Source organism: Labrus bergylta, chromosome 21 (genome assembly GCF_963930695.1).
Source record: "Labrus bergylta chromosome 21, fLabBer1.1, whole genome shotgun sequence".
Taxonomy (NCBI): domain Eukaryota; kingdom Metazoa; phylum Chordata; class Actinopteri; order Labriformes; family Labridae; genus Labrus; species Labrus bergylta.
The window spans coordinates 2,984,639-3,272,996 of NC_089215.1; the positions used below are offsets into that span (position 1 = coordinate 2,984,639).

The 288,358-nt window shown below is 41.3% G+C and overlaps 7 protein-coding genes across 9 annotated transcripts; 5 read left to right on the forward strand and 2 right to left on the reverse strand.

The window, feature by feature from the left end:
- The first annotated feature begins 3,362 nt into the window (after positions 1 to 3,362).
- On the forward strand, positions 3,363 to 9,214 carry LOC109995904 (uncharacterized). Its single transcript, XM_065949758.1, has 9 exons — positions 3,363 to 3,632; positions 4,463 to 4,537; positions 4,786 to 4,851; positions 6,563 to 6,637; positions 6,719 to 6,764; positions 6,927 to 7,133; positions 7,222 to 7,491; positions 8,161 to 8,250; positions 8,568 to 9,214. The coding sequence occupies exons 2-9, from the start codon at positions 4,463 to 4,465 to the stop codon at positions 9,011 to 9,013; spliced, it is 1,275 nt and encodes a 424-aa protein (XP_065805830.1). The 5' UTR covers positions 3,363 to 3,632; the 3' UTR covers positions 9,014 to 9,214.
- A 1,742-nt stretch (positions 9,215 to 10,956) lies between these two features.
- myo1d (myosin 1D) lies at positions 10,957 to 127,812 on the forward strand. Its single transcript, XM_065949393.1, has 22 exons — positions 10,957 to 11,430; positions 33,726 to 33,934; positions 35,063 to 35,156; positions 37,483 to 37,648; positions 38,081 to 38,134; positions 38,623 to 38,718; positions 39,416 to 39,532; positions 40,489 to 40,692; positions 42,375 to 42,520; positions 42,726 to 42,840; positions 42,939 to 43,109; positions 59,405 to 59,475; positions 62,055 to 62,129; positions 62,552 to 62,684; positions 63,526 to 63,692; positions 66,537 to 66,744; positions 80,057 to 80,280; positions 81,421 to 81,559; positions 81,726 to 81,830; positions 82,012 to 82,125; positions 89,950 to 90,104; positions 122,945 to 127,812. Exons 1-22 carry the CDS (start codon positions 11,336 to 11,338, stop codon positions 123,099 to 123,101), a joined length of 3,015 nt encoding a protein of 1,004 aa, XP_065805465.1. The 5' UTR covers positions 10,957 to 11,335; the 3' UTR covers positions 123,102 to 127,812.
- A 2,274-nt stretch (positions 127,813 to 130,086) lies between these two features.
- cdk5r1b (cyclin dependent kinase 5, regulatory subunit 1b (p35)) lies at positions 130,087 to 137,094 on the reverse strand. 2 transcript variants are annotated; one of them, XM_020644983.3, is made up of 2 exons: positions 136,306 to 137,094; positions 130,087 to 135,087 (listed from the first exon to the last, which is right to left on the reverse strand). In XM_020644983.3, exon 2 carries the CDS (start codon positions 134,889 to 134,891, stop codon positions 133,983 to 133,985), a length of 909 nt encoding a protein of 302 aa, XP_020500639.1. In that variant the 5' UTR covers positions 134,892 to 135,087; positions 136,306 to 137,094; the 3' UTR covers positions 130,087 to 133,982. The 2 variants fall into 2 exon arrangements, with proteins under 2 accessions (XP_020500639.1, XP_020500638.1); XM_020644982.3 differs by having other exon boundaries at positions 130,087 to 135,090.
- Positions 137,095 to 137,711: 617 nt separating this feature from the next.
- psmd11b (proteasome 26S subunit, non-ATPase 11b) lies at positions 137,712 to 148,540 on the forward strand. 2 transcript variants are annotated; one of them, XM_020644962.3, is made up of 13 exons: positions 137,712 to 137,853; positions 140,187 to 140,288; positions 140,405 to 140,601; positions 143,500 to 143,557; positions 143,925 to 144,119; positions 145,262 to 145,406; positions 145,527 to 145,587; positions 146,162 to 146,224; positions 146,333 to 146,458; positions 146,976 to 147,011; positions 147,102 to 147,153; positions 147,254 to 147,396; positions 147,480 to 148,540. In XM_020644962.3, exons 1-12 carry the CDS (start codon positions 137,763 to 137,765, stop codon positions 147,394 to 147,396), a joined length of 1,269 nt encoding a protein of 422 aa, XP_020500618.2. In that variant the 5' UTR covers positions 137,712 to 137,762; the 3' UTR covers positions 147,480 to 148,540. The 2 variants fall into 2 exon arrangements, with proteins under 2 accessions (XP_020500618.2, XP_065805915.1); XM_065949843.1 differs by having other exon boundaries at positions 147,485 to 148,540.
- A 1,321-nt stretch (positions 148,541 to 149,861) lies between these two features.
- On the forward strand, positions 149,862 to 174,774 carry LOC109992394 (vesicle-fusing ATPase). The gene is made up of 22 exons (XM_020644969.3): positions 149,862 to 150,001; positions 152,754 to 152,839; positions 153,159 to 153,255; positions 153,894 to 153,933; positions 155,612 to 155,778; positions 157,022 to 157,129; positions 157,238 to 157,313; positions 158,162 to 158,317; positions 161,843 to 162,042; positions 162,858 to 163,023; positions 163,142 to 163,216; positions 163,442 to 163,629; positions 164,330 to 164,425; positions 164,963 to 165,119; positions 165,359 to 165,492; positions 165,829 to 165,895; positions 166,155 to 166,234; positions 168,093 to 168,227; positions 168,463 to 168,576; positions 172,516 to 172,571; positions 172,781 to 172,853; positions 174,254 to 174,774. Exons 1-21 carry the CDS (start codon positions 149,990 to 149,992, stop codon positions 172,809 to 172,811), a joined length of 2,241 nt encoding a protein of 746 aa, XP_020500625.1. The 5' UTR covers positions 149,862 to 149,989; the 3' UTR covers positions 172,812 to 172,853; positions 174,254 to 174,774.
- Positions 174,775 to 177,710: 2,936 nt separating this feature from the next.
- wnt3 (wingless-type MMTV integration site family, member 3) lies at positions 177,711 to 201,299 on the reverse strand. The gene is made up of 4 exons (XM_020644984.3): positions 200,897 to 201,299; positions 186,515 to 186,756; positions 183,303 to 183,568; positions 177,711 to 180,228 (listed from the first exon to the last, which is right to left on the reverse strand). Exons 1-4 carry the CDS (start codon positions 200,974 to 200,976, stop codon positions 179,749 to 179,751), a joined length of 1,068 nt encoding a protein of 355 aa, XP_020500640.1. The 5' UTR covers positions 200,977 to 201,299; the 3' UTR covers positions 177,711 to 179,748.
- Positions 201,300 to 211,648: 10,349 nt separating this feature from the next.
- Positions 211,649 to 221,037, forward strand: ormdl3 (ORMDL sphingolipid biosynthesis regulator 3). Its single transcript, XM_020644987.3, has 4 exons — positions 211,649 to 211,939; positions 212,910 to 213,173; positions 214,680 to 214,831; positions 217,341 to 221,037. Exons 2-4 carry the CDS (start codon positions 213,000 to 213,002, stop codon positions 217,474 to 217,476), a joined length of 462 nt encoding a protein of 153 aa, XP_020500643.1. The 5' UTR covers positions 211,649 to 211,939; positions 212,910 to 212,999; the 3' UTR covers positions 217,477 to 221,037.
- Positions 221,038 to 288,358: the final 67,321 nt, after the last annotated feature.

Sequence of the window (288,358 nt, forward strand, 5' to 3'; positions counted from 1 at the left end):
TGAGCACAAAATATTAAAATACAAAACTGTAAGTCATCAATGAATTGCATGTTAAACATATTTCGCAGCAACATAGAGCGTCCTCTAGGATTATTTAAATTATTTAAGAGCCCATTTAAACTCTTGGAAACCTGAAATTACTTATAAAAAGTAAATGTTGCTTTTAACTGAATGCTTCAAATTGTTCGAGTCGATGCATTTTTATTTTTAAAAACTGTCAAACAGTAAGAACATCTGTTTTCCCTGCCACTTTCTTTCTTAGAATTTAATCATTATTTTTAGTACTTCTAAGAATACGGATGTTACATTTAATGCACGTTTCTTTCCCTGGGGTTTGGCCTCTTGCTTGCGCCGATGAAAGAAAGATCCTGCAGGTGGCAGACGTCATGCCAGGCTCGTTTTACAGTCAGTGTGTCATGTTTGTACTTGGCTTACAGGCAGACTGTCTAAATATGGCCATTAAACGTGTTGTTTACTGCGGCCGGGCCTCTCCACGGCTACACCCAGGAGTGGAAAGAATCCAGCAGAGCACATCGTCTGCTTATCTCATTCAAACAAAAGGGTTGATAAAGTCACCATGGCAACGGGAACAACTGAACCCGGTACAGTGACATGGACATCATGTCCAAGACGTTAAGTACTGTACCAATAAACATCGTTTTCCAATAAAAATGACCATATGGAGGGGAAGTGACTTACATATGTTCTGTAAAAATGATGATCCCAAAGACACGTTTAAAATAACGCAAGATGACGCTCAATTGGTTGCCGGGGTAACTATCTGTAGGCAATGGCTAACAGTTGACAGCTAAATAAAATGGCTAAACGGTGTAATAACCTTAAAGAAACGGACTGATGGTTAAAAAAATGCTAAAAGAAGAGATGTTTAAATACTTCTGAAATAGCTGACGAAAGTAAATGGGCAGTTAAACTAAAACAGTAAGCTAACAAAACAAATTTCTTCTGAACAAGTTAGCTAAAAGTGATGTGAAAATGTCTGAAAAATAGCTTAAATGGATTTTAAAAAAGTCTAGCGTTGGCTAATTTAGACTTTCTAAAAGTCACAGCTAACATATTAGATCGTTAGCGTAAAGATAAATCGATTAGCTTTTGATAAATAATTGAAATCAGGTGTTGGCTAAAAAGCCAAGAATTGCTTCAAAGGCTTTGACGGTTAGTCAAACGGCACACAAGTTATCTTCTAACACAAGTTAAATATCCACATGTGCACAAACATTATATTTCAAATCTGTATAAATAATACATTCAAAACTTGGGAAAGTGTAACAATAAAATCAGGTTCTAAACCTCTGAACAGGACATGAAACACGTGTTCTCCAGTGAAGGCTGTACAGGTAAACAACCAGGCTGTGCTGCTGTCACACAACATCTGCCAACGTCACCGCCTGTGTGTGGTACGTGTGTGTGTGTGTGTGTGTGTGTGTGTGTGTGTGTGTGTGTGTGTGTGTGTGTGTGTGTGTTAGACAATGCCAACAATGAAGCTGCCAACAGAAACCGGTCTACTGTGCCAAGTATTAGTCATGATTACATAAAAGTTAAAGTTGAATGCCTTTAATGTTGTTCTGCTGCAGCTTCCTTCTTTCTCTGCCAGTCCTCCTGACGGGGTTAATCCACCCTGCAGGACTGACCTCCTTCCTATTCCAAGTTCACAAAACTGGAATATCATTCGGCTGTGTTTACAGTTCATGGTGCACACGTTGTGTTGCTGATGTTGCCCTCTAGTGGTCAGCGTGGTAAATGCAAGCAGTGTGTGTCATCCCAGTGATCCCTCGATGAAGCAGAATTTGCTGTTCATGATACTTTGTGTATAAAATATCTGTTCCTGACCTTTTTACAGTTTCTGATCTGAAAGTTCACAACGAAGCTCATTAACACAAAATAATGTCAAGTCTGTTTTGGAAAATGTTCCTCCCTAATGAAGCAACTTTAAAAAAAACCTAAAAAACAGCTCCATCATTCCTGCAGTTTAATCAACATGATCAGTTAATTTCTCATCACATTTAAAGGTTACCGCTAGTCTTGTGGTACTACAGATCAGCCTTTTTGAAGGTCTCCCCTCGGAATTGAAAGCATTTTCACTAAGTCTAGTCTCGGTCTTAGACTGGGCATACTCAGGATTTTAAATCAAGACCACCACTGATCAGTCATTTTTCCAAGTAGTTACTCTGATTAAAAGGAAAACGCCTCTTTCAATAAGAACCAAGAACTTAAATTCATTCATAGTTTGATTTTTATCCCCCTGGTTACGGCCCAACCTTCCCAGTTCTGCGTCTAAGTCAGTGACGCCAGCTGCACACAAGATGATGATTTCTCAGGGATGTTTATGGTCTTGATCTTGACTCAGTCTTGATCTTCGTTTCCACCAAGCAGTCTGGTTTGGTTCAGCACCTTTTGGTACAGTAAACCCTGATCTTGCTTGCGTTTCCACAGCCAACCGAACCCTTACAAGTCACTAAAAACACAGTAAACAAAGATCAATGAGTCTTAGGAACTGGACGTCTGCATCTCTGAGGCAAAAAAAATAAAACAGCCTTGGAATTACCCCTCCCCAAATCTGCAGGATATTTTAACATGGTGTGTTTTCTGTTTGTCCTTTATTCCCGCTGTCGCACAGGAAGTGAGGATTATTTTTGACCATTCAACAGACCAGTCAACCTTAAGGGTCGGATCGGTACACTTGGCGCCCCAACAGAAGGATACCCAAAAAAGGAGGACGGTACGGATCAGTTATTTCGGTACCGTTCCCAACCTGTTGACAGTGGAAACGCGAAAACAATGTGTACCATACCTAACCAAATGAAACCGGACAGCTTGGTGGAAACAGGGCTGTTTCTTGTGTATTGGATCTTGTCTCGGTCTCTGAGCGCCCTGGTCTTGGGTGGGCTATGTTTCGGTCTTGGTCTCTGTTAGTGTGACTACAACACTAGTTACCGTTTTCTACAAAGAGCCCAATTCAGGATACAGAACACATTAATGTCAACACACCTGATGTATTTGTTTTTAAGAAGAAATAGGATGTAAGACTTTGTCATGCATGAGTTTTAGTCTTTACATGAATGCTTGTGTCACACGTTTTCACACTTCCTCCCTGCGTGGTCGGGACGGAGTAACTGTACGTTTCACGGTGTTACTGTTCTTTTTTTGTTTGTTTTTAACTGCTGACCATTCAGAGTGAAAATCTGCCAACGCTGTTTTAATTTCATGTTGACATTTGCAACTCATCTGTGAAAAGTAACACCTCGAAGTGAGCGGGAAAGATGCTGTTAAACTGAAGTCTGTCGTTTCCTCTTTGTTTTGTGCTTCACTGCGGCAGAGACGTATAAAAGATGATGATTGGACGGGGGGCGGATTTTTTTTTGTTTGTGGTGCTGATGTGAAGAGGTAAGATTCACTCTGAATTGATTTGCATGCACGGATCATACACTAAAATGTGGATATGTTTATGTCCTAATAAAAAAAAACTCGTCAGACGTATTCTTATAACATCTGTGAATTATTTTATGTGATGATGATGATTTCTGTTTTCTTCCAGCACTTTCATGGCCTCTTTCCTGTGACGGTTCTACTCGTGTCTCTGTCGGAGCAGCTGGCTGTCATCGTACAAAATCAAGGTGAATTTATATCTTTTACTTTTTTTTTTAATTATTATTATTTATGTATTTATTTATTATTTAAGAAAAGCATTCTTCACACATTAGTAATTAACCATAATAGCAAAATAATTGCAAGACTCCTCCCTCAAACTTTCAAACATTGGAGCACATTCTTTGCAGAAAGAGGTGGGTACGATGCTTGCACTATATTTAAGAATTTAGCTCTTCCAAAGATTTTTTCATATTCAAGTAACATGACATTAATTAAATTAAAATTAACAAAAAAAAAATAATGATTAAAAAAAATATATATATGAAAAAACCAAGATGTAGAAAAGCAAAAAAAAACTTTATTTTAAGCCTTAAAGTTAGAAAAAGTTTATAGAAACAGCAAAAACATCCCATTAAGATGTGTTTCTGTTCCCCCTCAAGTTTATATTTGATCTCTCTCGTCCAGATTTCTGACTCAGTCCACGTTCCTGTTTCTCCAATAAAGACAAAAAGACCAAAAATAAACCTTAAAAAGAAAGTTATCCGACGACATAAATTAAAATATATAAACACACATTTATTCTATTTGTCTTTATTATTCTCATTTTCTTGCCTCCTTTCTTTTTCTGATAATTTATTTTAAACACTTTTCCTCATTTTTTCCTCACAACACAAACAGAAACATAAAATCACTGATTAAATAATGCAAACCTTTATCCTACTTTAAAAAAAATGGAAAATCTCTCAAGGCATCAACGCGAGAGTTATCATAAAGAAGTTATTACATTATGAAACAGTGAGTTTGTGACAAACTGTATTAACGACCTCTTCCCTTAACTGTTGTGTTTGTTCTGCAGATGGTCGTCTTCGCTCTGGCCGTGTTTGTAACGATGTCATCGTGTTCGCTCAGCTGCTTGGGGAATACAAAGTCTGTGAGTACGAGCTGCGTTCACTGATGTTTTAGAGCCTGCAGGACAGATGGAAGATAAGAATTCATCCATTATGCAGCCAAACTCTCCCAGATGTTGTTAAGCGTGGACAGAACTGTGCCGAGCTTCAGTCTCACTGAACGCATAAAGAGAATAGAACATTTCCTTATTCGAACACAGAGAAGGGAAAACCCACTAAATCAAACTCGGGTTGACACAAAGTTCTGTTTTATTTTTTACTTGTTTCACAGACGGAGCTGAAGCTTTGGAGCGTCGAAAACCAATCCATAGCTGTGCAACTGGCTGCTGTATTTAAGGTGACATGTTACACTTTATCACTTTTATAACTGATTTCTCAATATTCCTGAAGTTTGGTTAATTATTGCAGCTCATTTTCCAAGGATAACCCGCTTCTTTTCTCAGCTTTTAAATGTGAATATTAACTTTATATTTCCTTTTCATTAGTCTGGAAACTTAATATCTTTGGATTTTCATCAGTTAGGATGATGAAAGAACATTTGTAAAGATACATGACGACATTTAGGGGCTGTGTGGTGCTGCAGTGGTTAGCTCTGTTACCTCACAGAGAGGAGGTTCCTGGTTTGAATCCCCGTCTGACAGGAGCCTCTCTGTGTGGAGTTTACATGTTCTCCCCGTGCATGTGTGGGTTCTCTCCGGGTACACACTCCAAAGACATGCTCGTTAGGTTAACTGCTGACTCTAAATAACCTGTAGGTGCGAGTGTGGCTGGTTGTCTGTTTCTATATGTCAGCCCTGTGATTGACAGGCGACCGACCTGTCCAGGGTGTAACCCCGCCTCTCACTCAGTAACAGCTAGAATCGTCTCCAGCGCCCCGTGTGACCCTGCACAGGCACTAGTCTCTTTTGGCCATTTTAGATCTTTAATTTAATCAAACATTATTTATATAGCACCTTTCAGACAAATTAAATTGCAGTTCAAAGGTCTTTACAAGAGTGCAGAAAGATGATTGACGAAAAAGTAGTTTATAAAATCATTGAGAGACTAATGTACACCAATAAGAATTAAAAAAAAATATAAAAATGAAAAAATAAACTTAAAATTATTGACTTCCTTACTTCTGATTGCACATGTTTGAATTGATTTTGAAATTTGAAATACTTCTTATTATCTGTTTGTTGGTTTTAACTGATCTTGTTTATCTATGATGTGTATGTATATGTATGTAGGTGTATGTATACAGTATATGCGTATACGTATGTCTACATATATATATACATATATATATGTATACGTATTTTTATATTTTTCATTGTTTATCCTGCTAGACGTCATTGTAAATCCTACTCTCAATGATTTTCGAGTTTAAATAAAGACATAATAATAGAATAATGGATGGATAATGAGATTTGAGAAGTTTTGTTCATCAGTTTTGGTAGTTTTGAATGTTTTATTAACCAAATGATTGAGGGATTAATTACATTTATAAAAATGTTTTGATTGCAAGCCTTCTTTGAACACTAAATGCTAAAAAAAAGTGATGGATGAAGTGCAAATTGTCATTTTCTTGCAGTACAATCGGCCTCCACACTCACAACAACTTTTGTAAAATATCGTGGCTGAAGAAACCAAAAAAAAAGAGTCATCAAAAACTTAAATTTGATTTATCCCTTGACCCTTAATTCTAATTTAAGGTGAATTTCATCGTCCTGCGTGCGATCTTTGTGTTGCTATGGAGAGTTTCTCACCTTGTGCAATTCTGGCAGAGTTTAACTTTAGTGTATTCACTGTCAGCTCTAAAACAGTCCAATTATTAAATAGTTTGTGCTCCTATTTTTATGCTTTAAGTTTCTCCCTCTTTTCAGAAACACAAAAGTATTTTCTTTGTCCGTTGCAGACTTGACATGAGCTGCAACCTCCGAGTGTGTCATTATTATGTTAATCCTGAGGTGTCATGACTCCTCAGAATTTGTTGCTTTTTCTTTTAATGAGCGTCCAACACTTCTTACTTTTTTTCCACTACATGTGCACACTGTACTGTTTCACAGGAGATGGAGAGTCTGAGGTGTGAACAAACAACACTTCATCAGCAGCAGCAGCAGCAGCAGAGCGCTCTGACTCAGGTAGACTCTGAATCATCTCATTATAATCCGTCTGCATGCTGCATATTGCTCCTCTGAATGTGTCTCTGTATTCATTCACAGATGCACATGACGAGGGATCAGAAGAGGAGAGGGCACGACGAAGTGGGTCAGTCCATTTACTGAGATTGTTTTGTTGATGTTGTTCTTGTGTTATTAATTCACCAACTCTTCTTTTAATTACATGTTCCACATAAAGATGTCATCCTCGTTCTTGCAGATTTTCAGGCGATAAGGACTAAACTGTTGGATAATCTCTCTTGTGAAACAGGAACAAACATCCTGACTTATGGTCCAAATTATGACGTGAAGGAGGAGGGAGAAGGAGAAGAAGATGAAGACAGCCTTGATTCCTTTGAGGGAGACTCCAGGAGAAGTAAGGACCCCTGCTTTCACTACATGCTCCTGGACCAGGCCTGGAGGGCCACCAACACGACCACCAATAACAAGATGTGCGACCGCAACGTCAATTGGAAAGGTAGAAAAGAAAATTCTGAATAAAATCATTTAATTTTTGAGATGATTCAAACTCTTTTTATGTATTTCTTTATCTTGTTGCACCTCAGGCTGGTACCGTCTCTACTACAAGGGCGAGAGTCTGCAGATGCCCGAGAGGTGTGTCCCTGTGAACAGATGTGGCACCCACGCCCCCCTGTGGCTGGCCGGGCCTCACCCAAGGAGGAGGGATGGCATCGTCACCCGCAGAGTGTGCGCCCACTGGAATAAGAACTGCTGCGCTTTTGAATCCACCCCCATCAACATCAAGAAGTGTCGTGGAAACTACTACGTCTACCAATTCACCAAACCGACGGCCTGTTATCTGGCTTACTGTGCAGGTACTGACTAAACACTGGGCCATTTAAATAACATGCACAGCTTTTTCCAAAGGGTTTAAAAAATTCAAATAATTCTATTAAAAAGTTACATTTTTGCATTTATTTATTGGAAATAAATATAAACATTGGATTTAATTAAAGACATGGCTTCAACCAATAAGAACAAACTGTTTGGGTCGTCATTCCTTACTGGAGTGGACCTGTTATTGTGTCATTAATAATATTATATATATATGTATATATCATAACATTATAATAAAGAGACCTAAACCATTTAATGCACATTCAAGCATTTATATGTTTTACTGAGAATTTCTGATCTCGGACCAAGAGTCTCAAGTGTCAAGAACTTTTAGCGGTTTATTTGGGGCTTTTTTAAGCCTTTATTTAGCGATAGGACGAAGACGGAGTCAGAGTCAGGGGAATGACATGGGTGAAAGGAGCTACAGGTCAGATTTGAACCTGGGCCGCCCGCTTGGAGGACTACAGCCTCAAGAACTTAGTTTTGTCTAGCAGTTGTCAAATGTAAGAAGCTCACTGTCCAAGTATTACCGTCTCTAAAAGCACATATCTTGATCAAGTCTAAAATCCCATTTGTTATCTTTTTTTGCCGGCTGCAGTGTAATATTAATGGGCGATGTCTTAATGATGCTGTATCTCTCTTCTCAGATATCAACACTCTGGTGTGTGGGCGCTGCAGGAGAGACCAGTCCTGTGTGAGCCGAGATAAGATAAACTGGATGTGTAAGACAAACAGATGTAAGTTTATTTTGGGTTGTTTTTTGAGGCGTCTTTCACCCAATGCTGGCTTAAAATACTCGGGTGGTAATGGATAGTTTTGGAGCAGTTGCATTTCCATTCCCTGGATTCACTACATTTCCCAGAATGTATCTTTTTCTCAGAACCCTTCCTGCATGATATTGACAGCTGTCATTTAAATTGAATCAACCTCAGTGTCATAAAAGCTTTCTTTGAAATATAAATTATTTTCCCCCCAAAGCCACAAAAAAATTCAAAAGTAGCAGCGTCACTCTTATTCCTAATAAAAATATTGGTGTCTGTGCTTCTTCTTTCAGGGTCTTCCAGACAGATCCACTTCTTCGCCTCGTTCCCCGGCCAGCTCAAAGGCAAAGTGAACCGGATCAAGTACAGTAAGGTTCTGGTGAACGTGGGCCAAGGCTTCAACAGAAGAACCGGGGTGTTCAGGGCTCCGGTTCCCGGCGTCTACCAGTTCTTCTTCTCCACCCAGACCGCAAACGCCGGTCTGAAGACTGACCTGTGGCTGGGCGTCAACGGTTACTGGGTGGCCGTCTCTCACACGAACGTCTCTCGACCCTCGTCTGTCGGCAGTTTGTCCACCTACATGACCTTCCTCCGCAGGGGGGCTTTAGTCTACGTCACCCACAACTGTGGGCACTCCTGGGCCAATTCTGTCTCCTCCACCATCACATTCGGAGGCTCACTGCTCGCACAATATAGAGAGCACAATGTAAATGTTAATATCCTGACAAAGTATCCTTGATCTGTAATTCAAACAGTTTAAAAAAAACAACAACTCTGCTGTTAATTTAATTTTATATTTGTAGTCGTAGTGTTATCTGAATGGAAGAGTTGTATAGGCCTACCTGTAAAACACTCTAGAATGTCTGCTTAGTGCCTGAATTCATAAAAAGATCTGATTTTAAGCTTACATGTAAACTTTGAAATAAATAATTATAATAAATGATGTGTATTTGAAATTCATATTAACACCATGAGGACAAAAAATAGACAACTTACTTTCATGTTAAAGTCAATATATCATTAAAGGTGACATATTCTCCTCCTCTTCAACCAGTTTAAATAAGTCTCAGAGCTCCTCAAAACATGTGTGTGAAGTTTCTTGTTCTAAATCCACTCTGATCCTGTATTTGATCATGTCTATAAACCCCTCTATTTCAGCCCTGCTCAGAACAGGCTGTTTCTGTGTCTGTACCTTTAAATATGCAAATGAGCTGTGTCTGACCACGCCCCCTCTCTGGAAGGGTTTGGGTGTCTCGGGCTTTCTCGCTCCATGTCCGATTGTTTACGGTGAGAAGGCAGACTCAGAGGGCAGAACAAACACCTAGCTGTGGGAGTGTCACCCACCTGGGGGAGGGGCTACTGCTCTTTGTGATGTCATGAAGGGAGAATCTCCAAACGGCCTGTTTAAGCACACATTTTCTGAAAAGTGGAGCAGGCAGAAGACGGAGATGATGGACTTTTCTCATCATTGTGGGGTTTTTAGACAGACACATATTATGTTAGAAAAACATGGTGAAGCGTATTTTACAGAATATGTGACCTTTAACAAAAGAGTACAATTTGCCGTTTTTTGCCGAGGGCCTCAGAAATGCTGGTTATCTTAGAATCTTTTTAAAAATCAGGAACAGTCAGAAATATCTAATGTCAATAATTTATTCTTTCCTAGAATAATTGAAAAACCCACAACTTTTGTGTAAAAGACAGAGTTTAAAATATTTAAGAGATCTAATAATGTGCTCATGCCGTAAAAGCACTTATGTATGCATTAGTTTCTTAACCCTAGGAATGGTAGCACTATAAATAAAGTGAAATAGTGCTGCATGAAAGGGCAGTCATGTTTTTAGAAAATATTAAGGGCATTAATTACAATAGGAACATACCCCTGAGCAGCCTGTACCTCCGACCAGAGGGGAATAGAGCAAATTCCTCCAGGAGAGGATGGTCAGAGCGGGCAAAGATTGACTTTGCATTTCTCACAATTTGTTTTCTCCAGATATCTGACAGGGAAAGCTGCTGTGTGCCAGTTATTTTACTGGCAGTATATCTATATTGATGTACAATATTTCCCTCTGAAATGTAGGGGAGAGGTTAAAAGTAATCGGTACAAATTAAGCTTCTCAATTTGTGCTGTTCCAATATTGGTGCATACCGCTGTCTAACACAAGGGGGCGCACTAACACCAGGATGAGCATGGTGGATTTTATGCCAGCTCCCTGTTCAGGAGTTTATCATACACCTGGGGCCTCGTTCAGATTCATTGCGGGCAGATCAAAGGAAATATTGAAGACCTGATAGTTTAACTAATAATTGTTCAAATGGGTTCATTCAGCCGCATTTTTCCATTAATTTCCCAATGAGAAATTCTGATGTTTCCTTTTATGGTAACAGCGGGCATCATAAAAGTCAGGCCAACATTTTTTTTTTGTTTTCTCTACGAGTGTTTTAAAACTTAAGAGGTGGCCCCGTCATCGCAGAAATATGTATCAGAAAGACTGGAGCTTGCGGTCTGCACAGCTATTTGCTCCCCGGCTCACTCACAGAGAACTTTTCTGACCAACACCTTCACGCAGGGCGGGAGGGGGGCGGGAGGGGGCGGGACTTTGGGATAGGCAGGGGGCGGGGCTTCGGTCCCCATTGGTGGATGGTCGGCCGGGACAACAGGGGAGAAAAACTCCAGGAAAACGGACGGAGCTGGCGCACGGTGTAACGGGACGAGGATACATGGTTTCGGCGTAAAAAAGAGGGACAACTTTGTATGGATACGAGGACATTTGGGGATTTCTTTCGTCTTCGAACACAAAAACGGGACTTTAAGGAAAGAAAAAACGCGTTTGTAATCATTTATATGCACTTTTTTTATATAGCTTCATAGTATTTAATTTAACATGACAGGAATTACACTTTGAAACAAGTGAAATGCGAATCGACTGCACATCTGTCCAGTGAAGGAGAGGAGGTGCTCAGAGAAGCCGCCAATGTTTACCTGCTGTCGGCACTTCAAAGCAATTGTTTAAAAGAAAAAAAAAATAGTTTCTCCACGCGCAAACATCAAGGTAGCAGCATGGCAGAGCACGAGAGCCTGGAGTTTGGAAAAGCAGATTTTGTGCTTTTGGACAACGTGTCTATGGAGGAATTTATGGCTAACCTAAAACTCAGGTAAGTGGCGATTCACCTTTTTGTAAAAACACTGAATGAGGAAAAAAAACACACACGAGAGAGGATGAATGTTGGATTTTAAGAGTTTCTCCTCAGGTGTCTTTGCGATTTTAGGCGGAAGTGCATTTCTTTAAGCATCAACAGGTGCTAGGTGGATGATTCAGGTGTCTCAGCATTGGGTTAATATTAAAATATGAAAGCTTTTATGTCCTGTAGTCTACCTTTTTCGCTGCACCTGTGCTTGAATTTATACTTTCACTTGCAGAATCTCGTGTCGAAGCTGCAACAATAAGCCATTTGTAGCCTTTGAAAGTCGCAGGACTGACTGGGGTGCATTCATTTGCATTCATACTTTCTGTGAATCAAACCGGTAATTCTGACTCCACCCAAGCTTTAGCTACTTCACTACTACACACACACACACACACACACACACACACACACACACACACACATAGTTTGAATCAACTCATCCGTTTGTGCAGCAGGTTTCTATCAGCTGTGTTGTCAGTGGCTCTGTGTCAAACATGATGTCAGGAGTAGTTTGTGAATGGAGAGAGAAGAAGTAAGAAGCAGCAGGGTGGGTTGGAATCAGTTTTCCCCCCCATGTCTGCCATCTGTAGCCTGAAGAAAGTGAAAACTGATCCCTGATGTCAGCTTAAGGTGTTCTGTTGTTTAGTGGGTGGTGGCTCAGCAGGACTTCCTTGTACAGTAGAGGTTAAAGGGATGTAGTTAGTGGAGCTTTTTAAAAGTTGGAAACGTACAGTCGTTTACAATGAGGTTCAAATACAAAAAACTTCATTTGTCTCCAATTCAAAGGCACACAGAGCAGTAATTTAACAACAGTGCAAGTAGACGAAACATTTTAACTTAAATATAAAGTGTCAATTTAAATACAACTTAAACTTAACTTAAAATACAAAATATAAAAAGAGTAGATATAAGTGGACAGTGATCGGACTATCAGATGTAAACAGAACTATGTGCAGTAAACGAGAAATAAATATATTTTTATACATGTATATGTATATATACAGAGCTATGTGCGATCTATGAGAGAGAGAGAGTCAGAGAGGTTTTACAGGTTGTCCTTAAAACACTTCAATGTCAGAAGATAGAGAAGAAGCCATGAGACTTAAGATGTAATCCTTCCTCAACTAAATATAGATAGAAAACTTTTTTAAAAATCCCTAAAATGAATGTGTCATTTTACTCATAATAATTCAAAACCTCTTGTTGAAACTTAGTCATTTAGATACAGTAGTTTACAGACTTATAACAATTAGGGAGGGACAAGAAAATGTTATTGATTGTGCAGTGACTGGTCTACCAAAGGTCACAAAATGGAACAATTCTTATTCAATGATGTGTTCAAGTATGCATCAAGTTAATCTTGTTGTAGAGCGAGGAGAGCAGGCCCATTAACCAGACATACAGCCCTGACTGGTGGCAGGCGGCGGCTGGCTGTGTTGCAGCTTGAACACAATATTTTGACCTACATTGAGGGCCAACATCAATAATAATCATTTTTTTAACTGACTAGTAATTTGGTTTAACTGTTCGGTTGACTTAAGGAAAAGACATCCCTTTGACCATCTTAAAACTCCTCACATGAGCTTTAACACCGTCATCATCTAGTTTTCATTTGTATTTGTTAAAAAGATTGAATGATAAGTAGTCTTGTAGCACCTTTTGTCTGTTTCCCTGCCCGTCAGTTATGAATTTGTTTGCATGTTCCTGTTGCTCATGGGTGAGTTGTTCTCATGCAAAGCTATCAGTAGTAGTCAAATGTTGCATGGCTTCCTGAAGATCGAAATTAAACCAATGTATTTTATTTTATTTTAAAGGTTTAGGAGTTCAAACTTTTTTTCTGGTGTTTTATATTGAATAAATAACAAGCAGCCGTGCTTAAACTTGAACTAAATATGGGATCAAATAATATGGAAACAAGACCTGACCATGTATGACAAATGTGTCTGGTAAATTGAGACATTTTGTTTCGATATTTAAAGTATAAAAAGGTCAATTTAGTTTCAGTGTCTAACTCATTGAATGCAATTTTTAATGCATAAACTGACACCAACTTTTTAGCAACTGTTTGGTTAATTACATTGATGGGTCAGTCGTTGTTTCCAAAAGTGAAGCCAATTTTTGTTTGTTTCTTAAAGGTCTATATCCATATTCTTCTTTTTCTGGTTTTATATGCTCTTTAGTGTGTTTTCCAAGTGTCCTGTGCATGTTTAGGCACATCTATGTGCAAAAATTCAAAGTCTGCTGAAACACGGCTTCTCCTACGTCCTCCTGTTAGCTGTAGCATTAGCCGCATGTAACGCTCGGTTCTAGCCCCCCTCGATAAAAATGTGTCAGTGTGAGATCACTGATCTAAGCCCATTGGCTCGTTGTGGCCCTGCAGCTCATGTTGAAATTTCCGAGAAGCGTGCTGAGCAACTGACCAATAACGACAGAGTGGATCAGCAGACCAATCAGAGCAGACTTGGCCCACATGGGGTCTAACAGTGTGGGCTCAACAGAGTGCAGCTGATGGACTCAGAGCGTAGAGGGAGCAAGGAGGAGCAGTTCATGAAAACAGACACTTTTTTCAAACTTTAGCTATTGTGAACGTACAAAAGTAGGTACATAGATTAAATATACAAACCCCAAAAAGGGCAGAATATGGGCTCTTTAAGCTTCTAATAAGGAAGAATTTGCTTATTTATTGTTTAATTGTACAATTGATTAAATATCTGTGTTGTTTTGGACATAACAACACATTCAGGTAACACTTGGGCTTCTAAGAAATTATGACAGAATTATTTCTTTTACTTTTTGTGTCTTTTTCAAAACCAAAGAATGGAGTAATTTATAGAGAAAATCATGATCAGCACATCTCCACATAGTTGAAAAATAATCATTAGTTGCAGCTCTAAACTTCCTTGTTTCCATCTTTTTATGATAAAGGTGAAGCTGACTTTGGGTCAGAAATAGTGCCAGGCAGAGAAGTGTGCATGTTCCAAAAGAGGACCAAGCTGTTCTGGTGAACTGTTTTTGTAGCCATACCTCTTCCATTAGATAATTTGTGTGTGTGTGTGTGTGTGTGTGTGTGTGTGTGTGTGTGTGTGTGTGTGTACAGTAGCTCTGGCAGCCAGACAAAAAGACTTGAGAGCACCCAGACAGCAGAAGGCCCCATTTTCCCAAATCTGTCCCATTTTCTGTCTGCTTGTTTTCCCTCCAGCCAGACAGCTCGGCCCGGAGATGGCATGTGCAGATTGTTATTAGTAGAGGGTGTGACCGGCCAGGAGTGCTTCCTTTTTTCCTCCCTGTAGTCTGTAAGTGTTTGTCTGAATGGGAGTTGACCACTTGAAGGAGGAAGCCAACGGGAATGAGGCATCTAATGGTCGTCATTATTATTCCTGGTACAGTTATCCAAATGAAGTAGCACGTTTGCACATCCCTCCTTGGTTATCTTTAACCCGACATCTGAGACCTGAGCCTCCAGGTAATGTCTAGAAAACCACTCGCTGTTGGACCAGAACTCATCTCAACACTTTATTAAAATTGAATTAATTTTACAAGGACTACAATAGCACCTTGTCTCTGTTTTATCGTATTGCATCAAATAGTTATTATATCGTATCTTGCGGACCGTCTTCAGTGGACACATTATTAGACCCGTTTCCACCAAGCGGTCTGATTTGGTTCAGTACAGTTTGGTTCAGTTCGGTACGGTAAACCCTGATCTTGCTTGCGTTTCCACGGTCAACCGTACCCTTATTTGGTAAGCGGAGTGTAAGTCAGATGGAAATAGCTACATAATAGTGTGACATCATAGCAGCCCAACACAGTGTAGCCCACTATTCATTAAGTTCAATGAAGAAGAAGAACAGGACATAGTTGGATCAGTACCCTTGGCACCCCAACAGAAGGTTACCAAAAAAGTAGGACGGTACTGGTCCCTTATTTTGGTGCCATTCACAACTTTTGCCAACAAATGAGTACCTTTCCGAAGCAATCTAAACCGGACTGCTCGGTGGAAACGGGGCTGTTTCTTGTGTCTTGGTTTTGTCCAGGGGAATGGCGCTTACCCGTGATGCATTGACGTTATGTTACTGTTTTTTGGTTAACAATTTCCTTATGTTTGGGGGAAAGAGGATCACTTCCACCATTGCTTTATTGCTTTATTGCTAGGTTTCTGTTCTTTTTTGTGTTTATTGCAAAACTCTTCAAATGTCTTCACCAGAAGTTCAAACGATGCTTCCCAGTGAGGAGTAGGCTGGCAATGTTAAAATCTAGATTCTTATCTTCTGGGTTTTTAGTTAGATTAATAACTTCCAAAACTTTATTTATTTATTTTGGCTAATCAGTCACTCTCTGCTAAGAACTAAGGCTAATCGAATTGAATCGTGAGACACCCAAAAGATTCCCAGCCCTAGGTGGCCCTCAAGCATTTCACATGCAGGCAAAACATTGCACAGTAAAAGCCTGTTGTTGCCATTTTACTTTATGATATGCTGATTGATTTATCCATATCGAGTTAAAATAAGTTCAACGTTGGTCAAATGCTGAGCTTCACTGTACCTCCAGCCTTTCTTGAAGGACTTCTGCTTCAGCGATTAAATGCTAGCTTCCCCCCCCCCCCCCCCCCCCCCCTCCCCCCCAGTGGCTGCATGTGAGGCATGATTTGGAAAAGATTGTGTGGTCGATCAAGTTGACATTTTACTCTGTTTGACTTGAGGTTGAACCTTGTGGCCTTGTTTCCACAGAGCCTCCCGGTCTCTAAATAGAGCCCCCTCGGATGGCCGGTCTCTTTGCTGAGATGTCTGTTAGGATAAAAGTTGGGGGCCGAATTCCTGCAGGGTCTTGGGAATTTGCCTGATTTGACCAGTGAGCAGATAAAAAAACTTCTCAGCCTGAAACTGCGCGACACAGACCATTTCCCCCCCAACATGTGTTTAGTCGAAGATTCATCTGATGTGTGATTAAAAATGAGTCATGATGGAAAACCAGAGCTGGTTACGGACTGACGAGAATTACAGTATCAAAATACATCTTTAAAATGTGTGATTACTGCGTCTCTATTTTGATAGGCACTTTGTGATATGGCAAAGGCATACAGAGGAGTTTTATGTGTGAATGTTAGGGAGTGAGCGTCTTGCTTTAGAGCTCCTCGGCAGGAAAGATGCCGTCAGGTCAACTCTTCAAAAACTGCAGTTTGATCAGTGGTTCAAAAAATATGATTCTTTAGGTGACCCTAGAATAGTTTCGGTTGGACAATGCCATCTTGTAATGTTGTCAAAAATGTCAATACTACTACTGCTGCACATCCAAACCTCCTTAAAATCCAGATATTTCTGCAAAACAACCCTCACTTTGAAACTCTTAAAGGGCGTCTTCACTTGAGAAATGTTGCCAAGTAGACTGATTTATTTTGAAAGTAGAACAGGATGTATCATCTTATTTTGTTAATGCATTTACCACGGAGGCCTGCACATACAAAACCGGCACTATAAGGGTTCCTAGATGGTTATATTTTGACCCACAAGCTACTGAACGACCTGCTGTATTCGATGTAGGATTAGGAATCACCGGGTAAGTAACATGACGCGGCGATTCTGCAATAATTGAAATATTGCAAGACAAGGATATAATGATGCATGATGATATCTAATTAACTGAAGTGTTTAAAATTCCCCTAATAAAGATAAAGTGCGGGATTAATGTGTTCTGTAATTTGGTGTCAGTTTCTCCTCTTATCATGCTCCATCCTTTAACTTCTTTTCACCGCTGTCCAACATTATCCCGCTGTCTTCTTCTTCTTCTTCACTTGTCCCTCTTTGAACTTCTTCTTTGGCCAATTCACTTCGGTTCACATAACCCTCGTTCATGTCATCCATGCCACCACGAGGAGTCATGAAGGAGTGACACAGTGAGTCAGGATTTGGCACCAGCAATTCATTAATTGTGTCACACGAGTCAGGACGACTGTACATCCCCGTATCCATATTTTGTCTCTTCCCTAATTTGCTGAGTTGGTTTTGACGACATGTTGATAAATGCAGGAAGCAAACGCACGGTAACATAATTGGGGAAAAGTCTCTCTGCATATTGTAAATGTCCCACCAGCTCGGCTCAGTTTTACAGCAGCTTAATGTCTTTATAAGGCAGCAGTGTTTTGTCTGCTTGGAATCCAGGAAAGAAACATTCCTGCTAAACTGCTCCACGTTTCCCAGATAATTAGGGGAGGATCTTTTTTTACATTTTTTTAATTCTTCTTAAAAATGTTTGTCAGCGACTCAAGATGACAAAACAGACACATTCTCGATACCTTGTAAACTCTGTCTAAAAAATCTGATTTCATGCAGACGACTTGGTCAGGAGGAAGCGGACAGAGCTTCACAGGACTGGTTGTTTGTTTTAGTCTTGTTGGGAGAACATGACGGGTGGGGCTTATTCTGCAGAGAAAACACAGCCAGAGTCCAACTATGTGCGCTGTTTGAAAGCTGGTACAGTTTGAATCACCCAGAGATAACGTGCTCCACTGTTTGGGAAAGAGAGTTCAGGATTGCATCTTGCTTGCTTTTTCTGAGATTTTAGTTTTTCAGATTTACCTGAGAAGTAGCTCAAAGAGTGAAATAGTGTCCTGATATTTGAAAGCTCCTGTTTGTTTGACTGTAGTTTATGCTCTGAGTGATTTGACCTTTGAGTCCTTCTGTGGGGAGTTAAAGAGGACTCTGAACAGGAAGTGTCCAATAATACGGAGAACGCCAACCGAGCAGGAAAGCTGGCATTTCCCCTCACTTTAGCTGCTCACATTTCATTGTTTCCTGCAGCTCCTTAGACTTGTAGGGAAACCTGAAAGCAACCCCGGCATGTATTTGAATAAAAAAGCGTGGAAATTATCGTTGCATGCTCTGAAGAGTTGCATAACTCACAATGCAAAGCTTTAAGTTAACATGATGTCACTCTGTATCTGCTGTTTCACACACGATGTTTCTCATGTTTTAATTGCAGCTAAAGTAGACTAGAAGGTGTGGTGAAGGAAGACAATCCTACTCTTGTGTTCCTCCTGCAGAAAAGGAGAGAGAGAGGGATCAAAAGTGCCAGATTGAATCATTGTAAGGGAGAGAAACCTAAGGTCAAAGGTCAGACTTTGAGCTCCTCCTGTGCGACATTTCTTCTTCTAAAGAAGTCTTTCTTCTCAGTGATAATGTACACATATCTAATGTCCTAACTAAAGCTGCAGGGGATCACCTGCTTCACAGAAAATCACTGACTTATACAAGAACAATGACATTTGCTTGTACTGTAAATCATACATTATTCCACCCCATTGGTGTAAAATTCTTCTTAAATTTAAGACAAAAAAAATGATTTCTGAAGGACATTATCAGTGCCACTTTTTTTATAAATAAAAATATGCACTGTGTCATTAGTACCAGTCCAACCTTGAAGTTAAAATTAATGATGAAAGCCAACCCAAGGTCCACCCTCGTTTTAGAACAAGCTTTATCCGCTCTGTGTTTTGCCTCAACTTGTATTTTCTTTGCTGCTACGTCCACGTCCGTCAAATTTGCGGGTTAAAACACAATTTTTTTTTAAGGAAGTTTAGTAGACTTTCAGTTTTAAGTTACTGTTGCTACTGTAGCCCAAAAATGTGTTTATATGCCGGGAGAGGATGGCATTTGGCACAAGAGCAGCCCAGGGTCCTCTCCTCACCCGGAGCTTGGATATTTGCTTTTTGAATGGCTTTGTTCCCCGGCGGCAATAAAACCAAAGTCCATGTGCAGAACACACAGTTCATCTGACTGACACACTCATATCCTGCCACGGAGATGAAAAACTGGAGGATTCTGTGCAGCAAAGCCTCTAAGAATATTTAATCCCAACCTGCTTATTAAAGTTTTTCTTAGAAGCATTGGTCAGGGATTTGAAGAGAAATATTTAGAGATGGATGCAAAGATAGAACGAGTCGTGCTGCACATTCACCCAGCAGCTAGGAAGTACAATGTCGCTTAAAGTGCGGACTTTAAGATGTGAGTTTAGGAGTTTAGGTGCAAATTGTGCCCTTACACAAGTTTTTTTTTTTAGTTGCATGTGTTGCTTAAGTTCCCCTTGACAGATTTTCCAGGAGTTCCCTCTCCAATAATGAGAGAAAGAGTCTCCCCCCTCCCCTCTCAGCAGATTCATGGAAGCTGTTTTTGCCTCGTAGGCCCGCTCCCCTGCAATCCGGCAGTGAAAAGTCCAGTCTCACCACAGGAATTTCCATACGAGCGTCTGTAATCTGAAACACATTACCATCCTTACATAAACAGGGGGCTGTGTCTGTGGAGCTTTATTCCTCCCCCCACTCTAAAATAAGTTCACCCGCCTCTCAGAGACGTCTCATTTGTGGACTGACTGAGTTGGCAGGCGGGGCAGAGGGCAGAGCGTTCACTTCAGCTTTGACCACTTTTTATTCTTTTTTCCCTGCCTTCGCGTCTTATAGCATTTTAAACTGTGTTATTTTAATGTGTTTCTTTGGTGCATAAAACAAACTTTAAGTGCAGGAAGAGTGAGGGGTTTAAAGCTTCATTAAAGACGTTTTCACATGTATGTACACCTGGAAATATCTAGATAATTTCAGGAGGACTGCTCCGGAGATTCTCCCGACCTGACTGTTCACACATGCTCCTCAGGTCTCCTGAGGTGAGACGTGACTTAAAAATGGCGCAGACGAAGCAACAGAGTCCACTGTACGATACTTTAATGAGAATATTTGATGTAATTTCTGGTTTTGCTGATTTGATTTTGATATTTTCCATGGCATACTTTACTTTTTGAACTGTCCATCACTACTCCAGCAGTTGGCCCAATCAGAATGCAGATTCAAGGTGTGATATTTACGTCCCCTGTGGCGTCCTTCACTATGGATATCATCAATGGTGGGATCACACTGCAGGACGCCAATATAACACCATTGCTAAATCAAGGCGCAATGACGGCTGAGCTTCATTACGGCGCTGTTGCAGAAATGCACTGTGAACTTCCAGACTCCATTGGATCTGCAGAGTCCCTCTGCACCTTTAAGAAAAAGCTAAAGACCCAGCTCTTTATGAATACCTACTAACTTAATGATGATGGTCTCCATATTATTGATGATGATGATGGTAATGACGATGGTTTTTGTTTGATAACGGCGACTTATAAGATGGTTTCTATACTGATTAGAGCTCTCAAGAACTGCCCTCAATGTTGTGCTTTGCCTCTGGCCACTTCCTGTCAGCACCTGTGTGTCCAATCAGACTCAAAGCTGATCGTTTGCTCTTACTGACATTGTTCCCTTTTTTCTAGATCCTTGCTTGTGCTTACTCTCTGATGTACGTCGCTTTGGATAAAAGCGTCTGCTGAGTGAATTGTAGAATTGAAAAGGGCGAGTGTCATAAATAATAAATATGTAACATTTTAAATGTTAATGAGAGGGGTTTATGTAAGAAAGTTTTGGTGAGGTAAGCGATTGCGGCACTTGGAAAGGTCGTTTGCAAAACTGTATCAGTGTTGTCACCGAGGTTAAAAATGGACACCTGATAACAGCCCAAAGATTTACCTGAGTGTAGACGACTAAAGTCTCGATTCCTGTGTTTAAATTCTGCCCGTCTTTAACTTTAATTACCTTGAACAAGTTGTTTTCAGCCACTCCTTTGGCGCTGTCTCAGTTTAATAACTCATGTCATCAGGTGTCACATTAAAGCTGTCTGGTTTTAACAACCAACCGCATCCTTTGTCTGCACCATTAACCCCAGACACAACATTAACCCTCTCAGCCCCCACACATGAGACACACTGACATCTCCTCTTCATCTGCGTTCTGAAGTGATGAGGGTTTACCGCGCATGGCGTCATGTTTGGGAATCCCTCATAAAGCTCGATGTGACTCAGCTACTAGTGTGTGTGTGTGAGTGTACGGATGTTGTCATTGTGTATGTTTGTGTCCCAGGTGGCAGTGATGTCATCCTCTCTTCTTCCTGTTTCATATTGTTCTCTCGTCCACCTGTTGGAGCCGTGCCCTGAGCCGCTGTGGGGGAGGAACAGCTTACTCACTTTCACAGCCAGCGCCTCACATTCACACACACACACACACACACACAGGGTTGGATTATTTACTGCCACCGTACACTTTTTACTTTTTACTGCCTCTTTTTCTCATTAGATAATTGTTCTAATTTTTAGGTGACTTCTTTCCTCTACTCTTTCTATTTAATTTGACCTTTTACTCCTTTTCATTACATTGCAGTGGACTAACACTGCACTTTTTATATTATTATTTATTGTTTTATATACTTCTTTTTCTCTCGTGTTTTTGAAAAGATTTTTTTTAAGCTTTTTGTCCCTTTATTGTAGAGAAAGGACAATGCACAGAGTCAGAAATCAGGGAGAGTGAGAAATGAGCCACAAGTCAGATTTGAACCCGGGCCGCGGCATCTGTACATGGGGAGTGCACACTAACCACTGCGCCACCAGTTCCCCAGTTTTGGAGGTTTTTTAATGCTGCGTCTATTGAGAATACCAAACAGATTTTATTTGTACTACTACAACGACAATAAACTTCCTAGGTCAAAACAAAACAAAGGTGCTCCTGGAGGCGTGTCTATGTTGTTTGTCCGACTTGTTGCAAACTCCCAACTGGTTGACTCGGGTTCTTCTTCTTTCTGCCTTTTCATTTTAACATTTGATTTGTACTCCTGCAAAAGTCATGATTTTACTGTTTCCTCATCTTCCTTGCTCTGAATAAGTATTTTCTCTGTCTTCTGATTAATCCTATTATTTCTGTCTCTGCTATTTTTACTCCCACTGTCTTGTTTTATTCTTCATCCATCCGTCTGTTTTTGTGCTCCCCTCCGCCCTCCTCTTAGCCCTGATTTAGCCCTTAATGGCTTCCTGAAATAGCTTGTTGAGTAATGTCTGGGTGCATTTCTGTTTTTTTTTTTCCACCCCCCCCACTCTTACTCTCTTTCTCTCCAAATCCATCCAGTCATCGTTTCTCCAAACCGAGCCCTTTGTAATTTTTTACAGCAGTCGTGTCTGACCGCTGTGTTGAAGCATAAACAGGTTCTGACTCAGACCGCTCCCGTCATTTCTTTTACTCCTGTTTCCACCAGAAAGACTTTTAATTCAGTTTTTGGAAATTTGATCAGACCGAAATGATCTCTCGTCTTCATGGAAAGTGTTTTAGTTACAGGCTGCTGATGTTTTTGTGTTTGTGTTTGTGTGTGTAAGGGGGTGTGGTGGGTGGCCGGGATCCCAGTCTACTAAAGAAAGGAGGTTTCAGCCACCTGATCTGCAGCTGGCCTGTTTACACATGGCTCCCATTTCCCCCCAGAGTGTCAGAGCTGCAGCCTCATGGGAGCATCCTGCAGTGTTAAAGAGAGCAACACATGTTTCTTAATAGAGAGTAATTCACGGCTTTGTATTTGGGTGTTCCCTTGTTGTTCTGTTTCTACTACATAAACGGTTTTAAAGTCCTGAAGAGTGCATGCACGATTGTTGATACTTGTGTTGAATTATTTCTTCCTTCCTAAAAACTACGGAAGCCCAAAGAGGACATGCATCCATTCATTTTATTTAATTCCGTTTTCCCATGTTTACGAGTACATTTCAATTGTTTTCTCAAGATCTCAGCCAATTTATCTCATAATCTCAGGATAATAATGCTTGTTTTCCTGTGATAACAACACATTTCAGTTGTTTTCTGCAGATCTCTAGAAGTGAACTTGTTATAGTGGAAAAAAACTGCTTTGTTATCCCGAGATAATCTGATAAATAAGTTAAAATCATGAGAAAACAACCCAAATTTACTCGTCATCAAAGGGAAATAAAATGTATGGCTGTATGTCCGCTTAGGCCTTATGTACTTTGCTCTCTTCTGTGTTTTTTTCCTCCAAATTTTCTTATAACTTTGCTGTGTTTTGTGCATTTCCACTCTTGGGATGAGTCATGATATGAATATTCAAATAGTCATTCATTATTTTTTTTTTAAATCTAAGTTTTCCTGCGATATGATCTCATAAAATCATCCCCATTTGTTTGTTTCACATCTTGCACATCCTCATTTTCTTTTAGCTTTTTGTACTGTTGACCGATGCCCCCCCCCACCCCCCCTCGATCCCACCCCCCCTCTCTTTTCCAATTAGAAAGCATTATATCATTTTACTCTGAGACTGACATCATTACAGGCTTTGAAAAGTAGGACACAGAATAGTTTTTAGACCACAGCCATTAGATAATAAAAGATTGAGTCAAACATGTGTCATCAACACATAAAAACATGATGTAATCATCATTGCACTGTTTTGTTTTTCTCCTATGTCATAGTCTTTTTTTAGATTCTAGTAGGTCTTGATTTAAAAAGCTTTAATGTGAGCCTTAGCAGGAAGTCCTCTGTCAAAATCTGACGTAATCCGTCTCCCTGCTCCAGCTGTGTTAGCGGCAGAGGGAAACTACCTCCTCTGACGGCGTGGAGAAGATTGATGTTGGCCCGAGGGAGTGTGGATGTGAAACTTGTTGATGGGGCTGCGTCTCCGTCAGACAGTCTGGGAGCTGCTGTTTAGCACTGAGCAGGCTTCACAAAGCAGCGGAAAAAAAAATCCCCTAAACTCCGAGCCCAGATGTCTGAGGGCTGCGGAGCGTGAAGGAGGGCCTGTGTCACACTGTAAATAAAAGAGAGGAGAGCAGAGTGGCGCAACATTTGACTCATTTCAAGCGGGTCTGTGTAACACAAAGCTGAGGCAAAGGCTGAATTTGAACTTCAAGGTTTTTTCTGCAGCAGAGAAAGTCTTTATTAGCCACGAGGGAGAAATATCTGTCGTATAGAGAAGATTAATGAACAGCTACTGTAAACATCACATAATACACAACGACAGGCTGAGCTTAGCCTTTAATCAGCTGGATCTGCATCAGAAGCTGCTCAGCATCTGGGCCAAAACCGCAGATTAAACCACAATAACTAACTTTTCTTTGTTTTTTTCAATGCCGTAATGCACCTGTCTCTTTCACCTCACAGCTCCCTCCAAAAGCTGTAAACTCAGATTTTAGGAATGGAAACAGAAAGAAACTTTGTTCTTTAAGGGTTTATTTTTATTTAGAGATTGGACAGTGGATAGAGGCAGAAATAGGAGGTGAGAGAAAGTGGGGATATACATGCGGGAAAGAAGCCAGAGGTCAGATTTGAACCTGGGCTGCCCGCTTGGAGGACCATAGCCTCCATCCAACCAATCAGATTTATTTGATGAAAAATTGTAGAAAGAAAACGTGACCGAATAAAGAACCAGAACAAAACAAACATGTTTTTTTTTTTTTTTTTAAATAATGCTTCTTAGACTTTTTGACAATGTTTTTTCTTGCGACCAACTGAAAGCTGCTCCGCGTCCCACTTTTGGGTCCAGACCCACCAGTTGAGAAACACTGCACTGTACCTGTGCCCCACCCAGAAATGTTTTCTCGTCGAAAAAGCAATCTCTTTCTGGCTTCTAATGTAAAAACTGGTTAATATTTTTGCTCTTCTGTTGATTAAATGAAACATAAAACAATAGAAAAGTCTAAAAAATGCCGTTTTCTTAAGGACGGGATGCAAGAAGCAATTTCAGATTTGAGACTGTTTTAGACATTTGGCGCTTACAGACTACCTTTTAAAAGCGGAATGCGTCCATGTTACACTTGTCATGAAAAGTGTAAGGTACTGAGGCGAGGTAATGCGCCCCTGACCCTCCATCTGAGGTAGTGACAGAGGCGTGATTTAATGCTCGTTCCTTTCCTTTTTCAACCTGACAATCACCCTTTGAAGCAACGTTTGGTGCTGCACAAAACCCTTACCACAACCCGAACCCTCGACGTCACATGTGAGACCTCACTGCTCAGCTCTTATGGCTGAATACTTTCGCAATCTTAGCATCAATCTCCAAGCCTTGCACCGTGAACAACCTGTTACCTGCAATTAACTCCAAGTCAAATCCAGCAACTCTTCCCCCCCCTTATTATTAAACTTGTAAGCAGATGCACGGCCTACATCTTCACTCACTTAATCACCACTGGCCTGGTTTCATCTACATCACCAGAACCCCCCAAACCTTATTTACAGGCCCTTTAAGAAATAAACCAAGAAAATGCTGATTAATATATATGTAAAAAGAAAAGAAAAGCCATGCATGCCGCGGTGTAAGGTCGAGATGTCCTGTACCCAGAAGATAAGCCCTGAAGCATACTGCTATCAGTCCAAACAAGAGCGGTGATAATGAACTGCAGATAAAAGTGGAACACACACAGATTATCTCCCTTTCCCTTTTATAATGCCTGAACTGACCCTGAAGTTCAAACGCATGATGATGACGACACGTGCTGGATCAGCGCAGGCTAATATGGGCCACAGATTGCAGCATACAATGTAGGACACGATCCAGAAAACAGGAACACTTTCAACAACTTTAAAGGCAATAAAAAACTAATAATGTGTTTTAGTCTGGATCAATTTATGTGTAGCTCTTCTGATTTTTTTTTTTTTTAGCAAATCTGCACCTTGAATTGGATTTTACAAGCAGATGCTAACAAGCTGATAAAGTTTTTACACTGCATCATACCATGAAGTACTTTCCATGAAAGGTTTACTCCGCATGTGTGTTTTTTTTAAATCATGTTTGTGATCACAAGCAGAGGCAGACAGTCACATAAACTTTCACAGTTACACCCGTGCGTGCAGCCTCAGGGGAGAGAGATGTTCGGGTGGTCGACTCACATCAAATTCACTTCCAATCTTTTCTGAACTTCTTTGTGTCTGTGTGTGTGTGTGTGTGTGTGTGTGTATGTGTGTGTGTGGAGTTTGGAGGGATTGTTGGTGAGAAAATGTCATAAACAGTCGTCGCTCCTCCTTAAGTTAACCATAAACTAGACCCACCCAAACAGGACTGGAGACGGTGGTTGTGCTCTGCTCTGCTCCGCTCTGTAATTCACATCAGAGGGGAGTGAGTGTGCATAACATTTGTGCAACATTTTGGGTGTGTTATTAGTGTTCCTCTGGTATTTTTTTTTTGGGCAGACTTGAAAGAATGTTTCCCTCTCTGCTTTTGTGTAACAGAAAAACTTTGAAGTCGCTTTTTTAAGATTTAAAAAGTCGGCTACATGAGGCTGCACGGTGGTTAGTGCTGTTACCTCGCAGGGAGGAGGTTCCTGGTTTGAATCCCCGTCTGACAGGAGCCTCTCTGTGTGGAGTTTGGGTGTGGGTTTTCTCCGGGTGCTCCAGCGATATATAATTTTAGCATATCTGGGGCCATAAACAGAATATTTTCTGCAACTTCTAGGATCTCTGAGGACCTGAATTTTTACGTTTTTTAAGTTTATAAGATCCTTAAAATTACACATTTGGTTTTATTCTAAACAATAAAGAACAGCTGTTGTGGTTAATTGTATGAAAGACATGGTCATCATATCCAAATCAATATGTATAGATCGCATCGTGGCCATTATATCATGATACATATCTTATTGTGAGGCTGTGGGAAACACTAAGCCCTGATAGTGATGCACTGAGATGCTCTGCATGGTCTGCAAAAACAAAAAAAAAACATTTTCAGTCAAATTTTAAATTGTGAAATACCAGTTATCATTCCTCACGTGCATGAATCATCTTCCATTTGTTATATTAGTCAAAATAATTGCAAAAAGTTTTATTTTATGGCCCTTTTGTTTGATGTGAGTTGATTTGCAGGATCTGCGTTTCAGACACATCACTGTTCAGTTTGTCAGTCTGACTGATTCCTATAGTTGTTAATGGTTCAAAGTAATTTACTATATCAGGCTCTTCAGGAAACTTTGATGAGTCCTGTGATATATTTAGCTGCATAATTTAAGCATGAAAGCATCCGATACCAGGACATCCAGGGTGTGGGAGACAGAAACTACATGAATCATCTTTTTCTGCTTCTTTTGTACAATCATTATTCCTCCCCTCTCTGCTCCCTCCCTCTCTCGCCCTCCCTCTCTCTCTGTCTCATTTCCTGGCAGCTTTTGGAAGGGGTCGTTTTTTGGAAAGAGATCACAGGGGCTGCAGGTCAGAGCAGTTCAGACACACTTCCCTTCACAGCTGGACTGACAGACAGAGGATTCAGAGGGAGTTAGGTACTGCACCTCAGGGGTTTATGGATGGATGAGGAAACTCTCTCTACTTTTAAAAGAATCTTTAAACTCATGTGGCAACCTTTATCTAACCTCAAGGTGTATGAGTCACTGCCCAATTTAGATAAAATAAACAGACAAATGAGCATGTTTCCAAATTTAACTCTGATCAGTTTCCGTGCAGCTTTAAATAGTTTTTCAGGAGACTGCTGTGACTCATAACATTCTCTAATCTCTGTCCCTGTTTGTCATTTAAATCCTCCTAAACGAGGGAGACAGATGGATCAGACACGCTCCCGGTGATTGATTTTTCTCCTCTCCTCTCCTCTCTTGTGTCTCCTCTCCTCTCCTCTCCTCTCTTGTGTCTCCTCTCCTCTCCTCTCCTTTCCTCTCTTGTGTCTCCTCTCCTCTCCTGTCCTCTCTTGTCTCTCCTCTCCTCTCCTCTCTTGTGTCTCCTCTCCTCTCCTCTCCTTTCCTCTCTTGTGTCTCCTCTCCTCTCCTGTCCTCTCTTGTCTCTCCTCTCTTGTATCTCCTCTCCTCTCCTCTCCTCTCTTGTGTCTCCTCTCCTCTCCTCCCCTCTCCTCTCCTCTCCTCTCCTCTCTTGTGTCTCCTCTCCTCTCCTCTCTTGTGTCTCCTCTCCTCTCCTCCCCTCTCCTCTCCTCTCCTCTCCTCTCTTGTGTCTCCTCTCCTCTCCTCTTCTATCTCACTCTTGTCTTGTCGTCTCTGTCTCATCTTTTGTCCTCACTTTTCCTCTGTCTCTTCTATTTCTTCTCTCTCGTCTCCTCTCGTCTCATCTCCTCTCCTCTCTTGTCTCTCCTCTCCTCTCCTATCCTCTCTTGTCTCTCCTCTCCTCTCTTGTCTCTCCTCTCTTGTCTCTCCTCTCCTCTCCTATCCTCTCTTGTCTCTCCTCTTGTCTCTCCTCTCCTATCCTCTCTTGTCTCTCCTCTTGTCTCTCCTCTCCTCTCCTCTCTTGTGTCTCCTCTCCTCTCCTCTCTTGTGTCTCCTCTCCTCTCCTCTCTTGTGTCTCCTCTCCTCTCCTCTCTTGTGTCTCCTCTCCTCTCCTCTCCTCTCCTCTCTTGTCTCTCCTCTCTTGTCTCTCCTCTCCTCTCCTATCCTCTCTTGTCTCTCCTCTTGTCTCTCCTCTCCTATCCTCTCTTGTCTCTCCTCTTGTCTCTCCTCTCCTCTCCTCTCTTGTGTCTCCTCTCCTCTCCTCTCTTGTGTCTCCTCTCCTCTCCTCCCCTCTCCTCTCCTCTCCTATCTCACTCTTGTCTTGTCGTCTCTGTCTCATCTTTTGTCCTCACTTTTCCTCTCTGTCTCTTCTATTTCTTCTCTCTCGTCTCGTCTCGTCTCCTCTCTTGTCTCTCCTCTCCTCTCCTATCCTCTCTTGTCTCTCCTCTCCTCTCCTATCCTCTCTTGTCTCTCCTCTCCTCTCCTATCCTCTCTTGTCTCTCCTCTCTTGTCTCTCCTCTCCTCTCCTATCCTCTCTTGTCTCTCCTCTCTTGTCTCTCCTCTCTTGTCTCTCCTCTCCTCTCCTATCCTCTCTTGTCTCTCCTCTCTTGTCTCTCCTCTCTTGTCTCTCCTCTCCTCTCCTCTGTCTTCTCTGTCTCATCTTTTCTCGTCTCATCTCTGTCTCTTTTCTTGAAGCAAACATGATTCTTGGATGCCATTTATAAACTAGAAAGTGGAAAAAAACAAGGCACCTCTGGTCCTTTCTTTTCCTTTCCTATAAACTCTGCTTGTGTTTGTTTTGAACTGTGCAGCTTTGCAAAGAATCAGGACGATGTTATGGAAAAATTGGACTCTTATTAGTTTGTCCAGGGGAACCGTTTCATGTTTTTGGTGATGAAAATGGCTCATATTTATAAAAAACATTTGTCTGCTGTAATGAAGGGATTACATTGCCTGAAGCATGTGTCACACAGAAAACAAAGCCTTGCATGTTTTTCTAATCATACAGTAAGTGATGCCTCTGTAATCCAGCCTGGAAACTCAAACGTCTTCCTTTTTCAGGAGTAAGTGAGGAGTCTGTTTTGAATTAGTGAGACAGACATCGATATTAATGGGATTTACTCGCTGCAACAGCTGTAATTTTCAAGTTAAAGACCAGACAAGGTAGAGTACGAACTAAATGGAAAGAGAGAATTTTAGAAAAAAACTTGAACCCCGTCTCTGTGAGCTCAAAGGACAGCAGGACAGACGATCAACATTCACCACAACATGCAAATAAAATGAGTTTTATGATCAAACTTACATTAAGGGGCAATAACATTTGACTTAGCTTTCACATCAGTTCCTGCAGATGTTTTTGAAATGGATATCAGACCCTGACATCTTCTCTCTGTGCATACCCAGCTGGTACTCGAGATAAATCCTCCTCCTATAGTGTAAACCATTGTTGACAGTCACACCTAGAGGCTATTGTACACGAGCGTCAAGTGGGCAGCCCGTTGCCGTGTAGGGACCGTGTAGGGGGAGACGCAGAGCCGGACCGAGACAAAGACCTCTGATTGACGTGTGAACAATGGAGCGGGCACACAGCAGCCTCCTGACTGAGGGACCGGAGGGCACAATGGATCCTTTTCTGTAGCGCCAGAGGAGGAAGAGCTAGCATGTTAGCTTAGCTGCCCTGAGAAAGTGTTGTAAACCTGCAGTTTGCATTAGCTCTAGCAAGAAAGAACAAACTTATAGATGGATGTTTAATCTTTGCTGGGCTACTTTTAAATCAGGTTTTAAATTAAACATTTTGACCTCATAAAAAGTCAAACTTCAGAGTGAATTTCTGAGCCATATTTGAACTTTCTCTCCTGTATCTGTTGAATGAATTGAGTTCTGTAATTCACACAAAAAAGATCAAACTGCAATGACTAATTACATCCTTAAAAGTGACATTATGCTATGTGCTATGCTCACCAAAGTGTAGTCCCCTCGTAGTTCGGTTCTTATATTCTACGTCTTAGGAGAGAGAATATTAGAGAAAGAATAGATGTTTGTGAATATTGTAAGAGCGACACCAACACTTGTGATTTCCTTAGACTTAATTAAGCAGATTTGAGCTGTCTGCTATTTGACTTATACACAAAAGATGAAGACCAATGGCTGCACAATCAGCTGCACAATCAGCTTTGTTGTAATGTGCACATGATCTGCTCTTAAGAGGCTTAAACAAGAAAACTTTTTCTAAATCTGGCAGTTACGGGACAAATGATCCTCTGATAAAAGCGAGTGATTTTTCACACTGCAGCCTCGACGACTCTGAACACTGACCACACATGTGCATCCCATGGCATTGTCTGAGGTCGTGCCAGTTTGTGCACGGCTTGACACACACGGTATGAATACTTCCACATAGGGATGAGCTAAGTCTAAAAATGTAAGCACATACAGTACAGCTGCGGTAAAGCATTGTTTGTTTCCAGCTTCTGAACATCCTGACGTGCACGTCATCCTGTGAGGTAGCGTTTTCTTCACTCAGCTCTTTATCTCATTGTCACATTTTATTTTCATATTCCTTCCTTTCTTCCCATTTTTCTTACGGTGAGTTCCATTTTATCTCAGATTTTTAAATTCTGAGTTGCCAATCTGATACATCAGGTACGCCTCCCTGAAGTCTGAATTCCAACTTTGAAACTCGGAGAACCTTCAATAGGCCGAGTTAAAATCCAACATGGCTGTTATGTTGCTTGTCGGACTGGCAACAGGAATCCGGTTAACTCTGGTGTGAGGTCATTCCCATCTCCGAGATCCAATTTCCGAGGTAAATTGAACGCACCATAACTTTGTGTGTGTTGTAGTCAAGACCAAACTAATCGAGACCAAGACATACCCGAGACCAGAGTGATCAGAGACAAGATCAAGACATTTAGGGATCAAGACGGAGACAGAGACCTTCAAAAAGTGGTCACGACCGGTCTCAAGTACTAAAACACTAGTTTGTAGATATGGATAAATGACCCTACATCAAAATTTAATTATTTTTTCCTTGAGCCAACATGCAAGTTTGACGGTGTTATTACTGTTTGTGCTGACACTAAAAAGGTTTATAGGAAACAAGATGATTGACGTAAATGACCAAGGTTTCAACCATTTTAAGCGTCAAGGTTTAGGAAACACTGACACCAAGAAGAGCGTCGAGGACATCTGCCGACAGCCTCGACTTTTGTGTTGTGGTTGAAACTGAAGGCCAAAACATCACGCAATGTAGCTTTAAAGTGAAGCTTGAATCAGGATCAGGATTGTGGAAGTATCAGAGATCTTGATTGGAGGTTGGTGTGTGATGATGCGCTCTAATAGTGACAGGTGGAGAGCGTCTTCCTCTGTGACACTCAGCATTTTTGATTTCCCGATGGATGTTGAACGTGAGATATGTGTGATTGTGGTTTGTTGTTGTGCTGTGCTGCCATTGATGTAAACTGCTGCTTGTAGACACTTGACGTTCCTAACGGATAATTAAAGTTATTTGAAGTGGATGAGGTTCATGTGGCGATCACAGACTCTTCACTGTTTAGAGCTGTTGTGGAATAATTAGCTTTGGAGCTTGTATGCAGAGCAGCAGCAGCAGAGGTTTGACAGCTGTGAAGAAAGAAACCATTCTTCTGTGGAGAGAAAAACTGGGATCCTGGTTCTCTTTGGAGAGGAAGGAAGTGAGGGAGGGAGGGAGGGAGGGAGGGAGGGAGACGAATTAAACATAAAAACTCTCTTACTCTTACCAACATACACATTCATTTTCACAGAGCAACATGCACACACCTTTTCCTGCATGACCACTTATTCATCGCCATGTGACAACCTTTTACAACATCTCTTTCCATACTTCAGTAAAAAGACATCCGACAGGGACAAAAATACAGCAAACCTTTAAAAAAGGGTTTTTCTTTCACTATTTAAAACATCTTAAAAAAAAAAGAATGTGCAACATTTAACACCTAAATAAAACAGAAATGAAGTATGTCCTCAGTAAATGTCTCTCTGAGTCATGACTCAGCATAAATATCATTGTATGTTACATTAACACAAAAGTGCGTTAACAAGAGAGGTACGACTAGATATGACGTGTTTTTATTTAACAAATTGTCTATTGACAGAGGAAGTGAAGGTGGGAAATAGTAACATGAAAAACTACTCCCCAGCAAAGATAGAAACATAAATATCAGGTTAGCTAATAAATAATAATGGCTAATGTTTAACTCGCTGTATAATAGAGTTTGTTGTGATCACACGTTATATTCCATTGTATTCTTAATATTCTTTTCTTTCCATTAAACATTAACTTTTTAGATTTTTAGTTAAGATTATTAACATTATTACCCTGTTACTCAGTCTCCTGTCTGATGGATGACCCTGAATGACCTCTAAAAACACTTTTACATCCGGCTACTCGAGCTATATTTTTTTTCACTTTATTTTTGGTCTCTTTTTCAAAAAACAGGCCGGATTTGAACCTGTGTTTTTTAGGGATTTTTTAAAACTAGAATATTCTGAACTGAATTTGAACATTTCACAGAACTGACTTATTTACTCATGAGTTGAGTTTGAAGCGAAATGATTAACAGTACTCATTTTTCTTAACTACCAAACATTTGGGGAGGATTTGTTCCAAGTTTCTGGCAAAGAAAAAAAGTGAATAAGCAAGTTTTGAAAATGTACGATTATTACATTAAGGAGATTTATTCACATTGTTCTTTGATACAAATAAAAAAATAGATCTTAAATATTGCAAGGTCAACCTGTATCCAGTTGTTTTTGTTTTAATTCCATTAATAAATTCTTGCAAAGCTTTAAAGTTAGAGCTACAGCGATCCTTGTGCCACCTTTTTTTTTTTTTTTGCAAAATTGGTCGACTTTTTTTTTTTTGACAATTTTCGAGCTAAAATGCCAACGTTTGTGAGTTTCAAGGCATGAGAAGATTTCCTTTCTTTTTTTGATTGCTCAAACAGACTCTTTGGGGTTTTGGATGGTTGAATAAAAGAAGCTGTTATAAAATCTCACTGTGAGGTCATAGGGTATTGTCTTATTTTAGTGTCGTTTTACCTGCTCAAACAAAGAAAACCAAGAAGCAATGTGAGAAACAGAATCTCAGTAATCCTCAAAACACAAATTTAGAAATCTCTGTAATATTTAACATTTGATTAAAATCCTATAATGTCTGAAATGTTTGCCCGCAGGTTTGAGAAGGGGAGGATCTACAGCTACATCGGGGAGGTGGTGGTGTCCGTCAATCCTTACCGTGCCATGAACATCTACGGCCGCGACACCATCGAGCAGTACAAAGGCCGCGAGCTGTACGAGAGGCCGCCGCACCTCTTTGCCATCGCTGACGCTGCTTACAAAGCCATGAAGAGGAGGAACAAAGACACCTGTATCGTCATCTCAGGTAACACTGGAGGAAGCCCCCCGCTGCATATACCACTCAAGAAACATGTTTCACCCTCCCGTGCACTGAACAGTTTCAATATATCTCCCAGTTTTCCTCGTGCTTTTGTCTTTAATAGAAAAATAAAGTCCAGCTGTGGTGATCTGTTGTTTCCATTTATGTTTTTAATCCTTTGAGATGTTCTGGAGGGCAGATCCTTCCTCAGAAATACTTTAAAGCTAAAAATAAAAAAACACATTTCATGTGGTTACAAGCTTGTAGCAGCATGGAGAAATCCTGCAGAGAATGCAGCACCACCCGGTGGTCAGAGGCGGTACTGAGCCCGTCCATAACACTGGTGAGAATTCATAGCAAGACTGAAGCAAAGTTTAGTCCAATTATGTGGGGGGAAAAAAAGAAATATCCGTGCAGTAGCAGATATTTCTGCGTAATCAGGGTTATTTTTTTCAAAAGGGAAAAAAAAATCAACAGAAAATCACAAGATGAGGCTTCAGTTTCGGATCTTATCTCACAGTTTGGTGTCCATAAAAAATACCAGTAATAACTTTTTTTTAAATTTTTATGTTCACTTTTTAGATAAGCTGAATGTGTAGGGGTTCCTTTAGAGTTCAAGGAGTCCCCTGCAAATAATATTCACTTTGGTTTCACTCATTAATCATACAGGTCACAGTGTAGTCTATATCAGTGGTTCTCAACTGAAGGGTTGGGACCCCGAAGTGGGTCGCTGAGCAGCTTTCTGTGGGTTGCAATTGTGCGTCTGGAAAAGAAAATAGTTTCACAAATTTTCCATCCTCAGTCACATGTTTTCTACCAACTGCAAAACGTTTCATTAAATAAATCTGATTGGTTGATAAATATCAGAAATTTGGGTCGTGATTGTTCATGAAGGAGTCGGTGGAGAACCACTGGTCTATATAGTACACTCTACTTATTATAAACAAACACCTTAAAGTGAAAATGTTATCTTTTTAAATTTGATGTAAGGGGGGTTCATGTTCTTCTTTTTATCAGTTTAGGGGTCTTTAATGTCCAAAAGATTTGAGAGAAACTGAATTAAAATCACTTGAGGTTCTCTTAATATGCAATAAAATAAATATATAAATAAATAAACCTTTGCTTTCATTTCAGGGGAAAGCGGAGCAGGAAAAACCGAAGCCAGCAAGTACATCATGCAATACATTGCTGCTATCACCAATCCCAATCAGAGGGCCGAGGTCGAAAGGTGAGCGGCTTTTTTTTACGACCTGAAACACTGTGGAACATGTAAACACGCTCAGTGTGGTGACTAAACACCAACCACTGTCAGATAGGGAGGGGTATGTGGAATACTTTTGTTATGATTCACAGCAAAAACATTTCACAGGAAAATGTTTATATTTTGAGTGTAGTCACCCTGTCAAATAAAACACCCAGATTCAGAAAGTGATTGTGCACAGCGTATCCTTTTTGTCTCCCCACATTAAAGAGGACATATTATCCCCCTTCTCCACCTTTTCAAACAGTCCCCCTGTGGTCTAAATGAAACATCTGTGCTGTGCTTTGGTCAAAATCTAACATGAATCAAGCACCAGAGGAGGTTTGTGACCCTGTATAAACCAGCTCTCTCAGAACGCTTTGTTTTGGTGTGTGTGTCTCTTTAAATGCAATGAGCCCCCCCCCCCGAGTTTACCTGGTAGACATCACTCCTCTGTAGAGAGAATAAAAATGGCCAACCTGAGCAAAAGTTTTGTTCTAGTCTGGGGGTGGAGTCCATGGGTGGAGATATCAGGGGAGGGGAGGGGATTTATTTGACCAGAATCCCACTGTGACATCACAAGGAGAGCACATTTGAAACGGAGCATTTTTCTCTGTGTTGTAAGACTTATGCAGACCACAAACAAAGGACTGGATTGCATTATTTTTACATTTTGTGGGTCAGTAGACATTCAAACACTGTCAGATAGGGAGCGGTATGTGTTATATACCCAAATATATGTTAAAAAAAACTGTAAAAGCAGATTCTTCGTAATATGTCCCCTTTAAAATAATATTTCATTGTCTTCCATGAAACACGCTGCGAGAACTTCACGGCTCACTCGTGTTTATAGACTTTTAGACTTTGAAGCAATATATTAACAGGTCGTCACCTTTATTATCTTATCACGGCTCCTCTACTTAGATATAAGTCACCTATTTATTAGTAGTCATCACTCCCTGTAATAAAGTCTCTTAGATCATATTTAGATATTCAGTACTTACATCTGGAAGCTTAAGACTGCAGCTCTGATACCGTTAAAACAGTCGACACCCTCCGTCTAGATGATAGACGGCAGCGTAATACAGATTTACATAACACATTAAAGTGTCAGCCAGATCCATGATCAGGAGAAACCAAGAGATAAGCCTCGACTCAAAGGTCACAGCATGTAGGTCAGAGATTAAGACGTGATTTGTGCAGTGAAAAGGTTTGTAGGTCGACTTCAGTCAGTCACAGACAAACAGCTGGAAATACATGCAAACACATTTAGAAACATCTGGATACACATTGACTGCCTCTGCTCTTATAAGATTCAAATATATGAATCGACACCGCGGTGAGGACGTAGTAGAACAGGAAATATTTACAAGTCGCTGATTAATGCTTTGATGTGTTTATCAGCTCTTTGCTAATAATGATGTCAACCGAGATCGATCGATAAGAAGGAGGAGTTAAGTATCATAAAAGAAGAGTGACGCGCTGGAGAGGTTTGATGAATGACAGCGCTCAGCAGTACCTTGTCGGCCCATCTCAGATTAGATGAGATACATTATTTACATGTCAACTATATGTTTAAGAATTTACCTCAGTGAAACTCCTGAAGACACACAAGTGAAGAAGAAGAGCCAAAGGGATAAGAGCAGGAAATACCAGGAAGTTACAAGACAGAAAGGACAAAAACTTTAACCAACAATTCACTTAGCAGACGCTTTTATCCAAAGTGACGTACATCAGAGAGTAAGAACAACACAAGCAAGGATCTAGAGAGGAGGAAAAAACATCAGGAAGTGGAAAAAAATCAGTTTTAAGTCCGATTGGACACACAGGTGCTGACAGGAAGTGACCAGAGGCAAATCACAACATCGACAGCAGTTCTTAATCAGCATAGAAACCGTCTTAAAATCAGCGTTATCAAACAAAACCATAGCCTCTTTGTTTTTTCTAAGATTCATTTTTCTAGTGTTGTGTTAGGAGTCTGTAGTCTTCCAAGTGGGGGGACCCGGGTTCAAATCCGACCTGTGGCTCCTTTCTCGCATGTGATTGCTCACTCTCTCCCTCTATCCCTGATTTCTGACTCGATCCACTGTCTTATCTCTAAAATACAGACGTTCAAAGCCCAAAAATAAACCTTTATTAATTATTAATTTATCTAGATAGGATAGAGTAGAAGATCAGGAGAGAGAGATCACATGCAGGAAAGGAGCCACAGGTCTGACTTGACCACAGCCTCTGCACACGGGGCTCGACCTCACCCCTCAGCCCTTACTTTGTTTACATCCTAACCTGTTACACATCCTGCCTCCCCTCACAGGGTGAAAAACATGCTGCTTAAATCCAACTGTGTCCTGGAGGCCTTCGGGAACGCCAAGACCAACCGCAACGACAACTCCAGCCGCTTCGGCAAATACATGGACATCAACTTTGACTTTAAGGGAGATCCCATCGGAGGCCACATCAACAACTACCTCCTGGAAAAGGTAAAGACGCAGCCAGTTACTGATGTAGTCGCACCAATGCTGCTGAGAGCAAATGTTCTTTTACTCTTCTAGTCAATAAACACTGCAGATGTTATTGTACCTGAAGTATGTCTTATCTTTTTCTAGTCCTTTCCTAGTTGATATTTTGAATTATTTAAAAGGTTGTTTCAGCCACTCATCTGCTCACAATGTGCTCCAAGTTTTAATCAGCATTTAATCAGATAAGTGGCTCCCAATCTGCGGGACAGATTTCCATGGAAGTTGCAGAAATCAATTCAACTTAATGGTTGCACGATGCAGAAAGAGAGACTGCAGAACTGTCTCTGTTGTAAAGATGGTTTTTGTTTTTACTTCCTGTATTTATGGCCTTTTTCTTGAGAAAACTATGTCACCCCTTTTTGTTGTTCTGACCTTTTGTTTTCCCTCGAACAGTCCAGGGTGATTTTCCAACAGCCAGGAGAGAGGAGCTTTCATTCCTACTACCAGGTAAATATGTCACTGTGTGTGTGCACCTGTGTGTTTGCATACAAAGACAAAGTATACTCAGAGTGTGTGCATGCATGCAAGCGTTGAATATGAATGAGCCAGATGCTGTTTCTATATGAGCTGTGTTGTTTTTCTCACTGCTCAAGCTGCAGCATGCACATTATATATGACCTAACATGTCAGAAATTACAGTTTACACCGCGTCTGGTAGTGTGTGCTGTAGACCGATAATAGCCTGTATAATGATAGGAAAACACAACAACAGTTACCAATGTGTGCCTACTTTTGTTTTCCCAAATAAACAAAGTTCTTTAGTGTTTTTTTTCTTTGCATTGAACGAGGCAGGCTAGGGATTGCGTGCAAGCTGTCTCAACTCAATTCAATCAGGAGAGACTTCATTAAGAGTGAGGTGAAGGTCGGAGGTCGGAGCGGGCCATGCATGCATGAGAACCGGAGTAACATTTGTGTGTTTCTCTTCCTCCCACCAGCTGCTGAGAGGAGCTCCGGACTCTCTGCTGCGCTCTCTTCACATCCAGAAGGACCCGACGGCTTACAACTACATCAAAGTCGGAGGCCAAATTAAGGTAGCCTCAACAATTTACAGACAAGTCACCTTTACATACACACAATAACCTCACAATAAAACAAAAAAGAATGAGGCAGAGGGAGCAGAAGTCAGAGAAAGTGTCAGTGTGTTTGCAGACGGGTAAATACGAGTGATGCCTCACAGATTAAAAATAAAAGTTTTTAAACAAACCGCACGCATCACAGTTTTTTATTTTAAGCGCTGAGTGTCACATGCAGAAGACGTGTTTTTAATGATAATGTACACATGAGTGCTGTGTGTCTGAGTTGTTTTCTAAACACACCTCTGCTGTGCATCGCCGCCCTTACACAAGCTTAACGAGCGGGGAACAAAACCGCTTGACAGCAACAAACAGTCTGATGTCATGGAGCACAGTGCAAACAAACAGCTGAGGCAGCGGTTTGTGTTCTGTTTGCCTCAGCGGCTCTCTATTTTTACATCCAGACATTACAGTCCGACAGCAGTTTGTAATTTAATCAACTGTGGGAATATGATATCCAGGTTGGAGTGAGTGGAAGAGGCTTTGAATTCAGGAAAAACAACCCATTAAACACACAATTTTGTTTTCACTTCTGCAGAATTTTGCAATTACAGGAAAACAAGTTGTTAAAAAAAAAGCTGGCTAAACGTTCCTCTGAGTCATCCTGTAAACTTGTTTTTTATTCTTGCAACTTGTTCCTCCGTTCCCTCTCCAGTCTTCCATCAACGACGGAGCAGAATTCAAAGCTGTAGCAGATGCCATGAAAGTGATCGGCTTCACGGCGGACGAGATTCAGACTGTTTACAAGATCCTGGCCACCATCCTGCATCTGGTAATACTCCATAATATAAAAATCCCTGCTTATCTCCCGCACCAGCTGGGACCCAACTGTGAACGCTCTGAGTGTAGATGTTGGATAAATGAGTGCCATGTTGGATAGAGTGGAGAAGCATCCTAGCAAGGACAATGCGTGTTGGGTTCATCTTTATTTGATCTTTTCTGCTGTTTGCTGAAACGCTCAAGTCCAAAATAAAAACCATGTTCGCCTCATGAAACACAGACTGCCCCCTAACCCATTTAACCCAAACAAAAATATAATTAAACCCATGCAAACATTGGAATTAAGCCTGCGGTCAAATTGAAATTGAATCCTTACTAAAGTTTAAATAAAACACACCCATCTAACAGTAAATAAATACTCTAGAACCGAACCCTCTGGTGGCCCTCTTTGGTACTACAGGAGACGATGACGCACGCCTGACGCTGCACTCTGCAGTACTTCTTCTAAGATTGAGTGATTCTGCCCCACCCCCCGATCTCTGTGATGAACTGTTTTAATCGTACATTTTAAGTTTTACAAATTGGATGCTCATTTTTTGTAACTTGCCTACATTAGATTTTTCTTTACAGTATTGAACTTTATTTTAAATGATCTCCATTTCTTTTCTTTTCTTCTCTCGTTTCATCGTATACAACCTGGATTCTGGCCCCTTCTTGTGTCTGAACTCCAGGATTTAGTATTAACGTAAAGTCATATGAAGCTCCGGCTGGTAAATGGGGACTGAAGGGGAAACTTGTATCGTTTGTTAATTTCAGAGACTCACCTTACATCTCAATATTCTGGGTACATTAATTAAAAATATTCTTGAGGAAACAAATACTGGAACTAGGAAGAGCCAGGAATATGGAAAGCCATGCTAGCTTTATTTTTTTGGGAACAGACTCCCAGTGTGACTGAAATTAGCAAGGAGAGGTAAATAAATCGATCCTCTTCCGCCTGTCTTGCAGGGAAACCTGACGTTCGGGGTTGACGGTGACGTGACGCTGATAGAGAACCCGAAGCTGGTGTCTGTGATCAGAGATCTGCTGTCCACCAAAGAGGAAAACGTGGAGAAGGCCATGCTGTACCGAACTGTGGCCACGGGGAGAGACATCATCGAAAAACAGCACACGACGCAAGAGGCCAGCTACGGGCGGGACGCTCTAGCAAAGGTATTTACTCTCTCTCTTTGTCCTTATTGAGGGAATGTGACTTGGTCTTACGAGCTGCAAAAAAAAAAACCTGAAATAACTTCAACTTCTGTTACCCTGGGCAGTTGTGACATTCTGTTAAGTGCTTGGCAAATTTGTGCTGCAATTCACACGAGCGTGAGTCACAATGTTATGACTGCAGACGGAGGCTGGAGACGGCAGGGGAAGAAATGCATGTGGGCAGATTGAGGACCAGCACTGCAGTCTGACTCACCGTTTGTGTGACATTTCTCTCTCGGCCACCATCTGTAACCCCGCTCATTGTCTGTGTGCTGGCCCGCTCTGTGCCGCTGAGGGAGGCAATTGGTCACCAGTTGAATGTGCTTGAATTATCATCTTTACTCTGCGTGTGTCAGAAGGAAGATATTTGGATAAATTTGGTTATGGCCCACGAGTAAATTATACATTTTGCCGGGTTTAAGTCTTGAACAAAATACATACATATGATCAGAGCTCCTGCTAATTATGTTTAGGGTTAGGTCTAGTCCACATGTAGGAACTGAGGTTCTCAGAAACATCTTCATCCACATGAAAACTCAAAACGCAGAACGCACGGCTGTCATGAGTGCTCCAAGTCAAAAACGATGTCAATGCAATGACCATTTCATTTTTACAAAGTTCCCCATTCAGGCGCCTCTGCTCGTCAACATAGTGGGAGCACAAATCAAATACCTACTAACTTAATGATGATGGTCTCCATATTATTGATGATGATGATGGTAATGACGATGGTTTTTGTTTGATAATGACGACTTATAAGATGGTTTCTATACTGATTAGAGCTCTCAAGAACTGCCCTCAATGTTGTGCTTTGCCTCTGGTCACTTCCTGTCAGCACCTGTGTGTCCAATCAGACTCAAAGCTGATCGTTTGCTCTTACTGACATTGTTCCCTCTTTCTAGATCCTTGTGTTGTACTTACTCTCTGATGTACGTCGCTTTGGATAAAAGAGTCTGCTAAGTGAATTGTAGAATTGTAGCAATCTGTGGCAGTACTTTTTTTGGCCACTTGAGGGCAGCAGAAACAAGCTGTAAACATGAGACTGACCTTTCATCACAGATGCTGCAGTGTAGAAGAAGTGGATGTTCTCCAGGTTAGAAGAAGTGAAGCTATTCTCGGTGTGCCTTTACCTTGCCGTTTTTTTTTTGGCCAGCAGGGGGCAAATCTGCTGTTTGAAATAATACTAATGGTTGTACAGAAGTCTAAAAGAAACAATGCTTCTTGATTTAATACCTCAATAAAGATATTTTTCTTCATGGAGTCAGCCATGAGATTTTAAGTCATTTTCAACGCAGCATAATGTTCATTTTGTAAATTATGTGCCACATCAATGTAAAATAGGGGATCTACCATAGACTGTAAATATTAAAGGATGAAGCCTGAGTGAAGTCAGCCATCTGTTCCTGCAGGGGGCTCCGGATGCACTTGCTTAATTTTTCAAGACCAGAGGTTGCCGCATGGTATCTACCCCCGTCCAAATATGTTTCCCCTCTGGCTCCAAACCCCCCCCCCCCCCCAAAAAAAACCCAAGATGGACAAATGTAGAACTCCAAAGCAAGAGAGCCCTCATGGTGGCTACATTAACTTCATATACAGTCTATGATTTCACTCTTTTGAAAACAATTCTTTTTGTGCACCCTCAGGCTATGTACGAGCGTCTCTTCTGCTGGATCGTGGGACGGATCAACGACATCATCGAGGTGAAAAACTACGACGCCAGAATCCACGGGAAGAACACGGTTATCGGGGTGCTGGACATCTACGGCTTTGAGATTTTCCAGAACAACAGGTTTGGACGATTGCAGAATATTCCGCTTATTATCACAAAACAACAAAAACGATTTAATCTAAACATAAAACAATGAATAATGATTGTCTATATTTAATATTTATTTGGTTTAACACACAGCAAGGATAATGCAGCAGTGTGTACAATAACTAATAGAGAGTTAGTTGCATGCACAAAAACTCACTTTTCATTTCTTGTGGTGCAGCTTTGAACAATTCTGCATCAACTACTGTAACGAGAAGCTGCAGCAGCTTTTCATCCAGCTGGTGCTGAAGCAGGAACAGGAAGAGTATCAACGAGAGGGAATCCCCTGGAAACATGTAAGGAGCACATTTTTTGGTTCCTACTCTTGTTTTGTTCTTATTTTATTCTCCTGTGGGGCTGTCCTCTTTTTATCCTCTGTGTCCTGTGTTGTTAGATCGATTACTTCAACAACCAGATCATTGTGGATCTAGTGGAGCAGCAGCACAAGGGGATCTTCTCCGTGCTGGATGAAGCCTGCATGAATGTGGGCAAAGTGACGGACGAAGTGTTCCTGCAGGGACTCAACGGCAAGCTGGCCAAACACGCCCACTACACCAGCCGCAAGGTAGGAAACACTGAAGAGTACACGTCTTGTTATTTTGACTTCAAGTTCAATTTAAGGTTTGCTTGATGAAGGTCTGGTAGCGACACGTTGCCAATAAATGTTTGTTTGCAAGTGAGAGCCAAAATCTCACTTGCAAAAATCTTTGAACCCCAACGCATGATGGTATATATTGCTCGGTAAATGGACTTGAGCTTGAAGAGCGCTTTTTTAGTCTTCTGACTACTCAAATCGCTTTTACACCGTATGTCACACCTACACATTCACACACTGATGGTAGAGGCTGCTGAGTAAAGTGTTCATCAGAAGTGACTAAACCGATTCATGTAAATTTACCTGAAATGAGCGTGATCTAGAAACACAGTTAAGCAGTGAGTACAGTATGTTATTCTTCTTTTCTCTAGTCCCTCAATTAAACAACTTTTATACACGAGGGGAAGAGTCAGCCGGCTGTCCTGGCGATGTAAACAAAGTGAAGATAGGACTCTAAAAACGCTGAAAACATCACAGACAGTGGGACTCGGGTGTTACACCCATTGTAGACAGTCATGACTCACAGAGTTATTTTCAGAGGAGATACTTGATTTCTACAATTAAGTGTGAAAAATCACATATAAAGCCTTTAAATTTCCCATGAGAGCCTGAAAAGTGTGTGAAGTCCTGCATTACAAAATGACTCAATTGCACTAGTCCATCGAGGTTGTACACTTCTTTCCACAATGCATTGTGGGATACAATGAGTGGACTATATAGGGTATGATTATGCTCACTCAGAATTCAGACACTACCACAAAATGGCATGTTCACTTTATAATTAATAGTGAGTAAATTCTGACACAGCCTATGTGTCCGTAAGCCTGAGTGGAATGCAGATTTTCTGGTGCATGAATGTTGTTTTTATGGTTTCACACATATTTTGCGAGCATGATAAAAATAAGTAAACACTAAGAAGAACTGTGAGCCTTTAACTATAAGCATCTAGCTGTATATCAGGATGGTCAGGAGGTGATGCAGGAAGTTGTTTTAGTAACCTGAGAACAGCAGAGGGCAGATTTCACTGTGCAGTGATCACCATTAGACACGGAGCGAGGCGAGTGAACATGATCCTGTTAGTTTTTAAAATCAGGATGGATCACAGGCTAATTCACTTTAATGTCGTGTACGGCCAGACGGACATAAGCCAATTTACTCCGCTAACATCCAACATCTGCTTGGGATCGGGTGACTGGGATGAGGTGGAAGTCGCTCATCAAACACTGAACCGGAGTCGGTTTCTCTGCAGATCTAAAAGCCTGATAAGTGGTACTTTAACTACAGCTGTGTGTGTTTTTGAGTGCAGTTCTCTCTGCGAACACAAGGTGGCATCAGCCGTCCTGTAGAGCGTGTTCGAGTCTGACTCGACACTTTGCAAAAGTGATGTCACTGCCAGCCAATGGGAGAGTATGGAGCTGCTGCTCTGCTGTGTTAGAACGGGTGTTGGAGGTAGAAGGAGGCGAGAGAGGGGATGTTTTCTTTACAAATTTATGAGGAGAAGTGGACAAAAAAAAAAGATAGAGGGTGAGCTGGTGATGCAGTGGGAAATGGAGGGTAAGCATCATCATCATGTACATTTCAAACACTCAAAGCAACAGGCTGCAGGCACCTCTATAAGAAAGCCTATTCAGACGCCTCCTGGCAACTTCACGTTCCCATGCAAAGGCAGAATATTGAGCCAACCCGACGGGCCCTGCACACACTGATGCTCCTTAAAGCGAGTCGAGCACACAATAAAGAGGGAGCTGTGAGTACAGAGGAAGAGCCAAGACGGGGTAAAGATTGTGCAGTGCTGCAGGGTGTATTGATTCATGAGACTTCCCTTCAATCTTGGAGTCAATCCGCTCCCTGCTGTCGCCCTTCTGCTGCTGCTCTTTGACCTCCTCCTCCTCCTCATCCTCCTGCAGCACGGCTTGAAAAGAAAGCTTTAAAAACATGCACTGATCCAGCTGTTACTGCCTGGAACAAATACTGGTATGAATCAATATTATCTGGATCTTTCTTCCTGTTACTGTCTGGAGTCCTGTTGCTAGGTAACATTAACATAATGGACTTCTATCAGGAAGTAGTGTAAATTGTTGGGGGCCTTAGTGGGTCTCTAGAGCGCTTTTAAGGGGAAATAGACAGCCTTGTGTGGCCATTAAAGTTAACAATCTTGTGCGTTAACCTGCCCTTGGTGCATGAGAGACGAGGCATTTATAAAATAAAAAAAAAGTATGATGTTAATGTTCAGGAATAATCCTCTGTGCGGCTCTATGGGGTCAAAGAGATTTGCCTTACACCATTTTAAAGTCATTAGCAGCACCAAATAAACGTCAGCGCTTGTTTTAACACATAACAATGCAGCTTTTAGCACATTTAGGGACATCAGGTTGTTTGTGATTGCACAGTAATTTGAAATTTGAAAAAAATCGAAGTCTCCCATTCAAGATTTGGATATTTCAAAATAACTGTGTTTTACTACGTTGTGTGTTGTGTATCAGTAAGACGCATTTAAACGCTTATATCAGCATCGAGAACATTTATCAAAGGTTACATCCTGGTCACATGAAGTGTTAAACATACAGAGTTAGCCTTGGCATAAATTAACCCTTTAACAAACTGATTCTTAAGTTAACTGATGTGTTTTTATTTCTTACTGCAGTAAAACAGCAATTTTCTCAATCAGTCCCATGTTTTTTTCTCAACTAGATGAGAAGATGTTCTTGGTTTACATCATGAGAAACATGAAATATGAAAGAGGAGAACACGTTTATAGTTATTTCTCCTCCTGGCGCCACAGAACGCAGCTTGGATTAATAAAGGGAACACGACACCGACACACGAGTCGACACTGAAGCTTTGTTAGTCGCTTTATTTCATCCTGTTCACTCCTGTGTTTGAGCAACACAAAAACAAGATCATGATGTTTTTTATCGCCTCTTAACCTCTGCCCGTTAGTGCTCATTAAAATAACTGATTGTAAAGCTCATTAATGTTTTTTATATTATTAGACATTCATTAAAACGTTTTACATAAACGGCCATTTCTAATTGGATTTCATGTTTTCAGCGCCACTTAGTGGTTACAGTAAAACTTGCAGTCTTTTAATGTTCTTGCTGTCCTGGATATTAAATATTAGTTTTAACTTTAAAGACAACATGCAAGAACAAATTACATTCACTACCTTATTTTAAACAATACAGGCAAGGAAAATAAAAAAAAACCTGCATCCATGATGTTAAAATAAGCACTTAGGGTAAAAGGATGGTGAGGGAGGAGATAAACAAACAATCAGGGGAGGGAAGAAGAATATTATAATGCAGGCAGTAAAGTGTAAGAGTCTTTCCGCTTGATTAAGGGTTGAATATAAGTTAAGTACGCTCCTCTTAAGGAATATCTGTCTAAAGAAGTCCATAGAGGCCTCTTTGCAGAGTCTGTGCTTTCTCTACTTTGTCTTTTTCTTACTCTTTCCTCATATTTTATAGAATCATGAGGGTTTGTCCTCGAGCCAGTAGGTCATGGCCTCCAGGGGTTTGAGTTCTGTTTTTACTTTGTTACCACATTGAGAGCTGAGGAGGTTTGTCAGAGATTCACTGGAGTAAGATGCACCTTCTGGCACCAAACAAAAAGGACATCAAGGAGTTTCAACATGTTGGGTTTGAGGTTAGGGTGCAGAATGTAAACAAAGAAAACAAGATACAGGCATAAGATCTGAGTTTTTAGCATAGTAAAGATTAAATGTACCTTTTTTTGTGTTTTAAACTTAGTGCATGCTTCATGTTGTGTCGATGTGAATTCTTTGTGCAAAGCAAAGCATGCTGCATTAAAATGTGGTTGCCCTGTTGCACACACAAAATCTGAAACCAGCCATAGTTTAAAATGCAGAACAGGAGACGTGCAATCACTTCACAGGTGTAGAGTTTATATCTTTAAAAGAGTAAAAATAGCTTTTACAGTTTTGTTTTTATCACTGTCGATGTGATTTTCAGTACATTTCTTTATCTGCAGGAGTGGAGTACAACCTCAAGGTCGCGGAATTACTCCCAGCTTAATGAAAAGAGACAATGTGTAAATGTGACCTAAAATAGACGACCTAACCTGCACTCGCGATGCAAATGAGCTCTGTGGAAAGTTCAGAGAAAATGTTACAAAGAAGTGCACACTACAGGAGCTCTGCAAACTTTAAACACGCAGCGCTGCTCTCCGGTGCCACCGCTCACTTCTCTTCACGTCTGTCTGCCAGGACGAGAGTGTGAAGGTGGAGAGAAGAGACAGAGTGTGAGAGGGAGGAAGAGAGGTGTGCAGGGACAGACAGGGGATTAAGTGTGAGAGGTAGTCAGATATGCATGTCAAGGGAAAGGACGGGAAAAGAGAATTAAAAAAAACAGCCTTAGAAAATACACACAGTGTTGTTAAATGCAACATCTTTATAAATGTTTGAATCTATATTTCTGTATTAACTAGGCCTGGGAATCACCTGAGGCCTCATGATACGACATATCACAATACTTGAGTCACAATTTGATATTATTGCGATTTTAAACATTTTGTTATATGCTGGGAATTGCGATACAATATATTGTAATTTCACTTTTTTTAACTGCAAATTATACACCCACCCCCTCCCCTTGTAGTGAGGCTTCTGTGTGAAAATGTCAGGTACAGTTAAAGAGATAATTTAGCAGCATGTGTTTCTTTATAAACAACTCAAGTGTGGCAGCTTGATGAAGAAAATCTCATCACATGGTCCAAATCGCAGAGTGGATTTTTAAGCCCTGCCAGCACCCGTCTCTCACTGCCACTGCCACCACCTCCACCAACACAAACAAAATAAATATGAAGTGGATATGTTACATTTCTGCTCCACAGTTCTTCAGCTTTTGCTTGAGAGCCTCGCTGCCAAGAAAGAAAAAAAAAGCCTGGAGAAGATGCAAAGCAATCGACTGAGTCAGAGGTCTGTTCTTGTGTCTGCAGTCTGAAGGATGCTACACTCAGTGTTTCACTCTTTGTCCACCTGTGTGAAGCACACACATTCTCACCTTGTTGTTATCCCCGTCTTATCATTCACTCAATAGACAGCTACAGGATTAGCATCACATGCTCACATTAAGTGACACATGCAGTGCTCAAAGCATACATTAACATACACACAGGCATGTGTTGGCACTGTCTTGAAATTGTCCAATTAAATATCAACAAAAAAGAGGAGTATGAGCAAACAAGAGGCGTCCTTTTGTGCATCCTCCACATCTCTATACGTCATGTGTCTTTGCATTACGGTGTTTCAAATGTTCTTTAATTTGTCTCCAGGCTTCTCATCCTCGTTCTGAATTAATCATGTGTCTCTGATGCAAAGGAATCACAGGTTTACTTGTTTAGTCAGATTTCTCACCCAAAAGGAGGCGCTCGAGTCGGATGATGACGGGTGTGATTTTTTGATCGTGCGTCTGCAGTTGTTTCCCATCATCTGACGTTGGAGCAGTTTCATAAATGTTTTTTTTAGTCTTGTTGACCAGCTGCCAGCGTTCTGCATATTCTTGTGTACTTGAGTCATACAGCTTTGAAGTCGTTTTTTTAGGTCGTCGCACCACAAACACACTGGATAGAGATTTTGTTTGCTTTTTTCTTGTCGTCTTATTGCCTTCTTGTAGCTTTTCCCTCTGCGCCATAGGGCTCTAAAAACTATTAAAAACACATAGTCTGTGTGTAGGTGAACACCTGAAAAGCAAACTCAACACATCAGCTAGACGTCTACACTTTGTTGTTGTTGTGAAGCTTAGACTTAGACTTTCTTTATTGTCATTCAAACTTGTACTTTACAGTGCAGATAAGAACGAAATTTTGTTGTATTTGGCTCGTTGTAGTGCAGGATAAAAACAGCAGCATGTATTTACATATAAAAAATAAAAATAAGGTGCAGCTGTGATATCATCAGAGGATAAACACAACATGCTTAATGATATTGATGCAATAACATGAAAATAGAGATATCTCAGTGTCATAACCAAGCGGCAACTTCCCGGGGTTTTATGCCCTGAGATCAACAGGCCCTATAGGTGCTCTGGATTGGACCAGCCGGTTCCTCTAGAAATAAGGAAGACAGAAGCAATTAGTAGAAGTCTGAATTTAAAGGTAAAGCAGTGACCGTCACAATAGTTATATCATGGGATCGATAAGGGGCAAGATGTTCATCCCCAGCTGGACACATGATCAACTTTTCAAGTGGCTCTATGAGACTGGGGGTTTAAATAAACAGAGTTGACATCTCAAATTACAACAAAACATCAACAAGTTAAATTTTCTAGCAGATGAAAAAACACTACTTGTAATTTCTCTTGTCTGGCCAAACTGCCCCTGTCACAGTGTCTGAAGCAAAACTGCAGCTGCTCTACAGTAGTAGTTGTTGCCACTAGCAACAGTATGCTGGTCGCTGCACACACACACACACACCAATGAGCATCACTGTTGCAATAGATGACATTTCCCTAATTACCATGAGCATGTGAGCTATAGCATGTTTTTTGTTCAAGCCTTCAAAAGGCGTATCAATCCACCGCTGAAAATAGTTCCTGAATACGCAAAGCTTTCTCATGATATTAACTATGCATTTAAAAGATAAAACCACTTTTTTTTTTTTTAAACCTACTTTTAAATATATTGATGCATTTTATTATGCTGACGTTGAATTAAATTATACATGTATGTTTACATACAAAATAATAACTCCTTTCCCCCCTGATTATCCCCTTCAGTTAATCAAAGCGCCTTTTTCTCATTGTTTTGAATTCACTGCCTGTAACATCGCTGTTCCTCTTCAGTCAGGGAAGTTTGTTTACACAGAAGAAGTGTCTTTTGACCTTAAAAAGAAGCTCACCTCATAAGTTTTACACGTTGAGTTTATATACTCTTATGTAAGGAGTGGAAACATCCGGTTGTTTTTGAAGCTCCCAGTTTGGTATTTTGCTTGTCACCATCTTGTTTTGCACAAAATCTTTCTGAATAAGCCTTCAAACTAATGAAGACTAGAAACTCGTGAGCATGCTGTATGTTGAGATAATGAAGGTTCCTCTTCTTATTATCTTCTTTAACATTTAGTGACTGGTGGAGTCGCCCCCTGCTGGCCATTAGTAAGAATGCAGGTTAAAGGCACTTAGTTTAGTTTTTAGTTTATTTGCACATTTTTTGAAAGAAAAGTCAAACAGAAAATTAAAACAAATAAAAAATAAAACACGTGCAGGTGAGGTAGAAACCCATGAGGGCTTATCTCAAAACCTCACCTTAAGAGATTAAACAAAGTTAAAATAAAATACAGTAAAAATAAAAAAGTAAGAATATTTACTATCACAAATAAAATTTACCCAATTGAAAATTACATACAAACATTGAAAACATAAAAATAGAGCAAAACAGGACTTACAGTATGTAGACAAGATAACAACATCAGGACAATTCACTACAAATCTTTCTGACATCAACACATAAATGCGTAAGCTTCACTTTTTAAACCTGATACGTCCACCTTTTGAAAAAGCACTTGTCATGTTTTTTTGTGCCGATCACAGATGGACCAAAAAGATCAGTCATTACACGTTTATGTATTTAAAAAGTGTGGTTTTTCTCAAACACCACAAACAGGACAGAAAAGGTAAACAGTATGGAAAGATGATAGGTTTTGGTTGAGGTCTTTTATAGAGCTTAACATTAGATTAATGAAGTGTGTCCAAGCTTTCAGAGTAATTCTTTCTGTGGCTCACTACTACTGCTTCATCATCCTCACAGCCCTCGTTCTCTCCTCCTCTCGCCCCATGTTGCTTTGATCTTTCCAGACAGGCTTTTCTTTTTTTCCCCCTCGTAATCATTTGCTGACACGGTCGTTTCTTTTTGAGTATCCGTCATGGGTGCATCACTTTCCTACCTCTCATTACTCTTCGTTTTTTCCCTAGGTAGCTCTTTCTCTTCACTTCCTTTATCACTTTTTCCACCAGTTTACTTTCCTCAATCGTCTCCACACGTGACATGCACAGGTGTAGGATGCATGCTAATTAGATGTGAATTGTGTGTGTGTGCATGTGTGCATGTGTGTCTTCCGCCTGCTGCTACATGTGTGTATTCATGTCGGGGGTCTGCGCTAAGTGGTAAAGCTTTCATGGGCCATGTGTTGCTAATGCTAATCACAGCGATGCTCTGCTCGTTAGCTCAAGGAAGGTCAAGGTTAGCATCAGCAGCAAGGACACAAAGAGAAGTCTAATAAATATTAATAGCATGAAGCAGGAGGTAAAGTAGCCTACAGAGGCAGTTTTATAAGTTGTATATAAGTCATGACTGTCTATCCTGAGGATAAAACTGGATACTTGATGTTTTAATACCCTGACAGCTGCTAGTCAGCGCGCTGGGCATGAAATGCAAAAAATCCATCTCCTCATCTGCCGCCTGGATTATCTCCCGAGGTTCCCACTGAGAGCTCCTGACAGGTTTGGAGACAGTCAGACGCTGCTCCTCAGGGGGTCTGGCTTGTGCCCTCATGGATCACTGTTTAGACCAGGAGCTGGAGAGAGTCAGAGGGCACAGGTGGCAGACCTGGCAGGAGGGGGGGGGGAATAAATGTGAGATAGGAAGGGTCAGACTGAGGCGGTTGGTTACTGGAAGGGTCAGAGTAATCTCTGTATGTGGACGGTTTGATCTACCGGAGAGGAAAAACCAAGACATCGGGGGGTTCAGCTAAAGTGTCAGAAGGTGTTAAAGCTGTCAACACGTCTGTGAGGCTCCAAACGGGCTGGTCGAGCAAAAAAACAGTCAGGTTTACAAGTTCTTCAGCAATTCAGAGTGACTAAAAATAGAAACAAAAACATGCAATGACCCAATTAGAAACGTCACGCAACAGTCAACAGTGACATTGTTTAAAGGATGTAATTTAGGAGCTTTATCAGCTGACAATAAAATGCATCTAGCTTGTTTTATATGTCAAATATATCATCGTCACCGGATCTCGACTAACATGCAAGTTAAAAATGTTCTGCAGAAGACAAAAAAACAATCCTGTCACTCAGGGATCAGCCCCTTCACTTTGAGTTTCAGTTACTTCCTTTTGGCTCTCGGTTCAGATATCCCAATAGATACAGACTCTCTTTTGTCCCTAGTGTCTTTTCCCTCCTTAAAGGTCACATTATGCAAAATACACTTTTCCATGTTTCTCTAGCCTGAAAGATCTGGTGACTGTAAAAGCCATAGCATATGATTTGCTCACCAGAACTCTTCCTGGTCAACCCAGCCCTGCACAGAAGCACCATGGTTTTCCATTTGTACCCCGTCTGTATAGTTAGACAGTAGACGGTGGTGGAATGAACTTCCAAACTCCATTGGATCTGTAGAGTCCCTCTGCACCTTTAAGAAAAAGCTAAAGACCCAGCTCTTTCATGAATACCTACTAACTTAATGATGATGGTCTCCATATTATTGATGATGATGATGGTAATGACGATGGTTTTTGTTTGATAACGACGACTTATAAGATGGTTTCTATACTGATTAGAGCTCTCAAGAACTGCCCTCAATGTTGTGCTTTGCCTCTGGTCACTTCCTGTCAGCACCTGTGTGTCCAATCAGACTCAAAGCTGATCGTTTGCTCTTACTCACATTGTTCCCTTTTTTCTAGATCCTTGCTTGTGTTGTTCTTACTCTCTGATGTACGTCGCTTTGGATAAAAGCGTCTGCTGAGTGAATTGTAGAATTGTAGACTGACGTGTGTCATCCCTCTGAGCTCTTTCATGTTGTGCTTCTGGTAAGCCTCTCTGCCACATGTAGCACGTGTACTTTCAGGTATATTTTTACTTGAAGGACAGGTAAAGAAAGAAGACAGTATCCTGTGTTTATGTTTCCATATTTCTTTAAGGACCTGTGAGTGCGGTAAACTGTCTTTTCTCTGCAAGACAAATAATGAGAGCAAAAGGTGAAAGTGTTGGTGTTGAAGTGTGTTATCACCACTTCCCGTCATGTTAACACTCAGTGCTGTTTCAGTGTCATTCCACCATGTTCTTGTTATTTTCTCTCCTCTTCTGTCTCTCACCCTCTCACCTCAGCCCCTCGATCTGTTCCCACTTTTCTTGCCAGTTTTTCTCTGTGGATGTCTCCACTTTATGTGTTCCTGTTTCCCCGGTACCTGTTCTGCTTTTGTACTTATTATGTTAAATAACACTGAAAACTGGCTTCTGAACTAAATGAATATGCTCCTTCAGACGTCATGGGGGTGTTATAGCTGAAAACAAGAGTTAAAGGTCACATATTCTGCAAAACACACTTCACCATGTTTCTTTAACACTAACATGTGTCTCTAGTCTGTCTACAAACCCCCCAATGATGAGAAAAGTCCATCCTCTCCGTCTTTTCCCTGCTCCACTTTTCAGAAAATGTGTGCTCAAACAGGCCGTTTGGAGATTTTCCCCTCATGACATCACAACGGGCAGTAGCCCCTCCCCCAGGTGGGTGACACTCCCACAGCTAGGTGTTTGTTCTGCCCTCTGAGTCTGCCTTCTCACCGTAAACAATAGGACATGGAGCGAGAAAACCAGAGACACCCAAGCCCTTCCAGAGAGGGGGCGTGGTCAGACACTGCTCATTTACATATTTAAAGCTATAGACACAGAAACAGCCTGTTCTGAGCAGGGCTGAAATAGAGGGGTTTATAGGCATGATCAAATACAGAAACAAGAAACTTCACACACATGTTTTGAGGAGCTCTGAGACTTATTTAAACTAAAGAAGAGGAGGAGGAGATGTGACCTTTAATAAATCAGTTAACCAATCATCAGAAGGATTACCAGCAACTGATTTGACAATTATGCAATTTTATCAGGCAACACTGTGTTCCTGTTGGATGTTATACTTCTCCTTGCTTTAGTGCAAATTGAAAATCTTTGGGTTACAAGGTTTTGATGACGCCGATCTCCTCAGGCTGTTAAAAACTGTTAACCTCAGCGTTGTCACACGCCCAACATTTCCCCTGCGGTCCGACATTTTAATGATAGAAACCAATAATGGGGGGAGAAGTACTCATGCTCCTGCACACGTCCCTGGTGTTTTTGTATCGTAAGCTCTGCTGGTGCAGGAACAGTTTGCTGAACTTGCTCTTTTTCTGCAACTCCTTCCTGCTTTGCATTCACGCAGCGATCCGCCTGAAGCTGCTCAGAATAATCTGAGTTTTTACCGCCTGAATTAGCATTGAGAGCTTTTCTACTAGAGCTACAGTAGAAGTGTTTTTTCCTCTGCAGTAAAACAAATACTCGATTTTTTTCTCTCTGCAAAGATTTGAGCTTCTGGGACCAAGAGTTTGGACACGACTATTTTCTTTTACTAATCACTAAACATCAGCTAAAGTCATCTGCTGTAAATACCAAACATTAAGCGTTGACATTTTGGTAAATCAATATGTTTACTTCCTTTTATTACATGTGTTCTGTTGAGGCGCAGCTCACCTCTGTTTGTTGGTTGAGAGGTCTCTGAAGCGGGTACAGGCACACTAGTGTGGGAGAGGTGAGCTGCTCCACTGTTGTTTTTTCTGTAATTTGTCCCGACTACAGCGCACCTTGTATAACCCAACATTACCCGACACGTAGTGAGCACACCGGCTTCCATTCATAGTACATTAAAAAAGTTGTCAAACCTTAAAATTGCTAACAGATGCTAAGAGATAATGATCACTTAAACGTGTACTGGCAACATACTGGTAGATAAAACAATGTACAACAAGTTGGGCTACAACTAACAAGTCAACTGATCGAATATTTAACTCTCGATTCATTAATAAATGAGTCCACAAATGATCAAAAACATTTGGATAAATGTCTCTTCAGCTTGGTAGAGAAAAAAATTAAGTCTGAAATTACTTGTGATGTCCTTTTATCCGACTCAAACCAAAACATATTTAATTTAAAAGTGATTAAAATCTGTGGGAAAAAGCAAAAGGATAATCTTTTAAAAGCTGATTTGTGCTTCTGAAATTAACATCTTTGTATATTTTGATTAATTCATTGACTGTTTGAGTTGTGAAATCAACAGCTGTCGGTGTTTCCCGGATTATTTGTGTCTGTATTTAGGTCATAATTACTCAGAGGAATAAGTTCTGTATAATAATTTAATTAGTTTCGGTGTTCCCTGATTAGGTCTTCTGAATTCAAGGTCCAAAGTGTCTCTCTCTCTCTCTCTCTCTCTCTCTCTCTCTCTCTCTCTCTCTCTCGGCTCATACTCTTTCCAGATTTTTCATTATTCTGACCTTGTTTAATTTTCTGTTTGTTTGTTTTCCCTCCATCCCTCTAAACACACACACACACACACACACACACACACACACACACACACACACACACAAACACAAATCTTGGCAGCTTCAACGTTAGCCACCTCCCCTGTGTTTGGGATAAAGCCGAATCTTTTCGCTGGAGGATGTGATGGTCATGGTTGTGGGTGTGTTTTTGGCCGTGTGTTAGAGTGTAACTGATTGAGATGGATGAGGAGCAGAGCGTCTGTCTGATGGTGCATCTGCTTGTCTCTCTGTGTGTGTGCTTTTTGTTCATGCATATATTTCCAGCAACACTTGATAATATCTCTATATATGAAGATGTGTTTGAGTGTTTATTAGGGGGGGATTGAGACAGTGGAAATCATGTCTACCCTCTTGTCCAAATACGGTCACTGAAAGCTCCAAGAAACAAGAAAGTGATGGCAAAATACAAAACTCTAGGTACTTAACAGTTCTGAGGGACCCACCTTAGGCAATGGTTGGCTATAGGTTATATTGGCTATTTGTTTATTTCTTATAAACTTATTAATTTGGCACGCTCCAATAGCCCTGCACTACAGGTGTTCGCTGCTTCTTCTTTTCTTTTTTTTGTTTCATTAAAAAATTAAGCTAATTTTGTCAGGTTTTTTTGCCAGCAAAGCTCCCCAGTCATTGGCCGTATGACCTGGCAGGAAGTCCCGCCCCCTCTCTCTCGACAGCCATGCAATACAACCTATCCAGGACAGTGTTGCCGTAACACTATCTTCAGTTACTTCTTCCTTTCCGGTTTATTAAATCAACTAGTAGACATAGTCCTCAATTCTGGTGACCTGGGTTCATCTCCATCTACTGACCTCCTCTAAAAAAAAGCCTGCTCAATAATATTTATTTTCTTTGTTTTTTTTCAAGCAAGTGACTGTGGGCAAAACTTTTCTGGCCGCTCTTCAATGCTGGAGTAGATTTCTGAAAGTAAATAGTTTGATTGTGATTTCACCGAGGAGTTTGTTGGAGAGATTTACGGCGAAGCCCTGAGAGGTTTTGATTGTTTGGACCTGAAACCAGGCCGAGTGATTCATTCAGCAATCTGTCTGTTTTTCCAAGAGAGGTTTTCATTGTGTTTGGAATATTTTCCCTCTCATACGGGACCGTTCCTTCATTGTGTGTGTGTGCGTGCGTGCGTGCGTGTGTGAGAGCACTGAGCCCCCATGATGACTCATTCAACATTTTCACAAAGACTCAAAGCGATGGAACAGAGTGTATCGGCTCGGCTGACAGAAATAGCAGCGAGGTAGAAGTCTGTGCGGCTTCAAAACTTTATATTTATTGGCTGTGTTTTTTATCTCTTGTTTTTCTTCTATTTTTCCACTTTAACGTCCAGCTTTGACACAACTCCGAGTCCACTTCATGACCACGAGGATGTGGAAGCTAGTTCATTATGTAATGTTTGCTCTTTCTTACATCTGGAGAAAAAAAGATTTGCAGGACATTGCATCACTGCAGCACTACAGAACTTTGAAATGATGATGTTTTGTAACACATTATGACCTTTATTTAACAGTTTCCTGTTTTGGCAACTTTTGAATTACACTTGATCAGCTGTCTGTCTCAGTATCCAGGTTTTATGCTTAAAAAAATGTTGTGCTATCCCTTAAAGATTTCCTTTATAAATGAAGAGGTTATGGGGCGCAGGAAATCCTAGTGCAGGGGTGTTGAAGGTGCACACCCCTGCACTAGGCTATTTGCGGCCTGTGACTTCAAGCGAAGAATCAGCAGACTGTTGTTTAACCATTCAATAACCTGAGCTTTTGCAGAAAAATGAAACATGTTACAGGTTTGATTTGCGAGCCTTTTGATTCTGATCTACAAAGCCTTACTATTTTAAAGACGTGGGTTCAAATCTGACCTCTGCCCTTTGCAGCATGTCATCCCCCTCTCTCTCTACTCCTAACATTTCCTGTCTCTCTTCAGCTGTCTAATCCAATAAAGGCAAAAATGGCCCAAAAATATAATTTAAAAAAATAGAAGAGATACTTTAAGGGGCCAGACCAAAGTTTACCGGGCTGTCCACCTGCTTTTGTTGTCTGTTGTATCTTTTGTGCGTCCCTCTCTGTGGAGTTTGGAGCTTGTTATCAGTGGCTTTAATCGTGCTTCTTGCTGCACATGCTAATCACTTCCCTCTCTTTGGGATTGTTGAGAGAGTTCAAGATATCTCTCTCTCTCTCTCTCTCTCTCTCTCTCTCTCTCTACTTCTGTCTCCCTCAAAGCTCTGATGTCATCATAATTCATGTAGAGAATCACACACACATATAACTTTACCCCACCCTGCGTGATGCATCACAAACTTGTCACAGGCAGCTTTGCAGACGAGGATGAAACGGGAGTGATGATCAGAAGACGTGGCGGCGTTCTCTGCTTTATTCATTCATGCTTCCTCGCTCGTTCCTCTCCTGCTAACTGGCCTACATACAGCACAGGCTCACACTATCACACACTCTTGTCTTCTCCCGTCACGCTACATCACCTCTCCTCCTCCTCTTCCTCGTCCTCATCCTCAGTCCCTGTCTCACCGTTTCTGAATTGTATTCATCACATCATCTTACACTCCTCCTCCTCCTCCTCCTCCTCTCTTTTAGACTTTATCCTCCCTGACAGTGTCTTCCACATCACTGCTTCTACTATTGCAGTTTTGCAAGTCAGTCTTAACATTTGTTCAGCCTGTATACATGTTTATAAAAAGGGCTGCCTGGAAACAAATCAATTTAACATAAATTTACAAGAGAAACAATATACCCAAACTTTCCAGATGTGGAACAGTCACGACTTCACTGGTACAAAAACAAGCTGGTTATAAAACTGAAGCCAGGCTCGATTCAGTCATTCATTAGTGGAGTTTTCTCCCTCGTCCTCCGTTGCAGCTTTTTCAATTTGTCACATCTCATCAGAGTTTGTCACTAACTCTTTACTCGACCTCGTCCAATGAAAGTACTCCATGAAATTTCTAAAGTTGTGGAGAAGGGAGTTGGACTTAAATCGGACTTCAGCAACCACAAAACTCACAACTTGAGACTTAACCTGGTAACCTGTTCAACTTCCATCCATCCATTATCTATACGGGGGGACACAAGGGGGGCTGGAGCAGATCACAGCTGTTGTTGGGCGAGAGGCGGGGTTACATCTGGATTGGTGGCCTGTCAATCACAGGGCTGACATATAGAGACAGACAACCAGCCATACTCGCATTCACAAAAGTCACAAATTGACATCAACGATCATGTCTTTGCGACAAGGTAGTAACTGTGCACGGGGTGACAACACAACTGCGAGGCTGTACGGCGCCCCACATCTTCCTTGTTTACCAAAATGCCTCCACTGCACTTAAACGTGCCCCCATTTAGATAAAGAAATGTGATCGGCCCGACCTGAAATCCATCTGAAAGAAAACCCTGCATGGACAGATATTTAATATTAAATACACATTTTTTGGGGTCTTTGCATCAAACGTTTGTGTTTTAAACCATGTTTAAAAGATAAAATAGATACAAAAGTGAAAGAAAAATGTTCCCATTCTGCAGCAGTGTGATGGTCTTTATTCAGAGGGCACATGGGGATTCTTGACTTTATTACATGTGGTTACAATAAAGTGTTTATCTCACAGGTCGGACAGCTGCCCAAACAACCACGTGTTGTTTTCTTGATGGTCCCTCATATTTAATCTGACAACACATCGGTCAGTGTCATGTGTCGACATCATTCATTCATATTAAAGGGCGGACAGACAACACGAGGAGAGGGTTGAAAATGGGTTTAAAGTTTCTGTCTGATGCAGTTTGTTATGCAATATATAAAAAGATGAATATTATCCTGAAGGGCTGGGATTTGACTTTCAGTTTTCCTCATCAGGACTCAGGAGTGGAGACGTGTTTCAGATAAATGTTGACAGCATGTGTGTGTTTCTCTCTCTCTGACTAAAGGCTTTACTATCGCTCACTCTCCGCTCCGTCTGTTTCTGCAGCTCTCACCCACTGACAAGAGCCTGGAGTTTGACAGAGACTTTCGCATCAGGCACTACGCAGGCGACGTGGTGTAAGTATCTTAACGTTTTATTTATTCAGTTGAAGCTTTTAACTGTGGCTCTACCACACATTTTTACATATTCATGCCTCAGAGCTGCAACCTCAAACTACTGTTTTTCTTTTTTCTTTTTTTTTTTTTTTTTTACTTTTGGCCACTTGAGGAAAGACGAGTAACACTTATTCATTTCAAATGTTTGCCACCAGCCACTTACTTTGTGTGAATAACCATGATTCCTTACTTCAAACAGTTAAGGTTAGGAATCAGATACCCAGCTTTATGTTATTATCATGATACCTCATCAGCAGAGTCATCAAAATAAGATACTTTTTCCAATAAATCATTTTTTGCTTTATTCTGAAGGTTTGGATTTCATGCATTTTACTTTATCGTGATGTTTGACTTTTCTATTGTCCAAGAAAGGTGGATATATGGTTCATATGAAACCAAATCTTGACAGGAGTGCAGGGGAAAAAAAGGACAAGATTACTAAAGACTATATTATCTGTGTAGAGCAGCGAAACACCCAGAATATTACAAATAAGGCTTTCACACTTGCACAAATCTCCTGAAAATCTCCTGATATTTCCCTGAGGAGTTGTATATGTGAACGCAAACAGCCGAATCTTTTTGCTCCGACTTCACCTGGAGTTTCTCCTGCCAGACCCCTAGTATTTTTTTTTTTTGTCCGAGTGGGCTAATGTGAGAAAGCAGCAGGATATTATCCGGAGAATTCAGCTTGAGCCAATAGGAGGGGGGGAATGATGTTTAAATCCTGTGACTAATGCAGGCATAGTGTCTGCACACCACCACTACGATCTCTGAAACAGTTTGCAAAGTACTATTAAATTGTCCCCATATAAGGTTGGATTTCCACAATTTCTGTCATTGTTTCCCTTTTTTTTAAATCCATATTCAAAAGATATAAAACCAATATAAGTCTTATGAATACCAGGCAGTAAACCTGAGTGAAATGTGAGTCAAAATGTTATCATCATGCCGGATGAGGTAACACTCTGACTGCTGCATTTATTAACATCTTGCCAACTTTGGTTTTAAAAAAAAAAAAAAGAAAAGATGGCTGACACCGCCTGAATGCCAGTCATCTCGTATGACCCCAAAGGGGGGGCTCAGTTTGACGACTTCATGTTAATCCTCTAAAAGAAGTCATGACTTGAAATAACTCAACACAGACATGAGGATCACAGCTGAATAATGTGAATGAGGAAAACGTGGATCAAAGAGTGTTTTATGCAGTTACATTTCCAACATGGTCCCACATTGAAGGAGTTTAATTTAAGGCGCATGTTTGATCATGATAGGAGGACATGTGCGTCCCACATAGTGGTCTGTAGAAGAGGTCAATGACATTAAAACACACCCTCTTTGGAGTCTTTTACAGAACTACAGTGGATCCTTCATATTCATAATAAAAGGACGCACACACTTAAACACTCAGATTAACTCTGCTGCACACACTCCGTTAATTCAACAATGTCTTCATTGAAGGACATCCACAGTACTGACAGCACCACTTCCCCACTCCCTGGAGTACTTGGACATCGTTCAAATGAATAAATCACAAACGCTAAGTCCCCCAAAAAAAAGAGCTCTCAGGAAAACATGTTGAGCCCATAAGTGTGTGTGCCGGGGGAGGACTCAGGCGGAGGAGCAGGGCCGGCTGGCAGGACCGATTGATCCCTGAGCCACTTTAGAGCGGCTCCTACGTCGTCTCACAGCAGGGGGTAAAACAGCAGGATCATCACTAACAGCGGTAATTAACTTCAAGCGGATATTAGCATGTTGCTTTGAGGGTTAGCTCATATTTAGACTTAACTGAGACTGAAATTTATGCATCCACTTTATCAGGTACACATGCTCATTAATGCTTTAATCTTATCAGACACAGAAGGGTAACAGCTCAAGGGAGATTAGGAAGAAGCTTCTCTCTGATTTATAACTTGTAAGTAGTTGTTGCACACCAGATTTCTTAAATAAACGGAGGCCAAAAATATCGACGTCAGTCAGACAACACATGTTTGTAATGGTTTGTGTTTGACATCCTGGCTCTGAGCTCATCGCTCCTTGCAGATTTGAGATGAGAAATTATTTTAAAGCTCCTAGTCGGAGTCTTCAGGTGGACGCTGAGGTGGCTTTTTGCCCTGAAAAAAAAAAAACCGCTAGGTGGACATGGGGCTTTAAGGAGGATGTAGCCCTGGAAGTGGACTCACTGGGTTCAATTAGCACTACAGCTTATGTCATTTTCCCGCCCGCTCTCTCTCCCAAATGTTCTACTCCATCCACTGTCCTGTCTAATATTTAAAGCTAGCATATTGACATTTGAAACCCTGAATCAGATTCTCTTTCCAACATGAAGTTATAATCTAAGTTACCAACACTTCTTTTCTCCACATTGCTGGTAGCGGTCTGACCTGTGTGTGGCGTTTCCATTTTCCTGTGTTAGAAGGATGCTCTCGATAAAGTGTCCAAGAAGTGTAAACTGTGTGTTTCAGGATTATTTATAGTTGTGTGTGTGTGTGTGTGTGTGTGTGTGCGCATAAATTCATGAACCTTCTCCTCTCTCTTTGCAGGTACTCAGTGGTCGGTTTCATTGATAAGAACAAAGACACTCTGTTCCAGGATTTTAAAAGGCTGCTGTATAACAGGTAGCAGCAATACACACACACACAGTTTCAATCACCCCACCTGCTGCTCTGTAATTACACGACACCCCCTCCCTGAGAAAAAAAAAAACAGCACAGAGCTCGTACAACTAATCCCCCTTTCAGCTCCCTCTTATCCTCCTCCTCCTCTTCTTCTTCTTCAATCCTCTGGTGTTTTCTCTCTGCTGAATATTAATGTGTGGTCTAGTAATTCCTGACCTGTCTAATAAGCTCTTTTATAAAAGTCTTTATATGGGTCAAACGGATTATTATCTGGAGGGCAGCCATAATGCTGTAGCATGGGTGCTAATAGTTTAAAAGGCAACACCGTTTTATTGATTTGATCTACATTAAGATAAAGATTCTGCAAGGTGATCCATGAACGTCTCTGACTTCAACAAATGTTTTTTTCTTTCTCTGTCTAGTTCTAACCCGGTGCTGAAGGCGATGTGGCCCGAGGGCAAGCTGCGCATCACCGAAGTCACAAAGAGGCCGCTGACGGCTGCAACGCTCTTCAAAAACTCCATGATCTTGTTGGTGGAGAACCTGGCCAGCAAGGTGAAGCCACATAACTTTAAATGCAGGGCTGTAGTGCAGGAAAAAAACACAACTTATCCACCTCTAAAATCCTGAAATAGCAGTTTCAAAGACCACCCAGAGAGTTCGCTCAACACTCCACATCACTTTAAAGCGGTTTGTGCCCTCAAACTGAGCTCCCTCTCCAAACTTCTGCTGCTTTTTCTACTTTTGTTCTATTTCATCCAGCTAAAAGGACAACTACTGTATGCACCCATCCCCCACACATGCTTCTAAAACTAACGCAAGAAGCAGAGAAATTAGTCTCTTTTATGGTTTAGAAAATCTGCTTTGTGAAATCTGGTTGTAGTAATCTGTCAAATAAAACACACACAGAAATATTTAGTCTAGTTATGAGCCATGTTAACCGAGCATACACTGGACGATTGAATGCCGATTAACATGTGTTTTTTGAATGATCATGAAATGTTTGGTATTTTGTTTGTAAGACTGCACACACTCGTACAGTGAGAGCAAAGCCATGACTCCATTCCAAGACTCAGGGACTTTTTTTTTCCTGATTGTGCCTACAAAAACTGACAGACAGCATCCGAAATCACCATGGCAACCGCAGGCATGCCTGTTTAATCTGTCTTCACAACTCCCCATGAAAAAAACACTGTCAAATATGTTCTTTAAGGTTTTTACTTTTTGGATGAAAGCTGAAAATCTAACAAGTTCATTAAATTACTTTCTGCTCTACAAAATAAATGTCAGGAGGTTTCCATGTGTTTGAAATTAAAAGTATTTAATGAACTCACAGCTGGTTTACAGAGACAAATTGCTTCTTCTGTAATCGTTGACGTGCTGTTGCTCCCTCTAGGAACCGTACTATGTTCGCTGCATCAAACCCAACGATGTGAAGTCTCCGCTGCTGTTCGAGCAGGAGCGCTGCAAACATCAGGTGGAGTACCTCGGGCTGCTGGAGAACGTCAGAGTGCGACGAGCCGGCTTCGCCTACAGACAGACGTATCCTCGTTTTCTACAGAGGTAACAACAACATCAATACTAATCCAAGCACCCTATGTCTGAATGTGTCCCATTACATTCCAGTTTTTTGTTTATTGTATCATAAAAAACTGAATCAGCAGATTATTTTCTGGCTTAAAGGAGTGGTATGTAACTCTGACACCTAGTGTTTAAAATGGGTACTGCGGTTCAAAATTCAAAACATTGGAGAGCATTTTAAATCTTAAGAAATAAAATAAATTATATGTCACCAAAAAAAGCAGAAAAACCTAAAATTAAAAATGAAAAAAACAAACAAATAAAATGACTTTTTTTTTTTACATGACAAAAATCCAATATCTCAAGCCAAAAATTGGCTAAATGCGAGGTGCAGAAATAAATCCTGCAGACCGAGGTGTTTATGAAGCTTGATGAATCTCACTGCCACACACAGACATGATCACAGCCAACTGGATTAGTGCACTAATCCAGCGATACAGTGGATTATCTGCAAAGGAAAGAGAAATCATCATAAATCATTACAATACTTTTAAATACAGCAAGACTTGATAACATCCTCCCCATTTCAAGTATGCATGCTAAGCGAAGCTAAAAATATTTGGCGCAAGTTTTTCTCCTCTTGAGGAAAAAAAGAGTCCGGGCTGTTTTCTGTCACATCAGGGCGACACTTTGGAAACTATCAGTGGACAGATGTTGATCCTCGGAGTCTGAAATGTCACTTCTTGTTTCCCTGTGACGGGACGAATAGGGGCGATACAACAACATTAGAGTCAAGCGAATAGCCTCCCTCTCGTCAGATAAGACCCAGAATCCTTTGCTCACATATTGCCCTTGCACACATTGTATAACAGATAAGATCTTAAGCATTACAAGCTGGTTTAGATTTGATTTCTTTTATGATAATCTCCGTTACAAGCCTCTAAGTCGACATCTATCTGCCTATGATTCGATCCAAAGAGCATCACACTGTGTTAGGATTTGTCCCGCCCTAATGGTCAATGACACACTCACATAAACAGATAGTAAACACCCACTTGTTGCAGCCTTGTCCTTATTCCCCAGCTGTCACATTTGCACACTGCCCTCGTATGATCTGTCATGTTGGAAGGAGGATTAGATAATGAGTCTTTTGCATAACATGCTAAAAAGAAATCCGACTCCAGTGTCACTCCAATCTCTCTCTCTCTCATTCTCTCTCTCTCACTCTCTCTCTCTGATGTTTTTTAGTCTTGGTATTACATCACTGCCTTGCCAGTGGGTCGGCGGTGAAATGACACGGGGGATACAGATTGTTTAAATCCTGGAAGACACAGCGCTGACTCCAAAAAAGCTGAATAATCTGTATTATTTAGAAATGTTCCTTGAATTTACAGCTTTTGCTTTAAAGGTGTAATAACTCAGCCGATTTATCGCACTGAAATGACCCTTCAGAGAATATTTTGACCCCTATCCCCCCCTGCATTGGGCTCCAGGAGCACTGCACAAAAATGAAATAATGCGTTGGTTTTTGATTTCATGCTGCGAAGTCTCATGTTCAGGAGGGTGTCCAGACTTTTTTTGACTGAGGAGGCCCAACTGGGGAACTGACTTATGAAAGTGTGATGTGCACACAAATATATATCAATTATCTATATCATATCTACTTTATAACACAAGATAATGGATACATTAGGTTCATGTTTTAATGACACAAAAAGAAAAGTTATGTTACAGAATTTAGAGTACTGAAAAACTCCTGCACAGTCTAACTTGCAAAAATTCATTAATTGGCAAAGTTTTAGATCATTGCATGACTTTTTCGCACAGCTGTCTTTTGGGGTGGCCAATCAGATTTCCAGGGGGACCCATGCCATCCTTGGCCACCCATCTGGACACGCCCTTGCTCATGCTGGCTCATATAAAGAGAGACGACCATAAAAACTTACCTGGAGAGACTTTTTCTCTTCCTAAAGTGACGTTAAGATGTGTGAGGAAATGAACGAAAGCCAAATTAAACGAGCACAGAGGAGACATTAATTATTCACTTACAAAGTCTGGATTTTTAATTAAAACAGGCAAGGCAATTCAAAGGGGTTTACAGAGTAATATAAAACACAATAGAAAAACAGATTTACAATTAAAAAGAGCAATAACACAGCACAGAGCACACAGAAACATAAAAGACAGATTTGTTTTCTTAAGAAGTGGGAGTAAAATATTCACTGTGATTCATTACTCACTGAAAATGTCTGTGTTGTTCATTGTGAATTAACCTCATAAAGAGCTATAAACGTTTTTAATGTTAGTAAACAATGTGGCATATTTTGATGGGCGGGGCTTAGCTGGAGATAAAACAGTCCTCAAGACAACCTCAATGTTAACTAGCAAATTGTTTGTTTTTTTGTGATTGACAATGGCAGAAGTTTTTGACTTCCGGGGCTTCTGCAGTTCGCCTTAAGTGGACACTTGATGAACTGCAGGGTTTTGCACTTCCACATTAGCTTACTTTTTCAACCACGTAGTAGTAGTAGTTAACAACACGTGAAGAGAGTTTGCAGAAAGTTGCTGATTTCCTGCTGGAAAGTTGAAGCATCAAAGAGTAAATGCATTCTTGGAGAATTTCATGCAACATTTGGTTTGGGCTAATTTAAGTCAGGCTTTTGTCGTTAATCAAAATAATATAGTTGGGTTCAGATGTATGTATCCTAAGTTTTGTGAGAGACGAACATCCTGCAGCTGTTCAGAAATACATGTTTGATATTCTTGTTAACTCTGTTCCTACTTGAAGCTTCTTCATGCAGTTGTTTCAGGTATTTTAAAGCAATGCATTTGTTTAGCTGTGCTCTGATGTATTTCCTGATGTGTCTTCTTTGTTCCCTGATTCAGGTACAAGATGATCTCAGAGTTCACGTGGCCAAACCACGACCTTAAATCAGACAAAGATGCCGTGAAGAGGCTCCTGCAGGGCTGTGGTTTCGACCATGACGCGGCCTACGGAAAAACCAAAGTCTTCATCCGCACACCGCGTACCCTCTTCAGCCTGGAGGAGCAGCGGGTAGAGATGGTCCAGAGGATCGTCCTCTTTCTCCAGAAGGTGAGTCAGACCACATCATGGCTCAGTGTGAGCTCAGATTTCTCATTAGTGCGCCCTGTCTGTCTGCTGATCTGTTGTTGCCAGCATGTGGTTTTGATTGTCCTAATGCTGCTGTGTTTGTTTCCTTTATATTGTCTTGATTTATTTAAAAAAAAAAAAAAGACATGGGAGGCTGTGAAACTGAATTGCTCTTCTGGGATAAATAAAGTCATCTGAATCTTAAAATGAAAATTATTGATGCATAATTTTCACTGAATCCATGTAAGATTTGCTACTTGTGATCATTTCCCTGCCAGATGTTCGTTGGAGAGATTTTGAGAAACCGCCCTCCTGCCTCTGATTACATTTCTTTCTTTTCTGAATCACGTATTTTTTCCTCCTAATTTTGCCAAAGAATTTGAACGAGTTTACCAAACTAAAACTGAAAATCCTTTTTCAGTATGTTATGATCCTCAAAGAGTTCCCATTTGTGAACATTTGTCGTTGTGAATACCTCTTAAGTGCCAGTAATCAAAAGCTATTCTTTGACAAAGGGCCTCGGTCGATCACGAGGAGTCCTGTTCTCCTCTTCTCATTGAAATTCAGCAGCCTTGTTCTGCATGTCAATAACCTCAGAGACTCAAATGTTCATACCCGTTACACGATCTCTGAGGTATTTTTTAAACTAATCTAATCTTGTTTTATCTGCTACAGTCTCTTACATCTCTCAAGGTGAAAGTCTCTTTTATTTCTCACATGAAATCAAAAGAAGCTAGGCTACATAGCAGCCTTAGAATTCCAAGCCTTAGTGACAAGTAGGTGGCTTTTACAGTTGCATAAAGTTGTAGAGTTGGCTTAAAAACAGGCCAACAGCTGATCTTATAGTACTTATTAAGTGTTGCTAGTATACACAGTATGCATAGTGCAAATATTTCCATAACTAGACCTGTACACAGAAGATGTGGAGAGAGTGAAATCTTTCCTGCAGAATGTGCAAATCTGCTCAGGAACGTGATGTTTCAGTTGGATTATATTGAGTGTTTGGTGTGTGGGTGTCGAGACTCTGAACCTTTTAGACTCTTCTGGTTGTTCCTGGTTATTGACTTTATTATTTTCTGGTTATTATTGCTGCTGCTCTTTGCAATATATACCTGTATTGTTTGTACTGCCTGAAATATGTGAGACTGAAATTAAAATCTTCTCAGAGTGATACTGCACCACTTAAAGGAGCAATATGTAACTCTGACACCTAGGGTGTTTTAAAATGGGTACTGCAGTCCAAATTCTAAACATTGTAGAGCGCTGTCCCCCCCCCCCTCCTCTCGATGCTCACACAGGTCACCATGTGGTGGACTCTGAAGCTTCAGTGTTTATCCAGCTCTGCATGGGTCTGTAAACCTTTCTGTGTTCTAACCTCTCTCCATTTTTCAAAAGCATCTCCAATATTGATCCTAGTTTGAGCACGTTTCTGCTCGTGGAGCTTATTAGAAACATGCAGAGGCTTTTTAGGTCGGGTACAATCACTTCTATCTGAACCACTTCTCTTGACCCGCTTCCATCGCTGCAACACCTGTTGACCTGATAACTGCTCTCATATCTGGCAAACCGAGGGGCGTCCAAAACGGCCATGTGGGGGACGATTAAAACCGCTTACCCTCTCTGGACCAAACAAATCCAGAGCATTCAGGAGCAGAATCTAAAGTTAGAAGGAGGACATACTGGCTGCTGCATTGTTGTCAGAGAAGCCAGCACTTCAACACAGCATGTTTCCATTTCCTTCCTGATTTTTATGATTAGCTGTGAATATTGATCCCTCTCTACGCTCTCAGTAGCTGCTTTGGCAGTCATTGGGTCATTTTGTTGACACTCTCAGGCAGAAACGTCTGCGTCTTTGTATGATTATGGTGCACACGCTGACACATGTCAGATCTGTACACACAGCGAGCATTGTGTGACTTTTGATAGATTGAGAGAGATATGTTTGTACATGTGGTGTTCTGCTCTGTCTGGCTGTCAAACTAAAGATTGCTCTATGCAAATCGCCCCGGATGCTTACGGTGTTATCTGTGAGCGACAGGCAGGAGATTGTGCACACTCTGCATACATCATCCCATTACTAACGCCGCGGCACCGTACACCTGGGAGCCGTTATGATTGACACTTAAGACAGTTTTCCCATCTTGTCGTTAGATGAGTATTATAAGTGTTTGGATATGATTCCCCCCCCCCCTCAACCAAATGCAGACTTGAGTATTTTCTGATACTGAGTACCCCTTGACTCAAAACCCTAAAGGAATCCTGACAAAAAACACAGGTAGAGCTTTTTTTTTTTGCATTTTATGATCTGAAACCATTTGGCAGCTGGGAAGTCTTCTGTTTTAAGAGAAGGCACAAGCAGCTTTAACGAGGTGTTTATAAATCATGGTGTCAGATTTGAGGCTTACTCGCCCCTACAGTATTCGAGGCCGTATCTGAAACATTTCTGATACAGGTATCCACAGTGGAACACCTCTAATGACAGTCATGTGGTTGCATTCCTGCACGCCATGTTGGTTTTTGTGTCTACCTTTCTCAGGGAGCATCCCCCTCGCTCTCAGACATGAAACGGTTCTCCGGCCAAATGAACTTCTGTTGTGGATTGATTGGTTGACCTCTCTATTGATCTGTGTGACCTCCTTCGTTGGCCGTTTCCACAGACACACCAGACGACTGCTCCTCCTCCTCCTCTCCCTCAGGAGAATCTTATCTTGTATCACGCAGGATAAGCAGGCTTTTGATAACGAAGGGAAAGCCCGGAGGAATCGCACCAAGACAAACATGTCAGCGCGGCAGAGGTGTCGGAGCAGCAGTATTTAATCTTACCCTCGGTCAATGTAAAGGCCGTGCGTGCAGTATGTGCTCCACTCACTGACACGCACAATCAAATAATGGTGCGACAGCAAAAACTGACTCCTGTATCTATCAGTCTGTTACTCCTTATACAAACATCCCAGCCTAGAGTCTGATCTGCTGCGCCAAGAAATCCCCTTATCAGCACCTGGCACACCACGCCAACTTCTGCCAGTCGGGGGGGGGGGGGGGCGCAGTGCCAGGGCTGTCAGAGGCTCAGACACACTCCCAGTGCGTCTGTTTGCCTCCTGGATTTATAATAATACCCAATGTGCACCATCACACAAAAAATAAACACAGTCTGTGATCGGCCCACTTCCTAAAGGCAGGTCGAGTGGTCCCTTGTAGTTCCTCTGCCTTCAGATTGTGTTTTTCTTGCAGCTTTTATCTCCCTGCTTTCAAGTTCAGCGGAAATAATCAAATTAGTTCCCGATCGGAAATCACAAGAAGGCAACAACAACTCAGAAAGCCGGACACTCAAAGAGACACTTACCGAGGATAAACTTGCTTTATTTATGTGTAAAATGTCACACATTCTTACCCTTAAATGTGCCATATTGAGCCATACAGTGCGTTTAAATCTGCAGACGGTTAATGGTAACAGTTTAACCATAAAGGAAACATTGAAAGAAACATGAAAGGCAAGGCAAGTTTATTTCTATAGCACATTTCAACAACAAGGCAAGACATCAAAAAGCATCATGACAGAGGAAAGAAAAGAAACATTAAAATAGAACATTTAAAAACTGAAATTATTAAATCTGAAAATATGTTCAAATAAAAATAATTCAAATGAATTGAAGTAAAACTATAAAAAGAGTTAAAAGTTACAGTGCAGAGTTAGAGTTTAAAATCGTATTAAAGCTGTTTAATGAAAGGCAGCTGTAAACAGGTGTGTCTTCAACCTGGATTTAAAAGAGCTGAGAGTTTCAGCAGACCTGCAGTTTTCTGGGAGTTTGTTCCAGATATAGGGAGCATAGAAACTGAACGCTGCTCCTCAGTGTTTGGTTCTGACTCTGGGGACAGAGAGCAGACCTGTCCCAGACAACCTGAGCGGTCTGGATGGTTCTTAATTAATCAGGAGGTCACTAATGTATTTTGGCCCTAAACCATTAAGCGCTTTATAAACCAGCAGCAGGATTTTAAAACACACAAATGAAATGTCACAAACAAAAAAGAGTATGCATTGTACATGAGCACAAGATCTAATATACACTCAAACAAAAACATGACCACTTTGTATCCAAATGATGACTGTAAGTGTGATACAGAGACTCGCTGTTCCCTCGCTCTGAGGATAAAGTGTTCCAGGTATGTGCTGATTTAAGAGAAAACGCTGACAGCCTGAAGGTCCTTTTTTTTATTCACCTAAAATCTCTCTTTCTTCATGCAGCTTTGTTGGAGGAGGTCGTTGCTCCTTTTGGACTTTTCCCCCCCACAAACCCGGTTTCTTGTTTTTCCCACAAGACCCGGCTGTTCAGCCCCCTCCTTTGTGTGCTTCCCCTCCCATCACCATTTCTCTTATGTGCTCCTACATAATCCGACCTTCCTCTTCCCGTCCTGAAATGTATCGCACTCAGCCCTGTGTGCATTATCAGTGATGGCTCTACATCCTCCTGTGTTCAATCTTCCTCCTTCTACAAAGCAATCAAATTATTACCACTTTATGAAACATCGACTGTAAGAAAAAGGCTCCCTATCAAACATAAATACAGATGTTTTAAATTAAACATAAGCCTCCCCCACCCCACACACCTTCTCTCTGTGGTAAAAATGAATATTTCATAAGTTCAAGCTCAGCTATCCACATCACATTAACTCTCTCCGCTTGTCAGAGCAGCCATGATGACGAGAAGGGGAGACTCCCCCCCTCGTGTATTCTGAGCTGCCGCCTTAATTGCTTTCCAAAGCTTTACATAGTCTCTGTGCGGCGCTGGGTTTGTCAGACGAGGAGAGTCTTTATATCCTGGGGTAGGCGGCTTTCACAACGCGGCCACGGGGGGAATCAAGCTGAATGAAAAAGACCAGAAAAGGGATAGAGACGTATTTTGTATTGGATAACTCGTGTTTTTGAGGCAGTTAATTGTGCAGGAATAGATGAAATCTGAAGTTTTTTCGGACATGAAAAGGTAGTTTCATCTATGGGCAGCCCTCTTGTGAATAACAGGCTTCTTCTCGCCTTGTTAGCTCTGCCTCTCCTCTGCTCAACTGTCCAGAACTGATCCGTCTCTCAGCAGAAACATGATCCCTAATCCTTTGATTGATCCCCCCCCTGAACCTGCAAAGTGTTTCAGTTATCATCAAAAGCAATCACTTCTGCAAAACCTTCAGTGTGTGAGAATGAACCTGCAGATCAAAGCAGGACGGTTTAAGTTTTTTTTTGTCACAACAATACAGCTAGGTTTTGGCAGGGAGAGAGAAAATGAGCTTCTTACTTTCTCTGTGAAAAGACGACTTTTTTCTAATCATGTTGCGTCACCACTGAGTCTTTGTTTCAGTGGAAAGCATTTAGTGAGTTCTTTTGTACCGTGAATAATGAAGCCTAATTTGCAAACGTCCTATTTTGTATGCAGCGTGTATTATACTGCCACTTACACTGCCCTTAGTCATGTAATCATTTCCAGTTAGAAGCCATATTTCATAACAAACCTACAAGGGCTCCACACTCACTTTGGACTTCCTGTTCTTTCTTGAAGCTGGAGCCTTTAAATATGTCAGAGCATAAAAGTTTGGGCAAGTTAAAAGTATAACTCTGATAGGGTGTAAACTTTGGTTATCGCCATGGCAACCGATGTGTGGCTCACAGTGATTCAGCCACTTTCATTTAGCTTCCAACCCAAACATACAAACACATTAAAATAATAAACAAACAAACAGGGTCTACGACTAGTGGCCAAAGGGTTTAGGATGCTGACCGTGAAACTGGTTTCAGCTTTTGCAAATGCAACAAATCGCATTCAACATGGTTTTTTTTTAGACTTCAAAGAAATATGCATGCTATTTTTTTTTTTTTAGAAGAGAAGAGGCTTTACTGTTAAAGCAATGCAGTATAGCGCATTCTGTAAACAGAGGTGCTGCTTTTCAACAGGCAAGGCCCCCCCCCCCCCCAAGGTCTGACAAACTTTGAACCACAGCAATACTTCAAACTGTGCAAATTTTGAAATGACTGTAGGAGAACTCCCTCTAGTTGCCCTGCTAAGCGTATCATGCATGAAAATTAAGAGGAATTTTCTGTCTGGAAGTGAAAACAGCACAGTGTTGGTTGGACGGGCCCTCGGTACGTTTTTGCCTCGGGGCCCCAACAGACTCTAGAATCGCCACGGTCTATAAAGGCTTGGGTTGGGATCTTGGAGGGTCACTGTTTCAAGCCCAAGTATGGAAACTGTGTCGGGCATGGAAAGTGAGATAGAGGGAGCTGCAACAAGAAAGAAAGACATGGATAAAGACAAACAGAGCAACAACAACAACAACAACAATGAAGAAGATAGCTTTAAAACAACAATTTTAGTAATAATGGTAAAGGATGTGTAGTATGCTGAGTGAGACTGATCAGCCTGAAGCTGCCTCACACTTCAGAATATTTTAACAAAGAGTCTTTCAGCTCGTCTCAAAGACTCACAACACTACGGCTCCCAAAGATATACTTATTTATTTTCTATGTGCATAAAGGAACACAACGTTTGGAGTCCGTCTTTCAGCTTGGCTCACATCAGTTCAGAGGAAGCTGTAGCATTCATAAATATAATCCAGTCTTTGTAGCGAGGTGTGTTTGAGTCTTTTCAGTTCTTTTAATATAATCCTGGCCACATTAAGAAAGCCTGCCAGGGCTAACCCAAATCGTCCCTTCATGAGTCGAGCTTTCAGTATGTTTAAATGATGTGTGTTACTTTAAGCACATCCTGCTGACCGGTGGCAAAATTCCTCCGATCTATGCCGTGCGGTCACAATCTAATTGATGGATGGGCCATTCAGAGGCATTCAATTATATCTCCAATCCTGTCCCCTCTAATTAGACTGCAGTGTTAGAACACATTGGTTTCACATCAGTGTCCTGTACATTACTGCAGAGCTTGATGTTAAAATGACATTACACTGGGAGCTTAACTGAAGGCTGTTTGGTGACACCGCCTCTGTGCTGCTCATTGAAGCTCTTTATTGATTTATGCTAATGGCTGCTGGCCTGATCCTCGGCCCAGCGCGTGGTCAAAGCACGTTGCAGCCTCACCAAATAGTGTCACACACTTTTGATTCGCCCCCATCCCCCCCTCCTCCGCCCACAATGTGCATCGAGCATGTCACTGGAAAACCGGCTCGATATCCCCAGAGGATGTGGAAACTCAGGCGTTCAGCAGCGGATTGCAGTCAAGTGTGTCAATGGCACAGACCCACCGATCTGTCTTTTCCGTGTTGGAATTTGGGTGTAGGTGACAGCAAGGTGAAGGGTCTTCTGTGGGGGGGGTGGGTTTGTTGTTGTTGGACCTTTTATATTGCCATGCCCTGCAGTTGGATTAATGGCCTTTTTCAACACAAGCTTGAAGGTTCCTGTGAAATCAAAATACATCATGCGTTAAATGTCATATTTATGCATATATCTGTTCTGTTACAAAGGGTATTATGCAGACATGCAGTTGAATTTAAAGGCTTTATTTGCAGGAACTTTTCATGCCTTAAGCCTTCATTTTTACTTCTACATCGAGTAAACGCCATGGTGGCCGACGCCGTTGTGAGCGCTACATTCTTGCGCGTTGGTGCAGCAGGGTCGCTCTGCAAAACTTTGCCTGCAAGCGCTGGTTGGCCGTGCGATTTCTGTGCTTGTTTTACTGACAGTTTTACTTCCTCTGTGCTTGTTAGTGTGCAGGAAACCATGGCAACTGAAACCAAGCATATTATATAGGAGTCAGGATTTTGAAAACGGAGGTGATTGCAGAAACAATAATAATAATAATAACTTTATTTCTATAGCACCTTTTAAAAACACAGGTTTACAAAGTGCTTTGACAAACAGCAAAAACAAGAACAAACTAAACCAAACACAGAAGAACATAAACAACAGCAAGAACAGAACAAATGCAAAATACTAAAAATAATTAAATACAATTCAACAGAAAAGAACACAAAGTACACGATACCCAACAGACATATATAACCCAACCATCACAAGAACCCAGGCAACACAAGAACCATCATAAGAACTATCAGGCAACACAAGAACCCAACAACATGAGCTGAGACCAAGAGGAACAGAGATTTAAAAAGATGTAAGAAACTAAAAGAGCTAAAAGCAAATCAAAAGATAACAGCAATAAGAAGGTAAGAGCAGGAAAAGAAATAGAAACAAGTGAATCAAATATAAAAAAAAACAATACATATACATAAATATTAAACATAAATAGACAAAGTAAGATAAAAAAAAATATCAAGTTAAAACATAAGAGGAGTTAAGATAAGAGCATAAATAAAAGGACTGTAATAAGTAAAAGATAAAAATAGTAAAACCAGTAAGAAAAGAAATTAAGAAGATGAAGAAATGTTGTAAGTGCAGGAAATTCTCTGCTACCCAGCGGTCCAATCACAGGGCTTGTGGTTGCCTCGTTTCCATGGTTTAAATATTTTTTGAGAAGGTGCACGTCAGGCTACACATACATAGATACAGAGCTACCGTTTAGATTCAACCAAGAAGTATAAATCAGACGTAACAGTGTAGACTCAACATTTAACCAACATTGTCGTCCAATAAAAAAATACAGAAATGACTTCTACCAACAAGTGATTCTGGTGGCGACTAGCAAGGATGACAACATTTGGTCGTCTAATGGTGTTCATCTCGAATCTTAACATTGAACAGTTTCAAAGCACATCCCGTATTTGTGTCGTATCCTGGAGGCCTACTTTCCAGCGTTAATGTGAGGAAAATGGCCGCCAATCGAACGTGGTCAATGGAGCCCCGTCTGTGTTCTGCTCGGCTTTATCACATCGACAGACACCTTCCAGCTTGTTGCGCTGGCACATGTTTGATTTGGGAATGCTCTTTTACCCAGCATGCTTTTCAAACCAGCCGGCCCCTCGTATAAAAAAGAAGAAAAAAAAAAACAAAACAGCAATCTGCCCCACTTTGTTGCGATGTTAGATCCCCCAATCTGGCTTTGATGAGCTCGTAAATCCCGGGGTTGGTGGTGAGGGCGGGCTCCATGATGGCAGAGTCTCTGAAAGGATGATCAGATGGCTTTATTGGACTGAAGAGGACGGGGCAGACCGACGGGGGCCTTTTTTATTGGCCTGATTTATCCACATTCCCCCGAGTGTCATCCTCATCGGCTCACCAGCGTCATCGCAGCCAGGCTGGAAAATGTCTTTATGGTGTGTGTGTGTGTGTGTGTGGGTGGTTGATTGGCTCCATCATAATTCTAACCCTGCGCCACTTTCCACCTGTCACACACCTTAATGAAGACAGTGGAGACGTTTTATGTGATTCATTGTTGCTTTATGGTCGTTTTTTGTTTTTTTTATCTCCTCTTGGCTCCTCCCCCCTCCTGCCTAAGAGCTTCACGATGTAATTACTGATTTGTAGCAAAGACAAACACAGTTGTTGATCTGGCAGAGACACATGATGCACCATGTGGATGACATGCAGGCAACATCTTCACCAAGCTCTCGCTGGAAATCTAATTTGGCCACATTTCTGCTTTGTTATTTGGTGTTTCATGTGGGGCGGGACTGTTTGTGTGTGATCGGTTGGACAAGTGGTTTGCAATGAAAAGGAGACAACATTTAATTACTGTGATATTTTAAGATAAGAGATAAGATAAGGGAGGAATCGGGTGTTGCAGCAACACAACACAAGTAGCAGTAGGTGTAACTGAATAGATAAGATAAGTGGTCCAGTTGCTTGTGGTCCGATCAAAACCGTCATGGTTGTTTCATCCGATCCTTACACGAGGCCTCCGTCTGCAGCACATGATTATTTTTATTGGCCGTCTTCTATTTCCTTCTTCTCCTTCCCTTCCTGTCGTTGATTGAGATTATTGATAATGAAGACGAAAATGCTGCTCAGTATTCTTCTTCTCATTTTCTGTAACTCTAGCATATCCATTAAACCACAACATAAATCACATCAGCTGCCGCTCTCAGAGGCTTTAACAGGAAATGCATTTTAGAAATCAACATGGAAATGATGAATTCAAAGTTGCAAATGATTAAAATAGATCAAATTAAATAGTGACAACACAAGATTTGTCTTATTCACTAACCTTAAGAGGTTTGAATTCCAGGTATGATGCAGCCTTAAGCCACTGCAGAATCTTTTGACAGGAATTAGGAACATTTGTAGGAACTGGGTGCATTTTTAGTGAAGAAACAAGAGTTTTAACTACATTTAAATGACATTTTTTACCCCCAAAAGTCCCTGCGTTGGTAATTTCTCAAAGAAATGAAAACATTTGGGGTGGGGTTTGCGGTGCAGAACATTTCTGATTGGTCAAATTCTGGCAGATTATTTATTTCATCCACCCTGCTTCTAATTTAAGCAGTTACAGATCAAAGTATACAACCTTTGTAACATCAGCATCCAAGCCCAACGAAGCCTTAATGCTGAGGACTAAACCTGCTAGCAAATCAAAAACAACAAGACCCGATGAGAAGTGAGATGCAACAGGAAATGTTTGAGGTCATCTTTTCTGGAAATGCAACCACAGATTTGAGAGCCTTCAAAAATGTCATCCCCTGTTAGGTCACCTCATGTATAGATGCTGACGTCCTCCAAGCAGGTGACCCAGGTTAAAGTCTGACCTGCAGCTCCTTTCGAGCAGAAAAGGAAATGTAGTCTAGCATTTCCACCTGGGCCTTTTTGACAGTCATTTTTGACCCATCACCTGCTCTTAAAACGCTGCCTAATTAACTGTAACCCTCTGAATACAGTCTGAATTTAAATGAGAGTAACTTCTAACCTCGTTCACCGAGTCCTCCGGAAAAGCGCGTTCATTCCTCTCACTCCTGCCACCCTGAGCATGTGGGAGAGTCAATGGAGGGGTCGATTATTGATGCATAAGTGGCCGCTCCTCTTTTCTCACTCTCATCCATTATGTATTAGAGATAGAGCACCGTGGAGGAAACGGGGGGGAGAAGGTCGTCTGCTGCCCTTTAAACGGAGAAGTAACATTTGAGACTTACTGTAACACAGCAAGAGGGGAGCTATTTTTAAACCTGATGTGGGTTTGCTTCTCATAAACAGAAATAAATAACAGGGGAGAGATTTTCAAGATTGTTTTGTCTTTGGTAGATAAAGCAAGAGAAAAGATTTAAGATACATTTAACAGTCTATGTTTCATGTTATTTGGTTTATAAAGTGTTTATTTAAAGTCACACTTACAGTAAGAGACTTTATACTCTACAGTGTTTAAGTCCACTTTGAAACAGAAAATGGGGTTGTGGTCAAAACTCTTTGTAAAGGCTCCCCTGGGGACAAGAGAACAGACTGTATAAAATATGGACGTAGTCTCTGTGATGTCACCCATTGGTTTCTGAATAGACATTTTGAAGCCAAATAAAGGTAGTCAACTGACATAAGAACGTTTCAAATATCCCTAAAATGTAAAAATACACCTGAGGGGGGCTTAAGCTTGAGAAAATGTGACGAGTCTTTCAAAGGAACTCTTCTGTTAATTTAAATATCTCATGATTTTAATTTCTTAACAGACACACAGACATGTACAGTGAAGAAGGCCAATGGCTATTCTGACTCTTTTTACCTGATTCCAAGATTTCTTTCAGAAAAAGAAGATCAGTCAGCTCGAGGTCCTATGTGTGGACATTTGGACAGATTTCAGATTTCTAGACTTAGTACATTATTACATAAACTCTAAGGCAGGGATGGGCAACTTTGGTCACATCAAGGGCCACATTAATTAAATTCTCACTGCCAGAGGGCTAAATTGTACTATACAAAAAACGATTGCAGTCAATTATGTCTCAAATTTAACTCAATTTGATTAATTATTATGGACATATTTCTGTTTTTCATGATTTCATGGCAGATTTTGTCAAGTTTTCTTCAGGTTTATTAATTAATGGATATGTAAAAATTGACCTGAGGGTTGATGGGGTCACATGTGGCCCCCGGGCCCCCAGTTGCCCACCCCTGCTCTAAGGCAAAGGAGTCTAAATAGTCGTGCTTTTTTTTTTAAACACAACATGGTCTTAACTAGATCTTCGATATGGCTTCATGCAACATTTCTTACAATGAAAAGTGAGACTTTCTCTGCAGACGTGGTGCAACAAAAGGTTATATAAATCACATGAATGAATCTGTTGCTTCCTTATTCCGCTGCTGCATGACTTCTTTTCTTCTCTGCCAATTATCTCAGCACCGGTCTCATCAGGTGGAAACTGAATCCTCCACACTTTTAATATGCAAATGCAAGAAATCCTTGTCGGAGCCTCTGGCCTACCCCCGCACTCTGAAAGATTAAATTGTTCTCCGTGATTATTCTGCTCACTGCTTGGATTGAATATACAGGAGTGAGCCTTCGATGCACCATGCATCGTTATCTGTAACCTGTGTCTGTTGGTTTGTGACTCTAAATGCAATCTTCACTGATTATTAAGGTTCGACGTAGTCTAACAATCATGTAAATAATTAAGACATTGTGCACGTGAGAGAGAGAGAGAATACAGTAAGAGGGGCAGCATATGGTGGGGATTTTATTGAGGTCTAGGATCAGGAGTTATGGCTCCCCTGGGTCCCACTTACATTTATTATTCATGTTTTAAAGGGTCTGATAGCCATTCAACCTATGTTTGGTTACAGGCAGACTTTGGGGTCCTTATTTTTAGACCTTGTTTTGTTCTGAATCCATGTAATCCAGACACAACAAACCCCTGATATACAACAAATACAAATGTAAAACATGTGTTTTAACGTTTAGTAATGAGAAACATGAGTTTCCTGTAGGAGTGTAAATTATGAGAATGGCAGTTTGACATGCTGAAATACACTTTAACATATTAGTTATTGTAGCAACATCGATCTGAATTTACGGCTTTTACTTTGTGCTTTCACTCCTCATAATTCTTAAATGCGTGCAGAGGTTTTACCTTTTTATAGCGAGCTATTAATCACCGCTCTATAAGACCTTAAAATGGCCACATTAATAAGAAATGTCTATACAGCAGCTCTAAATATTCCCCGATCCCTCTGTGCTAGTAAAAACATTTCCAGTAGATAAAGGTTCTACCCTCTTATTTCACACATTTATGTCAGATGTTAGAAGTTTTTTATCAGCCCTCTTGGCTCTTTGTAACCCTTAAGAAACCAAGTTTTCAGTCAAACATGGATCAAGTTAAAGCTCCCACTAAGAATTATTGACATTTAAAGTTTATCCCATTAGTGTGCTATCTCTGCAGTAGCAGCAGTATCATACATGTTCTCCATCTCCTCCTGTGTCTCCAGGTGTGGCGGGGCACCCTAGCCAGGATGCGATACCGGCGGATGAAAGCGGCCCTGGTGATCCTGCGGGCGTACCGACGGTACAAGGTCAAAACATACATCAAGGAGGTGAACCGGCGCTTCAAAAATGTGCGATCTATGAAGGATTACGGCAGACACGTGAAGTGGCCAACGCCTCCGAAAGTCCTGAGAAAGTTTGAGGAGGCTCTCAGGAACATCTATAACAGGTACACAGACAATGTGACAATTTCAAGATTAGTAACTTTACCTTTAAATTCATATATATATATATATATATATATATAACATTTATTTGGGTAACCTGAGTGTCTATCGACCCACAAAATGTGAAATAAATCCATCCAGTCCTTTGTTTGTGGTCTGCATAAGTCTTACAACACAGAGGAAAATGTTCTGTTTCTAATGTGCTCTCCTTGTGATGTCACAGTGGGATTCTGATAAAAAATAAAATCCCCTCCCCTCCTCTGATATCTCCACCGATGGACTCCACCCCCAGCCTAGAACAAAACTTTTGATCAGGTCCGCCATTTTTATTCTCGCTATAGAGGAGTGATGTCTACAGGGAAGACTCAGGGGGAGGCTCATTGCATTTAAAGAGACACACACACCAAAACAGAGTGTTCTGAGAGAGCTGGTTTCTACAGGGTCACAAACCTCCTCTGGTGCTTGATTCATGTTATATTTTGAGCAAAGCACAGCACAGATGTTTCATTTAGACCACAGGGGGACTGTTTGAAAAGCTGGAGAAGGGGGGATGATATGTCCTCTTTAAAGGTTGCAGGCAGTTCAGAGCTGCTGTTTTCAACCATCTCTTCTCAAATCCAGAGTTTAAGAGAGAGGCAAAGAATTGAGTGTTTCAAAATAAAATGTTTACAAATGTCTTTTTTTAATGAAAATCTCAAATTGGCTGGAATAAATATTGGATCAGAAAGCAAACACAGGAGGGGACTTATGGCCTCGAGTGTGATTCTACATCCACATGAGTCCATTTGAAGAAGTGTGCATGTTTCCTCCTGCCTGTGGCTCACACTGGGCATTGATTTTTCCCTTCCTCTTCAGAGACTCATCACTGCCTTTCAATCCATGTTTCTTTGTTGGCTTTTTCTTTTTTTCACATTTGAAGCTGAGCACAGAGAGAAAATCTCCGTCCGGAATGATGTCGGCCGTCAGGATCTCTGAGTGAAAGGCCGATTAGCAGAGCACAGCTTGGGGTCTGCTGCAGTTCCTGAACCACCGGGGTTGTCGTGCAGTCAAATCATAAAAGGAAGTCGATTTCTTCTTCTGACTTTTTTTCTTTGTGTGTGTGTGTGTGTGTGTGTGTGTGTTTTGATGCGCTTTGCCTCCAGGTGGTGGGCGTGGACGCTGATCAAAGGTCTGTCTCCAGAAGAGGCCCTGCAGGTGAGAGCCAAGGTAGCCTGCCTAGAGGCTCTGAAGGGCCAGAGGGTCGACTTGGGACTACAGAGGGCCTGGGAAGGAAACTACCTGGTGAGTAGGTGGTCTGGCAGTTCGTTTTGTGGGGGGGTTGGACAATAGCAGTATTATAATCTCGATATATTCACGAGAGAGAGCGAAATAAAAACAAGATTACAAACTTGTCCTTTCCAATCATCTTTACCTACTCCTTGAAAAGTGTTTTTTCTCTTTCCTACAGAAGCGAGACAGCCCCGACTCCGCTTCATCTTTCACACTTGTTTCCAGCGAGTTGCAGCGGAAAGACAAATTCATGAGAGTTTTATTCTCCTGCAACGTGCGAAAGGTAGGAGTCCTGTTCAGGGGCCTTTTATCCTCCACTAACCACAGAGTCACAACATGCATCTCGTCTCTACAAAACAAACAAACCATGCTGCTCCTGCTCTTCACATTCTCCCTGCAGGGTGTTTGGATGTGAGCTCGGATCCTGCAGTGTGATTAATGAGCGGCTTTTGTGTTTTTCCCAGATCAACCGTTTCCACAAGGCGGAGGACCGGACGGTGCTCATCACCGACCGCCACCTGTACAAGATGGACCCCCTGAAGCAGTACAAACCCATGAAGAGCATCCCCCTCTACAACGTATGATACAACCTTTTCTGATTCACTCCCTGCTTTATCTCAAACACGAGGCGCTGCACACAGTGAGGCTCATAAGATGCAGATTTTAAAAGACGTTACATACACCAGCTGAACTGAAGTTTCAGTGTGTGGATGATTCTGTATCGTCAAGAGACAAAGTTAATAGAATGATTGTGCTTAAAGGCTTTTTATGTGATTTTTTTGATCCAGCAGATGTCGCCCTTGAGCACCAGCATGAAACCAAAACAACTCGCGCGGCATTGTTGTGTTAGCATGCTAATGCTAGCGATCTTTATTATGCTGGTATCTTCACACTGCATGTAAATTTACCTGAAATGAGCGTGATCTAGAAACACAGTTAAGCAGTGAGTACAGTATGTTATTCTTCTTTTCTCTAGTCCCTCAATTAAACAACTTTTATTTGTGAGGGGAGGAGTCAGCCTTGAAGTCTGATTGGCCACCCCAGTCAAAAAAAAAGTCTAGATGCACCCCTGGTGGCATGTTCAGCTTGTTTTCAGTTGTAGATTATAGCCATTAAATGCTTTTTTTTCACATATTAAACGACTGGCAGAGATGTGTTTTTAATCCTAAACCTTGCAGACGTGGATAAATGAGCAGCAGTAATCTGGCGTTGGGATTATCTCTACGTTATGGACTGTACTGCTTCTGGGAAAGATTAATTACAAAGACGATCTCATTATACGCAGACTGTACTGAATATCGGCTGGAGAGCTCTCAAAGCCCACTCTAATGGAATAAAATGTATGAACTGCCCGGTGTAATTACTGAAGACTCAGCAAACTAAAAGGATTATGTTTGATATCCGTCCTATAATGTACAGTTCTTTGAATTCCTGTCAATTGAAGCATACTGTAGAGAAAGTATGTCATCTGTCTTTAGGCTACAGGTGTGTATTATCAGTATATGTGAGACAGTGTGTACCTGGATGTGTGTGAGAGGTGACAGCGTTGTTATCTCTCTCCTGACTCTGACTGTCGATGTGCAAAGATCTCATTCAGCTCCACAATTGGCCGGTTTTAATTCATGTTCACTCTGTGATAGGCCCATTAAGGCTGCTACATGCTCCCTGCACACGAGGCTGTTTCCATGGTGAACGTGCCACTGTGTGTGTGTGTGTGTGTGTGTGTGTGTGTGTGTGTGTGTGTGTGTGTGTTGTTCATGTTTGTATGTGTGTGTTGTGTCTGTTTATGTGTGTGTTTGTGTACCTGTTTGTATGTATGTGTGTGTGTGTGTTTAGCCTAATGTGTTTGTTTGTGTGTGTTTCTGTTTGTGTGTGCGTGTGTGTTGTTCATGTTTATGTGTGTGTGTTCTGTCTATTTATGTGTGTGTTGTCCCTGTTTGTGTGTGTGTGTAATTAGCCTGTTCTGTGTGCGTGTGTGGTGCGTATGTGTGTTTGTGTCTGTGTTTGTGTCTGTTTTTGTGTGTGTGTGTTTATGTGTTTGTTTGTTTAGCCTAGTGTGTGTGTGTGTGTGTGTGTGTGTGTGTGTGCACCTGTGTGCGTGTGTGTTTAGCCTGTTCTGTGTGCGTGTGCGTGTGTGTGTGCGTGTGTGTGTGTGTTTAGCCTGTTCTGTGTGCGTGTGCGTGTGTGTGTGTGTGTGTGTGTGTGTGTGTATTTTGACTTCATGCTACATGTTTGTTTATTTCACAAACACTGACAAATCCAGCGACATTAAGAATATAAAAATCATTCATCATGTTTTTCCTCTAATTAATTGTTGTAATTATCATAATACTGTTCTTAACATTTTCATTTGACCTGAGGAGAAAAAAATCAGTTTGACATTTGAGGAAATATTCTTTAATTGCTTCCATGTTGAGAGTCAAATGTGGAGATTAACATCACGCTCATTAGAGTTCCTGAAGTCTTGACGTTGTTGTGATGTTTCCACTAGAAGACCTGAGTCATTACGCCCGTCTCAGAAATGTTCCAGCAGATAAACCCCCCAGCAGTTAAAAACCATCAGCAGAACATTTCTGTGCAGATTCAACAAATGACAGATCATTTTACAGACACTCTTTTCCAGCTGTATTTCCATATTTAATGGATTCACAAGTATTATATTGCATCCCTTTTTTTGGAGGTGATTACTGGACAATATGTTGCAAAATAAATCTTTTACAAACTTATTTCTGCAGCTGAAGGCGTATGGACTTTCAAAGCTTCTTAAGACCGCAAACAGAGACATAATTAATGCTCATGAGAATATTGATATTTCTTAAAGGTCCATCTCCTGCTCAGCTATGACTCAAATATTGCTCACGCAGTTTATCCGCTCCTCAGACCCTTGGAGGTGAGGCAGCGATGAGACAGGAAGTGGAAGGTGTAATGCATTAAATCTGTGAGCCGGGTTACGCCCCCGTTGTCAGCTGAGGTAAGTGAGATATGAAGCTCGGTGTGCAGTGACGACTGTGACACGACGCCCCGGTGTTCAATCTGACACAGTGACAGGAAGAGAAATAGAGAGACACCTGAATGTCTGCAGGTGAAATGTGGTGATGGAGTCCAGGCAGATGGTGGCAGAGAGAGAGTGCAGCGTGAGTTAAAGAGATTTGTAGTTACTGTTCATTCACAGAGAGGAAGGGAGACACACACAACAACACGAGCACACACACACTTGAGTTGATAGATGAGGCTAACGCAGCATATGGGGAGCCATCAGCGCTGTAGGAGGACAAGGGGGCACATAGTTTGGTTTGCAGCTTTCACACATTGACAGCGGCACAGCAAGAGTTGTGAAGTACACTCAAAGCCCAGCATTCACACTATAACCACATTTTACGCCAGGGTGGAGCAATTTTCTGCATTTTTCTCACTCCCCCTTATAACCACTACGAATGTTAAAAGGTCTCAGGGCTGTTTTTTGGTGCAAAGAATTCAGATTTATTTGGATTTTCACACTTGCATATCTGCACTTGAGTTATGCATAAAATAAAACACAGCCTAGTTTGAATCTAATTACTAATTTAGGGTTTCACACTCCTGACATTTCTGGGTTTTGTACCACTTGAGATAGTTCTAATGTAGGCAGAAGTGAAGACTTGGATCTTTCATGTAGCTCGGAGGATGAGGAGGAGCAGAAGGTTTTACCGGCTGTTCAGCGTCAGGGATGAGTTCTCCATGATGGATTTAATCCCTCAGAAACAAAGGATGACTTTGATTTTTAATCCCTCTTTTGTTTTCCTCGTGCAGCGTGTCACTGTAATTTTACACTAGCTGGAGATTAAGGATGTTGGCTAAAGTTATGACCTCATCATGATGATCTTCACCGGTGACACATTTTTTTGTTTAGTTTGGCTCTACTAGTCAGGATAAACCTCCAACCATAACTTAAGGTAGAACCAAGAGGAAACCTCCGGTGTTGAAAAATTAAGCCAATGTGGAAGTGCAAAAAACCTGCAGTTCATCAAGTGTCCACTTGAGGCTGTTTTCAGAAGCCCTGACGTCACATACACACCCATTCAAAAAAGCCAAACATAATAAATGATATAACACACAGTTTAACACAATAACACAAAATCTCCTCCAGTAATTGGCTATGATTAAAAGCACTGCCTTAATAGAAAGACATAGAGGGGGGGGGGGGGGAGTAGGTAGTGATAGAGATGTGCTGTATAGGCTGAGAGCCACAGCAGCGTGACGCGGAGGTATCGATCCAAGGAGGTCAAACAGAGGGGAGAGCAGTTAGCTTGTTGTTGATTAGCATCGATAGGCTAACACAGCAGAATCCCCTTGGCTATACCTGAAAAAATTGTATTTACTGTCGATGCACCGTCAGTGTTATTGTTGTTATTGTTTTTCTCGTTAAGTAAAACAAATACAGAGATAAGGAAATGGTGCATCAGTGACTCATCTCCCTGCTTTTCACTGTGTTTGCTTTCCTTTCTCACATTCCCCATTCCCCCATTTTCCTGCTTCCTCCTCCTCCTCCTCTTTCACTCATCCCCACCTCACTCCCTCGCTTCTTTTTTCCCTCTCTCCTCTTCCTCGCTGTGCCGCGCCGCTTCTCACTTCCCCGTGGTTGTCATGCCAACTTCCCGGGAGACATGTTGTCATGGATACCGAGCGGCAGGGCAGATCAGCTGATGTCTGGTGTCGTTCAGGCATGTGTGTGCTCTCTCTCTCTCTCTCTCCTGCTTCCTCCCCCCTTTTTTTTCCCCGGTGAGGATTGTTTGTTATCCCTGAGGCGCTCGCTCTTCCTTCCCCTTTTTTTCTTTCTTCTCTCATTCCCCCATTTGTCTCTTCTCATAGGTGTGTACGTTTTTTTTTTTCTACACTCATCACCACCCACAGCTGCAGGGCCACCTTACAGAATGTATCTTTATTAAATGAGATGAATAGCGTGCATGTGCAGCTGTTGTAGAAAAAATAAATTGAACAAAAGAGTGACTGAAAATATCTCTCAAATTATGCAAAACAGCGCACAAGGATCAGGATTAGAAGGTGTTGAAGCATAAATAGTAACTCTGCTCAAATATTCATTAATCTAAAGGGCAATGGGACTATTTTTGCCCTGTAAACATGACAAAGTGGCTCAGTGGTGCCCTTGTAGCCTCACTTAGCTCATTGTATTATCATCATTTAATTTTACAGCCCCCGACCGTTTTTTGTTCTCGCTGCTTTTCCCTCTTTCTATTTTAACAGGGCTGTTGTGTTGTAGGTGTTACATAACCAAGAAGTTGTTCCCTAAAGACTGCACGGCGAGAACCTGCTGTTTCAAATTGAAGTCCACATGACAACAGAGCAGAGCGGATCAGAGCCGAGAGCAGAAGACTTAAACCTTTGTGCTGCGGTCTGATCGCTGAACAATAGTCCGGATTTTCAACAGCAGTGCTTTTACTGAAAATAGACCCGTTTAGGATCGTGGCATTTAAATATGGTAACGAGACGTGAGCAAACAGTCCTCACGGGTCAACTTGTTTCAACTTGAATTTAATATCCTACTTGAGACCTTCGTAGTGGTTTTAATAAAAAGGCTAAGCAGAGGCATGAGACGCATAAAAGACAAGTCTACAGTTGTTTGATCGTATAAAAGAAAACCAGCAAATAGTTTTGCACACAGCATTTACTTAAGGGGTCAACACATGGACAGAAAATAATAATAAAAAGAGGTGTTTATGATGCAGCCTGCACACTCACAAAAAATAACAAAAGAAAATGTAGTATGAGTATCGGATATTTTAAAAAGGACATATCATCCCCCCTTCTCCACCTTTTCAAACAGTCCCCCTGTGGTCTAAATGAAACATCTGTGCTGTGCTTTGGTCAAAATATAACATGAATCAAGCACCAGAGGAGGTTTGTCACCCTGAATAAACCAGCTCTCTCAGAACGCTCCGTTTTGGTGTGTGTGTCTCTTTAAATGTAATGACCCCCCCTGAGTTTTCCCCGTAGACATCACTCCTCTGTAGAGAGAATAAAAATGGCGGAGCCAAAAGTTTTGCTCTAGGCTGGGGGTGGAGTCCATGGGTGGAGGGGAGGGGATTTTTTTTTTACCAGAATCCCACTGTGACATCACAAGGAGAGCACATTTGAAACGAAGCATTTTCCTCTGTATTGTAAGACTTATGCAGACCACAAACAAAGGACTGGATGGGTTTATTTCACATTTTGTGGGTAGTAGACTCTCAGGTTACCAAAATATATGTTCAAAAACAAAGTGGATTGTTCATAATATGTCTCCTTTAAGATTACTTCTTTCAGTTTTCACAAATCTATATCAACTATGTGAAATATATATGAATATGTAGAGATGATGAAACGTTAGCCTTTTGCAGATATATCAGGACTCCCTAACAGATATTCCTTTGATACTGATCAAAATACTGATATTGGCCTTGGAAAGAATCTGGACTTTTGTCCTTTTAGTTAAGATTTCAACTCCTCTTTTTTTCCCTTCAATCAGTAATATTGTTTGGCTGATGAAAAAATGTCAGGAAAAGCAGAAAATCTTCACAGTTAAGGAGCTGCAACTCAGAAATATCTGGCATTTTTGCTCTACTCTAAGCAACCCTCATAAAAAGTTGCTTTTCATAAGGTTATCATTGTTTTTCTCGTCCACGCCTCAAATTAAAGAAAATTGATAGTCCAATACAGATTAAGACAAAGATTTTATGAGATCCATCTCAATCAGTGATCTCAATCAAAAAAAAACCCTGCAGGTCCCTCAGTGTGTAGAGACCTTCTGTTATCAACACATACTAGCAAAAAATAAGTCTTATTTCACGAGTTAAATGGATCATCGTCCTCGATATTTGTTGGATTTATGTGACAGACAATCACTTGAACAGATGGCCGGCCGGATAAACGCCTCTTACTGACTTCCAACTTTCTAAAACTAATTTGGTGAATCAAGTCAAAAAATTAGACAAGGAAACGAACGAGAATGTATCATTACGCAGCTCATTAGGACACTGACTGTCGTTCCAATCAATTAAGCCTTTAATATAAATGTAAATGTAATCGTCTCTCTGTAATTAACTGCGGGTGGATTGCTCGACGGAGAGGCCCCGGCTTCAGGCTTTAATTCATGGTGATTATGTGAAGTGTTTGTTTGGGAAGTCGCAGGCAACATGTTGGAGCTAAATAAGCTAGCTGGTTGTTTTAGCCGGCGGTAACAACCTGTCCTCCCCCTGATGGTGAATTAGTCTCAGCATCACAGTCTGGTGAGAGGATATTAATGCACCTGACTGCCTGCCCTGTGGCGGTTTCTTCAACAAACACAGCCTGAAAGACAAATGAAGAGAGGAAATAAACCAAAGGGAGGAGCTGACAGAAGAGGCAAAGATTTAAAGAAAGGAGAACAACAGCTTTAAGGAGGATAAAAGAGGCAGAAAATGGAGACATAATGAGCTCCTCTCCTGCTCAGATGTGTTTACAGGTGGAGATATCGAGTGTCTTCCTATTTGTGTCTGTTTTGGAGAGCTTTTAAGCCAAAACAAGCCAACCGCAACAAACTGGGATTCCCCTTTTGGCTCGGCTTCTCTCCATCGGTTTGTTGTTTGGAGGCTCTGGGTGGAAGAAAATCGATCGACTCCTTTGGGATACTGATCAATAAATCTTTACTGCTAGTGCTGATTTGAGCCTTGGGATGGAACAATCCAAAACACCAGTAGAGACTAGGTATTAGACCACTTGCTCATCTTTTTTTCAGTGCCATATTTTTTGTTTCTTTATATCTAAATGAAAAGCTCAGGTTGTCAAAGTTTTCAGTTCTTCTGTGCTTTTTGATACCATTTCTAGTAAAACGTTTGTTTTCTGCTGCAGCATCCCTGTAGCTTGTATGAAACATGGAAGTAGTCTCAGTGACATCACTTATTGGTTTCTGGGTAGGGCATTATGAAGCTGACGGTCTCAGTGGCCATTTTGGAAAAGCCCTCGATATACTGAGATTCTTTGCATTTTTAGCATTTGCCATTTTTAGCATTTTCTGATTCAATCAATCAGTCTAATTCATAACATATCTCAAGACACTTTGAGAGTAGACCTTATAGTTTTTTGTTATATTATAAACAAAGATTAATCCACAGAGAGGACAGCAGTCGGTGACATTTAGAAAAAGACTGTGACAAGAAAAAAACTGCTCGTCCACAAGTTTATCAGGCAGAGACCTCAAACAGACTCATATTTAACATCCATCTGCAGCACCGGTGTTGTGTTGTTTGTGTGTTTATTGTACAGATGGTTTACTTTCCCCACACACACATTACTGCCCTTTTTTCCACATGTTTGTGTTTCTGTGTATGCTCTCCGTGTGAACACCTTTACCTGTGTTTAATCGTGCGTCCTCTATCTCTCTGTCTCAGGTGACCGGAGTGAGCGTGTCTCCTGGGAAGGACCAGCTGGTCGTGTTCCACACCAAGGACAGCCGGGATCTGGTGGTGTGCCTGCAGGGGATGGTGCCCGCCAACGAGAGCCGAATCGGGGAGCTGGTCGGCGCCCTGCTCAGCCACTTCAAGAGGTAAGAGGAGGGAGAGAGAAAGTGATGTGTGGAGATGAATTACCTATTTATCGTCTTCGTTATTTCCACGTGTTCAAATGTCCTTAAATGCTCAGAAAGTGTAAATAACAGTCCGCTGATTGAAATGACCTGTGTCTGACACCGAGGTGAAGGCGGAGGGCAACTCAATTCTTCTCTGTGTTTGCTGTTCTGAGAAAAATCCCTTTCACTTATTGTGTGTTTTGAACACACTGGATCCCAGTGACTTTCACTTTATCTCACTCTCAGCATTATATCAGGACAAAATGTAGCCTTATATGACATGTGGCTTATGTGTCCAAACATTTGGAAAGTACATTTTAAGCTAACGTTTAGCAAACGCATTACTCATTTGGTGCAGTATTATTTTTTCCTGTAATTTTGGCTTCCCTGTGTTCATATCCATTTCCTTTTAAACCAGATAAATGAATGAATAGTCCATGAGATTGAAGCACGTTATGAGCATAGACTGTAAATATTAACGGACTAAGCCTGAGTGACCTCAGCCGTCTGTTCCTGCAGGGGGCGCTGGAGTCACATCGATAGCGGTCTCCATGTTGGAAATGCTGTCTCATCCTAACTTTCAGTCAACCTAACGACAGGCTGAGAGCTGGAGCTGAGGCGGGTTTTAAGCCTCTTAACAAAACGTTGTCAATTAGTTCAGCTATGCGCCTTATTATGAAAAACACTTATCCTTAATAAAATCAAAACAGAAGGTTGTTGCTTATATTATTACTTTAAAATTTGCATGATTGTGTTCAAAGTAGCACTTTTGCAAGGATGCTTAATTCTGTGAAAAACAAAGTCAAACAGTCGAGGTCCAGATGTGTGGTATCGACTGATGTGCCCTGTGGCAGCAGGATTAAGGGGCGTGATAGAGTGCTGAGTCACAGCTGTCCTAACTTGAACCGTTGTGTTAATTTAATCTGAGGCTAAAGCTCTCTTCAGGCCATGACACTGAGAAAGGCTACCATTCGTTTTATTACCAAAGCTCACTAAGATAAAAGACAGAGGTACTGGATACAATGTTCTCTAAAACCTGCTGACTTACTGAGCTTCACTTCTCTCTCTCCCGATTTCTCTCAAAAACTACAAAATATGAGCATAAAAGATAATCCTTTTGAATATAATAAGACGCTCAATCCTTATGCAAGCACCTAAGTGTTTTGTTTACCTCCTTTAGAAGCCAGAACATTGTCTGCAGAAGCTTGGTTTCATGGATATTGGAGGATTTTGTAACATGGAGAAGCGGCTGATTCCCAGAATCTCTCCTGAGCTTTGATCCGGTTCACATGAGGACACTTTTACAGCAGTGGCTCTGCTTGTCTTCTCTGCTTACCATCAGTAAATCCAGAACACCCACACACGTCCCGTTCCACCTGACTCTTAAGTTGTGCTCAGATCACCGTTTTCTTTTTTTCATGTGGACATTAAAATGTACCCTTTACCTAAAATGTTATTCTGTTATGTAGTGAGGTGAGGAGGTGCTGTCAGAAGCTGTTTACTGTGTTTTATCCAAATATTCAGCCCCTGTTAGTGAGTATCATTTCTCATGGTTTACTGCAGACACACATCAGCTGGAATCTCTTGAGTTGTTTTCACATCTTACAGATTTAAAAAAAATAGTTCCTGCAGAAAGTGTGTGGAAAAAAAGTGATTTTATTCACCCTTTTTCTTTCCTCTGTCCTCTGTCATGTCATGTTTGAATCCCAGGAGAGATGACTTTCATCTGAGCTTACAGCAGTAAATGCACACATACAGAAACCTGCAGAGTGCTGTAGGAATGGAGGAACATCTGTACGATATACAACACAAGGAGGCTCATGTGAAGGCTTTAAAGCATGCTGAACAAAGAATAACAACCAAACAAAAGAGTGAAAACAAAACAGGGAAGACATAATGTAGGAGACGGAGGATGAGAACAGAGTTTGTTAGTGATGTTGAAGGAAGTGAGTGGGGTGGGGTGGGGGGTGGGGGGGCAATAGAGGCAATAGAGGCAATAGAGGCAATAGAGAAGGCCCTGTCCCCCCAGGACCTATGGTTTGTCCTGCATGGGGGGACAGGAGGTTTGCATTAGCAAACCTGAGAGTGCAGGTGGGAGTGTGCCAGTGGAGGAGCTCAGGTGGGGGGGGGGGGGGGGCTTTAAAGGTGATGATGAGGAGTTTGAAGGGGATACGCTGGGGAGATAGGGGGGGGCCAGTGGAGGTTATGAAGGACGGGGGTGATGTGGTGACAAGTGCCGGAGGGAGTGTGTGAGAAGTCGAGCAGCGGCGTTCTGGATTTATTGTACTTTTAAGTCCTGCATTAGTCCTTCAGGCTCATGTTTGTAAATTGAAACAGCTTGAAGCATGGAGGGTACTCATCATCTTCTGCTTTCTTTTTCTGCACAAAGAAAAAAGTGACTGTAGTGGCTGGACCCCGTGTCCCTAATTAAACCCAGTGCACTTGATTTAGTTCATCCTATTGGATCTGTGATTAAATCCAGCTGTGCTGCTAAAAATAATGAGATGTGCCCGTTGTTGTCCTCACCCCTCGTTCTTTTTTAATTCGCTGATTTTTTTGCCCTTTGGGGCTCTAACTGATTTTTATTTAGACCTTTTGACTTTGTCTGGACTAATACGTGTGGGAAATGTGGCGTGGGTCAGAGAACAGACATGCACACTGAAGCTTCAGATTGCATTTGCACCGAACAGCAACAACTGCAGTTGCGTAACAAAGCCAATGCAGACATGTCTTAAGCTGCACTTTCTCTGTAATTACTGCAATGATCTGACAACATCATCTCTTGATGATAAACAATCTCTGAGAAGTTACATGTTGTGGGTTTTATAGAAGACTTTAAGTCATTTGATGTATCCATAGTCTTAAATCAATTAAATAGCATCATCATCAGAACGAGTCAGATACTTTATTAATTCCTGAGGAAGATTTGGATAAATTGTCGGCTTAACTCGTGCAAAAACCTCAGGGCGATCATTTGCAGAGCATCAATGAAAAGTTACTAAACCATCAAAAGTACATTTTGTAATCTCCAAAGGCATAAAACATTGCATGGCAGGCTTCCAGATAAATACAAATATGCAAGAGCCTCAACATCAACAACAACAAGGCACGGGCAGCTGATGCAATAGGATGACACACCATGGTCACCATATTGCAGAAATGCAAACCGCTCCACAAGTCTGCACCTACAGTACTGCATGGGTTACCCAAATACAATAACATGTCAACGTCCTTAAAAACATGAAGCAAACAAGATCTGCACACCAAGGAGCTCCCGTTTAAAGGCTCTATTGATAGGGGACGTTTGGAGCAAACACGCTCTTCTTCAGACTAGTCTGAGAAATAACGCTCTCATGTTTAGCATGCAAATCTTTACATGCTAAACTTTTTTAAGTTAGCATTGCATTTGTAGCTCTTGTTTACCTTGATCACCATGTTAGCTTAGCATGCTAAACATTTGCAAAGCGATTTAGCACTCATGGTGCAAAATGAATTTATTTGACATTAGCCGAATGGCCAACATCAGCCTGTGGTTCATACTGTAAATTATGCTGAAGCATAATCTGGCTAGCAGGTTAAGATAACACTACTGTTAGCTTATAAATCAATGTGTGATAAGACCCTGCACCCCTTTTTTGGCTCTAAAAAACAATAATATGGCAACTGTTCCAATGCCAAAACGACCAAAGAGCAATTCACAAACCAACTTACTGGTTGTCTACTGTGTGATGTGTAAACACCCTGAATCAATCTTGTAATAAAGCAAGATTTCCAAGTGTTAAAGTTTGACCTTTAACCTTCATGTGTTGGATCTCTCTGCTGTTGTGATCACTGTTTTGATGCATCACGTTTGTGCATCACAGTCGGCTCATTTCACTGATTGTTGAATCGACTCCTGTGACAACAGTCTGCCATATTTTTTGATTCCGTCTGTTCATGTTTGTCTCCCTTTGTTTGTACAGATGTGAATGTTGGAGGGAGGAAAAACAAAAAAAAGAGAAAACTTGCAGATGAAGCGTCTGAGACAGCTTATCTCTGTGTGCATGTGTGGAGCTTTGAGTGGAGCTTTGTGTGTGAGTGTGTGTATGCTAGGTGTGTTAGCTCCATCACTGCCACACTGTGATGGTATCTGCCTCTTTGTGGAGCTCATTTCTCCGTAGGTGTCGCGCTGTGAAAGGCCTCCGCTGGGCTGCGTGTAATGACCCTCGGTGTGCTTTGTATCCTAACTCATCCATCACTGTACAAACTCTGACAGAACAAAGGGCACACCAGCAGCAGCATGTGTGAATATGCACTTGTGTGTGTTTTCTTTTTGTCTGAGTTAACGCACCTTTGAGCATTTCAGTACTGCATTAGTGTGTGATAGACTGGCTGATACAACTGAGACCGCTTCATCACTGTCACTTTTTTAACTTGCTTATGCATGTAAAGTAGGACCTGACATTTTTTTAGACTTTCCTCTCACAGATGTTCTACACAGCAGGACATTGTTGTTGTCATTCGTGCTCTCAGAGCTCAAAATACTCTGATTGGTTCAGGTGAAGGAAGGAGGCAGCTTGGTGCTGAGTGCAGGAGGAGGAGAAGCTAGCTGGGGGGGGGGGGAGGTTTCATTGCACCCTTTTAATTTCTGCACCCTCAATTGAATGGATGCAAATAAATAAATGAGTAATCAAGGCTTTCAAATGACAACAATGACTCAGATTGTGTTCATAACATCCATGATGTGATGGTCATTACAGGTACATCATGACCCATAACATCGGTCACTGTAGCTGTGCTGCCTTTAATCTCAGATGCACCATTTGTCATTATCCTCTAGAACCGGGCCTGAGGAGAAGGAGTTTTCTGTAACTATTACCTTTGTTGATATCTCAACAAAGATCAGATCACAAATACAAAAGTAAAAAAAAAAAAAAAAACATAACACATTTACTAAGGCGACCAGGAAAGAGTATAAAGTGAGCAGCGTCACCATCACGCCCCCATTGCTTGTAACATTAATGAATGTTTAAGACTATTACCTGCTGCGTTCACACATCGGCTCACCTCGACTAAAGGATGACTCTTCACCTGGAGGCTGACAGGAAACAGTCCAAATAGAGTCGGGAAATGTTGTTGATTGCAAGGGGAAATGTTGAAAATTGTCCTCAAAGATTAATATGTAAATGGACTTGAGCTTGTGTATATTTCTATTCTAGTCTTCTGACAACTCAAAGCGCTTTTACACCGCATGTCACACCTACACATTCACACCCTGATGGTAGAGGCTGCTGTGTAAAGTGACCATCAAAAGTAATGAATCCAATTCATACACCACCGACAAAGCAGCAGGAGCAACTTCAGGTGAGGTGTTTTGCCCATGGACACATCAGACATGAGGCTGCAGGAGCTGGGGATCAAACCCTCGACCTTCCTTTTAGGAGATAACCGACTCTACCAACTGAGCCACATCCGTCCACTTGTTAAAGAACTATAAAGAAATTACAGTCTTAGTTAAAATAATCAACTTCAGCTCCGTGCCAGTTTAATATCTTCAGAAGAGAATTTAAGAAACTCAGATTATTAACCAGAAACGGATTCTCCAGCTCTCTGTGTAAACGTACAAAAGGCTCGTTTGAGACTCGCTCTCGTTTTTTATTGCATTGCACACTTTGCATAATACCGAGCAGTGGAGAGTCACTCTGCATGTGCACTGTGCTCATGTTTGTGTATCAATATTGTATAATCTTTTTGCATGCATTGTCCCCGTGCTGCGGCTCCCCGTAGACGTGGCTTTAACCTTTATCTCTCCTTCAACATGCTGCACAGTGCACAATACGCACAAAAAGGCAGGGAGCAGTGAGAGGGGCAGCTTACAGCAGCAACAAAGCATCACTTTATCCTGCTCTAAGTGACAGCGAGGCCGAAGCAGAGCGACAGCACCACTGGGAATAAACCCTCGTCCTGTCAGAGCTGTGTCTGGATGCTTGAGTTCGTATGAGGAGCGATTTGTTTTTGACAGTTGTTCAAATCTGCTTGGCATTAATCTCCTTTTTTTTCATGTTATTATGATTTCTTTTTTGCAGAGAACTGAAGTGGGGTTTTTTTTTATTTTGAGGTAATGTCAAGCCTGGCGTATTTCCGATTTTTCTTTTTCAAGCATAAATACAAAGTAGCTTCAAATTCTAGTGATTCAGAGTTTTTTTTTTTTAAATGCATACAGAAGAAGATAACCCGCTTATCAGCCATGACGCACCAGTTGTCTGGAGAAATTCAGAAATACCTCGTTCTTATTTTGCATAAAAAAAGGAAGGGGGGGGATTAGATTCCCATGCCTTCAGCCTCCCTCCCTCCCTCCCTTTCTCCCTCCATCCTTCCCGTTCCCCTCTTCCTCTTTCATGCTTCCTATTTTTGACTACATCCCTTTCTATGCTGTTCTCAGTCGCACTTGAACCCCTCATTTCCCCCCTCCTCTTCCTCTTCTCTCTCTACCTCTCCCCAAATCTTTCCCTATTTTCCCCCCTCCCGGCTCCCCCCTCCTTCATTTCAGGAGAGGAGGCAATGAAATATTTAAGGCTGCTGCTGCTGCTGAGGCCTATATTTAGATGAGACAGAGCCACCCCCCTTTTCTCTCCGTGTGTGTGTGTATGTATGAGTGTGTGTGTGTGTGTGTGTGTGTCGGTGTGTGTTGACATGCGGCCCACGCAGCAGCGACTGCAGCACTCCCACCGTCCGCTGCCAGGATAGCAGAGCAGACACTCTGTCACACACAAACTGTAAAATCAATGAGACATGGATGCCAGCCAGAGAAAACCCTGACTATATGTTCCTCCATACGCTCGTCTATTGATCACTGTTGTAAGATAATGTGAGCCCATTTTAAAAAAGCTTCTATCAGAGACGAGAAGAGAGGGTTAGTCTCTAATGTGGACAGATTGAATTTGTTCTGTTGTTAATATTTCAACAAGAAGTCTCCCACTATTTCTATATGTGCATCAAAAGTGCACCAATATCCTCTTTACTGGCAAAATGATTCAAACTTTTTTTAACCAGGAAAAAACTTGTTGAGATTAAAAGAGCGTCCTGGCTGCAGTCGATAAACAGCCATAAATTCATACAAACAAAATAAAAGAAACATGATTCTAATCCTTTAAAAACACGTAAAATAACACATTTAAAGACACAGAACAGATAAATCAAGAAAACAATCTATAGGTAGACGTGTCACATCATTTCAGATAATCTTAAAACAATCTCTCACTCTCTCTCTCTATCACTCTCTATCACTCTCTCTCTCTCTCTCTCTCTATCTCTCCCTCTCTCTCTCTCTATCTCTCCCTCTCTCTCTCTCTCACTCTCTCTATCTCTCCCTCTCTCTCTCACTCTCCCTCTCTCTCTCTCCCTTTCTCTCTCTATCTCTCTCTCCCTCTCTCCCTCTCTCTCTCCCTCTTTCTCTTTCTCTCCCACTCTCTCTCCCTCTCTCTCTCTCTCTATCTCTCTCTCCCACTCTCTCCCTCTCTCTCTCTCTCACTAGCTCTCTTTTTCTCTCTCTCCCTCTCTCTCTCACTCTCTCTTTTTCTCTCTCTCTCTCTCTCTCTCTCACTCTCTCTGTCTCCATCTCACTCTCTCTCTCTTTTTCTCTCTCTCCCTCTCTCTCTCCCTCTCTCTCTTTTTCTCTCTCTCCCTCTCTCTCTCCCTCTCTCTCTTTTTTCTCTCTCCCTCTCTTCCTCTCTCTCTCTTTCTCTCACCCTCTCTCTCTCACCCCCCTTTTTCTCTCTCTCCCTCTCTCTCTCTCACTCTCTCTTTTTATCTCTCTTTCTCTCCCTCTCTCTCTCTCACTCTCTTTTTCTCTCTCTTTTTCTCTCTCTCTCTCTTTCTCTCTCTCTCTCGCTCTCTAAAATAAAGGCATAAAAAGGCCAAAAACAAACCTTTAAAAAAGGCATCCAATGAGTGCAGCTCGATAAAATGCGGCTCTTTTTGTAATTTGTTCCTCCCAAAGTAAGCAGCAAACGGTAACACTATTTTCCTCAGTTCAGTTCTGACCTTCAGAACGAACACAAAGAAGAGTTACTGGGACCAAAGATTGTACGTCCTTGTCCTTCTTTTGACTGAAGACGGCTAGAAGGTACGCTGGGAACAGACCTAAAATCAGAAGAGTACGCTTACGCTGTAAGAGATAATATGTGAATAAAAGCAATTTCTAAGTTAGACTCTAAAGACGAAATGAAAAAGTCTCCTTGATGCTAAATCTGTGTTTTTATTGGACTTTTTTGTATTGGATCCTCACTCTGCTTTACAGCATCTCTGGTGGTTTATGTGTCAGTCAGCTCTGTATCACACCCTTCTGCTCTGTTTCACACATTTCCCTCTGAGATCTGAAAGCAAAAAATAGTTGAGCGTTGAATTATTCATCTGCATCCTGTATTCTCACAGGTGGTAAAACTGCACTGCTGTACGTCTTTATTTAGCCCGCAGTAATGTAACACAACTTCACGCTCGTACAGAAATGTTCTGTTGACTTTTGAGCAAGCAGAGGACGATGTTCTGACGGGTTTATATGGGTTTAGAAAATGTGAAAAAATTGTCTTTTACAGCTGCTTGGTATGTAATCCTTCTCCTTCTTTCTCAGTTTTTCTTGCAGACCTCGCCTTATAACAAAGTTGTCTCCTGACCGACACTTGTAATCTCACATAATCTCACTGTGGTCAAAGTGTCCGTGTTGTGTAAGCAGCTGGAATTGGATTCTTGTTTCTGTAGCAACAGCTTCGTTTGGCTCCAGTGACTGTTAGCACCGCTGTCAGTGTCCACAGTGACTAATGAAAACTCCTGTGCAGGAGATGGAGTGTGTGTGCGTGTGTGTTTGTGTGCACACGTGTGTTTATGTGGATGGGTGACAGGAGTCATCGACACGATTTCATTAACCCGAGGCCGCCGTCCTCTGCGTGCATCAAATAGATTCATGGCTCCTGAGGTTAAATGATGAATTGATTAGTCGATGGAGAGAAGATTTATAGAGACACGTTCATGATAGGGGACAGGTGGGACTGCAATGCAGGACTTCCAGAAAACACACTCTGACTTACCTTTTTGTTTTCACTAGATAAAAATATTTATAATAAACAATGTTCTGATGTTTCATCGCATCTCATTACAGGGAGCTTCAAATTTAAGATGAGAATTAGAATCAATCAGGTAATTTTACCCAATATCAAAGAACCTTTAAATATGAAAAGTCATACCTGCTTTTTTTTTTTTTTTTTTTGTACAAAGTTTACCAAAATATCTTTGGGTTAAAAAAAAGTCTGGATTTGGAGAAGTTGTTGAGTTATTAATTGTGCAAAAATGCCAAACATACAAGTCAAGATGAGTCTATTTAAACACATTTAAAAACAACTCACGATGACCAAAGTGCAACGCAACTACAACACAATGAAAGACTAAGAGTAAGCATATACACTGACATATATAAACACTCAGAATCACAAAAGAATGAGCGGATAATTTATATAAATAAGAGTCGAGCGTCACCGTTCATTCCACTTTGCTGGTTTACACACTAAAATATTCGCTATTTTTCTTTCTTTTCTTTTCTTGACAGTTTTGATCAATTATCGTTGTATTTTTGATCACGCAAAAGTAGAAAGTTGGGCTCTGTGAGGTTGTACTATAGAGGCACATTGGTTCATTAAGCTTAATGCTAGTGTTGTAGTAGTATAAAATTGGTCTCAAGAACACTTTTTGAATGTCTCTGCCTCGTCTCAGAATCGAAAGCATTTTTACTCGGTCTTGTCTGAGACTGGGCGGAGCACCCCTGAAAGGCGATCCCTAAATGTCTTGGTCTTGTCTCGGTCTCGGGTATGTCTTGGTCTTGGTTAGTATGGTATTGACTACAACACTACTAAATGCTAACATTAGCATGCTATCGTGCACCATGAGTCAATGCTATCATCTTAAATGTGTTTTATGTTTTTATAAGAATCTTCCTTTAGACTCTCCATGAAGTGTAACGTTTGTGCTAACTCTTGCATATTTGCATTGACGTGTACTTCTGATAGGTTGATTAATGTGCAATGACCTAATTCCATAAATTAGTAAATATTAAGTAGGTGTAATTAAAGAGAATTCTACAATGCTAACGTGAGCTAAGCAGCACTTAGAACAGCTCAGACTTATTGAAGGATCATCAGGTTTGCAGGTGTTAGGCTGTAAACTAAAGTTGTTACATTTCATCCTAAAGGTGGGATGAACATGTGTGCACATTTTCACTTCAATCCATGAAATATTTGCTGAGATATTTCACTTTTATTTCAGAGTTTCAACCTTTAGCATTCCAGTCACAACTCTTCTGAGGGTTTCAGACACTCCGCTTTTTTAAGAGATAATTACATGTGGAGATATTTAATCGTTTGTTGATTTGACGCTTGATGATTTATTCTGATGCCTGAGGCCTAAAGTGAAGAAGAGGGTATCCTTCTCAGTTTCCCTCCCTCTCTCCCCCCCACTCTAAGCTGCCCAGATCTGTCTCTGTGACAGATGTTTATAGATTAACCCCCGAGTATCACTCCTCCAGCACAGCTTCACCCATTCATATTTCCTCTGCCGTACTCTCCTCTAACCTCCAACACCACCCTTTGTCCTTCTCTGTCTACCTCCCACTCACTCTCATACTTCATCTCCCTCTCACCCCCCCCCTCCTCCTCATCCTCACCCTGCACATAAACCCCACCCTCCCCTACAGTATGAGTCAGCACCAGCATGCAGTACACAGCGCTGCATTGATCGGTTGGGGGTGATGTGGTCATATTCTGTTTCTGCCCCCTGAAGACGTGAACGTTTAGCCCGCTCCTGTCTGATTCTGACTCTGCAGAGGGGATTTGGGGGATTGTTAGCCAGACTGCTGGGAGGGGAAAGTGGATTTATATCAGAGGAGGAAACACAGAAAGTGTTAGTGAGAGTGGGACAGGAATAGTGAGCAGAGAGGGAGGTGAGACAGAGGGGGAAGAAAGAGACTGCAGACCATGCAAAATGAGAGGATGTAGAGGATGTTATGTATGAGAGAGAGAGAAAGAAGCAAACTCGTATCGATCTGCTCGAGTCCGATCTGATTCACTCGTGGTTCAGGTAACCTTTTCTGCAGCAGTGAGCCTGTTGTCATCAGACATCGCTGCAGACACGTCGGCGTCATTGTGCTCTCTTTATGATTTTTTTCCCGTCAGATTACTCAGACTAAGAAAGATATTTTAGTCACATTGTTCATGCCTGGCTTTATCTTCTTCCTCCTTTTAATGTTGAAACAAAAACAAAAAACACTTTAAAGGACCAAACCGGTGTTTTTACAGATTTTTGCTTCTAAACTGCAAATCTTTTAATGTGCTGCAAGATCACTCAACGATGGAGTCAGAGCATCTCCATGCTCAAGAGAAATAAACACCAACAGCTACAGTGGTGGAAAAGAGAAGCCAGCCAAATGATTCATATCTCTTCAGTCCGCTGATGCAGAGTTCTGATCCCAAAACCAGTGCGCTCTCTGTCCCCAAATTCAAAATCTGCTTACGTAACTGCTCGGACTTAATTGGAATTATTTTTATATAAAGTTACATAAGGCCAGTGATTGTTATGATAAACAACTGAGGGTGCATCCCACTGCAGCTGAAGGGAAAAGGAAACATGATGTAAACACGGCTCTGACAACAACACAGCCGGCAGGACTCGAGTTTCTCACTCACTGTAGACAGAAAATGTGATGAACATGCTCTCCTCTCCTCTCCTCTCCTCTCTTCTCCTCTCCTCTCTTGTCTCCTCTCCCCTCGTCTCTCCTCTCACTCTCTCCTCTCCTCTCCTCTCTTCTCCTCTCCTCTCCTCTCTTCTCCTCTCCTCTCTCCTCCCCTCTCTTCTTCTCTCTTCTCTTCTCTTCCACTGAAAAGTAGGGTCACTTCTGCTCTCAGAGAGAATACATACAACTTGTTATAAAGGCATAAAAAAACGGTGTACTTGGACTTTTTTTATTAAAAATAACCATTTGTGATTCATTTCTGTGTCCACAGAAGTTGTCTGGTTGACCTAATAGCTCGCCAAATCAACACAAAGATTCAAAGAGGTTCATTCAGGAGGGTGTTGGTGAAATTAGATTTCCAGTTCTCGGTTAAAAGGAAAGCATTCAAATAGAATACAAAACCACCATCATAAAAACTGAATATATAACGCTGACTTTAAAAAACGATTATCTCTCTCAGTGATTTATTAAACAAAGGACATCCCTTCATGACTGCTCTCTTTGTGTGAGAGTCGTATCTGCTGCTGAGTGTTGTTCCTGCAGAATATCTGAGGACAAAACTGTTGTCAAATAAATGTGCCAAAGTGCACTCTGTGTTATATCTGGAGATGGCACTAACATCATTTATTAGAGAGAGATAAAAGGAGGAAGAGAGGGAGGGAGGGTGGCACAGACAGAGAGACAAAGAGACAGAGAGAGGCTGCCTTTGTCTTCCTCCTCAAGGTCACCCCTTTCTGCTGAATCAAATATTTCAGACTGATAGAAGTGGGCTCCTCTCTTCTCCTCTTTCCCTCCATCCCTCCTTCTCTATTTCCTCTTTCTCCATTAATCACTGCTCCCCCCACCCCCACCACCAACCTCTATCACCCCCTACCTGCTCCTGCTGCTCCTCCCCCTCCTCCCCTCTTGTTTTTCACTTCACATTCCACTTCTCCTCCTCCTAACTCTCTCTCTCTCTCTCGCTCTCTCTCCCTCCTTTCTGGGGCGCTGCGGATGCAGTTCCCATGGCAACCGTTGGATCCACGTTTGTGTGATACGGTATATGCGATCCATTAATAACCCTGCTGGCTGGAGATAATAACAGCACATCTCATCCCAGACTGCAGACAGGGGAACACAGAGACAGAGTGGAAACCAAAACAGTGAAGAAGAAGAAGGGGAGTGTCAGAGGGACATGAAGGTTAGAGAGGAGGAAAGATGGAGTACAATCAAAAGGAGGGAGAGCAGAAAAGTAGGGCAGAATATCAACCCTCTTTGCTTTTTTGATACTTACTGGAATGGGTTTTGTAGCATCAAAACCTTAAATGTTAGGATGTTTTAGCGGCTAGTTTATCTGTCGATTACACACAGATTTAAATTCAGACTAGTCGACTGTCTCAGGGTCAGACACCTGTCAGAAAACAGCTAAACATGGGATCGCAGCATCCACCAGTGGTGCAAAGTGTGGCTAACACTGGAGAGCAGTGTTAGCACCACCAGCTGTCGGTTCTCCTTGCAGGTTAACGTCCACATGACTGTGCTGGATGTAGTTCATCATTTCAATTCTTTTACTCCGGTCTTGTGGTTAGATGTCAGTCTAGCCTGTGACTTTAGGATGAGGACTGTATCTTAATCTTCTCCATCAAAATACTAACAAACTGCTCTGAGCTAGAAGAGGACATCCATCCACTGTGCAGGTTTACATCCAGGTAGTAGAGCCGGAAGAGCAGGCACAGTAACCAGAGCTACAACCCAGCTAGAGGGGGCAGCTTATGACGAAAAAAAACAACTCCTGCATCTTGTTTTGACCGCCACCTTCAGGCCAAAAAGTTTCACTGTTCACATAAAACTGATCAGAGCCTGAAAAAAAGTAGTTTAATCGCTGCAGTTCACAACGCCGACCGTCTTTGACGAGTCCCGACGGTCGGCTCGTTGTGTACCTACCGTTAGACACATCAGTTAACCGGCATTGCAGGCCTGAATTCATAAAAATATGAACAACGCGTTTGAATGACTCGAGATTCTGGTGCCGACTCGTGAGGGTGATGATGTCAAATCGTTTAGTCGGCTACTCACACACATCCCTAGTTCAAAGTGATGCGTAAAAAAAAGAATAATGTGGTGTCACAAATCAGATTTGTTTTGACATTACAATAAAACATGTCATTAACTTTCATGTAAAACTTGTGTGGCAATCTGGAGGTCAATCAAGGTCAATCTATCTGCATGATCGTTATAACTTCCTATTTGCAAATCCAGATAGCATGCACGTTCCCAAATTCTGTCACACACATACAGGAGAGCCATGCACACACACACACACACACACACACACACACACACACACACACACAGGCCTGGCCCGTCGCCATCCATCACTCCACCCAGCCAGCTCCTCCTCCCCCGGGCTGCAGCACGGTGCCAAAGAGACGAGCAGGACTCCCCTCTGGTCCACATAACAATGACTATGTGTGTGTGTGTGTGTGTGTGTGTGTGTGTGTGCGTGCGTGCGTGCGTGCGTGCGTGCGTGCGTGCGTGCGTGCGTGCGTGCGTGCGTGCGTGCGTGCGTGCGTGCGTGCGTGTGTGAGCTGCCTATGGAAGTACACACTTACAAGTACAATATTAAAATGTGTGAAAATTGCACAATATGTGTCAGGGGTTGTGTTTGAATGTAAAGAAAAGTGTGTGGATGTGCTGAGTGACTCTCTCTGACCTACTTTCACTTTGCAACCCGCATCGAATCTCTGCCAAACAACGTCCTCTTTTCTTTATCTCACACACAAGGACAGACACACCTGGAAAACGAGTTACCGGGCTCCTAATCTTACTATATATATCATGTGGTGTTTTTGTTATGTAGCATGCTGTGATGAGGTTCAGGACTCAGCCTGCGGACTAAGGATGTCAAAGAGTTGTCATATTTCTACCCAAAAGCTGCCAGAGAAGAGAGAGAGAAGAGTTTAAACTGCAGAAACACATCACACTGTCAATCTAGTTCTTCAATTAAGACAGTGTGAGAATTAAGAGTGTGCTTCAAACTTTTTGGGAACTAAAAACAAGGAATTACCTGATATTGGGTGCCAAGAACTTGTATTTTTGTTGCCGTACCAAAAACCCTAACCCTAAAAAATCTGTTATTTTGACAACTTTACATCTGACCAACTCACAGCTGTGCTGATACAATACATCACTCACTCTTACGTGATATTTCTTAAGTCACTGGACAGCTCATATGAACGTTGGTACAGACTTTATGTACTGTAGTCGACCAAACATCAAGTCTGAAATACTTTTGCAAATCTTGAGACACAAATTTACTTTTTTAGAAAACAAATTTACAAGATGTGAAACACTTCCTCGAGCGCTGAGATAAAGCGCCGCGGGAAGGGAATGCAGAAAATGCTGGAAGTCGATCGAAAAACGTTTCAGGTGTTGCTCCTACAACTCCACCACAAACAAAGACCTTCTCACTTTCTAGCCACCTGTGCAACACACCCACATTAATTACTCTACTCCAACCGTAGCACAAAATACCTGCCCAAAATATGCCCCGGAAAGTCAAGGGTTTTGATCCCCAGCTCCTGCAGCTACATCTCCTTTGTGTCCTTGGGCAAGACACTTCACCCCGAGTTGCTCCCACTGCTTTGTCAGCAACATATGAATGGGATGAGTTACTTCTGATGGACTCTTTAATCAGCAGCCTGTGTGAATGTGTAGGTGAGACCTGAGGTCTTAAAGCGCTTTGAGTAGTTAGAAGACTAGAAAATAAATATACAAGCTCAAATAAATCCATTGTTCAACATAAAAGCAATACACCTTCCCATTTCACACCTTCCCGTGAATTAAAATTTATTTCTAATGATCCAAACTATATGCTTGATCAGCACCTTCTAAAATCAGATTTCTATCACTAAATGAACGGTGATTAAAATGGCTTCTACAGGCATCATGTCTGCAGAGCGACATGATGCCTCATCATCCAATAAAGCAGCAGATAGATCTGTGATATCATCTCTCTCAGCCGACTGTTGTAGAGATCATCACAGTCTCCTACATTCCTGTAATGCGTGATATTTCCGGATACACGGGAACAGACATGCTGGCTGGTAATTAGCAGTGAACCTTTGACACATGTAGCACTCTGGGACAGATTTATTAAACCTCATTTCAAAATTCATTCTAACAGGAGGAGATAAAAAAAAGAAAAAGGAGGGGTCGTGGATTTACTCGAGTTCACCCTCGTCCTTTTGAGGATCACATTTGTGTGGAAAATCCTCCCGCCTCTGAAGTTTAATTGCAGCCTTGGCGTTATTATCGTGATTATTCAGCAGGCCGTGACTCCATTAACGAGCGTTTCTCATTCAGGATTTGTATGATTTTTTTATTTATTTGGTTTCTTTTTGAGCTCCTTGATTTGGAGATAAACTCAAATTCTGATTGCAGACTTTTATAAATCTGGCACGCTTTTAAACAAAGTCCAAGTTGTTGATTGCATAATTAGTTTCTGTGTCAGAGAATCAAACAGGCTGTAGATTGGATGAATGAAAATGTGCTGCATGCTTTCATGCAATTAATCAGACTCTTGTTGCTTTCCTAACAAATACTTGAAGTATTTTGTTTTGATTTAATTTCGACTTTATTTTGCATAAATGGTTACGAGCATGGACGGTTAATAACCATGTATTTGACATTAATATTTCCATCCATCCATTATCTTTACAACATTTCCTGTTTAGGGTCGCGGGGAGGCTGGAGCCGATCTCAGCTGTCATTGGGTGAGAGGCGGGGTTACACCCTGGACTTTCGGCCAGTCAAGAGACACTTAAGTTGCCAATTAATGACATGTCTTTGGACTGTGGGAGGAAGCTGGAGTACCCATGCATGCACAGGGAGAACATGCAAACTCCATAAAGAAATGGATTCAAATTAGGAAGCTCATTGCTGTGAGGCACCGTGCAGCTCACATGAATATGTAAAAGGAACAATTACACTCAGATATGCATCAGGTGGAGGGAGAATCAGGGAGAGAGAGAGGAGAGGGCTGCATGTAACAAACACTCCAGAACATCATCATTAGCATGAGGAGTCAAACATCTGCAAATTATATAATTTAGTAGCACCCATTTTTAATGACTGTTGTTCCTCAGGCTGCTGTGTCTGTGAATCTCAGGCAAAAATAGGCTCCTGTCCAAATCAAACGAGCTGCCAGAGGAGGCAAATATGTGTTCTGCTTTGGTGCAAAAGCTGCTGCTTTGTACAAACACCCAGCCCCCCCTGTGAGTATGAGAAGCAAATATTTTATTGTAAATCATTTTTAACACAAATTACTTTCATCCTATAACATAAGAGTCATAAATTCCCCCGGATGGGATTATTGTTCCTAAAAAAATACATAGAAGTGTTGTAGTCGAGTCAAAAGGCAACCGAGACCAAGACATACCCGAGACCCGAGTGCTCCGAGACATTTAGGGATCGAGACCGAGTCAAGACATGTCAAGGCAAGACCGAAACAAGACCCAGACCAATAAATATCCCTGAAAGATCCTCATCTTGTGTGCAGCAGGGACGTCACTCACTGAGATCAGAACACCAGGAAGGTTGCAGACGTAACCGGGGGATAAAAATCAAACTTCGATTGAAGTTATTGTTTCTTTTAGAAAGGTGTGTTTTCCTTCTAATCAAAGTGAATTAGAAAATGTGGAAAAAATAGCCTATCAGTGGTGGTCTTGATTGGTTTTGATTTAAAATCTGGAGTCCGCCAAGTCTGAAGACCTTTTGATTCCGAGACGAGACTGAGACCTTCAAAAAGTGGTCTCAAGACCAAAACCGGTCATGAGACCCAAACCGATTTCGAGTACTACAACACTAATACATATTATTCAAAGCTTTATATATATATATATATGTGCATGATGGTTTGAGCTGCATGAATCTGCTGCATGGCCGCTCAGTGCTTCATGAAACCTCTTCACAAATACCAGCAGGTATAAGATTACACCTTTTTTTATCATTGAACATCATAAATGCTGAATGTGCATGCTATGTAAGCTGCTTTTTTTAGCTCCACTTAAACCTCCTTATGTGGTATGATCTATCTATACATAGTTCCTAAAACGGTTTGCATATATTGCACGTGTGAGCTATATTTAATCTGCCTCTCAGTCCATTTACCCTCCCAGTATCTGCCTCTGCAGTCCCATAGGTGCATGTGCACGTATACATAACGTATGGAGACCAGCGCCCTGTCACTCTGGATGAAAGCTTCAGTCAAGTGCTGCACACTTTACATGATACAGAAGGAGCTGAGTATTTTATAGTCTCCGTCTCCTCAGTGACCTCCACATTTTACCCCCACCCCCAAACACACACATGTTCCACCCAGCAACAGCACCACACCATCTCCTACTGTCAGGCCAATTATGATTAGCCTCAGCACACACTCCCTCCCTGGCCTCCTACAACTCCTCTTCTCCTTTCCTTTTCCCTCCCTCCCTCCCTCCCTTGATCTGCTTTTCTGTCCCTGTGTCCTTTCTTCATTTCCAGCCTGACATTAATCTCCACACCTGACATCTTTTCATCAAGCCTTTTCTCCTCCATCCTTGCTCCCTCCAGCCTTTCATCTTTACTTTAATCTCCTTCACATCAGTCAATTATTACACCTCCATCCATTCATCCCTCCTTCCTTTTTTTTTCCCCCTGCAGTATTTCCTTCAATTGCATCTCTTAATTTCTCCTTCTTTTTATTTTTACCTTTCTTATTTCATGTCCAGCTTTAAAGAAAATTAAGTCTCCTTCCTCAAAAGAACACTTCTTTGATCTGAGAAATAGTCAAAGATTTTACGTCTGAAAGGAACAAAGGAATTCAGAAAACATCACAGATTAAATGTGAACGGGCAGTTTAGGTTTTTAAAAGCCTAAAAGACGTGTATCAATGCCTTCTCTTTGTCTCGTGCACAGAAGATAAAATGTCTTTATTTATTGCACAAAGCCGCTGAAGAATGTTCTGCATGTTCTGGGTACAAAAACAGACTCTTCAAATCATAACATGACCAAACAAGCTTATCTTTCACAGAATCCATTCACATGAAACTTTTGATATTTACAAGGACTCTGTACTCAGAGACTAAGCGATGAGAGTAGAAATAATGGAGACTGTATTAAAAAGGATTAGAATAGGTTTCTGTATTTAGTCTAGTATTGGAGAAAATTCTATTTTCAAGGTCGCAGTGCTAAATGTGTGTTGTTGTTTTTACATCTGGATAGTTTTTTTAAAGTGAGAATGTTTTTTTGAAATTTACAACAAAGACTAAAAAGATCAATCAATCAAAGCTTCTATACATTTCATCACGTCATTTTGCTAATTTTAAGGCACTATTGCTTTGGCTTCATTTTTAAATCCAATTTTTTTTTTTACAGTGCATGCTTCAGACAATGAACCCTAGAAAAGAAATCCCAAATCCAGAGAAATTTACAAAAATGTGATGTTGAAATGTCCAAAAAAAACAACAGTTGCTTCAATTACTGTTTATGGCCATAGGTGGCGCCAGTGAGGACAGGCGTTTTTTTAAATAAGAAGAAATGTAGTAAAAAATGATTAAAACTTTAAGAAAAAGAAACAGAATGGATAAAATATTCCTTGCAAATAAAGCACTGAAACAAGTATGAACCCTAACACTCAAAGACAGAAATATTAACATCTAGAAAGTCCACTCAACAGTAAAAAAATAAAAAAAAGTAGTATAATTACCGGTAAATAAAGTAAATCTAATCTATACAACTTAAACATCTCTTAAATGTTCACACACTCCGAGGTAGAGGTGTCAACGTGTTCAGAGATGCTGCATGGTAAGGGTCTGGTATCTCCCTGAAGATGAATTTTGTCGGCAGATGAGAACAGATGAACCTTTGATTGACGTATTGATCGACTTTAATGAACAGAATTGGAGGCGTAGCCACTTGAGAAGTGAGCAGTCTCCCTTCGGTAATGAGCAACTAATTGAGGCTGCCTGTTTGTCTTTGCTGGTGTGACTCACTGGGAGGCGGCTTATTGATCCTCCTCATGTGTTTTTTTTAAGATTCATTCAGCCCTCAGAAGCTGCAGGAAGGATGAGGATGCAGCTGATTGGTGACTAAGATCCAGCTCACTGGTTTTCAGAGTACAGAGAGCACACAACAATGAGCGCTGAGTTGACCTCCTGCACAGAGACACTTGCTTGTTTAACCCCCCCTGCCGTGCGGCCATTATGGCTCAGCAGTGTGAGATTGCCTCCTCCATCTGTAGAGTAACAACACTTCCCCCCCAGAGACCGTCGAGGCCCTTTCCTAGAACATTTCATCTCCCACTGATCTTTTAACCAGGGAGAGGTGGAGGTGCCCTTTTGTTTAACCAGAGCATTTGTGAATGCCGAGGAGCAGCTTGCACGAGGAGACGTTATTGATAGCCGTCATTCACCCGACGTCCTCTGGGAATCAGGAGAATTCACCTCCAGATGCTCTGTGCACGACCTACCAGTGGTCCACCCACATGTCGTCACCCTTCTGTTCTCCTCAGAGGTCTTACAAGGAGTTAAGGGCTTTGGGACAGTGTCGGGCCGCAGGGCGATTTTTGACAGTTTTTGCAGAAGTGACCACGCTTTGTTTAGGGACAGTTGTGGCTCAGTTGGTAGAGTCGGTCGCCTCTTAACCAGAAGGTTGGGTGCCCGATCCCCAGCTCCTGCAGCCACATGAACAATGTGTCCTTGGGCAAGACACTCAACCCTGAATTGCTCCTGCTGCTTCTGCGGCGTCGTATGAGAGTGTTTGAATGGGATTAGTTAAAGTTTGAATGTGTAGGTGTGACCTGCGGTGAAAAAGCGCTTTGAGTAGTCAGAAGAATAGAAAAGAACGAGACAAGCTCAAGTAATTTTACCATTTAACCCCATCAGACCAGTCAGTGACCCCTGATGAAGGCTTACCACTCCCACCAGGACAGATATGCAAAGTGATAAATCAGATTTGCAGAAACTTTTCCTTCTTAAGGGGACATGTGGACATGTGCAAAATGCTCCTGACAGAGAAATTGAGCCACCCAACCCCTTTCCTGTTGGGGTTCATCATTCAGGTTTTTTCTTGAAATGTTTATTTTTGCAGAAAACAGAATACACCTCGTCCATTCTGGATGAATTTCAGTTCTGATTTTGTCTTTGTGTTTGCTGAAGTGCACGAGTTATTCAAAGAATACTAATTTAGTCTTAAGCAAGAAATTGACTTCCACAGATTCCTCTTCAGGATTAAAACCTCCTGATTAAAATCGCAGTTTCTTGGATTCTGCCTGATACGTGTGTTTAGCTTCATTGGCCAATTTGTCACATCAGTAGTCCTCTGTTCTGTATCTTCTGTATGTAGGGAGGAGAGCAGATTAAAAAAACACTCAGACAAACTGAGCTCTTACAGCTTCTATGTGATAACACAGCAGCAGCTACATCACTTCTTTTAAAAAGCTTCCAGTGTGTTTGTTTTCACTTTAAGAGATTTCAACTGAAACCCGAGAAGCGGTGGAAAGAAATGTACAGAATGAAATATTTATTAACTCACACTTGAGGATCACAATAGGCGTTTTATCCAAGACACCTCCGGGGGCCCTTCATAGTCGGCGCCTCTGTTTCCCCTCTGCAGCAGCAGCTCGCAGCTCACATCTCGCAGCTCACATCTCGCTTCCCAGCTCAGAATATTAACAAGAAGATGTCTTTATCGCTTGTTTTTTTTTTTTTTTCACTGTTCGTTTAGGATCCAACTTCACATGGAGCCTCATGGGAGTTTTTTGGAGACTCATGATATTGTGAAGATGAATGCGTCTTCTGGGATTTCACATGTTTGAGAGTGTGCTGAACATGTAGGTTTACACCTGACCTCTCCTTTTGTTCGGTGCAGAGGCCTGCAGCTGCACAGATGCTCAGCTTCTTCTTCTTCGTCTTTGAATCGTCTTTGATGTAAGCCTCGCTCAGGCAGCTCCACCTCTGACTTCCACTTCTCCATGCACACCAAAGATTGACCCTGCCTTCTATTTCCCCCCCCCGCCTCCTCTTCTTTGCACATTTTTTAATCGATACCCTTCCTGCTGTTAGTGCATTTTTACCCCGATCTTTAAATGACCTACTTAGTAATCTCTCCCGTTGTGAGTGCAGCTCTTTTTCTGCGGCGAAGAGAAAAGATAACAGCTGAGGAGGGGAGCACACAATTAGGGGGAGGCAAAAAAAAAAGACATAAAAGAGATATCTACAGCCGGATTTGCTGTACTTTCACAGCTTAGTAAATACAGCATGCATTACGGCTGCAGCTGAGAGCTTTTAGTGCCGTAGATGATCTGGGCTTCAGGGTGTTTCTCTCGCTTCAGGACATTTTTTTCTCCTTTGTTTTCAGCTGTGTCCTCAAAGTCCACAACACTCAATAAGATGCATTTTGTCAACAGCAAAATTCATATTGTATTGTACAGGTAAATTGTCTCCAGAGCCAAAGATGATGCTCTTAAATATCTTGTTTTGTCCATGAGAAAAAGGAGTTAGTTATACGCACATCACAGGGCAGTGCAAAAATAGCAAATACAAGAAGATTGGCCTACACACTCGCTCAAATGCCACAAAAAAAGGTTTTTATTAATCACAACGTTTCGAGCAGAGGTCTTCTTCAGGTGATGATTTAGTGTTTGTTTTGTCCATGACCCAAAGACGTTTGAAGAGGAGCAGAGAATCCAGAAAGCTGCAATGTCAAACATTTCTCAAACTGTAAATTAATTATTATAAAGTTAAAAGATTTTGCTAAACCGGTCATAATAGTTTTGACTTCTTCGTCCTGACTTTTATGAAACATATTGTACAGCATCTCAGAAACACCTACACACCCTCCATGCCTTCAGTCCGCTTCAGCTCTGCCTCTCCTGCTGCATTTTCTCTATTATTCATACACAACATCTGCAGTTGCAGCGCTTGCAAAACTGCTCAACGTGCTCACAGTGGTGCTAATTAAAGAGCTGCACTCGGAGAGGCAGATTTCACACTTTGAACCGGTCTAAACCTCAACAACTTTAAACTGGACTGATTTCCCATTTTTATGCATCCACAGTGGAGAAGATTCATAATCTGGTATTCTCTTTAGTTGATCATTAAGAGCTCGTTCAGGTGTACTTTCTCTCTGAGGTAAAGTGTGTTTCTTGTGCTGCTCCATGCCGTCTGTGCATCTTCCAGTTTCCTCCCCAGTAGGAGTGCGGCACACTGGAGCACGTGAGACGTGTGATTCAGCCATGTGAGACACAGAAAGAAAAGGGTGTGACTGCGAGGACGGGATGCTGTGTCAGGTCTGGTGTTAGATGCAAATCCTCGTAGAGAGTGGGCGGAAGAAGGAAGAGAGGAAAATAAAAGAAGGAGGGGATGTGGGCTTCTTAAAATAACTCTTTCTTTGTTCGCTGTGTGTGACGGTCCTCCAACATTTAGAAAGAGTTCTTCTTTTTGTCCTTAAGCAGAACAGTGAGTAACCTCCTTTTCAGACTTCCCTGAAAGCATCAAACCCTGACATACACACCAATCATTACCTCACTATTACCTGTGTGATACCTTATAGAAGCATCTACTGAACTGATTAGCAAAAAAGTATTTAAATACACAAAGTATCCCAGATCCTGAACCTTACAGTCTTTTTGGGATCCATTGATTCTTCCCGTTGTGCCACTTCAAGATTTAAAATGGTGGTAAAATGATTTGATGATTTGCTGCAATACTGATTACAGAGATTCATGTTCCTCCCAGGCTGCGTTTTAATTAATTTAAGGATCGTTCATGATGCTCTCATCACACCAAAATAGAGATTAAGAAGAGAAAAACCTTCCAGACTCTGACTCAGCTGCTCTTTGTTTTTGTTCTGTTTGTTAGCTCACACGTTAGCGTTAGGATTGTTTTGCCTTTTTATTGCAAAGCTGACGACTGGTTGTAGAAATGTAAACGCTGGGGTTTTTTTTTTTTTAGCTAGCAAGTTTGATTTTTAACCTGTGGGCGACTTTGGTTTCAGTTGGTTCTGGGGTTCGATCCTCAGCTCCTGCAGCCACATGTCTGATGGGGCATGTCACTTTACATAGCTGCATCTACCATCAGTGTGTGAATTACCACTTGTTTAGAAAATGTAAGAATGCTATAATGTATAAGTAAGACTAATGCTGAAACTACAGGTTATCACCCATCAATTTGTACTTTATTTTCTTGCTTTTTTTTTTTCTCCATAAAGTGTCAAATTGATGTAAGAAAAAGTATTAGCCAAAGAAGAAGAGAATGTTCAAAAACAACCCAAAGATAACATTTTTACTAAAACAGATGATTAAGGAAACCTCAACAGAGTCACATTTAAAATGACTTTAGGTTTTATATGACTTGTTTTTTAGAAGAGAAATAAATTAAACCTATAAACTACCTCAGTCTCTAGTTTCATATCAGCTTCACAAAGCTGCTAACACGCCTGTGGACTTTTCATTAAGGGATATGTAGATTTTATGTAGCATCTTGTAATCTGTTGATTTAAGGTTCATACCTTGTAACTGCTTCATCACCTGAACTAATTCTGGCTTTGTTGCTTTTCATTGTCTTGCTCTCTGATGTTGTATTTCTGCCTCTGTTGTTGACTGTACAATAAGAGGCAACTATGACTGAAAAAGAAAATCGGCAAAACTTTTGTACTTTATCATAAAGTAGCTGTTTAATATTTGCAGCTGTGTAGTCTCCCTCAGAGATCCAGAAGAGAAAGTAAAAGTTGAAAGTTAAGAGGATTTCTGGAGATTTAAATTGCTCTCACTTCGTTGATGATTGGTTTCCAGCACATCTTTCTTTTACATTTAACAGTCTTCAGTCTGTTAATAGCATTAATGTTTATTGTTCTATAAGGATTATAAATATCTGATCCTGCTGTTGCTGAAGAAATGTCGAGACGTTGGCTGTTATTTGCAAAAAGGAGTCTGCAGAAAATCCTCTCCATCAATCAGCACGGCTCCTTCTGCAGTCTGAGCTCTCACAGTGCTGCCCCATGGTGCCTGACCTTCAGACACACACACACACACACACACACACACACACACACACACACACACACACACACACACACACACACACTGTGAGGAGAAAACAAGCAGTATTCAGTACGTGTGTGTGTGCTTTCTCTTCACTCCCTGCTCTTTCTGTCTTGATCTCAGTGTGGTCCCACACGCTGAAATATTGATGCGAGCAGACTGTAGGTTCTTCTTAGAAAAGAGAAAGTGGCATTTCTTGGTAAGGTGTGTGTGTGTGTGTGTGTGGAGGAGATCAGCACTGAGTCTCTGACAGATGAACAGCCAGGCTTCATCTCCTGTCTGCTTCAACCTGCTGGAACACTGTGGATGTGTTGTTGTGTATCAGCTGACCATCTTTTCAGGTTTCAGGGTGTATTTATTGTTCTACTTTAGCACAGCATCCGCATTATTTGTAATCACTGCTCTCCTATTTTTTTATTTTAGATCAAAGGCTCTATATAAGAAGTGGACATAACCACTATGACATCATCCTTGGGACTGTTATCTGGGGGTTTTGAAGCCTAAAGTTTTGGCATCGTAATGTTGGATTTTTCCAGAGCAAGATGTGACATTATTTCAACGGGAGGTCGCAACTGCTGAGCATTGAAGGGGCTGAAAAATGCTAAGCTATCAATGTAACATAGTATATTTTCAAGGCTAATTGATAAACCTGCAGCTGAGTTTGGACAGTCGTTCTGGTCAGATATGGCCCTCTAACACTCCTGGATTTCTTGATTACGCAAGGTTGCAGTTGATACCCGTGCTGTGCCAAAGCCCACCTCCTCCAACTGTGCAAAGGCTAAGGAAGCAGACTCACACTCGTCAAACAAACTGGACTTTGTGCTTGCATTGGGCATGGTCAGATTGCCTGGTTGTGTAAAAAGTTACCTTGAGATAGAAGTGTGTGTCTGATTATAAACCAACAGCTTTCTGTTTTTAGCTCTGTGCAAAGAGCGGTCTTAGGCTTTGACTAAAAGGCCAGTTCAGACAAAACGGCAGATTACATAACCCATCGATAAGAGAGCAAGGATCACAGAGGTGCAACGCTCTGGAAAAAACATCTTCACACCGAGCAGACAACTTCCTGTCACTCAAAGCAGCCCCTCTGGAAAATGTTCACAAGTTAAAGCCGAAATGAAAGTTAAAGGGGTAAAATCCATTAAAGTCATTAAATAGGATTACTCCTAGAATATAAATCTATAATCATAAGACAGAGGGAGTCAGAGGCTGATGGACTGTTGGTGCGTATTTGAAGCTGAAAAATGAGATGAATATTAAATGTGTTACCTGAGGCTTTCACCAAATATATAGCGTTGGCATTAAACAGCAGGTTTGGTCTTTAGAAGTTTTTCAGTTCCACTCGGTACGTTTTGCAAGCGTGGGAAAGATCAAGTCCTTCATTTAGAAACAAGATTTTTCCCTCTGAGTGTTTCACCTCCTTTAGTAGCTGATGTAACGAGCTGTGATTTCCTCCCCCCCCCCCCCCTCCATCCTAAAACCGCTCCGTCATCACGGTTAGAAGCGAGAAAAGATCTGACTTTGATCACCTGCTCAGAGTCCCGAGTCTTCATTGCCAGTCATCTTTACGGTCCTCCTCCTCCTCCTCCTCCTCCTCCTACTCCTCCTCCTCCTTGGGGGAGAGCCAGGTGCTGTGTTAGAGGGATGACTCAGAGGAGGGACTGGATGGCTTCAGAGACCCGAGGGTAATCCTGGCTCCTCAACCTGAAAATAGCCGGGATCGTCCTCTCCTGCTTCTCTGCCCCTGGTCTCATTTCGCAGCTCATTTCTTCACTCACAGCCCGAAGCACTCTGTTTTTTTTTTAGTCTTACTTTCTGGATATTCTGTCCTGGAAGGCCTTTTCTACAATCCCTCTTTTTTTCATTTCCACCACCTTCAAAGGGTTGCTTCTGATTTTTTTTTAAGCATAGTGGTATGGGGTACTTGTGAAAGTGAATGTATCACCTTCAATGTGTTGTCTCTGTTTGATTAAGACGGATAGAAAAACACCAGAAACGCTAATGCTTTGTATCGCTGTGTGCAGATTTGAAGGAAAATATTCTTTAAAAAACTTCCACTTCAAAAAATATTATCAGAACCAAACAGATCTGCAGTTTAACCAAACACACAGCACGTGATGAGACACAAAACTTGTAATGTTAAAAAAAGGTAGTTTCAAAGATAAGGGCTGAATGTGTATTAGTCCTAAACCAAGTTTTTATGTTAGTACCTCGGCCAGCTACTCACAGCAGGCGCCATGATGACGTTATTAACTATAGATAAAAAAGTGATACATAACTCATACATCTCACTTAAACAAATCCAATCTGTCACTACATATTTGCTTGTTTTGGAATATTTTATTTAGATTTTACAAAGTTTGAAAACATTAGTAAGTGGAGGAAATCCAAAACACCAGAAAAAATCAATAATACTTAGCTGGAAAACATAAAGACTGAAAGAAAACTGCATACAAATGAAACATTATAAATATAATAAACCGAACATGAAAAGCCCAAATCAATTTTATTTTGAAAGGTTTTTTTTCACACAATATCTTATTTTCTTTAGGGGTAGTTATGTTGGAGACTTTTTATTTTTATTTGATATGTTTTGCATTGACCATCTAAATTTCTGCCAGCTTGATAGAACAACTTTTTAAAGATTAGAGTTGAACCAACTCCCCAACTCTTCTCAACTCTTCAGAAATTTGGTCCTCAACTTCTACTTTCACTTAAACTCCCGCTGATCTTCACTCCCATCCTCCCGTCTCTCTCTCTCTTTTTGACCAACCGCAATCCTCCATAAAAATGAGGAGGAGGTTCTTTTGGGAGCAAGTGAGCCTGGACTCACATGGCATGAAGGGCAAACACACACAAAGAGAGCGGGTTGGCAGGGGTGGGGAGGGGGGAGAGAGAATTGATTTTCCAGTGCTGCTGGAGAGGCTGTCCAGTGAAGGACTAAGTCTGCCCTCGGGGCTCAGACCGGCTCAGTCCAGCTCTGGATTGGAAAGGCCAACCAGTGACCTTAAGACTTTTACTTATGATGTTTTTTTATCTGGAGATAAGGAGCTGTATTCGATTTTTATTGGGTCGTCTGAGAGTTTATTCAGGAAGAAGCTTTGGCTAACATATCAGGAAGGTGTCAAAAAACAGTTTTAGTTGCTTTGTAAGTGTGTATTTTATTTGTGTGTGTGTGTGTGTGTGTGTGTGTGTGTGTGTGTGTGTGTGTGTTTGTATTTGTATTTGTGTGAATCTGAACCCGACCCGGTTTGCCCTTCACGCAAAGCAAAGCGTAGAATCCCCCTCTGGCATTTTTCAGCGAGAGAGATGGAGAAGTAACAGGATGAGAGACGCTCAGAGAAGGAGACATATCACCACACAAATGCACACACACACACACACACACACACACACACACACACAAACACACACATGCAGAGCGAATATACCATTGGCTGGCTGGCGGCCATGACAGATGGGGGAGTTTGGTTCATGGGGGGTTACCATGGAAACCAGCATCAGTGCTACGCTCTGCATAAGCCGAGCTGCAGAGCGAGAGAGAGAGGAGAGAGAGAGACGCACACACACACACACACACACACACACACACACACACACTCTGCAGAGGAGTGTGTGTGGGCAGTATGAGCAATTTGCTCATTGTTTATGACTTATTGTTCTTGCGCAACAAGTCAGTTTGTGTCATCAGGTCCTTGACTCCTTTTCCTAAGTTTAGACTCAAGTGGAAAAGAGATTGGCAGCGTTTATGGGATTTGGACCTTAATTGCAGTTAATGGATTTGTTTAGTGATGACACGGGCGGACATGATGGGAAACTGGGCCAGAGAGAGAAAGTGTGTCACGACGAGATGTTGACAGTGCAGGAAAAAAAAAAACGCCCCTCCTCTCTGAGCACCTTTACATTAACATCTCATCTCTCGCTCTCTCTCTCTCTCCCTCTCTCTCTCTCTCTCGTCAGCGAAAAACAATTATCACTCAGTCATCTTCTCATTCCACATCACATTACATTTTCTCTGTGGCGTTTTCTCCCCTCTCTCTCTCTCTCTCTCTCTCTCTCTCTCTCTCTCTCTCTCTCTCTCTCTCTCTCTCTCTCTCTCTCATTCCCGTCATCGATCCTGTTTAAGAGCAAACGAGGCAAAGCAGGCGTTCACCCAGAAAGCCTCTAACTAGATGTGACAGGCACTAAAAACCAATCCTGTGCAGCTCTGCGGCCGAGCAAACGCCATACTCATCATGACTCCAACAGCTCTGCTGCTCCATCTCTCCTCTGGTATTCATCTTCATTTTCTCAGCCTGTGTGATGAAACATGCACACACATGTACGTACACTCTCTCCTGATATAAATGACCATAATCCTGCACACACACACACACACACTCTTTCTTCCCTCCCACATGCACAGTACAGCGTCATACTCTCCTACATACGTTCTTATAAAACGACCACATTATGGCATAGTCATGACAGCATTTCTAAGAAAACTGTAGATTTATTTCATGCTCTTTATAGTTGAGTGTTTGTAACTAGGCTTCTAAAACAGTACTTTATTTTTAATATTCAACACCAATTAGGCTGTCAACCAATCAGGAAAGGGGGGAATTTAAACCACAGTATCTACCTGTTCATGACTATGCTACAATTTAAAGGAAAAGTTTATAATTTTAGGTAATTGATTGGTATTTTCCCCCTTGCTGAGAGTTGGATAAGACGTTTGATACCATTCTCACCTCCATGAAGAAACCATGAAGCTCCATCAAGCAGCAGATCAGCTAAACTTATAGCTTACTTGGCCTTTATGTCTTATGGGTCTGAGTCAGGGGTGGGCAACTGGCGGCCTCAAACCTCAACGTGGCCCTCAGTTCAATTCTGACATATCAATTAATTGGAAACATGAAGAAAAACATGACAAAATCTGCCATGAAATCATGAAAACCAGAAATATGTCCATAATAATATTGGATCTCTGGTATATGTTGAGTTAAATTTGAGACATAATTGACTGTAATCGTTTTTGGAAATTACAATTTGGCCCCCTGGCAGTGAGAATGAAATGAATGTGGCCCTTGCTGTGACCAAAGTTGCCCATCCCTGGTCTAAGTGGAGCTGCAGCTGATCACTTGTTAATTTGAATATTCCAGTTAAATCATAAGATAAAGATTCACATTCATACATTCAACGCAAAAGTACGATCTGTCATTTTTGCAGCTGTAGGGAAGTCTCAATCAAACATTTAAAGGTGAGGTGTGATGCAATGTGAAATCATGGAAAATCACCAGATGTTGCTATAATTGACCAGAAGATCTCATGCAAGATCGGCGCCATGTCACACATTTTTCTTCATCTAGGAAATGCATGGAGCGGATAGCCTTTAGCACAGCATGTAAGACTCTAATGCCCATAATCTGTGTGCGTCGTGGTCTTTGTGTTTGTCTTTCTCCGTCATCTGTCTTTTGGGGGGGTTTTGAGGTTTTGAGGACAGGTAAAAACAGATACAGGTACGATGTCGCTAATTTAGCGGCACACCAGAAGTCCCTGATGTATTTCTATGTAAAAAAAAACCAAACATCAAAGATCTCAGCGGAGTTTTTGCTAACTTCCTCTCTCACACAATACTTCCTCTCCTATACATTTCCTATCATTTAAGAACCATTCTCTCTAAATACATCAGTCTCAGTCTCAAAACTCTGCTCTATAGGGTCTAATGCTGTGTGTGCGTGTGTGTGTGTGTATGTGTGTTAGAAAGAGTGTGATAGTATGCATGACTGAGAATAATTGAGTACGCAAGAAAGTACAGTTGTGCGTGAGGGAGGCTGATTTATGACCCAAAACAGAAGTGAGAGTGTGTGAGTCTGACTGTGCATATAAACGTGTATACCTTAACGTGTGTGTGTGTGTGTGTGTGTGTGTGTGTGTGTGTGTGTGTGTGTGTGTGTGTGTGTGTGTGTGTGTGTGTGTGTGTGTGTGTGTGTGTGTGTGTGTGTGTGTGTGTGTGTGTGTGTGTGTGTGTGTGTGTGTGTGTGTGTGTGTGTGTGTGTGTGTGTGTGTGTGTGTGTGTGTGTGTGTGTGTGTGTGTGTGTGTGCGCGCGCGCGCGTAGATGAATGTGATGAATTTGTGTGATTATGATGCTGTGTGAAAGCAAAAATGATTTATGGTCTTAACATCCTCCCATACTTTTACTCTCTCTCCCTCTCCCTCTCTCTCTCTCCCTCTCTCTCACACACACATACACACAAAGATACACAAGGGTCACTAATGGATCTGCATATTTTATTCCTGTGCATATTTTATTCCTGTGCATTAAACTATAACTGGATGTAATGTGAAGCCGCTGAAGCAGGCTGCTTATGAGATACACTAATGAGAGTATATGAGAAACTTTGATTGTATCCGTTAATGTTGTTATGTGATGTTTGCTTTAGTTGGTCTGCGTCTGCTTTTTGTCTCACAACAGGTACAGATTGTCTTTTATTTATTGACCTTACACCAGTGACAGAAAGTGTATTTGTGAAAAAATAATAAGTCACTCACTGTGCCTCTCTTGTACTCATGGTGTTGCTGCTTGTGTAATATCATGAGAAAAGCCACTCAGACAGTAGGTGGGTGTCTCGGAAAAAGCTTTTATATTGGCTCCCCTCTTATTTTTCTGACGGAACATTTTCAGTCATTGTTGAAAAAATATGTCTCGTCAGCCAAAGCCATGTCTAATGGTGTTCCTCAGGGCTCTGTACTAGAGCCTCTGTTGATTTCTCTGCATCTGCTCCCCGCTGGGGCGTGAGAACTTTTAAATATGTCTCCTCTCACTGCAACTCTTAAATCCCCCAAATAACTCTAAATGATCTGTTCTACTTCACTGTATACAAGCTTTGATGGCAGACAATTTTCTCAAGCTGAATACTGAAAAAAAACAAGAAGTCTTTTTTTTTTTTAATCATCTGCTGTTAACATTGCCCTGCTTAACTGAGGTGTCTCAGCATGTACTGTAAATAGTATGGTTCACTCCTCTTATAAAACATGGCTGAACTCGGTCCTGTTGTGTCCATATCTGAGCTAGAAAAGAGTGTTCAAGGTTTTTTTTTTCCACTTCAGCTAGATTGTTATAACTCTCTTTTCACCTGCCTCAGCAGCACATCCTTGAAGCGCTTACTGTAGAAGGGATGCAAGATGTTATTGCCAAGCTTCTGACAAAATTGTCTAGAAGGTCTTAACCATCCTCACGTCTTTGCACTGGCTTCCCCGTCATATTCAGAATCCGTTGTAAGGCGCTTATGATATGTGTGGAGCGTTGTACAATTTGTCCATGCACGTGCTTGTATTAAAAAGCTGCTGAAGCCGAGCAACACCAGCAGGACTCTGAGGTCCTCTGATCAGGGGCTGCTGGTTGTTTTCTCGTAACTGACGGAGATTTTGCATTTGAGGTTGTAGCTCTTAAACTTTGAAGTGTCGGCAAATGGAGCTGCAAACCGTGGACTGTGATGACATTTTTAAAAAGCACTTGACAGAATAAAAGCTATCAGAAATGCAGCTAAAAAACAACATATTTTCAGTGATAATACCAAAAAATCTTCCTCAAAGGAAAACTGTTTAACCTTCATGTTGTACACAGTAAACCCACTTATTACATTTCTTAAAAACACATTAAAACATGGCAACAAAACTCAGACTTAGAAGAAAGAAGTCTGTCTCCATATAATACTCTTTCTTGCAGGGGCGCTGGTAGCCTAGTTATCAGTGCACGCATCCCATGTCAAAGGCTGTAGTCCTCTAAGCGGGCGGTCCAGGTTCAAATCTGACCTGTGGCTCCTTTCCCACGTTATTCTCCGCTTCCCTCTCTCTCTCTCCTCAATTTCTGACTGTATCTCCTGTCTTGTCTCTAAATAAAGGCATAAAGAGCCCAAAATTCAATCTCTAAAAAAGACAGTTTTTTTTGTTAAACCGTGCCCTGACAACATCACACTTTCTCTCTCTTGTTTTTTTAAAATTCTCCCTCTTTTCTTTCCTCTCTGCAGCGAGAAGAGGAAGCTGCAGGTCAACATCTCTAGTCCCATCCAGTGCAGCATGAGCGGCAGGAAGTGCACGGTCATCGTGGAGCCCAAGATCAACCAATCACAGCCAGACTTCACCAAGAGCCGATCTGGTTACATCCTGGCCGTCCCTGGCAACTAAACCAACGGGCCAAAAAGCGGAAGAAAAGAAAAATAGCTGACAGCTGATTTCAAAACCACGCCAGGGTGATGATGAAGATAATGATGATGATGATGATGATGATTCATTTCTGATTCACTTGTGTTTTTGCAGAGCTGCTGATAATGAGATGATTCAGTTTGCAGCTCTTTAGGAGGATTCGGTTAATTGGATCTGTGAAAATGCAAAGCCATGCCAAATTGTAGATTTCTATGCAATATAACTTTAAACAGAAAGTGTGCAAAAACACTTCCAATTTAATGCTTAACAGATTTTTCTTTTTTTTACGCACTACATGATAATGATAATCTACCAAAGTAGCGTTTCTTCTAGTTTAAAATCCAAATTTTTAAGGTGATTTTTTGTGCAATATTTAGATAAAATATCATAAAAATAAAAAAAAGGCTTTGCAGGGCGTATGAATCCCTGCAGCTCCCTGTGCAGGAGCCGGATCTAAAACGATCCCTGAAAATGAAGCAAGATGATATTTATGTGTGACAGAATCGAGGAAAACTCTGTTTTTGTGATTTATGTACTGAGGAATAATTATGTCAATGACCTGAATTGAAGACTTACTTTCCCACACGTTAAATGAAAGGAAATGCAGAGTCCACTTTTAGTTCAGTAAATGTTTACAATCACATGTGGAAACAGCGAGGAGGAAAAATGTGATTCAGTGATTCAGCTTGTCTCATTCATTGTTAGTTTGTTAGTCAGAGGATGTGTTGAGCATATCCTGAACATCGCGAGTTATTATAATTTAAATTCTGCTTTTCATAATCTCTACTACAACGTCTGTCCTTTTATATAATAATCTCTAATACTGCTTGTATATTTAAGGTTAGAAAATACTTTATTAAGCATAGAAATACAATGCTATACCTGAATAACAGAAGGCAAATTTGAAGACAATACCAAAGTATTTAAGTTTATATTCTCTAGTGTAGCAGCTGAGTGTTTGTGGCCAGTACTGTGTTATCCCACGTGAACTCCAGCCCCTGAACACAACCCCATTTGCCGTCTTTGTGTTGCGTGAATAGGCTAATGACTTGTGGTGGCCCTTAGTCGTTTTGGAATATCCACTTGACAAATATCCCCTTCAACACAGAGGGAAAAAAAAAAAGAGTGTGTGAGTGCGACTGTAGGCGCGTGTGTGTACTGTGTGTGTGTGTCTGTTAGCTCTCCTGTTCTTGGCTCTGAGACCGAGAGTCTGGCTAATGGCCACAGAGAAGCAGTGCAGACAGACGGCTGTGAAGTCTGTAATCAGGCTGCTGTCCTACTTTACCGCCCTGTTCCATGATGGGAGTGACTTCATGTATGAGCAGAAGATCTTTGGAGGCCTGATGTCCGTCTGATGCTGCTGCTGCTAAACTCCATTCACTGTTCTCCAGCCAATTCACACAAGTCTCATCATCAGCACTTGAACCCCAGGGACCCCCCTGTGTGTGTGCGTGTTACAACGCTGTATGTAAAATCACATTCTGGGATACCAATATCACGTTGTTGTGGATACATTGTGAAAGTCCAAAGGCGTAATGATGGCATGACTTTCTCTACGGCACAGTTGCAATATTTGTTGTGCTTATATGGTTAATATAATATCTATTTTGTCCACAGATAGAGTAGACTACAAGTCTAAGGACTACAAACATGTGTGTTTTCATTGCTCTAAAACTCTACTCAAAGGTTAGAGTTTCATATTGGCCATGGTTATGAGTTAATATAATTAATTAGCTTATTAATGAATCTGTTCAAAAACAGCCTCACCACAAGTTAGCATTCGAGCTAGCCTCTAACAAGTTAGCCAGCGTGACACATGCTAATGCTACACCATGTGCTCTCCTAGTTTCTTTTCATGTTATCTTCACTGGGCTTTTTTTCTTTCCCTGTCATTTTGTCCAAAGGACTGTCCTTAATTACACAGAGTAATCCTGCTGAAGTAAGAGGAAAACTACAAACAAGTGCTAAATGGACTTTGGTTATCGAGCTAACTGCCGATTCGTAAATGTGCTAGCTCAGAGGCTAATGGGATATTAGGTTTGTGCCGTTAACTCAAGCGTGCAGCCATTGGTGTCCCCTTTAACTGACTGGACAAAACAGAAGTTGAAGTCCTTAAAACCATCCTCTCTCTGGACTTTCTTACCCTCCATTTCCCCAAAGGTTAGCACTTTCTAAGGGATTTGCAATAGGTTAAAAGTGTAAATGTTCATGTCAACATGCACCAAAGTCAAACTTGACTTCACCTTCCAAAGTAAAATTTGCAGCCATCCAGGCGTACGATTTGAGTCTTTAATTAGGTTATAATGAAATTTGCACATCCGCACTTAATTAAGAACATTTTGTCTGCTGATCAAGATTAAGACTGCATTCATACTAACATTCAAATGTGGCCTGAATCAGACCCCTGTGGGACCTCAGGTCACTTTTGCCAGTGACAACATTGGAATTATTTTCTAAACTTTTGTTTTCCAAGTCAAGAAGCAGTTTCTTTGAATATCAGCTTTAAAGCAGAAATGTTAAAAGTACTAGAAACACTTTGATTCCAGCCATGGTCTTAAAGATAATATGACAAATGTTTGCCAGGGTCTCTTAAGACCAGAAAATAGAAATGGTTTCACTTTGTGCCCACATAGATTTTCTGTACTGTCTCTGCACAAAGTAAAGATTGGCGACTGTGGGCTGGAGATCGACAGCTCAAGGTCAGGAATCGGAGCTCCCTCTGTGTCTGGCCTAGTTGAAGAGGCAGAGCCACTCTTGTCGACTTTAATTCACCAGGAAGGACGAATCGTTAGCAGTCATTTTAGCCACAGTAGCATTGTGCCTAAGTGTTGTCTGAACAACTCGTTTATCTTAATTAGTTTGCAAGTACTCGTGGAGCAAATGTCTTTCCTGCCTGGCAGAGCGGTGGTGGCTGACCTTGTCCTGTTGCTCGGTTTAAAAAAACACAACTCTCTGATAGAGAAAGGAGTCATTTGGGGAAACTGGTTCATGGATTAAGGAAGTGACATGGATAGCGTTAATAGGCGATTTTCAGAGGAGCTCAAGCGCAGAGGCTGCCTGTGATGAGTGTGTGTGTGTAAGTGTGTGTGTGTCTGCTGCTCTCCATATCCTTCAGCAGTGTAATCTCCCACAGGGCCTCTCCTCCTCTCTGCTCCGCTATTCACCACTCATCATTAGGATGGACTCCGTGTCACTCCTCACTTCAGCGCTTCTCTCTCCGCTTTCTTAATGCTAAAGGGGGTTCGTGAACAAAGCCTCGCTTGGCCTCCTCTTGCTTTTCCCTCTCCTTCTCAACTCCACTCCACCCCTCCCTTACTCCTTACACTTTTTTTTTCCTCACTCTTCTTCTTCTGTCAGATCACTTCGCTCCTCGCCCACTCCGGCTGACTGTACCGTCCTGCAGTGAACGTTTTCCTATTTTTCTTCTTTTTTTTTTCCTTCAGCCGTCCTGTGCCCTTGAGGCGTGGAAATAAAAAGGGAAACAACACCAGCAACAAGAAATATCCAACAAACGAGTACAGAGCAGAAACAAGACGTGTCAAACAATAGGACAAACATGCAGCAGCAACAAAAGAGATATTGGGATCCAAAACCTATCATAGATAACAAGAATGTTATCCTATATATTTTTTATGAATTACAAATCCCAGTAAAAAAATAGAAAATAACAATGTGCCAATGGCTGCTCAGATCTAATGCAACGCTCAAATATTCAGCTGGGGTGTTTTCTGGAGGATTTCTAAACCAGTTAATATTCCCTCTAACCATCTTTCAGAGTACTCCCCTCAAACGGAAGAACACATCTCATTTCCATGTGTGACTTTTTCTTGCTATTCTGTGAACGTGTGAGTACAGTAAAGACCGAGAGACAGTCGAGCTACAGACCCAGAAACAGCCTGACATAGAGGGTTTATAGGCATGATCAAATACAGGATCAGAGTGGATTAAGAACAAGAAACTTCACACACGTTTTGGGGAGCTCTGAGACTTATTTGTTGAAAAGGAGTATAATACGTGAACTTTAAACAGTTTTTGAACCGCATTGGATACACACAATAATATCAATTTAAAGGTATTTGGGGGTCTTCTCATGTTGACTACAGAATACCACCACATTAATGATTAGTTTTGTTCAGCAAAGATGACTTTTCCGCTCTATTATTCGCCTAAACGCAGGTTTAATAATCAAATGATCCCTTTACCCCTTCCTAATTACCACTTTTATTAATGGGCGTAAAGAGAATGTCGGTTATGAATGTTAACACAAGAAGATGTGTGCCATTGTGTTCTTCCCTTCACTATTCTATGCAGTTTTCATCGTACACTTGGGGTTTTTTCCATACATACAAAAGATTCTCATTATTATGCCCGTCATTGTTAGCCAAAAGGGTAACACGTTCCATTTTCTTCTCCATAATTTATTCCTGTGGCTCAAAGCAAAGTCTGTATGCACACACCTTTCATTCAATAAGTGCCTTATTTTATATTGAGTTTATATTTTGCATATTTGTGATTACATTCCATCGGTATACTGTAATATCTAGATCAAGACTAAAGGGAACGTCATTGCTGTAATACTATTTCTGTGCAAATGTATTTTGTATAAATGCAGATTGTGTATTCCATGATGTTCATAAAGGAAAAAAATGTCATTAATCGTTATATTAATAAATGTATTTGCTTCAATAGCTGATCATCCTTTTCCTAGCTTCTTGACTAGCTGTGCTGTTGTTGCATGTGTTTGTGTATTTAAGCGCGGGCATCACTATGATTATCATTCAAACACCGATGTTAACTCTAAATATTCCCCCGAGGTCGGCCGTTCTCTTTACCGTTCAGTGTGGAAGTAGCTGGCCGTAGCTCAACGTTAATCCATCCTCTAGCAGCTGCTTCACTGAGTGACGTGGTGACGAACTAAACCCCTGCAGTCGGCATGACAACGCCGCTTCCCGCTCCCACTGTGTCAGCCATCAGGAGCTACCTCAGCAGGGGGTTTTAATCCACAGGCTGATGGATGACTATCGGCTAAACAGAGTGGGATGACTTTTTTTCCCCAAAGGGCACTGACTAAGTAAAGTGGGACAGCCTGACCTGCTGGTTAAATAAATTGGAATTAATGGACAGAGAGTGATTTCTGTAGAATGAACTGACCCAAACTAATCTGCCTACATGGGAGGGCTCGCAGTGTATTTGGATATACAACCCTGATTCCCAACAAGTGGAGTAATTTTGTAGATAGAAAACGGTGTATCATCTGCATATAAACACATTCATATATATAAGATTACAGTTCAACAAGGGGAGTAAATCTGTAGATATAAAACGGAGTATCATCTGCATATAAACACATTAATATTTAAAGATTACAGTTCAACAAGGGGAGTAAATTAGTAGATATAAGACGGTGTATCATCTGCATATAAACACATTAATATTTAAAGATTACAGTTCAACAAGGGGAGTAAATCTGTAGATATAAGACGGTGTATAATCTGCATATAAACACATTAATATTTAAAGATTACAGTTCAACAAGGGGAGTAAATTAGTAGATATAAGACGGTGTATCATCTGCATATAAACACAGTCATATATATATATATATATATAAGATTACAGTTCAATATGAAGCTGATCTTTTGAATATTTATTGCTACAATGTACAATAAACTACAGGTGAAGATAAGACTGAATGCACAGGAAAAGCATCATACCAGCCTGAGTCATTTGTTAGCATTGATCACGAATAAGATGAAAAAGTAATCTTTGTATTTGATGGTATTGATGCTCACCATAATCTCAAACAGGAAGAGAGTTTTCATGTCTTATTCATTTATCTCTCTCTCTCTTCCTGTCTGAGCTGATTATGGGTGTTTTCTTTGTTAATATAACCAAACAGATTTAATGTTAATTTGCATCAGTTAATCATCTTTAAATTAGATTCCTTCTAGGCTGCTGTCAGGTGTCATTTCAGTTCCAGCTAAGTAATTTCTGTGAAATACGTTTCTCTCTCTGTTGTTGTTAGTTTTAATTTCAGTGCAGATTTGATGCAACACCCTTCCACCCTATTAACCTCCAGTGAATCTGACCGAGTGTCCAGGTAGAGCTCTTCAGGTGTCCACTCCTCGTCACCTTCTGAATCCTGCCCTATCCACGAACACCACAAGTGCCTACACTCCATCGGTGGGTATCCTTTCCTGCTCTCAACCTCCCTACCCCTTCAAATACATGAAGACCCAAAGACTTTGTGGCTTCCTAATCCTTATGATGCGGGAAAATGAATTACAAAATGGTCTTAAACACTCGTCTGCTGACAGCCCTTGTCCTTTTATCCATAAAGCAAAAAGACATCAGCCTTTACTAGCAGCAGTGAAGTCAGCTTAATTAACTTATTACAAGCTCTGCTGACCATGTTGTCCAATGCTAGTGCAGTTAAATTCTAAATCTTATAATGCTGATAGTGCTTATATAACAAAGGGAAAAACTGGTTTCAAATTGTTTCAAATTTGGAGAAACAGCCTACAAGTTCAGTGTCATTCCCCAAAGATAAGTGGGCATGTGAGATGGGAATCAAACCACCGAATCATATAAATAATGGCCAACACTTAAACGTAAAGCATGTTAACTTGACAAATCTTCACAATTGAATTTTTCTTCAAGACAAACTTGACACACATTGTGAGTCGAGGGCGTAATCTAGGAGTTAAAAGTGAAATAATAACGCTTGCCCCTCCCTCCTTACCATCAACTAGGAGCCCTTAAGAAAGGCTCTTTAAATCCTAGTTACGTGTGAAGTTTCAGGGACCAACAGATCAGAATGTGGTTGTTTTGAAAAACCTTTAAATATGGATCTTACTGAGACTTTAGTGTATACAGAGATGGCATCCTGTGTTTACAAAGTCCAGATCTAAGCGACACAACTTCCCATCAGTCGACTTGTGAAGGCACAAAAAGACAAATGGCCGTCTTGAACGATCAGTGCATTTTTATTTTTCCATCACAGTACAAAAATAAATTAAAGTAAGCAGAAACTAAATGAAAAAGTTTCAATTACACGAGAGCTTTTTTGTCTTTTTTCAAAAAGAACATTTTTATTGAACAGCATGGACACCCCTCCCTCACCACAGCGAAGGGAAAACCAAGTCCTGGTACCAGTGTGATCTGCGTTTGCTCCATGTCCATAAGAAAACTGTCACACATTCCTCTGTACAAATAAAATGCCGTCATTCACACGCTCACACAGACACACATTCACGCACACATGCAGCCCTCCAATGCCCCCCCACTCTTTGAACTTCTTTTCCACTGTTTCGTTTTTTTATCTACAAAGTACGCAACAAGATACAGAAAAAAATGACAGAAATCTTTAACTATCACTTGAGTCTTTTTTTTCATATTTAATAAGCTTTTTGAAAGTCTCAAAACAACTACTCAATGATGCAAAGTGGGGAAAAAATGGCACATTTCAAGTGAGTCGGGGCAGGTGGACGGAGAGAAAAGGATTCTCTTTACCCCCAATGCCCGGCTTTTACCTGCCAGAGCAGACGCCCTTTCAAAGACTGTGCCCCCCCACCCCCCTTTGTGTGCCAGTAAAAAGCTAACAAATGAACTTTCCTTTATTGATCTAACTCCAGGATGTGACAATCTGAGCTCCTCATTTCCTCTGACTCACTAACACAGCAGACGAGGAAGCCTTCCACTCTCTTGGAACAACTTAAAAACATGATAGAAGCCTTTCGTTGGCACGCCCTGTCCATTAACACTGCTGAAAAGTCTGCAGAATTTGTCTGTACTGATGATAAGGGAAAACTTTGTTCTAATACATATCTGAATAGAAATACTTAAGTTCCCACAGTGATTGGACGCATTATTAGAGAGAGCAAAAAAGCTGCAGAAAACGAGTCTCCTTGAAGAAGAAAAATAATCACATCTGAATTGTTCTGCATGCTTACTGTTTTGGTTTTAATGGCATCCCTATTCCACACTGCCGCACATCGGTTTAGTCGAGTAGTTTCTTGGAGCGAATATGTGATTAATCCTGATCTGTTGCAGCCCCCCTTCATGAACGAGATGCCGCCTCACATTTGGTTTTACACAGAGGGCGATGCAGATGGATTATCCTCAAGGTAAGCTGTGCTCTTCTGCAGGATGAGTGTCATTGAAAGATTTGTATTCCCTTGGAAAAGATGTGTGTGCTTCCTGTTTGTGATATGTGGGACAGCAGGTTGGATTAGTTCCAGTGTAGCACGATAAAAAGATGTTTATATAGGGGGGGCGTTAGGGTCAGTGTTGGGTTCCTCAAGGTGTCCTTGATGATGTCACTTTGGTGATGATCAGACTAAGAATTGGTTTTGATCTAAGGGCTTTTCAATGACGCATGGATCAATAAATTCCTGCAACATTCATTTGCATAAACCAGATCAATCTTCATTCCCACCAAAGATAAGTGCACCTACACAGCCTCCAAAAAACCTCCTTGTCATGTCCTTCCCTTTGCAAAGTCTCTCCTCTCTCATGTACATTAAATGTGCCTAAATAAATACATAAATGGCAATAAATTAGGTGTCAGTAAGTAGTTATTAGAAGATGAAAAACCACCCCATCAACCACCAGCAGGACAAACAGTTCAGTGTTTCTCAGACTTATGGGGTTCTCATCAAAGATATGGCACTGTTTTTTTTTAAACATTTTCTATGCTGAATCATAAGCACAAATCGAAAACATCATTCCAGAGTGGTTGGAACTCAACCTATCGACAAAAGTACAAAAAGAAGTTCCCTGGTTAAACAAATAGCCTATTTTAGCAAGCATAGCTAAAAAAAAAAAAAAAACTAGTGTCACTTTGTTCACAGCATTCTCTAATGTAGATGCAGTTTTTAAATGAAGTAAAAAGAAGAGATAGAATAATTGATCCTGCCCTACTCCTGGAAAAGAAAAAATTGCATGGCACACGTGCAAAACATTACATTTTCTAAGTAAAAAAAGAACCAAAATGAAAGAAAACTTGTTCCAGAAAAGCAATAAACAAGCCTCCATTGGTGTTAGCCTCTGGGAAGTAAAACATCCATTAACTTTTTTTTTTTTCTAGACGAAAATAAAGTTCTGACCCACAGTACGACCACTCAGTTTGGCCGTACCTCCTCCGGCTGTTGTCCTCTCATCAAAAGTCCCACAATGCAATGCCTCCTTATAGTCCACTTGAATCTTTCCTTGTACAGTAAAAGTCCTGCAAAAACATGGATCCAGCATTAATGGTCGCCGCTGTTCTTTCAGATATGCGTTGCAGCAGAAAACGTCCAGTCGTATCCGTGTTAATGGAGGGGGGACGTTGGTGTTGGCGTTCCAGAGAGAGAGAGCCAGGGTTTGCAGCCGAGGATGCTCGCTCATCCGTGATGCATGAAGAAAAGCCAGTCAGGCGACGGCCCTCGCCCTCCTGCAGTAGGCAGTGCACATCGAATCGTCAAACAGTCAGAAGGTCACCGGTGGGCTGCTGCAGCCTCAGTCCCGTCCACATTCATTGCTGTAGATGTTTGCTCCCTTTTCAAATGTTTTTTTTTTTTTCAGTCTTTTTGTCTGAATGTTTTTGTAAGATTAAATAGATATATATCTGTATGTAAGCAGAGGATCTACCCAAGTCTGGCATTTTTTGTTCATCAGTCAAAAAAAGCTTTCATTCTTAGGTCAAAGATAATCCATCCTGTGCTAGTTTAAAAATAGAATTTGGCCTTAATTGTGACATGTTGTTAAGAGGCAAACAAACGTCGCTTCTCTTTTGAATCTCACCTCCCGTTATTAGGTTAGCAACTGTTTTCAAACACAATGCAAACATTTGCAAAAGATGATGTTATCAGGGAGGCCACTTATCTTAAAACCTGGAACAACTAGCTTTAACTTAGCTCTCCACGTTAGCCTTTAGCTAGCTCAGTCTACTTTCCCAACAGCGTCATTCAGCTGACGCTCTGTCACGTCCTCAGCGTCACATTCAGACGCACAAGATAGGTCTACCTTTACCAGCGTAAAACCTTCTGTAGTGTTCAAACCAACCATATGATAGTTTTGCTAAAATAAGCCGTAATAGGAAGAAAATAGCAACCATAGCAGAACACCTCTGACGTCATTATGTGACGTAAAGGTGCTGCTCGTCAACAGGTAACCCAGGAGACGCCAAAGCAGTGGCCGAAAATGTGCACATTTTGCAACGACGGTAGGAAATCTCCCAAAGGGGGCCCCATCTTACAGCACTCACTCTGGTTGCCCTGTTGAACACTGGGTTGGAGGCCCCCACAATTGTTTGGTTTTTTTGCCTTGGGCCCCAACAAACTGTAGACTCGCCACTGCGTAAAGGGTTAACTTCTGCACCCAAACCGTCCTTATTTGACTTCCTGATAGCCTGTTTTTTTTTTATTCTGATTTTCAACGTAGGCTACTGATGTTATTCTCTTCAAATTAAGTACTTTGATGTTTTTATCCATTCTATCCAACATAATATTAACATTTATTACATTTTGAGTTTCCTGTTTTGATGTTGTTCAAGTCAAATTGTTCTAACTTTTCAGTCGAACTTATATTATTAGTGAGGGACTCTCCTTTTAATCATTAAATTCTCTATCCTCCTGTGCATTTATTCCCCCATTCTGAAGCACTTTGAACTCCTTAAGCCTACATGTAAAGTTGATGATCATCAAGTCTAGCTCTCGAGTTGTTATGAATGACAAATTCTTAACTGTCCACATCTTGCTGCAAATATAAAGCATTACAATTATCCTTTCAAACTTGTCAAAATGCCAGACTGGAGTATGATCCCCCTCCTCCCCTGCCCCCTCTGTGCTCCCCCCTCCCCCTCCCCCTCCCCCCAGCATCCCCTCACCGGTCCAGACCGATGAGCAGGCGGCTCCTCTCCTCCTCCTTCTGGCTCTCGTTCTTCAGGTCCGCGAACACCTGAGTGAAGTAGTGCGGGTCCGAGTTAATCTGCAGCATCTTGGCGCTCATCAGGTTGATGATGGACAGGCAGCGGTCCCAGAAAGTCTCCTTGGAGCTCTCCACCAGGAAGGGCTTGAGCGGGTAGGAGATCTCGTTGCCCATGTAAGAGTAAGACAGGTAGAGGCAGGTGAGCAGCACGGCCTGCAGCTCGTGCTCCGTGGCCACCTCGGAGGAGACCACGTCGCGGCAAAGCATGTAGACGAAGACCACGTTAGCGGGTGTGATGAAGCCCTGGTCCTGCCAGCCCTGGAGGAGCAGGGAGCGGTCCACGCTGCGCAGCCACAGCACCGGATCAGTCGGTGACAGGTGTTTGAGCCGGTAACAGCGCCGGCACAGGAACTCCCCGAGGCAGCGCAGCAGCTCACTGGTGGAGGCCTGCACGATAACTCTCTTTGGGGTCCCGGGGGCCACGTTGGAGTTGGTGAGAGGGGCCTTTTTCACGGACGACACCGTGTTGTTGGAGTTCTTTGTGAGAGCTGGGGTGCTCTGGTCTTGGGTGAAGGTGGAGAGGTTGGCGCATGACTGCGACTTCTTCAGGTTCTCGTTGTTCAGCTGAGTGACATTATTCTGGTAGTTGGCGTTGGGCTGCACCTTCTTGGAGCCTTTCTTCTTCGCCGACACCGCTACAATCCGTTTCCATGGCAGCACGTTGATGAGCGAGTGGCGCTTCAGGTTCTTGTCTTTGGCGTTCTTGCTGTTCTGGACGGCGGTGTAGTGACCCACCGTGGCGGGTCCATCCTCGAACAGAGCCGCCTTCCTGTAGCTGGGGGACAAAGACAGCACGGTTCCCATGGTGACGGTGAGGGGACGTCCAGGGGCTTCAGCCGCACTGGGTAAGAGGAGCGTCTACCAGAGAGGGTCCTGAGGGGTCTAAGCGCCTCGATGCTTCTGGGAGCTGGGGGGTCCCGGGCTACAGGCTGCAGCTGGGCATCTAAAACCGAGGAGATGGTGTCCTTTGTACGGTCTCTGCTGGATGTCAGAGCTGCGTCTGCTGGAGGCAGAAAAAAATCCAAATTAATCAGCGAAGGATCAATTTTACCTTTTCATTATCAAGTACACAACATGTTTTTGATTTTGATATGAAATCCATCATCATCCAGCTTTCATCAGATAACATCACTGTTATCAGTTCTGAACGTGTGCTCATTTGATTGTACCTCAGGCTTATTAGCAGCATTGATCTGACTCGGTAAGTGCTGGAATGGATCAGTCTTTAGCTCCTGCTAATGAATTCAAGCTGCAGATCCTCCAAGCAGCATATACCATCAATCAATGCTAACATTAAGGACATATTAGTGTGATATTGTGCTAAAAATAGATTACATTAATCTGCAGGAGAGTAAAGTGCATAAAGGGAAAAAAAAATCAAATGTGTGATTGTGCATCAGCAATTCAAAGGAACACTGCACCACATTTGATATAAATGGAACCTATATTGTTAATTCATTAATATTTCACATTGAGAGATCCATATTTTATGGGCAATGGCCGACCAATGAACCACGCGCCATCCCTCTCTCAGTAAAATGGAAGGCAGAAACGTAAACACCTTAATAACAGGTGAAGGTCGAGGCAATGCAGATGGGATTGGGCTCATTAAAAAAACACATTCAAGGTCATACCGGTTACCGTGAATACAAAAATAGATCAGCAAAGAGATATACGTGATCCTTTCTTTGCACGACATGTTTTCGCCCTCACTGCGGTACATCTCTGCATTTAGAGAGACAGGCGATGGCTCGGCTTGCGCAGGATTCAGGCTGCTGGATCCCTTCATTCCTTCACCCCTCTTTATCAGTCTCATTCATCAGTTGTGGGGAAATTCCAAAGCAGCGGCTTTAATGTGACTTAAGGGGAATAAATTAAAGCATGCAGGGGGGGTTTTGGCTGTGAGGAGGAGTTGTGCACATCGGGTGCTCTCCGTGGTGCTGAAACTGAGCGTCTGCGTCGAAATAGAACGATGGGCGTAAACGGCGGTGGCTTAAAACATAGAAAATCATCATCATTACCCTCTGATCTGTTCTTATATAGTCCATTGTTTAATCTGTATCTTCAATTCCGCATACACTTCGATTTATTTTTTCTTGATTTCCCAATTAGATATAGCTGCGTATTTTCTATTTTCAAGTTCGAGGATGCACAAATCTCTTATCATATAGAGTCCTGCATTTCAAGCCCACATATGTTGAAAAGTGAAGCAACTCACCAGATCTCCTGCCCAATGAGAATTCAAAATCTAGATGCAACGGTGATGTCCCTCGTCTAGATCCTTGGTTTCCTCACAAAACGCGATAAAAAAAACCATCAAACCATCGCGTAGAATACCAATGCAACAAAGAAGATAATCCAAGTCCGAGTCAAAAATAAACAGAAGCGAGCTGATGATGAGCACGCCTTGAGTCTGCGGTGCGCAGACGATGGCAGGCAGTTTTGGAATGGATGCTGGGATGAAGATGTGCTCCTTGGTCCTCTCGGCCGTGAGATGCGGATGCTGCGAGAGCTCAGGGCTGATGTTGTGTTGTGTCACTGACTGTGTGAGGGGTGGTTGACGCAAAGGCGGTGGTGGGGCGCCGCTCTGTGCTCTGTGCCGGGAAACTACTCCGCCTATAGCCACACATAGCAGGCATGCATGTAAACTGAACCTAGTGAACTCAATGCACAGTTGTCTTCATAACACCACCAATCAGCAGTCATATAAGCACTACGTATGTGTGTAGTATGTCGGCTTTGCAGGATCTATAGGAAGATAAACCTTTCTATTAAGTTTCCTATTTAAACCATGTGAAGGCAAGAGCCACCTCAACAACGTGGCTTTTAGGTTTTTATTTAGTATTGTAATATTTAATGGCAATATCATAACAAATACTCATTTTTTTCAGTTCTCTGGTGGGGGCGTGTCTGTGGTACCCCTCTTTGATTTATGGTAGGCAGATTGCATCATTTATTTTCATTTGGACAGATATTGCTGTTTTATTCTGCATTGAGTATCAGCCAGTCATCAATATAATAGAGATTACGCTTATGGACTGCAGAAACAAGACTATTCCTGCATAAATGATAGGCTATTATTACCAATTTTTCCACCTTATCTTTCCAATTTTTTAAATATTTATACATTTTTATTTTCTTAATTAGAAATATTCAGACTGGCATGTGGTTTAACATTGTCTAACCCTATTGTAGTAAAACACTGCTTCAGCCGTCTTTGTGTTAATGCTTATTTACTTTGTATTTAATATTATATTGTGTTTTTTTACTCATATTGTGTGTTTGGACAACCTGCTGCTGTAACGCCACAATTTCCCAGTTTGGGATCAATAAAGTAATTCTATTCTATTCTTATTTAAAGCAGTTATACATTTATTTGACCATTATGTCCATCTTTGTGCTCATAAAATTGATTCCTCCTTTTATTTTAACTTACGTTGTGGATATTCTTTAAAATAAAAATCTTATTGTTTCTCGTTATCAAATTAAATGCGGTAGGAAAAGAAGATTCTGATAATGTTTACGTTTTACGACCTCTTTTCTGATATGACTACGTCTCCCATAGTGCACTGCCACCACCGTGACGTCACATACGCTAAGCAACGTAGCCCCCCCCCTCCCTCCCGCCGCCGCACGTAAAGTTTTTCATTCAAGGCAGCATTTTGAATAAGGAAGATGGCGGCTGCAGCAGTGGTTGAGTTTCAGAGAGCCCAGTCTCTCATTAGCACGGACCGCAACGCCTCTATCGATATCCTCCATTCAATAGGTAGGTGTTCCGGGGACGGCGGTGACTCCTCTCGCCGCTGTTATTCGGCCATAACTCTGTAAACTAAGCGGAGAGGTTAGCATGCTAAGCTAGTGGCGAGAGCCGGTTTGTGTGCCGTGCTGACTCACTGTACAACTGATGCTATTAGCCTGTTAGCGCCGCTGCTAACCAACTGCACAGGCCTCAGTTTGTATTATGGAGCAGTTCACCGAAATGTTGCGATTTAGTCGGTACGTTTTTGTCTTTTCCTGTTGCGTCATTAACAGTTTCCAACCTTAACCCGTTGTTTAACCCGTGTCACCTTTAGCTCCGCTGTGGCTAACGTCATTAGCTTGTTGTCAGTCTGATCAACACAGAGGGGGAAGGCAGAGTTCTGACAGAGACTCGAACTCACAACCTTCTGTTGTTATGGGTTTTTTTTAAGGGATGTGTTCGACTGAGCGTTGAGCTCGAGTTCACTTGGGTTGTTATTGTTGTGTTATTGTAGACTGTGGTGCTGTAGTGGGCTGTAAACAGTTTATATATGTCCTGTAGGGATGTCCTCAAACTGCCTTGTCACAGTCCACTAGCTGCCGGGATGTTCTGCAACTCTGTTTACTCAAATGTTAATGTTGCTGCAAGCAAAACAGAGATTCAGACACGTTCACAACGAAAAAGAAAGGAACAGAACTTGTTTTAATAACGTGTCTGCATAGCTATGGAGATAAATACATTAGAGGCATAGGGCCCTTTTAATAAGATAAGATATACTTTATACATCCCAGCAGGGAAATGTAGGCAGCATACATACAAACACACAACACATATATAAACACAACAAAACACATATATACATACAAACACACAACACAACACATATATACATACAAACACACAACACATATATACATACAAACACACAACACATATATACATACAAACACATATATACATATATATCCCACCCATACAGGAAAACATGAGCCCACAATACAGTTTGATATATGATATATGTAGCTCAGGCTCAAGTTTAAATGTCTTCTGTCCTCACTTAAAGGGGAGTCGTTATAAAGTGCAATAGCAGTAGGTAAAAAAAAGTATTTTTAAATCTTCTAATTCTAGATAGAATAGAATTACTTTATTGATCCCAAACTGGGAAATTGTGGCGTCACAGCAGCAGGTTATCCAAACACACAATATGAGTAAAAAACACAATGTTATCAAATCTGAACACAATATAATATTAAATACAAAGTAAATAAGCACTAAAACTATCAAAACTAAGAATGTGAATATATACAACCAGGATTTAATTTAGCATTACTAGTCTCAAATAGGAGGATTAAATATGGAAGATTAAATGTAAATGCAAAAACAGAGTCGTAAATGGACAGTATTGACATAAGATAAAGTGCATAAGCTGGTTTATTTGTCAAAACATGCAGATACACCAAACTAATTAAAGAAACTGGTCTTTAATTTGGATTTCGCACAAAGATGCTTAATCAAGAGAAGACACAATGACTGATTCTTGCACAAGTTAACAGCATTGAGCATGGTACTGTTTACACATCACTTTGCCGTCATAAAGAAAAGTAATTACACTAAATCAAAGTGAAAGCAAAGAAGCAGCAGTAGCTCAGTCTGTAGGGACTTGGGTTAGGAACCAGAGGGTCGCCGGTTCAAGTCCCAGTGCGGACCAAATATGGAAGTTGGTCTGGTAGCTGGAGAGATGCGAGATCACTTCCAGAGCACTGCCAAGGTGCCCTTGAGCAAGGCACCAAACCCCCTACCCACCACCAGCTCAGGAGCGCCTGCCGGGGGTCACTCTGACATTTTTTCATGTGTGTATACTTCAGCCTATGTGTGTGTTGCATGACTTACAGAGTGTAAAAACAGAATAAAGTAAATCTTAAGGTGGATGGGCAGAGACGATGACTAGTGTGTGCATTGATTTTTTTTTACATTAAGTTAGAGAGACGTTTTATTTGTACAAGAAGTGGATTCAAAAAAGAAGCAATGCGGACATCACAATTCCTTTCCTTTTAGTGGATGCCTTTGTTTTGTGAATAACAACTTTTGATGCATCAATATATTTGGGCATTTCACTCTTTGTCAGACATGTTAAGATATTATTAATAATCACATTGAGCCTTGGAGTTTTGCAAACAGTATTTTTTTCTTTTTTAAGTTCTTAGTTGAACAATAGATTAATCTAACCAGTAGTTGCATCATTAGTTTTGAGAAAGGTGTACGAACCCAGTTTTGAATTATATTGAGATAATGTGAAGGAAACAGATAATCTGAAATCAAGAATCATATGTGTTAACTTCTTGTTGGTCTTTCTGAAACAGTGCGGAGAGATGTCCAAGAGAACGATGAGGAGGCTGTCAGGGTTAAAGAACAGAGCATCCTGGAGCTGGGGACACTCCTGGCCAAAACCGGTCAGGCCGCAGGTAATGATTGTACCTTTTAGCTTGTCCCGTGATTAACCTTATGGTTCTAGTCATTTTGCTTTATGACTCCTCTTTGAAATATTTGTTTTCATGTTCTCTATTGTTGCTGTCTCCAGAACTCGGGGGTCTGCTGAAATTTGTCCGACCTTTCCTGATTTCCATCAGCAAGGCCAAGGCGGCCCGACTTGTTCGCTCTTTACTGGACCTCTTTCTTGATATGGAGGCAGCAACAGGGCAGGAGGTCGAGCTGTGTCTTGAGTGCATTGAGTGGGCCAAGACCGAAAAGAGAACCTTTCTCCGACAGGCTCTAGAGGTAAGATAAAATAAATACAAGACTGCTATTAAATTGTATAATGTGAACTCATCCAAAAAAACTGGTTTTCTGAAAAGCATTGCAACAAAATCACGTCTGTGTAGGTTCTCAGTCATCCTGGTCAAGGTACATTTTGAAGCTTGATTCAAAGGCAGTTAGACTTGGAAGGCCTTTCGCAAGAGAGGGGCAACATCTTCAAGATTTTAAACCAAGTCCAGTCGCCTTTGGATCAAGCTTCCAATTCAACATAATCATGCTTCACCACTAGAAGCCTGCATTAGGGGACGTTTTTTCTTTCCACCACCGCAACTCTGTCATATGAAAAAAGGTCATGTGTGCCCGCGACGAAAACTGCAATATAAACCTGGATATTGTTCTAATATAAAGGCTTGAAATAAAATATAAACCCATCCAATTTGTATCATGAGCACCAAGACAAGGGCTGCAAATGAGGACTTTAAGGTCACTGAGTTTGCAAAGGTTATCAAAGGCCTTTGTGACCGCTTACACACGATACAGTTTAAGGCAGTTAAATATGTGTTCCTTTTTTTACCCCTGGTTAGAGCAGACATATATAACTATTTATGATTAATGATAGCAAAATAAAAGTGAAATCCCCAAACAGAAGCTTCAGCTTGTATGGAAGAAGATCATATTTTAACACCTTCTGGCTGATGGAGTGGGAGACGCTGCGATTTCAGGCAGATTGTGGAGGAGCATTAGGTTGTCAGCGATAAGATCCATAACAACACTACTGTGCAGCAGTACTTTGTGATACAAACCAATCGAAAACAGGACGCTTGATAACCATGATTAAGCAAATTTGTCAAGTTTGCCAGCGTAGAATGACAGGCGGAGACGCTAATTCATCTTAACGTATCATGCCATGCTATGATGACATCATCCTGCTACTGCAGCCAAAATGGGCTTTGTGGCCAATCAACTCCCAGCAGGTTCAAACTTACAGCCAGGAATATCTGCAGGTTTTGGCTGAACTACAAAATACAGGATCAGCAAGATTTTGTGTTAGGAAAAATAAGAAAACAATAAAATGGCTGGTAGGAAGCTGAGATGCCGATGCACTTGCAACAGGCTGCGGTTTGCTTCAGGCCTCTCATTATGAACTATGTGAGAGGAGTAAAACAAAGGATAGAGGGCTTTGTTTATATCTCTATGTGTTTATAATCAACTCAGGCTGAGGAACACAGGAGTGCTTATGTACAGAGACGTTTTTATTATTATCTTGAGTTTCCAAAATAGAACGATGTTTAGAATAAAAACAAACTCATTCTTGTTTGATTAATTTTTTTAAATGTTTATTTTGGGGTTTTTGAAGCCTTTAATTTCAAGATAGGAAAGTGGATAGAGTCAGAAATCTGAGACAGTGAGTGGGGAATGAGATGCAGGAAAGGAGCCACAGGTCTGATTCAAACGTAGGCCGCTTGCTTGGAGGTTTTGAGCCTCCGTACATGGGGCGCGCACTAACCACCGGGCTACTGGCGCCCCCTCATTTCATTCATTTTGATAGAACATCTAGCACCTACTGTATACTCATAATCTGACTTTATTCTGGAGATTTCACATTTATTCAATCGGAAAAAAGTTTTCATTGATCCAAAATAATGGTGCCAGTACTGTTCATAACTGAGGTATAAAATTTGATGTTGTTTTGATAGCTTGTATAGTTAGTACTAGCTTTGTTACCACAATGACATAAGATTTATGTTTATAATATATTTTATATTTAATTTTGACATTACCACCTTCCTCTAAAAATGCAAAACCTTCCTGCCTTTTCATACCTATGCCTTGATACTCCTGTGGTTTGGAGGAGCTGAAACATGCCACCACATTTAATTATGCAAAGATGTGTGTTTGTCATCCCCCTGAAGATATAAATCAAACATTTCCACTCAAACTTTGACAAAACACATGTTAGCTAACCGCTGAACAAAGTGTAATGTAGCTTCAGGATGCTGTGTTTAAAGCAAAACGATTATGACTCAAATGTGTGGTGATGCTTCATCTTTGAGAACAGCTGGTTCATCTACTCTTTCTTGAAATTTCTGTTACAAACATGTCTAGGAAATGTACAAAATGTCAAATGTAGCATGTTCTCCCACAAAGTGTGCGAGTGGCATTTCAAGATGCTTTTTACCCACAAACTGCTTCACAACAACTGACATTTTAAAACACTACGACTTACTTACTTAAAGGTTTTTACTCCATCAGATGTCACTCAAGGACATACAGCAGGTACATACTGTCTGTACCTGAATCCAGTTTAATCCCATTTAAGGACTCTTCTTTTCACATAAATATCTTTGGAGTCCAAAATGTCCCTGAAACTTTGCATGATTAAAACAAAGCACCAAAAGAAGCTGATACAAGACATCTCTCGCTCTCTCTCTCTCTCTCTCTCTCTCTCTCTCTCCCTTGCTCTCTCTCTCCCTTGCTCTCTCTTTCTCTCTCAGTATTTTGTTGCCAATAATTAAATGCAAGACCAATGATATAATGTGACTTATCCAGTCTTGATTTTTTTACTGAATCTTTTCAGAAAGTCTGGGTATAAATTAAAAAATGATTCATTGTAACACCAGCAAAATGTTTGGTACTTGTACTTTCTAGGCCTTAGAAATATTGGCAATGATACATTTATTAGAAAATGAAAGAATTGGTCAAGCAACTGTGCAAAAAGCCTGAAACAGAGAGCCATGGCTGTTCTTTCTAACACTGAACCGTTCAAAGTAAAGGTGGCTGATGTGTTTTCACTCCTGTAATCCTGACAGTTTAATGTCTTCCTGGTCCATGAAACATGTTTCAGCATTTGTACACAGCAACAGATTGGCACAGCACAGCTGCTCTCTGGTTCTCTACTAACACTTTCTTTTCTTTCAGGCACGACTGATCTCACTCTATTTTGACACCAAACGATACCAGGAGGCGTTGGCACTTGGTGAGTGTTTGGTCGATTGCAGCATCTATCTTCTTCTTCAGTGACTTCACAAAAAAAGAGCAGACATTGCTTTTGGCTCTGACTTGTTCAACAGACATGCAGCCCATAAAGAGGGTTTCTAGTCTTCTAAGATGCACTAAAACTTTCAAAATATCAGTTTTATTGTTGCAATCTTATGCCCCTGTGGTGTGACAAGTATTGAAGTTTGCATTTTTATTAAAAACTCTCTGTATTTATTAAGCAGTCAGACTTGTTTGTCCCTAAAAATGAAGTAATGTAAATCCCCCCCGTAACTGTTTTCTTGGTGTTGTACAAAGTTCTTGCAAAAGTTACTTAAACGCTCAATCATTTTCTGCTCCCCCGTCAGGCACCCAGTTGCTCCAGGAGCTAAAAAAGATGGATGACAAAGCTCTTCTTGTGGAGGTTCAGCTGCTTGAAAGTAAGACCTACCACGCTCTCAGCAACCTGCCCAAGGCCCGCGCAGCCCTCACCTCCGCCAGGACCACCGCCAACGGCATCTACTGTCCTCCGAAGCTCCAGGCAGCTCTGGACATGCAGTCAGGTGAGGCGTGTTTGCTTTTCTCAACTTCACAAGCAAAGCTGAAGTGGCCCAGATTTTGTCTGCAAGGAGGCAATAACTGGAAGTTGCAAAAGACCTGCTTAAATATAGAGGGTTCTAATCAACGGACAGGTGCAACGTATATCAGTCACATCAGGATTATTTAATAAAGCCAACCAGAACCAATATTCTGCTTTTTGTTTGAAGAAAAATGTGATAATCCTTGTTTTTATGACAAGACAATCTTTGATGTCACCACTGGGGGGCGCAAGGCAGTCTGAAAAATGTGTGCCCAACTGAAATCCCAAGCAGTTTCTTAATATTTATTTAGATAACAAAGGTGCTTTTTCTTGTGTTTTTTTGTGTGTGAATTAATTAATGATAACTGTATTTGGATTTATACAGTTATTAGATGTTCATGGTTGTCACATGATCCACTGCTGAAGCTTCAGGAAGTATTACCATAACACTTAAAGTTTAGATCTGACTCTATCCACTGTCCTATCTCTGAAATGACGACATAAAAAGCCCCCAAATAATCACAAAATAAGTAGGCTTGTCCCTTTATGGCTGTTACAGTGTGTTGTCATACACTGTTTATACACCATTAACATAAATTTCCCACTGCCCCCGGGATTCTTTTCTACAATTATACACTTAAAATATTTTTACCAGACAGCAGTGGTTATAAAACACTGAAGTTTGAATTTTTTTTGTTAAAGTCCCTTATCAATGTAAAAAAATATATAACTTAAAACTGACAGTGTCTCTCTCAACTGTGTTTTGAACATATATTTGGTCTTCTTTTGAGTGCCTTGGCTTTTGTTTTTGTACTGATAACCATCACAAAGTTGCACAGTTGGTTCTAAACAAGTTGGACGTCTCGATAGTATCATGGTTTGTTTATGACATTAAAACTCACAGTGAACTTGAAACAGAGAGCCATCTTCTGCTTCTTAAATTAATAAAATTGTGACATGGACTCAACACATTGTTATAACATTTCCCAAACATTAGCTGCTGCAGAGTCCATCTTGAGCATAGCAAGCTCCTCCAGTTTTTGTTGATATTTCACATTTCCAGGTGACTGACTGAGCGGTTTGTTTTGACTGTAGATGGTTTATCTATCATGCTGTGCTTTTCAGGGATCATCCACGCAGCAGAGGAGAAGGACTGGAAGACGGCTTACTCCTACTTCTTTGAGGCGTTTGAGGGCTACGATTCCATCGACCACCCCAGAGCCATCACAGCACTCAAATACATGCTTCTGTGCAAAATTGTTCTCAACCTGTGAGTGCTGCTTAAAACTCTTTTTAACTGCTGTCACATTCATACAAGACTGTACCAAGTCCATGCATCCGCATATTAACGTTCATTATTTATTCACTTCTGGTGATTTGTCTGTTTCAGACCCGAGGAGGTTCAAGCTCTGATCAGCGGTAAACTGGCTCTACGACATGCCGGCAGACAGGTACACACCAGATACATTGTTCTCGTAACAGACTGGGGAAACCAGCAACGTTTTAATCGTATCATATGGTTTATTTTTGACTGGATTTTCATCCAGTCATTAAACGTTGGGAGCAGAGAGTGGGGGGATGACAAGCAGCAAAGGGCCGGGGTCAGATTCAAACCCACAGCCGCTGTGAAGAGGACTATAGTCTCAGTACATGGGGCGCGCAACACAACCGCTAGTCCATCCTGCGCCCCCTGAGCTGTCTTTCTTTACATACATTTTATTCATTAACATTTTGATTTTACAATACAGAAGTACAGACAGAAAGGGACAAAAACAAGAAAACATGAGGACTGTAGTGGCCTCTGTAAATGGGGCGCGCGTCATAACTGCTATGCTATCTGACGCCCCAGATCATGTTGTTTTAACCATTTCATAAAACAGGGAGGGGAAGCGGATTTCCAAGTCTTGAGCATTGTTCAAGAAATAACTTTCTCTGTACTTTCTCACACTGTTTGTTGGACTGAGTTGTTGCATTTCGCTCGTTTCTTAAGAATGACATTTAGATTTTCTTATCTTATCCATTCAGACAGATGCACTGAAATGTGTCGCCCAGGCAAGCAAGAACAGATCATTAGCAGACTTTGAAAAGGTAAGAATCCTTTTTAGTCCAAAAAGGGCAAACTTTACATTTTGAATGTGCTTCCTCACATTTGGCTGTTTTTGAGTTGTTCTAAGTCTTGAGTGTTTCCTCTTCCAGGCCCTAACAGAGTACAAAGCAGAGCTGAGGGACGACCCCATCATCAACACCCACCTGGCCAAGCTGTACGACAGCCTGCTGGAACAAAACCTCATCCGGGTTATTGAACCATTTTCCAGAGTACAGGTAAGGAGGAGCTACAACTATAATGTTTTACTCCATATCTAAATTTAATTTGTAACCTCGTTTTAAATCTTCACATTTGCTGGTTCGTCTGGGCTGTCTTTATTTGCTAAAAACTGATGTTCACTTTACATAGCAACCTCTACCATCAGTGTGTGAATGTGGAGGTGTGACCTTAGGTGTAAAAGCACTTTGAGTAGTCAAAAGATTAGAAAAGCACGAGACAAGCTCAAGTCCATTTTACTATTTACCATTTTGTATTATTATAATGTTTTTAATCTGACAGCCCCAAATCTACCTGTGCCACTTATATTCCAGGTTACAGTAATTCCACTATTTAAAGAGTATTACTTGCAGTTCTTTGCCTGATTATAATCTTAAATAACAGTGAATTCTGGTGGATTGTTTTTGTATTCTGGGCTGTCATGGCGGTCTACTACAGCTTGTTCCTCGTCATTTTAAGAAGGGATATTTATTATTTGAGGTTCTGTGTTTAATTTGCCTCTCCTTCTGTTTACAGATAGAACACGTATCAGGTCTAATAAAACTGTCAAAGGTCTGTATCTTTTCAGTAAAATGTCTAATCCTGAGATTTGTTTTTGTAAATGTTAAAATGTGTCTTATTCATTATCTTTATCTCTTTCAGGGAGATGTTGAGAGGAAATTATCACAGATGATTCTGGACAAAAAGTTTCACGGTAATGAGAAAACGTCTTGTTTCTTCAAAGTGAATATCAGACCAGATGTCTTCAGTGTACAGATTATATATGTGTGTGTTTCTCTCTCGATGTGCTGCAGGAATCCTCGACCAAGGAGAAGGCGTGTTGATCATATTTGAAGAACCCCCGGTGGACAAAACATACGGAGCAGCCTTGGAAACAATTCAGAACATGAGCAAAGTCGTGGATTCACTTTACAACAAAGCCAAGAAGCTGACATAGGTAAATAGAATTAAAAAAAGAAGACATGGCTGCTTTGCTCTTGTTTTAATTCATCACTAAATGTCATCGTCTTTCATCCTCAGAGCAGATTACCACGGCTGTGCGATGGAGGAACTGTGTGTGTTTGACCAGCGTGTGTAACATTTTAAGAAGGGGATAAGGGAGAGCAACAAAGAGTCCCACAAACTGCAACAAACAGGATTCCCCCATCAAACTCCCCCCGTCTCCCCCAAATGGACAATGTCATCACTTCTTTTGTCTGTTCTTTTCACCCCCCCTCCCCTTCCCCTCTTTACTTTTGATATCTCTTCAGGATTCTGTATAACACTCAGCGGCCAAATCAGGCCATCAGGGAATATTGTACAACCACAATAAAAAAAAAAAAAAAGATGAAAAGGTTTAAGAATACATATATGTTTATATCTGCTATAAGGTTGGGCTTTCTGAGCCTTAAAGCTGACTCCACTGCAACCTCACAGGTGCAACATTGACCTCTGCAGCCTCACGCTCTGCTACCACATGTGTACGCAGACACGAGGCTCTCCTCTTCTTCTTCTTCATGACTTTCAGAAGCACACTGTTATGTTTTTGGAAGGTTGGGATACTCCTTTTAGGATTCTGAATTTTTGTCAACGAGCTCCCTCTAGCTTTTTATTTGTCCCCCCCCCCCCTCCTCCTCACCATATCAATGCCAACAGTTAAGTACCCTCTGTATTTCAGATCTGTATTAAACTCACTTTATTTGTTTTTGGTTTTGTGTTTTTGTTTAAACAAAAAAAAAGAATAAGAAAGAATCAGATGGTTGCCACATGTCTGCCCGCCCCGCTTGTGTCGGTTCATGGAACAGACAGGTTTGCCATTTCACCACTAGTGCCACTTTTTCGGCGCTTCAGATTGCCTCACTGTTTGAGTGCAATATGAGATCTGAGGGTGGAGGTGGAGATGTTTTCATCATCGCCTCTGAGCGTCTGCGAGTTATCCCTGAGTGAGCATTTCTTCATTGTTAGTTCCTAGCACTAGTGTGGTATGCTAGCAACCAAACAATTTGTATGGTTTTGATTTGGTTTTTGATTATTTTATTTTTTTTCTGTTTGTTTTTTTCTCTTATAAAAGACATTTTCAAAATAAATATTTTGTATTTTAATGTTTTTTGTCTTGTCTCTTGCAACAACCACAAAAAAAAAATGCTCATGGTAATTTAACATGGTAACTGTGTCTGCGGCCACTCAGCTGTGATATTTAATGTACAGTTAAATGGTGAGACGACAGGGTTTAAATGTTGCAAAAGTGTCTTTGAAATACACTGGGAAGGATGGGACCATGACCAAGAAAGTGTGTACATTAGTGGAAGTAGACTGGGTCAAAGATCACCACACTGGAAATATAAAAGTTGACGCCATAATCACTGAATTCCCCCAAGAGTATCTTCCTCCTGCTGGGGCTTTTTATTCCTGTATTGTAGAGGCAAGGCAGTGTATAGAGTCAGAAACCAAGGAGAGAAAGAGAGAGGAATGACATGCAGGAAAGGTGCCAGAGGTCAGATTCAAACCCGGCCCGTCCCCTCTTGAAAACTAAGCCTCTGTACATAGGACCGGACTCTAACCATGAAGCTACCGGCACCCCAATGCTGACACTGTTTAACAAAAGATACAACCTCAAATCAAAGGGCATCCAATCAGTTTAAGGGACAGCTTTTCTTATCATTTTAAAATTGCCACAGAGAGCATTTTGTTTTTATTCCGCCCTCATCAAACTGGAGTGCAGATTTGTCTTCTTTTTTTCTACTCTTAAAACCACGAGAAGCGAGGTCGTCTATATATGCATCTGAGTCTTCATAAACAGGATTTGCTCTACGACCTTTACACTATTCATCATGACAGATTTAATAGTGTCTCCATACCAGGGTTTAAAAAAGTGTTTGTTTTCATCTCAAAACTTAAATTACTGGACAGAAAATCATGTCTATTCAACTTTAGCTGTTAAGAAAATAAATGAGAAAGAGCCTTAATGTTTAAAATATGTTTACAAAGGTCTCAAACAATTATATTTCATTATTTTTAAACCAACACAATAGAATATAATATTCTTGTACAGATAGATGGCAAAACCTGTAAATAATTTAAAGATAAAGATAAACTTTATTGATCCTCCATGGGGGACATTTTTGTGTTACAACAGCTATAGAAAACAGGAAGCAGGAATATAATTATTAAAAATAACAAGTTAAAAATCAAACATATTTACATCAGTTAAATAAAGAGTGAAAAAAATACAATAATACAATAAATACAATTTGCACTAATTCCATAAATCATTTATATATAATACTTAGTTACTAAGGCAAGATTAATGTAGGGATCTATTTCTATTTTAAAATGCTGTTTTCTTGGTTATTTCTTATTCCTAAGTGGTTTCCTTTCACTTTCCATCAGCAGCTCTCGCTAACTGTACACGTCGTGTACGTGATGACATCACACGCTCTTAGGTCCCGCCCCCTCCTCCGGGCACGTCTCTTTCTCATTTCTGCAGTTGTTCTGTCAGCGGGACCGTTCACGCTGAATTTCACTTGAACTGGAGTTAAAAACACACAAAGATGTCCGCTCGGGTGAGTTAAGCGAATACGTCAGGTCGAAGAACACGTTCACCACGAGCAAGAGTACACTAAATACTAAAACTAACGTCAACTTAAAGGATTATTATCTGTTTTCACACGTAAAGTAAAGAGAGCCAACACAGCAGTAGCCTGTGTGGCAGAATGAGATGTCATTCAAAACTTCGTAGGCAACCCGGAAGTGGAATGTGGTATCTCATGACCACTCTGACTGTTGTTAGCTCTTGTTCTGGATGTTAATTAGCTTTTACATGTTACAGCTTTTGGGGTTTTTTTTGGTCGTAGAGTCGTTAAATTGTGTCGTCAAGCGACTTCAAAATGAAATGTTGATGTAGCTCCGACTTCTTTAAAGGTCTAAATCAATGACGACTGTTCACAGGAAATGAAGCAACAAGAAGCGTTCAGATAAAGAACTGATGATGAGTGTTGTTTAGTTACAGCAGTGGGCATTTTAAAGGAGCTGCAGTGTAAACAAAGTGCCTGTGTGTGTGTGTGTGTGTGTCAGTGTTTTTCCTGTTGTGTTTTATCCAGCTGTTAAAGTAAAACACATTTCTACGGAAGGGGATTAGGGTCAGACACGAGAAATAAAAGAATGATACAAAGAAGATTTATTTTCTTCATGCACTTAGATAAAGAACAAGTATACATGTAGAGGGATAAAGTCAGAATATCAAGAAAAAGAGACAAAATATTTTTTTAAAGTTTGTATTTTTAATCACAATGTTAAAAGTTTAAATGTCTAAAACAACCTTTTATTTTAGATTTTTATTTTTGGGCTTTTGTGCCTTTATTTGAGAGATAGGGCAGAAATCAGGGCGAGAGAGAGAGAGTGGGGAATGACATGCGGGAAAGGAGCCACAGGTCGGATTTGAACCTGGGCCGCTAACCACTGCGCCACCAGCACCCCCCAAAAAAACAACCTTTTTTTGATGTAGAGGACAAAAGTCTAAATATAAAGAAGCAAAATCGAAATGTTGAGAATAATGTCAAGATGTGGAAAGTAAAGTTGAAATGTGGAGAAAAAAAATAATAAATGAAAATGACAAAAAATGATGTTGAAAGTGACACGAGAAAAACAGATCACATGTCGGATTTGAACCCCGGGCTGCCTGCTTGGAGGACCACAGCCTCCGTATATGGGGGCACACTAACCACTAGGCTGCCGACGCCATGACAACATAAAGACTTTCCTCCAAAATCTCTCTGAAACGATGTCAGCAGTAACTATAAACGATTTCAGTTCTGTTTTATTATTTCTAGCTTGCGGTTCCTAATTAACTCGTAACAGGATATGGAACACGTCTCATATGATTCATAGTCAAATGCTTATTCAATTAAGTCTTTTCCTCTCAGTATATTGTAAAAGGAGCATTTGGCCGTATTGTTTTTCAATCACTGTGAACTTTCCGCTCCTCATTTAAACTTCCTATGTGAGCTGATTACTCGGAAACAATGCGAGGAATGTTCCTTACTCAATCTATGGTACACACACAGGTTTTCTGTGCTGATGGTCGTTTTTAATGGGTCACTAAATGTTTATTTTCATGACATTTAAAGAAGTAAAAAGCTACAGATGTAAAAGAATAATAACATCTGTCTTAGCAAACACGAGACAAATAGAAAGATTGTGAGGTCAGGAGTCATTTTGCCTCCTCTAGTTTTCTGTGTTTGTCCTGTTGTGTGTCGTCCTGTTTTCCCGCCCTCACTCTCACTGCAGCTCGTATCGTCTGTATCAACTGGATCAGAAATGTCTTCGTGACGTGGGTTGAGTCGGATTCTGTTCTGTTGAGATTATCTGACAGGACGAGTAAGATGCTCGATTCTGCAGAGTTTAAAAACGTTACGCCTGCAGTTGAACGACTATTTTTGTTTTTGTCACTGACTTAAAACAGCTTGGTAAGACTGGACTTTTGGTATTGTTTTAAATGACTGACTTGACAGGAGGCATAAGAGGGTAGAGCTGGGAAATATATTGAGTTTTTAAGATATATTGATATATTTTCAAACAAGATATAGGGTAAGACAATATCGTTAATATGGATATAGTTTATGTTACATTAAAATAACGTTCTCGAGGTGCCAGGTCACCTTTTCCTCATCTCGCTGATGATGACTGACTGTCTGTCCCTCTTAACCCTGCTCCTCTCTCTCTCTCTTTTATTGTATTTAAGGAACATTTTTATTTTATAATATTACTTTTTAAATTCACAAACACGTACTTTAATTTTTCCATGTGTTTTCACTGTTAATAAAATAACATTGATATATATCGAGTATCGCCATTCAGCTAAACAATATCAAGATATGAGTTTTGGTCCATATCGCCCGGCCCTATAAGAGGGTATTAGGTATTAGATTTTATCGCTGATCAGGATTGAAACTAGGGCTCGACCGATGTGGGATTTTTGGGGCTGATTCTGATTCCAGTATTGGGGAGAAAAGAAATCTGATACTGATATATCGACCGATATTTTTCTCTTATCTGTTTAACTGTAAAATCTGCAACTCATTACCCATATCATGCTCACACAGCATTCAAGCAGGGACACTAGCAGCTCATATATAATGTTCCTGAAAGCTCTTGTGAAACGTCCAGCTTCCTCAAGTTCAAAGAAAAAAAAAAAGAAGCTTTTAGAGAACTTGAAAGCAGTTTCGGAGCAGAGCCCACATCATTCAGAAAGTGTCCACATGTAACTTCCTTTCATGGAGTCATCGTTTGTTTTTCCCCCCTCTGTGTCCCGTCAAGGTTATGCAAGCGGCTAAATGCCCAACAGACGAACTGTCGCTGACCAACTGTGCCGTCATCAACGAGAAGGAGCCGCAGCTCGAGCAGTGAGTAACCCTTACATCGTGCTGCAGCGATGGTGTTATGTCAAAGAGTGTAGAGGTGTGGGATGTTTGATCAATGGAGAGGGGTTATGTGCGTCAACCTGCTGCGTGGGATTCACTTCTCTCAGCATGCATACATCACTGATTTACTTTTAGCTGCTCCAGTAACGGGGGAAGAACAGTTACATATGGTTTTTGTATGGAAGCCCTAATAAGCCGACATGCATTCATTAATTTCTGCGTCCAAATATTTTGCATAATCCTCAATTCCTTTTCCTCACCTAATCCTTTTCCTGTGTCCTCATGTTTCATCCTCATGCAGACATGTAACGGTGCGCAATGCAGGCCACAGGTACGTGTTCACCTTGAAGACACATCCCAGTGTTAGCTCTGGCACCATCGCCTTCAGCCTGCCGCAGGTACGTTTCTCCTTCCCCTCGACGTCTTCTCACTGATCCCTGTGCTTCCTGATAACAGCTGTGCATCATTGTTGAACTGTGTCTGGCATAAAACACTACAACTTAAACTCATATTTTTATGCAAAATGACTGAACTTTTGTTTTTTCACATGGGTGCTGACCAGTTTTCTCTGCAAACAATATTCTGCTTCTCTCTGAAAGTTTCCTGTTTAACTTGTGCGGTTGTCTTTGGGCTCTCTGCATGGACCTGGTTGTTTGTCTCAATCTTTCTGTCACTGCTCTTCCCCCCCCTCTCTCTCTCTTACCTTTCCCTGTCTGCCTGCTCTTCCTTCATCTATAAACTTGGCAGCCTCAATGGCACACAGGTACTACAGTAACCTCCTCAAAACAGTCTTATTTCACCACAGGAGTTTGTTTAGTATTGGCGATAGATGACCGACTCTATTCTATATTCCACTGACCATATGGGATGATTTGAAAAATTAGATGTGAGTTGTGCATGTCAGAAGAAGTGTGAAATAAGATTGTCGAGTGATGTTATGTTGACATGTAGCTGTCCTTTGTCTGAAATGTTCTCACCTTTTTATTAATGCTTAAATGGTCACCAGTGGATTGAAAATGTTTTTTTTTCTTTGCAGAGAAAGTGGGCGGGACTCTCGATCGGACAAGATGTTGAAGGTAAATTTAGTGTTAGTAGAATAAGACCATCATGAACAGTTAACTGATCCCAATAACAAATATTCTGCCGCACTGTCGCGCTGTTGGACACGTTCCTTCATTTCAATAAAAACACACTTCAGTGAACTTTGACTCACTCCCTAAGTCACACCGTCGTGCTTCCTTTAGTCACTTAGTCACACTTGTTGTATTCTGTTTAAGAATTTGGACGACTTTGGAGGAAATTATGCAATGCGTGACCCGCTTGAATGCTCTCCACTCTATTCTCCTTATGCTCATGCTAAACAGTCTGATCTGTGCAGACTGACTGAAAGACTGATGGACACGAGGCAGATGCAGAATATTCCAGTGTTATTCCTCGTGCTGCCCTCGCTCTGTTCATCAGTCAAGCCGCTTGTCTCCTGACGTCTGCTGTAAACATTGGTGGGATAATCATGCCATTATCTGTGCACTCCTCTGTGGCTAGTGTTAGCATCATTAGCAAGTGTACACACTCAGTTCTCCCAGACATGTCCTGGCCCCGGATAAGCCGGAGATAATGGATAGATGCTTCAACATGCTCCAAAACAAAAGTGAATATTTAAAAGTGAATTTAAGTTCCTAGTGGCGAGTATACTTGCTTTTGTTTTTACACAAACGCATGATATCAGCCTTGCGTATCCTGCAGTGGTTTTTGCCGTTGGTTGTGCACGTCCTCAGAAATTAACGCTATGCATCAGCGAGATGCAGTATGCATACAACCACTAGGAGCAGTGTAGAGTTGTACGGTGACGAGACACCAGAGAGCTGCTACAACAATGGCGGAAAGTTTAGACGAAAAGTTAACAGATTGAGTCCCCTACCACCCGATGATGTGTCATGACGTCGCAAAGCATCCAAAAATGGCTGCCAAAATAACTGCAGATGGATCATCTCTATGCCGTGTGATTTACGCTGTGCTCCCTCTAGAGGAATCCTCCGGTAACACATGTTGTACAGAAGCAAGCATGTGAACATTAACATTAACGACAGAGCGAGTTTTCTGTGCGTTCAGAAGCGAGTATATTTGAGCCCTAAGCAGTACCTCGTGTACCTGCAGAGTCCTCCGGCTTCTAGCCTTTTATGATGCTGCCATTCATTCTAATTTTGATGAGCAGCCTGTCTCTCTTTTGAGTCACAGACACCTGCAGCGGAAAGATTACAGCCTTCAGCAAAAAACTCTCACCTTCACCTTTTAGAGGATGCAGTCAGCTTACCTGTGACTGACATTAACGGCTGCAGACTAAAAGGTGTTAAGGAGGTGGCATGCTGGGTGGAGGGAGCATGATTTGAGTGGCAGAATGACATGGCAGCCGGGTGGCGTCACCGCACATCTGGCTCAGAGTCTGGCCGACATCCAGAGAAAGAGAAGGCCTGCTCTTTGATGAAATATCTTTGCACTGACTCCCCCCCCAGGCCGAGGGATGCCCAAAGTGATGGGCGCTATTATGACTCTGAGCTTCTCATCTGGAGAGAAAAGGAGGAATGAAAATATAATCCACCGAGTGAAGGAGGGACTAAGCCTCATGATGCTTTAATCTTTCTCCACGTCCTGTTGAAATACAGAAAAAGACACAGCTCTTGATTTTGATTTGATCAAAGGAAGAATCACAATAATTGCAGGTCAGTGACTGAACTATTTTTTTCCTCCTGCTTTTAGTAACGAACTACAAGTTTGACAAGTCCAAACAGCTCATAGGCTCCATGACGGTAGAGATCGACTTCCTGCAGAAGAAAAGCGTGGACAGCAACCCTTACAACTCGGACAACATGGCCAGCGAGTTCCTCCAGCACTTCAACAACCAGGCCTTCGGTGTCGGACAGCAGGTGATTTTGGCTTCTAGTTGAAAAAACAAATGCATCTGGGTAATCACTAACAAGCACTGGACAGACTCTAAGTGTTTTTGAGAAAACCTGACTCAAGTTTAAAGCAGTTCTATCCTTGATTTGAGGAAAACATTTTAGAAATATCTGGTTTACCTCTTCTTCAGTGTAAATAAGTCTCAGATCTCCCCAAAACATGTGTGTGAAGTTTCTTGTTCTAAATCCTCTCTGATCCTGTATTTGATCATGTCTATAAACCCCTCTATTTCAGCCCTGCTCAGAACAGGCTGTTTCTGTGTCTGTACCTTTAAATATGTAAATGAGCTTTGTCTGACCACGCCCCCTCTCTGGAAGGGTTTGGGTGTCTCAGGCTTTCTCGCTCCATGTCCTATTGTTTACGGTGAGAAGGCAGACTCAGAGGGTAGAACAAACTCCTAGCTGTGGGAGTGTCACCCACCTGGGGGAGGGGCTACTGCCCTTTGTGATGTCATGAAGGGAAAATCTCCAAACGGCCTGTTTGAGCACACATTTTCTGAAAAGTGGAGCAGGGAAAAGACGGAGAGGATGGACTTTTCTCATCATTAAGAGGTTTTGTAGACAAGCTAGTGACACATATTAGAGTTAGAAAAACATGGTGAAGTGTATTTTGCAGAATATGTGACCTTTCAATCAAAAATATGGACATCTATCCAAACTGAGCATAATAATGTGTTGTGCCTCGTCTAAGGGAGGCCAAGACACAACATGGAAAAAAGCCCAAATTCCTCAAGTCCCAAGCAGCCATGGAAACTTTTTTAAGTTTTATTTTTGGGCTATGCCTCCATGTTAAGGACAAAGTGGACAGAGCCAGAAATCAGAGAGCGAGAGAGTGTGGAATGACATGTGGAAAAAGGAGGACCACAGGCCTCGCACATGGGGGGCGCGCCCACTAACCACCAGGCCACAGGCGCCCCCGCTGAGACTATTTTTAAACGTTTTTACATAAAGAACACTTTTATTAGATCACATTAACATTTGAATGAATCAGGAATGAAGGTGAATCAGGGCCAACATAACGACACAAACGAGCGTATCTGAGAGGTAACCCAACGTGTTAAATATATATCGATATCATCAATTAAATGATTTTGTATCTTTATGAATGTGTTGATTTATTGTAAGCTCCACTTTACTCTTTTCTGTTAAAGCACTTCAAAGTCTTTTTAAATATCTGTCTCAAAATGTTCTCCTTGGTCCTGTATTCCAGCTCGGGTTTAGTTTCAATGACAAGCTGTTCAGTTTGGTGATTAAAGATATCGAGGGGATGGACCCGAGCGTCCTGAAGGCAACAAACAACTCTGGAAAGAAACAGAAGGTAACTGGAATACAACCTGTCTTCCATACACATATGAATATGAACTTTCTTGATGTGGGCAGACTCAACATGTAACTGTGTTTTGTTTTTTGTTTTTTTTCTGCTCAGCTTGACGTCGGTCTGTTGCTGCCAAACAGTCAGGTGATCTTTGAGAAGTCAGAAACCTCGTCCATCACTCTGATCGGTGAGTGTCAACGTTAAAGCTCTGTTACTACATTATGAGGCGGCAGTAGCTCCGTCTGTAGGGACTTGGGTTGGGAACCAGAGGGTCGTCGGTTCAAGTTCTTGTATAGACCAAAGTGTGCAAAGTCACTGCCTGAGCAGCTGCACAGTGTCAGTCAAAAATCAAAGAAGAGTGGATCCAAAAAACATTAAAAGGTAAGGAAAGCAAAATCAGATCCGCACACCTACGGTAATAAATCCTTCAAATGCAAGCTTCTCGGTGTACGGATCTTGTTTTGCTTTCCTTCAATAGCAGAGTGCAAAACCAAAATTTCCCTTAGGAGATAATAAAGTACACATACACACTAATAATAACATTTGACACATTTGCATCTCACACTGATATAAATAGAGTTTCTAAAAACCTCTGCAAACTTTTAACATCTTTATAGAAAGACCATGGATAGGAGCGTGTTATCTTTTACATCCCCTGCCTGTAGGACAATTCTCTAAATGACCACAAGGGGGCAGACTACACACATGTTCCTCAGTTTGTTTTCACTCTCAAAACATGTGGCATTGCATCAATGTTTCAGTGGAACTGTGCCAAAGGCCACCTGACCGGCCCTTCAAGGTTTCATTGTAAAATATTTTGGTTGTGTATGAATATTTTAATCATTGGGAAATAAAGTGTTGAATTTAACTTTAAAGCATTTATTCAGACAGAGAGTCTTTAATGCACCAGGCAAATCTCAACATGTCACCAGTTAATAAACGAAACCAGTAGGGGCACGGCTGCATGAATAAGAGTTGATACTGGTGAATAAATAAATCAAGAATTTAACATGTTTGATACGTCTGACCCTCCAGGGAAGTCCAAGACCCGAGAGTCCCGTCAGTCCATCATCAGCCCGGACTGGAACTTCGAGCGGATGGGTATCGGCGGTCTCGATAAAGAGTTTTCTAACATCTTCCGCAGAGCCTTCGCCTCCAGAGTCTTCCCTCCAGATCTCGTAGAACAGATGGGTAAGTCTTTCTTTTTCTCCTCCTCTCGCCATCACTTATTAATTTGTTTGTTCCTGTTCTTCACTTTTAAGTACAGCCCGCTGTAAATCAGACAATTTCATATGTTGTATGTTTTTTTTTTTAGAACATTTTGAGTGGCACATTTCCTGACTTCTGAAAGGCTTTTAAGTATATTTTAAAGGTCTTCAGTGTTATTACAAAAGATATGAGTACCCTGAAGTCTGTGACATCGTTCAGTCGCTACAGTTCCTTTAGTGCCACCTTCAGGAGTTTGGAGGTCACTCTTTGTGTTGTGTTTTAGTGCAGTCTAGAAGCAACACATTTATAGAAGTTTCCAGCACGAGCAATTTAGTTGATGTTCGGGTTTGTCTTACTGCTCTTAATTTCCACACACTCTGCGTGCTGTGGTCCGTCAGTGTTGTTCACTACAGCACCGTTCACTACAGCGCCGTTCACTACAGCGCCGTTCACTACAGCGCCGTTCACTACAGCGCCGTTCACTGCCACTTTAGTCAATGCTGATGTTTACACAGTGAATGCCGTGGTCAGTGTCCGATTGGCCAGCTGCAAATGTGCGCCGAGTCTTTTTTCAACAGAGCATGCGTCGAGATGAACAGAATAGATCGACCCGGGCAGGAAGTCAGACAAGGAAACACACAGAGCATCCTGTCATTTTCAAAATAAAACACAATATGCAGACTCCTGATCGTATTTTCCATAATTTTATCAACATTACGTCAAAACAGGCGGCATCATCCTCAGAAAGACAAAGCAACATGCTGTTTGAACGTTTGTCTCTTTATTCCAGGTTATACAGCCTTTTAAGTCAATACAATACTGACTTTTAATCAGGTTTGATAACTTTTTTAAGCAATCTAGATCTTTCTGCATTGACAGCAAGTAGCAGTTATAATCTCGTATCATGATCCAAATAACATACATAAGAACTTGCATGCTCTGGGCTTGAGTCTTCAACTTTTTGAGTTTTTAAAATGAGTCAATTGTCAGGCAAAATATGTGTTTTCAAAATTCTCTGACTCAAGATGTGTTAGGTCACTTCTCAGTGTATGAGCCAAGAAGAAAAGCAGGCAAACAAAAGTCTTCTTCTCATCTTTTCATTTAAATGTTTTCAGCTAAGAGCAGAAAAACAACTTTATTCTGACAGAATAAAACTCTTAAAACTTTCCCTTTCCGACCCGTCGTGTATCTTTAAGTATTCATCAGGTCAAACAGAGATGTCATACCTGCTAAATAAAGTCACTGTTTGCAGTTCTTGGTTTTAACCAAACCTTGAATGATTCCTTTGAGGATTGTGTCATAGCCTGAATCATTGAAATCCACAACCAGCGATTAGCACTGCAGGCTAGTCTGTGGCCTCCTGTGTGGCCTCATCCAGAACCTAACCTCTGCAGACTCATTAATAGATGTTTGAGAGCTGTCAGATTATGTTTATGAGTCACTTTGCACAGGACAACAGCTCGTTTTAATGAAAGCCATCAGGTATTCTTTCTTTGTGACTCACAAACAAACCTCTCCCCCTTTTCCTCCCACACACTCACATCTGTGCTAATCCTCGCTCCCAGACCTACAGGTCCTGTGAAAACCTGCAGTAAAGACCTCTAAGCCTGGCAAACACAGCACACATTGACACCCACAGATACCCACAGTGCTCGGGGGCCTGTGGCAGCGTCCAGCAGCGTGCGAGCTTGACCTTTTTAGCCGGCTGCTTGTGTTGCAGGAGTCGGCCTTTGGCTGTGGCCAGCTGGCTGCTGTAATGAGATGGCGTGCCCTGATAGAGCATCCAGCTAAAAGGTGAAGCTGTAATTGGCCGGCGTAGGGAGAGCGGTGGGAGTAGGTGCTGACAGAGAGGAGCTGTCGGGAGTAAAAGTTTTCAAAGTTTCACCTTGTCTCCCCTTTGCCCCCCAGACAGACAGACAGACAGACAGACAGACAGACAGACAGACAGACAGACAGACAGACAGACAGACAGACAGACAGAGGCTTCAGTGCCTTCTCCCCTAAACACAACAGAACCCCCCCCCCTCCCCTCCCACCTGTCATCCTGGCTGCTTTTCCTTCAGCGGGCCCAAATGGCAGCTCAGATGGTTATCTCGGGCCTCTCGATTAGTCTGGGCTAAATGTCATTAAGCAGGTGCAAAAGGCCGTTAAAGAGACCCGCGCTGCTGTGAACTTGGTGGAGTCGGGAGGAGCGAAAAACAAGAGAAATCAATGGTGGCATTTAGTGAAAAGTTATGAAGCTTCCAGCAGTCCAGAATGTTCTGCTTTGGTCGTCTTATATGTGCAGGGAAAGCTGCACATGGACCAGGTATTGATGGAACAGAACAATCCTCTAACAACTGCAATCACACGGGAGGAAAAAACATATATATTCAATAAGTCATGGGTCCCTTTTTCAACACCGTAAAGCACTGGTTCCAAGGAAAAATGTTGGGAAACGGTGCTTTCCATGTCATGAAGAAAAGGAGCAACAGGCCTCATTCAAACCCGGGCCGTCCGCTTCAAAGACAGCTTCTGTACATGCGGCACGCAAATCAACCACTAGGCCACCGTTGAAGTAGTATTTGTGAGGCATTCTCCACACAGGAGACCCAAAACGACTTCACACAGTCATTTTATTAGCTTCTTTTTTTTTTTTTTTTATTAGGAAAAGCACAGTATGGTTTACATTGCTCATAACCTTCATTACTTGACAGACTTCCTTGATCGTCATATAGTTATTTGAACATTGTTTGTCCCCCATTCCTCCGGGACTTGGGAAAGACTGGTGCGGAAAGTCTGAGTGTCTTTGTCCATAATGCTTTCCCAAAATGTTGCTTTTCTTATAAATCGTTCATTTACTGCAACATGTGAACCACAGAACCGGGGAGCTTACTGTTTCTGAATCAAGCAAAAAGAAAAAACAAGATGTAGAGGGTGGGTTTTCACAATTCACAAATAAAATCAGTTAAAGTCCGATCTTACAGGTTTTACATACTCAGTCCATTTAGACCATATTATATAAAACTTTTCTTGTTGTACTCTGAGGGAACGTCTTTTCCATGACGTAGATCCCATGTATAATTTCCATCCATTCCTCGATGGTGGGTGGGTCTACTTTTAACCATTTTCTCGTTATGGCTTTTTTACTTGCTGCTTATTAGCTTCTTTTGAACACTGACCACTTGTAATGCCTCTGATATTTGATACCATCTTTACTCGTTGTAGAGTAGTGGAGGATTAGGATAAGGGATTGGCACAACAAAAATGCAAATAATGACTTTTAAGACGACTGTAGACTTGATCCTAGTCCTGAAAAGGATCATTTCTGATAGCTGGACGACATGTCTACATCATAGGTGAAATATTCCTCTATTTAAGATCTATCTAAAGATATAAATGAGCTTTAAAATAAGTAAGAAAGTAGCGCTGAATAAGATCCACCCTGCTCTTAGTTTCATTTTAAATTCCTCTCTCTCTCTCTCTCTGGCCGTGTGTGTGTGTGTGTGTGTGTGTGTGTCTCTCCAGGCTGTAAGCATGTGAAGGGAATCCTGCTGTACGGACCCCCGGGCTGCGGTAAAACCCTGATGGCGCGACAGATCGGCAAGATGCTCAAGGCCCGCGAGCCAAAGATCGTCAACGGCCCCGAGATCCTCAACAAGTACGTGGGAGAGTCCGAGGCCAACATCAGGAAGCTGTTTGCGGACGCAGAGGACGAGCAGAAGAGGGTGAGGTGTAGGGGACACAATACAGTTTTATCTCTCAACAGAAAACAACGCTTTGCCTTTAAAAAAAAAAAAAATCACATTTAAACTGAATTATTAAACGGAGTGGTGGAGAGTTCAGAGCTGAGATTAAACCCTCTTTTTGTTGATGATAAATGGGTCTTGTTCTTTGCCTTTACCTGAAACACTGAACCTGTTTTTCCTCACATCAGATAGAAAAAGCTGTCAGGTCTCAGTGTCCTCTCATTATAACCTCTGAATCACAGATTTTATCTATGAAAACATTAAAAAAAAAAACTAATTTCTGTAGGAGTAGAGAGATCTGCCCTTTAGAGAGACGGAGCTGTAATAACTTTAAGTTCTGCAGCGACAGGTAGTTTGCATTGTGAGACACCAGCGTCGAGGCTCACTCTTCACCACCTAATGAGGGGCTGGGCTGTCTTTGACCTCCCGATAGACCTCTCTAAACACACACACACACACACACACACACACACACACACACACACACACACAATCAGAGACCAGTGTGTCACGAGGACAGCTCCACACCTGCTTTAAATGCTACGGCTCAGACTGACAGGTCTGTAGATGGAGGGATAACCCCCCACCCTGCTGCTGCATCTGTCCCTCACCTGAGGGTCCGCACAGACTCTCAGGTCATGATGGGGAAAAAAAAGTTAAGGGTGGTGCCTTTATGATCTTGTTGAGCTGACGTCTTAGAAAGAAACCATTTGAAGATTTTATTCTTGTTTTGATGTGACCGTTATTCAGCAAAAAGGCTTGAAAATATTATGTCTCCCCCCCCCCCCGATCAGCTCGGAGCGAACAGCGGCCTCCACATCATCATATTCGATGAGATCGACGCGATCTGTAAACAGCGTGGCAGTATGGCGGGCAGCACAGGAGTCCACGACACCGTGGTCAACCAGCTGCTGTCCAAGATCGATGGGGTGGAGCAGCTCAACAACATCCTGGTCATCGGTAATCATCAAAACACACACACACACACACACACACACACACACACACTTTCTCCCTCTGTTTCCATGGAGACACACTTTCAAACTGCACACTCCTGACTAACCCTGTGCCCCCTCAGGTATGACCAACAGGCCCGACCTGATAGACGAGGCCTTGTTGAGACCAGGAAGACTGGAGGTGAAGATGGAGATAGGTAAGAAGGGAAGGACGCACTGATACGGCTTAGTAGACGGGAGAGGGAATTAAAACTGCTATAACGTAAACTTAAAAACGTTCAAGTTTCCTAATCAGGTACGATCACGTCTGATGAGGATCCGTTAGACTGAACCGTTTGTAGACTTGACTGAGCGCAGGGACAATGATCATGCAGGAGGACAGTTTTCCCCGAGGCTACTATGCCCTCTGTTTCGTCTCGCAGGGTTACCTGACGAAAAGGGAAGAGTTCAGATCCTCAACATCCACACGGCCAAGATGCGTCAGTACGACCTGCTCTCCTCCGACGTGGACATCGCAGAGCTCGCTGTGGGGACGAAGAACTACAGCGGAGCCGAGCTGGAGGGCCTGGTCAGAGCTGCACAGTCCACCGCCATGAACAGACACATCAAGGTCAGAGTCCTCCAGATTCCTTCTAATGTTTTCACCAATGCCTTACAGGTCAATTTACTCTTTCTGACTGGAGAGGAGGAAGTCAAAATAATGAACACTGGAACCATTTTACACTTTATCTGATGGATCGATTTTTACTTGTGTGTGTGTGTGTGTGTGTGTGTGTGTGTGTGTGTGTGTGTGTGTGTGTGTGTGTGTGTGTGTGTGTGTGTGTGTGTGTGTGTGTGTGTGTGTGTGTGTGTGTGTGTGTATTTTATCAGGTGTATTGGCTCAAATCTACACAGCTCATTGGGGCACAGAGATTCCCATTTAAATACACACTCACACTCACACATTTAAATACACACTCACACACACACATTTAAATACACACTCACACAAAGCAGAGGATATATTAGAGGGTGATGATTAATGACAGACAAGGGCCTTACACATGTCTGATGGCTGTGACGTTCTTCTTCTCTCCTCTGAGCACTTAGTCTTTCTTCCTCCTCCTCCTCCTCCTGCTCTGACCTCTCTGCTCGGAGGGAGCACTTTGTCTCCTGACATCATTGTGAAATCTAAATGTGTAATAGTTCATGTAATAGATTCATTAGCAGGGGGCCTGGAGTTCATCCAGGAATCGGAGCAGCTCATAATCTGCTGTCGCTCACTGTGTATCGTGTGTGTGTGTGTGTGTGTGTGTGTGTGTGTGTTGCAGGCCAGTAACACAGTGGAGGTAAACATCGAGACGGCAGAGAAGCTGGTGGTCAGCAGACTGGACTTCATGGCCTCGCTGAATAACGACATCAAACCTGTGAGTTGCTCCACGTCCCTGTGTGTCTCTTTCTCCTGCTGATTCTGTCACAAACACATTTGAACAGCTGAACATTACAAAGAAGTTCAAAAGAATCCAAAACAAAGTCAATAAAGTCTCATACAACAGTGCTTAGTGGGCGTCTTAGACTGTAGACTGACAAGCGGGCAGCCCAGCTTCGATATTCCTCCTGTGGCTCCTTTCCTGCATGTCGCTCCCCTCTCTCTCTCTCTGCCTGATTTCTGTCCTGTCTCTACAATAAAGGCACAAAACCCCCCAAAAAATTAATCTTCCTGGACAAGTTCAACATTTAAAACTTTCAGCGTCCAGATTTGGGTAAGGTGAGAAGACTAGTAACGTATCGAAGGTATGGTAGTATGTACCCTAGTATGAGATGCAATAGACCGGGAGACCTGTCACATGTTCTATATTTTCACTTTCATTTGATCTTACACTCTCAAACAATAAGGCACAACACCACTGTTCCTCTCACACACACTCTCTCTCCCTCTCTCTCTCTCTCTCTTCCTTGTCCAGGCGTTTGGTACCAACCAGGAGGACTACGCCAGCTACATCATGAACGGGATCATCCGATGGGGCGACTCAGTGTCAGAGGTCCTGGAGGACGGGGAGCTGCTGGTGCAGCAGGCGAAGAACAGCGAACGCACACCGCTCGTCTCTGTGCTGCTGGAGGGTAAGACTCACACACACACACACACACACACACACACACACACACATACACACACATACACACACCCACATCCACTATAATAACTCCAAAAGAGACCTCAATCAATCAATCAAATATACACTAACCTCCTATAACTCAACCACACATCGTCAGCAAACTACAGTTCAGTGTTATTTTCTATTATTGTTATTACAATCTGGTTTGTGATTGACCCCCCCCCCCCCCCCCCTCCTCTTCAGGCCCACCTAACAGTGGAAAAACCGCTCTGGCTGCTAAGATTTCCGAAGACTCCCAGTTTCCCTTCATCAAGATCTGCTCCCCGGACAAGATGATCGGACACTCTGAGATCGCCAAGTGCCAAGCCATTAAGAAGGTAACTGTCAACGAGGATGAGACTGTCGAGGTAGAACTGTTGTCATCTCGAGGTCTTGAACCGGTTAGGATATGAACATGATGTATGCTCAGTTTTCATCCTCTAAAAAAGGCAGATTTATGAGGGTTTTCAGACCATTATTAACTTAAGCCTCAGGAAACAGAAGACATTTCTAAATTAAAAAAAACATTTACAGACGCCATTTTTAAATCCACACTGACAGGCACTTACTCCCAATGTAACAAACCAGTCATTGTCTGCAGCAGCGCCTGCAGGCCATCCACGAGCCTATGTGCTTTCATCTGGTCCTGATTGCACTTTTGTTCCCTCTGATAGATATTTGAAGATGCCTACAAGTCCCAGCTGAGCTGTGTGGTTGTTGATGACATTGAACGTCTGTTAGGTAAGTCCCTCAAGGTCTCAAATTACTCCTGATGAAGAGAATGAAAAGAGTTGAATAAGAGAGGTTCAAACACCAAGGAGCTCCTGTTGAATGCTTTGTATTTGCTGTGTTATTATTATTTTTTGTAGATTGTTTTGATCCTGTAACCATCCTTATGTGACTTTAAAACTTTCCTTCTTAATGAAAACATTTTTCTGGATGGATGCACTTTTAAATGTGATTGATTTTCATGTGAAATAAACGTATCTCTCCCCTTCAGATTACGTCCCGATCGGGCCTCGTTTCTCCAACCTGGTGTTGCAAGCTTTACTGGTGCTGCTGAAGAAACCTCCTCCGAAGGTAAAGAGTTTGTTGTGGTGTTTATGTGCTGCGTGCTCGCTGTTGTTAGTCCTGATGTGGCAGAAAGAGGGCAGCAGATCTTGTAGATGCCAGCTCATAAGTCTTGAGTTGGAGTTGTTGGAGGTCTGTGGCTGCCGCTGGCATGTGTGAGCGGCTGTGTGTGAGTGTGTACGGTTATTAGCCAGTGTTTTGGTCCCGGGGCCTGTTGTGCTCCCAGTGAATGGTGGTGCTGGAGACCCATTTCTCATAGTCCCTTTGGTTTGTGAATGAGAGTATAGGCCACTATATGGCTGCATGTGCATGAGAAGTGGCGCGGGGCCGGCTGCTGAATGCCTGGCTGCAGTGCTCCTCTGGGGTTGTAAAGCGCTGGGCCCAGCGGGGTGCCTGGGGCCGGGGGAGGCCAGGGGGACACGGAGGAGAATGGGCTCTGTGAGAGAGCCAGGACCTGGCAGCACCGCCGCCTGTGTGGCACCTCATCTGCATGCAGCATCACAACCCCCCACGCCATGGGGGGGCAGCCGGCAGCCATAATCCCCCTGTCTGCTCGCCACTCCTCTGCCTCTCCTCCTTCGTCTTCTCCTCCTGGTCCTCCTCCAACTTGTCGGCTTATGGGAGCTACAATTCTTTAGCTTCTCTTCTTTCTTCTCCGCTCATGTTTGTGTCCTCTGCTGTTGTCCTCTGTTGATCTGGGGTCTGTTATGCTTCAGTCTGTTTGTCCGTTCTTCTCCTGTCTCTCTCGCTCTCTGGGCTCTTGTTGTGACTTAAGGCCTGTACACACCGTCGGCCTTCATCTGACACGGGACAGAATCGCCAGAAATGTGGGAAATCTTTGGTCAATTGGCCCTAAACCAAAATTTGACTCTACAACATATGTAGAGTCCAACCTGTATGGAATATTTGAGACTGACACTGATGCAGATTTAAAAGAGGAAAAGTTGCATATTACTGTTTTGGAGCCTGACATCATGATGGATGATTTCTAAACAACTCGTGCACCAATATTCATGCAAAGGAAACCAAGAAAGCTGATCTCCTTCTGAGACCAGAATTTAAATCTTTTGATATGATACTGGAAAAAATCTAACAATATCAATATCTGTTTTGGTACCACAAAAATTGAAGTTTCCAGGCACCAGATATAGGAGAATTTATTTTTTTTAATGACCAAGAATTGCAAGCAGAGTTCTGCACACTGTCTTACGTTGCACAAATACATTGGCAAGTGTTCTGGCACTGAAACACAGCTGATGTATTTGTGCAATTTAGACAGTGTCACCTCTGTTTGTAAGACACATAAACATAACTTTTGAAAGTGTATGAGACACCAAGAGGGTTTTTAGAAATCTCAATATTTGCCAAAGTGTGAATTTGAAATAACCACAGATGCTGTCTGTCTTTTGCTCCAAGCAGCTTTGGGTTAAAACATGAGTGAAGAAGAACTGCAGCTTTTTAAAGACTTGATCATTTTAAAGGCACTTGATCATTTAAATATTAAAAAAGATTCCATATTTTTAAGAGGTGGTGTGAAAGAGTATCAAAACCTTTGACAACCTGGGGAACAGATAGCCTAGCAGTTGTGTTGCACGCCCCATGTAGAGAAGAGTAGTCCTCGTTGCAGCGGCCGTGGGTCGGAATCCGACCTTGTGCCCTTTGCTGCACGTCATCCCCCACTCTCCCCTCCCAACATTCACTCTCTAGAGCTGTCCTATCCAATAAAGGCAAAAACGTCCCCAAAATGATAGATATTTATATATAAAAATGTAGACACTCAGTCTCCTGTGATTCTCAGGAGGCAGCTAAAGAGTAAGAACAAGTGAGTGTTTGAATGAAATTAAAAGTGTTTTTGTGCCTCGCTCAGGGTCGCAAGCTGCTCATCATCGGCACCACGAGTCGTAGAGACGTCCTCCAGGAGATGGAGATGTTAGACGCTTTCAGCACAACCATCCACATCTCCAACATCTCGAGGGGAGAGCAGCTGATCGAGGCGCTGGAGGTAACTTCCACACTCAGCACACACACTGTACTTTAACCTAGCAGTATGAACAGTATAAACTCTCAGTATTAAAGGTGTTTGAGACGCTTCATGCTGAATCTTTAATGTGCATTACTTGAATCAAACGGAAACATTTTGATGTCGATTTCTTTCCTACAATTCCTCAATACATTTCCACATTTAATAGCTACTAATCCCATGCTGAGCGCTCTCTTTTTCTTTTCTCTTCCAACAGCTGCTGGGCAGTTTTGAGGACGTGGAGCGGGCCAGCATCGCTCGCGCTGTGAAAGGACAGAGTCTGTGGATCGGCATAAAGAAGCTGCTCATGCTGATTGAAATGGCCGTGCAGGTGAGAAAGAGATGTTTTGCCCTCTAGCAGAATGTCTGTAGAGATGCAAATGTTGATCTCAGTTGGTACGTTGATCCAGATTAAAGTGTCTTTATAATTTAGTATTTTTGCAAAGACATTCATGGTTACCCAATTCTACTTTTTGTTGAATGTCTGTCATCGGGTACATGCATTTATGTCCCCCCCCCATACATTCCTGCAAAACAAATGCAGTCTTATCATTGCCAGCTGAACATTTGAGGGCTGATTAGAAAATTGAGGGCTGATTAGAAAATCTTGACATGGTCTTACACTGGACAACTCCGACCTACCTGTAGTTTTTGAGTACCTTGAGCTGAGTTCAGAACCAAGCATAAAGACTTTAAATCTTCACTCAGGATATGCAATACGTTATGTCCTATATTAAAAGCTTAAAAAACTGTTATGGAGACAAGTAATTAGTTTCTCACAGTCAATTTAAAGGTCACAAATTCTCATTTTCAACAAGTGTAAATAAGTCTCAGAGCTCCTCATGTGTGTGAAGTTTCTTGTTCTAAATCCACTCTGATCCTGTATTTGATCATGCCTATGAACCCCACTATTTCAGCCCTGGTCAGAACAGGCTGTTTCTGTGTCTGTACCTTTAAATATGTAAATGAGCTGTGTCTGACCACTCCCCCTCTCTGGAAGGGCTTGGGTGTACTCGGTGCTTTCTCGCTCCATGTCCTATTGTTTACGGTGAGAAGCCAGACTCAGAGGGCAGAACAAACACCTAGCAGTGGGAGTGTCACCCACCTGGGGGAGGGGCTACTGCCCTTTGTGATGTCATGAAGGGAAAATCTCCAAACAGCCTGTTTGAGCACACATTTTCTGAAAAGTGGAGCAGGCAAAAGACAGAGAGGATGGACTTTTCTCATCATTGGGGGGTTTGTAGACGGACTAGAGACACATGTTAGTGTCAGAAAAACATGAAATGTATTCTTCATAATTTGTGACCTTTAATGACATTTTATTGAAAACATTAAAAGCATTTTCATTTAAAATGTGTCACAATAGCAAAACCGCATATTACTTTGCTCCTACTAATACAAAGTTTTCTCAATTGATGAATCATCTGACCTAAAAAAATAAGGGACAACCTACTAGACTGTAAACTCAGGGGTAGGGCAAAGTTAGGGTGATTTGATTGTCCCTTATTTCTCTCTCTCTCCACCAGTGTGTAAGATGATGTTATTGTAAATGTGATGCCGAATCAACACAGGTTGCATCAGATTACACAAAGGTTAAGTTGACTTTGTCCTAACACATCCCGTCATATTTTTAACTTTCAAACACACATTTCAAATCGGCTGAGTCTCCATGTTATTGTTTTTCTGATTCCTGAACCCGAGCAGCTCGTCCCTCCTCTCCTTCGACATCTGGCCGGCACTCTGAGCCGTCAACAGAATCCGTCTCAGTCGCAAAAAACTGTCATCCATCAGCTGGAGTGAAAAAGTGTGTGGCTTTGCTGATGATTTGTCGAGCAGACGGATCCAGTTCACAAAGCATCCTCCAAACCGTGCAGTCCTAATACATTCACGGTTATGAAACAACCAAACTGCATTCACATGTTGTGAATCAGAGACACTCATAAGAACGATCCTACACACTTCTTCATGGTTTTAGTGTACCTACAATTACAGTAAATTCAATTCAGTGCAGTTGTTCTGTGGTTGAAAACACATACATGTGCATTAAAGCCATCCAAATGTGGGGGGAAAATGAAAACGTACATGAACAGCTGAGAGCCAACTCTTTGCCTTCTGAATTACACCCCTTTGTTTGTTTGTGTGTAGATAAGTACACTGTGTACGCATAAAGTTTACTTGCCTTTGGGGGGTTTTGTGGTTTGGCAGCGAGGTTGTGTTTTTGTGCATTTTTCCGACGGTCTCCTCAGAAAGTAGTGCAGATATCTCACACACAAGTGTTTACATGCACACGCCCTTTGAGGGTCTGTTAGCCTGACAGGACGCCAACATAACCAATCAGACAGGCTGTGTTAAAAATCAACAATTACAGTTATAACCTTTATGTGTGGAGGACTTCTCAATGTCCAGGTTACTGAGGGCTTCATGTACTGCAGGAGAACAAGCAGGTCATAAAACCATGAAAATTAAGATGAATAAATAAATGAGGCAAAACATCATTTACACCTGAGCTGGTTCCAGGAATGTGATGAATTTGGCTCAGTCCCATTTCACCACTACCCCTCGTTTTGGAGTGCCACTGAACCCCTTTGAACAGAGCTGCAAGGGCTATTGGTGAAATCCTTCCGCTACGAAATGGGACAACCCTTCCAGAGCCTCATACGTCATCAGTAGTTGTCGACTGCAATGACTTAATAACACGCGACGAAGTAACTGGTCTTTCCCGAAAATGCCGACGTTAGCTGTGTTACTGTCCCTTACGTGGGCTTTGGGCAACTTCATGAATTTGTCAGCAACATCTCGGAGAAAACAGACAATGCACCACATTAAAAAGAAAAACATACATTACAACATTCTTCTTCTTCACAAGCTCGTTGCTAACATTAGTGTTGTAGTCAAGTCACACTTACCAAGACCAGAGAGCTCCGAGACCGAGACACCAAGAGACCAAGACATTTTAGGGATTTGGACTGAGGCAAGACCGAGACCAAGATATTACCGAGACCAGAGAGCTCCGAGACCAAGACAAGAGCAGGACATTTAGGGCTCTGTCCTGAGTCAAGACTTAGACCAAGACAGGACGAGAACGAGACAAGACCAAAAATATGAGTGAAATATCATCATCTTGTGTGAAGGGGGGGGAGGGGCGAGTCACTCACTAACTTAGACCATAACATCGGGAAGGTTGTGGCTGTCACCAGGGGTTCAAATCAAGCCTGTTCAAATCAGTGGTGATCTTGATTTAAAATCCAGAGTCCACCCAGTCTGGCTCTGAAAACATTTGCAGCGACCTGTCATATCTATAAAGTTGTTACTGAAGCTATTACTTTTATTGCATTTTTATTAGAAAACAATGCAATCATAGAAGTCAAGCCCTAACAGAAATAAACCCCTCTTTCCCCCACAGAGGGGCATGTGGCTTATTAATTACTATGACACTGTTATTGGCCGATACCCAAAGCCCAGGTCATCTTTTTATTTCTCTGCAGCCTCTTCCTCAAAGAGCTGAAGATCCAGTATTAGTCAGTTTATCTTAAAAATAAAATGCAAAATAAAAAAAGCGAGTCCATTCCTGCCTGTAACGCTTCTGAAACAGGTAGCAGACTCGCAGCAGAAGCTGCAGAAATTGACCTCAATGTGACAGTTGGCTGGTGTTAATTTCTCTCCTGACTGTACGTCTGTGGTATGTTGATGATGTGTGCCTCCTGTTTGTTGAGGCTGATGCCGTGTAATTGCTGTGGTATGCACAAATGCAGCCATGTTGTTTTGCAACCCCTCCCCTTTTCCATCCATGAAGAAGTATGGACCTGTGTTTGCCGAGACATGCTGCAAACAGCCACACACACTCACACACTCACACACTCACACACACTCACACACTCACACACTCACACACACTCACACACACTCACACACTCACACACTCACACACTCACACACACTCACACACACTCACACACACTCACACACACTCACACACTCACACACACACTCCTAGTCAGCTTCACTCATCTTTTTTCCTCTCATTCCAACGACTTCACTCTGGTAGCTACAGGCGATTCCAGACATACTGTAAGTTATTGCATAGGTTGCCATTAATTTTACTTCCTCCCCCTCTTGTCGCCCCCCCCCCTCGCTCTGCACTCCTGAACTCCAGGATCCCACACTTGTAGTTTTGTTTGTTCAAGAAGACAGTGTTTGTGGATGTCATGTTGTTAAATTGTTTGCATATGTCCATAAAGAAGACATGTCTGCTTTCCTTTTTTTTTTTAAGATGGACCCTGGCCACAGAGTCGGCAAGTTCCTGAGTCTACTGAAGGATGGAGGAGGGTAAGTAGCGTCTTCCTGTTTCCAACACGACTCCCTTTATGTAAAACGGGATCCTCTGTGATACTGAACACTCGCTCCACACTGTCACCTCGACCACTCTTCACTTACAGATGGGGCAGACGAAGGAAAAACATTTGTACAAAAAGCACAGAAATGTTAACATCAGATCAAGTGAGATTAATAATAAACATTTTGTCACTCTCTTGCAGACTGGGTTCTGATAAGTTTGTGGCAATCTAGACTCATTGGAGCCACATAGTGACAAAGAGGCATCCTTCAACGGTAAGACTGCGGGGCTGCATTGTCTCATTTTTGTGCTCATCGTATCCTCTGTGGAGTAAAAAGGCAAAATCTGTTAACTCGTATAAATGTCTCACAATTTATGTCAAAGGACAGAATGTGAAAACAATGAGAATGTTTTAAAACTGGGGAAATAAGATGCCACAACTTCAATTATAGGGGCCCAGTTATATATATATATATATATATCATTGACAGTATATAAAGATGGATGTCTTTACCTCTTCTCATTGTACACAAGTGAAGCCAAAATACCACTGTGACGAGCGCTGACATCTTGAACATGTCTAAAACACAAAACTGTAATGACTCTTGTGCCAGTGTTTGTTACGGTCTATTTGACCCTTCCTGCCCTCGTCTGCTAATCCAGTGTACAGAGCGCCGCAGGGGCTGCATTTGTCAACAGAGCTGTCAATCATGCCGTAATACTCCTTCTAAGATCTGCAGTTGTCTTGAAATTAAAATGTAAACTTCTTTTAAACTTCTCAGAAATCATCATGATAAGAATTAACTTTAAAGAGAGAAACAATGCTTGAGAATTTTTTTGTTTTTGTATTATAGTTTGACCCATGTCCCATCTGTTTACATGGAGGAGGCGGAGCTTATCACCTATACTGCAGCAACTCTAAATTTGAGGGAGCTGTTACGTCGTACATAGATATATATTTATATACAGTCAATGGCAAACATTCATAAACACGTTTCCCCCTGTTTAGCAGTCTTTATGCTAAGCTAACATCAACAGTCGCTAACTTTGATAAGAAAGGAAATGTTTCCCAAAAAAGTTAAAATACTCTTTAATTAAATAGTTTCTGTTGTTCCTGTTGGGAAGATATTTTTAAGGATGTTCTGTACGATTTAAAACACAAAATGTAAATTGTTCAATTATGTGCACATGCAAATAAAAAAGAAAAGTGGTGGATATACTTCAGGTGAAAACTAAATGGAAGGATGGAAGGATTAGCTTTTTTATTTTTGTCTTGGTCCCATGTTCTCCCAGTACCATAAAATGTGACAAATTTAACTATCGCCCTTCATCCCAGTTTATCTGATCTGAGTCTGTTTCCTTCTTGAAGCTATTAAAGCTTTAGCTCGTAGTCCTTTTTTTTTTTTTACAAAGTTATCCAGCTATCTCGCTAATCCTGCTTTGTGAGATGCTCCCCACGAGGAGCAGCTGCGGCGGGTGATGCACAACAAAAAAAAACTTGTACAACTTCTCAAATCACAGCCAGTCTTGAGTTTTGCTTCTCATCGCAGCCTCAGAGGGCTTATGGTATAGTTAGCGCTAAAAATAGGTCGACCAGACAGGTGCTCTCTTGTGGCAGCACGTCTCCTCTGCCTGCCTGTCTCTTCTCGCTTTTATTTGTCTCTCTTCACTTCAGTTGCTGAGGAACGGAAGCCCCTTAAAGACGGCTGGCAAGGAGGAAGCAAGCGAGAGAGTTTCCGTCTCTCTCTTTTCCTTCTCTCTCTCTCGGCATCCTTCCTTCTCGTCCCTGAAGCTCTGAGCGCTCTTCTCTCTGCACTGCAGCTCTCTGCAGCCAGGCATCCTCCTCCTCCTCTTCCTCCTCTTCAGCACTATGTGAACATGTAAAATAAGAGAAATACGCCCGTGTTTGTGGCATCTGTGTATATTGCCTTTTTGACGACAAGTGCTGTGATCTCCATGTGATGCCCTTAGCACTCCATTGGGATTTTAAAAATGTAAAAGAGTCAAAAGATACTGTTGCAAGTGGATGAGCATGCACAAACACTAATCATTACACTGTTCAGATAGGTTTATTTGTATGCACAGATTTGTGATTTGATCATTCCAGGACGAGATCTCACTTTGTTCTTATAATGTTGTGTACTTGCTTGTGTCTTACCTTTTTTGTTTTATCAATAAATTAATTCTATAATTACCGAGGAGCTCTGGAATTAAGAGATGAATGAGCAACCAAACTTAAGTAATGAAGGTCCCTCACAGCAGGGGGCTCACGCTGCTTTAATGATGTGTTTGACATTTTAACACCCTCAGTGGAATATGAAGCTCTTAAGTTACTGATTTAGCTCAATGCTGTCTCACTCTGCCAAAAAAAAACCTCAACATATAATGTGACACAGTCCAAATAAATAAAAAAAAAACACAGTCTCCTTCCAGTTGTTTTCTTTATTGAGTTTTCTCCTCCTGCATGTTGAAATCATACGAGATTGTCTTTATAATTAGGATCCAGCGTAATCATCTCCTAATTAGGAGACATATCTCATCTCCTCTCGGGATGAACATACTCGCACATTAGCGGTTAACCTCCAAACTATCTGTGTCGCAATCACCGTGCAGCTTAACAAGAAGTCATGCTCAGCTTCTTTTTTTTAAACCGAGCAACTACTGCAGCATGTCTGCAGAGACTGCTGGGAAAATTATCAATTCGATGAAGATTTCTTTTCTTTTTCTTTTTTACATCAATGATGGTGAGTCAAAAATAGAGAGATACAGTGGGTACGGAAAGTATTCAGACCCCTTTACATTTTTCACTCTTTGTTTCATTGCAGCCATTTGCTAAAATCAAAAAAGTTCATTTTATTTCTCATTCATGTACACTCAGCACCCCATGTTGACAGAAAAAAAACAGAAATGTAGAAATTTTTGCAAATTTATTAAAAAAGAAAAACTGAAATATCACATGGTCATAAGTATTCAGACCCTTTGCTGTGACACTCATATTTAACTCACATGCTGTCCATTTCTTCTGATCCTCCTTGAGATGGTTCTGCTCCTTCATTGGAGTCCAGCTGTGTTTAATTAAACTGATTGGACTTGATTAGGAAAGGCACACACCTGTCTATATAAGACCTTACAGCTCACAGTGCATGTCAGAGCAAATGAGAATCATGAGGTCGAAGGAACTGCCCATGGAGCTCAGAGACAGAATTGTGGCAAGGCACAGATCTGGCCAAGGTTACAAAAGAATTTCTGCAGCACTCAAGGTTCCTAAGAGCACAGTGGCCTCCATAATCCTTAAATGGAAGAAGTTTGGGACGACCAGAACTCTTCCTAGACCTGGCCATCCAGCCAAACTGAGCAATCGTGGGAGAAGAGCCTTGGTGAGAGAGGTAAAGAAGAACCCAAAGATCACTGTGGCTGAGCTCCAGAGATGCAGTAGGGAGATTGGAGAAAGTTCCACAAAGTCAACTATCACTGCAGCCCTCCACCAGTCGGGGCTTTATGGCAGAGTGGCCCGACGGAAGCCTCTCCTCAGTGCAAGACATATGAAAGCCTGCATAGAGTTTGCCAAAAAACACATGAAGGACTCCCAGACTATGAGAAAGAAGATTCTCTGGTCTGATGAGACCAAGATTGAACTTTTTGGCATTAATTCTAAGCGGTATGTGTGGAGAAAACCAGGCACTGCTCATCACCTGCCCAATACAATCCCAACAGTGAAACATGGTGGTGGCAGCATCATGCTATGGGGGTGTTTTTCAGCTGCAGGGACAGGACGACTGGTTGCAATTGAAGGAAAGATGAATGCGGCCAAGTACAGAGATATCCTGGAAGAAAACCTCTTCCAGAGTGCTCAGGACCTCAGACTGGGCCGAAGGTTCACCTTCCAACAAGACAATGACCCTAAGCACACAGCTAAAATAACAAAGGAGTGGCTTCAGAACAACTTTGTGACCATTCTTGACTGGCCCAGCCAGAGCCCTGACCTAAACCCAATTGAGCATCTCTGGAGAGACCTGAAAATGGCTGTCCACCAACGTTCATCATCCAACCTGACAGAACGGCAGAGGATCCCCAAATCCAGGTGTGAAAAACTTGTTGCATCATTCCCAAGAAAACTCATGGCTGTACTAGCTCAAAAGGGTGCTTCTACTCAATACTGAGCAAAGGGTCTGAATACTTATGACCATGTGATATTTCAGTTTTTCTTTTTTAATACATTTGCAAAATTTTCCACATTTCTGTTTTTTTTCTGTCAAGATGGGGTGCTGAGTGTACATTAATGAGAAATAAAATGAACTTTTTTGATTTTAGCAAATGGCTGCAATGAAACAAAGAGTGAAAAATGTAAAGGGGTCTGAATACTTTCCGTACCCACTGTATGTCAGTCAAGCCTCAGTCATGACTTTGATATATTTAGAACCTCCATTGGAAGGTTTTGTTTTTTTCATGCAAATTGTTGACATTAAGAAATGTTTTTGAAAGCCTTCTTTTAATAAAGTTTTGGATCTATAGTTTTTGTGTTAATGTGTCTAAGTATGAACCAAGCGGCAACTTCCAGTGTTAAAAATGAAGCCAGTGCAGAAGTGCAAAAACCTGCAGCTGGTCGAGTGTCTGTCTTGAGGCTGACTCCAGAGTCACATCCAAACAAAATGCAAAAAGACGTTTTTACAGCAGAAATAAACATGTTTACAGCCTGGTACCAGAAACAAAATAGGTTAGTTATTGTCATCACTGGCACACTGTACGGGTGGTGATTATTATTATTTTTTTTTAAATGGCTCTGTTTTGATTGAACAATGTGTTATAAATAGTTAGGGGCGTAAGCTGACATGATTGACAGGTGGGCGGGATGTAACCGTTCGTCAAGAGGCTTAAAATCCGCCTCAGCTCCAGCTCTCAGTCTGTCATTAGGTTGACTGAAAGTTAGACTGAGACAGGATTTTCAACATGGCGGCGGCTGCTGCCGTTGAACCTCCGGAGCCCCCTGCAGGAAGAGATGGCTGTGACATCACTCAGGCTCCGCCCATTAATATTTACTGTCTATGGAATGAAGTCTGAAGCACTTTTCTCCCAGTGTGCAACATTATAAGTGTAGCTCAGTGTGTGAGAGGTTGTGTTACTGGTGTTCAAATCAAAAAATCAAGGAGACCGTTTTGTTCTTCAAATATATAATCTTAGTTCAGTCATACAGATATATACATTGTATAATAAATAATATTTATAAAAACATAACATTTACGATTATAAAATAAAAAGGGAATTATTCACTTTAAAACATTTGTACAAAACTTTGGATATAGCGGGAGGGAGAAGAGGGAACTGAACACAGAAAGGTAAGCCCAGGTAGGGAGGAGGGCTGGGGGGTGGGGGGGTGGGGGGGTATTTGTGTAGAACATGACACAAATGCTAAGCTAGGAGAGTCACAAGGAGAGGACAGGCTGTACACTACTTTTGTTGTTGATTATAATGAATAGAGTGCAGGTGGGAGTGTCAGAGCACGCTGTGTGGAAACCTCAATCCATCCACCAAATTTTTATTTTCCCCTTCACTTCCCTTTATCACTGGCAGCCATCATTCGCACACACTCACTCATACATCTTGCATACATAAATCATCCAGCTCCTTACGAGGTTTCCCAACCTTCCTCTGTTCTCAGAATCAGAAATCAAGAATCGACATAAACTGGAAGTCAGTTTTCTCAGTCAGTGTACTAGTCAAAGTTTCCAGAAAATCATAACTTTAGCAAATTGTAGTTTGTAGTTCTTTAAATATCTCCAAAGTCATAACAGCTTTGCAAGAGTGTTTTTGCGGTATTAGCTTTTTAGAAACTTCAACTGTCCGAGCGAGGGGAAATAAGGATAGAAGGAAGGGAGGGAGTGAAAGCCAATCAAATCCCACACTGCGTTTTTCCACACGTCTTCACTCGTCCACTTTTTTTCTTTTTTTTTAATCGTGATGACGAAAGATTTGTTCAGACAAACAACTCTAAAAATGGACCTGGTGGATTCATGAAGGGTTAGAATATAAGATCTTCCATGTTGGAAGCATGCTAAAGCTCGAGTTTCATGAATGAATAAGCCTTACACTCATGTTGTTGTTCATTGATCGCCCCTATGATTGAATAACATACGGACTGTGTTGAGACACATCATGAGAAATTTACAGGTTAATGGTGCCACTGACTGGAGGAACAAAGTCGTCATTCATAAGAACAGCTAGCTTGCGATGAGAAGTGAACTTTGTGGCGTAAACAATGCTCAAATCTGTCCCACCTGGAGCTCTGTCTAACTGAATAGTGCATACATTTGTTAGTTAGTGGAATGAGCATGCTTGTTCACACACATGCTGCATACCTCCAGTCCCAGCCCGATGGTAATATTTCAGAAATGCAGGGCTATAAAATCAGGCTGTAGCATATATCTTCCAGGCTCCCCGGTTGACTGGTGCGGCACAGCCAGTCAGCAACACTGAGGATTTCATCAGCTCAGTAGTTTTTACAACAACAGCAACAACAAAAAAGACAGGACTATGGCGACTTCCAACACCTGCCTGCTGTTTTCAGTTCAGTTCAGTTCAGTTCAGTAGTTACAAAGTGATGGTTTCCTGGGGCTGTGTTCAGTTTCACTTCCGACTAAGTGATGGTTGTAGAGGTTGATTTAGTTAAAAAAAAACAAAAGGTAAACCAGCCAGATAAGCTGGAGAAGTGAGGTGTTAGTTAGAAGATGCTTTTTGTTCAAAAAGCAAAGAGAGTCTTTTCTTTTTTTTACTGCATTAATCTCACAGGTAAAAAGTGTTACTGTACATGCCACAAACATTGTGCTGGCATGGAGAGGGGAAATAAATAAAGACAGGAAGGGAGAAGACGGGGTGGGAGTCATGGTCCGATGTAGCAGGGAGAGGAACAAGGGGTAAGTGGCATAATTCTAGCTTCTTCCCAAATTTTCTGGTCAGATATTATGGAAATAAAGTGGTTTGGAAGACTGATTCTACAAAAAAAAACAGGTATAGAAGTATCCATTACTGATGTGCCATTACCCATTAGGGCCTGAGTGTGTGCCGATGAATATGATTTTGTGTTTTGGGGAAGTACGGGAGTCGTGCAGGAGTTGGAGGTGGGGAGTTGCGGGGAAGTTTGGGAGGGAAGTACTCGTAGTCCAGCAGTTCTGTTTTTCACTTGCATGTGTGCACGTCGTACACGCGCACACACTCCTGACAGCTGACGTAGCAGCACCAGTGGAAGATGCAGTGACATTTCTCCTTGCGTTTCTCAGTCCGGGTGTTGTGGCCACGGCCGCAGCACAGCAGGTCGCAGCCCTCGATGCCGTGCGACGACACGTTACAGGCTCGGTCGCGCGTCCCGAACGAACCGGTCTCAGGGTTGGGCTCGCAGAAGTTGGGCGAGCCCTCGTAGTAGACCAGGTCGCGCTCGGTGGGGTGCTTGAAGAAGTTGTACTTGACTCGTAGCGTCTCAACCCAGCCTCGGGACTCGCGGTGCTTCTCTACCACCATCTCCGAGGCGCTGTCGTACTTGTCCTTCAGGTAGTCGCCCAGCATACGGAAGTCTGGCTGCGCCCACCAACAGGTCTTGACCTCGCAGCTTCCTGACAGGCCGTGGCATTTACAGCGCAGGTGCATGTGGTCCAGGATGGTCTAAAACACACATAGGGCGCTTATGGTCAGTTTGTTGGATTATTTCAAGCCACAATTATTGCTTTAGTACATTTAAAAACATGTACAACTTTTCCTATGGGACTCAAACTCAACACAACATAAAACCAAACTTTCCTATCAGCCTGGCAAGTGTAGTAGCATGTTGTTGGGCTTTATTATGAAGATTTCATTATGTCACATTAAATGCCTTTTGCCCAGATATCAATCTGCCTACAGTGCTTAGCCATGTTTTTCAGCTGATGACCTAAAATCTGAATGTCTGAAGGTTCAATTCTTGGGCTTTTACTTTATGTATTAACCTGTGCATGCTCCCTCTTGGTCGAAACATGCCATAGCTTAGCACAGCTAATCAGATGACACTCAACTGTACTTAAACCTGGTTATGTTAGGATTCAACTAAATTACTTTCTAGATTCAAATTGCCTTTAGGAAACATTTTAATAAGGGAATAAGTACAGTTGTTCCCCCACTGACCATAAATCTGAGTGAATCATAATGACATGTGGCATCCCGCAAGGTTTAATTCTTGGGCCACTGCTATTCAATGTGTACATGCTCCCTTTAGGGAAAATCATACAAGACTATAACGTTGCCCATCACGGTAATGTAGGTGACACTCAGATATACTTAAGTCTTTTATTTAGTTTAGATTGAATATGATGCATTTCTACATTTATATGTTCTTGTGGAGATATTTCAATCTAGCTTCAGAACACACATTTTCTGGTTAAAGAAACTGATATTGCGGTCACATCACGTTGTTATGCAGACGATAATCTGACTTACTTAACATTATCACAAACTGAATATGGTCCCTGGAATCACTCTTTCAATGTCTAAGGGGAGTTAATGGGATGATGCGATTACATTTCCTTAAATAAAGTGAAGACAACACAAAAATCCTTGTATTTGGCAACAGGACAAAAACAACTCAAATCTATGTGTCACAGCTACGGTAATAAGGTTCTCAGTGGTCTGACTCTCTACTGAACTGTCTCTGGGCAATCTAAAACCCCAACCACATAATCTAAGGAAATCTAAAGTGCACTCCTATCATATTTTTACATTACATTCTCTTCGCCAAGAAGTTCAGAGATACTGTTCATTTTAAAAAGCTTTGGAGCCATTTAGTGAGTTTCTAAAGATGTTTGTCTTTTTTTGTTGTTGTGTCTCTAAGCTTCCACCTTTCAAGTTCTAAGGGCTGTGCAAATCTAAAATAAGAAAAGGCAGAATGAAGGGAGTATTACTTTAATTGACTTCAAATGAGCTGCCCTTAATTTGGTGACTCACTGCTCACAGGGCAGTCAAAGTCATTCACCACCAAGAAAGATCTTTTGGAATTTTATGGTCAGAAATTTACAGGAAATTCAGTTACGCAAACTAACACAACCACTAAAGACCTGCAGAGCCGGCCAAGAAAAGCAATATGCCACCGGCTGCAATTTATCTAAGTGTCATGCAGCTGTGAAGTACAGAGGCTCTGTGCAGCAGCTAATTCCCTCTGAAGTCACTGGCTCACACCATGACTGTGCTGCCGCGGGGCGCGTTTTACCTTTGTGTTTTGATTTTGTTGTGCTTTAATTCAACAGCTATATTTAGCTGCAGAATTTCCCCAGCTGCGGCGGAAGGCAGGTGGCTGGGGCACCTCTGGGTGAGGAGTGGGAGAGTGAGGGGGGGGAGCGACTTATGGGTGGATTGGGCTAGTGACATCACACTGTGAGCTTGTCATGCCAACATCAAGTCCCAGAGGCCCTCGGGGCTAAATAAAAGAGCGTGAGAGGGCCAGGTGGATGAGAGTGGAGAGTCCTGACAGTGCTGCTGTTCAGTTCGCTCCTGTGGGCTCTCTCTCTCCCCGGCTGCTCCTGTGTGCTCACATCAAAGACCTGCTTGTTGCCGTGTGGTCCTTCCATTTGCCCCTCAGCGAGCGGCCAGGGAGTCTGTTTTCTCCAAGCAGTGACAGCAGCCAGTGATGTTTTAAGTCAGAGCTGATTTCCTTCTTTTCCCCCTCAACTCACTCAGGTTATTTGACTGGCAGGGAATTTTTCATTGGGATGCAAAGGCATGAAAAGAAAGGTGTGTGTGTGTGTGTGTGTGTGTGTGTGTGTGTGTGTGTGTTGGGGGGGGTGCTTAGATGAGTAATTAACCAGTCATTCAAAGTCAAGTAATTTTTAGGTGGAAACCAAGAAATGTGCAGACAAGTTGGATACCAAATCCCTGGCTGTCAAATGAACAATTAGTAACCTCAAACAGCAAAATAACTGAAAACCCTTTTTTATATATTTGGAAGACAAGGCGGTGATTGTCCATTGTTTACAGCATCCTCAGGCTTCACTTCAAATCACACATTTTGCTGAGGTTATTTAATTTAAGTGCTGTTTACAGTGCCTAGAAGAACTTTCATCCTTCTCTTCATTAGATTCATTATGTTCTTATAAACACCTTCATCTTATAACATAAGGTCTCAAATTTACATAATCCTACATGCTTTTATTACAACTAGAGGACCTAAATGAGTTATTATTATAAAATGGGGAGGACTGACATGCAAAGACGTCTGACTTTTACACTATCCCTTTTGGATGAACTGGATTAAGGACTGTGAGCCAGGCTTTTGTCACATCAGTGTTGGACCTCACTGATGTTCTTGTGGCTGAATGGGAGAAAATCCCTGCAGCCAGGTTCCAAAATCTTTTGGGATTCCTTCCCAGAAGACTTGAGGCTGTTACAGCAGCAGTTTCTTTTCTGTAGTCCTGGAATTCGACTATCATTTATGGGTGTCATGTCCTGGTGTCAGCCTAATTTGTGCCAGTTAGTGAATTTTAACAGACACTTTTCAGCACATACTGTAGATGGATGTTGTCTGTTTAAATGTAACCAGGGCCCTGGTGGCGCACTGGTTGGTGCCCAGGTTCGAATCCGGCCTGTGGCTCCTTTCCCGCATGTCATTCCCAACTCTCTCTCTCCCTGATTTCTTACCACTGTGATATCTCTACAATAAAGGCACAAAACGCCCAAAAATAAATCTTTTTATTTTATTTTTTAAACGTAGTTACCGAGCGTCCTGCCTCGTTGTTGTGTCGGTTCATTGCAGAACGAGCATCTGGACGATTCTCTCTGGCGTCCGCAAACTCCCTGGACACCAACACCCCGAACTCAGCGTCCTCGCTGCAGCCGCCCCACTTCCAGCCCTCCCCTGGAGGACCCTTGTGGTGAGAATCACAGCCACACATGGTGGACGTGCCCTCAGCGCAGGAGCGAGTCACCGCAAATGCTACGCCCGCGGAGGCTATAGCGTGGACAAACGCTGACTCTCTGGTTGCTGAAAGAGACAGATGAAGACAGACGGAGAGGAAAGCAGGAAAAAACAGAGGAGAGCGTCAATCTTTGTAAAACACAGACCAGGTAATTTTTACTACTGCCAACACTCAGACAGAGGTATTGAAAGGGATACCTCTAGGCAGTAACCTTTTAACACAGCATTTCATCTTCAAGAAGGCACATTTATGACCTGCTATTTGCCACTGTTAACAAGAACCCTGTCTTATTTCACAATATATAAACAGGGATCACAGGGTTTTTTTCACATGTTCAGCTTGGCTATGACGAACCTCAGATACAGGACACATGAAGGAGCCTAAAAGCAGAGTCCCTGCAGTGACATCAGCCCATTGTTGTTGTGTCAGTAGGGCCTTATGCTCAGCAGGATCTCGGTGACCTCCTGTCATTCTTGAGGTGTGCTGCTTTGCATCTGGATAGTGTTTCAGGAATGTTGTCACCTCCCTCCCTCCCTCCCTCCCTTCAACCCGTCCCTGTTCAGAGCCCAAGGCCCTGTGGTGAAACCTAGCAGTGTGTCGGCCTGTTTCTTTTTTACACTCAGGGATGGAGTTACACCTCCTTTGAAGGCAACAGCTTATTATGTAACCAGACACCATTGTTTCACAATCACAGCACACTTACCGTAGCTCACCCATTACACTCAGATAACTCTAAACTAGACACAGAAAACACACACACACACACACAAAGGTATGGGGAGTTTTATGTCCTTCTTAAGCAGAGGCTTGGTTTTTTAAGAGAGTTGCATGGTTTGTGATATTTCATGATTTTTTTTAAATTTGTATAAACACAACCAGAGGATTTAACCCATTTTTTTTTTTTTTTTTTTTTACCACAATGACAATTAGAGTTAAATTGAGCATAAAGAAGGGAATCCTTTACGACATAGCTACTTGTGATTGACAATTCACAACCATGGAAACCTGAGAAATACTGTGTTAGGAATCCAGTTGTATATTTAATTTATATATAAAAGCACATTTTTGTTCTAAGCTTAGTTTTTCACCAGCCAAAATGTTTATTCCAATTTCTATCACAGTCACATTGGATTACAGATGTACACCCTGTTAATCAAGCAAGTGTTAGCATTAGATAAAAGCAATCCCCCTACTCCACTTGAGCTGCAACCCTCTTGTCCAAATACGATAACTTCTGGCAACAATATACCAAGGTTGCACAGTAAAATGGTAGCCCACAAACTATCAGTTACTTTTATGCCATGTGCATGCAAATGATTGTCAGGGTGAAAGATAAGATGGATCACTATGTTTTTTTGTTACAAAAGTTTTGTAAATCTCTAGTCCATTGACAAATAAACTGTTTTGTATTTTGAGAAATAGCTTGTTAAATGGAAACAGCAAAACACTAACAAGACTGTGTATCTTCCTCCGTCATTCTCAGTTAAAGGTTTTGGTCTAAATCAGCAGCGAATCCTTCCATGATTGGATAACACACAGTCCTCAGGTCCGGCATCCCTGCTCGCCCTGGCAAGCCTAGCTGGGCCCTCCACAACAGGGGCCTGTGAGCCCTGGGCCCCTGGAGCTCTGGCTGTTAGCCAAGGCTAGCGCTGCTCCTGCTACCTGCTGGGCCCATCAATCCGCCTTTGTTTCCCTTGTGTCACACTGTATTATCCACACAAAGGGCCCAGCGACTCGCGCCCCCACAGCCCCGCTCTGCCCGGAGCTGGCATTCCCTAAACTCCCTAACCCCACCACCAAACCCCCTCTCTCTCTCTAGCCACCCCTCTGCCAACACCCTGAGCTGAAATCCCATACACCACCACCCACCACAGGACCTCAACCCCCCACTTCCTCAAGGCATCACCCACCATCGCCAGCAAAAGGTGGCTGGTGCTGCTGGTTGGTAGCTCTTCCCTCCCTTCTTCAAACTTTTCCATTTATCACTCCCAAAGTGAGACAGTTTCTTTCCTTCCCACCTTCCCTCCTACCTTCCTTCCTTTGCACCCTTTTTCCCAAAGTGCACACCCGGGCTAGGTTTTGCAGAGATCCCCTTTCAGCCTGTTTTCATGACAGAGTCAAAAGGGCGTGTGAATGGGGCGTCCGTGGGAGCTGGACTGTGTGAGGCACGCACTGGTCTTCATGCACAGTAGGGGTTGAGCGGAGCCCCCCGGCCCTTTTCTATTGCCCATAATCTCATTTGGCCTCCCTTCTCCCTTTTATTTGACTGAGGAGCTTGGACTGCTCACACTGCCCATTTCTGCCCGGATTCATTCCCCTCTGACATACGGGGTAATTCATTTCCAATCAGAGGCCTCGCTATCAACACACACAAACTTCTACCTTTATAATTTGGCCCTGCAAGGCCTCAAGCAGGACACCTGTGTCTATTGTGTCCCACTGTCAGGTTCAATGGGATTGTTTTTAACGTCGAGATATCTTACAATTAGTATTCTGCATGTGAAGCATCTGATGGATGTCTCCAGTATATCAGCTGTACATGTCAGGTAGTGCTGATAGATTTACAGCACTGACCCTCTTTCATGTAAGAGAGTGTAAACATGGTTGGGAAAACTGGAAAAAAGAAAGAAAGAAGTAGCTGACTCTGAAGACAAATGTGATATTGAAGGTTAAGATGGATGGAAGTTGAATGTGTCAGTGCTTGTACCTGTGCTCATTTCTCACAGCAGCCAGGAAAGGTGTATATTATTGTAATTGCCCTAGTTAAGCGTTTGTCAGCAGAGGCCCAGAGAACAGGCAGTGCTAAGCCTGAGGGGGGAAACTGTTTAATGCTATGTTTTGTAACAGCTTGCAATAGCCTTGGCTATACAACCTACTTTTTAGAGGTTGGGTGTTGTTTGGCAGCGATCATTTATACAATCATTTAGTTCATACTGCAAGCCTCAAATGAGCCACATATTCACATTGTTACAAAACAGAGCTATAAAGACAATACCTTATAAATATGTTACCTTTATCCAGCACGGGGCCAAAGATTGCCAGGTTGTCCTTGATAGTCGTACAGTTCCATCGACGGCCCCTGAACTGGTGTTGGCATTCCTGGATTCCCAGCTTGACACCTTCTGCAACACTAGGCATGATCTCTATGTAGTTACGGCAGAAACGCAGCTGCTTGGGGACAAGCCCAGGAATAGAGCCACATAGGATGGGTTGGGATCCCAGTGATGAGTACTGCTGTCCAAGGGCTAGGGACCTGAGACAAAAAAAAGAAAAAGGAAAGCTCCATTAAGCATGATCTTTTATACATCTCTTCATCTGTACAGGATGAATAGGACTGGTTTTGTAAAAGTAAGAAAAACTGCAATTGGAGTATCCAAAGGGACAACCATGGGAATAAGAGAAACATACATGGGCATATCCAGAGGGACACAAGGCCAAGGTGAACAATGTATTTGTACCTTCTTTAAGTTCAAACAGCTTTTCACAACAGCTTTATAGGTTTGCTAGCTACAATAAATCACCACAGCTAAACTTAGAATTTAACCGAGAGTTTCAGCTTCACACAAACAATTTTTTGTTCCTTTTGCCTATTTTGACAATGTTTCTTTTCAGACAGAGTTTTGTAAAGCTGCTTGTATTTAGAGAACATTACCATTTGAGATCTTAATCTTCTTTTGTTCAATTGAAAAATGTTTTGTAGGGAAAAAAAGGATTTTAGCGTTTATCGTATTTTATCGTTTATAAAAAGTGTATACCCAGCCATGGTGCTTTTACAATTTAAAGTTTTAATTGTGAAACTGCTTGCCCCAAAACACAAATCTCTAACCTCTGTGAAAGAAACCCTTAAATAGTAGAGATGGTGACCTTTCAGGGAGGCTTGCACTTTAAAAAGAAAATGCGTCTGTATCCACTGATCTCAGTTAACTTTAATTGTACCACTTTGACAGCACAGTGATTCATACACAAGTGCTTTATTGACTTATCTGTTTAATAAAGTTTATATTAAGAGCTTCTGTTTATTTTGTATCTTTTTTTTCTCCAGGAAACACGGGCTAAAGGACCCACTTCAGGGCAAGGATACGAGCTATTAATACTGACTTCCAAAGTGTTCCCACTTGTACACATATCTGCTGATCTAACAGATAACACATGAGAACCTGTCTGCTTGGTTTGGGAAAAGCCCCCTCACTATTTCAAACACATGAAAACACCTGTCACACTAGAACCTTTATTAATTTGTGGTTTTGTCTCTGTAGCTGATTTTTTAAGAATGACAGTGTATACAGCTGAGCTCGCTGCTGATGGATGAAAACAGCATATCTGAATCAATCTGCCTCACCAGAAGGCTCAAGGAGATGTGCCTAAACAAGGATTAATCATCACAATAAGACAGCCAAGATCACCTTGTGATGCCAGGAACCATTATAGTTTCACCCAGGTAATTAATTTTAATTGCTTTTTATTTCTCTTGAAATAAAGTAAAAGAGAGACAACGTGTTTGCCATGCCTGTGTTTTAACATGCTTTTTGTGATGACAAGCTCCAACACAACTTTAAAGTTTCTTCCAGAAGCTCATACAATTACTGCAAGATGTCAGACTCCAATTTATTTATTAAAGTTATTATCTTTGGGAAAAAACATGCTTCTGTACAGGCCTTCATTCTTAAGGGATGATGGTTTGACGTTGTGGGTGTGATTTGGGTGTTTACAGGGTTTGGAAGGTGTACTGGCATTTCACATTTTTACATAAAGAGCTCTACCAGACTATCCAGTACTTAGCCGAGTCTGGGCCGACAACATGGCGCTGGAGGCCATGAGAGGATCATGGAGGACAATTGACGTTGATCAGATCAGAGCGCCACTCAGGATGACCTCAGGACCCCCGCAGGGCGCAACCCAATCACAGCAGCCACTGACTCTGACAGATGAGTGCAGCACAGTGCCCCACCCCAACACAAAAGTCAAAGCATTGAAGTCACAGGGAAAAATCCCCCCTTAGATAGGTTCACAGCTCATGTGCGCTTTTGCTTTCTGCATATCTAAGCCCTGCCCCCACCTAAAACAACCCATCAACCCTCCCATACACACTGTTTTTGATCTCAGGTGAGCATTGTTACAGCAGGATCACAGGTATCAAGGTTTGGGGCTTTCGCACAGAGACATGGCTGAGTTTGTTTTGCTTTTACAGCTGGTTTAATGGATGATGATCACATAAGCAGCTCTAAGCCACTTGTTTTGTTGTCATGAGCTTTCTGACTCACACTCATACAAAACAAACAAGGCTCAAGTTTCAGTATGAAATCCTGTCTGATCACAGCCCCTCAATGACATGATGCTTATAAGTGCTATTTGATTCTATTATTCCACATATTTATAACTTTTCTTTAAACACAGGAAGCAAGGGAAGAACTTGTTACAGATGAGATTGGCATTTGCCTAAATGGTCAAATGTGAGAACATTCAAATAAAATGAATGCTATGACAAACTAAGATTGGCCATAAGTCCTGTGCATTATGTGGAAGGGACAAGGATTTCAGTTTTGAATAGTTTATGTTAAAGTTGCCATGATAAAAACGGATGATGGATTTTTTATTACACATTTCCCGCACTCATTATTACCTATATACTACATATACTGTCCATAAAGACGGACAGACAGGTAGGTAGGTATTGGAATACAGGTAATAATGAGTGATACAAATATTCCAACATCCATTTTTATCATTGAAACGTTAATATTTTAACTATTCAAAACTTTCAAACACCACAGAGCAAAAGGAAAATGAAGTCTCATCTTTTTATATCCAACTGTTTTGCCAAACTTGACGTTCCCATGCAGATTTAGTAAAATTAAGAGCTCATCAATCTCTATAAATGTTTTTGTCATGAGTTTACCCAAGCAGAGGCAGCCCCTTAGCTTATCTGCCAGCCCCAATACCGCCAACATCACTGAGTTCAAGTGTTGCTGACTTCACTCCGTCTGGTGACTGGGTGACTAAGGACCTTAATTACACTGTCTGCTTGCTTGGTTGCTGCCCATTAATCTCTCAGTCATGGGATTGAGCAGGGTGCATGATGCCATGCGTCAAGCTTGGATCTTAACCCTGATGTCACAAGCTCCCCAACAACATCTCTCAATCAACTCAAAGGAAAATCTCTCCATTTCAATTTAGTCCAAGATAACTGTGTTTCGACTTTTGTGCCATATTTAAAGTTCTATCCAGGCCAGCTAAACTGTTTGCCCACAAACCGAATTTGGGATTTCTGATGGAATCAATTATCTAACCGCATGAGACTCTGTGGTGGACACAGCATTTTTAGACTACACACTGTGGATCTGCCAGCCAATTTGTCTTTGTTTGCGAAGGATGTGCCTCGCTTGATCCTTATGGACAGATGAGATGAAAGGGATATCTTTTTTGGCTAGGTGCTAATGAGAGTCTTAACCCTGAGGGGTTATGAGGCGTATCGTGCAAACAGACACACACGCAGACTCATGCATGCAGACCACATGTGTGCCATGCTGATCCTGCCCGCTCTGCCTCACTTCTCGGAAGCCACGAGCAACGTGTCTCAACCAAGTGAGGGAGCAGCAGACGCAGAGACCTCCACAGAGGCAGAATGCCGGGGGAATCTGCTGCAGGGGACGAGACAAGCAACAGAGCAGCAGTGAGCGGCAGGGCTTGGCAGGTGCATGTTCAGGCAGGTTGTTATGGGGCCTCTACTGGCCTGGGGGGGTTTATGGCTTGGTTGGGGGTTTTCTCTGTATCCTAACTGGTCTGATGTGAAAGTATGACGGGCCGCTTGAAACCACAGAAATGAAGCGGAGGAAACAAAGGGATTCCACCACACACCTTGCTGAAGAAGGGAAATACACGCAATCAAGACTATACTGTCAACATAAACTTTTAATTCAATCACTCCCAAGTCACTTCTGTAATCTCTGCACTTCAGTTTGAAGCGGCAGGGGTTACCCTTTTGCATCTCTTAGTTTTTGTTTTGTCTCAGTCAGTAGGTGAGTCAAAGACCCTTGCACTGTTAGAAATATGTTGCAGCTGCTGTTGTGGGAGGTCTGTATTGCAGGGGTCAGTGTGAAGCACATGTCTTCACACAGATGAGCTTTCTTTGTGTGACAGCCTCCTATGTCCAGAGGCACAAAAAGCACCAGGTGACCCTCTGAACCTGTTGAACACATGACATCTGACCTCACCGCCTTTAGCCTGATGACCTACTGAAACAGTTGGAAGTTCATGACCAGGGTCTATTAGCAAATCTAAGTGCAAGTATCCTCTTTAATCACATAAAAGGCTTAATCAGGCGCCTGCTCGTACTCGGATTCAACAATAAAAATAAATCTGATCAAAACTACTTAAGGTTGCTTATGTTTGGGAGCGGATAATGCAATAAGAAAGTTTATATGGGAAAAACAAAGACTCTTTATATCCTGACCCTAACCATATTATAATATAGTATAATAGATTTAGATTCTGAAATTGGCCTTTATTGTGCAATGTGCATGCATACCTTTCACAGAGATGCACATGAAACAAAAGCACTCCTAATTTCAGGTATAATGATGATAATAGCTTTATTATATGATATTTAACATACTTCATGTACAGAAGCGCAGACATAGCTCCAGTTAAGAGACTTTGTTAATACATTTTTTACTTTTATTTTATTTTAATTTCATTTTTGATGAACATTGCTAATCCTTTACCCTCCTTCTTTTTCACCTTGTGCGCTGTACTACCAAAAATTGTAATTTTCTTATCAGGTCCATGTATCTTTTCTGTTGTTCTTTCATATTGTTTTGTATAATTAAAAAAAATAAAAAAATAATAATAATAATAAAAAAGTAAGCAAACAAAATATAACACGTCACTTCCGGCCGCCAATTTCTTAAGAACGCGCATATCATGTTCATCATATCACTTGTCTGTGATGTAGAAAATTAAGTACTTTATGTTCTACTTGGAAAACCGAAAAATAATATTTAATAGTCTGGAGATGTCCTCAAAGCAGACGTGAGTGTTATCAAACTTTTTCTTGTCAAATTGATAATCCTTTGAGTTTCAAAATCTTATATGTGGAAATGCTTAGTCATCGCTAGCCGATGATTAGCTACAGACGTATTTAGCTAGCTGAATGAGGAATGATGCAAAATTGTGACCCCCGCCATGACAGCTGGGTATAAAGTATGTTTTCCTTACCTTTAGTAATTCCTCTTTTGTGGTTATACAAAACCTACTCTGACTAACACTGTCTTTTTTCTACAGTTTTAGCTAATTTGTTACTGTAAAAATGCGCTCTGTGTTGTTGCTATGGTTACTTCTCCATCGTGCTCTCGACGGAAGTGGAACGTCATTAACGCTAATATGCGCGTCACTGATAGTAAACATGACCCAGAGCTGCTTTTGGAGGAGATATAGATAGAAAAACTACATAAAGGTATCTTTCTGGGTTTAAAGAAAGGGTAAAGTTTACCTGGCAATACAACAAAGTCCAAATACTACAATGCAATTCCTGCATTTTAAATGTTATTGAATAAAAAGGCACAATTACAATTACAATTTGGCTGTAGTTTACAATTAGATGAACAGGTGTTCAATAAATTCACGTTTTAATGTTTAGGTATAGCTACTAGTCATAGGCTATTGTGGTTCAATTTCATTGATAAAAAAATAAACATGCTTTATATGTGAAATCTTCATCGTGAAGGTGACTTTAGCTGTTAAATCTTTGTTGAGGAGTGTAAACGTATCTATGTGTGAAAGAGCCCATATTCTGCCCTTTTTGGGGTTTGTATATTTAATCTATGTACCTACTTTTGTACGTTCACAATAGCTAAAGTTTGAAAAAAAGTGTCTGTTTTCATGAACTGCTCCTCCTTGCTCTCTCTACGCTCTGAGTCCATCAGCTGCACTCTGCGAAGCCCCCACTGTTAGACCCCATGTGGGCCAAGTCTGCTCTGATTGGTCTGCTGATCCACTCTGTCGTTATTGGTCAGTTGCTCAGCACGCTTCTCGGAAATTTCAACATGAGCTGCAGGGCTTGCCACAAGGAGCCAATGGGCTTAGATCAGTGATCTCACACTGACAATGACGCCGCACTGACACATTTTTATCGAGGGGAGCTAGAACCGAGCGTTACGTGCAGCTAATGCTACAGCTAACAGGAGGACGTAGGAGAAGCCGTGTTTCCACGGACTTTGAATTTTTGCACATAGATGTGCCTAAACATGCACAGGACACTTGGAAAACACACTAAAGAGCATATAAAACCAGAAAAAGAAGAATATGGGACCTTTAAATCTCAACCACTGATTTTAGCTGTAATTATAAGAATTTAATTGGCAAAATAATAGCAAGTTGTAAATGGTTCTTTTACAGGGAGTTGGCTGTGTTACTGATTTAACCTTAAGTTAATAAAATGCATTCTGTAGTTTTTAGCTCAGAACAAATTGTATTGTCAAAAAGACACCTAAAGTTCAAGAGTGAAGTAGAGAAAAATAACAAGATTGTAGCGAGCCTGTCACAATACATCCCTGTGTGCTTCAATCCCTCGGCAATGTTCAAAGACTCATGGAAAGTAGCATGCATGTGTGATTAGTAGATTGAAGTTCAAGGTTGTGTTGCTACTTGTAAGTTCCTACTTCCAATAAGGTTATCCTTGGGTATGAAGTGTTATGCCTTATTAACCTCTCTGTGCAAACATTATTAAAGTGTAAATTGACTTGCCTTTGTTGCAGGACTTGCTGAAAACTGCTGACATATTATGATGTAAGAATCCTTTCTGTTTCATCACAAGCTGGGCAACTCTCCAGGCTAGTGCTTTCAGGTCAACAAGAGGCTTGGGGCTGATGATGTTTTCAGCTACACTGACTTTGGGAATTACAAATAATACGTCATAGTGTGGCCCAACACTTGCCCAGCTTTTACACTCTTGTAAATTTGCTGCAGACAAAGCAGCTTCAAACTATGAAGTATTGTATAAACAAACTTGAAAAACTTTGTGATGACAAAGAAAACTACATCTTCCCCTGAATATATGTGGCTATATCAGCCCTATAATAACAGTCAAATGTTACATTAGTTGGTCAGTGATGCAAATAATTTAATTCCCGGTAAATCATTATTATAAATGAATTAATACTGTGCTCTATTTTTTAAATGAATCTTAAAGATCTTTGTGCGTTATCTTTGATGAAACTTGTTGTGAATTATGGTAATAGCATTAAATATAGATTTCTCTGCTGATTTTGCTAAGCCTTTCTAATACTTCATCATCTAAATATTAAATTTATTTCTGTCCTTTGATTTGCAAGTGTTCCAGAAAGTTTTTCCCTCTGTTGCCAGGGGTCTTTACTCTTTTATTTTATTTTCAGCCATAGTAACTGTTTACCTGCAACATTAACATGAACAAGGAAAACATTTTCAATCACAAGTGAGATGGGTCTGTTTTTCCTGGGAATTTTGCCTACAACACCCAGTTTATAATCTTTCAAAAGCAGATGCTTTCATGTTTGCCTAAAAGCTCAGTAACTTTTGTTTAACCTCATTTGGCAACTATTATTTAAAGAAAACTTATTGAGATTATAACTTCAAAGATACAATTAAATAAAGTCAGTAAGGCCTTTGAAAGGATTGAGCCTTTACAAACAGATATGATTCTTCCCTCAGATTTGATGAAATGCTCTTGTATTCCTGTTTGCTGTAGTGATTATTGACAGTGTTCTCAGCCATGTCTGAACAAGTTAACTTATTTCATTAAAGTGAAATGAGTGTTATCTTATGCTGGGTTTGTGCCTGAAGCACTGACACCCAAGTGTGTTCTGTCACTTCCTCAGTGAGAGTCATGCTCCTGAAAACTCCTCTGCAGTAATAAACTAGGGGAATACTGTTTGCATTAAACTCTAATCTACCTCTAATTTACCTCTATATGTTGACGCCGCAGCTCAACTTGTCAGATATGCCTGGAGGGCATCATGTTGCTGAATGAGGCCCTAGCAGAGCAGTCAGAGACGTACATTGAAAACATTGCCATCACGATTTCATGTCTAAATCCCACAATCCCTCAACAGAGTCTGTAGAGAGATAAAGACACTCAAAAGAGAGTAAGTGGGCCAAGGAAAGTTGCCGGCTTTGCCCGAGGATGGGACTTTTCCTTGTGGAGGGTGGAATGCAGAAGCTCCTGTCTGTGTTTTGTTGTCTTCTCTTTTTCTTTGGCACACTTTTGATTTGTAGTCCAACAGCTCCTGGCTGAGCAGATAAAAAAAAAAAAGACAGGACCCCTGAAAAATGTTCCAACCTGTTCCTATTTTCTAACTCTTCCTCCCCTCCTCTTAACTCTCTACAGACTGTAGAAGAGTGTGTGGAGTTGGGACAAGAAGCCCCTGCAGTCACATGTACGCAGACGTGAAGAGGGAAACTGAACAGGGTGTAAACTTGTGAACCTGCCTGTCAGGAAGTGAATGCACACAAGCGCACAAGAGAGTACATGGCACTGACAAATGCATGTCAGACTGCGCGCTTGGTGCCTTGGTCTGTTTGTAGGTGGACACAACAGAGTCTGGGGCTGTTGGCTTGAAAGGACAGAGCTTGTTTGAATGAGAGTCTTGAGAGACTGTGTGAATGAACCACAACTCAAACAGAGCATTGTTCCCCCGCCTCTGCTCATTAGGGGCAGCTTGTTGGAACCGCTGCTTGAATTGTCAGCTGTAATGCATCCTATGCAAATCATAACTCGTAATGGATTGTCTGGAATTTTAACACCGAATTGCTGTTGACTTTCTCATGCCTGGTCGATTTCACAAAACCTTTAAAAATATCTGCAATGTAAAACTTTATTGTTTCTGGATAATCCTGGTTGATAAAGCTTGCCTGTCTGCAAACATTTCACCCACAGTACTGCTGATAGACCACACTAGTTAATTTACCTAGTAAGAACAACCTGACTGTCCTGATCTTTTTAACAAGCTGACGTGCCTGTTTTTGTCTCTCCCCTCTTTACTTTTTTACCCCACCGTTGAGCTGGGTTTTGTCAAAAAAAGATTTGCAGCACTTCTTTCTAGCATGCTGCAGGCATTGTACGTCAAGGCACAGAATCTATATTTGGAGTTGTTCAATAGAATTAATTTTGATGAAGATACACATTTTTCAAATTGAATACAACCTTTTTGGTAAAAGTTATATTTTAGCGACCAGTGTTGCTTTGATAAATTACCTTTTGAGATGTTTGTTAACTTTAGTTAAACAGAAATGATCTTAAACCAAAACTGAGCTAACCTGCTGCTAATGTTGTTTTAGTTTTCTACAAGGAGCTGAATTATGTCCAGAGGTACAATCATCTCCTTTTCAGACAGATCTGCTAATTTAACACTCAGTATGCAGTTTTATATTCAAAATCTGCGTTCTTCTTTGTGTATGGTGGAGCTTGGTTGGTCGCTACAAATGATAGTCGTTTTTTCCCTACAGTATTTTTCATTCACAGATGCTCTGATATTCTGCTCTTTCTTCCCACACTGCATCGCTTGGCAGTTCTCTTGACCTGGTCAGTACCCTGAGGGCTCTGACTGACTACAGGTTGCACAGGTGCGATCAGTGCATCTTTGTCACTGACCCTGTGTGACAGAGAAATAGCTTTCTGCTAATAATGAACCTCTGCAACAAGCAATGCAGGTGAAATTAGGCAGGTAATGAAGACTTTAAATCTTGTGTGTTTGTGCCTCCACACGTGTCCCCTAATGATCTCTTTGCCCCCGGCCGTTGCACTTTTCCCTTTGAGGAACTGTCCTGGCCTGTGTTTTAGTGCTGCTAATAGCTGAGCACTGGGGGGACTTTGTCATTTCCTACAACAGCACATTGCATGTCCTTTGATGGTTAGTGAAGATTAGGACTCGCCTTTGCTGCTTTGAAATACCACTCTCCTTTGAAGTCTCACCTTGCTTGGATTTGACTTGTAATGTCATCCCACATGCTTGTGGCTTGAAAACAGTCTTCTAATGTTGTGAAGTAATGTGTTGGATCAGCAAATGAAGGTCAGTAACGGACAGTACAAGTCCAGTTAAAAACTGGTACATTGTTGGTCGTCGTGGTAAGCTATGTTGTTTAAAAAAAAGAAGGCTTTGGTTTTTATTTTGGATTCAATTTGTCTTTTATATGTTGAGATATTATAATTAAAATGAATGCATCAAATACTCCTAAAAGAAAGAAGATAAAAACTAATCTGATCTTACCTGCATGCTCACTCTGCCTGTGAATTCTTTGAGAAGATTATTCCAGAAGCTAAAACTAACATCTAGTTGCTCAAGAGGTCAGCAATGACAATGACACGCTGAGCTTCTCCCTCCAAAACTCTCTCTTGGACTTGTTCTACTCTATAAATGAGATAGTCCATGCTTACCAATGTACCAGTTTATTTACATTACATTACGGACATTACATCCAAAGAAATCTGGAATTTTTTTCAAGTTAACGCTTGTATCATTTAGTGGAATGTCTTCAGGGAAATGCAAGAAACACCTCAGCGTGAGTAAAGAACATGTGACCCGTCAACGTTTAGCTAACTTTATTTGTAGTTTTTACATAACATATAGTGGATAAACAAACAAGGAATAATCCTGACCAAGGATAAGGTAAATAAAACGTAATACATTATCTGTGAACATGACGTCTAGCTGAGTCCTATTCAAAAAGTTTGATGGCTGTTTAAAAATGAAGACAACTCCAATGAACCATCAGTCCCTTATGAGGTCATAAAATGCGTCTTTATAATTTATTATATTTAAGATGCAGAAATGATATACTTTTTTTTAAGGCAGAATATGAAGATGCATTAAAATGTATTTCATTGATAAGACATTTAAACAAACCAAAGTGTTGTTTGATCTGCTCCTTTAGCAATGTTGGCATATAAACGGTAAAAACACTGGCTGTGGTCTTTGTCTTTTTAAACATATTACATAGTCAACCAGGTTTTTTTGGGAGTGAAATCCCTCCATATATTCCCATAGCCCAAAATTGCCTTTGACCCTGGCTCTACGGCGGCCCTCAGCCATTCATAATGGAACCCTGAAGTTTCTTATGAATGACATTCTTCTGGACTTTCCTGCTCTTTTCTCTACCGTCCACTGCAGTGTGGAGAATAATACCCAAACATCCTTGATCTTTTCACACAAGGCGGCAGGCAGAGGATTTTCCCGCAGTAAGAGTCATTTAAGTGAGCCCTTTTGCCAGTGGTAGGGGTTTTGGGGTTGAAGATTGGATGTGGGGGGTGTCACAGTCAGATAATGACATTCCTGAGACCCAGAGATGGACTCTAGAGCCCCGTGTAAGCTGCTCAGGTTGAACTGGAAATTTCTGACTATAGACTATGTACTGCAGTAAGCCCAGATATGGCTTGCCGAGAGACCTTAGAGGTGTGCTGATGAATGTGACGGTGGTCCCCAAAACTCTCACAAGTAGTGCTTCAAACTGAATATTGGATTTTAAGTCAGAAAGTGTCTTTAATTGGTTTTAATTACAAGTGCAATAATGCCTTTGATATTGTTATTCAGCTGCTTGTTTGAACTAAAACTCAGTCAGACTGCCAGACTTTTCGCTTGAGTAGAGTTTTTTTTAACCCTGTTTAGGTGTTCTTATCTTAAAATCTAATGGTTAATGTATGGCATTATTTAAAGCCTCTCAAGATGCTGACATTTTCCATGCAAAGGTTTCTTTTTTTCTGTCTCACTTTCTTTCCAGCCTTCCCATGTTTTTCGATTTAAATTCCCAATTTTTTGTTGGAAAAGCAGAATTCAGCTGAGGTGGCGTTACATGAAATTACAGCGAGCCCTAAAAGAAAAGGGTGTAAATCAGGTGTACAGTGTCTCTTCTTTCTATTGCTGATTTAACAGCAGTGATGATAACGAGGGATAAAGAGTATAACAGTTATCGGATTTAAAAATACTTCTTGCTTTGTAGTGTGAGCTAAACCGATAATGGCCTCTAATGCTTGATGGCTGGTATTGGGAGTAAATTTAGCTGAAGATAATTCCTTGATGAAAGTGACTGTCATCATTCACTTACTATCAGTGCTGTTTACATAAGCAACATTAAATCTCTGCTGGCTGACAGAGTTGCTTAAGATGCTCTGAATAAAAAGCTGCGTTAAACCACACAGGCTTAATATGAAACCAGCCGGGTCTCTTAATTATCAAGAATATTCTGTGATATTCGTTGATATTACTCAATTTAGAAACACAGGTTTTAAAGGTGGAACAAAAACACAGCAATCGGTCTAACAACGGATACTCTTTCATTGTCTTACCACACAGAAAGGATGGTGTTGACAGATAATTGGGCAGGGATATTATGGGACCTGTGGATTATTTGTGACCACAACATAGCTTGAAGCTGTCAGGAATTCCCTCAAACCTTTATTTTGAACAAAACAATAGTTTCCCAAACATTCTTGCATTTCAAGAAGGCAATTCACTACTCTGTCTCGCCTCTCTAAACCCTGCCACTTAACTTGGTATGTCTTTTCTTTCTGCTGCACCTCATCCTCATCCATGCATATGTGCATATTACTCAAGTTATTTATGCTCTGTTTTGTTTTCAACGCCCCATCTTGTAAAAGCAAGGCTGCCAGGCATAAAGCAGTCAAAAGTCCTATTCCCTCCAACCCGTCCCACCTTGGCTGGAGAATTTATGGCCGAGTCATCGCCCCTGAGACAGAAGTTGAGAGGAGCCTGCCTGGGCCCTTCGCTGAAACTCGGCACCCTCCCGTTTGACGCACCACCTCATTTTGTCTCATTTTGGACGTGTTCGACACCGCGGGGTGATGCCCATGACAGCGCTGTTTGACATCCATTCCTCAGCACCTGCCCAGTCACCTGGAGCTATTCGGCTCTGCTTTTCATCTCTCCCCTCCTCCCAGTAACCCCTCACCCTGCCTACACTTCAAAATTTGTTAGCCAAATCAAAGGTGGAGTGCATTGTTAGGGTTCGAACATTACACCAGTGTCATGTAAGCTCCTTGAACAGAACAGCTGCAGGTAATTCTCACAGAGGGGAGAGAGAGAAAGAGAGAGAGAGAGAGAGTCCCAGGCTCTTTGTCGCTGTTGTCTGATGGTTCCTGCTGGAGCCAGGAGTGAGTGTAAAGTCCTCTTTGCCATTAACACTTCAGCCCTGTGGCCTGTGTGCTTGGCAGCCGCCTGCTCTGTAAATGAAACCAGAAGATGCTAGCGGTTTGGACAGCACCACTGTGGGACCACATGCTAGTTGGGCTACTAAAAGTGCAGTAGCTCTGACAAGTATTGTGTCATGAGCCAAAAGAGCTTTGTCATACGCCTACACCAATATCTCCGAAATAAAGCTTTACGTTACAAAAGAGGACCAGGAGCCATGAGGTCAGCTGCATGTAGCTGAATTTCTAATGAGATAGACCTCTAAATTTCACTTGCTGATGCCAAAAGCGATCTGGGATAATTTAGCAAAGAATAAAAACCCTGCGGCACCTAAACATATTGTCTCCTGACAAATCCGTGGTGGAGGGGGTGAATAGTGTGTACAAAAGAAAAAATGATATGCTTAAGTGTTTTGCAGCAAACCAAAAGATTAATTTAATAACAGCTGATACCACATGGAAGACCACAAATTTGTCATATTTTGTGTGCAACTTTGTCAGTGGCAATGATTTAGCATGTCAAGTCATACATAGAAAAAAAAAGAGCCAAAGCATTTCAGATTCAATTCACGGCTTGTTTTGGTGGGCCGGCGGCCTGAATGTTGAACACTGGCACACAATAGCAAACAAAACAAGATGACGCTGATCTCATAAGTCATGATCGTTGGACTTCCTAAGATGCTCTTAAAAAATTATTTGGCTGTATTCAAGAAAGAAATTGATAATGCTTTAGAAAAATAGTTTTTAATGGGTAACATCAGTGTTGTCATCGTCTCAGAGCGATATCCACAATTTCTTAAATAATGAACTGACTTACTCTTTTTTTGTTTAAATGCCTTACAAGTCCTCACAGTGCTGTCAACAGTTCACACAAACCCCTCGATCCTGTATTCCCCCTTTAATTCAATAAAGAACTCCATGTTCTTCACCATTGAATGTTTTTTTTTTAACTTAAATTTTACCCTTTTTGCATCACAACATACTCCAATATGATAAATGGACCTGAGTGTGGAGGGGAAAAGAACGGCGAGCCTTTTCCGTTACACTAGTATTTGAGGTTAAGATTCTTTGGACTGGGCCGGAGAACAATTTTTCCACGCAGTCAACTGAAAGTGCACATTCTGCCCTCTCAAAAAATCATCATTTGACCGAAAAAAAGACTCTTTCTCTGTTTTTGCCTCTATAGGGTTCTGATGCTGAAACTGCTGAATTTTGTACTCACCACCAGATGGGATAGCCTCCAAGCACCCGTGAGCTGGACAACCACACACACATCAAATATCCAATCAGATACAAATCCATGAGGTAAGTCTTGTAAGTGTGTGAGAGGGTAAATGGATCAATACATGTAGAACTCCCAGCAGGCGATGAAAAAAGAGTTTTCCAGGAAGAGGAGCTTAAGAGCCGCTTGATTAGGAAGATTAAAATTGATATTGAAAAAAAAATCTTCCTGCTGTTTTCCCCCCTTCTTAGAGTCGGGCCAGGAAAGTGTGTCTGTCTCCTAGTAGTTAAGAGAATAAGTGTCTCTTACACACATGCACACACGCTCCTACCCGTCCTCTTCTTCCCTCCCTCTCTCTGAGGTTCTTCCCTAAGGTAGATATCTTTTGCCTCTCTCTCTCTACTTTTTTCTCCCTCAGGATGCCTCATCCACAGGCCCAATATTAAAGGGGGGGGGGGGGAGTGAGGAGAGCAGAGGAGGGAGGGAGGGGGGGTGAGGTTTGGAGATGTCAGCTGGCAAGCCAATCACAGGAGATGGCCTTAGGTTACGAAAAAAAAATTATTATTCGTTCCCATCTGTCAATCACACGCCACCCCCTGGTAATGTGGAAAAGAAAGGAAAGAGTGAAAAGAGGGAGGGAGGGAAATGAGAGAGGGAGGGACACACGGAGAAGGTAGAGTAGAGTTGTTACTCAACTTGTTTCATCCGCGATCATTGAAAAATTCCCCAAAGTGGCTGCAGGTAGTTGAAAGGATGAAGGGCCGACTCCTCTGCAGAAGCCTTACGGGTTCACACACGCTGTTGACACATTGATTTTTTAGGGGTTGTGCCCTGACTAATTGATCCGGATATACGCGCATACACCGCACTCACACATACGTCAACACGCGCAAAAATCTCCGTCCAACTCACGGGGACATTTACAGTGAATTTTCTAAATTGTTGTCCGCCCACCCCAACAGGGGAGGACATAAAAGGGGACACAATAAAGCCATAAACTGCAGTGGTGGCTTGGCCAGGCATGCAGGGGTTATATGCTTCAGCGGCCCAAAGGCGACACATTTTACATCAATACTATTGTCATTCTGATGGGGCTGTGGGGCGAGCAGCAGTGGGACAGGGGGCGGGAGGAGGGGAGGACAGAGAGAGATAGAGAGTGAAGGAGGAGGGTGGGACACTTGCGATGGACTTAGCCTGAAGTAACCATGCATTTGATTCACACACAAGGAAACTGATCAGGGCGAATACAAACAGGACACCAGGCGGAGATCAAACAGAGTTGGTTGTAATGATGGCAATCTCTTTTTAGAAGTTTTGTCTCAAAGGATTATCAGTCGCTAATCGTGGTAAAGATTACAGCCTAGCACGTAAGCGCGGTATTTTGGAGGATAAATAAATGAAAACTTGGCATCACAGAAAATAGCTTTTTATTGAACGTCAGGACCCGGTTTGCCGTTAGATTTCTGCCACACTCCCCTAAATGACTGATGCTGTCAGTGGAAACATGTAATATAAGTCAGTTTTGTTTTTGGTAGAATTTCAGGAGATTTCACTCTTTTGTGACCTTAAAAAAATTAGTTTAAAAATATATTTTAAGGTGAACTGTTGGAGTAGGTTTGAAGATTTTTTCCTGAAAAACTCATTTTAAATGTGAGTCAATACTTATTAAAAGTACAAGTACGAGTCATTAGACCAGATGGGTAACATGATAGATTTCACAACAGATTTAGTGTTTGCAGCCATATGGAAGCCAGCTTTTCTGAGGACTGTTTCCAAGAAAGAAAAGGTCGTAATAGGTTCAGTGACACAGTAAGACATGTTTTATTGATTCCATTTTGATTTAATATTGTAGCAACAAAAAATTGAATGAAACAATCTCAGTTGCCTTTTGAGATGCGTTTTAACATATACTAGAGCTGGGCAAACAAGAGAGCAAGCAATGTCATGTTTTCTATTTTGATTATTAGTAATATTTAGCACTCAATCATTTCAGTACCCTGTAAAGACAGAAGGCTTAAGAAAACAAAGGGTTCACTTGTCAAACTTTTAATAATAGTTATTATTATTCATGCATCATAGATGTCGTACCAGTCATCTTTTGCAGTCACAAGCTGAGCTTCTGCTAACGGTGTCCCCTAAGTTTTTATCGAGGTCTACAATGTGATTATCCAATGGGGTATCTACCAGGAGCCCACAGAGGTCTCCTCTTCTCTAAAACAGACTTAAAGATGTAGTACAATTTTAAAATCTGTGTTTCTCCAACACTCTTTGTAGGTTGCAAGTCGAACTGAAATATAAGTGAAAATCAACAAAAATGAAACAAGTGATGGGGATGTGACTTCGAACAGTAGGGAAGTAGTCAGTTAGAAAATTACAACGTCCTTATGAGTCAAAAACTGCAGACTGAGTGGATGCTGTAATGTTTGTCATGTTTCCTCTTTGCTTTTAAATCATTGAATCAAGGAAGAAATGTCCAAAGTTATTCAATGTTATTAATATATGTTGCATTACTTCTCTGTATCGGGATCAATTTAACATCAAGCACTACAATAAAATAACCGATAATAATAATAAAATAAGCATTTTTTTCTTAACATAGTTTAGAGTTTTATTGCAAAAATTACAGGTGACTATTATTTAACATTTCTCTGTAATACAAAGATTTTCATTGTCATGTCCCTTTTACAAATATTCAGTCAATGTTATATGACTTTCATTGTTGTAGTAGTGTTTATACAAGCAAAGTATCCCAGTTGTCGTTCCCTCTGATGTGAGGGGCTTGGGGCCGTGCTCTTTCTGCTGAAGACCTCCAGGGCATAAGGGAGCCTGTAGGACTGAAGGGGCTGGAAGGTCGCTCAGCAGGGGCTGGGAGCGTGCACTCTGCAGAGGAGAGGCTGAGTGCCTACTGTGGGGAGAGAGCTCAGTGACCACAGTCTGGAGGTCAGTAGTGGAGTGCCCCCTTCACCCACCCCTTCTGTTTTATTCCTCCATAACAAAGAAGATGGGGAAACAGGCAGTGACTGAGCAGCACTCGACCTACCGCCCTGTTTGAGAGGAGAGAAAGAGGGGGGTTCTCGAAGTCTCTAAATGTGACAATAATTGATAGATGTCTTTGTGAAATTTCTATGAGGCTTGCTCTCCAGCAAGTCGTGGTGGGGAGTCTTCTCCATTCCACCAATAAAGATGACTTTTCAATGCCTCCACTCAAGCTGCGGTATGTCACAGCGGTGCTGACAATGAGGCAGGTCTGTTTTCAATCACCAACATTGTTGCGTGTTACGGCATCGTCAGAAATGTGCCTAGCTCAGCTCAGGGATTTGGATGACAGTTGCTCTGTAGGAGCGATAGACAGTGCGTTAGGGCCAGCGATGGATGGGGGGAATGTGACAGGGTTTGAATTTATGAGTGCAGGCGGAGGAATCAGTCTGCGGTTTGCATATGAACAACATTGAAACCACGTTTCCCAGGTTAAGGCCACAAGTGCAAATCGAACTGTCTGGGAAAGGTAGCAGCTACTAAGGTCAAGAACATTGCCGCCTGATCTTGAAATGAACTGTGACTCAACGGCACTTGTGCTGCTGTTTTTGAGTGGTGGTGTTTTGTTCGAACCGCTGCAATGGAAGGCCTGGGTCTGCATGTCTGCATCAGTAGGTGCACAAGAGGGGGAGGCACACACAGAGGTCCCCTACTGGGCCCGTTTCTACGGTGACCTGAGAAAGGCCGTAACCAGGTCCGGCTCATTCTCAGGCCTAATCAGCGTATTACCACAAAGGGGGACATGTGTTGCCCCCCCCCACCTCCCTACCCTCGCTACTCAATCCGACCAGCATGGCTGGACACAGGCAGCCAATAAAACCAGGATTAGGAGGGTATCTACACACACTGGGCTGTAGCGAAAAAGTTTCTGAACACGCCCAATCCCGCCCTGCTCCCTTCACAAACTTCTTTTCAGCATTCACCATCTCTCATTCCTTCCATCTTTCAATTTATCTCACTTGCTCCCGTGTTTATATCCTTCCTTTTGCGCGTCCTTTCAGAGCCCTCACCCTGTAAGCCCTTCACACAATGGGACATCCAGAAATTACTCATTTTGCTGGAGCAGCTCAGCAAATTCGCAATGCCACTCCCAATGCCACCCTAAGAAACTCAGCAAAGTTATACATGCTTAAATGTGGTTGGAGTGTTTGAATTTTTTATAAAATTGAATATTACATTTTGGGTGACTATCATTTCCAAAAAGTAAACTTGTTTAGTCAGATACATAATAAGCAAAAACTGATGAGGCTTTTTTTCCTCTTGCTTCCATCTAATTAATACCAGATAAAAGATGACAAAGTCCTGGTGAGCATGTGTTCTGTCTCTGCAGGAAGTGATTTGTGTTTACTGTCATGGTTTGTCTGGGGAATTTTGGAAGTCATATGCATCCTGATGACTTAGGCTCTGCGGCTGCATCCAACTCCCAAGTCCCTGCTAATGTGTCCTGGAAATGGGTAGGTGTTAAAGATAATATCAGCGCCTTTTGTCAGGCCTTTTTAAGACTGTGAACAAAGACGACAAGAACTCTTCCCCCAAATAAACCTTTTTCATTAGAGCAGCAAACACTTCATCCATTGGGCTATGTGTGAGCCGCTCAGCAAGGTCCCACAGGGAAGCGCCTAAACCCTCAGCAGTCTTCAGCCGGACACTGAGGCGGCCTAATTAAAGGGCACTTAAGCCCCACAATGTGCAGCAGCGCAGGTTGGAGTTGGTGGGGGTCCCCGCCGAGAGGGACAGAATTCATGGCACTCGTAAACAAGGGAGTCTAGGACAGAGGGACAGAAGAGGGCTCAGTGCCAGAGACTTTGTTCACACAAGATGAAGAGTCAACAGCCTCCCCATCCCTCACCCCTCCTTAGCCATCCCCCCTAATAACCACCTTCTTCAGAGGAGCTGCAAACACAATGCCATCCCACTCCCCTCCTCTTGCTCTCAATCACTGTTGGGACAATGAGGGGAACCCTCCCACCCCACCACCACCATCCTTCTGCCCCTCCCCGACCCCCAAACAGACACTTCTTTTATTGAAATTCTTTGGTGTTCTAATCCTCAGCTTCCTCCAGGGGCAATAATGGACTCCCTGCGTCAGCCTTTTCCAGCGAGGATACCATCCAAGCCTGCCTCGGTCACAAGTCCACCTCTGCTATTTGGAAGGAGCAGCAGTGTCATTCCTGTCACATCCAGCCCATCTACGGGTCGTACAAGCCCCAGTGCCATTGACCTTTAAAACACTGAACCATGTGACCATGCAAGTTTTTTTTTATGCAGAAGTTATCAGATGAGTCAACTTTTAGACAAATGGGGAACTATTTTCTTGTGCCTTCTTTAAAGATGATCGTCAATTTAAACAAATCCCGTTTTTATTCCTTCCCATTCGTGTTCATCTTTACACCCAGAGTCCGGACTCAAGGAGCAAGTGCCGATTTAGCTGGAAACACAACTTAATGGTGAAAGAAAATTGTAAACAAATGTTGCATGTGAAAGAAAAAGAATGATACAGAAAATGCTTTCAGTATTAAGTAGATACTAGCTTACTGTGGAAAACCATTATTAATGTTAAGGCTATAACCATCATTGATACAAATGGGGTTGACCAAATTAGGCAACACTAACAAAAACTGCAGCCTCCAAAATTTCCTTAAAGATTAACCAAAACTAATCAAAACCAATTTTGACAAATACTTTTTTGTTTCTTTTTTGAGTCATTGAATTAGTGTTTATTTAGACGTTGTCTGTAGCTAAATTTACCGTATGATGACTGTAATCTGCTTACAGTTATACAAAGGAATACAATTATATTCTACCTGTATACACTGTACAAAGAACCCTATAACCTCAGGCATTATGTGGAGTACATATCATAATAATATGTAAGTGCATCTGATATGGATTAGATGCAACTAGTACAAACAGAGAGGGAGCTTTGTTGAATTCTTACACCTGTGGTCTTCACTGCACCACAGTGTTAGTGTACAAGTTTTTCAGCTGAAGGTGCATCACAGCACAGACTCCAGGGTGGTGGGGACCAGCCCAAGGTGTGTTGATGGTGACATCTGCTGGTTGCACACAATCAGAAGCTGTTGATTGTCACATACAAACAGTGTATGAAGTGTATGTGAACATGAAGCCTTGAGTCTCATCAATTAAAGATGCAACCAAGAAATAAGATGATGATTCAGAGGGATCAATTAAATGTCAATGATTGTTAAAAAAATCCAAAAATAGTTTTCCTAATAGTGTGTTTATTTCAGAATGAAACCAAATGGAAGGAAATAAAATCTTGGATTTTAAATTGTTTTTTTCCCTCTTACAACAGGAGCAGAATGTGTCACATGTAATTATGTAAAACAGTTATCTTTTTGCACAATACCTTCGATTTGTATAAAAACCCTTTGCCCTCAAAGGGTTTGCCAATGGTTGGAAATTTATAACTGCTCTGACAGACTTTAAAAAATGTATGCAGTTTTTAGAACATTAAGTAATGCAACACCAAATTTTCTGATTGTACATCATTGAAATATTGCAATCTCCGCTATACAAAGTGATAAACAGCTAAGAAATACACTCCAAATATTCCTTTATTTCAACTTCTGTTGAATGTTGCAATCACTCAATTTTTCTTCAGCAATCTTTAAAGATAGACTACACCAGCTGCAATCTCCAGGAATCCCTTCCATCAACAACAAAGAGAGGACATAAAGAACTTGCTTTCTTGAAGTACAAAGTTGTAACAGCACATGATAGTGTATCACTGATGTTAGAACAAAGAAACCATTTTGTGATGACTAAAAGGATACTCAACTTCTGCATACCTGCACAAATTCTAATAGTTCTTCTACTTACTAATCTAACCGCTGTTGCTATTTTCTCAATATTATTGCTTGTCTAGGAGTCGTATCTGGATCAGGCCTAACATTGAATTTGCTCTTCATTGGCACATGTTCGGTTTAGTTTGTCTTATTAGTTTGTTTGACAGGTTCCAAGCTTTGTAGAGACACTGATGCTAGAGAAAAATACAACATCAAATGCATCTTTCCGGTAACATATTTTATTCTGATCACAAGTCCCGTTAACAGAATCACATTTCGTCTGAAAGGCTCAGCAAGACGTCCCATGGGCATTTGTCCAAGTGCTGAGAGATGTACTCTGAAGAAGAACATCACTAAACATCTGTTAAATATGTGATTGTGCAGAAATGGATACGACTGCAAGACTTTGAAGCGTTGATTTGATCACTTTCAGTGGTAGCAGTTTTTTTTAATGGCAAAGATCAGATACCCATTCCAATGTGTACTTAGCTGAATGCACATTTTGATTAATAAAACATAAAAGGACAACTTTTTGGACAATGAATTGTGAAATTAATGAATTATTCAAAAACATCTTATTTTGTATTTTACATATTTAATTATTATTTTTTAAACTGTGAGCAGTTTTTAGCGTTGATATTGTAGGCATGCTTTGTAATGATTTGTGTCATCACTTTTAAAATAGCTTTTGATCTCAATACTATCATTTGCACATTAAATTAAAGTGTAAATTTTTTATTAAACTGAAAGGACTGAAAACGGGTCAATGCTCTTCATTTCAGCCAATACTAAATGTTGCATGGGCTAGGATAGTGCCAGAGGAGTAGCCGACCAGGGTGGTGGTTCCCAATTTTTTTTTTTTAAATGGGACCGGAGGTATCACACTTCTCAGCCTCTTGGGGAAAATTTACTCTAGGTTTCTGGAAAAGAGGCTTTGACTGATTGTTGAACCTTGGATACAGGAGCAACTATTTGGATTCCATCCTGGCTGTGGAACAACCCTTTACTCTTGCAGGGCTTCTGAGGCGAGCATGAGAGTTTGCTCATCAAGTCTACATGTGTTTTGTGGACTTCGAGAAGGCCTACGACAGTGTCCCTCGGAGGGTCATGTTGGGTAACTGCGGGAATATGTGGTCCCGGGTCCGTTCTACAAGCCATCCTGTGTACCTGTTTGACCAAAATGAGAGCTCCGGACAAAGTCAGACACATTCCCAGCTCATGTTGGCCTTTCACCATGTGCTTTTGAGAATAAATAAAGGTTTCCTCTTGCCACCGATTCTGTTATTGATTCTCGTGGACATGAAGTCAAGGCGCAGCCAGTGGCAGCAGGGTTTCTGATTTTGGGACTGCAAAATCTTATCTCTGTTTTCTTTGCAGTTAAGGTAGATTTGTTGGCTTTCTCAGGCTGGGACCTCCAGCAGGTAGTGGGGCAGTTTTCAGCCAAGTGAGAAGCGCCTCGGCTGAGGGTATAGCACCTCCAAGTCCGAGGCCATGGTTGCTCCGTGCAGATGTGGAGTGAGGCTTTGCCCCAAGTGAAAGACTTTAAGTATTCCCTAGTCTTGTTCACAAGTGAGGTGAGATGGGCCGTAAAATTGACAGGCAGATTGGTGCAACGTCAACAGTAGTGGGGGCGTTGTACCGGACCATCATGGTGGGAAGGAGCTTAGAATGAAGACAAAAAGACAAAGCTTTCAATTTACTAGTCAATCTATGGTCATGAGCTTTGGGTAGTGACTGAAAAAATACGATCACAGATGCAAGCGGCCCAAATAAGTTTCCCCAGGAGGCTGGCTTTGAGATAGGACATTTGGGGGAGCATGGAAAAGAGCCACTGCTCCTTTGCGCCCCCTGGTGCCTTCCTCATGGAGGTTTTCCAGGTATGCCCAACTTGGAGGAGACCCTGGGCTAGACCCAGTGCCTATCTGGCCTTTGAACGTTTCAGAATCCCCCAGGTCGAGTTATAAAATGCTGCTGGGGCGTCTAGGTTATATCACATCACCTGTTGCCACCTGACCTGACCTCAGATAAGTGAAAGAAATGGATGGAAGGTCTCCATTTCAAATCTGTGTCTTTAGATGCCATGTATGCAGATGACGTCGTTTTGTTCTCACACTTCATCTGTAGGCGTCATAACTCCCCCCCCTCTCCTTAGGTTTGCATTATCAATGTCAAATATTTGTCCATTGTTCCAGCTCTAGCAGTGATCTCATAGCTCTGTCATCTTTAGTTCTCCTCTGAACAGAGCTCTAGGTTTACACAGCGAACACAGCCATAGCACCCAGGGCTATGAACATATGAGAGTCCACTGTCAGTCGGCCAAACCTGTTCCCTGACACTGATCACAGGGGTACCACAGAAACGCTGGGTGTCACGTAACATGGCATGCAAGTAGAACACAGCTCACCCCATTTGGCCTCCGGCTACTGTGGGACTAAATTAGTATTAAGGCTTATCTTGGGAGCTAAAACATGACACTGTTGATCTTTGATTTACGGATAAGAGTATCAGTCTTGTCAATCTTTTTTCATTGCCACCAGCAAGGTCTCCACTCACCTTGAGTACATAAATAGTGAAGGGCCTCCTTTTGTTCTTCGGGTACTGAATATGTATCAGAGAGGCATCAGAGCTATTGGCTGTTTGAATTAAACAGAAATGAAGACCGATCTTTCATACATAAACGTAGCTGTTTTACGTTTTTTTCTTTAAGTTTCATTTTGGGCTTTTGCCTTTATTTATTTATTTATTTATTTAGAGAGAGAGAGAGAGCGAGAGAGAGAGAGAGAGAAATGACTTGCGGGAAAGGAGCCACATGTCGCACAGTTCAAACAGTATATGTCCTATTTAAAAGTAGCTGTTTATCCTTTGTATTTCCCCTATACATATGTAGTTTTTACACTTATTGGTAGATGCTAAACTGCTTTGTATGTCCTTTGCATTTGAACTCTATGCATGACAGTCTGTTACAGCTAATCTTATTTGACAAGGTTTGAATATGTTTACATGAAATGTCTTGACATCTGTTTGACAGATTGCCTTGGTATTAATCAAAGGCATTCTGGTTCCCCTTACGATTCATTTTATAAGCTAATGGGAACCCCACTTGTCTTCTTGCCTTAGCTGTACCTTGTGTTTTTATAGGACGTTTGTGCCTTTATTTGAGAGACAGGACAGTGGATAGAGGTGGAAATTAAGGACAGAGAGAGTGGGGAGTGACATGCGGGAGAGGAGCCAGAGGTCGGATTTGAGCCCGGGACGCCTGCCTTGCGTACCATGGCCTCTGTACATGGGGCACGTGCCCTAACCACTCGGCCAACAGCGCCAAAGTTGTACCAAATTGTCGTGTTGTATCAAGCCAATGGCAAAACTAATATGACAACGATGATATTGTAAATGTACAACTCATAACACTGCTGTGGCTACTTAGAGCCACCCAGACGTATCACATGTCTATACTCTTAGTTCAGCCTTTTTAAAACTTTATTAACAACAATTATTGCAAAAATAATATTATATCAAAGTCATCAAAGGAATGAATGAAAATACATGTACTTCTTCCTGTTCATAACCTTCACTAACATGATGTACAAAAATAAAAAAAAAAACATTTTTACAGCGATTGCCAAGAAGAATTGGGTATTATATTATTCTATAGTTTTTCAAAAATCTTATTTCATATAGAAAATGTAATCTTGTTTTATAGTTTTTAAATGTTTTCATTCTCAATCCCAAGTGTCAATCATGCCCTCTTCCTCGGACCCACCTCCGTGGTGACGTCAAAAGGGGGCGTAGTCCGCGTTTTGTCAACGCTTTAAACGCTGATTGGTCAATTTGGGCCACGTGACGCGCAACAACCAACCGCAGCAAAGTGCGAGGAGTGAGGGAACCGAGCCGAAATACGGGGCCGTGGTAACGAATAGCGATGACGTTACATCATGAACTGTGCTGTGTTGTCACCAGCTGTTGTCTGGAAGACGAAGGAAAAAGTGCTCGCGTCTCGGTCGATCGTGAGACCCGCGAGCGCACCGGAGCACGGAGCAGCACGCTTTTGGAGGTGAAGGATGGTACCGGATGACTGATCGAAAGACCCGGACCTGCAGCCAGCTCCACAGTGATAGTATCAATTACATAAATGAAGACAAAAACTGTGATAACGGACAAGTACCCACACAGGTCGGAGTTGAAGCCATTTTTCTCTGCAGTGAGTGGAACCATTTACTTACTCACTTATAGCGGATGTTTTGGTGTACATTAAACTCTTAATAGTGCTACAGTAGGTAGCACACTTGTAGACGTGTGTAGCTACGTTGCAGATCACGATGTAGCCAGTTACATTGTAGGGCTCTTACAACTTACAACACAGCATGCTGGAATGACCAGCTGCCTGCTGCTACATGGTTTACTCTTGTCAATCAATTAGTGTCGAGCAGGCACATACTGATGAGCTCAGCAGGTTATCTTTAAGTCAAAGGTCACTGCTTAAAATGAGCCCTCTTATATCCCAGTTTACCCTCAGGCCAATTAATATTACCCTCTTGTTTCCAGTTGGCTTGCGACTGTTTGTTTGAATCATCATGAGTGTGCTTTATTGCACAATATCCAAAATAATATCTGCTTTAAGTTAGAATAAGAGGTCTAGGCACCATAGTGTGTATCACTTCTATTGCTAAAATGATACGAAATAGATGCACCATGATGTGTAAACGGATATATAAAAATACGTGTTCTTATTAAGCATGTTGTGTTTTCTTCCTCTGTAACCATGGTAATCAAATATGTCCTAAAACACTTCTCATATTTGTTAAGTGCAAACCCTTTAACTGCTAACTTCCTGTTTCCGAAGTTTGTTTTAGCAGCTCTTTTTTTAATTATCGGAGGTTTCTTATATAAACATTAATTCATCACAAGACTGACAAATGGATAAAGTTGATTACGCGAAAAGTGTTGTTATGCAATAGCTTCCATAATGACCCAACTCTAAGTTTGTGAATACAATTATTGAGTTAAGGCCCAGCCCTACAAAAGCAGTTATTATTTTAATTTAACAGCTCAAGCTTGGAGCATCAAGTTATATATTTTCACACGTAGTGTTCAGCATGTCTAGGAGAGGTTTTATTAATACTCCAGATTATGTGTTGCCAGATAACCTTTTTTTTTTTTGTATCTCACAGGAGACGGGTAGGAGCACCAGCCTGGCACAAAGTTCAAACAGGAGGTTCAAAGAGTCGATACAGTGCTTTTGAAGTGGCACCAACGCCATCATGAATGTGGGCACGGCGCACAGCGAGGTGAACCCGAACACTCGTGTGATGAACAGCAGGGGGATGTGGCTGTCTTACATCCTGGGCATCGGCCTCCTGCACGTCATCCTGCTCAGCATTCCCTTTGCCAGCGTACCTGTGGTCTGGACCCTCACCAACCTCATACACAATCTGGTCAGTGAAGCATAATTTCCACGAGCGCAACCAGCTTCACCGCCGTTCTTTTCACGATAGGTTGAACAACTCAGGGCAGATGAGGACACTTAAAAGTGCGGCCTGGTTAAACGGTTTGGTGTTTGATGAATGACCAAAGTTTCTGAAGTGAACAAATCTCTGCACGGACGCAGGAATGTTTTATTTAACAGCTCTTAGTCATGCTCCTTGTTACTAAATAGTTGCCAATAATATTTCAGCAGTCTGTAATTTCAGAGCTGAGGTCACTCTAGCATCTTAAACATAGATGATCTAAGGCCCTCATTTTCAGAAAAAAAAAAGAAGCAAAATATCGCCAACGGTTTGATGTTGTTAAAGTAATGTTTGTTTTTTTGATGTTACATCCATCATACATTTTTTAACATAATTTATATTCAATATCTTAAAATATATGAATGGAATCTCTCAGTCATTTTTGGTGGGCCAGTTGCACATTAGTGGGTGGTCCCAGGTCCAGACGGCCCAGCCATTACCCTGCGTTTGCCTTAACCAAACCAAACTTTAACCATTTCACAAAGCACAACTGTATTAATATCCAGACACCAAAATACCAAAAAAACATGGTTTTGGCTGAATTCCATAGGTGTAATTTTAATTTCTCACGTAACACTGTTCTTCTGGATAAAACGTTTTGCTTGATGGCCACTGAGCTCCCTGAATCCTGCACTGCTTTGTCTCGCAAAACCACTCCAATCCAGGAGATATATATGTTGTCCTTTATTAAATAGTCAGGGTTGGTGTAGATTAAAAGCGCTTCTTCATCTTGTAATCCTGAAAACACTTCCACTTGATGCACGTGGGCCTCCTGCTGGTTTAGGAGCCAGTTCAGTAAATCAAAAATCTGGGAAAATGAAGCCCTTAATTAAAGGACGATTGCACTACTTTTTGATCCAGTAGATGTCGCCCTTGAGCACCAGCATGAAACCAAAACAAACTGCTGTTTGGCCGAACCTCCGCTATTCTCCAGAGACACACCTCCAACCCCTCTCCACTCACATTCCCATGAAGGAGTTATCAATTTGAACGCACCATAATTAAGCACCATTAAGCGCAAGCAGCGGACAAAATTGTCCTTTGCTCGAGCTGCAATCACCTGTGGCCTGCCTTGTTGTGTTAGCATGCTAATGTTAGCACGCTTTAGTTAGCTTGTAGCTTCATATTGCACATAAACTGACACAGAATGAGCGTGATCTAAAGACACTTATGTGACATCCAAATAATCAGTGAGTATGTTCTGCTTCTTCTCTAGTCCTTCACTAAAACAGCTTTTATACACAAGGGGAGGAGCCGGCAGTCCCTTCCATGTAAACACGGCTCTGACAACAACACAGCCAGCGAGACTCGAGCTTCTCACTCGTTGTAGACAGTCATGACTCAGAGACACATTTACACAGGATAGACTGGATTTCTGTTGTGTTTATGTCAAATTTGTTTTTAACTACAGTATGTGTCTCTCATCTCTTTCAGTGTATGTACCTCCTACTTCACACGGTAAAAGGGACGCCGTTTGAGACCCCGGACCAGGGCAAAGCTCGCCTCCTTACACACTGGGAGCAGATGGACTACGGCGTGCAGTTTACTGCTTCGCGCAAGTTCCTCACCATCACACCCATTGTCTTGTAAGTGGCTCTCAAATTCTCATCCACAGCTTTAATTGTGTAACAGGTAGTAGAGGAACAGCTATCTATACAGAGCGGATCTGAATTAGAGTACACACTGAGAAACAAGTAGAGCAGGACCGTGTGGACTGTGGGGCAAACATTTGACATTAACAAGGTGAAGACAGATGACGAGAATAAACCAAAATGACTCCCTGGTGCTTCAACAAGGATGTAATTCCTCACTGGCTTCCCATGCAAAACCATTTAAATATGTTTGTGAGTCTCTAAGGAAGTGGTTGGTTAATTGCGTTTTTCCTGTTGTAGTTACCTTAATCAGCCTGCTTGCTTTACTTATTTTATTTTCAACTGAATTCACACAAACTTGAAACTTTGCTGATTTAATTTGTTCAAACTTCTCCGCTTTTACCTCTATTTGATTTTTCCCTCAGGATGAGTGTCGATTGATTATCCTCCCTGCTGCTCCCTTATTAGTCAAGCTTGCACATTGTTAAGGGGCTTAGTATTTGCAACAGGACCCCATGCTGCTTTCCTGCCCTTTCCTTTGCTTATTAACCAGCAGAGTTGAGGCGTTTACAGGAAGCACTCTCTCGCGCTCCCTGGGGTCGGTTTGCCAGCTCAGCCTGAGCAAAGCAGTTTTGCAGGTGTGCGTTTTATTTACACGCTCGTTTCAAAAGCCTCCCCTTGAATTTTGTTTCAGTAGCAGCGGGAAGACACAAGCGGTCAGTTCTCGTATCTCTGGATGGAAAAAAGGCTTCACATCTACTAAAGTGTCTCATGAGCCTTTATTACATGTCTTCACTCGTTCAGGAAAGAACAGGATGTGCAGTTCCTCAGTCGAAGCTCCAAAAAGAAATCCAAACTCTTGTGTGTTGTTGGATCTTAAAATGCTGTTTACATCACAACAATGTTGCTTTTATTGCTTGTAGTGTCTCTCCACTTAAACCACATATGTACATCTGCTGCCAGCATGTTGCAACACAGTCATGGCTCATATGATAGTGATTTTTAAAGTAGTATTTCTAACTGTCAGTCCTGTTCTGACTTAATTTTTTGGCCCCAATGGAACGTAAATATCGCAGCGAGTGCATAACCTTGGGCACAGAAAACTTGGTCAATCACAGACAGTTCAGGCAGAGCAGCCAGATAATATCAGGGGGAAAACCTGGGAATGATCTGTAAAATATTCAGCCTGTTGAATAATTTCATTAAGTTGTGTTTTTAAACAGAAATAACTGAGGTCTGGTCCCAGAAACACTCCAATGAAGTCGTTTGACTTTGACTTCAATGTTTGTCTTATAATCAGGTCATGAAAGTGCAGCTGGACACATTAAGAGATTACAAACCAGCTTTTACTACAAACAAAAAACAATTCAGTGGATAACTTCTTCAAGACAGGAACCAAAGAGAAGGACTAACGTTTCGATGCAACGCGTTTTCTTCAGAGTCAAACGTTAGTTTTTCGCACCTTTATTTAATCTCCCTGAAGTGATAGGTGTGCTCCAGTATTTTCTTTGGTTCTTTGGTTTCTCCATGAGCACCGACCTCCATTTGTTTAGTGGCTGAAGAGCAAAAGGGTTTCTTTCTACTCAGCTTTTATTAAAGTCATAATTAATGCTGCTTAACAATCCTATTTTCATCATATTTGTAACATGAGCAGAGTTCCAGCTAATGTGCATTCTTTAACTATTGCTTATATTCTACAATTCACTTAGCCGACGCTTTTATCCAAAGCGACGTACATCAAAGAGTAAGTACAACACAAGCAAGGATCTAGCAAAAAAGGGAGCAATGTCAGTAAGAGCAAACGATCAGCTTTGAGTCTGATTGGACACACAGGTGCTGACAGGAAGTGACCAGAGGCAAAGCACAACATTGAGGGCAGTTCTTGAGAGCTCTAATCAGTATAGAAACCATCTCATAAGTCGTCGTTATCAAACAAAAACCATCGTCATTACCATCATGAAGGTCATAGGTATTCATCAAAGAGCTGGGTCTTTAGCTTTTTCTTTAAGGTGCAGAGGGACTCTGCAGATCGAATGGAGTTTGGAAGTTATATATCACACTTTATTTTGGTATTGAACAATGATATCATGCATCTCTTCTTTTTTTCTCATAAGTTGCAAGCCTAGACATTATTTACCATTGTGTTGTGGCTTAAAATTATATGAAATACATTTATAAAAAATCCTAAAAATAAAAAAATTGGGACTTTTCTAACCGCTGGTTTTGCAACTATTCTGCGTGTTGAAACAGTCTCACAGAGTCTGGTGTTGGCAGTGTGTGTTGTATGAGTTAGGAAACGTCTCACTGTGGTTATCAGAAGAAAAACGGAGTGAGACATTTTTTGGCTATTGAGTAATGTTAAATTGTGTGATTTTCATCCAAGTTATTCCTTACTTGTTGTTAAGCTTGTAAACAGAATGACTCATCTGGAGACAAAAAGAAAGTGTATGTAAAGATAATCTGCTAATCATAACAAGTTCTTCTTCTGTGTCTTTTTGTGCAGGTATATACTCACCAGCTTCTACACCAAATACGACCGGGTCCATTTTGTGGTCAACACGGTGTCTTTGCTCACTGTGCTCATTCCTAAGCTGCCTCAGCTGCACGGTGTGAGGATCTTCGGCATTAATAAGTACTGACAACGCTGAAGAGGACACCGCCTCCTTCCTTCAGTCCCCATGGACTTGCTGAGAGCACACAGGGTATCGGGCCTCTGATTTTGGCTGCAGATTGACGAGGATCGGTGGCTCTCGACTCTGCTGAGCGCTGCTCTAAATGAAGCCTACAGGGGATACCGCCATGGTACCAGACCCCAAGAAAGTGAGACAATACACTTTTACAGAGAGGACAAAGGGAAAGTGGACTGCAGTGGTTCTTGGTGGCCTATTTCCTTTGACTTAAAGGTTTTTCTAGAGACACTTTAAAAGCATTCTTAAGGGAGCATTATGTTTGTTTTATATCCGTCAGGTGTCGAGAGGAGAGGGTGGTGTAGCTGCACAACAACACAGGCACTCTGAGGCTGTAGACAAAGTTATTCTGTATGTAATGATACAGTACTGTATTTATTTAGCTTTTAGCTTCTTTTACTCTGGTCTTTTTGAGCTTCAGAGGAGAGAGGAACAGACTTTGATGAAACGGTGAGGGACTTGTGAAGTGCTGCAGAGGCGCGAGACGAGAAACCACAAAAGTTTTATTTTCTGCCCTTCTGCTCTGGGCAAAGGCGGGGAAGTTAAGCAACCCTTTCTTTTTTTATCTGACCGTTTCCATATTTGGACTCCTCTTGCCCTGCTCTGTGTGGCAGTTAGCCTCCCGTCTGCAGAATCGTCTGGCCTGAGTACAGAAAGAATTCACTCCTCTGATCCAACACAAAATAGTGAGAAATCTTTCAATTTGTCGCTTAGAGACTTGTCCTTAATAATTTCACAGTTTTCTGTAAAGACACATGTTGCTCCTCTGTAGGAAAAGCTATTTAGCCATTCTATAAGTCTGAGCTTTATCTGTGTCTCAGTTCAGGATCTGGAGGCAAACAACATATTCTGAGTAACCCTCTGAGAAGGGTCTGCCTCTCAAACTAAAACAATCAAATACAGAAGTCTCGTAGATCCTGAGAAGTGTTTTTAATGTTAAGTTCTTTCACATTTACAGATGATAGGAACACGTACTGTATTAACAACTAAAAAAAACTTCAAATATCACAGACTGATCCCCCTCGAAGATGACACCAATTATCTTTAAATGCAGGATTGGAATTAAACCAGAGATATATTAAGATGTAGATACATTGACTTAAATTCCTTGCTTACATTTTCTCAAGACACTGAGTAAAGTAGAACTCATGTTGTTGAGGTTTTTACATACCCGGTGAAGTAAAGTCCAATATTCTCTCTGTTTTAGAGCCATGTTTGTCTTCACCAGCTTCTGGTTAAAACATTTAGCAAAGAGTTTCCAACCTGAAGAAGCTGAGGAGCCATCGAGCTATCGGCCGCTGCTTTCTGAGCTGGTTGAGCGCTGTAGGTTTTAGTTGTTTGCTTAAAAAGAGTATGAAGAGAGCGAGTTTACAAAATAAAAAACATAAAACAACGAGGTGAAAGACACTAAAAAGCGTCTTAAAGCTGAGAGGAAGTACAAAGTTAGATGTTTTTTAAGTTTGTTTCTTAGGGATCCCGCTTAGTCTTTTGTTTGTGTCAATTAAAAGCAAAATGAGGACGACTATGCATAGAAGATAATGTTGAAGAATCTCATTCTGATATAATCTCTCATTTTCATCACACAGGAAACAACACTCATTGTGTCTTACCTAATGACACCCGGCCTTCTGCTTTTTTATTTTGCCTGTTTGATACATTTCTGAACTTCATTCTTTGCACAATGGGTGTGTGGCCCCAAGCAGATAGTCAGGGGGCAGGGCTTCATGAAAAGGTAGCATTCAGGTGCATCAGAGGAAGTGAGCAGGATGACTTTTATCTGCGTTCACAAACTGCAAAACAGCTAACCCTTCTCACTCTGGTTTTTAAGAATCGCTGACTTGTGTCCAACTTATCTCTGGTCATCTGCCAAGATAGAAACCAGTGGAAAGAAAGATGTGTTCACCAAAAATTTAAAGCCACAGTTTAAAAAAGACATACAAAAGTCTGATCCAAATCCTTCAAAACAGTTGAAGGATCCCTCTCAATGCTGTCAGGATATTTTTTATGATGCAAAGAAAGATAGAGTGCTAAAGGAATTCTGAGGGATGTTACAGAGCTGCTTTGTTTTTTGATTAGGACTGACTAAAAGTGAACATGTTAATGTTCTTTTAGAGAACGATTAGAGTACATTTCTGCTTGTTTACTGCAGCTGTTTAATCTCTTTCACTTGGCAGAGGAAGGTCACCATGGTCACTGATTCACTGTGGCCAGTAGTTTGTAAAAGTAAAAGTACATATGCTATGATCAGATCGAGTGTGTTAGGAATGTAGTTTGGGAGCTTTCTTCTCGATTTCATTCAGCTTTGCTTTGTGGGAAATCATTTTGATGGTTGTAAAATAAATGCGTTATATCTCCTACAAGAGCAACTATTGCGGAAAAACTCCAATTTCCAAAAAGTGATTTTAAAATATATTTCAATGGACGCCTTGGCACAGGCAGAATCTAACCCCATCTTGGATTCTGCCTGTGTGAAGGCGTCCATTGAAATATATTTTTGGATGTCGAAGGTCCTTCTATGAGAGCATTGACCTCCACCGGTGTAGGGGCTGAAACGCAAGAGTTTCCTTCTAGTTCACAGAAAAAGTAATATATGATAACTAAATGGTAAATGGACTTGAGCTTGTATGGTGCTTTCTAGTCTTCGAACTACTCAGAGCGCTTTTTACACCGCAGGTCATACTTAACCATTAACACGCTGATGTGTAAAGTGTCCATCAGAAGTAACTTATCCATTCATACACCGCTGATGCAGCAGTGGGAGCAACTTGGGGTTAAGTGTCTTGCCCAAGGACACATCGGATATGTTGCTGCAGGAGTTGGGGATCGAACCCCCTGACCGCCCAGTTGAGAGAGGACCGGCTCTTCCACTGAGCCGCAGTACCAAACAATGTTCACGTTTAGATTATTTTTTAAACAGTGTGGTCATAGTGAGAGCTACAGATTAAAAATCCTCTCCAGAGTGGACCAAATATATAATCAAAATCCAACTTACTTTTTAAAATATGTTTAAAGATGATAGCTTGAACAAGATGAGCACATGTCAGTCTCAGAGGTAGTGATGATAGCCAGTAGCTGAAGAAGTAGCAAAATGACAGACTGTGGTAGCACGAGTTGTTGTAGAGAGAGAAACAGTTTAATCCGTGTTGGAAATGATAGACAAAGGAAAAGACAATGATTAATCTCCCTCGTTGTTTTATTGAGCAGATTGATGTGGTCGTCAAGCCAAAGAACCATTGCTTTGTAAACACAACTGTCCTGACTTCAGTGTGATGTTTCTGACATGTTGTCACCATAAAGGGCTTACTTCAAAGACATGCTGTGATCATTCATTCAAAGCACAAAAGTGATTTTTTTTTTCCTCCAACATTGCAACAGTTTGTATTGAGTGTTGACTAAATGTGAAACTGTGTGCTCTCAGCTTCTGTTTGTTGATGAGCGTCAGTGGAGTTTGAAGGAAATGTCATTGTGATTGTACGAGTGCTCGATCCAAATTACAGTATTTTTAGAAAATGATCTGGAAAAGTCTCCTGTTTTTTCTTCTTATCAGACCGTGTTTTATTCAAATGGACAATCAATGTTGTATCGATGAAGACACTGGCAGTGTCAAATGTTGTTTTCTTTATTGATTGGAACAACCTGCGACTCTGTTGAAGTTACAAATCCAACATTTTCAACTTTAAGAGAACACTAGTAGTATCTTGACACCAGGGAACGAAAAGTAGAAGTCCAAGGCTATCAATATTGACTAATTTATCGTTTTAAATTGTGAAAAGTTGCAAGCAAACTCAGGCTGTCCTAATTTCACAAATACATTTCTGTACCTAAAGTGTGCAGGAGTCTGCCTGCAATTTTTGATGGATTCATGAGGATAGATAGGCACCTGTCTCATGATATAGATGTAATTATTTTTTTGTCTTTGGTTCTTTACCGTACTACCAAACATTAAAATAAAGGTGATTGGGGCGTCTGGTAGCCTGTTGTTGTGTCGCGCGCCCCATGTAAAGAGGTTGGAGTCCTCAACAATGTGCCTGTGGGTTCGAGTCCGACCTCGGCCCATTGCTGCATGCCACCCCCCCAAAGTTGACCACAAATCTAACTTAAAAAACGTCGATTGTATCATATAAAAAATGTGGTATTGAAAAGTATTGCAGTATTTTATGAAAGTTGAAAAACCCACAGGCAGCATGAAAGAAGAATTCTCTTCAAAATGTTCAAAATTATTTTATCTACAGTGCTGCTGTCTGACTGATAATTTTTGTTTTCATTGATTTTTTTTCACTGCATTTATTTATTTATTTATCACTTGTCTTTTTTACAATTTACAACAGTTTCAGAGTTTGATGAAACAGATACAAGTGTGCATGAACCACAGATGTCACAGCTTTTTAGCTAACTCTGGCCTGACAGTTGTGCAAATAAACTTATAATAATACATGTGCAGGGCATGCTGATTGCTGATTTACACCGGACAGATGAAAAATGATATTAAGCCAAGACCCTGCTGCTTAAACCTCGCTTTTTATGACCTCCTGTCATCTCCACCTGATGCTCCAAATCAAAAATTAAATCCAGGGTTTTTATGTGACATGAAAACATGACAGCTTTTGTGCATCACTCGCTCCGTTGCACAGAAGCAGAGGATTGCTCAACATTGATTCCTGTGAAAGCAGCGGTGAGGGATCAGGGTGGATATATCAGGATATCATGTTGGATTTACTGTCCTGCTGTGAGAGCAAAGGTTCTGCACTCTTACAGAGAAACACTGTATTTGTTTAGAGAAGTCTTTTTATTTTGTATACTGTGATAGCAACAATATAACTGAGACATAAACAATAATTATATAGTTCCATAAGCAGTCAGAAGCATCATCTTCCTTTGGACATGGCTCAGTGTTGACATACAGTAATATCAATAAGGATAAACCATAATTGCGATCGAATGAGACCAGGTAGGAAGAAAACGTTAATCTGTACATTATAGTTAATCAGGCTTAGGGAGAAGATTCAATCTTAGATCGTTTAATTTAATTCGTCCAGCTCAGTTTTAAATCGATGAAAAAGGAAAACGATACATCCAGAAAGGAGCAAGGAGAGGAAACATCTTATTCTGCCTGCCTCTTACTCAAAACACAATCACAATAGACTGTCTGTCAAATGACAATTATTAAGCAACACATTTTACATTAACATAAAAAGACAGAAAAAACAGATTCAGTGTCTCTGAATGCCTTTATTAATTCACACAGAGTTTCTTCCAATTTCATAAAGTCTAATAATTCTTTCTTTTTACATTTTCCTAAACTTCAAATTGTTCTGTAAATAATTCCAAAGTTTGACTCCAACCAAAGAAATACATCTGCTTTAAAGTGATCTGGACAAACTGAGGCTTAAAATGTAATTTCCCTCTGATGTTCCTCATCCTCTGACCTAAAAAAACAAACAAACAACTCTGCTTTCTGCCCTGTACATAACCATGAATGTCTTTAATTCAACTTCATTTTTAAGTTTCAGTAATTCTGCCTTCATGAACAATCTGTGGCATGCTCTGTGTAAAAAAAATATATATATTTGGTCTTTTTATGTCTTTATTATGGACAGTGTATAGAGTAGGAAACTGGGGGGAGAGTGAGGATCGACGTGCAAAATGTGACAGCAACGGTGAGGTGAAATACAAAGAAGCTTGATCCAAAAGGTAACTGGACTGGTTGAAGACCTCTCCTCCAAAAGGCTTCTTCTGTTCCGAAGAGAGGTGGAACGTCTTCAAGATCTTCAACCAGTCCAGTTGCCTTTGGATCAAGCTTCGTATTTTATCATGACCTGGATGACTGAGAACACTCAGTTCATTTTTAAATACATTTGACTTGACTGTAAATATAATCTCTGTGCATATTTCCACTTTTTGTTACTTATGTACATTCTCCATGAAATATCCTCTACTATATGAAAAAAGCTCTTTAGATATAATGGCATCGATTTATTTCCACTTTCAGCCAAACAAACACCTCCATTTCACAATATTTAAAATATTAGAGCAGATGAAAGTTGGCCTCTTCTTCTTGAGTTATAACACTGAACTATTGCGTTTTAAACAACCAGGATGACGTGTGTCTGTATGTAATCAAAAACATATGATTTTGTAGATTTAAATCCATAAACCCTAAGAGGCTGAAGCCCCAGTCAAGTCAATTTTTTATTTTTAATTGGATATTACAAATAAAAAATGTTTTCCTCAAGGGGCTTCACAGTCTACAGCATCCAACCATCTTTGAAGCTCTATTTGGAGGCAATTTCATATCCTTTCTATGTCATCGGAGCTTTAAGAGACCAGGGCCTGGGGCCAACGTGGGACGTGATTTGTGGTCGTATATTTGCAGTCCAATTAATTGAATTATATCCCATGCTGTACGGTTAGAATTTGGAGAATATAGAGCGCATATTAATGTGTAAGCTACACAATGTGACTCTCAAGTGTTAAGAGCTTAGATTTATGATGAAATTTCAATATAAAGGAATCTGAGTGGGTCACACACACACACACACACACACACACACACACACACACACACACACACACACACACACACACACACACACACACACACACACACACACACACACACACACACACACACACACACACACACACACACACACACTGTTGTAGATTTATAGAATGATGTCAGTTCAGAGACTACTGGTCTCTCCACCAGAGGGCAGCAAAATGCCGTCATTGACCTTAATCTGGAGTGACATTCAACTCCTATAAATAGGAATGCCTCAAGCCAGAGATTATTGGTCTTTTCTCTTGTCTTTGTGTCCAGCGGTTTTCTCATGTTTGCTCATTCACTCTGCTCTTTTTTTTTTTACTGTTGGGATATACAATCCCAGGGAAATAAATCCATTTATTTTTACTTTTGAGGTATTTTAAAAAAAAACCTTCACTGTAATGGTCCTAATTTTCCTGACAGTAAACACACAACCCATACAAGCCAAGATTCATAGTGAAAAATGAGCTCTGATGTAAAAATGAAAGTGTTTTTGTTAAAGCGTCATGTTCACTCATACATCAAAAAATAAATGTTGCCAAGACAATTTGAGCAATACTGTATATACCCAGACACATACTGTATAGTGCTGTTTACAGAATGTAAAACAATATGTAGGACATGTGCTGAAAAGATGCACGTATTTGCTGCTTATTTCCTTGTAATTCAGGATTTCTATTTACTATTCGTTTTATTGTATTGGATCCACACTCCTCATGTACTGTAGTTTCAGGACATTAATCGGGATTAAATGTACCTAAAGAGGCTTATATGTGAATGAATCCAATTATATTCCATGACCCTTTTACAACCTGTGCTTTCCCGGGTTAGGAGAAAAAAACAGAATAAGAAAATAAAAAAATATTCTCAGCAACCTTTTCCCCCCAACCCTTTTAATATGTATAGAGCAGTCAGATTTCCCTGGCTTTTTATTTATAAGAATTGGCCTTTATTTTTTCCTTATTTTAATGTGCTTGTAATCTTGACAGCCCTGGAAATAAAGGAAACCTCAATGTCTTTTCAAGGATAATTACAGGTTTGAAAGGAAATTACCGTAAATGAAATATAAGAGGTTGATTTTGCCAATGTGACACCAACACTTTGTTTGCTGTTTTGACGTCTTGAGTTTGGCATTTTGGCCTTTGCCATGCTTTTTTTTTCTTCTTGATAGAAATGTGACTTTTATTACCGCATCTATTGCTGGTCAGTCAGCTGCTTCCTCTTGTTAGTTCTGTTGACGGTGAATATAAAACTTTCTCAGATCTTACCTCTATCATCATTGTGCCGTAGAGACAGATTACATCCACAGAGATATCCTACTCATGGTCAAATATTTCATTGTCATTTCACTGTCACTTCATGAAGACTTTGTGTTGACACTGGGCGGGCAGCGTGTCTGCAACACACCCAAAGACATTCATTAATATTAATAGCAACCCCTGCCAGAGAGGAAGCCCTCCCTCCCTCCATCAGAACCTTAGCAACCTAGAGAACATGTAGCGATGCCATCTACTCAGATTGAGCATTTGAAATATGCATGCCCCATGTTGTGAGGCTCCCACTGTGTGCACTCTGTTTTTCTGTGAATGCGACAGCGACAAGGGACGAGATGAAACATGACAAACCATAGATTCATCCCTCGGTTACCCTGCTGTGACATTGACACAGTTCAACCTGATAATAATGTGCCTGATCACAAGTGTTGTGTGTTGTGCAAACAGAAGTGGAAAGAAGGAAGTGTTACAGTACGGATGTGGTTACCTATAAATAGAATCTAACAAGAATTAGATCAATAAATGATGAGCTCTGGAGACCCCACAGGGTCTTTGAACTAACTGAGAAAGCCAAGGGCAGGATTAACGACAGGAGACAGTTTTCCCCTTGGAGCTTCTGTGCTGTCGCTGAAATGCACTCTGGGCTATACTTTCTCACAGTCAGTCTACTTTTTAATGGCCGTTCTGCCAAACATAGTAAAGTCATATGTGCTGTAGAAAATTCATAAACTGAGGAGATGGTAGAGAGTAGAAATAGCTGATGGTGGTATGCAGAGCAGTAAAGTATGTTGATTACATGTTTGTGCATGGCTCTACGGTATCGATTTGTACTTTTACATGTCATTCCTACCACTACCAAACTGTAATTGGAGAACTTAAATTAGCATGTGTATTTCGGGGTTCTTTCTTTCTTTGGAGCCTTTGTGACAAAATTGTCGCAGAAATCATCCAGGTCCACAGGGGGGCGCAATGTCATATAGATGGACCAGGATTAACATTTTGGTTTGTTAGCTTGATGCTTACACATAATTAAAACTGCCAGTAATGGAGTAAAATAGAGAGATGTTGAGTTAGGTTATTAGCATCATTACAGTCTGTGACATTACAATTGTGTCATTGGTCAAGAGTCAGACGCCTGTGCGCTGAAATAATTTAGCCCAAATGAACATGAAATAAAGGATAGTGTTAAAATAGGTCTTTGGAGCCAGTGTCCGCAGATGGCAGCGCCCATTTTCAATACAAAGCCAATGTAGTTCAGGGTTTCCAGCACTCAGCATCCTAAGCACAACTTCAGCATCAGCTGTTTCTTGTCATCGTGCTCTCAGTTGAAATATTTCAACTTTTGGAACAGTGCAACGCTCCTCAATGTCTCTTCTCTCTCTCCCTGACCAATTAAAATCAAGAATGAACTGGACTTCTGATATCAGCATTTTAAACAATGGAGAAACCAAAGGAAACAACTGTCGGGTCTAAAGCTGCTGCTTATGCCAGGACACGATTCCTTTACAATGTCTACATGTGTTCTTGGTGATATTTCCTTGAATAAAAGCAAACCTGAAGCACACGGAGCTGTCTAAAACACACCCAATGGTCATTACAGTCGAAGGAAACATTATGAAACCAAATGAAAACCGCTTTAAAAATGTTGTTAAATATCATTTTAATAAATTAGATTTGGTCAAACAAGCTACCTTTAGGACCATAAATAAGTTAATCCAATATTGAACCACTAAATACCATTGGACCAGTTGAACTTTAGAAATGCCGGAGCTAATTAAGACTCTTTAATGTTTAAATAAATTGCGATGGTGGTGACGTTCAATCAAATACAATCAACCTTGTTAACATAAAAGCTGTTTGGAGTAAATAATCCAATTTGTCCAATAATCCTGTTTTCCCCACTTAGCTGCGTTCTTGGCCTTTAAAGACAATAGATGCCCATTGTTGGTGTAGGTTGATCATATGGCTGTATAAATACCTTCAGAGAAGCTAATGGTGGCGAAATGGTCAACATCCAGTCATTAAACCTTTTTTCACACCAAACTGTTCCTGGGACTCCCTGAGAGAAAATACAAGCAGGGGAGCCCTCCTGAGAACTTTATACCTTCATGAGCTTATTTTCTGTTTGTACCAATAATAGACTGCTAAAGGAAAAACAACGCTGCTGCACATAAACAACAACAACAAAATGTAGGGCATGGTATGTTTTATAGCAATTTGCTTAACCTGGACCTTCACTCTTCAGCATTTTGTTCATGTCTTGGTCTTTCTCATCACGCTGTTGGTATGTGGCTGTTTCTGGGGCTACCTTTAAACTGCATTTCATGATTATATGTTTAAATATTGATTTAAAACAGATTCAATTTTTGAAATGCGTGAATTCAGGGTATCTGACGAATCATAACCACTTCATTGATTCTCTATTGATAAGCAACTAAAATGACAATGAACAACCTATATGTTACAGCCATTCAACATCTTACCAATCCAATTCAGGAGCTAAAATCACCATTTGATAGTGATATAGGATACTGCAAATAAGGCATACATTGCTAGGTAATGTAATGCTGTTTCCTGCTTTAAATTGATTGCCATCTATCGTACAGTATATAAGCCAAGGAATCAGTGAGAGTATTATGTTAGCTGTTGGCTAGCTGTATCTAATAAGTTATTAAATATGTCATTTTATATCAAAATCTGGCCCTATTTTCTCCAGACTTTCATTATCTGCTGTTTTTTCAGTTGCTCTTAAACCAGGAAAGGATTCTTAGAAAACATAATGTTAGCCAATGACCCATGACCCAATGTTCCTTCACATTTTAACTTAATTAGCTTTAATAAGCGGGAAATAATCGACTCTTCAGAGAACCTATTTTTATACAGCTTGAAGGCTGGAATACAGAAGTGCAACATTTTCCGAGTGTGAGCTTCGCACATTGTAACATCAGAGAAAATGTTCACTTCAACTCCTCAGTCTTTAACCGTACCAGCTTCCAAAGCAACGCTCTGTTTTGTCATTAAAGCTTTCTTTTGTATAAAATAAGACATCCTAGAATGCCAAAATTAAAACATCAGAATCAAGTATTTGATACAATTGTGTACTAAAAGTGTGATCTGGTGTCAGATGCACAGACTTTGAGTTGTCTCACAGAGCTCTGACTGTTTTACTCAAGGACTGAGAGCCACTTTAGTGCTTCCACAGACAAGACAGTCCATGTTGACATCTTCAAATGATGAATTGCTTTTAGGAATGAGCTCTCTGCCCAGGGCTGAGCTATGAGCCAACTCCTAACGACTCACCAAGATCTATCATAGGGGGTTATGAATATTCATAAACTGTTCTTGTTCTACATTTTTAACACACTCATTCCACCCAATAATACGATTTATGAATGCTTGGTGACATCCAGAGTTTAATACCAGCAGTTTAAGATTTCCTGGTCACCATGGTAGTGCCACATGAATTGAGAGAATGCTCCAGAAATGCAGTCATAAATAAAACACATCATGACTTAAAAGTCAGGCCTAATTAGCTCTCACTCCACTGCAATTTAGCACGGCACTGCTGGGTATTAAGCCATGACTAAATCTGAACATTCTTAATTAATTACCTAGGGCTTACAGAGCATTTTTTGCTGGCTTTGTGTTTTTTCTTTTTGTTTAATTTTCTCTCTTCAAGGACAGTCAGCACTATTGTTTTTCCCACAGTGTTTGTCTGAGGATGTGTGGGTGGTGTTTCCATTCTGTGGTGTTTCATTATCTCTTTTTGTGCAAGTGCAAAAGGGGCAAGAGAACCGTAGAAGTCGAAGTAGATGCAGTGGGAGGAGGAGATTATGTGAGGAAGAGGGGAAAGGTGTGTGTGAAACAGGGCTTTACTCAAGACAACATTTTCCACAACTCTGCAGGGTGTAAAACAAGACAATAGAGACCTCAAATAGTTCATTATGATTCAGTTTCATTCAATTGCTCGTTTGGGTTTTGAAAAGTTTGCTGCCAGGATATTTGCATACTTTCCTCAAATAAGACAAAAAAATTGTGATTTGTGCATAAATATACATCTCAGTTGATCCATGGATAAAGCACCATGTGCCCTTGTAAATGTCAGTCCAGAGGGGTCGGTGCATGTAATATTAGGAGAATGACATGTTACCATGGGGAGCTGACATCTGACTCAAAGGGAAGGGGAAAAAAAAGAGAAAAGTCTGAGGCAGCCCTGTAGCTTCCATTGAGGACACCAAGGTAATGTCCTCATTATCATGTCTGGAGAAGATTTTCCAGTTCTCATTTGACAGTTCCTTACATCCCTGCACAAAACAGTGATTGTCCAATTACTGCTTATCTGAAACTATGCACACCTTGCTTGTCAAACTGGGGATTTATCCACATGTTGAGACATGTGCATGGGGGCATGTGCAAGATCTGAAGGGTGGTATTTTTAATCTCTTCTAAAACCCGAAACACAAAATAAAAACGTTTAAGATAGGGATAGCTGTTTTTTTTGCCGGTATTTGCTAAAATGTTAGCTGCATAGGTAGCATCATCTATCATGTATCTACCAACACAAACAAATTATATCCATGACCGTTTTTATATTTGCAAGGCTCAGAGAATCATTTAAACCCAAAACAATCAACATAAGGGGTTTTGATGGCTGACTCTAATCTGGTTCACAAAAGAAAACATAAGACAAAGTGTTTCTCCCCCAAGAATGATATCCTTGTGTCCTTTGGAAAAACACATACAAGGGTAGAGTTTATAGAAAAAAATGTTTGACAGTTATATCTAATTAAAATACATGTGGAAAAAAGTCAATCAATTTGTTCTTTTGGTGTCCAATAAAGAAACACTCTGAGGGTTGGGCTGTTAGCCACTACATCAGAATGTGAGCCTTGTTCAAGCTCTTAAGTGTTCCTTTTGCCATCACTACACACACCCTCACCTTGTGAAGGGTGCGATAATTTCATCTCCTGCACCGCAATTACATTACTCACTAACCTCTTTGAGCACACACAAGGCTGAGAAGCTCGCACTGAAAGCCTCTCGTCGCCTCAAAGACATTTCCGAGGTGTTAGTAAGACATATGACCCAGAGTGTTACATATGTCTTTCTGATCCACCTGGCCAAAGTGTCTTTTTAATCTCCTTAAGTGGTCCAGGTCGAGCTCCTTTAGGGAAACAAAACACCTGACATTGCACCCTCAGCGTTTATTCACCGCACTGCTAATGTACATCTTAGTGTAATCGTTCTGATAATGTTGGATATAAGTAGAAACCTTCTGGGCTGAAAAACTAAGCAAACGCTGATTACCAAATACTGCAGTTCCTTCGATTGCCACTTGAGGCTTGCTTTGAAAGCAGGTACCCCCCGGGTGTGGCTCAGTTGGTTGGGTTGGTTATCTCCCAACCGGAAGGACGAGGGTTCGATCCCTAGCTCCTGCAACAACATGTCCGGTGTGTCCATGTTCAAGAGCCTTAACCTGCATGTGTATGAATGGGATTATTTCTGATGGTCACTTCAGCAGCCTCTACCATCAGTGTGTGACCTGCGGTGTAAAAGTGCTTTGAGTAGTCAAAAGACTAGAAAAGCGCTTTACAAGCTCAATTCCAGTTACCATTTACCATTGAGTCCAATATTAAAATGACCAATTTAACAAGTTTTCATCCTTGTTGAAAAGAAAAGTCTTTCCATTTTTTACAACTTTACAGGGAAAGTGGTATATAACTCACCTGTTTAAATGATATTATTAAGCTTAAAAGCCTCATGAAACTCAATATTAAATATAAAAAAAAAAACATGTAATGAAGAGAATGAGGGAGACAAGACTACACCATGATTTATATGAGGAATCTGTTCTGACTCTGACTCTCATTTAATAATATGTTAGCATAGATTAGCAGGTATTGTTGTTGCCACTTTTCTTACATTGCTTGTTACCAGTTCAGGGTTTATCATTCAAAGATTCAATGATGTGGCAACCTGCTCATGGGAGGCAATATACTTGTTTGCAGGTGACATTAGTACTAAGAGCTTCTTTGGTTTTACAACTAATCAGTTTTGCTAAGCTATCAACACAATCTTATTCAGTGGGACATGTGATGGTTATTCAGTTTATCTGCTAGCTTTGATTACTTGGTGCTTGGTTACCTCTTGGTCCATTGGGTATTGCCCCGTCAGTCTCCAAGAAACCAAGCTGGGCGAGGACCAGAACCCCTGAGCTCAAGCCTTCAAAACTGGCATTAACAAACCAATGGGTGAAGTCACAGTGGAATTATTTATAGAGTCTATAAGTGGATCAAAGGACCTCCCAATTAATGTAATTACACCATGTCAGCATGCATTTGCACCTATATGAAGGTTCAAAGATGAGTTCAAAGATTAAAGATGTTTTAAACCCTGTCTCAGATGACTACGATGATTAGCAGTAATTAATGATTAGCATTTTTATTATATAGACAGAGTCTTCCTTTGATCAGCATTCTGCTTGAAACGCTTTATAGTACCTTTTTCATTCAGAGCTTCACTCCCATCTCATAGCTGCTCCCAGTTTACTGTGCAATCTAACGGGTGGGATATATTCTCCAAAGATTAGACAAGGCTTTGGTGTTGAATGTAAATCCTTTAACTTCGATTGTTCTTAATAATGCTCTGTAAATCACACTTATTACTATCGGCGTGCAACGTTAATCTCCCCCTTGCATTCAGTGACAAAAATTCAAAGCTTTGCAGCACGGTGAAGAAACGCTTCTCCAATGGCTAATTATGTTGAACATTCATATTGTAGTCTATTTGAAACTTTCTGAATACAACCACTCAAGCTTTCTATCCAGTGATCATCAAATGTAATGCTTCTTTTCCCTGTGTTATTAGCAAGTCTCGTTGATAATCCTCTGCCAGAGGGCATGTTAGCTCAGAAAAATCATCAAATTGGACGATTCGACTTTGAACTTTGGACAGTTCTTTCATTAAAAGATCCAGAACTGAGCTGCACAAGTTCTTAATTCTTACTAAACATTCAGTAAGAATGATAACTTTATTGTTGCTACAAACCCCCGAGACATTTTAAAGCCCGCTTTGGTCAAGGCTCTCTGGCCAAGAAAAGACCTCTCAGAGCAGTTAAAGAAAGGTTAATCTTCTTCTAAAAAACCTTGGAGATGTTGTTGAGCAAGGATAGAAATGCTTTATGCTCGATCAGTCGTTCACAGTCTGGTGAATACAGGTAACAAAACAAGTCTATCCTTGTTGAGAATTTCTAAATGATAAAAAGTTTTGTTAACTTTCTAAGAGACTTTAATTCAAGTCAGACATTTTATGAAGTAATAGCTGGAAAATATAAGATGATTCATAAAGTTTTTTAGCTTGTAGTGTAACAGAATAAGTGTCCAACAAATAAATAAAGGATCAACCTAAAACATTTTTTAACATCCAAACTTGAACAAAAACTTGTCGTATTCTTTCATTAACGTTGATTGTCGGATTGTGTTTTTTGCGTCGGTATTTACTCAAGAATATATCAAATTTGGTTTTATGTTTGGCATGTATTTGACAGTTTGGGTCTGTGTCCACTGAGGCCTTTTTTTTGTCCTGGCAGGACCCATACCAATTCAGAGTGTTTTTAGCGCTCTGTGTCCTGAGTGCATAATGACCTCAGCATGCACTGTTTTTTTGTCGAAACGCTCACATTTAAAAAAAGTTTAACTTTTGGAACAGCACGGCGATCGTCCAAGTCACTTCTCCCTCACTCACCAATCAAACTCAAGAAGGGGTGGGAATTCTGATTTTAACAATTGATCAATTAAGACAGAAGGTGGATAAGAAACTTGTCCGACTCGCCTTTTTGAAGGGAACAGTTTCCAGGTGTTGCTTTTGCCAGGACAAAAAAATGGCCGCTGTGGCTCAGTTAGTCGTCTCAGCGGAAGGTCAGAGGTTTGATCTCCAGCTCCTGTAGCCACATGTCCAATGTGTCCTTGGGCCAAGACACTTAACACCAAGTTGCTTCCACTGCTTTGACAGCGGTGTATGAATGGGATTAGTTACTTCTGATGGACACTTTACATAACAGCCTCTACCATCAGTGTGTGAATGTGTAGGTGTGACATGCAGTGTAGTAGTCAGAAGACGAGAAAAGTGCTTTTTTTTTTTTTTTTTTTTTTTTTTCAAAGTCAAAGTCAAAATCCACTTTATTGTCAATTTCAAAATATGCCAGACATACAGTGGAATCGAAATTGCGTTTGTCTCCGTCCCGCGGTGCAATACAGTCAAAATAAGGTAAAATAAGATAAGGTAAAATAGATAAAATAAAATGAGGTAAAAATAAGATAAATAATATTTACAGTAATAAATTCTAAATTGTGCAAAAGGTCAAAATGGTAAATAAAATAAATAAAATAAAATAAAATTTAAAGAAAAAGTAAACTTGTGCAATATGTGCAATGTGCAGTAAACTGAGTGTGCTTTTGAATTGTTAGCTTCAGAGTTATTAGTACAGAGTTCTTGGTGGCAAACGGGAGGGGGTTTCAGCGTCCAGTGTTCGTGGGGGCAGAGGGGAAGGAGGGGAGAGAGTTAAGCTTCCTGACAGCTTGGTGGAAGAAGCTGTTTCCCAGTCTGGTGGAGCCGGCCCGCTGGCTGCGGTACCGTCTCCCCGATGGCAGGAGGCTGAAGAGGCTGTGTGAGGGGTGGGTTGGGTCACGCACAATGCTGGTTGCTTTGTGGGTGAGGTGGGTACCGTAGAGGTCCAGAAGAGAGGGGAGTGGGACTCCGATAATCCGTTCAGCAGCCTTCACTGTGCGCTGCAGGGTCTTGCGGTTGGCAGCAGTGCAGCTCCCAAGCCACACAGTGATGCAGCTGGTCAGGATGCTCTCGATGGTGCCTCTGGAGAAGGAGCACATGATGTATGGGGGGGCTCGTGCTCTCTTCAGCTTGCGGAGGAAGTAGAGGCGCTGCTGGGACTTCTTGGCCAGTGATGTGGTGTTGGTTGTCCAGGAGAGATCCTCACTGATGTGAACCCCCAGGAACGTGGTGCTGCTCACTCACTCCACAGCAGCACCGTCGATGGTCAGTGGGTGTTTAGGAGTGGGGACTCTCCGGAAGTTGACAACAACCTCCTTGGTCTTGTCGACGTTCAGGAAGAGGTTGTTGTCTCTGCACCACGTGGCCAGTTGGCTGACCTCCATCCTGTAGTGCATCTCATCGTTGTTGGAGATGAGACCAACCACTGTTGTGTCGTCCGCGAACTTCTGCACTGTCTGAGGCCTCTCGCTGAGGAAGTCCAGCAGCCAGTTGCACAGGGAAGTGCTGAGCCCCAGCTGGTCCAGTTTGCCGATCAAAAGAAAAGTTAGAAGTTTAGAAAAGTTTACAAGCTCAAGCCCATTTACCATTAACTAAATGTATTTTACATACTCCCTCACATATCCTGTCTGCTTATTATGAATCCCGATACGGAGAACAGAACCACATGCTAAGAACATTTAAGTATTGCATCTCACATAAGACATCTAAACCAAGCTTCATATTAACTGCACCAGAAAGCTGGTGTGCAGTTATCAAAAGACGGTTATGTGTGGTTTAATCATCATTGCCATTTCATTTTGTGTTTTACACAAGTTCAACTTTAAATATTTATTTCAAAGTAAGCTTTAGAAATTGGCAAAGCAAAAAGACTGTACTGGAGAGGGAAAATTAATAAAGAGAGACACGTGAGCAGAATATTACAGTTCATAAAATGAGATTAGAAGCTCCACTCTGCCAGACCTGCAGGCTTCAGCAGCCTTTAATTTGACACCTGGATCTAGTTTATAATAACCATGTACTGTAAAACTATGAAATGTACTATATATGGCGACAGTATAAATTATCTCTGCACGGCAGCAGTAAATATAGAACAATGCTAACAATACATTATGTGGACTGCTGTTACTTGAACTGGTTTGAACGGCTCTTACTGGTTGATGGTGGGTGGTATGAAAAAGACTCGGGGACAGTTGGATTTGTTTTTTGTAGTCATTTTTATTTAGTTGGACACTTTGCAAACTCAAAGCCTCTGATCCCACAGTGTGTGCAATACAAAAACAACTCTTGTATGAGAAAACAATAGCTGAAGAAGCTTAAACTTGACTGTTATAATATTCAGTATGAATCCATACTTTAGGGGTGGATAGATGGTAACAAGGTTATAATACATGGCTGTGATTGTAACGCTATTTTGTTCATCTGTTTTTCTGTTATCAGATAAATTGAAGCTGCTTTGGGTCAGCATTGTGGATCAGAAACTCAATACGCCCATTTGATGCCAACAGCAGCACAAAGGTAAGACCTGAACCAGTACATCAGAGTTCATTATATCAGAGTTTTTGCAGAGGAAAGCACATGTTGCATCTTCAGGTTTCGCTTAATCAGAGACGTATGTTTCGTCAGGAAGTTATAAATTATGAAATCTTGTGATAAGATACGATACTATACGATGTCATAAAATATATATTTTCTTGTCACCTTGGAAACAATTGATCTTGGACTTATGTGCTGCCTCCACAGAAGCAAGCACAAAAACAATAAAAACAACCCACATATCAGCAAAAACCTATTCAAACCAAAAACAACATATATTTCACATTATCCATAATGCACAAGCTCCAATGAATCGTTTAATCCTGTGTTAATGACTCGAGAGATCAATGATGGGAATGTCGGGGCTCAAACTGGTGTCTCAGCAGACAGGACACCTGAGTCAGGATAGGAAAAGATGAGCACACTGTTTAAGTAAGAGAGCTTAATAGTACACCTTATTAAAAAGCTCTTTCTATATAACCATGTGCTTCAGATCCTATCCTTCTCTCCCTCCTCATCAAGCCTTGATCTTTTCAGATCCTAGAAAGATCAAGGCTTAAAATATCAAGATATTTAAGCGAGCAGGACGATTTAGATGGTGTAATGAGCCATAGACTTGAAGTGGGTGGTGCTAAAAGAAAATAGGCTTTGATCTGATATCAAGTTATACTTGGGCCCAAATCACGATGGCTTTTTGTGCCTCTGTGCTAATAGCTGCAGCTGGAGGCATTACATTTTTGATCTGTGTTCCAGTCAAATGAACACCTCAAACGAATTTTCTTCAATTTGGCATTTATTTGGAATTTAGGATAAATTGGTAAGAATTTTTATGTTGTGTGTTTCGTCAAGTCACCAATTCAATATTGGGTAAAAATTTGTGAATTCTATAAATATTTGGGCTGACCGGTTAGGCTTCATGTAAAGTAGCAACCCTCCTTTTACAACATTGTCTGTTGTCATGGCCGCAAGTTCTTGTTCTACCAGAATCCATCCATCCTTCTGTCCATACATCAATCCATCTATTTAATTTTCATTCATCACTCCATCTATCATCCATCTATTTATCCATAACCATCCATCCATTTCTCATTCTCTACATCCATTAATCCATCAATCCATGAACTGTCTATTCAATTTTCATCCATCCATTTAACCATAATCTTCATCCATCCATCCATCATCCATCCATCCATCCATCCATCATCCATCCATCCATCCATCATCCATCCATCCAACCAACCAACCATCCATCCATCCATCATCCATCCATCCATCATCCATCCATCCATCCACCCACCCACCCATTTATACATTTTTCATCCATCCTTTTTGTCCATCCTTCCATCCATCCATTCATCCATCCATGAACTTTTGATCCGTCTGTACAAAGTGAAGACATTGGATAAGAAGGATTTTTTTGCCAAGCTCAAGGTCAATGTGAACTCTTAAAAATGTCATTAGCCATAACTCATGGACTCTTTCACTAATTATGACACAGCTCACACAAAAAGATAATGAAATTCTTAATGTGTAACTCAAAGGTCAACTCCGCTATGACATCACAATGTCCTGAAAAAAACATTTTCTGACAGAACTTTATGCCCTTGCCTGTCATCAGGGTTCTCTCCACTCCATGTTGATGTAAACACAGAAGAGACAGACAGATCATGTCCTGTTGATGCTGCTGTTGAGACTCTAAACAAAGGCTTAGGCTTTTCAATATTTTTGGATTGATTCGCCCCTACCATCCACTCAATATGCACACAGGTGCTCATGCTCGGATGTTTTTCTGCTTCCTGTCTACCAGAAGCTGTTGTTTCATTTCTCTGCTGGAGATAGGTGATCCATGTTATGAAAAATGTAAATAATGCCACATATTTCCTGTGGTCACAAAACGCAAATCCGTACTGAGACTACAGTATGTTTATTCAGGGTGTAGCTTCCTATGACTGACCTCTAAGTCAATGTTTCCCTTCAGGGAGCTCACCCTTACACTTTATGGTTCGTCAGACGCACAAGTCATTATTTTAATAATTCATGGGTGATGGCATGTAAATGATGAGCGCTGTAAGTCACCCTGGATGAAACTGGTGCTGCGATGAATAATGTAGACTGCAGCATGATCCCAGGACACCGGACACAGCTCTCCCTCCTCTCCCTTTTTTATGTTCAGCCCTCCTTTCTTCCATTCCTCCTTTTTACTTTGACTTTATGCATCATCACGCTCCTCTTCCTCTCCTCTTTCTCTTTGTCTCCTTTTCTTATTTGCTGTCCGTCTCGCTATCATCTATTTCAACTTTTCACAGTCTCTCTCCTCCTTCGTCTTCTACTTTTTTTCCTTTCTCCTCCCTCCCTCCCTCCATGACCCCTTTCCCCCTCCCTCCCGCTTTGTTCCTCTGTGAAAGCATTAAGAAATTATTCACAGTGATTTTTCCCCTGCCTGGGCTCGGGCTGAGTGCTTGGCTGATTCGTGAGGAGCACCAAGGTCAGCCACAGTGGCTGCTGCTGCTACGAGTGCATCTCTCCCATTACCTCCTGCAGACATCCAGGGAGGAAAATTGCCTCCACTGCCTCCAAGGCCTGGAGAAACTCACGGCTGCACAAGCACCAAACTTTGACATTTTGTGTGGCCCACACACCAAGTTCACATTTTGGTACTGTTAATTGTTTTTTTTAAATTATTTTCCAAGTAGCAGTAAAATAATAATAGAGTATAAAAAATTAACCCACTTCTTCTTTGTCAGGATTTAAAAGTCACAGTCCCACGTCTGGTAAAATTGCAAATTTAGCACAAATTTGCCAGAAACTTAGAAAAGAAAAAGGAAATTTAATATGCATTTTACCCCTTAATTCGATGTCAATATTAGCATGTTGAGATAAACAGTGACATCTCCAGTTGGGTGCCATTAAAAATGTAGAAGATAACTCCATAATGAGATGACTTCATTGAAAGAGGGGCAGCGGAAATGCACTGGAAATATGACATTTTTTGTTTCTCTCATGTTAATTTAATGTTGAGTTTCACTGACTCCTTAAGTCACCTCAGTCCTCATTTTTATTCGCTGTTAATTTACGTTTCTCCAGTGGCCAATTAAATAATTTGCTTCAAGTGTGTCATACAATTTTTGCCAGTTTGTGGAAACACCTTTTTTTCCACATAAGCCCAAATTCTTTGTTGCACATTTTTGCTTTTATTTTCTGGTCCATGCATGTACATGTTCCAAGTTTATTGAAGTAAAATGCGGACAAAGTCTCGTTTGACCAAGCTACCAAGTTTCTTTTGTTATCTTACTGACAATCAGACACATCCAGTTTTGTCGCACTCCTGAAACTGTCTGAGGTGAGCTGCGTGTGTGAACCCAAATGGTTGATTTATTCACCTCGACTTTTCCCAAATTGTTTATACTGCAAGCTGTCTTGGAAAATATCTGCATGAGGTTTGGGTGAGCTGAAGTGAGAAAACTGCTGGAAATATTCTGGAAAAGTACCCGAGGTCATCTTTATATCACACAGCCGTTTTGGATCGTTGTGCACAAAGTGAAGCTGCTTTCTACTCCCTTTCTGCATGCCAGTATGTTCTTAGCCACTGTGAATTAATCTAGTTACATGTAGCATAGATATAAAAACAAAAACTGTCATTATGAATATTGTTGTTCCATCCACCATTTACACATGTTCCTTTTTGAGTCATTGGCCCCCTGCCTCCTGGCTGGGTCCCCCCATGATAGGTGCATGTGTGAACAGGCAAGTAAAGAAAAATTCAGGGGCCTGTCTTGGAATTTTCTAGAAATGTTCAGGAGTGCGTGTGTGAATAAGGCCATACAGACTTTTCTTAAAGAAGTAACAAGCCAATGTGCATGAATACTACTTATATAAATATGTGTGCAGAGTATATAAATAGCGCTGTAATAATAAGGGAAATATTTTACACTGGTGCCTAAACCAAAAGAATCTTAAAAAAATTGCAATATTTGTTATCAACTAGAAAACAAATATGTTTATGGATGTAAACGTTCAGCCTTTGGTATTTAAAGTTCTAAAAAGCTATGTTATAAATATGTTCTTGTTGGTTGACGATCAATACAGTGCTCTGACAAACTGCATTAAACTGCAAGGTGTAAAAAAGGTAGGTGGTTCATAGTTGTCTCTTTCCAGTTCATCGTAGGTTACCTTCAATAACTTGGCTTTAATCCAGTTTCCCTACTCTGATCATGAGATTAACTGACTTACGTTTGTGTTTTGAGAAAAAAAAATGACCCTTCTGAATGATTGATTGGCCCGATCATATCAGACTCCTTTTTCAATATTGTGGTTTGATATCATCTGCAGACTGAAGGAGCCAGGCTTTTCTCGTTTTATATATTACTTCATCTCAGTCGAATATTGCCTTCTCTATTAAAGTCAATAAATTCTGAAAACCCGCTGAAATGCAGATAGTCTCCTCCCCCTAGCCTCGCCAGACCCTGGGACCCAAGACCCAGATTTAAAGAACCTGAAAAAAAGCAGCCTTCTTATGTCTAGGATTCCTTCATGGAAGTTGTTGACAAAGACATAAAGCTTTGTTGAGTGAATTTACTATTCCACAATATTTTCATTTAATTTCATCTCCAGAAATTACAGCCCTTCATTTATATCAAGACATAAAGTTTTGTCATCCTCCATATTTATTTTCCTTCTGAAGTCATATTTGATGACCTACGTAACTGTGAGATCTCATGTCTGTGAACACTACAAAAAGCAGGTGTGTGGTCTCGCGGTCTGGCCAACCCTTCTAGTGTGTGTGTTATAATCTCCCATGTTTTTAATGATCATTTCGGATTTCAAAATCGTCCTGTGCATTCATTTTCACACTGGTGGTGTGCGGGATCCCTCAAGTCTTGTTGGTACACTGGGAGTCTCTGATTTTGTAAATTCAGATGTTGATGGCAAGCAGAGGAAGCAACTATGACAGTTAATGTTTGCATTTCTGGCTCCAAATGGGGAAATATTTGGAAGAAAAGTGTGGCGGATACGTCGAGCAGCCTAGCAGAAACTGAAAAACTGAAACTGAAACATTGAACCCTGCACAAGTGCAAGAGGCGACGTTAAAAGTGCCAGTGATGCTTCAGCACACGCTAGCAACAGACGACGCAAAACAGTAAGAAAATACGACTCAAGACGAGACACATCCTGCACCAATGTATTTCAATGTTGGACATTGTGAAAAGTTTGAGAACCACTGGTCTAGTGTGTAGCCAGCCTTAGTTTCAACATTCTTCTTTTGCACTATTTAAGACGCGAGAAAAATATGAAGTCAGGCTGTGCAATATGTCGCATTGAAGGCAGCGAGCAGCGTTGAACTGCTAGTCTAACAACGATGATTTTAAATGTATTTTAAATATGTAAAATAAATCCTTTTCCAGGGCCTCATGCCCTGGATCAGGTCTGTACTATGGTGGGCAAAAATGCGTTGGATCAGGTCTGTTATTCTAGACGTCTTCTGGACAGAGTTTACTTGATTACAAATAGTGGCACTGTAGCCCAAAGACGCTGTTTACCATACATTCAATTCTAAATGTACTTAATGTGCATCACCACATTATCAGCACTTAACTATGACCACAGCTCTCGGCCTGTCCCCCATGGGAAGGTGGATGGAGTTGGAGAGAGTGCAGATGGATGAGTGGGGCATGTATGTATGTATGACATTGATCTAAAGCACGGTGGGGGATGGGCACTGAGAGCTGAAGACAAGACGGTATTATCCACGGCCCGACAGAAACACATGGCGATTAGCTGACAATGAGAGGATCGAGCTCTCCGTCCATCCGCCCATCATACATCATGTGGACAGGCCGCGGCCCGACTGCTGCATTTGTGGTCCCATTAGGGAATCAGACCTCAGTCATATTTCTCAGATCCGGACTGAGCGGATCAATGAAACGGGATGGTCTCGCTGCCAGCTCACCACTTGTGTCTGAGTGGGGGCCATCACATCTCTCCTTGTCTCTTCTGGAGCAGTCGAAGGAGGGGGTGGGGGTGTTGTTGCCTCAGCGTTTTGCCTGCGGGGTGAGGGAGGGTGAGGTTCCTGGTGATGAGTCACTTCCACAAGTTGTTTATCGATCGGCTGCAGGGCGTCCTATATCTCAGCGCTCGTTAAGTGTGCTGTCTGCTCTGCGCTTATTTGCATGGAAACGATCATCTGTGAGACTGACCGAGTGTTCTGGCTGTTCAATCAGTTACCGCGGTGTCATGAGAGAGAAATGAAGCGTGCAACAAGGGATCACAGCTTTTTTTCTTATGTCAGGTACATCATTTATTCTGTTCCAAATTGGTTTTGGTCGGCTGCAGATAACATTTTTCCTCTGGCTGACGTGGGAAAAGTGAATTCATTTCAGGCAGAGCATCGAGAGATTTGATTCCACGAGTTGTGTGTGTGTGTGTGTGTGTGTGTGTGCGTGTGTGTGTGTGTGTGTGTGTGTGTGTGTGTGTGTGTGTGTGTGTGTGTGTGTGTGTGTGTGCGGGAACAGGATCGTATGCTGCTTATTAAAATTCCACACTGCACCACTACCGCACCAAGTCTCACGGTGTGCCACATTTCGCACATCTCCTCAGAGATTAGACATATGTTTAAAAAAGTGACTCTCTGGAAGGGATGGACAGGAGACAAAATTGAAAAGCTGTCATCAAAAAGTGAACAGTAATGGAAAAAGAGGAAAGGTCGACTTCAGTCAGGTTGGGTATTATTTTAACTGGTCAGTAGTAATAAGCCAGTTTGAAAGACAGCCTTCCCCATGCTGTGCTATGGTCACAATTTGGTCCAAGTCAGTTATTGAAATGGTCACAAAAATGTAATTTAGAGGGGCGTACAAATTCACAAGTAATTTTTGTTTTTGTTTTGAGTCAGTCAGCACAGTTGCAATCCAATGTATTTTTAATCGGAAGAAAAATAAACGTCTGTAACATTAAAACTTTTTGTTGTGTTTTTCAGGTCAATCATCCTATATGCTTCCATATTTTGCTCTTCTGTAAAGCGTCTTGAGATTACACTTATATATACAAATAATGATTGATGGATTGATTGAGGACAGGGCTTATTTTCTCTCCATAAAACTAATCTGTTTTGATTTTATTAAGCCTAAGAGTCAACTCAGCCACTGCCCCAATTATTCACACATTAGCGAACTTTGGGGGTGTGGCTAAGTTGACTGACACGTTGGACACGTTGTCGCTGTTGACCAGGAGGCTTAAAGCCCGCCCTCAGCTCCATCTCTTTGTGCCTGTTGGACTAATCCAAAGTTAGGGTTGAGACAGCGCTTTCAATATGGCGACTGCCATCGTCTGCCTCGATAACACCTCTTCAGAAACCAACGGGTGACAACAGTTAGACTCCATGATTTATTTCCAGGCTATGATCAAACCCCAATGAACTGCAGAAATGAACTTCAGATTAAAAGTCATTAAAAATCAATATTTGTGTCCATGGCATGTACACATTTCTGTGCGTTATATTTAGTTGATTTCTACACAAACTACAGCATGACCAGGTGTTTTGATCTCTATCCAACACATTTGGGGTGTTACCTCAAATGTTACCTGAACAGGGATCAGGTTAGATTTGCTAGTCTCACACCTTCTCTAATCCTAGAAAGACCATGCATCCACATTCTGTATCTAGCTCCCAGAGTGGACATAGTTTAGGTCGTATTAAAGCTTGCAGGCGTTGAGCGATGTTCAGTCATCTGCACCAGCGTTGAGCGTCTCAACACGTGTCCTCTTTTTTTAACGCTTCACTTCCCCCCTGATCCTCGCCGTCACTCACTTCTGTTAGACTGTTTAAAGCTTTCCTTGGGGTATAAATACTACATCCACGGTTACAGAGTGTGACAGAGGTGACAGGTGAACACTGCTGTGCTCTGATGCTGCATGTGTCTTGCAGCTTAATGACTCTGGGGGTCCCTGTTGGCAGAATGAAACCGGTTGACACAGAGGTTACAGCATAAATAGAAAACGGTTTAATTAAAGGCCAGCATGCCTGTTCACACTAAATAGCCATTTTCTCTGTCTGAGAAAAAATACAGTCATAGGAACCCAATGGACTGATGCCTAACGGTATATCTAGCAAGAATGTCCTGCCTTGCCATGTTTTTATGATCTTTATCAAAGCTTCACATTTTTTTATGGACGATATAGGTCGAGACAGAATGTTCCTAGGATAGTCTGAAATCCTCCCTCATGTGCTCCACTTCCAAGAAAGACTTTGATTTGCGTTCTATTTCCAGTCCGGGCCCGATACATAACACACAATGCACTGACGCCGTTGGCAAAGTAATCCCAAGGACCGCTTTATGTAATTCATGTTAGTTTAATTAAGCATTAATACAACTTCTAAACTAGAATCGGGCTGAATAAAAGATCAGTTTCAACAGCGAGAGGAAGGAAGAAATAAGGTCAAAAGAAAAACAAGTCTGGAGAGGAAATGGGGGAAAAATCTTCTATATATATGTGTGTGTGAGGGAGTGTGGATGTAGGAGAAAGAAAGAGAGATGGGGGAGGGGGAGAAATCTTGATTGTGTGTGACCTGTAGTTTCTTTGGTCTAGACAAAGTCAGCAGTAGTACGTGCTGTGTGACTGTGTCAACAACAGACAGGAACACTGCTCGCCCTCTATTTGACACATAACTTTCAGAAAAAGTTATGAGTCTGAAAAGTGGTGCGGACATGATCAATCACTGGAAAAAAATTCATCAAAACCTTTAGGAGCAACACTCAAATCAAATAGAAATGTGAAATATATTCCCCCGCACCAGCTGGTATTGGTCTCTCCGTCAAAACAATAACAAAAGACATAGTGAGATGATGTTGTGGAGTACCATAGAATGGTTTCAATTTTTGTATTTATGGGGAAACAGCTTCAAAATTGAGGGGGGGGTGCAGATGGCCTAGTGATTTAAGTCGCACCCCATGTATGGAGGCTTTAGTCTACCAAGCGGGCGGCCCAGGTTCGGGTCCGACTTGCGGCTCCTTTCCAAAATGTCATTAATCTCTCTCTCTCTCTCTCTCTCTCTCTCTCTCTCTCTCTCTCTCTCTATCTCTCTCTCTCTCTCTCTCTCTGGCTTCATCAATCTTAAACCATTCTGGATTGTTTTTTTCTTGCATCATGGGAAAGACCTTTTTCTTTGGAGCACTTGGTTCCCCCAGGACCCACAAAATTTGTCAAGAATTAAAATTATAATCAACATTAAGATAGTATTAAATTATTAAATTCTTAATTAACTTTTACAACCTCAGAGCAGACAGAGCCTTGTGCCCCCCCCCCCCCCCCCCACTTGAGATCTTTGTGGTCCCCCTAGAGGTGCCCAGTCTCAAGGTTGGGGGACCAGAGCTGAGTTAGACCATTAGTGAGTACATCCCTGACTCTGCCTCTGCAGCCTTCATTAGACCATTCATTGATAAATCATTCACTATAGTCTATGAAATTGGAGTTCAGTTTTAATGAAAAGATAAAAATCAGGAGATGAATCGATAATGAGAATAATTATTAGTTGCAGCTCTACTTCGGTCCCCTCCCCCTCGCTCTCCTGCCAGCACTCCATGAGATCTCCTCCGTCATCCTGTCCTCTCTCATGAACTATTATGTTATTTTTTTATGTGCGGCTGTAGTCGCCATCCCTCATATTAAAAGCTTTTAACACAGTGCTGACAGTTACAGAGAGGGAGCCTGGCAGGGTGGTGAAGAGGAGCCCCCCCCTCACCTTTCATACTCTGTGTGTGTGTGTGTGTGTGTGTGTGTGTGTGTGTGTGTGTGTGTGTGTGTGTGTGTGTGTGTGTGCTGCTGTGAATGTCTGACCTCGCGTTAATGAAAGTGTGATTTAGTGTGAATGTGTGTCAGGCTGAGGTATATGTGTGCTCAGGTGTACAGTGCTCGACTTTATGTGTGTATGTGTGTGTGTGTGTGTGTGTGTGTGTGTGTGTGTGTGTGTGTGTGTGTGTGTGTGTGTGTGTGTGAGACCTGTATGGTGGAGAGTCTGTCACATGAAACAGACTCTGCATTCGCTCCGCTAACATGAGGAAAAATAAATGATGTTTGTTTAGTGTACAGTGTGAGTAAAGCATGTCGCTGCTGTTCATTAAATATCCATGTGTGTGATCTTGACTGTCGATGCTCAGCTTCACTCTGATATGTTTTTATACTTTCTGCTTGTCAACAGCACCAAACAGAGTAAATTCAGCTCTTCACACAACCATGCATATTACATAGGACTAGAATAATGTTTATTTAAATAAAACTTTAAAGTATCTGCTGGATTGATGGATACTCAAAATGGTTAGCTAGCTTGAAACGAGCGCAGAGGCTATCTGCCTCTCTTATCAAATAATGCTCCCTGTACTGCACAGAGCCTCATAATAGTACATCTCGATAGGTAGCTATATTTATTTACTTCCACCCTCTGCATGTCAACAAATGCTTACCCTAAAATCTGGAATATTAGCTGTGTCTGTGTATAAGACGGTCTGTTTTGAGGGATCTCCCAGAAAAAAGCAAAAAAGGTTTAAACTGTCTTCCTGATTGATGATTTCTATCGCGTTCAGCAAAGTCCAAAACGTGTAGTTAGTATACAGCTGTGTTGCTCTTTTAGTACCGTCTGTTTTCGCTTTGTGGAGTTTGCCCTCCGACTAGCTACAGAACACTAGTTGAGCTCTCAGCCTACGGGGAAAGTTGTGAAGTACCGCCACCCAATGCTTGGACGTTTCAGTTATGGAATTTATGCTACAAAGGTGACTAAAATGATTGGTTAGTAAGCAAATAAAACCACACACTAGATTCAGATTTATTGTGTACGGACCTGCAAATTAAGATTCTCATTTCTCTGAACTGTATTTTGCACATCAGGTGAATGTGCAGAGGATCCTCACATGACTTTAGCTGCCGAGCACACGGGTCACAACAACAGAATATTGCATTAAGTTGCATCAGAATCATGATAGTTCAATCAGCTAACATCAATCATATGACGTCATCATGAATCAACCATTCATCTTTATTGTTCTATGAAAACTTGCAGCAACTTCCTTACCTGATGTCCTTCATGTATCGTCTCAGTTCAGTTGATCTGAGCTCACTCCCAGCCTCCTTCTCCTCCTCCTCCTCCTCTGTGCTTCCTTATTAATGAATATACAGTAGCTGTGATGAATTCTGTTGGCTCATTACTTCAGCTTCTGTATATTTTATGTGACTCCGTTCCGCCTTTGTTTTCCTCCCTGCTGAATTCTCAGTATACAGCTCAAAGCAGCACACAGAGCTCAGCAGCACCTGTGCCACCAAATTCAACTGTAACTCCTCAGCTGCAATAATGGCTTTGACTTCACAGTGAGACTTCCTGACTGAACATTCAAACAAGGCTGGTAAACCCCACCTGCTAGCAGCCAATTAGCTTCCTTTCATACATTAGCAATTCATGGCACTTTTTTTTGTTTTTTTCCCCGGCTACAAGTGCTGCTTTAGATTGAACCTTGAAAGGGCGCCATATGAGGATAATAAAGGTGTGGATTTGTATGCAGCCAGTTCGCCTCTGTGTCTCAGTGAAACCTTGATTTGATCTTTTTCACCAATCAAGTTGTGTTACATAAAGTCCTCGTCTGAAAAGATCAATTGCTACTTGAGTTAAACATGATACTTTTGAGCTCTTTTCTCCTCCACTCTCTAAATCATATTTTATGGGCACGTCTTTTGAGCACTCCAAAGAAGTTTTATTATAAGTTATTCAATTTTAAAAAGAGCTAGAAGACAGTGACGCTAACATCCAAACCACACGATGTAAACACAACACACAGAGACACAGACTTTGAAAACCTCCCAAATTAGCTCTCCTGCTGATTCCTCATTCTCATCTCACACATGACATTTATCCCCAGGATAAAAAAGTGCATGCTACTGTAGCATCAGACTGGATGGAAGTACATTAAACTAATCTGATCTTCTAATGTCTTCTTTGTTAATTTTGATGATGGTGTAATTTGGTTTCTAAGAAAAACAACAGGGTTTTCCTGTGGCCAGAAGTTCTATTTTCCAACACAAATTTATTGACTTTGTCTCTCATCAGTAGAGCCTGACAGATTAATCGACTAGCCGATAATATCAGACGATATAAGCTTACCCAGTGACTAGCATATTGGCTATTTTAACACAGATATGTGCTGATATTACTCGATTTATTCACCAGTCAAGTAGCATTTCATTTGAGTTTCATTGTACTACACGAGCAGTTCTCTGTCACCAGCAGAGGGCGCTATATTGATTACAACGAGCATCATCACTCCCTAGAGTGTCAAGCTGTGATGCACATGCATGCACAGTTATTATTCAGTTGAGTGACCATCTTGTCTTCTTCTTATATCTTTTCCACATATGTTTGGTAACTGCATTTGAGGGATCAACACAATAAACGTGTACATTTATATCTATCTATCTCTAAAGATTTAAGAAAGATATTTGCCGACATATCGGAATCAGATTTTTTTCTCCCAAATATTGATATCGGTATCGTTCACAAAAAATCTCATATCGGTCAGGCCCTAGCGATGAGTACCCCCCGAAAACGTCTTGAACCTTCACAAACAAAACATGCTGATTTCTAAGGTTTCAAAATATGATATTTGGAGAGAACCTGGAACAGGAACACCCGACAAATACATGTCACATGGTTTATCATGAGAGGTGACTACAGTTTCCAGGCCCAATGATCAGAGATTAAAGCACACAAAGGCTGGAGGAACTGAACTATGCATGAGCTATATAAAAGGATGGACATGCGGCATGATCATTTACCAAAAGTGAAGCCAAAATAGTTGCGGATATGTATAAATAAGGCTGATTTGAATGGGAAAGTCACGTCTCTGTTTATTGTCACTGAAGCGACTCCAGAATAAACTCTGCTCTGGTTGTGTTTCTTCTTTTCACTGAGGAGTTTGTGTTCACAGATACTAAAGAAGATTGAGCGTCTACGTACACTGATATATTCCATAGATTACCTCAGCGAGATAGAGCTTCAACAATAATATCTCAAAATAGATCACATGCCTATGGTGTAAATAAAACGGCCTTCTTCTGCATCTCCAGTTTGAACTGTGTGTTTAGTTTAGGCCCCGGATAATCTAACACAGGAAATTAATTTCGCTACAGAATGAAACCGTCTTAAGATTTATGGCTGAGATACACCCAAATAAACGACTCCTGGATAACATATTACATAAGTTATTAGGTACTGTGATGAGAACAGTAAACAGAAGATAAAGTTAAACAAAAACATACGTCCTTTGTCAGAGAAAAATATGTCTGAGTGAAGCATTTTTTCCCCCCTGAAGAATGGGAAGAGATTTTAATAATGTACACCCAAAGGGTTTACATCAAGGCCGAAGAAGAAAGTATCTGTTCAGCTGCATCTTCATATGGATTCAGACTGCAGCTCTTTGAAGGGGTTTGCATTTTTTAAGATGCTTCTGAATTCATCCCAAGGTTTTAGTTCACCACTGTATAAAATATTAGCCCCGATGAGTTAGCCGCCTGGGCTTTTCCTTTAAAGTTAAAGAGGCAGAGGTGCTGAGCTTTCTATGAATATATACATGGAAAGTTAAAGTCGTTGGCCTGCTCCTCCTCATTTCGACGTCGATTGCGCTCCCCTCTTCAGCGACTGTCCTTGTGTGTCTCTCTTCCCCGGCCTTTTCTCCTCCAGCTGCTCCTTTGATATGAGCTTTATGAAAATCTGTGTGAACGCCATGCACGCCTGTAATCTGCACCAGCTCGTTCACATCGCCTTCTCTCATCTTCTCTGCGCTCTTTAATCCTCCCACTCTCCAAAGAATACAAGGGACTTCCAGCCGTCACTCTCTTCACCCTGCTTTCTCTGCGGAGCAAGTCGGGTGAAAGGACAAAATGTTTTTCATCATCTTCTGAGGACATCTGACTGTGTTGCTTTGATACAGTTTCTCTACAGGTGTCCCAACAAACAGGTCACCAGCTTTGTCCTTTTCCCCACCTATTCTGTACCCAAGGGTAGCCTCAGGGGTTAAAAAACGTCTTCCATTGAGCACTTTGGGGCATCCAGCACGTCAATAAGAATCATCAGCCAGTGATGGAGAACTGAGCAAAACAGCATTAAATCAAATATTATATTAATTTAAACAAGTCGATGAGCCCAAGGGCTCCCTTGTCCTGATGTTATTTCCTCTCTGGTTTCTTGTTTTACTTGCATAGTTTTTTTCTTCTATGATTTAAGATGTGGACTCAATACTTAAATGGCAGCACTTGAAAGAAACATGCTTATAAAACCAGGAGAGAAGTTTTTCTTTGATTAACATTTAGATTTTTTTTTTGTAAAAAAAAAAAAAAGCTCAAAATCTCATAAGAATTCAAAATATAGCTGAAATATTTGTACAATAATTGTCAGCCTATAATGTTGCCCTTTTCCTTATTATTATTTGAGACGTATAAACTAAACAATCGACCAAGGTTTTCCAACATTTTAGTGATTGACCGGCTTCACTTGGCTTCAAACAAACCATCTTTTAAGATCATCTGAAGTTGACTGATTGCATCTTTATTGTTATCAATTTGATGCATGTTTAGACAACTTGTGTTGGAGCAAGTGGTATTGATTTCCTGGTAAACTCCATAAACCAGCCCCCCCGAGGCCCTCGTAGTCTAAGATCCTGATAAAAACTCTGAGACGCCTGTTTACCAATAAGAACCGCTCACTGGTCAGAGACTTTTCTTTAGATGTGTCGGAGTCAATATATTGACGTTCTCCATTGACGTCCTGGTGCACCAGTCTTTCAATTTAAAGGGTTAAATGTGAGAATGAATGGGCAGCTTCAGACCTCATTATGGTATCGAACATGTGTTAGGAGTCTTTGCTGCACTGCTGAAGTAGAAGCGATGATGCTAAGCTAAGGCCCTCTTCACTCAATAAGCTGGGGCAAACAGAGCGTGTTAACTGAGTCTTAAGGGACGATGGATCATTATCATTGACCTGGTCTCCGTCTGCTTATGCTTTCCAATTGATTTCAATTAATTGAACCTTAGTTAAGAATGAAAACCCCTATTAATATGATAATAGAGCCCTCATTTGTGTTGATTAAATGAACCTGGCTGCATGTCTGAAATGTCTCCTGGTTTAGCATGAAGAAATTCAAATTGCTGATGTGACTGAGCTGAAAATGAACCGCTGTGAAAACCCCAGTTTTTGGCGAGTTCTGCAGAGAGATTCAAATTTAACAGGAATGTGAGACTGCATGAAAAAATCTGATTAAACTGGAGAAGGATAAGTTGCAATGACATCCGCTTGACGATAACATGTACAGTAGTTTGCCCAGAGGGGAATAGTTTATGAAACAAATGTAATGCTCAGCAGGCATGTTTATAAAATGTCTTTAATCCAAAGGAATGAGAATACTCTAAATGTGTTCCATGTGAGACCAGCACATGTGACCCTCTAGCTGTCAAGGATGATTAGTGTCCAACATTTTTCTTATCATGAATAATTTTACATTTGTTATCATCACTTTGAAACATATATGCCGTCTTTTAGAGGATCTATTCCTGCCAGAAAATATAGTTTCATGAAAGTGTTTAAATCTCTTGATCATCATTTCCAAGACGGCACACACAAAAAACAGACCAACAGAGGTTATAACGTTGGATTGGTGTCTTTCGCTGATAAAAGTACCAACAATAGTCAGTTATAAACTGCAGAACTACTCAGCTAACACTAACGCTCTCCGAGACCAGAGTACTCAGAGACCAAGACAAAGACCAAGTCTTTCTTCACTAAACTGGCACCAATTGACTCTAAGGTTAGCTGATAGCTATCTTAAGCTGCATCAAAATGGTGTGAAAGCACGACCATCATACAAAGGCTTCCATACAACTGGTAATGTGTCCATATATGCTGAGTTTTTTTTGTTATCGTGATAAATTCAGACATTCGCACTGTGTTTATTTCAAAGGCTCTTATTGCTATATTGATAAAATTGGTGATTAATTGCGCACTCCTACTGTCAACCAACCCTTATTCAAATAATATGCTTGGAGAAGTGCGGCCATTCTCCTACCTGAGTGATTAGGCACTAAGTATAGTCTTTAAATGTAGACCTTTACCTACTCGTGCAGGCTGATTTATTATTATTGTCTTACCTGAACGGTGTATGTTACCCTCGATTGTCTGTTCATCAAAGAGAGGATGATATTTATGTTTGAATTGTAGACAATCTCCCTTAACTCTTCCCATCCTTCCTCTCTTGTTCTAATGGTGTCTAATGAAATTACATTTTAACTATATTCACCATTGCCCCACAGCTGGTGTTTAACTGATGGATGTGAATTGCATGTTGACCGGCCGGTAAAGGCAAACAGCTGTTCGGGACTAAGTCTGGTTTCACATCTTATCAGAAAGAAACACTCTGCACAGCACCCTGAGGGGAACTCAAATCCAACAGGTGGCTGCTCAGGTCAGAGGACTGACAGCTTGACTTGACTGCACTGATCAAAAGGATGTGCAGCTTTTACAATATGTTGAGTATGAGGAGTATGCTGTGAGTGCAGTGGAAACAGCCTGCAGGCTTTGCTGCTTTGATGTTCAATGGCATCGAAACCAGACTAGTATTGACTTAGTACAGTACTGTGAATGTACTTCATATTTCTGTTGTCTTCATAGACGAATGACACGTCAGATTTTTGTGACATGCTCTCATTCATAGTCCAAAAATGCAGTGGCAAATGGGAACACATTTACTTGTGATGTGTGGATTAATCGAGTTTAATTGTCACACATAATCAGACAGGGAACAATCATAGTGAAATGTATGAAAACTCCTGAAATTTAAAAACATAAAGGATATGTTAATGGTGATTAACAGTCCTAACCTCTGACAGACAAGACAGGAGAGGTATTTTGTCTAAATGTAGAAGTGATTTAGTCCCCCTGTGTCAACTTGCCAGGTTCAAGAAAATATCACTTTAGTGACTTTTAGTCACTTGTGTCTGTGTCTTTAGAATCTTTTTCTAAAGATATTTTGGGTCCATTTTAGCCTTTATTGGACAGAACAGCTAAAGAGAGACAGGAAATGTTTGGAGGAGAAAATGGAGAATGACATGCAGCAAAGGGCCAAGACCAGATTTGAACCCACAGCGACTACAGCCTCTGTACATGGGGCGTGCTACATAACCACTAGGCCATCCTGCTCCCACCTATAGAGTCTTGCTGTGACAGTATTGTCTACGGTTTATGAAAGACATGCTTGATTTTTTTTGCATAATCATACAAAGTTTAATATTCAAAACAACTCAAAAACAGATGATATTGAAAAAGTGGAATTTTGAACCATTATGCTTGCAACAGAATGTCAACTATAAGTAATGGACATAACTTTAAAGTGTTAAAAGTGACGCTAAGAAGAAGTTCCCTAAACCTGAATTCTTTCTGATCTAATCTAATGTTGCTGTGACGTCATGCTCAGGGTGGAAAGCTCAATGTTGTTATCCTGTCTTGTTGTTGTGTTGCAGGTTTAAGACATGTAAATGAACCCTGGCTGCCTGTTTGTAGGAGTATAGCCTCCACACATTGGGTGTAACCTAGTGGCTTGGCCAACCGAAGCATTTTGTCTCACATACACTTGAACATGAAATCCATTGAAGTGTTATTCACAGGTGTATGAGTGTGCTGCCACCGTGGGAAAATGTCCACAATAACAGTGTTGTGAGCAGAACATAACCTTCCTCTTCAAAGAGTCAGTCACCTGAGTTAACTGAGGCGCAGTGTTTGTTTTTCTTCATAAATCATCTTTTTACTGTCACACACTGAAATAAGTACTTTACTGGGGAGGGTTCAAATACATATTTTGTGTTGAAAGTGGTTGCAAACAGAGAAGGATTTCTGTTATGATGAGAACAAAGTGCTCCAGCTGTCACTTGGACTATATTTTACACAAATGTCTGTGTGTGCCGCTAACAACATATTGCAGAGTTAAAGCATTCTGAAAGGAAAATTATGGTGAAAAGCAATCAAAAGTCATCCAAGCAAAAGCTGTTTTGAAGCTCCCTGGCATCCCCTCTTAAACCAGTCAGTCTGATAAAGTAATGCATGTGTTGGACATTTATTTTACTTGCACAAAAAGCGACATCCTGAAAGCCAAACATGGTCCCCATTTTAGATCAGGTTCTTCTCTAAAACGTAAGAGAAAACTGATTAAAACCATCATGATTAACTTTGCTGTACGAATTTTAAAGGCAGACCATCTCCACTGTAAAGCTTAGAAAATCTGTCTTTTTTGAGCTGTGCATAAAGGCAACACTGACACAAGGCCCGGGTGTTAAAAATCACTGGTGCTTCTCTTTGAAGCCGCTCGCGCTTTCCTCTGGCTGCTTTCATCTTTTTACATTCTGGTTCTTCTGGTTCTCCTCCTCCTCTGCTTCTCCTCTCTTATGTGCTCCCCCATCACAGCATGTGATGTAAGAGTTTCCAGTGATATATGAAGACTCGTGTTGCAGCAGTGCTCAGATTAGAAGAGCATGATGTTTTGGAAGGACGGGGTCATGAAGCTTTTAAAAACAGACGTGTTCTGTTGAAGTAGATCTGAGTCTGACAGGCAGCTTTTAACACGTCATGTAAACCTTTTGTTTCTGGAAATGTCTTACTGTGAGGATGAGTTTACAGAACATCTGTGCTAGTTCCCTTTTACATTGAAGCTCTTAAATTGTGATCTTTCGTTTTAACTAAGGGGAAACCTTGGGTAGAGAAATACAATAAAAAAAAAAAACTGCAGTTCTTCAAATGGCCACTTGAGGCTGGCTCCAAACGCGAGTCAATCCCCTGCGAGACACATCAAAAAAAGTCAAAACAAACAGCAGACTTCAACATGTTTACAACCTGGTTTGAAACACATTTCTGTTTTCTGAACCTCAGCTTATTAATGTCAGATAAACTAATCTCTTCCAACCTTTCATCCAAATCTTACTTTACAATCTTACTTACACAAACTGTCTGTAAGAAAACACAGATGTAGTCTCAGGGACGTCACCTATTGGTCTTTAAAGAAGCACTTTGAAGCAGAACGATTGCAGCTGCAATATTGGAAATGCTGTCTCCACCTAATTTTCATTAATCCAGACGGGTCTTAAAGGGATAGTTCAGACTTTATGAGGTATGAGGCTGGTCAATAGTAAGTGTGTAAGACACAGGAGATGCATGTCTCAATAGAGTATAAAAATGGAATTTCCCCTCGCTGGATGAATAAAGTATCTCCTCTTCTTCTTAATGGTTTAAGTCATTTTTCAAGTGAAACTCTTATTTGCTGATCTCAGCTGCTTGAGCGTAAGGATTACATCTTTTCTGTTTCATTAATCCTGGTAAACGAAGAGTCTGGGTTTCTGAGTGTTGGTATGAAAAAAGAGGCAAAATATAAAGATATCACAGAGTACTTTAACCTCTTTTTTTTAGACTGAACAACTTATTATAGAAGAATTGGTAGATCAGTCAAAGTGGAAAAAAACAGCAAACTGTTAGTAGGGCTCGTTAAAAAATCGATTCCTCAATGCATTGCAATTATTATTTTCCCAATTCAATATCGATTTTCTCTTTGTTGTAATGGAACCCCTCTCCACTAGGGGGCACTGCGGGTGCTGTGAATTCAAGTCAGGCACAATTGTGCACGTTAGATCATACTGTACTTTCATGTTTTATTCTTTGGTATAAAAGAATAATGCAATGATAAAAAACATTTTTGAGTCAGTTTGTTTTAAACAAATATAAACATAATTATTTAACAAATATAAGAAGGTACTGTGAGTAGTTATCTGGGTATTTCTCTCACCTACGTGTAATATTGAATCGATATCGAAGCATATTGATCAATATCGAATCGAATCATGACCCAAAGAATCTATATCGAATTGAATTTTGAGGTTAACAATACCCAGCTCTACCTGTTAGTGTATTCTGACTGCAACATTCTTATATAATTTTTCCTCGATGGCATGCACAAAGAGAAACCACCTGTGGCTCGCCCTCGTGCTTTTGCAACATGTGTGACACCATTTGTCTTTGAGGCGCTGCTAGTTTCCATGCTAGCGGTCTAATCAGATGCAGATTTACACCTTGAATGAAGATTAAATACATATAATTAGAGATGATAATAGAAAACCAGCAGCAGCCTGGGCCAATTACCTCAACACTTTCCCCTCTATGGCGTCTGGGATGAAGGACAGAGTGAATGACTCACCGGTTAATTGAGTTCAGGTAATCGCTGCTGACGCCCCCCGTGTCTTCAGTGACACCACCTGATCCCCACCTGCCACGCCTGCAGGGCATACATTATATAACGCTGTGTGTCAAACGTCCTCATGTGAACTGCATACATTTGCCCCCACAACAGTATGTAAACACAATCGACCTTCTCTCCATGCTGTGAGCTGTACTGTGGCCGGATGCCAAGGTTTCATACATGCATCAAAATGATTCTCTCTAGAGGACACATTCAAAACATCCTCTTGTTTCAATTCCTCCACCTGATTGGATTCTGCTGTTGTTCTGCAGTCCTCAGCTCATCAGTTCTCCAACTCAAAGTAAATTAATCTAAGACTAATCAGCTTTTTAAATCCAACTAATGCAATACATTTGATGAACTCACTAACTAGCCAATGTAATCAAGACTACTCAACACATGTTTCCATCTCCAAGCCTGCAGCAAATATAGAGTTCCTCTAACGCAGTGGTTCTCAACTGATGGGTCGGAAACCCAAAAGTGATGTAGTTTTCAGTGGGTCGCGAACATGTGACTGGAAAAGAAAAAAGTCTCAAAAAGTCTATGAAGCGCTCTTTAAACATGTTGGTTTGGCTCCTTCCTTTTTGTTCTGTCACACGTTTCAGACCATCGGAGGTTAAAACGGCAATATTTTTCATTCAATAAATCTGATTGGTTGAAAAAATATCAGAAATTTCGGGTCACAATTTTCCTGAAGAAGTTGGTGGTGAGTCTTTATAGGCTGGACCAGTTGAGAAACAAACTGGTCTAATGTACAAGGACAGAAAAGCAATTTACAAGCCAGGAGGATATGAATCTCATACACATTTGGTTAATGACCAAGCCCTGTTGAGATGAAAAAAAATAAAATAAACTTTCTCAATAAAGATGAAACATGTGGATATAGATGTTGTAATCATGTTCTTGAACAGCAACATGTATTGATGAGAAGAGGGTTTCTATTTCTTTTAGTTTCATCAAGACAGTTCATGAACATCCAGCTTTTATAATTTATTAGGCAGGGGAATCTATATTTAAAAAACAAGATATCTCTATTCATGAAGAAGTGGATGATGCTAAAATAAATGTAGTCATAATGATACAGTACATGTAATTTGTGTGTGTGTGTGTGTGTGTGTGTGTGTGTGTGTGTGTGTGTGTGTGTGTGTGTGTGTGTGTGTGTGTTTCCCCCCCTCACGACACACAGAACTGCAGGTTCTTTGAGTCTTAATCAGCAGCTTCTGAGCTGAGGGAGAATCCTTCTCCCTCAGAGGGATTGGTGATTAAAGTGGTTTGTGTATCAGGCTGCTATTTGCATTTTTCACATCCCTCCATCTTTGATTTATCAATGCAGACGGAGAGTTTTGATGTGGTCCTGGAGTGCTTTTTAAAAAAAAAAGAAAAATCTTCTTGCACTCGTGCAGCGTCATGTGTGCCATTTTCACTTAGATGATGGAATGGAAATGTGGGACTGATGGTGGAGATAGATAGGGATAAGCAGAATGAGCGTCACATGAGATGAGCTGTGTGTCTTTTAGTTCAGAACAGAAACGATGGCTCGGATCATCACAGAACATAAATACAGGAAAACTAGAATTAAAGAGTCATTAAACACTGATACAGGTGTCCGCTTTCAGAGGAGATAAGGCAAATGATGTTTTCATCAACAGGGCGTGTTGATGGTCAGTATTTCAGATGCTCCTCATCTGTTGAATTTCAGTCATCCACGTCTGTTTGGTTGCCCTAGAGAGAGAGAGAGAGAGAGAGAGAGAGAGAGGGGTTGAAAATAGACTTGAGTGTGAGTGACAGAGCGAGACAAAGTCACTGCTTTTTAAATAAGCAATGTTTGTGGCTCGTCCTCCTTAATGATTTAACAAATCAGGAAACGAGCTCCTTTTTATGTCCCTCGTTTAAATATAGTCATAACATTTCAAGCTTTTTTAATTTTACATGTGACATAGTCCAAACTGTGAGGAATTCTTATAAATATCTAATTGTGCCTCGTGTTGTGTTCTTTTAACTTTTTCTGTCTTGGGATGTCCTCATCTTTGATTTTTTATCAATTCTTATCAAACCTTTTATTTAAGACTTGAAAATCATGGAGGTCTCCCTCTTTTACAATGATGTGGAGATTAAAGAAAGCACAAATAAAACAACAGACAGGATGACTCTCAGTAAGAACAATCCCACGCCATAGCTGTGTTAGTTGCAGTGACAAACACTCAGAAGGTCACACCCTGACTCTGATTGATTACTTATAAACTCCTACCTTATTATCAGCATCGTTAACGAGCATGCTGGGCTATCAGATTTTAATTAGTGCAGAAGCACATTACACCTCAACGAGATCTGATTGTGCACGCCATCTCCACAGGCGGTCCCATGCAGTATACATTAGAGCTGGAAATACAATCTGAGATCCTGGACAACATGTAGCTGTTACTGAAGAGAAGCAGCAGCTTTACAAATTAGATTTCTTTGGTAATTGCTGATAACAACACAGCTAATTTTGGTAGAACAAAGTCAAACAAGGAGAGAAACACGACAGTGAGACAAGAAGATCTGCTCCTGAAGGACAAAACGAAAGAGTTAGGGCGCACTCACACTAGGCGAAGTTGTCCCGTACTGCGCTTAAACACGATTTCCCACTAGTCAAAAGAACTGGACTTTGAGGGTGAAGCGTGCTTGGGCGTGCTACAGATTGCCTAGTGAGAGTAACCCTGTAATCTGTCGCTGGAAAAGCCCTCAAGTCTTTTATTCAAACTTCCTTGTGGGAATGAACAAAGAGGTTACACAAAGAATTTTAAAATCACATAAAAATGGATTTAACATTTGAGCAAGTCTGGCGCTTCTTAGTTCTTTGTGGATTTCCGGTGGCCGTTATTGACAGGCATGAACCAAAACATGTCAGGACACAATTTTCAGCAGTATCATATTTGTGGTTGAATGTGCCAGGCGAGATACCTAGATACCATCCATTTTTATTTCATTTCTATTTCGTTGTGATTCAAAGATGTTTAGCATGGCAGGATCTAGCAGCTGTTATATTTGTGTAATGTGAGCTACCAATTTGAAAGCCTGGCAGTTCAATAGACCCCTGTGAGGAATTCTTATAAATATCACATTTTGACTTGTGTTGTGTGTCATCTTTTCTAAAACATTTTTTTTGTCTTATGTCCTTATTTGTGATTTTTCTCATTTCTTTTCAAACTTTTTATTTAAGACTTGAAAATCATGGAGGTCTCCCTCATTTACAATGATGTGGAGATTAAAGAGAGCACAAATAAAACATGATGACTCTCAGTAAGAACAATCCCACGCCATAGCTGTGTAAGTTGCAGTGACAAACACTCAGAAGGTCACACCCTGACTCTGATTGATTACTTATAAACTCCTACCTTATTAGCAGCATCATTAACGAGCGTGCTGGGCTATCAGATTTTAATTATTATTCAATAGATCCCAGCTTTAGCTTTTTACTTGTATTTCCCCTTTTAGGCAAAAACTGTCTGAATATCATGTTCACTTGTGTCGCAATGTGGCACATGCATCCTTTTGGTTCACATGTACGTGTTTTATTTACACATGTATGCACAGACACACAGACAATACACATTTTAAACAAGGCTAGAGAAGCAATGTTTTTGAAATGCTGTGCATATATGTTTTTACCTATTTAGGGTACTTTTAGCTATTTATGACCTAATGTGAGTGTTAGTGTGAATGTTTGTATGTTTTCATGTTACTGAGCCTCAACAAAAGGTAATTTTCTGTCACAATGTGATGGACAAAAATGTTTTTTGAATCTTAAATCTTGAACCAATCACAGCCTAACTAAGGAATCTTACAATGAATCCTAAGACACACCCAGAGCACACACAAACACACACTCCCAAACCTTCTCCTGGGACCCCTCGTTCATCTTTCTTCCTCACAGCCGTGATCTCAGAGAGGTGGTCTCACAGCCAAACTGTGACTCAAAGCTGTGAGTCATCCGCAGAGTTCAGTGATCACAGCATAGCAGACCCTCCTGTTAGGCAATCTTTTGGTCACTAACACACTTTTCATCCACTTACTGCTGCTACAGTTATCTAATTATCAATCCGTTATTTTATTATTTCTACACAGCCATATTTTTTCTTGTGGATTGGCTGATCCTGTTGCCCTTGGGGATAAATCTCCAGAGGTTTTTGAGTCATTCTTGTTGTACTGACAGTAAGAGCTAAATCAAAGTGACCGATATCAAATCATCTTTCTTTCATTTTCCAGCATGTGGTTTGTTTCTTTGCAGTTAATGCGGAGGCGAGAGCGTTGTGTGTGTGTGTGTGTGTTATGGTGTGAGATGGTGTGTGTGTGTCTGTCATGCTGTCACTCTGAGAACGTTCCTGGTTCTGTTTATGCTGGAGGATGACGTGCTAAAAGGTCAAGATTCAACCAAAATGAAAAATTCCTCGAACTTGACCTTTTTTTTATTACCAGAGGGTAACTTTGCTGTGTTGGTGTAGCTTAAAAAAAACCACACTCACACAAACTGGGTGAAAAGATGCCTTTAAAATGATCATAATTCATGGGAGCTGTTCAACACAGTGTGCCCAAAAGAAATTGTGAGGCGTCCATCTTTACGTGATGCTGATTGTTAATGTGGAAAAAAAATGAATTTCATGTCTAGTTATCACAAACATATTGTATTTGTTTTACAGTTCATGTCCCCTCATTGCTAGATTATAAATCATGTTATAGAATTGATATTTATGTGGCACAAACCGCGACCCAGTCTTGGACAAGAAAATGGATGGATGGAGATTTACCGAGTTCAGTAAAAGCTTGAGGGACTTTAAGAACCAGTCATGTTGTTTAATTTGTTTTTGTTTTAAAGTTTCCGATAGAAACCAGAACGTTTGGACATCCAGAGGTGTTTTCTTTACCTCCATTGTTTCGTATTTATATTCAGAATCTGGTTATAGAGATGATGCTTTGACTCATTACCACCAATTCACCAGTTGACCTCAGTTTAAAATACATTAGATTAATTAATTTACCTTTCATATGTGATTTTAATGGAATTACTGCTTAAACATCACAAGAAAAAATTAGATTAGACACTTTTTTATTGTGTCCTGATGATATCTTCTTTGGACACAGTGGTGCTACATATGGCTGTGTTCACTCAAAGAATGTGTGATTTAAAGAAAGTCGGAAAGAAAACCATGACAACATTTATTTGACAAAAATAAAAAAGGCAATGTACAATATGCACAGAGGTAGACATTATTAAAGGTAGGAAAATAGCATAAATCCATGGGTACGGCTGAAGGATAGCTGGTGAAAAAGTATATCAAGTGTGATGAAGACAGTACGAGGAGTGTTCCTCTTTTTTTTGAACATCATGAAAGCAGCGTTCACATTCTCCACCTTAAATCCCCGCCAAAGCAAACTCAGCAGCTGCAGTTTCTGTCCTTTATTGCTGTAAATTATTCAACATTTCTATATCCTTCAACGGCAAGCTTTCCACCTGTTGAGCTGCGTATCTATAATTAATCCTGCACAGATTAAAATGTGCTTGTATATCTGTTTAATTGAATCAGGCCACAGTGGTAAACTGGTCTTCTGTCTGGTTTTATTCATAGACTAAAGAGTACATCAGGACTTCATATACGCGCCGTCTGCATGCATGCCGTGCTAGGCAGACTAAGGATATGCACGCCTTTGATCCTAAACAGATCTTAGAGTATATATTATTTATAGTGATAAGACCGGCAAGCAAAGACATGACCCTGTATACCTCCTACTCTCTCTGCTCATTACTGCCTGATGAGGGCTGAAACATCCCTTCAGGGCTCAGGCGATGCACTAATAGCTGCTGTCTGGTGACTTAGAGGTCTGCTGGAGAGCGCAGTCACCCATGGCATACCAACTCCAACCGCTCATTCATTCAGCCGGAGCGAATCGACCCCGCTCGCAGCAGCACCACCACCTTCCTCCAATGCAAGTGGTTGTAATGCAGGAAACACCAAATGTATAAATAATCATATGTACTTTAGTATAAGAAGACATAATTGGTGTAGCAGTTGGATTAGCGAGTTTGTTTTCTGCCTACGCCTCCTTGAGGGTTAAAAGGCATGTATAGGGTTCTCACACAGAACAGCGCAGTATACGTCAAGTACATCAAAGAGTTGAATAAAAAACAGAGTCTCAGTCGAAGAGGTTTGTGTTGTTTTTACAATTTGTTAATAGAAATATAATGACAGAAAAATACGCCCCATGGTGACTTCATAAAAACTTTATAAACTCTATACATAGATTTTAATGTTTTTTACTCCCATGGATGGCACACAGCCACTACACACACACACACACACACACACACACACACACACACACACACACTCACTCACAATAAAAGAGTAAAAACACACCAGAGTCTGCATGAAAACCATGAAACGTTCTCCATTAAATGCAAAAGTCCTGCTTTTTGTCTGGGCAATATTTTGTCAAATTTCTGTAAAATCTACCCAGCCCTTTTACCCCAAAATTATATACTGTATATATATATTGTTTACATCTGTTTTATCTCCATAATCTCCTGTACAAAACATGTAGCCCTTCTCACTACATACTCTACTAAGTTCACCAGCTAGCTGCTAACTTTGTCAACTGACTATTCTAAGCCCTGTTTCCACCGAGCGGTCCGGTTTGGTTCAGTTCAGTATGGTAAACCCTGATCTTGCTTGGGCCAACCGTACCCTTATTTGGTAAGTGGAGTGTAAGCCAGATGGAGATAGCCGCATCAGCTACATAATAGTATGACATCATAGCGGCCCAACACAGTGTAGCCCGCTATTAAATAAGTTCAACAAAGAAGAAGAAGAAGAAGAAGAACGGGACACAGTAAACAAAAGTGAAAACTGATCGGTACCCTTGGCACCCCAACAGAATGGTACCAAAAAAGTAGGAAGGTAAGGATCCCTTATTTTGATACCATACCAACTTTTGACGCCAATAAATGGGACTGAACCGAATGAACCGGATCGCTTGGTAGAAACGGTTCTCTACAGTCTGTCGGCCTCCCATGCAAAAGTTAAATAGGGGGCCGTCCCACCAGCGTTCAGCAGGGCAACTAGAGTGAATGCTGTCAGATTTGGCCACATTAGGAAGGTTTCCTACTGTCATTGCAAGATTTGTCACATTTTGGGGCACCGCTTTGGTTCAAAGTTTGTCAGCCCTCTGGGGCCCCCTACTGGTCCGGGGCCATTAAGTGCATGGTGTTCATGAAAGAGCTGGGTCTTCAGCTTTTTCTTAAAGGACCATGCACTTTGAATTTTTGTTTGGAAATTTGGAAGTTTGTTCCAACAAACTAAATGATACAATCAGCTCAATTTGCCCATGATTTGTCTTTTTGAAAAAGTTTGGAATTTCGGTCCACCACCGGGGGGCGACAGAGTTGAAGAGCATGTATAAATCAAAACATTCAGCTGAAAGAGGCTACGATGTCGAGCTGAGAGAGCGGCACTGTCTAGTTGTTATCAGTAAATCCATCTTTATAATTTCATTCTTTTTACATTACACGTCTTGTTGGTGTCGACATATTTATTAAAAATGCTCTGATAACAAAAGACAAAGTATTTATACTGTCATGCACATCAAAAGTATGGTACAGTATATTCTCTGAAAATGTAGAGGTAGACAGTAGGTAAACATGTACATTCAAATAGTTGTGTCATACAGGGTTTGAAGCATAGACAGTGTAGACACTTATAGACTCCACTAATGCATTCATTGTCAACAGCAGAGGTGTAAAACATTGCTTTAAAACTGTGAGATATTGCTAGACGTGAATGGGACTGTGTTTGATCATAAAGGGGTCGCCTTCATAATAAACTGGTACCTCAGTGTGTTTATGTGCATGGCTGCTGAGTTGACAGCCTTGGATAAGTCAGTTATGATTCAGCAGCTAGTGTGTGAATATAAAGAGAGAGGAGGTACATGAAGGCTGGAGGATATTTGTCATAACTTAACTCAGCAGTGTTAGAATGGCTCAGAATATAGATCAAACCAGTGTGAAGATGGATTGTTAAGGCTTGTTTGCAGATGATGTTTTTTTTTTTTTTAGCAAATATTTAAAGGCTGGGTTGGTAATTTTTGAAAACTAGCATGATTTTGAAAGTAGCATTCCCTCAGTGTTCCGTCTGCCCCATTGCTCCAAACATGTATAAATTATATCCACCATGGTCTCATGACTCCATTAAAACTTCGGTCCAGGTGCATGCAGCAGTCCTTTACTTTACTGTCTTGTTCCTGGTCAGCTTCCTGGAAGAAATGAAGAGAGAAGGATCTGAACAGCAGGACGGGGACTGGCGGAAATATTTGTTTCATTAGAGCTCTGTAGATTGAATTATTACTTGGTTATTGTTATCACTATTATTACTTCAACTTCTTTTGAAACAGGCTGTTCAATATGATTTTAACAAGTTTCAGGTTACATCATTTACATATTAAGCAATACTACAGGTCTATTGGGCAGTGGGCCCACCAGAGAATAAACCTTCATAGAGGCAAATAAGGTGGTGAACAAACACATCTGGAATGACCCCTCCCCTCTGTGCTCCCTCAAAGGCCACGTCCCTCACTTACATGCCAAGTGCCGTTACTCCAGAAGTGGACCGCAGCTCGTGCTTGCATTGTGAGGGGTAGAGAACGAGCAGGGAGACAGGGAGGCGTGTGATTGGTTCATCAGATTGGTACCTCGGGGGCAGACATTGGTCGATGTTTTTACATCTTTACAACTGTTACAGATGACGGATAACCCTTCGTTCCTTTTTCAGAGAACATGAGTTATTAATTTCTGTCAGGACCTAAAGACAATTTCAACCAACATCTTAAAATCGTATCTGGAGAAAATTACCAGTCTTGCCTTGTTATTAGTAAAGGGGCAGGTATTGTAAGTTTTCTTCTTCCTGTTCCTGTTTGCTCATGAACAGTGTTTCAGTATTATGAGAAAATATTTCTTGTTGTGTTTTATTGTGTTGAAACCATACACTGAAATGAGCAAATTAATCAAATATGAAATGAAGTGTTTTTTCATTTTTAAACATTGCCCTAGTTAAAAAGAAGTGTTCAGCAAAGAGCCTATTTTCTTTAGCTTTCTCATTCCTACCATTTGTTATCATGTTTATTCAGCCATACAGCGTGCTCATAGCCACACACAGAACACTTGCCAAGTTCCCACAATGCACTGTGCCGTCTGGGCTATATGTTTTCCCTGCATTTGTTGACAGGGCAAATAAATCACGCTTATTTCCAAGTAATCATTTCCTGATATTGACTTTGCCTCTGTGTGTGGAGCAGACAGCGTTCACTTTTCCCGGGCGCTCTCTGCTGCTTCAAGTATCAGGAACACGGGGGAGAGAAGTTCGATTTTCTTATTTGTTTCGCTCACTCGTATTGTTCCTCCACAGAACTCTAGAAAAGGAAAGTTGAGTCCGATTTTGTGGGAAACCTTCCTGATTTTTTGTGTGAGGACAAAGGATACCACATATGTTTTTATTAATTTGAAGAAGTATACTTTGTCACTTGCTCAAGGTTTCTTCCCAATAAAAGTTCTTTTGTTTTCTCATTACTGTTGCCAAGTACTTGCTCATTTGTGGATTTAAGTTTGTTTCTCTCTAGATAACATAACACACAGCCTGTTCTTGTACCATGAGATAACTTTTGTTGCGCTTTAGTCCTATAGGAAAAAAAACGTGTTCATTAAAGATACAATATGTGGTCGCTGCTTACAACACACATTTTCTTTTCACTATTCAAAATCAAATATTATTGATTTTTTTTGCAGAGAGTCTTGAAAGTCATGCAGCAGGAGAGAGTGTGTATAACATGCAGCACAGGGTCTCAGAGATGGACTTAAACCTGAGCTGCTGCAGTAAGGACACAGCCTTAATACATGGGGAGCACGTTCCGCCAGGTGAGCTGCAGAGGTGCCCCAATGAGGACACCATTTAACAATTCACCAGGCTGCAGTGGGATATGTGAAGCTGAGGGCTCTAGTCCTCTAAAAGTTTTTCAGCTGCTCTGAGGTGAGCTGTAGCGTGGAGACTGACCTTGCCTCCTTGTTTTAACGTATTCAGTCTTTAAATTCAGACCTTGAGCCTCCTGAACTGGGACCCGACTAGTTTTGTTTCGAGTTGAGAGAATATTTCATGACTACTAATAAAACTTTTCTGTAAAATGTCACATCGTGTGCTCAGTCAGCGGCTATAAAGTTAATTGGAATATACAGTCATGTACTGTACATTGTGTTCTAGGTCTGAGCACAATACAACACACCAACGCACAGGTGTGAGCACAGACACAGATGAACACACATGGTTGAACACAAGTCTCTTGACACAAAGCCCATTTTACAGAAAAACAGCATCACACTGCAGAGCTCATTTAGGTTAGAGAGGAAGAGAGGACAATTACTGCAGCCTGAACCAGCCGCACGCTCATGACTCATACATTCAAATAGAGGCAAGGAAAAATCTCTCGGGATCTTGACTGTGAGAAAAATGAAAGCTTATTATAACTTATTACAATCCAGGCCTTATTTTCTGCCATCTAAAACAATCATTTAATTGTGAGATTGTAGTCTTTGAGTTAATAACTGACACCTGGGAACCCAGCAAACAAAATCAGATCTGCTACGATCAAACAATTTGAATTTTTAAAGACTTAATTATGGATATGTTGCCTTTATTTAATACTCACAGTAGTGATATAGACAGAAAATCAATTGCTGAAGTAGTGCAGGCTTCCTAACAAGCTCCTCGCCAGAACGACCGTAGACAGACTGGTTTTAACAAAGATGAACAGTCAAATCCTCACTGAGACCATTGGTAAAAATGTATATATTTGTTAGGGAACCCTTTTGTTTTTCTTGCATTTCTTGGCATTTTTAGCAACAAATCAATTCTCTTGGTTTTCTATCGCTATTCAACAACTAATGTGGCTTCACTCCAACATATGAAACAAACGTCATTATCGCATCTGCATCGAACAAAGCTATAAAAGATTTAAAATTTCAAATCAAATTTAAAACAACCATTTTATAAAAACATATTTCACCCTTATTTTTTAAGCATCTTTGACTTATTTTTTTAATAATACAATTTAAAATAAAAATCCTGCAGCTCCCAAAAGTACCCTGAGGGGGTTGTGTCACCCCCATTGAGAAACAGCAGCCCTGACAGCATCAATGTAACAAAGTTCGGCCATCATTAGACCTTTGAACTTTGCACATTGCATCCGCTACATGGTAATATAGATGTCCCAGTAGTGTAGTTTTCATGTATAACACATGGACGTAGTCTCAGTGACGTCACTCATTGAGACTCACTCACTCGTTTTTTGGAGCCAACTTTTGAAACCCTTCACTGGCGTTCCATACTGGAAATGTTGTCTCAGCCGAGTAACAGGCAGAGAGCTGGAGATCAGCCACGCCCATTATTATGAATAACTCTTATTCTTCATAAAATCGATTCCTTATAACGATGGGTTATAACCCCAAGTGGACACTTGAGGAGCATTTTTTTTCTCCCTTCCTCATTGAATTCATTTTTCTACTCTGGAGATTACTGTTGGCGGTTTCACATTGTGTGACGGCGTAGCATACGCACAACAGGCACACAATGTGTAAACAAACAGCAGGAGCTTCACATTCTCACACACACTCAGACATGCACACACAAACAGCACTGTTCCACCTAGACTGCCTAACAGCTTACGCATCAAATTCCTCGTTCAACTTTAATGTACTTTTATCAGAAGAAAGAAAATTGTAGATAAAGCTTAGTTTACCATTTAAAAAGTGTTTTAAATGATAAAGTAAGCTTAAAAAAACACACACTGATAGTAGTAAAGTTGAATTATCCTCTAATCAAACACCATATATCATTTGTAGCACACATACAGTAACAGTTTATTGATGTGTCAACTTTTTATGAATATTACTTAATGTCATAAAACTTAAAATCCATTTACCTTCGCCCACCGTCCCCCTATCTCCCATCAAAATGTTCTTTAACATTTCAGAGCATTGCAGATATTGACTTTGCTGTTGGGATAATTGTGTAAATTATGTTTTTCAAAAGGTTTTCTGACCAGTTATCTCTGACTTCCTGCCTATCCTCTTCAGAGAGCTACAATTATTCAGCACAGGTTAATTAAAAGGCTTTTAAAGACCAGCTGCCTAGTTACAATCAATACACCCTGGCCAGACAGTTATTTGAATGAGTGTAATTAAACACCTGAACAAAACATTCAAGTTCTGCTGTAACTTAACAAAGACTCATTTATTCAATTTATTGATCCTTTGTGGTAAAAAGCAGGCTTTAATGAAACCATTAATGCCATTAAATACCTTTAATTTCTCTTTTATAAGAATTCAGATACTGAATTAAGTATAATTGAAGATATAAATAATAAATCTAGACAAAGCGGCAACCTTGGGGCCTGGAAAATGATGCCAACACAGAGGAGACAAAACTGCAGATGCTGAAATGGCCAGTTGAGGCTTTCTCCAAGAGCGAGTAGATCCCCATAGAGCCATATGTTACAACATCCAACCTTCAGCTCACACGTAAACATGTTTACAACCTAGAAAAAAACCCAGTTTTTATGTATAAAATCATTTTTTTCCATTCTTGCCAACTGTAGGGAGGGCGAATGGTTACATAACTCTCCCATTTAAATTCATTGAGACTTTCAGTTTACACAAATAAGTGCTGGGCCAATTTGGCTGACATGGGTGCTGCTAGCAGTCTGTGCGTCATCTTAGCTAATTTGAGTCTCTAAACTCGACTACTTGGGTATCAAGCAGCTACTGCAAATTACATTGTCACTTCAGATTTCAAAATGCCAATGGGGCGTTGGCCAAGATGCTGAAATTGAGCCTTTAAAACAAACATCTAGAAACCAATGAGCAAAGTCACTTAAGCTACATACACTCCTTAATCTCTCTGAGGTCTTATTGTTACGGTTTGTATCCAGACCCAAAAGCAGACACAGCAGCAAAGTTGAAGGGTTAGAGGTTTTATTGCAGGGTTTGGGAAAGGTGGGTGGCTGACTGGCTGGCTGGTAATGACGGCGTGGAGGAGACTATGAAGTAGCTGGTTCTGTTGGCAGGCGGGTGAGTGGTTGAGTTGTCTGAGAGGAGAGCAGACTGGAGGAGATGACACCGGTGAGAATCTGGACAACAGGAGAGAAAAATCAGTTAGGATCCACTAGTAAAACACTAGGAACAAAACTCTAACAAATGTTAGGAGCAGCCGATAGTATCTACCACTTCAGTAGACTCAATAATCTGGCAATGAGTCGAGTTGAGTCCAGGGCTTTTAGCTTGAGACAGATGAGCAGATGAGCTGCAGGTGTGAGTAGTCACCCGGTGTTGATTGCAGCCACACCCTCCAGAGACACACACACAGACAGACAGAGGGGGAGGGGACACAAAGGATACACAGAAACAGGATCACAGCCAGAGCTGTAACACTTATTAGCATTTGACATCAACAATTAAACAGCTAACAGAAAAGAGGATTGGCCTTCCATGTCATTGTTTGCTCAAAATGAATGGTCCTTTGGATTTGTCTTTTGACTCTATATTAACATGGACAACATGTCTCAACAACCTCCCATTGCATAAAAGTGAAGCCAAAATCCTCCTGTGAAGTGTTTTGCACATTTGGAGTCACAGTTTGTGCAGACCAGCTGGTAATGCTATGGTATTGAAGTCCTGCCCCTTTTGCTAACAAAACCTTTCTTCAGCATGAAATAATTAATTTAAACTAAACATCTAAGAAAAAATTAACGCTTGGAAATAAATCAATATTATCAAAACTAAGTATAACGACAGGAAAAACATGTTTGAGAAAAATGTATTTTTCGTCTATTTCGGTTTTATATCCTGACTCGTCCCTTCTGCTTACATGGAGAAGGCGTGTCAGTAGGGGGAGCTTCAAATGTTTTGGCCTTATCTCTAATGAGCTGTCTCGCCGTAAATGTTTTTATACACTCTTTAGGTTTAAATAAGTTCATCATTTCCCCAACACCATCCAACAACCGTTGTATGCATCACTATTGGAGTGATTTGTCCATTATTGCATGATGCATCTTACTCAGCAGATTTGTTGAGAGAAGTTTGACACATCTCCTCCCAGAAGTTGACCTATTTCTACTTTGTGCTGTTTGTTATTGGATCCATGTTTGTGTTGAGGAATCAAAGCCCATTATCCGTGTGACCTTTTTCCGAGGCTGATTCTCAGTCTGAGTAGGCGGACATAAATGATGCACTACAAAAGTACACATCAGCCGTCTAATCGATGCTCACTCCGAATGCTGCTGTTTGTTCTGAGCCTCTGGTAGTAAAACTGTTGAGGGATTTCCCCTTAACTTTAATGTGGTATTAGATATTCATGAGAAACAGATGCATGGACAGTAATGCGTCATTAAAATGGACGTCTACAAACAGGAAGCTATAGGGAACAGAACTTATAGCGTTTCCTGGAGATTCCCCAACGGATATCATCGCTGCCTGGCAGGTAATTCAAAACCTCTGATAAGCACACATAGTGTTATTTGTTTAATAAGTCCCATATGTTTAAAGACATCATTATTTCCCTGCCGTGGTTAGTTTATCAAATGATTGTTTTCAAAGCAGCTTCGACATCTTTAACAATACGTTTTCTCTGCTTCCTAACACAGCTGTGATGGATTATATTGATCTAACGTCAGAAGCCTGATCTATCGTCCATTCCTGTAATTTGTCCACATTTTTGTCCTCACTAGACAATAATGTGGATGGATGTTTAATATTTAATATGCAGGGGTTGGGGGGAGATAATGTAGCCGCCGGGCACCTGAGCCAAACATCTTTCCTCTTCCTGAGCTGCTGCTGACTGTGCAGGACGTCCTCAGCCACTTAGCCACTCAATTATCAGCGAGTGGCTATCGAGGCTCATTTCTTTTAGAGGATGCACACAAACACTGCGGTCAAGTTCACATTTGTATATACTGTACATTTAAAAAAAAAAAAAAGGACAGATGGGAACATGGCAACACATGGTGCACTGCTACAATCACTTTAATTCATCCAATGTGGCCTCGCTCAACTAATCACCAAAGTACTTCAGCAGAAGCTTGCCTTAAATGGACACATTTCTGTTTTTCTAAATTGATTTTAGTAGATATGGTCTGCAAAAAGGCTATTGATATGTTTTTCATCCCTTCAACCACCCTTGGCCTTAAAGTTGCAAAATGAGATGAGTAATTTCAGCCATCCAAGGCTTCTAAAAAGAACATTTATGCAACGATTTGACCTTAGAATCACGTCTTCAGAAATCTTCTTTTGATGGTACACTGACCGGTAATAGACATAATAGCATCTCTTTGATTCCTCGTCCCTGCTTGAACCTTTGTTCTTGCACTGCGTAACTTGGGTCGAGGGTGTACAGCCTCCTGTGAGAAGACGAGCACAGGTTTAAAGCAGAAAGCTCTGATGCAAACTTCTCTTCTTTCTGGTCCAAGCTCAGTATTCTTAGAACAGACATCATGGTAGAAGATGAAGAGGCCAAAGAAGCTGTTTTGTTGAAGGCTAAGAAAAGAAAAAAGAGAGTGGCCAAGCAAGAGGCCAGACTTGAGGATATAGTGGACTAGCTTTTAAGACGAAAGGAGGGGTAAAAGTCCAAAAGACAAAGTCATACAACTGCCAGTCCCTTAACCCATCAGCTTTCATCAGACAACGAGATCTGGGAGCAATGGCCATTTTTTAGTGGTTTCCAGTGTAGCCAACAGTCAACAATAAAGGACTTCTTTCTCATTCAGCCCGACTAACAAGTTGAGAAGTGAGAATGGGTTTGGTGTTGAGAAGCGAAATCTGGGAATGAATAATTAGCTGCACTTGCCTGCAAATATATGTTAACTAAAGCTAAATTATCATTAGATGGCCGCCATTGGATACACGGATGCATTAGGGCAGATTATGTCACCTCCAATTGGACGAGCCGGAGGTGTCATGAACCCAGCGTGAAAAATGTTTAACTTCCGCGCAGCACGTATGAACATCAAGAGCTACCTAGTGCTGCACTCAGCTCAGCACGGCGCAGTTATGCTCTTGCGCTGCGCAACATATGGACAATGATTTAGCTTAAGAGCAGCATGCTGCGCCCATCACATCCTATCGGAAAGGCCTTTTAGACAGAACAAAAATTCAAAATAAAAGCATCACATAAACAGTTTTTAAATGAAGAATAATGTAATTTCAAACAGATTAAATGAAAACTATTGAAATCCAGCGATTTAATCACTATTTAAAATTTTTTGTCAGCCTTGTGTCTTTGCTACAACAATGTTTTTTTTTTCATCCCTCAATCCAACCAAGCACACGTTAACCTTGTGTTAGACAGGAAGGAAACAAGGGTCCGACCCCTGCTGTGTTGAGAGCATTGTGTCAGATCCCTGAGCACACATGGGATGTCGCTGCTCTCCTGAAGACTTGTTGTTGTCAACCTGCGATGACGTGCCCTGACATGCTAACTGATCTCCAGTCTGTCTGTATACGTCACCATGGCAACAGTGGCTGAGGCGTATTAGCATTTAGAGTCTTCTGTCAAAACCGACTTAAGAAAAAAAAAAGTGTTATAACAGGAACAAAGTTGATGTGATTTAAACTGACAACTTAACATGAAAGATGGTTATTTATAGCCTGTATTTTTATGTAGAGAAAGGTAAAGAAAACGTATATGGATCAAGATGTCGAGCTGGGGAAGCTGACAATTTGTTTCAAAAATGTTGAATAGATGAAGAATTCATTTGATTGAAGTAATCTCCCAGTTTTTCCTCCTTGCTCTGTTTCTATCAGTGGGCTTTTCCTCTCAGCCTGTGCACACTCTGTATCTGACGAGGGTCACCTTGTGATATTAAGCAATAAAAAAAATAAAAAACTTGGGCTCCTGTTTGGAGCTGCAGATCAGTGAAGCTTTGATTTTCTCACGTAGCCCCTCTGGAGTCATGTGTAGAGCCTGTGGAGCCACAAAACCAATAAAAGGTGGCTGCAAATATCAGTGTGGGCTTTGCTGAAGAAGAGCAGATATTGAAGGAGAATAACACAGGTTTTAATCAATCGCTCGACTCTTTTCTTCTCCAGCAGCAGTGTTGAAGCTTTGGAGTAAAAATGTATTTGATTCTGCACCAGCTGGCATTTGATACAGATGTGTCTGTTTTGGGGGTTTGCTGTTATTTGATGTTTGAGAGACTCTACTTTAGGGCACAAGCGGTGAGCATGCATACAAATGTCCACTTTCTGAACAACACAAAGGAAAACACGTGTTATTTGTAAGAGCACACACACACACACACACACACACACACACACACACACACACACACACACACACACACACACACACACACACACACACACACACACACACACACACACACACACACACACACACACACCAGGTAGCCACAGGGTGCAAACACAGGGGAGCTGAGTTTCTTTTAATGAGACATGAGCTCCCCTGAAAACAGGATTTGTTGTTCTTTGATGGGGATCCAAAACATTGGGTATATGCTGCTTTTACTTTTTTTATATATATATATCTTTATCATCATCATGGACCTCAGAGGTAGCCTGGCATACTTGTACATTTGTGTATTTACAGACTGTTTTTCACTTCTACTTATAAAGATACAGTACATCACTCTGCAACATATACTGTACTATACCCTGCTGTAGGTGGATTATAGTAACATTTTGTGATGTTTGGCACTAATGATGGAGTAGTGTTGTAGTCAAGATCGCACTTACCAAGACCAAGACATACCCGACACCAGAGTCCTCAGAGGCCGAGACAAGACCAAGACACTTAGGGATCGAGACTGAGTCAAGGCCGAGACCATAAATATCAGTGAAAAATTGATTGTGTGCAGCGGGCGTGTCACTCACTTACTCCCTCCTCCTTACATTTCCTGCCTCTCTGTTCAGCTGTCCAAATATATAACTGTAAAAATGTGGACTCAGAGGGGGTTTTGGACCTTTATCGTTTATCGGCTTGATCATCTTGTGGGTACCTGACTTTAGTTTTTAGCAAATTCTCTAAAAAAGGACAAAATACAAGCAAAACATTTCAATGAGGGAACTAGAGGACTGTCTTAATTGTTCATAAATAGTTCAGACAGCAATTTCTTGTCATCTATATTTCACTTTCAGAACCAGAGACACTTTATGTTGCTCTCCATTGCTGTCCAAAAACAACACACCACAGGTGATTATTAACCAAACATCAGGTCTTAATTCCACCTCATGCAAATGAGATCCACTGCTACAGGGTTCATTACTAACCAGCTAAATAAAAATACAAAATAAATGAAATTTTGCCCATCTGATGTTGTTCTAACCTGCCGGACATTAACCTCCATCCACTGTGTCTCTCATGCACCCTGATCTGCCTCCTTTTAGTTTGACACTTCTTCCTCCTCTGTGGGTTTTTTTCTCTCTCTCTCACTCTCTCGCTTTTGATGTTTTTTCACTTGGACATCAGTCGACCACAGAGATGCTCTCAGTTGCTCCTCTAATCACTTACTGGACCTGCTCCAGTGCAAAGGGCCTGCAGGCTACCAGCTTCAAAATGTCTGCATTGCAGGAGAGACATAGAGCTGGCAATAGAGACAAATGGAGAGCTGTGTGTATAGAGGTGAATTTTACAGTATGTGTAAGTGGAAAATGTATTTTTCATTTTCCTGGCAGACTGACATCGCATTGGTTTGATTGGAGGGGGATGAAGCAGCCAGGGTTAGGGCACTCGCCAGGAATTGAAGCTATAGAGCGAGCGTGATCGAGGCCCAAGCTGTGCCAAGAGTCTGCAGCAGGGCTGGTAAAGAGACACATCAGCAGCTCACTATATATATATTCCTCTGTAGTGGAAACGGAGAGCGGAAAAATCCTGCTTGAGGTTCAGGATTCAGCCAAAATATGATATATACAGGAGGAATTCATCTCGAGCTGTCCCCTAAGAGTTGGAAATAATTCATCAGTGAAAATATTCAGAGTCCACCTGCATTTTGTGCTTCAAATCTCTGCACTTTTGTTCTTTTAAAGTGGTCGATTGTACACAGAAATGCAAGAGAAACAGCACGGCAGGTTGTCAGATGTCTCAAAATGTACCTTCAGTGTTCGGCTTTATCGAGGTTTCAACTGGGAGACAAATTTTCCACACAGGTCTCCCTCCTCTCAAAAACAAATGAGCTCCATGATTAAAAACCAAATACAATATAATCCAAAAGTATTCTATACAATCATATATATAAATCATTAAAGACCTTTAAAAACAATACTATACATACATAATATTATAAAAGTGTTGAGGCCAATAGGAAAGGATAAAAGCAACTCTCATGCAGAGACAAAAGCCAAGAAATAAAAGTGAGTTTTGAGGTTCGATTTAAGTGAAGACAGTGAGGTGGAGAGCCGAACCTGTGGAGGCAGAGCGTTTTAGAGCTTTGGAGCTGTATTGGAAAAGGCTTGTTCTCCTCATGAACTTCAACTTCGACCTTGGGACAGCCAGAAGCAACTGGTCTGTGGATCTGAGTACCTTAATCTGTCAAGAGGCTTTTTCAGGAGTGATCCACAGAGGTGTCCTCCTCCAAGACTTTGTGATTAAAACCGGTAACCGGGGGTGGGCTGCTGCTATCAAGGTTTCAACTGGGAGACAAATTATCCACACAGGTCTCCCTCCTCTCAAAATCAAATGAGCTCTATGATTAAAAATCAAATACAATCATATACAAATTTATTAACAAAGCACTTAAAAAAAGTTGATGAGTTACATAGAAATATAAAAACAAACAACTACAAATGATGGGAAGACTAAACTGGGAAACATTCAGAGCCTATCTTTTATTTTATTTTCAATACGTTTTGTTCTATTCGGTCATTGTGCTTTATTTTCCAGATTGATGAGCTGGGGTCATTCATGTCCATTACTCCTACAGTATGTGGTTCTGAAGAGGTAGAGCAAATGGTTGGAGGATCAGACGTTCGATCCTCAGCTGCTAAGCGCGGCGTAGTGTCCTTTAGCGTGATACTGAAAACCCAAAATGTCCCAAAGGGGCATCGCTCACGGTGGTTAGATTAAATGCAGGTGGACAGATAAGCAGCTTCAGGGTCGTGGATGTGTGTGCAAACAGGATCAAAGTGGCAGGAGAGATTTGACTCATTGAAAGGAGCTATGTGAGTACAATCCAATTATCTTCCCATTGAGCCTACTTAAGGTCATCATCCAACTAAATCTACCTTCTGGAACCAGTTTCAGAGAAGTGGGATGCCAGTATAGCTGCATCCCAGACATTAAAATGGGACACATTGGATTTTGAAGTGGGAAAAAAAGTGAGAAGGGAATTGGAAAGTGAGCTGCAGGTTTTGGATCAGTGGGTCAAAACAAGAGCAAAGAGAAACGCTTGAGTGAGCAGGAGGGGGGGTGAAGCACAACAGGCCCGTTAACACACTGAGCCCTCTCTCTCTCTGCTCCGAGGTGCTGATCCTTTATTTCTCGGGGTTGTGCTCACCAAGGAGAGACCTCAGAGGACACTTCAATGTCAATAAATAAAGAAATGTCAGCAAAGGGTAATATGGTATATACTGCCTAGACTCACATCCATATCCACACGAAGCAATCCAAATGTATTTTCATTTTCCGGTTTACTCTTTCTGTATTCTATTAAAGTGTCCAAATACATCTGACATTAAATTCATTTTCACAGTAATTGCGGGAAAAAAAACTGTTCCTCTTGCTCTTTAACACCCTTTTTTAGCAGCATGGATGGGTGGCCAATCATGTTTTGATTGACATCTTCTTGGCTCACGTATCAATGTAGCATGTGTCAATTAGCATAGCGCAGCCTTTTAGCAGCATGTGAGTGGTCTGAGTCAAAAAGGAAGGAGGAAACAGATGGCCATCTTTCTCTTAATACTGCTTTACGTTTGTCACTGAATACTGAGTGATAAAACTAACTTTGATAGACGGGTTTTACTACTTTGCTTTAGGTAGCATTTCACTCACACATGAAGCACCAGACACCCCGTTTGTTTACAAATTCTACAGATGCAATGCTTAGTGATAACTCTATATTGTTTGCTAGGGTTGTAGAGCTACATTTATTTAGCTAACTGTCAATTTCCACACACTCAGTGCGCGCTGTGTTCCGCCATGTTTTTGCTCCGTCGGATGGCGCCCTCCCTGCCCAACTGGGTCTGTTTCTGGAGCGTGAGCACAGCCATGATCAGCTGTAAACAAATCACAAGGAATAAAAAAAAAATGTAAAAGAAGTTGCTTTGTCTTTCTGAGGATGACTTGTTGTTCGTTCGGTGCCTGTTATGACGTAATGTTGATAAATTGATTTAAAAAAAAAAAGATCATGAGTCTGTTTATTGTATTGTTAAGTAACTTGTAAATTGTGAATTAATTTTAATAACGCGAAGATCAGTCAAATTTAAAGGTGTGGGCGAGTTGAACCAAGTAAAAACAGGGTCATGCAGTGCATCAATTCTTCTTTCATGATCAAATTAATTTAGCTAAATTAATCTTTCTAATTGATTGACAGCCCAAACTTTTACCCACAAATGTTTATTACATGGCTGGACGATGGTGCGGTAGTTAGCTTCCCAGATAGACAAGAATTTTCCTGGTTTGAATCCTCGTTAGACAGGTGCCTTTCTGTGTGGTGTGGAAAATGTCTGTGGAAAATGGCGGTATACTAATGTCCAGCGGCTTATTTATCATATTCACACGAGGATCATTTTCTTCACGTGTCAGGCTGAAGGTTGGAAACTCAAACGTTGTCATACTGTTGCAATGCTGTATTAAGAGTTTGCAGAGAGGCTATTGATTGGGAAAAAATCTGAAAAAATGGGGTCCTATTCCGACCAAAAAGTGGAAATATTGTAACCGACACCTTAGTCAAAACAATTGGTACCATCCCAACAGTCATTAACAAATAAGGTGCACACTGTAGTCTTCTCAAATAAGAAAAGAAGTAAATATGTTGAAATCAGCCACGTCAGCTCTGTTGGAGTTGTAGTACACACACTTTGGCAGGCATAAAAATAAGTGCGTATCATCATTAGTATTACATGTCCTTGTGGTGTTAAGTTCCTGCGTTTGGCGTCCCTCCTACTCCATGTTTATTTTTACCCAAAGAGTTCATTACATCGCATATCAGATGATAATAAATGAAATCTCAGTTGGAATCGCTGAGAGCTAAACAAGGGAACACTTCCCAACAACAAAGACATTTGGCTTGGCAGCAGCACACATGAGAAATAAGAGCTCGCACTCTTCCTGCTCGCATACCTCCGCAGCTTTTCCTCCTCTGCTTTCAGCGTCTTGTTTTCTCAGGCTTTTGTGGAATAAGAGACATCTGGGGGAGAAGTGGGAGCACGGCAGACGCTGCCGATGGAGCGGCTGAGGCTGTGTTTGTTTTGGATTCAGGTCATAGATGTGGTTTCTGACAGCTCTGCTTCCAGGCATGTGACATGATAAGACATCTATTGGGTTTCAGGCTACATGAATGGCAGACGAATTGAAGACAAAGAGGAGGGGGACGTGTGGGCAAAGTTTGCTCGCATGGCTTTCGGATGTGCCGTGTCGAGTCTCTGTTGCATCACGTCTCCTTTCTTTCTTTTTTTAAAATTTCACTCTTGAGGATTTTCTTTTTGGCGCGACTTGCGATAAAGGATCCCTGCTAGATTCTAATCAGGGATATTGTAGCTGCAGTACATGGCACAGAAAAGAGAATGTTTTTGGTACATTTTATTGTCCCCTTGGGGGGGATTTGTCCTGGACTCAAGAGTTGCGTCTACAGTAGTATTAATAAATGAAAAACAACAAAAAAACAATCAGCACATCTTAACAGAGACGCCACATACAATTGAAACCCCCGCCCTCCCAATAACACGCAGCAGTAATTGCTTGTATTCATGTATTGATTCAGATTCAGATTCAGACGGCTTTATTAATCCCAGAAGAGCAATTCAGTTCCACAGCCTACCGAGTCATTGAAAAGAAGTCAAGACAAAATAAAGGAAACAAACAAAGACACAGCAACATTCAGACGATTACATTCACATGCTATCAACAACAATTTAACAGACCAACAGGTCGCCATATGAGAAGCCAGAGCTAGCACATCTAGAAATTAATAAATACAACGCCTAAAAAATAGATACACAAATGAACGGACCTTACAGGTTACCCAAGAGTATTGTAGCAGTCCATACAGTTAAATCAAAAAGAATTGATCAGCATTCAACAGCCTGTACATTTTTTGAATTTTGCTAATCAAACACCAGCATTCAAGCTAACTCCTTACTAACTTAAAGTAGATTCAAACAACGTATACATTTACTGGAAAAGTGAAATGTGAGTAATTGATCAGATTTTATGCCTACAGTATATATCAATCAGAAGCTGTAACAGAAAATGTTTGATGCTGTTTTAATCACGAAGGTTCAGGTTGCAAAATGTCCATTTACCTTTATCTCTGGGTGAATTTGTAGACGTTCTTCTTAATCTCAATAGGACGATACTGATCTTCAATTGGGATTTTTTCAACAGGTGTGATTTATTAACTTTTGTTTTTTTCATCAGAAAAGTATTGCGGCGGGTCTGTTTTTGTCTTTGCATTGATTAGAGATCTTGCTCGTCTAGACTTGAGTAACCTAACCTATATTGTAATTTCACGACTGCCTTGTAAGCTGTCAGCATTGATGGATGCATTGTGCTTTCGAGCCAACGTCGAATGATGCCTTCAGCTTCACAAAAACACTTTTCAATCAAGGCCACTCCAGTATAAACTAACCCATCTCTCCCAGGGCTCTTTCATGTCCGACTCGCAGGTCCTCAGCAATCACCGAGCCGGCACATCTCCCATTATCCTCAACACAAAGACCTCGCTGAGGTCTCTGCGAGTGAGAGGCAGCCATCAGTGTAGTACAACAGCTTCATCCATTTGTTGTGACCTCAGACTTTCTCGGATAAATAAGGTGATGCTGTCGTAACATTCCTGTTATTTTGTCTTGTTTGTAGAGGGAGAGATTAAAAAGCTGTGCAAAGTGATGTTCAGGGCTCACGGCGAGATTTCTGTGCGTTCCTCTGGTCAGATCCTTTAAGATTAAAATGGGAGGGAAAAGTAAGAGTAAGGTAGGAGTCGGACTTGAAGCCAGTGAAACATAGTGGCCGAACATGATGCACACTGGCTCGAAGCCTTTTCCATACAATATCAAGCCGAAAATGATTTTCAACCTCCCAAGCCATGTAAATATATTCAGGAGTAATATCTTCCTAAAGAGAGAGTGAGGTCAAACTTCCACTGGGTTTATTGTTCTCAGCTTTGTGTTCACAGGCTGGACGTCGCCTCCCTCAGCTTGTTAATGTCTGTATGTTTTTTTTAATGTTGACTCCTCCCTCTCTGATCACTGGCCCTCCCACCACATGGAGGAAGTGAGATGGACCCGCCCACTCAGGGATATTGTTTCTAAGCAATTAGTGATGGCGTGACATCAGGGGAGAACCAACAGACTTTCCAAACTGGCCTAAAAGGACAAGCAGGTAACAACTGAATAAACTTAGAGATGACATAACGTCTCTTGAAAGTGTCCACTCTTGAATCTTGTCCACTCATTGTGGAGGAAGTCTGGAGGGAGAAAGGGAGGGGGGGAGCTGAGGGATGAAGGAGGGGTGTCAAAAGACAGTATTTGTTTTGGTCTGAAAATCTGCTCTGAAAGTCGCATATGAGCCTTTAAAAAAAAACAAGTTATTGAAATCTGTACGTCCTTAAAACTCTTATAATTACAGCCAACTGGAGAGTTATCCTTTTTGGTATAATGCATCTGAGTCCGGGTTGTAGAAGAAGAAGTTAAATGGTTTGACATGGAGTTCAGGTCAGAACCTCAGCCGAAAATACTCAAAAATGTGGATCGCAACTTTCATTTAGGAAGTGATGGTTCGTGAGGCTGGACGAGTTAAGAACCACTGAGCCTGGCGTTTTAGAAAAAGCTAAGCCTTAGTATAACCCAAAATTGTAACTCGTCTTAGACAAAAATCTTTTTAACATGCGATTTTTCCAGACGTCATGAAGACAAACATCTTAAGGATTCAAGCAGACTTCCCTCTGTAGAGATCCTGTCGGCCTGCAGTGCATAAACATGAAACCGGGGCGGCTTAGGTCTGAAATGGGAGGATTTTTTCTGATTCATTTCCCCGCCGCTGTGAACACAGTGGCAGGAAGTCTTTTTTGGAGGACATGTACTCATTTTGTTCTCCTTCACCATGAATATTGAGCAGGACTTATCAGCCTCCTTGCTGTGGTAAATCCTCAGCACCTGCAGCGCCGGTCTCCGAGCGTCTCTGGTGCTGCGGCGCTTTGATCCTCCTCACAGTCGAATCAGCGCAGCCAGCGACCTTGTTTTTAGTACTGTTGGTGTGAAAATGATGAGTGATTTACATTCGCTGTTTGTGTGTGTGGGTGAAGGGGCATTTGTGTCTCTGTGTTCCATCTGTGCCATGAATATGTAAATAGTAAACACTCACAGCACAGAGAGCTGAGGGCTTAAACACGCCTTATAGCAGGCTGGCTGCTTCCACAAACGTAACACGTTTGAATGTGTGTGTGGAGGATTCATTAGCAGGTTCATTGTGATATCTAAGGTCATTACATTCTTTGTTCTCGTTTGTTTTAGGTTTCTATCTTACATTTCCTCAATACAGGGCTTCTGCCAGAAAACTACTTAGGTCTCTTTTAATCTCTCTCTGCCTCTTCTTGATTTTGATTGGTTGGTGATGGAGAAGCCACATTGTCCAGCATGGCAGTGTTCCCAGAGTTAAAGTATTTTCAACTGAGAGCGATGTGAGCTGCAAAATAACGACTTGAAGTGACGCACAAAACGTGTTACTTTCCCAATAGCCTCAGCTGTATTTGTGTTATTCCAATTTGCAAATGGTAGCATGCTAACATGTTACTCTGTACTTGTGATCATGGTAAAACAGTATCCCATCTGATATCAGCTTGATAGTATAAAGCAAAATACACTTCACCATGTTCCTCTAACACAAATATGTGTCCATAGTCTGTCTACAAACCCCTCAATGATGAGAAAAGTCCATCCTCTCCGTCTTTTGCCTGCTCCACTTTTCAGAAAATGTGTGCTCAAACAGGCCATTCTGAGATATTCCCTTCATGACATCACAAAGGGCAGTAACCCCTCCCCCAGGTGGGTGACACTCCCACAGCTAGGTGTTTGTTCTGCCCTCTGAGTCTGCCTTCTCACCTTCTTGTCCTGATACTGTCAAACACCACAAATTTAAATGTTCTGCTCACACACTGTCAGTCATTTGTGAGTTCTGAAAAAGCTTCTGGTGGAGAACTTTCTGTATGTTATTCAGGATGCAGATTCATATGGGAGCGTGTGTTTTCCCTCGTGGGCTCATCACAGCTACAGAGAAAAGTTATCTCCCTATAGAGCCCCACTACCCAGCAAACACTCTCTCTCTCACACACACACACATTCACTCAAATGGACCGAGAAATATTCCAAATTTTCCACAGATCCATGCCAGCTCTCAGGCAGAATGGCTGGCATGTGTTTGAGGCACAATTTTGCAGAACATACAGGCCTTGAAAGAGCTGCCAGGAGCTCGCTTTGCATGTTGGATCCTGACGCATTGCAGAGAGAAAGCAGTCTTGCACATGCTTCTGTGCTCACAAACACACTCATAGACGCACACAAACTGCACAAGCACGGATTCTCATGATGTCCCGTTAGCGTGCTCCAGCTCTCCCCATTTTAAACAGCCCTGCACTCAGCCCATGTATTAGATGGCGCCCTGCTTGGCAGAAGAAGAAAGGTGAGAGCAGAGGGAATTCTGGAGGCTGTACGTTCTATCAAACAGCAACATTAGTATGCAGAGGAGCCCAGAAGCCAAAACACAGGCCATCAAGACGCTTCTGTAGCTGCTTGAAAAGAGACGAGGGCCACTTAAAGGTGGGACGCGACCTCAAGTGTCCTCTGGGCTCGAAAGGCTGTTTAGTGCATTTACACATGCTATTTTAAACATTAGGAGGCATTTAAGTGTCCTCGCCTTCAACTACTAGTCATCTTCTGCTTATGAAGGACATGTTGTATGTATCCATGGCGATGGTTTGTTCTTTACACATACATACAATATGTAGAATTTTATGACAATGTTTACAAATTTACATTAAAATATTTTTAAAAAATGGACTAAACCAATGTTACATTTTTTTGTTGAGTACTCACATTAACTCAAATATTCATACTCAGTTATCAAAGCCAGAGAAATCTGTAATTTTATAGTTGTAATGGGGCGTGTCTTGTCGTGGTGGCCGCCATGACAGTGAGAATGTTTATTGTTGCCGTGGAAACACCAGATGTTACAAAAAAGGCTGCTACATAAGGAATCGTGAACTGCTTCTGAAAGCTGCCGTACTGTTCCTCCTCCCATGATTCCCCGCGAGCCTCGACGTCATCTTTTGTGGTTGGCATATTATTGATTGAGAGCCCCCGGTGGTGGAATTTACATATTGTATCTTTAAAACTTACAATCATGGACATTTCTGCTGTCGACTTGTGTGAAGCACAAACTTGCTTTGCTTTGCCACGCCTTCCTTAAAACCTTTTTCTTATCTTAAAAAAAAGTCAGTGGATGATCCAGATCGATGTAATGTTTAAACATGTACCTGTGAATTAAGGATTCTGTACATGACACAGAGGTGGTTCAAACCAACATTCATGGTTGACTTCTTGAAACACTTCGAGCAGTGATTTATTTTTATTTTTGTTTTTTTCAGGGGTAACCGTTCCTATAAATTAGACTGCAAACAAAGCTGTTGTTGCATTAAGGTGGAACATTTCTTCCATGACAGAACGTAAACAAACAGAGGATTGAAGTCGGTGCAGTGAATCCCGAGGGGGGGGGGGGGGGGACTGTTGCTGCTTGAGCCCTCGGACAAACAATGGGGCGATTTTAATACAGTACGTTGTTTTCTGCGCTCTGACCCTCGACACAAAAACACCGTCTGTAGTGTCTGTGTTGGTTTCTCGCTCTGTTTACCATGATCTCTGTCTCCATGGACACACAGGCACATTGTGCACATACCCTGACAAACACTATGGATGCCCCCTCGCAGCACACAGCGCTCTGTTTTCTGTGATTGCAGCAGGCACTAGGCATCACACAGAGGCATACGTGTTGACGGGTCACTAGATCTTATGATGAAAAGCTCGGCTTCAGAGAGTTTTTTCTGTTGGTGAGCCACTAAGGTTTAAAAGAAACATTCGCCTCATTGAAGATCTCTTTCTGATCTCTTGTTTTGTAACCTTAAATGTTCTTTAATTTACACAGAAAACAGATCGTCTCTACTACTGTTTGAGAGTCCTCCTTTAAAGAGGAAATATTATCCCCCTGTGGCCTAAATGAAACATCTCTGCTGTCCTTTGGTCAAAATATAACATGAATCAAGCACCAGAGGAGGTTTGTGACCCTGTATAAACCAGCTCTCTCAGAATGCTCCGTTTTGGTGTGTGTGTCTCTTTAAATGCAATGACCCCCCCCCCCCCCCCCCCCGAGTTTTCCTGGTAGACATCATTCCTTCACTAGCGAGAATAAAAATGGCCGACATGCGCAAAAGTTTTGCCCTAGTCTGGGGGTGGAGTCCATGGGTGGAGATACCAGGGGAGGGGAGGGGATTTTTTTTTCTTTTTTTTTTTAGCAGAATCCCACTGTGACATCACAAGGAGAGCATATTTGAAACGGAGCATTTTTCTCTGTGTTGTAAGACTTATGCAGACCACAAACAAAGGACTGGATGGATTTATTTCACATTTTGTGGGTTAGTAGACACTCAGGTTACCAAAATATATCTTCAAAAAAATTAAATAATATGTCCCCTTTAAGGGAAATAAATCACAGAGCAGCTCCTGACTCCATACTCCTCAAATATATTTTCACACTAGCTGTCATGCTGAACAGATGAGAAAACATGTAGATTTTAAGAGGGTGCAAATAAATCAAAACAAATCAGCTGTCACCGCCGCTGCTGACTCATTCATCAACTCTTTTTTTTTTTTTTAAAGCAGCCGCGTTTCCCAATAAGTGCTCCCTCTGTTCTGCAGACATGTACATGTGCAGAGAGTGCTGACACCCTCTCAGCTTCTCTTGTGTTCAACTTTCTTTAACAAACTTTGAACTCGCATCATCTCGGGGGGGGGAAACTTCCCGCTATTCCCCCGATGTGTTTACTTTGATTTCAGGTTCAGAACCACCTCGTGTTTACATGCGTTTATAAGGTTTATTAAATCCTCCACAGACTGACGCTCTATACGAGGTGTGTTTGTGTATTCAGCCGTTCTCCTCCATAGGCCGAGGACAAATGATGGTCTGGCTATTACAGTTGTTATTTGTATGCATAGGCTCGCATGATTGCACCACTTAATGGCGGGAGCAAACAATGCGGCGCACAGTACAGTAGTCTGCACACAAACAGTCCCGTTGGCTTCACTATTATCAAGGCTTTGAAATCTCTCATCCCGCTGTTACACTGAAGTGTGCGTTTTTCCAGATTATAGACAGACTCACTCTGAAACATTACCCACGGAGCCGCAGCTCTCTTCTACTTTTCAATTATGGTTCCATTACCAGCTCTGTGTCAACACATACATTACAGCAATTGCACCCTGAGAGGTTATACAACCATGTTCAAAGAAATCTCTTCTTTCAATTTGAATGTGGGATAACGTGTGCTCTCTGCTGCTCTCTCGCTCTATATATATATATATTTATGTTTTGCAGAGTAGAGGTGTTGTACAGTTCAGGTCATAAGTCTGCGAGCAGATTCATCACACTTCTATTTAAGAATCTGCAATTACAGATTGGTGTTTAAATGTTTAATCTATATAAATATATTAAGCTGCTAATTAATAAATGCAGGTGTGAGACAATACGTCAGTTTAAGATTTGTTTTTGGTACTTTCTGTTTTATTCTCAATAACAAATAGTGTGTTAATGAGATAACAGGAAGAACAAAACCTCATCTTACCTGCCTCAGTTTCAAAATAATGGCACAGGAAAGCATCGTTTTTCTTTAAAATATGGTTAATATATGATTCAAAACACAAGTCACGCTGTAGTGCGTTGAGCTAAACGTTACCGTCAACGTGCCAAAATACACACATTAACTTAGGCTCGAGTATCCCGGTTATGAGCCGCATCACGGTTTTGATCAGAGTCAGGATATGGTGTATAAATATAAAGAATAAATACTAGTTTCTAATTACTGCATTCTATTACTACAAGTTTATTTTTTATTTTGAGAAATTAGAAAAATTTGAATGATGACAATTTTGATGCGTTCTCCCATCTAAACTTCCAGTTATATTTGGGGCTCTAAGGCAAGCGTTGTGTGGCCGGTCTCTCCTCCATTGGGCCCAGTCAGGTTGAGCCCGAAACAACAACATGGAGCCGCCGCCCTGAAGGCCCACCTCCTGCAGGGAGGGGCATGGGGGTCAGGTGCATGTCAAGCCGGGTGGTAGTCGTAGGCGGATGCCTGGGAATGCTAATCCCAGCAGACTAGTTCTCTGAACGTGGAACGTCACCTCTCTGTCGGGGAAGAAGCCAGAGCTGGTGCGGGAGGTGGAGCGCTACCAGCTAGACTTAGTTGGGCTCACCTCATTGCACAGTACAGGTTCTGGAACCAAACACCTGGAGAGGGGCTGGACTCTCTCCAATCTTGAAGTTATTGTTTACAAATCAGAGCTCATTTTTTAATCTCCTTTGGGGTCTTATACCCTTCTCTTATCTTCTAATTCAGCCGTTATTATCTCAAGTATTCAGACACTTATACCTGATATATTCAGGTGGTCAGTCCCTCCAGACCACCTCCTCCCTCCTTACACAAATGTAAAACACTGATTAGAAAACATTCTCCTTTAGAGGCTGCCATTAACAATCCACTGCAGAACGATACACGCTAATTTCCAGAGGGAACATGCAAGGCTTTTCACAATGCTCGGTCAATAAGTTGAAGACATTTCGCCCTCTTTTCTCTGCAGCACAATAACAAACCCACAAATCTGTTTTTTAATTATTGAGTTTCTCCTCCGAGGTTTCACATATTTTTCTTTATATACAACTCCTTAATGCAGTCAAAAGAAGAATACCCTAAGATATTTATCGTCCACCCCGAGGCCCTCTTCATAGTACAAAAAAAAAACAAGAAGGAAAGCTTGTTACTGTTTAGGAATATGATCTAAATGCACGGACAGAGGCTGCTGCTCAGCATCGACGCCAACAGACCTTTGAAATAAAGCATTCCTTTTGAAACGTTGCACAGAAGAAGACGTTCTCGGTGTGCTTTAGTTGATCCCCAGCCACAAGTCTTTTCTTTCCTTTGTTCATAATTATTTTCCCATAAGCCCTCTCCTCTCGTTTGAGCCTTTTCCACAAATCTTTCTCCTCCATTTGCTTTATTAGTCTCTCAAAACACGTCCTTGCTTCTTCTGAGTTGTGTGTGTGTGTAGGTGTGTGTGTGTGTGTGTGTGTGTGTGTGTGTGTGTGTGTGTGTGTGTGTGTTTTCCATGTGATGTCGCTACACATGTTGACGTTGCTTTCCTGAAAACCCTTCCAATGACCATCTCCGTGCAAATCATCCCGTCTGTCTCAGGTCGATCCACTCTGGGATTGCCTCCAGACCAGAATCTATCGAAAGTAAACTTTGTGTCCTTGTGTGTGTGTGTGTGTGTGTGTGTGTGTGTGTGTGTGTGTGTGTGTGTGTGACTGAGATTGGGCGCTGCACAATAGGCGGAAAGGGACACACAAACGCTTGCTCTCAGTGTTTACGTGAGAAATGGAGAAAGAAGGGAAAAGCAAACGTCGATATTCTGGCCGTGAGAGGATTCAGAGACAGAAAGAAAAAGTGTGTATGAAGGCCGTTATTTCACAGCCTCAAAATCTCAGCTGCACATTTTTAAAGCAATTAGAAACCCAAACACACAACAGCCTCCTAAATGTGTAATTCAAGGTATTGTGTACATTATCGTTCACCACTGTGGCTCAGTTGATAGAGTCGGTCGTCTCTTAACTGGAAGGTCGGGGGTTCAATCCCCATCTCCTGCAGCCTCAGACCAGTAGGGGGGCCCCAAGCAGACTTAAAGCACAAACTTAAAACCGATCTGCAGAGTCCCTCTGCACCTTTAAGAAAAAGCTAAAGACCCAGCTCTGAATACCTACTAACTTAATGATGATGGTCTCCATGTTATTGATGATGATGATGGTAATGACGATGGTTTTTGTTTGATAACGACGACTTATAAGATGGTT

Bases quoted from the DNA above. Each gene is read 5' to 3' on its own strand.
- LOC109995904 (XM_065949758.1), top strand. From the start codon at position 4,463: ATGGTCGTCTTCGCTCTGGCCGTGTTTGTAACGATGTCATCGTGTTCG. The intron at 4,538-4,785 runs GTGAGTACGAGC...CTTGTTTCACAG, and splicing joins GCTTGGGGAATACAAAGTCT to ACGGAGCTGAAGCTTTGGAG. The intron at 4,852-6,562 runs GTGACATGTTAC...ACTGTTTCACAG, and splicing joins AACTGGCTGCTGTATTTAAG to GAGATGGAGAGTCTGAGGTG.
- LOC109992394 (XM_020644969.3), top strand. The intron at 153,256-153,893 runs GTACGTTTCTCC...TTTTCTTTGCAG, and splicing joins TCGCCTTCAGCCTGCCGCAG to AGAAAGTGGGCGGGACTCTC. The intron at 157,130-157,237 runs GTAACTGGAATA...TTTTCTGCTCAG, and splicing joins ACTCTGGAAAGAAACAGAAG to CTTGACGTCGGTCTGTTGCT.
- ormdl3 (XM_020644987.3), top strand. From the start codon at position 213,000: ATGAATGTGGGCACGGCGCACAGCGAGGTGAACCCGAACACTCGTGTG. The intron at 213,174-214,679 runs GTCAGTGAAGCA...CATCTCTTTCAG, and splicing joins CCAACCTCATACACAATCTG to TGTATGTACCTCCTACTTCA. The intron at 214,832-217,340 runs GTAAGTGGCTCT...CTTTTTGTGCAG, and splicing joins ACCATCACACCCATTGTCTT to GTATATACTCACCAGCTTCT.
- myo1d (XM_065949393.1), top strand. From the start codon at position 11,336: ATGGCAGAGCACGAGAGCCTGGAGTTTGGAAAAGCAGATTTTGTGCTT. The intron at 38,135-38,622 runs GTAAATATGTCA...TCCTCCCACCAG, and splicing joins GCTTTCATTCCTACTACCAG to CTGCTGAGAGGAGCTCCGGA. The intron at 38,719-39,415 runs GTAGCCTCAACA...TTCCCTCTCCAG, and splicing joins AAGTCGGAGGCCAAATTAAG to TCTTCCATCAACGACGGAGC.
- psmd11b (XM_020644962.3), top strand. From the start codon at position 137,763: ATGGCGGCTGCAGCAGTGGTTGAGTTTCAGAGAGCCCAGTCTCTCATT. The intron at 137,854-140,186 runs GTAGGTGTTCCG...TTTCTGAAACAG, and splicing joins CGATATCCTCCATTCAATAG to TGCGGAGAGATGTCCAAGAG. The intron at 140,289-140,404 runs GTAATGATTGTA...TGCTGTCTCCAG, and splicing joins CAAAACCGGTCAGGCCGCAG to AACTCGGGGGTCTGCTGAAA.
- cdk5r1b (XM_020644983.3), bottom strand. From the start codon at position 134,891: ATGGGAACCGTGCTGTCTTTGTCCCCCAGCTACAGGAAGGCGGCTCTG.
- wnt3 (XM_020644984.3), bottom strand. From the start codon at position 200,976: ATGGATTTGTATCTGATTGGATATTTGATGTGTGTGTGGTTGTCCAGC. The intron at 186,757-200,896 runs GTGAGTACAAAA...TTTTTGTCTCAG, and splicing joins GGAGGCTATCCCATCTGGTG to GTCCCTAGCCCTTGGACAGC. The intron at 183,569-186,514 runs GTAACATATTTA...TGTCTCTTTCAG, and splicing joins TGGCCCCGTGCTGGATAAAG to CAACCAGAGAGTCAGCGTTT.